General features: G+C 41.2%; 1 long non-coding RNA gene across 1 annotated transcript; it reads right to left on the bottom strand.

The window, feature by feature from the left end:
* Positions 1-121,282: 121,282 nt before the first annotated feature.
* LOC120373152 lies at positions 121,283-123,026 on the bottom strand. Its single transcript, XR_005585479.1, has 4 exons — positions 122,879-123,026; positions 122,615-122,677; positions 122,432-122,506; positions 121,283-121,506 (listed from the first exon to the last, which is right to left on the bottom strand). It is a non-coding gene; the product is annotated as an uncharacterized LOC120373152 (long non-coding RNA).
* Between the last annotated feature and the right edge of the window lie 165,332 nt (positions 123,027-288,358).

Here is a 288,358-nt window from a genome sequence, read left to right as displayed (position 1 = left end):
AGGACGATCAGTGAGTTATCTTACATGCCTATACACAAATGCAAGAAGCCTGGGGAACAAGCAGGGAGAACTAGAAGTCCTGGCACAGTCAAGGAATTATGATGTGATTGGAATAACAGAGACTTGGTGGGATAACTCACATGATTGGAGTACTGTCATGGATGGATATAAACTGTTCAGGAAGGATAGGCAGGGCAGAAAAGGTGGGGGAGTTGCGTTGTATGTAAGAGAGCAGTATGACTGCTCAGAGCTCCAGTATGAAACTGCAGAAAAACCTGAGAGTCTCTGGATTAAATTTAGAAGTATGAACAACAAGGGTAATGTCGTGGTGGGAGTCTGCTACAGACCACCAGACCAGGGGGATGAGGTGGACGAGGCTTTCTTCCAGCAACTAACAGAAGTTGCTAGATCACAGGCCCTGGTTCTCATGGGGGACTTTAATCACCCCGATATCTGCTGGGAGAGCAAAACAGCAGTGCACAGACAATCCAGGAAGTTTCTGGGAAGTGTAGGGGACAATTTCCTGGTGCAAGTGCTGGAGGAACCAACTAGGGGGAAAGCTCTTCTTGACCTGCTGCTCACAAACAGGGAAGAAATAGTAGAGGAAGCAATAGTGGATGGGAACCTGGGAGGCAGTGACCATGAGATGGTTGAGTTCAGGATCCTGACACAAGGAAGAAAGGAGAGCAGTAGAACAGAGCCCCTGGACTTCAGAAAAGCAGACTTCGACTCCCTCAGGGAACTGATGGGCAAGGTCCCCTGGGAGAATAACATGATGGGGAAAGGAGTCAAGGAAAGCTGGCTGTATTTTAAAGAATCCTTATTGAGGTTGCAGGAACAAACCATCCCGATGTGTAGGAAGAAAAGTAAATATGGCAGGAGACCAGCTTGGCTTAACAGTGAAATCCTTGCTCGTCTTAAACACAAAAAGCAGCTTACAAGAAGTGGAAGATTGGACAAATAACCAGGGAGGAGTATAAAAGTATTGCTCAGGCATGCAGGAGTGAAATTAGGAAGACCAAATCACACTTGGAGTTGCAGCTAGCTGGAGATGTTAGGAGTAACAAGAAGGGTTTTTTCAGGTATGTTAGCAACAAGAAGAAAGTCAAGGAAAGTGTGGGCCCCTTGCTGAATGAGGGAGGGAACTTTGTGACAGAGGATGTGGAGAAAGCTAGTGTACTCAATGCTTTTTTTGCCTCTGTCTTCACAGACAAGGTCAGCTCCCAGACAGATGCACTCTGCAGCACGGTATGGGGAGGAGGTGACCAGCTCTCTGTAGAGAAAGAAGTAGTTCGGGACTATTTAGAAAAGCTGGACGACCACAAGTCCATGGGGCCGGATGCACTGCTTCTGAGGGTGCTAAAGGAGTTGGCCGATGAGATTGCAGAGCCATTGGCCATTATTTTTGAAAAATCATGGTGATCGGGGGAGGTCCCGGATGACTGGAAAAAAGTTAATGTAGTGTCCATCTTTAAAAAAGGGAAGAAGGAAGATCCAGGGAACTACAGGCCAGTCAGTCTCATCTCAGTCCCTGGAAAAATCATGGAACAGGTCCTCAAGGAATCAATTCTGAACCACTTAAAGGAGGGGAAAGTGATCAGGAACAGTCAGCATGGATTCACCAAGGGCAAATCATGCCTGACTAACCTAATTGCCTTCTATGATGAGATAACTGGCTCAGTGGATGAGGAGAAAGCAGTGGATATGCTATTTCTTGACTTTAGCAAAGCTTTTGATACAGTCTCCCACAGTATTCTTGCCAGCAAGTTAAAGAAGTCTGGGCTGGATGAATGGATGGTAAGGTGGATAGAAAACTGGCTAGATGGTCGGGCTCAACGGGTAGTGATCAATGGTTCCATGTCTAGCTGGCAGCCGGTATCAAGTGGAGTGCCCCAAGGGTCGGTGCTGGCGCCGGTTTTGTTCAATATCTTCATTAACGATCTGGAGGATGGTGTGGACTGCACCCTTAGCAAGTTTGCAGATGACACTAAACTGGGAGGAGTGGTTGATACGCTGGAGGGTAGGGATAGGATACAGAGGGACCTAGACAAATTAGAGGATTGGGCCAAAAGAAATCTGATGAGGTTCAACAAGGACAAGTGCAGAGTCCTGCACTTAGGACGGAAGAATCCCATGCACTGCTACAGACTAGGGACCGAATGGCTGGGCAGCAGTTCTGCAGAAAAGGACCTAGGGGTTACGGTGGACGAAAAGCTGAATATGAGTCAACAGTGTGCCCTTGTTGCCAAGAAGGCTAATGGCATTTTGGGTTGTATAAGTAGGGGCATTTCCAGCAGATCGAGGGATGTGATCATTCCCCTCTATTCAGCACTGGTGAGGCCTCATTTGGAGTACTGTGTCCAGTTTTGGGCCCCACACTACAAGAAGGATGTGGATAAATTGGAGAGAGTCCAGCGGAGGGCAACAAAAATGATTAGGGGGCTGGAGCACATGACTTATGAGGAGAGGCTGAGGGAACTGGGATTGTTTAGCCTGCAGAAGAGAAGAATGAGGGGGGATTTGATAGCTGCTTTCAACTACCTGACAGGGGGTTCCAAAGAGGATGGATCTAGACTGTTCTCAGTGGTAGAAGATGACAGAACAAGGAGTAATGGTCTCAAGTTGCAGAGGGGGAGGTTTAGGTTGGACATTAGGAAAAACTTTTTCACTCAGAGAGTGGTGAAGAACTGGAATGGGTTACTTAGGGAGGTGGTGGAATCTCCTTCCTTAGAGGTTTTTAAGGTCAGGCTTGACAAAGCCCTGGCTGGGATGATTTAATTGGGTTTGGTCCTGCTTTGAGCAGGGGGTTGGACTAGATGACCTCCTGAGGTCCCTTCCAACCCTGAGATTCTATGATTCTATGATTCTATGGAGGAATTACCTTTTCAAGAGATTCTCTTGCTCGCACTTTCATTCCTGTGTCAGAAAATGGACAGAGCTTCCATGAGGTGCTTGTGGACATTTCAGCACCATTTTCTGACCTACCAAAGGCACCTGACAGAGTTCATATGGAGCAGGAGGAGGCAGAGGAAGAGACACAGCTGGAACTGGATGCACCCAGGCAATGGAAGTGAGGATTAGTTTATGCTCCCACCCTGTGGATTTGCATGGCCAAATGGAAAAGGAGGAATAGTGCCTTTATGATTGTGCTTGTGTGCATGGCGGGGGATGGGCCTCATTGATTTTGGGGTGGGTGGGTCAGTGCCTGCGGAGGTGTAGGGGCTTGTGAATGACATGACCACTCATGAAATGAGTTGGGGGATGATTCAGAATACGGATTAATATAAGGAAATGACTGAAGTGCGGATTGATGTATCTAACTGAATTGAGGACTAGTGTTTGCATACAAATTCCTAATTGTGACCGTTCATTTGTTTACCTTTATTATTTTGAATGCACATTATATGATGTGATGCAGTGATAGCAATAAGCTTTCTTTATGACAGAGGGAGGAAACCTCTGGCACGCAGCTCACCAGGGTAAGCACCCTGGTGGGCCGGGCCATTTTGTTTACCTGCCATGTCGGCAGGTTAGGCCCATCGCAGTTCTCACTGGCCACAGTTCGCCATCCCAGGCCAATGTGGTTGGCAGAAAGCCGCGGCCAGCACATCCCTCGGCCCACGCCACTTCCCTCCACCCCCATTGGCCTGGGATGGCGAACCGTGGCCAGTGGGAGCCGCAGTCCGCCGAACCTGCTGACGCGGTAGCTAAACAAACTGGCCTGGCCCGCCAGGGTGCTTACCCTGTGATCCGTGTGCCAGAAGTTGCTGCCCCCTGCTTTATGACATGTTTTATTTATAAACATGTATTATAAAAGACCAACATTCAGCCATTGTCAAGCAGGCCAGCCGCCATTACTATGCCAAAACACCAGTAACAACAGAACCTTTCCAAAACAAACAAACAAAAACAAAGTACATGAACAAGTGCAATCAGTGAAACCATGTAAAACACAGAAATCCCTACTGTTGCATGTCCCCTAGCCTCATGTTCTCCTTTCTCTTCTTTCTCCATTTGCTGTGAGGCTGGGCACTTGGCACTAGGGAAGTGGAGTAGAGGCATCCAGAGGGGAGGGAGTCAATACGGAGCTCTGCCTGAGTCTAAGTTGCCCCCAGCCACTCATGAGGCCCAACTGCATATGCTACCAAGTGATGGAGTTTTCTAGGCTGTTTCTGGACTGCTTCAATGTGGATACCATGTGGGGAACTCAGGCTGTGATGTGCCTGATGCACCATTATTGATATCAACTGCTCAGATCACTCCCTTTGCTGAGTTCCATCCTCCTCCTTTAGCTGCCATTCCCATTCCAGGAACTGTGAAGCAAGTGCCTGCTCCTGTGCTGAAACCTTGTCCTCATGCTGCGCAGCCAGCCTGAGCTTTTCACAGAATCATAGAAATGTAGGACTGGAAGGGACCTCAATAGGTCATCTAGTCCCAACACCTGGACTTAAGGCAGGACTAAGTAGTGACTAGCCCACTCCTAACCTATTCTGAAAAATCTGCATACAGAGTACCTTTACATGAAATGGAATAGATCTGTGAATAGAACACACTTCCAACTCCTCCACCCACACTGTTCACACTGCCATGTTGTTACAGCATTGAGTGGTTACAGAGTGTGTACTTATAGGCATGGCAATGTAACAGAGCTAGCAAACAAGACTAAGAAATATGAACACCCTAGCAAAAATCTGTGCCTTTCCAGTAAAAAAATCACTTTCAAGGTGTTTTAACTGTTTGCATTTCCTGGTCGCCATTTTGAATCCCACGTGGTGACTGGGGGGTTGGGCAAAGCCACTCCATTGGGCTACAAACCACCATTAGCTGATACATGCTGTTAGCCAGGGCTTCAAATAACTTTTGCATTGATTCACAGAATGGAAATCATTCCCATTCCTATATTAATAAGAGTTATAATGGAGCAAGACATTTAACAGGCTCCAGGGCAGCTTCTATCCCATCTGTGTCTGCTGCAGGCTGTGCAGCAGACTGCTCCTTGGGGGCTGGGCATCAAACAGCACCACGGAAAATGGCTCAGGATGGGCTGCTGCTGGTCCTTCATCAGAGCCTCCTATTGGTCTGATTTCAGTAACAGTTTCTCTTCGCTGACCTCACTCTACACCTGCTTCTGGCTCCCATCATTCCCCATGTTGGATTCTGGCGTGAGCGGAGTGCCATCCTGTGCAGCAGTGTTGGCTCCATGCTCAGTGCAGTGCCCAGCACCACGTCAAACTCCTCATAAAACAGGCATGATATTAGTGAGTTGTGCAAGATACAGTTCTGGTCCCTGGTTTTCCTATATTCATTCTTGAGATGCTTGATCCACTCCCTGAAGTGCTCACTGGGCAGGTATATTTGCAATGCTGCCGTCTTCTTTGCTATTTGCTGGTATGTGTGATCATTCCTGATACACTTTCGGAAGTCCACTGTTTGCTGGCCTTGCACCAGAGATTTACCAAAATAAGGGTGTGCTCCCATGACCATGAAGCAGCTTGAACCTTGGGTCCCAGCTTGACTAAGGCTCAGACCCTCCGTACTGCAGGGTCCGAGCCAGCATCTGAGATATTTGTGTGTAGATAGACAGGAGGTCTGGGCTCAAGTATGAGTCTGACCCCAGGCTAACATTACATTTACATACCTTAAATCAGTGTGAGTTCAATGTTGTTGTGTGTGCACAGTTTGGATAACTGGATGTCTAAGTACCCAGTTAGAGGACACAGCTCAGCCAGATGTTTAAGCACACTAAATTCCTGAGTAGTCCCATTTCCTTTGATAAGAGTAATCACATACTTTAGTACATTATTGAATTGGAACCTGCATGCACAACATTGCAGATAGAAATTTTAAAGTGGAAGTGAGGAAATGACATTTAAAAGATAGCACTTAAATCACTGTTAAATACCATGTATTTTACCAAGACCGTCATCTCAAGAGGACATAGGATTACAGTGTCATTGCAACATTACAGTGTCAAAATATAAGGTGGATCTATAGGTGTGCTTTGCAGTATGCAGATACACATTGGGGCAATTTGTCATAAGAGATAACCACAATCTATGACTAAATAGCTAATGTAGTGTATCACTTTAAATACACTGATCACTATTTGTTTTCTGTTTCTTTCTAGCAGAGCATTTAAAATTATAAATTTTACAAATAATATTCAAAGACATACAAAATCATTACATTTTTGTTTCCTAAGGAGGGAGGAGTGGAATACAAGAGGGAGGGAGAGAGAGAGAGAGAGAGAGAGAGAGAGAGAAACATCTGCAAAAAAGAGAGAAAGACAAATATCACCGTTTTTTTTTCTTTTCCTCATGTGTACTGGAGAATTCTTTGCTGCATCATGTTGGTGCAGTGTAAATTTATTCTTCTGTCAGATTTATTTCTTTTTCATACATTCATTTATGAAGATTTCACCATCTATATGGCCTTAGCATAAACCAGCCACAGCAAATTTATTCATTTAATATGTTTATTCATTCAACATGCCTGTTAATCATATTTTACCTTTCCTATGATTATCATTTATTGAACAGGTTATTTCTTTATGAATTATTCATTTAACAGTTTTACTGTAAATTAAATATACTTCCAACATTCTAATTTAACAGTTTAATCTCTCTCTCTCCCTCCCTCTCTCACCCCTCTCTCTCTCTCTCTCTCCTCCCCTCTTGTTTTAAATTTTAATCATAGTTCTGTGATCAACAAATTCTAGGTGTTCCTAAGCCAACATTTTAGGAAAATGATCACAATCACATCACTAAGGTAACTTATAAAAAATTAAATATTTATTGCATTTTAAATAAACCACACAAATAATAGATAGAATACCTTTACAGAAGGAAAATGTGCAAGCTTTTAACCGTGATGTCCTTTATAGTGTAAGTTAAAAGCATTACATATGGCATAAATCAACAAAGGGTCTAGCTGATTTCTAAAAAAGTGACAAATTACTCATTTCAGGGCACATGCATTTTATTAAACAACACATGCTATTTGAAAAGACACTGACCCTATTCAAACCCTCTTCATGCCACTGAAAGTAAAGTTAATAGAGATGGGTCTTGCACTCTGGATATAGGGCCTGTTTCAAAGCCCAATGAAGTCAATGGAAAAATGCCCAGTGACTTCAGCAGGTTCTGGAACAGGACCTTAAAGATTAACAAACCTGGTCTTTGTCATCTGGTGGGAGCAATAAATTGCAGAACTGAGGACCTTCCACTGCGAACTCTTATCTACCATCCCTCGGTGGTTTAAATCCAGAGGCTGTTAAACTGAAGTGTCCCAGGAGACTTCAGCAGCCATAGCAGTTCCTGGGGCGAGAGACAGCCTCTTTGACAGCTAAGAGCCAAAACATGTAAGGCTTTATAAATCAAAGTCTTGAAGCACTTTAAACTAGCTGTTAAGTTACAAAACTAGCTACAAATAAAACACGCTAGATACGACAAGAGCACAAAATATGCCAAAAACAAAATCATCCCAGCGAAAAACCTACAAAAGAGAGCAGACAACATTGACAATGTATCACAGATATACCACCAGTGTTTTCTACAGAAGTTGAAGAAAATTGGATACACGAGGATATCCACTTATAGTACCTGATTGATGATTTAAAAAGCAGCTGATAATAGTATCCATAGAGCAGAGCACTGCCAATGTCTTCCATTATTAATGAGCATACAGCTCAAAGAAGAGTTGCCATTCTTGTCCATATTCATATGGAATTTTTCAAATGTGCATAAGCAACTCTCTTAGATTTAGCAATCTCTAGGAGAGCATTAATCTATGGAGTTATATCTGGAATAGATGTTCTTATCCATAAGGAAAAGATGATCCTCTTAGCTGCTAACATAGCTCTTAGAAACAGTCTCTACTCACATTGAGCAAAATCCTTTAATGACTAATATCTGCAAGACCTGCTGTCTCAAACGTAAGATGAAGTGCCTGGTTCAATACTAAATTTAATTTAGTAAAAAACCTTCTCATTTTACTTCTGTGGTGACCTAACATCTATCCCTCTGTTAGAGAACAATAATCATTTTTCTTAGGGCTGGGAGAAAATGATACTCTTATTTCTTCAAAGCAGCTGCAAGTGCCATTGTATGGATCTGCTAGCAAGATATTGTCTGTTATGAAAATGGAGCTTTAACATCTTAATGAATAGCAGTGTGAAATTATGAATAAAAAGGCTGTATACATATGTCAGGTGTCAGAAGAACTACTAAATTTAAAAATCTTTTTTTTTAAATATGCCAAACATCCAAGCTTATGGTCATTGGTTCTTAGCTATTTATTGTAAAGTAATTTGTGTTTGATTCTCTTCTCACTTACACTAACTGGTATAATCCCAGGGAATTCAGTGGAATTACTTCAAATCTGATAGCAACAAAGGAATTTTGAGAGTTTACTCTCTTATTTTAGAGGCTAAACAAGAAGTTCACTAATAGGATTTGAAAGAGGACTTTGCAGCTAGCAAGGTATAGACAAAGAAAGTTGTGTTTAAAAATATGTCATCTGGTCATGGTCAATCCTAGACCAGTTAAGATGTTTTCAAACACAATTTAACCTGTCTACACAACATGGCCTTCTTGGGAACTTTATCACTGACTTTCATGGGGCCAGAGCTTCACCCTTCTTTACAATTAAAAACAGCAGACACAAGGTGAAAGAATTATATGTAATTATGATAATATTTTCATAATACACTGGATATTTTCTTTAAGGAGTGATCACATTTCCTTTTAATGATTTGGCTACTGCTGACTGGAGCTAATATGTAGTGCAGAACATGCATCAGATGCTATCCTAAGAATAAGTGTTCACTATGAATTGCCAATGTTTCAAAGGAATAACCCCATATTGAAGCTGCAGTGAAACACAGAGTAGCAAAGGGCTAAAATATGACAGATTTTCGTCACCCAGGGTTTTTCTAAGTTTAAGAACAAAAACATCAAATCAGTAATACCCAAATAGTGCTAACAGTAATTTCTCACCTTCAAGAGCACTAAATTTTCTTACTGTTTTGAAAGAGGGAGAAAGAGAAAGAAAAAAGATAGTACTGGGCCAATTATTCAAGTTTTATGAATATTATGCAGTAAAATGTGATCTGAATATAAAGACAGGTTAAGCACAGAGCAACATGCTAATTATACATTCTTCATAAGAATTAGAAGGAAAAACACAAACTTTGTGCTTTTCAAAAGCTCTCAGACACTATGGTGATAGGCACAATAGAAATCTCAAAGACAGACAGACCCCAGAAGGATATTGAAAACACAGCTTGATAAAGAACAGCAAATTCAACTTCAAATAAGAGTAATTTATGTATTTTCCACTCTCAGCTATTACTTAATTTCAAAATTAAGTTTTATATATTGATTTCTTTCTTAAAGTAATTCAAATGCTATCTGGGAGAGTCCTATAAAGTTCAGCGTTCTCCCAGTTTAAGATTCACCGAAGAGATCAATCACATGCCAGTTATTGCACTGTTACCACTTTATTTCACGACTCTACAGAAAGAAATGGCATGTTAATGATTTCTGTATATATTTTAAAAGTCAAAGAACTGGCTTGATAAAATTCCTTTTGAGTGGGCAGGAGAGGAGGGTGGATGAGGATTTAGGAGTCATTCTTCTTTCAAAAGAAACAAATATTTTATTAATTATAATAATATTATTAATTATTATTATTTGTATCCCCACTGTTTCTTGTATGGGTGAGACATTATATATATTAATTTACATCCAGAAAAAAGTACACAGCATATGAAAATGAACCTTAAGTTCTTATTAATGATAAATCCTTTGAAGTCACCTCTATGTACTTTATAGAAAGAAGTGGGGGAGAAGATGAATTCAAATCATATCAATAGTTTGTGAACTGGAAGTGAAATGCATGCCTGTGCACAGATGGATGGAACTGAATCAGAAAATGAGAGAAGGAGAAAGAGAGAGACAGACACAGAGAAGTCCAGATCCTTAGCCTGTCTTTCAGCATGACCTCTAATGACTTCTGGATCCCATACTGAATGGATGAGTGATCTGATAGCTTTATAATTTAGTGGCACTTAGGGGCTTCCGCTCAACATACCATGTAGAGGTCAACAAATTTTACAAAGGAGGTCAGCATCAGACATGGATGAATTTTTTTGACCAAAATATTATTTGCCAGAAAATGCAGATTCAGGTTGACCAAAATATTTAGCAAATATGTATTGATTTTTTGGGGGAGGGGAGTAGGGGGGCGGAAGGCTGAGCTAGAGCTACAAAATAGTGGAGGTTGAGGTTCCCTTCTATGCAGTAGTTCAGTCGTTAGTGTCTTGATCACCAAAGTACAGAGTCAGTCTCATTCTCTGTCCCAGTGAATATTTAAATATTTCATACAAAGTGGAACAGCTTCAACAGGAGAGATCGAGAAAGGCCCACTGAAGCATATTCCACAGTCTGGTAGCTAGGGCACTCAGCTGGGAGAGGAGACACCTGGATTCCAGTCTCTGCTCCAGAATGAGAATTAAGACCTGGTTCTCCTGCATCCCAGGTGAATGCCCTGAGTAGTTGGCATAAGGGGAAGGGCAGAGATACAACCACTTCTTCAAATTTCATTTGCTTTTATTAATAAAAAAAGATTACAAATGTTCTAAATCCCCCCAAGTGCCCCAAAACTGGAATGTTATTGCAGGTCAAAATGTTTCATTTGAGTCAAAATGAATCTCCCCACAACTTTTCAACTAAAAGAAAATAAATAATAAAAGATTGGTTCCTGGTTGACCTGAAACTATTGTTTTTTTTTTCAATGTTTGGAACTGCCACCAAACCAAACAAACAGCTTTACTCAGAATCATTTTATGATGTAGAAACTGAGGCAAAGAGAGGTGTAATGACTAGCCCAAGATCACCCAGCAGTCCAGAAGGAGAGCTGGGAATGGAAGCCAGGTCTTCTGAGTCGCAGGGCAATCCACTCTCTTTCTGGCAGAAACCATCTTTCTCTATTGACCTGATCCAAACCCTGGTCACAGCTGACTTTTTTCATATGGCCTGACTCCTGCACTAGCCATCAATCCCCTGCTATAAGACCCCATCCTTGCTGCCTTCATTCCCTTTCCTTCTCCTTTTCCTTTTTCTGACCAATGATGAAGGCTCTATAGTTCAAGAATTGCTTGTTGTTAGCAGGGCAAAGTCCCAGGGTAGATTCTGGAAAAAGCTTTTGATGGAAATCACTTGTGGATAATTTTGACATTCTATGGACTAACAGATAAAACTGTCAGTGACATTAAATGCTTCTAGGAGGACAATCAATATTGTATCACTAAAAACAGCAGAAAGTCAGAGTGGTTTTAGCTGCATAGAAGATATTATACTCCTTGCTATCATGACCTTGATAATGTGACACACAACAAATCTAAAAGCAAACTGCAATGTAAATGATGCTGACAAAAGCACTTAGTCGGCTAGATTCACCCCGTCTGACACAAACAGATATAAATTACACCTTTCTTCACTAGCGTGGCCTCCTGCTGCCAGGGATGGTTCACTCTAAGGAAGGGGGGGAAATGTTGTTCCTCTAGGGTGGAGAACTTGATGGAGGAGTATAGTCAACTTTAAATTTCCACACGTGGAGCTGAAATAATTATTATACTAAGTTCACCAAAACATGAATCGTCAAAACGATTTGTTTTGATGTTTGAATAGATATTTTTTAAATAAAATGTCAGTTGGAATTGACATTATCAAAATTAAACAACATTTCATTTTGACATTTGGTTTTGAAAATGTCATTTCTATTCAGCATTTTATTTTGAAAAAAATGTCAGTTTGATTAAATATTTTGCTTCATTTGACACAAACAAATATTTTTTCTTCAGATTTATGTTTAGTTGAGAAAAAAATAAAAAACTTAGTTTGGGCTGGAAATGAACTGGACTTTTTTTGGTTCAGCCACTGAATTAATTTGCAAAATGGACACCATTAAATTAGGCTTGAATAAAGATTGGGAGTGGATGGATCATTACACAAAGTAAAAACTATTTCCCCATGCCAATTTTTCCCCCACTGTTACTCACACTTTCTTGTCAACTGTTTGAAATGGGCCATCCTGATTATCACTACAAACGTTTTTTTTTCCTGTTGATAATAGCCCACCTTAATTGATTAGTCTCATTAGAGTTGGTATGGCCACACCCATTTTTTCATGTTCTCTGTGTATATATATCTTCCTACTGTATTTTCCACTGCATGCATCTGATGAAGTGGGTTTTAGCCCATGAAAGCTTATGCCCAAATACATTTGTTAGTCTCTAAGGTGCCACAACGAATACTTAATGGATTTTGGGAAGGAGGCACATGGAATTCCATTTACTGATATTGTCTTTGTTAATGTTATGGATTTCTGCCAATTTTTAAACTAAGTTGTATGTTATGTTTTAATTAGGGCACATCTTCACTAGCAATGTTAAAATACTGCCATGGCACTGCTGCCGCTGCAGCTCTTTAACGTGGCTTGTGTGGTTGCGGTGTAGTGCTGGGAGATCTTTCTCCCAGCACTCTAAAGAACCCAACTCCACAAGAGCGCAGTTCCCAGAGCTGGAGCACTGTATATACTGGCACTTTACAGCGCTGAAACTTGCTGTGCTCAGGGGGGTGTTTTTTCACAACCCAAGCAAGAAAGTTGCAGCACTGTAAAGTGCCAATGTAGACAAACCCTTAGACTGTGTCCTCTGTAAACCCTAATCTCTACATCTTTTCCAGCCTTAAGCAGTATGACAGGAAAGTCCTGCTTTGGACAGCAAGCAAGTAGAGAGAGATCGTCCTGGAACAAACAGGAAGAAGAACATTAAAGACATTACTTACATACATACATACATACATACGAGACTTGACTCCACTTGAATGTTGGTTCCTTAAACTATAATTGATTAATAGCATTAGCATTTCAGAGGTTCCTAATGTCCTTTCAAATTAACACCTTTCTGGGAAGTTAACTTCACACTTTTGTTGCTGATTTTGGTTGAGGATATTTTTTTCTGCAAGCCTGGGTGACCAAGGCAATAGTGTATTGGTTTAGAAGGAAACCGCTATTCAAGAGGAAAAGCTAGACCTAGTTAAGTACCCAAATTTAAGAATTTCTGAACATCAGACACTTATTGGTGCCCCCTGAAGAGCACAGTAATTAAGCTCCACTGCAAGGACTACTCACCTCAGCTGTTGAACTGCTTAGATGCCATTTCTCACACTTGTCTATCAATAGTGGGACTAGTAGCCAGCCTCCCAGCCCAGGTAGACAGACTCACGCTATCAGGGCTCAAGCTACCATGCTAAACAGTCACCTGGGCATCATGGCTGAAGCAGGAACTCAAAGATCTCAAACCCAGAGAGCTTGGATGAGCATGAGAGCCTGAGCCACAAAGTCCACCCTACTATTTTTAGCTTATTAGCTTGAGCCCTGCTAGTGTGAGTCTGTCTATCCAGGCTAGGAGGCTTGTTCCCAGCTGCAGTATAGACATACCCATAGAGTTCGATTTCTAAGGTATTTAGAAAGCTAAACATGCACATAAGCACTTCATGGGATTTTAAAAAGTACCTAAGTAAAGTATTGATTCTGTATCTATTAAGTGAATGGCAAAGCTCCCATTAACTTCAATGGAGCAAGATGTCATATCTGATTGTGCAAGCTGGACATTTTAGGACTAATCCAAGAAGGGCTGTTGTGTTAAAATCTACAAAAGGCTGAAAATATTTAGTTAAGGTTTTAAAAAACTGAACTGATGGCAAGAAGTGTCTTAACATGCAACCATTATAATGATGGTTGAGGAACACAAGAACAAAATTAAGTAAAAGATAATGAGTAAATTGAGTTTAGACTAAAATGTGATGGTAAAATGGCCTTCAGGGATTTAGGATACCACTTGTTGGTGTAGCAATGGACCAGAAATTTCATGAAATAAAAGAAAATCCTTGTGTTAGTTTATCAGAATTTTTCATGATAGGCAATTTTAATGTGTTAAATTAACAGAGAAAAATCATTCTTATAAACTATGAAATAGGTTTTTAATCTTGCCTCTAATGGAAATTTCAATGATGTTGCTATAACATTCCATATTAACTATGGAACTAACACAGAAGGAAGATAGTACTTAAATTTTCTTTCAATTTCTGTGGTTTACCTTTATAAAAACTTGTAATATTTTGTTCAGTCCCTTTAAAAGCATGAACATATATTTATCTACAAAAATAATGATTCATTACTGCACATATGTCAAATACTTTACTGGTCTAATCTGAATTCACTTTCAGTTTCTAATTAGACATCTGTTTAAAGTCCATAACAGGAAATCTAATAGATTTGTGTTGCAATTTGTCAGAGTGATTAATGAATAACAGTGTTAAAGTGTCCTTAAATGGAATCTATTATTTGAAACTATACAAACTGAAATTAAACTCTTGGCTTTTATTAAGAGTCTTTCAAAACTTCTACATATCACCATCAGCTTAAAGGAGAAAATCGAAAAAAATCTCCAAGAAAATCAAAGATTATTTTTGTCTCCATTCCCTATTAAGATCCCTTAAGAAAGAATCTGATCTTGACAAATCAAATCACATACAATACACACACACTATATATATCTATATCTATATCTATATCTATATCTATATATCTGTCTCTCTCTGGCATTCCAGAATATTTATGAAACTGTTATCAGATGCCTAAATTCTAATTCTCCAAACCAACTGCTAATCTTGTGAAGTAGCTGTTATTTAATCAATTAAATAGGAAGTTCTTTTCCAACCACTGTCTTCTCTCCAATGGTTACAATTGCACAATTTGCATTATTATTATATTAATTACCAACTGTACAGAGGGCAAAACCAAAACCCATATACCACCACGTTAATAGTCAGAGTTTTTTTTTTCTCATGACCTCTATACCAGGGGTTGGCAATGTGTGGCACATGGCTCGCCAGGGTAAGCACCCTGGCAGGCCGGGCCAGTTTGTTTACCTGCCGCGTCGGCAGGTTTGGCCGACCGCAGCTCCCACTGGCCGCGGTTTGCCATCCCAGGCCAATGGGGCAGAGGAAAGCGGTGCAGGCAAGGGATGTGCTGGCTGTGGCTTCCCGCCACCCCCATTGGCCTGGGATGGCGAACCGCGGTCAGTGGGACCCATGATCGGCCGAACCTGCCAACGTGGCAGGTAAACAAACTGGCCCGGCCCACCAGGGTGCTTACCCTAGCAAGCCGCGTGCCAGAGGTTGCCGACCCCTGCTCTATACTCAAGTACAGTATTTTGTGATAGTTGATAAAAACTGTCTCCAAACTTGCTTCCAATTTCCCTGCATTTCTGAAGCATTCTAGACAATAAGAACAGGATGCTAGCTCTGCCAGAAAGGAATTATTATATTACACTTCAAATAGAACATACAGCTTCTAGTGAAACCTGTGATTAAACAACAGTTTACTGGATGAAGACAACTATGGCAATCTGTTTCCTAGCTTCAGAGAGGAAGTCATTCACATATTCTTTCACATTTAATTCCCTTCACACCGTCTCTGGAGGCAGATGGCACACAATCTTTTTCCTCCTGCTGTTCCAGAAAACCCAATTTTCCCCATAGCACAGCAGTTCCTGCACTTCAGTGCTTCCTCTCATTCCATGAGTAGACAGGACAACCTTCTCAGACCTTGCATACAGAAGATACCCTGCCCTACCTCTGATACAGTTTGTAAGAGACAATAACCTTAATAACCTGGACTGCTACATTTTCCTGGTCTTCAATGTAGCTTTAAAAAAAAACCCACTAAAAATAGTTTTGAACTGCCCACATATCTGGTGAATCACTGAGAGTGCGGTGCTCAAGGTCAAAATTCTGATTGGTTTCCAAGAGAACGCTAGTAATTCATGGCCTATTGCATAAAATTGACAAGTTCCTTTTTATACTTGCCTGTGTTTGTCAGATGAAAGGAGACTGACATTCTTTCAGCAGTTTATACAACAAAAATAGATGTTGAAATGTGTGACCCTATGCAGCTTTTTATATATCTAGATCTAGATGTGTGACTCTGTGCATATAAACAGTGTTTATCCGAATGGCCTGGGAGACATCCAAAAGTTTTGGATAACTGGGCATTTGGATAACCTGAAGTGCTATTTAGCCAACATAGGGGACACACTATAGATTCAGATTTGGGGATAAAGAATTCAGATAAATTGAATTATGCTGTACATACATGAAATATGCTTCTCCAATGTACTTGAATAATAATAATAAGAAATTGGAAACTATGAAGTTTGGGCCCTATATTCATTTTTTGTTTTATAACTGAGGACTTAAAAATGTCTCTATTTCTGACTAACACTGAGAATGATTTGAAGTACTGCATGTGATTCAAAAAGTTCAAAGACAAAATGACTGTTGATATGTGGATGTGAAATGCATTTACTGAAATTAGGTTACCTTGACAAATTGTTATACTCATATATAATGTATTTCAGAATAGAAAGATGAGTATTATATATCGTACTAAAGATGGGCAAAGAAGAACAATGTATAACAACACGTGACTAACTCCAGAGAAATTAGCATTTGGAAACAGACCTGAAAGTAGAGAACCAGCTCTAGTTTGTACAATAATAATGTAACAAACACTGCATTAAAATATTTGGGTAGCATTTTCCAACTTTAGTTTCTAATGTTAGGTATCTAAATCTCTGGTCTGATTTTCAGAGGCAGAGAGGACTTGCCCATTCTACTGAATTCAACTACTAGATACAGTTGTGAAAATGTTATCAACCTTTTACATTATAGAAGAATTTCAGCTATCATTAGGCACCCATGATGGAGTGTACATGAATGAACAAGATTTTCACATTTACAAAATTCAGATACAAAAAAGCATTATAAAAAGAAAAGCAAGTTAATTACTGTGAATAATCAGACTGGGTTATGGACAGATGGGCCTGTTTTAGGAGAAACAGGAAGAATATTCTTGTGGTTTAGACACAATTAATTCAGTTTCACATCTGGATTCAGTTTCCTAGCACTTTCTGTGTGACCTTGGGCAAGTCATTATTCTCTTTGAGCTTCAGTTCCCCATCTGTAAAATAGGGGTATAATATCTCCTTTCCCCTCATCTTTTATTTGTGTTGATTGTAAACTCTTTAAGGCAGGAATGTTCTTTTACTATGTGTATATTAACAGCCTAGCACAATGAAGCCCTATCCTCAGTTGAGACCTCTAGGTAATAGTATGAAACAAACAACAAGTGCACACATGTCAATGACTGAGCTGGCTCTGTTGCATAAAAAGCTCACTAGTGGGCAGCCCTATATATCATAGTACTGGCTAAGATCCTTTGCTGTCAGTTTCTATACTATTGATCACATTAGGGGTTCGGGTGGTCAAAGCGTATTGACAATCATTTCACTTTTGTGGGAAATCAAATTCCTTGGAAAGAATGTGGGACTTCAACAGCAGCTTTCTTACTTTCTCCCTTTACTGCTAAAACATTGTATGTATTGGAATGCAAAGACTGATTCACAAAGGAAAAATGTATTACAAAGATGTCAAAGTAAACAACCAAAGGAAACTAGACAAGAGGCTCCTCAGGGCAATTTCAGTTACACAGATGATCAAACAAAAACGTGGATGCAAAAAACTGAAGGGGAAAGCAATAAATGAGCATACAGGGAGAGATTTCTGCTATGCCAACTTTAAGAGGGAAAAAAGTGTTGCTATTTCCCTTTCCTGTGAAGCTCTGGGATTCTATTTTATCTCACTCAAGCCAAATTCAGCTCTGATGTAAACTGCATTGACCTCAGTCAAGCCTGTCCCAGCTGTCAGAGGAAGTATTAAAACTGGGGAAAAGGGAGAACAAAAGCAAATATCTACCAGCTCCAAAGACACTTTTTTTTTAAAAAAAAAGCCATCTGCTAAAAATAGCAGTTTGCTGCTGCCACTTGTGCATATAAAACTATTGACACTATAAGGTGCTGGGAATAGGGGTGCTGGGAGTGCTGCAGCTCCCCCCAGGCTTGAAGTGGTTTCCATCATATACAGGGTTTCCAGTTTGGTTCAATAACTTTCAGCACCCCCACTATACAAATTGTTCCAGCACCCCTTCTTGACACCATATTTTGGTTTAAGAGCCTCTGGCTGTAACTTTGTGGACTTACTAATCCACAAAACCTTAACTCAAAATTAACAAATAAACTTATTGAGAAACCTTCAGTCCCTGTAGATTCTTTCCTTGTAATCCTTGTAGGTCTATGGGCAACTCATTGCATAGTCATCTAAAGATTATGGCCCTTCAGGCCACAATCTTCACCAGATCTAACTATATAGAAAGATGGGGTCACTCATGAGATATGTTATGCCTGCGAACAGTAATAAAAATCAGTTTCACCCCAACACTGTGTAATAAATTTACTCATTTTCCAAGCTCTATCTCCAACTTTGGGGCAATAGGCCAAGTCACCTATAATCCTTCTACAAGGACTCCCATACAAATATACATGAGTGAGTCCAAGACTTCTCCTACAGACTCTTGAAGATATCATGGCTGACTGATTTATGCACCTTTGTCCTTGGTTGCAGTTATAGGCTCAAGGGGTGAAAATGCTGTTCCTACTACTGAGAACCCTGCAAGGTGCTCAGAGAAAACTGTATCCATCAGACTTCATTCCAACAAAGTATCCTTGACATACACTGATCTGAGTGCCCCAAATCACCACTGGCTGCAAAGAAATGCTGAATCTGTCAAATGTCAAATGTGAACAGAAGAGAGTCCCCATGGCCATACCAAGAGAAAATTTGTTGGAGGTTAGGGGAACACCCTTAAAAATCAAAATGAATGGAGTGAATGAATAGGAGGCTGTAGACTAAAGTGATATTATTGTATTTTGTCAGCAAGGTCTTAACCAGTACTTGCTGCAGTACCTCTATGGGTCACATTGGGGAGATCTAGCACCCTATCAGTCACTCCCTGTAGGATTCCCACTACTGGGCAAGATCCTCTGAAATGACTGTAGACTTCAGCAAAAGACTTGCCTCCAATGCTGCTGCAGATCATGCTCTAAATTGGGTCTATTCTGTCAGTGACAGGAATGGCTTCAACTTCCCCTCTATGCCATTATATATATATCCCAGAAGAGAGTAAGAAGGAGAGAAACAATCAGCAGCCTGGTAGAATGAATCTTCTAGCCAGGGAGTGACTCCTGTGCTTAGTATCAGGAGGTAGCTGTGTTAGGCTGTATCCACAAAAACAACAAGGAGTCCAGTTTCACCTTAAAGACTAACCGATTTTGGGCATAAGCTTTCATGGGTAAAAAAAAGCTTATGCCCAAATAAATCTGTTAGTCTTTAAGGTGCCACCGGACTCCTTGTTACTCCTGTGCTTCATAGAATCATAGAATATCAGGGTTGGAAGGGACTTCAGGAGGTCATCTAGTCCAACCTCCTGCTCAAAGCAGGACCAATCCCCAACTAAATAATCCCAGCCAGGGTGTCGTCAAGCCTGACCTTAACAATCTCTAAGGAAGGAGATTCCACCACCACCCTAGGTAACCCATTCCAGTGCTTCACCACCCTACTAGTGAAAAAGTTTTTCCTGTATCCAACCTAGACTTCCCCCACTGCAAAGTGAGACCATTACTCCTTGTTCTATCATCTGCTACCACTGAGAACAGTCTAGATCCATCCTCTTTGGAACCCTCTTTCAGGTAGTTGAAAACAGCTATCAAATCCCCCCTCATTCTTCTCTTCTGCAGACTAAACAATCCCAGTTCTCTCAGCCTCTCCTCATAAGTCATGTGTTCCAGCCCCTAATCATTTTTGTTGCCCTCTGCTGGACTCTTTCCAATTTTTCCACATCCTTCTTGTAGTGTTGGGCCCCAAACTGGATACAGTACTCCAGATGAGGCCTCACCAATGTCAAATAGAGGGGAATGATCTACTGGCAATGCCCCTACTTATACAGCCCAAAATGCCATTAGCCTTCTTGGCAATAAGGGCACACTGTCAACTCATATCCAGTTTTCTGCAGAAGTGCTGCCTAGCCATTCAGTCCCCAGTCTGTAACAGTGAATGGGATTCTTCTGTCCTAAATGCAGGACTCTGCACTTGTCCTTGTTGAACCTCAGACTTCTATTGGCCTAATCCTCTAATTTGTCTAGGTCCCTCTGTATGCTACCCCTACCATCCAGCATATCTACCACTCCTCCCAGTTTAGTGTCATCTGCAAACTTGCCGAGGGTGCAGTCCACGCCATCCGCCAGATCATTAATGAAGATATTGAACAAAACCGGCCCCAGGACCGACTCTTGGGGCACTCTGCTTGATACCGGCTGTCAACTAGACTTGGAGTCATTGATCAGTACCCATTGAGCCTGACGATCTGGTCAGCTTTCTATCCACCTTATAGTCCATTCACCCAGATCATACTTCCTTAACTTGCTGGCAAGAATACTGTGGGAAACTGTATCAAAAACTTTCCTAAAGTCAAGGAATAACACATCTACTGCTTTGCCCCATCCACAGACCCAGTTATCTCCTCATAGAAGGCAATTAGGTCAGTCAGGCATGATTTGCCCTTGGTGAATCCATGCTGACTGTGCCTGATCACTTTCCTCCCCTCAAAGTGCTTCAAAATTGATTCTTTGATGACTTGCTACATGATTTTTCCAGGGAAAAAATTGTGGTGAGGCTGACAGGCATCTAGTTCCCTGGATCCTCCTTCTTCCCTCTTTTAAAGATGGGCACTACATTAGCCTTTTTCCAGTCATCCGGGACCTCCCCCGATCGCCATGAGTTTTCAAAGATAATGGCCAAAGGCTCTGCAATCATATCAGCCAACTCCTTTAGCACCCTCAGATGCAGCGCATCCAGCCCCTTGGACTTGTGCTGGTCCAGCTTTTCTAAATAGTCCCGAACCACTTCTTTTTCCACAGAGGGCTGGTCACCTCCTCCCCATGCTGTGCTGCCTAGTGCAGTAGTTTCGGAACTGACCTTGATTGTGAAGACAAAGGCAAAAAAAGCATTCTGCTGCTCTCCTTTCTTCCTTGTGTCAGGATCCTGAACTCAACCATCTCATGGTCACAGCCCCCCAGGTTCCCATCCACTTTTGCTTCCCCTACTAATTCTTCACGGTTTGTGAGCAGCAGGTCTAGAAGAGTTCTGCCCCTAGTTGGTTCCTCCAGCACTTGCACCAGGAAATTGTCCCCTACAGTTTCCAAAAATGTCCTGGATTGTGTGTGCACCTCTGTATTGCTCTCCCAGCAGATATCAGGGGATTAAAGTGTCCCATGAGAACCAGGGCCTGCGATCTAGTAACTTCTGCTAGTTGCCAGAAGAAAGGCACTTCCACCTCATCCTCCTGGTCTGGTGGTCTATAGCAGACTCCCACCATGACATCACCCTTGTTGCTCACACTTCTAAACTTAATCCAGAGACTCTCAGGTTTTTCTGCAGTTTCATACCAGAGCTCTGAGCAGTCATACTGCTCTCTTACATACAATGCAACTCCCCCACCTTTTCTGCCCTGCCTGTCCTTCCTGAACAGTTTATATCCATCCATGACAGTACTCCAGTCATGTGAGTTATCCCACCAAGTCTCTGTTATTCCAATCACATCATAATTTCTTGACTGTCCCAGGACTTCCAGTTCTTCCTGCTTGTTTCCCAGGCTTCTTGCATTTGTGTATAGGCATTTAAGATAACTCGCTCATTATTCTGCTTTCTCAGTATGAGACTGGAGTCCTCCTCTCTTGCACTCTGCTGCTTCTGCTTCCTCCCGGTATCCCATTTCCCCACTTACCTCAGGGCTTTGGTCTCTTTCCTCTGGTGAAACCTTGTGAACCAGGACCCTGGTGAGGGTCTGGCTCCAGCCATGGAACCTAGGGATTTACATTTACTACATCACAGATATCTTTGCAGGCTGAAGTATGTATATTCATACTCTTGGACTTTATTTATGAACTTTCAGGCTTCCACTCAGACAGCAAAATAATACCATTTTAAATATTTAAACAATCAGAACAAATAGGTTGCAAGTAACCTATATGACAAAATAGGTTAGAACATAGAATAAAACATTAGAAAATAGGTTAGTGGTTCTCAAACTAGGGCTGCCCCTTGTTCAGGGAAATCCCCTGGCGGGCCAGGCTAGTTTGTTTACATGCCGTGTCCGCAGGTTCGGCTGATCGCGGCTCCCACGGGCAGGAAGTGGAGTGGGCCGAGGGAATAAATAAATACTATAATAAATAAATAAATACTAAACATTCATAAATTTGCTCATACATAATCTGTTAACAAGGAAAAGAACAAAATTCCAAGAAATTATTTTTAAATCATTCATCTTTGTATCATTTTGTATTGTGCTATACAGAGGAGCCGTAGACACTGACCAGGACCCCATTGTGCTAGGCACTGTACAAAATAGAGAAAAATAGTTAGCAAATACTAGTAATAAAATGCCTATTTTACAAATAAGAAAACTGTAGAAGTTACCTGATATGTTAGTGAAACTTAATGTGTCTTGGATTGATTTTCAGACGCTGAGGGTATGTCTACCCTAAAAAAACTAAAGCTGCACATTTGGAGTGCTGCAGCTGTACCACTGTAGTGTAGATACTACAACAAAGGATGGAGTTTTTCCACTGCTGTAATAAATCCACCTCTACAAGAGGCAGAAACTAGGTCAATGGAAGAATTATTCTCTCGACCTAGTTGTGCCTACACTGGGGCTTAGGTCATCTTAACTACATCTGTCAGGGGAGTGACTTTTCCCACACCCTGGAGCAACATAGCTAGGTGGACCTAACTTTGTACTGTAGACCAGTGCCAAGGTCCTTTTACAGAGCCAGAGTGGTGTAAAGGGGTCTTACTGTAAATGAGAACCTGCCCCTATGACCTACATTCAGACTTATTCAGACACTTGCATTAGTAAAGCTGGTACGAATGCTCAATTCGGATACTTTTCCCCCTCATGCAATTTTCTTATACAATATATTTATTATAGAGCGTGACACATTTTTCAACTGTTACAGCACTCTGGTGAAATGAGTGTCTGATGATAAAACCTTGCCCTTTTATTTTTTCAGTCAATAACTTTTATTTTCACATTTCAATCATATGTTGATTGCTTTTATTCAATATTTCTGTTATAAATGCATTTTAATGCCTTCATTATATGCTTTCAAAATAACTTACACGTTACAGTCTTTTTATTCCAAAAGTGACAATACTATCACCCTTCCAAGTATCAGAAATAACATTGTTTTTTTCATTATCTACAGTAACTTGCCATATTCTATGCAGACCTGGATACTGGATTTTGTAGTGTACTGAATTGCTCAGCAGCAATTCAGACAGATGTAGTCCAAGATATTAGGCTTCAGGTCAAGACTGAAGGTGAAGACAAAGGGGCTTTAAGTCACCTTTGCAACCCTGTATCCTGGCAACCAAGGTAATGCCTAGGAAACAACTCACATTTTTCTATTAATGTTACTCTTCATGTCAGGGTGGCAAATATTTGTTTCTGTTTAAAACAATTAACTGAGACTTAAGTCACCTGAGGCTGGATTCACAAAACAACTCAGGCACCTAACTACTACTAAATTCTCATTCTCAGCTGCCCCTGAACCCGACAGGCACCTAAAGTTGTTTATGGCCTAAATTTTCACAATAAATGTTCCCTAGACATCTATATTTCTACCTGTGCACAGGGGTCGGGAGGCCTAAGTCCCAGAACTATGCACAAACTAAGGGAAAACAGGCACTCATTTGCCTAGCTAGCCTCCGGGGCACAATCCAGTAACTATGTTCTGAGCTTGCCTATTGGATTGGGCTTCTGTAGGTAAATTTGCACAAAATCTCAGGGGAGAGCCTCATAACTTTTATTCCAGTTTTAGGGTACTCACTTTAATCAGAGGTCTCCCGCGTGTTCAGTCCCCCATCTGCTAGAGGGGAGAAGGGATTTAAAGAGGGCTCTGGCACCTCTCGGGTACATGCCCTAATCACTGGTCTCCAGTATATTCTGACATAGGCTCCCTCAATATCTCGCGTTGAAGCTGTGCCTTTGTACATTGTACTCAACCACACTATTATTTATTATTTCTAGTAGCACCCAAGATATGCTAATAGTTTTCCAAGCAGAAATGTAGCACAATCCTTGTGTGACCTTAAAAACCCCACAATTCCAACTGTCACATGGTTTGTTGTTCTTAACAAAACTCCAGAGAAACTCACTGCACTTAACACATTGTTTTCATAGTAGCTGTCTATAAAGAGGGTCATGTAAAATCTTAAATGAAATCATGCTGGTCATTAATATAGTTGTGAACTGTATGTACTGATGATATTTTAAAAACGTTTTTTCAGTGCACTGAACATATGTCCTTATGGTTTGTATCAAGGTGCTACTCCTCAGCAGAGATGAGAAACTGTTTTCCTGCCAAACCAGAGATGTTTATCCATCTAGCTGGCCGAGGGACATGTGGGCTGCCTCTTCCGCACTGTGGCGAACTGTGGCCAGTGGGAGCTGCGATTGGCCAAACCTGCAGATGCTGCAGGTAAACAAACCGTTCCAGCCCGCCAATGGATTTCCCTGACAGGCCGCATGCCAAAGGTTGTTGATCCCTGATTTAGATGCTGGGTGACTCTGAATTGTACAAAATCACTCAATGTAATATTGTGCATATTGCCACAATAATATCATCTGGAGCTTTTTTGCTTTTAGCTTTCCTTCTCTCATTATAATTAATTACCATGACTTCCTTTTGCTAATGACTTTTCTTGGGCTATGTATGTACTTTCTAGTACAAGTTTTGTTCCAGTTGTGTCAATGCTTTCCAGTAAACCTATAACCTTGGATTGAGGGATACAGATTGGCTGTAAAAACTGACCTCAAACTAAGAAATAGCATGAGGAAAAAGTACTACTTGGTCACAGTATTTAAAAAAAGAAATACTATTTTTTTAGAATAATTTTTCAAACATATACAGTGCAAACAGTAAACACCTAATTACATAGAAGAACAATGTTAAAAGAACATTAAGGATGCAAATAAATCGTTGATCAGTTAGGAAATCCAGAATTAAGACTGTCTATGCAAACTTAATTAGGCCCTGTACATGTATTCATTATGACACAGTTATTAATTCTATGATAACATTATTTTTCCACCAGACCCCTGACTCATTCAGTGAATGGATAGTTATTCAATGTATCTTTTCATCTTTCCCATTCAAAATAGGGTCCCAGGCCTTATTTGCCACACATCATCCAAGTCCTGCACTGAATTAAAAATTATTAATTTCCTCCTCACCATTTCTATGATGTTCTCACAATAGTATCTGACATTAATGAATTTATCTTTCTAATTTCTCTGTGAAACAACATAATATTATCCTCATTTTGTAGATGGGGAAGAGTCAGAAAGATATTAAAGCCAAAAGTGCCTACTAATTTTGGATGCCCAATTTGAGACACCTAGATCGTGATTTTACAAAGTATTTAACAAGTTTATACAACATTATATGTTCTATATATGTTCACTGCTCTAACTGGCTTGTAGATAAGAGTACTCAGCACTTATGTAAGTCTGTCTTCAAATGTCTCATGGTACCCATAAAATTAGAAACACACAATTAGTAGCCAAGTATGAAAATTTTGGTTGAAGGGATTTTCCCGGTGTCACACAGTCACTCTGTGGCAGAGACATGAACAGAATCCAGTTCTCCTGAGCAGCATTCAGCTGCCTTAAGTACAAGACCATCATTTCTCTTCCTGCAATCCCCTGCCTCATTCACTACACACCTTCCAATTTTTGCAACAAATGAGGCCCACAAAGGTCCCGCAGACAGCAGCCTCCTTCACTACATAACCCTGATTCAGTCACTGGACACTGTCCATCTCGTGCACTGAATGAGGCAGGGGTCTTGTGGAAAAATATTATGTTATTATGTAATTAAAGACTATCACAATGTATACACACAAGGCGCAGGGGTGAGGGAGAATTATTTTTGAATGGGCAGCCTAAGTTCTCAAATTTCTTAACTTTAAATCTTGACTTGCAACTTTAGTGTTCTTTTAATATAGGTTTTTGGAAGTAACTTTCTAATGTTTAAAAAAACCAAAAACAAAACTGGAAACAGAAATTCTCTCATGTGGCATATTGACACAACAGTGGGTCATCAGCCAGGTTTTTCCCTTTAGCTCCACCATACCTACTTCTACTTGAGCTACTGAAATAACTGATAGCAGTAGTAGGCTGTTATCCAGGTAGGTCAGTAAATAAATGGGATCAGAGGAACTTTGCCAGTGGATTTCACAGATATGTTCTGCTAGCAGCGGAACATAGAAACTCAGAACTCCTGGGTTCAATTCCAGGTTTTGGAGGGGTGCATCCTATAAGGGTATAGCACATTCTGCTTCTGTGCCACCAGTCTGCCTCTGTACCCCTCTACTTCTAGCCACATTCAACTTCAGTTCCTGTCCCAGTCCCCCTCTCCTCCTGTCCAACCCACCAATAACCCAGCTTCTAACCTCTCCTCCATCCAATCCTGTCCCTTCTCAGCTCTGGCTCCCTCTTTCTCTTCTGAAAGTATCTCCCTCCACACAACCTTTGGCTCTGGCTCCGGCTCCCTTCCCCTCTGCACCTATACGACTCCTGCCAGCCCCAAACATGCTTCATCCAGCTGTCTCCTGTCTCCCTCTTCCTCTTCTCCTGCCAATCACATTCTACCAGGTCAAGCCTCTCTCCCCGCCACCCATCTTACTTTGCTGCATTCAAATCAGTGGTTGTCTCCTCATCCTCTACACTGTCTGGACACCAGAAGAGGGAGCCAGGGCTGGCCTTAGGGAAAATGGCACCCTGGGAGAACTTGTATTTTGGCACCCCTAGCCCTTGGGGGTGTAGCACCCTTATTGTCCTTGGTCCCTGTGGGCTCCCCACTTGCCCTTCACCTCTAATTAATCTCCCCTCCTGTGCCCCTAACTCCTAACTTCCTCTCCTGTGGCCACATCAGGAAACTGACCTAGAGCAGTTGGCATTGCTGCTTGCTCCCCTCCTTGAACGTTGCTCCTCTGTGCACCACTAGGAGGCTTTAGGTGAGGGGAGAGGAAGAAGCAACATCAGTGCTCCCTGCATCCAGGGCACTTTTCCCACCTCGACTGTGTAAGGGGAGGGCAGGAGAGCAGCAGCTCCTGATTCCTCACAGTATATGGGGAGGTTTTGGCAAACCAGTAAAGTGCCTGAAACCACTATGACTTATTGTTAAAAGCAACCTATTAAGCAGTCTCAGCTTGACCAAGGGAGGAGGGGAGGGGATTTGGGGTGCCACAGAAAGGGCAGCTTGAACCCCACGTCCTTCCTGATAAGAATTGTGTTGAAGTTGCTGATACATGTATTTTAAAAGAGAAGGATGTTCCCCAGGAATGTCTATTGGGGTCTCAAGGTTGCAAACTCTGGAAAAACCCACACCTGGTTAACCAATAATCAGAAGGAACCTCTTGCTTGACCACTGAAGCTGCTTACTTAACAAGTTTTCTTTAAGGTACATGTCATTCTATTACTAATGAATAAATAAGGGAGAAAAGCTTGAGATAGTTGGACTCATTTGGGGACTCTTTTTGGACTCTCCCTCTGGATACATCTTGTGGTCCCCATTGGCAGACGGATGATTTGGCCACTAGAAGCCTGCCACTGTGTCACTTGAGAGCCACACTCAACTTTGGTAATTATCAAGGGTTGGGGATGTTTTACTAATCTGTTGCAGTTGTGTGTAAGTGCTTGAGACTAGTAAAGTTTAGCTTTAAGTGAAAGCACTCTTGTCTTGTCCTGTTTGTGCCAGCCATCTATCGGTTGGACGGCCGTGTCTCCCCTGATTTATTTCCTGACACCACCTCACAAAGAGTAAAAGAGCTTTGGGTTGAAAGAACCCCAGGTAACAACAGTATAGCCCAGGTGGGAAAAGTAATCTGGATGCAGGGAGCCTTGCAACTGCTCCTCACTTCCCTACCACCACAGTCCCCTTGGGGGGCACAGAGGAACATGGTGGGGGGTGAGAAGTACCTGTTTGTCACCACCTGCCCTCCTGCTGGGAGGAAGCAGGGAGAAATCTGGGCACCTCCCCACTCATTGCTTTGGCAAGTTTGAGGCACTCTCATGAGAGCCAGGAGCAGTTTCTGACACTACACTGGTAGCACACACCTCTGTGCTGCTGTACAGCCCTCCCCCTGAACCAAGGCACCCTGGGTGGTCACCTAAGGTAGCTCTGGTGGGAGCATTGAGAGCACAGGAGAGGCAGTCTCCCTGCTCTCCATTCTCAGGCTTGACCTCATAACAGCCAGGTGGTGCAATTGCAAACAAAGTCCTACACAGTCTCTGGACCTTGGGATGCATCATGTTCTATAGAGATAGCACATGCGCAGTCCAATCATATTCAGGAGCATTGAGACTGGAGCATTCTCAGTGCAAGTGGAATCTTTGGAGACTTTATCTACCAGACTCTCATAAGTGGACAGTGTACTCACCGGAGAAGTGGGAGACCCTAGGCTCAAGTCTTCCTTCCATCTGAGAAAAAGAGATTTGAGCAATGTTCTACAACCTCTCAGGTGAGTGACCTAGCCATTGGACTATGGGATTTTGTGTATGGAGTCTTCCTCCACCTCTCTTCTTACTCATAGAAGAGGCAGCAGTTTGCTGTTCAAATCCCTTCTCCCCATCAGGTGGAGAGGGGAAACTTTTACTGCGGGGGTCTGTTGTAATAATTAGCCCTACACGTTTACCTTAATGGTGAGCTTCACTGTAGAAAGTCAGTGAAAGTTCATTATGTGTCAAAATAACCTATAGCAGGGATTGGCAACATTTGGCACACGGCTCGCCAGGGAAAGCACCCTGGAGGGCCAGGCTGGTTTGTTTACCTGACGCATCCGCAGGTTCGGCTGATCGCGGCTCCCACTGGCCGTGGTTCGCCGCTTCAAGCCAATGGGGGCTGCCAGAAATGGCACAGCACAAGTGATGTGCTGGCTGCCGCTTCCCGCCACCCCCATTGGCCTGGAGTGGTGAACCTAGGTCAGTGGGAGCTGCAATTGGCCGAATTGCGGGCCGCATGCCAAAGGTTACCAATCCCTGACCTATAGCAATAAAAGTTGATGGGGAAAAGGTGCAAAAAGGAGACAAAGACAGAATTCGTAAAAACAAAAAGACCTGTTGGTACAATGCAAAGACTCTATTAAGACCTTGCATGGTAAACAAGAACGGAGTGGAACTGGAATTAAGTCCTTACTTCTGGATGAAATAACCAAGGGATGGGCTACTGCACTCATTGCTCCCTTTCTGAGTTCTTAAGAAGACAAGACTTTGGAAGGAAACGAGCAGAAGAGGACACTAATGCAACAACTGCTGACTAAAAGAAGGGTAACAAGTGAGCTTCACCATCATGGCTGCCATCCCCACAGTCTCTTGGGACCCTGATAACATACATAATACCACTGGGGCTTTGTTGTCCTGATCCTGAGAGATGTTATGACCAAGCTAAGCCAAAAAGAAGGACACAGATGACACATTCGCCATTTCTGGCTAAATCCTAGACACCAGATTTATTTCCTGACACTGGTATGGGATGTGACACTTTTGGCATTCTCCCTTCCACCCCCACCAATGTGCGTGTCCTTTTCCTTGCTCATATTATTTCTTCTCTTTCATATCCCTCTCATTTTGCCTTCTGTCTAATAATAATCTGTCTGAGCCAGACAAGACTGTATATTTTGCAATACTGCTGGTACTAGTTTGCCAGGTCTTATACGTCTACACTACGGGATTATTCCGAATTTACATAAACCGGTTTAACAAAACAGATTGTATAAAATCGAGTGTGCGCGGCCACACTAAACACATTAAATCGGTGGTGTGCGTCCACGGTCCGAGGCTAGCGTCGATTTCTGGAGCATTGCACTGTGGGTAGCTACTGCGTAGCTATCCCATAGTTCCCGCAGCCTCTCCCGCCCCTTTGAATTTCCGGGTTGAGATCCCAGTGCCTGATGCGGCAAAAATCATTGTCGCGGGTGGTTCTGGGTAAATGTTGTCAGTCACTCCTTCCGCTGGGAAAGCAACAGCAGACAAGCATTTCATGCCTTTTTTTCCCTGGATTGCCCTGGAAGATGCCATAGCATGGCAATCATGGAGCCTGTTTCGCCTTTTGTGACTGTCACCGTATGTGTACTAGATGCCGCTCACAGAGGCGATTCAGCAGTGCTACACAGCTGCATGCTTTTGCTTTTGCATGATAGCAGAGATGGTTATCAGCCATATTGTACCATCTACCATACCATAAATTGGTAATAAGATGGGCATGGCTACCAGTCCTTTTGCACTGTTCCATTTGCTGCTGTCATAAGTGCCCCTGGCTGCTCTTAGCCAGGGGCGCAAAAGCTAAAATTGGGAATGACTCCCTGAGTCAATCCCTCCTTTTTGGTATCTAAAAATAGAATCAGTCCTGCCTAGAATATGGGCAAGTGTACTAGAGAACCACTGTATCAGAGAACCAGAAAGCACAGCTGCTCTGTGTCAGATCCTGCATAGATTATGAGCTGTATGCTATTCACAGGGGGTGCTCCTGCAACAACCCCACCTGTTCATTCCATTCTTCCCCAGCCTTCCTGGGCTACCATAGCATTGTCCCCCCACTTGTGTGATGAAGTAATAAAGAATGCAGGAATACTTGTTAGTGAGAAATGAGTGGAAGGCAGCCTCCAGTTGCTATGATAGTCCACATAGGACATTAAGGAGTGTGGAGGAGAGGAGCCCAGCATCCTGCTGCTAGTCCAGGGGCACTTGAATCTTTTCTTTACACATGAAGGGTGGGGGCTGAAGAAGCTCAGCCCCCTGTTGCTATGATGATGATGGTTATCAGCCATATTGTACCATCTACCAGGAAAAATTAGGGCCAGGCGCCCTTGATCGACCTGACGGATGCTAGTACGCATGGTTACCAGTCCTTTTGCACTGCCCCATGTGCCAATAGGCTGATGATGACGATGGGTATCAGTCTTATTGTACCATCAGCCACCCATGGTGGGGGGGGGAGCAAGGATGTTGGTGTTGAGTGCTGCACCATCGCGTCTATCTGCAGCATTCAGTAAAGATAGGGTGACATGTAAAAGAGTCAAGACAGGATTGTTTTCCCTTTCACTTCTGGGGGTGGGTGGGGGGGTGCGTAAATTGCCTAGCTATGCCCTGACCCACCGTGGACACTGTTTTTGACCCTAGAAGCATTTGGAGCTCAGCCAAGAATGCAAATGCTTTTCAGAGACTGCAGGAACTGTGGGATAGCTTGAGTCCTCCAGTCCATGAGCGTCCATTTGATTCTTTGGCTTTCCGTTACGCTTGCCACGCAGCAGTGCGCTGAGTCCCTGCTATGGCATCTGTCTGGAGATATTTAAAAAATTATTTTGAATTTCGTCTTCTGTAACGGAGCGCTGATAGAACAGATTTGCCTGCCCTTACAGCGATCACGTCCGCATTGTCCATGCTGGAGCTCTTTCTTTATTTTGATTTTTAACTGCTTCACCACCCGTGCTGATCGGAGCTCCACGCTGGGCAAACAGGAAATATTCAAAAGTTCGCGGGGCTTTTCCTGTCTACCTGGCCACTGCATCCGAGTTCAGAGTGCTGTCCAGAGCGGTCAGTGGTGCACTGTGGGATACCGCCCGGAGGCCAATACGGTCGATCTGCGGCCACACTAACCCCAATCCGATATGTTAATACCGATATTAGCGCTATTCCTCTCGTTAGGGAGGAGTACAGAAACCGGTTTAAAGAGCCCTTTATACCGATATAAAGGGCCTCTTAGTGTGGACAGGTGTGGCGTTAAATCGGTTTTACGCTCCTAAAACCGGTTTAAACGCGTAGTGTAGACCAGGCCTTGGAGTGGCTAATAAGACTGTGTGCTGTGTTTGTGTTTCTTTAATAATGAAGTTGTAAAGTCAACATCAGAGAGAGAAACTGCATTTTTCTACCTTTTCTGTTCTTTCCTTTCCCCCTTTGGGTGTGTGTGTGTCTTGTCTTTTAGGCAATGGGATTGACTTTAACAGCAACAGCAACACCAGCCCATCTCAACTAACTTTCCCTCCTCTTCCTCAAAAGGACAGTAATTACTGTCTTTAATACCAGCCAAGAGACTGTCAAATGATGGGGGGGTTCCTTCTAAAAACTCTCTCCTACTAAAAGGAAAGGAAACAAAGGGTGTTAAAATAAAAGCCTTAATTAGTGCTTTATAGTTCACAATTTTAATTGTTGTTCCTTATCTTTAATCAAGGTTAAAAATGAATTTAATGTTTTGTTTGCCATGGTATTAAGCAGGTAGAGGTCTCTGTATACTGTGATGCTTCCTGGAGATACCCAGGGTTGTGAAACACCTCGCTATCACCTGCCCTTAGCCTGGAGAAGCTTTGTCTGTGCTTTCCGGGGGACAGCTTCCCAACTCCACCAGCTACAGGCAACACAAGCACTTCCTTCACAGGCCCCACTGTAACTTCATGTTAGCGATAAGCCCATTCCAGTGCCTGATCCCTCCAAGCATCAAGTAGAAGTAGCATGAATAAGTATTGGAAATAAATGGTTACATATAAAATAAAATCATATAATGGATTCCACAGCCTATAGTTAATTAACAAGATATTCTAATGTCTAATTAATTATTGCTCACCCAAACTCCTAGCAGTGCTTTACATCCTTTTCTTTTGAGACAGAAACACTGTCAGCTTGCCTCCTCTGTGAAGGACCCAGTGTGTCTCTGCACTCCAAGATATACCAGTCTAATCCTTTGTTTTATTCATGAACATGACACTCCTCTGCTGTTTGTTTCATCTTGAGAGATCGAAAAAATAATCTACAATTCACACCTGGCTCAGTAGAAACATGCACACCTTACGTAATACACAAATAGCCAGACAGGAGGAGAGGTGTCAGTTACCTCCTGCCGGAAAGGAACATTTCTGAGGTATGTCACCTCTGGGTGACCTTCCTTAAAGCCAGGATCTTAAAAGTATAAATTTTCAGTATAGATACATATCATAATTTTGTTGACTAGTGAGCTCCTGGCTTTTGGTAGAGACTTCACATGCCACCATTTCATCAACTATTATGCATGTATTAGACCCCTGTAAAAGTCTATGCAGATGCTGAGCCCTCTGCCAATTGGCACCAATGGATCTCGGTGTCTTACGTACCAGAGCCCAAACCTTGTTTAAAACTGTTTAATGTTGGACAGTTTCAGGGTCATGTTAACACCCTGGACTTTTGGGGCCCATATATTCCATCTAAAAATAATACAACATGTCTCCCACATCCTTGATGAGTGCCCCAACCACTGGGCTAAAAGTGAAGGGAGGTGGTCTTCCTTTTTTTTTTTAAGTGCCATAATCTCTAAATTCCTTTATGAATCTAGCCCACTGTGTCCACTGGAGTTTGCTGATTCTCCAGTAAGTATGAATGGAAGGGGAATTATGTGTTTGTAATGTCTGTTTTCTATTTAGATTTACATATTCAAATAAGTGTGGACTGCATCTTAAAAGGATGATGCATTTATGGAATCTGGAAACAGCTGCTGTAATTTATCCCATCATATCAGGTGCTGCATTTTTCCAATGTGCTCGTTCGTATCCATTTTTGCAAGGACTGATACTGAAAGGTATAGGAGAGAAAACATTTTTTTTCTGCAGTGAATCAGATTTAGATGCAGATGTTGCTTTTTTTCTTGTAACTGTTAGCCTAACTTTCAGTGTTTGAAAATCTCTAGGTCTGCTTTCTGTAAATATAAATGAAAAGCTGTTCCTAATTAGTGTTTCTGGGAGGATAGAGTGGAGGGCATATGGATAAGAAAATTCACCTTTGCAGTGGTCTATCACCCAAGTAGTAAAAAGAATAAAACATTTGACTTTCTTAGATGTTTATACTATTTCTCTTAAGAATAATAGTTCCTCTGAGCTGCAATTTTGTTTCAGAATGGCTCTGTAATGATTTCAACCCTTTTTAAAACAATCTCCACTTCAGGTAAGAATAGCCCTTAGAAACTTGTAAGTTTTGTGTCATCTCTGCTGCAGTAGGTGTCTGTTGCTTTTCAACCTCACTCCTAGAATTCATTCTTCTGGAGGCACTGATTCATTATTCCTGGAACATTAAGACATGGTATTTCCAGGAACATCGCTGTTGGGTATTTGCAGGTACAGTATGTGTAGATACTGGACAATAAGAAGCCTTCACATACCTGCTTCAGAGAGAGTTCTTTATATTCTCTTGTGCGTTGGAAATATTGTGTTTATTCATTTTCTATTAACTGCAGAAAAATCCTGTCAATCCTGAAGTCGAGATAAAAAAAATTGAGTGCAATTAACTTACCCAAGTTGTTCAGTCATAGAATAGAGGATCCCCCCCGCTACCCACTGATAATGCAACACCTAATCTGATGCTGGGTAACAGAAATGCAAGTTATTTTGTTTTATGTATTTCTTTAGATACATTTAAAATTCCTGTTGAAGCTGTAGGCTCCAGTACATATATTTCAAATGCATCAAAAGTAAATATCATTTAGGTAAGAGGCTACATTGCCACAAATAGCCTAAAAAAAAGATCAGCTATTCTTGAAATAACCAGTCCATAAATCCTTCAGACTCCCCCTTAAAAGACTGATAAAAAAGATTTGCTTTGAATTATACCCTAGAGGTTAGCAGATTCAGGCTACAATTTATATTATTGATTCCAGAGGTTTATCATCTTAAAGGGCAAAAATCTAATACTGCACTTAATTAGTGCCCGAAAACCAGGCATCTGGAATCCCTAAATGGCACCTGGGCACAGAAGTCAAAAACTGGACTGTCCAGGTAAAACCCGGACAGGAGGCAACCCTAAAGTACAGTCTCATGCTCCACAGCTATCTGGCTGGGGCAAGCCACACACAATGCACAGGCCTTCTGGAATAGGGTGAATGAGCCACCAACCTAGGGGTGGAGTCAGTGGCAGGGGAGTAAGGGGACTCAGGCCCACCCTACTCCACCGTGTCCTAGCCCACAGCCCTAGCAGTGGTGGGTGATCCTGCCGTTGGGTCAGTGCAGATTAAGGTTATCACCTTGCAGGTATTTGACCTGTCTGGCTGGTTTGGTTGTTGTTTTTTTTGCCAGTTGCCAGAGAAATAATTTAATATGACAGGTTTTTGGGTTTTTTTTTTTTTTACATGGGACTAAAGATTTGCATTATCATCACAATACACTAAGATATCTAATGTTAAAAGTTGTTGTGTCCAGCTAAAGATGCTGAAGTGTTCCCACTTCCACAGTTTAAGTAAGAAAATGAGGTTTTCAATCTTATCTATAAGTGTTATCTCTCTACATACTATAACTGGCTCTTGAAGACGGGGTTGCAGAGTTGCCTTGTGGTGAGGGCTGCAGCAGGCTTGCCTTGTGGAAGGGGTGCCAGGTTGTTTGCATTTCGAAGGTGGTAACCCTAGCTGGGATCGCACCACAACATGCCGACTCATATTGTGACATCACAACCCAAGTAATGTCTGGTTCCCGATGGCTACTTCTTACCACTGTCCATTGGCACAGGTCCATTGATGGCGAGTCCTCAGCCTCCTTGCGGTAAACAGTGGAAGTTAGTCCTAGCAGCTTCTCTCCACACTTGGTTTCCTCCAAGATCAGAGTTCTACACAGTTTGGCCGCAGGGTCAGAGTCTTGCAGTAGCCTGGAGATGTCTGGTTCTATCCCCACTGAGCTGAATGGCTCACTCTTATATTTCCACTCCCATCCTTCTGCTCCAGATGTTGGGAGAGAGAGCAGGGCTGGCTTGTCTCCACCCATCAGGGAAGTGTAGTGGTCCCTCTGTGTCAGGCTCAGACGGAGGCCACTCAGTCTCACTACCGTGATCTAGTGTAAGTGCAAATCTGTTTTTTTGACCTAGTAAGTCACTTTGTAGACTAAGGGAAATCATTTACCTTTTTCCTAGTGTAGTTTCTTCAGTAATTCTAGGGAAATCTGCCTCAGGGACAGATTATGAAATACTCACATTAGCAGTGCAAGATGTTCCTGGGAGAAGCTCAATACCCTTGGCTACCCTTTAAGGCCATTGGAACTCTCCACAATCAGGATAAAGCTCATTTGTGTGGGAGACAGAACTTTCTCAGAGGCAGGTCTGAGACTGTGGAATGAATTCCCCCTGGAACCATCACAAACCATACCACCTTCTGCTTCAAATGTAAGGCACATTTCTTTGATCTTGCCTTCTCTAACATAAATACATAGGAACATAAAGACTAACAAATTTATTTTAGCATGAGCTTTCGTGAGCTGCAGCTCACTTCTTCGGCTCACGAAAGCTTATGCTAAAATAAATTTGTTAGTCTTTAAGTTGCCACAAGTACTCCTGGTTTTTTTTGCGGATACAGACTAACAAGCCTGCTACTCTGAAACATAGGAACATGTATATTTACCAAAATAGCACACTCCACTGCTCATACTTCTCCCTCTGGGAAGGGGATGAAAGAGCAAACACGTGACAGATGTTAGTCATGCTGCTTAGTACACTACTAGAGGGTTCAGATAATATTGTGATAAGTGCAATACAAGAGCCTATACAGAACAGAAGTGGAGGATACTGAGCACTTGAATGGATCAATTCCAAACTTTAAGATCACAAGTAACAGCTTTTCCTTTTTAACCTTGTTACGAATTCTAAGTGGATTCATTTTCATTTTCTTCTTTCTGACTAACGGCTTCCTTTGATTATACTACTATGCCCAGAGACCGGTCGGTAATATTTATAAAAATGGTAATTCATTTTTCATTCATTTAGATGTCATTATGATTAATGTTTATACACAACTTCAAATATGACATAAATTCTTGAGCTTATCAGGATCCAAATCAAGGTAACTAGCTGATTTCTAAAATACTTTGCAAGAATGCTCATAGTGAAGGAATGGCAGATATACAGCAGTTATTTGATATCACATGTTACTCTTAAGCACAAAATAAATGAGGTAGGGGTCCTATAGACCACTGGCTCCAAAACTATATAGCCTTGATTCATTCCCAAAGCAATATGTGTTCTGTGCACTGAATGGGGCAGACAGGCTTTCGAAAAAATTAGTATGATCCCATACAATTAAAGACTATCATAACACATATGCACAATGAGCTCAAATTAAGGTTGTACAGACAACATTGATTCTGGCTCTTCTAAAATTGTGTTTGACTTTGCCAACTTAAGCTGCTTGTAAAGTAGGTTTGTATACAGATATGTAAATCCTCATTTCAATTAGGACAATTCAATAAATCACAACAAAATAATTATTTAACAAAGTGTTTGTTTTAATTATGATTTAGTGATGAAGTCTGATTGATTATGTAGCATGTGGAGCATCAATCTATATATTTAATAAACTTAAATGCTTTGCTTTGCAGACTTCTGTTAAAAAGCAAAATCTGCAAAGATACCCGCATTAATGGATGGATCCCTGCATTTCAGTACTTAGATATGTGGCTTTTAGATATCGAGTTTTAAGCATCCCTTTTTATAAATTGATCTCATTGCTTTGCCATGTTTCAGCTTGAAATTTTAATCATCTAGTTAATTCTATGAGACAAGCAGTAAGGCAAGTGACTGAAGGGATTGGTTTCTATTTATAATATTTTACTCCAAGAAGCATAGAATTTAAGAATTGTGGATCTCTGATTTCACTGGAGTAATACGGTATTTTATGATGTACTGAAGAAAAACCATACAGGGAAGGCCCTGAGAATTCAAAGGAAAAAAAAATTACTTAGCGGAAAATTGACCCACTGGGAAAGTTCAGAATAAGAAAAACTGGATGAATGATACTGAAAAAATTGGAACAACATGAGTCTTTATCAGAAATTCCAAGTAAAAAGTTTTCCCATCAAAACATCAACAGCCAAGTTAATATATATATTATATGCAAATAAATGGTGACGGAGACTGGCTTAGAGAATCACCATACTAAAAGTTATAGCATGATTCAGCAATCACCATTTAAAACCAGAAGAACTAAATAAATGTCATCAACACAATAAATGTTTCAGTGCAAACACTAGAGAGTTCACACAGGAGGGAGAGCACAAACTAATACAAGAAGTATGGGGAATAAGCAGGAAGAACTCAAAATGCTAGTAAATAAACACAACTATGACATAGTTGGCATAACAGAGACCTGGTGGGATAATACACAAGACTGGAATATTGGTATAGAAGGGTACAGCTTGATTAGGAAAGACCGGCAAAGAAAAAAGGGAGGAGGTGTTGCCTTATGTATTAAAAGTATATACACTTGGACTGAGATTGAGATGGAAATAGGTGACCGACTTCTTGAATGTCTCTGGGTAAGGATAAAGGGGTAACAAACAAGGGTCATGTCATTTTAGGGGTCTACTACAGACAACCTAGCCAGGAAGAAGAGGTGGATGAGGCTTTTTTTTAAACCGCTAAGAAAATCATCCAAATCACAGGACTTGGTGATGATGAGGGACTTCAACTACCCAGACCTCATTGGGAAAATAACGAAGCAGGGAACAGATTATCCAATAAGTTATTGGAATGTATTGGAGACTATTTTTTTTAATTATTTTAGAAGGTGGAGACCGCTACAAGAGGAGTGGCTGTTCTAGATTTGATTCTGAGAAATAGGGAGGAACTGATTGAGAATTTGAAAGTGGAAGGCAGCTTGAGTGAAAGTGATCATGAAATGGTAGAGTTCATGATTCTAAGGAATGGTAGGAGTGAGAACAGCAAAATAAAGACAATGGATTTAAAGAAGACAGACTTTAGCAAACTCAAGGAGTTGGTATGTAAGATCCCATGGGAAGCAAGTCTAAGGAGAAACAATAGAAGACAGTTGGCAGTTTTTTAACGAGACATTATTAAGGGCACAAGAGGAAACAATCCCACTGCGTAGGAAAGATAGGAAGTATGGCAAGGGATCACCCTGACTTAGCCAGGAGATCTTCAATGAGATAAAAATTTAAAAAAAGAGTCCTACAAAAAGTGGAAACTAGGTCAAATTACAAAAGATGAATATAAACAAATAACAAAAGTATGCAGGGACAAAATTAGAAAGGCCAAGGCACAAAATGAGATCAAACTAGCTAGAGACATAAAGGGTGATAATAAAAAAAATCTACAAATACATTAGAAGCAAGAGGAAGACTAAGGATAGAGTAGGCCCATTACTCAATGAGGTGGGGGAAATAATAACAGAAAATGTGGAAATGGCAAAGGTGCTCAATGACTTTGTTTTGGTTTTCACCAAGAAGGTTGGTGGTGATTGGACGTCTGACATAGTGAATGCCAGTGAAAAATGAAGTAGGAACAGAAGAGGCTAAAGTAGGGAAAGAACAAGTTAGATGTCTTCAAGTCACCAGGGCCTGATGAAATACATCCTAGAATAGTTATGGAGCTGACTGAGGAGATATCTGAGCCATTAGCGATTATCATTGAGAAGTCATGGAAGATGGGAGAGATTCTAGAAGACTGGAAAAGGGAAAATATAGTGCCCATCTATAAAAAGGGAAATAAGGACAAACCCAGGAAATTAGAGACCAGCGACCTTAACTTCTGTATCCGGAAAGATAATGGAGAAAATAATTAAGCAATCAATTTGCAAACAGATAGAAGATAATAAAGTAATAAGTAACAGTCAGTATTGATTTGTCAAAAATAAATCATGTCAAACCAACCTGATAGCTTTCTTTGACAGGGTAACAAGGCGTGTAGATGGGGAGAAGCAGTAGATGTGGCATATCTTGGGCTTAGTAAAGCTTTTGACACTGTCTTGCATGACCTTTTCATAACAAACTAGGGAACCTAGATGTAGCTACTATCAGGTGGGTGCAAAACTGGTTGAAAACCATTCCCAGAGAGTAGTTATCAGTGGTTCATTGTCATGCTGGAAGGACATAACAAGTGGGGTCCCACTGGGATCAGTTCTGGGTCTGGTTCTGTTCAATATCTTCATCAATGATTTACATAATGGCATACAGAGTACACTTACAAAGTTTGCAGACAATACCAAGTTGGGAGGGGTTGCAAGTGCTTTGGAGGATAGGATTAAAATTCAAAATGATCTGGACAAACCGGAGGAATGGTCTAAAGTAAATAGGATGAAATTCAATACGGACAAATGCAAAGTACTCCACTTAGGAAGGAACAATCACTTGCACACATACAAAACAGGAAATGACTGCTTAGGAAGGAGTACTGCAGAAAGGGATCTGGGAGTCATAGTGGACCACAAGTTAAATATAAGTCAACACTGTAACGCTGTTGCAAAAAAAGCGAACATCATTCTAAGATGTATTAGCAGGAGTGTTGTAAGTAAGACACAAGAAGTAATTCTTCTGCTCTACTCTGCTCTGATTAGGCCTCAACTGGAGTATTGTATCGAGTTCTGGTTGCCACATTTCAGGAAGAATGTGGAAAAATTGGAGAGTCCAGAGAAGAGCAACAAGAATTATTGAAAGTCTAGAAAACATGACCTATGAGGGAAGATTGAAAAAAATTGGGTTTGTTTAGTCTGGAAAAGAGAAGACTAAGAGGTGAAATAACAGTTTCCAAGTACATAAAAGGCTGTTACAAGGAGGAGGAAGAACATTGTTCTTCTTAACCTCTGAGGATAGGATAAAAACCAGTGGGCTTAAATTGCAGCAAGGGCGGTTTAGATTGGACATTAGGAAAAACTTCCTAACTATCAGAGTGGTTAAGCACTGGAATAAATTGCCTAGGGAGGTTGTGGAATCTCCATCATTGGAGATTTTTAAGAGCAGGTTAGACAAACACCTGTCAAGAATGGTCTAGATAATTAGTCCTGCCACAAGTGCAGGAGACTGGACTAGATGACCTCTTGAGGTCCCTTCCAATTCTATGATTCTATAAGCCAGTGGTGGGCAACCTCTGCCCCATGGGCCGCTTGCGGCCCATCAGGATAATCCACTGGTGGACTGCAAGACTGTTTGTTTACATTGACCGTTGGCAGGCACGGCTGCCTGCAGCTCCCAGTGGCTGTGGTTTGCCGTTCCCAGCCAATGGGAGCTGTGAGAAGTGGCGGCCAGCATGTTCCTGCGGCCTGGGCCACTTTCCTCAGCTCCTATTGGCCGGGAACAGGAAACCATGGCCACTGGGATCTACGAATGGCCATGCCTGCGCATGGTCAATGTAAACAAACCATCTTGCAGCCCGCTAGTGGATTACCCTGATGGGCCACATGTGTCCCGAGGGCCGCAGGTTGCCCATCACTGCTATAAACATTTCTATCTAAAGATTTTGCTGTCCCAAATAAGTTCTTAAACATCTTTTCCCCACAAACACACAATCATTTATCTGGTCAAGTTTGCTGACCCTAAGATCTAGCAGAAACCTATCTATTCCATCCCCACACCCCAGCAAGGCAGATACCACCTTTCATCTAAGTGCACTTCAGTGAATGTGGGAAAAAAAATTGGATTACATACAGTGCTTATACTACAGAAGTGTATCGACTCTGAAGAGACATCACACCCAGGAAATGCACTGATTGTGAGAAAAGCTTTTGGGAGTGGGAGGAAACAACAAACCATGAATTCCTATCACATTAGAGAGTCCACCCAGGAAAGAAAAAGTGAGAGAAAGACTACATTGGAAAATCAAATGTGTAACAAGGATATCCACACAGGAGAGAAAGATTGTGCATGCCCACATACCCCTACTGATAGTGAGAAAAGCATCAGGAGGAAATCAAATCCTCTAGCTCACCAAAAGCTAACCTACAAGAGAGGTGTAATAGTCCGAGGTAGGGGCCGTGCCGTCTCAGGGGCCGTCAGGAGCCAGGCCGCCTCACTACACGGCCCTATCAGTCTCCGGGTTCTGAAGGGTTTTGGGGTTCTGCCCCTCAAGCAGGGGCAGAACAGAAGGCACACAGTTCCTGCTATGAGTCCCAGCCCTCAGTCAGGGCGGGACAGCAGACACTAGGTCTAGGCTCTGGTCCTGGCAGCCGGAGCTGAGCAATTACAGAGTCAGTAAGCCCCAAGCCCTAGGTCAGGGCGGGGCAGCACACCAGAATCCAGGGAGCTCAGATCCCACTACAGGGCTGAGCAGCAGTCTACGTCTGTAAAGCCCAAGCCCTAGCTCAGGGCGGGGCAACAACACAGCAGTTCTAGCTCAGACCCTCAGGCAGGGGCTGAGCACACGGCAGCAACACAGCAGTTCTAGCTCAGCTCCTCACAGCAGGGCTGAGCAACAATGGTCAGTAAGCCCCAGCCCTAGGTCAGGGTGGAGCACCAACCAATAGTCCCAGGGGCTCAGGTCCTTGTCTCAGGAGCTGAGCAACAATAATAGTCTTAGGAAGCCCAGGCCCTTAATCAGGGCGGGGCAATACAAAATAGTTCAAGGCTCAGGTCCTGGTAGCAGGAGCTGAGTATCAATAACAGTTCAGGGCTCAGGTCCTTGCATCAGGAGCTGAGTAATAACAATAGTTCAGTAATCCCCAGCCCTAGGTCAGGGTGGGGCAACAAACAATAGTCCCAGGGGCTCAGGTCCTTGTCTCAGGGGCTGAGCCACAAGAGTCAGTAAGCCCCAGGGTGGGGCAACACACAATAGTCCAAGGCTCAGGTCCTTGTAGCAGGAGCAGAGCAGCAAGAGTCAGTAAGCCCCAGGGTGGGGCAATAAACTATAGTTCAAGGCTCAGGTCCTTGTAGCAGGAGCTAAGCAGCGGCATCAGTCTCAGGAGGCCCAGGCCCTCAGTCAGGGCAGGGCAACAAACAATAGCTCAAGGCTCAGGGCCTTGTAACAGGAACTGAGCTGTGGCAGCAGTTCAAGAAGCCCAGGTAAGTGCAGGCTTCTCTGCCTGAACGCTGGTAGGAGGGGGAGGCTGCCACCCGTGAGTGGGGTGGCAGGGGGGACACAGGCCCACCCACTCCTCTGTGTCCCAGCCCGGGGCCCTAACAGCGGCGTGGATCCGCTGCAGTCAGTGGGGATCCTGGCCGCAACACACTGACATGGGCACGTCAGTGCCCTCAGCCGGACAGGGTTCGGCTACCCCCGGGCTGCATTCCATCTCCCCCTCCTCGGGTACCTGCTCGTCGCTGGGCTCGGCAGCGGGGTCCCATACCATGGGCTCCTCGGTGCGCTGAAAGCGGTCTAAGTCGGGCTGCTCCTCTGGACTTGGGTCACAGGAACGCTCGGGCAGCTCCTCGGGGTAGCGGGCTTGGGGCAGGCTCGGCCAGTCCACCTCGGGGTACCTGGCTTGAGGGAGGCTCGGTCTGTCCGCGTCCGGGTACCTGGCTTGAGGGAGGCTTGGTCCGTCCGCGTCCGGGTACCTTGCCCTGGGCAGGCTCGGCCAGTCAGGAGCCTGAACAGGAGCGTCCGTCCTCTCCGGCCGCTGGGCTCTAACTGAGGGTTGAGGCCGGGCTTTTATACTTCCTGTCCCGCCCCTTGACTTCCGGGGGGCGGGAACAGGCGGCGGTGGCTCCGCCCACTGAGGTGGCTCCGCCCACTGAGGTGGCTGTTCTGGTTCCTCTCTCTCAGGGGCCGTCGGGAGCCAGGCCGCCTCACTACACGAGGTTATACAAATACAATGGTGAGAAAAGCTTAGTCAGAATCAAGGTTTATATTACAAAAGAAAATCCATGCAGAAGAGAAAGGATATAAATATACTGAATGTGGAAAAAGCTTCTTTCATATATCAGATATTGAAAGACAGTAGAGATTCATAAAAAGAGTCAGATATTCTCTCTCCACATACTCCACATCCACCCTTTCTGTCAGGTGTTGTCATCAGTAGCAAGGGCTGGGTTCAATAAAATCACAAGACAAAACCATCTCAAACCCCACGCAGAAACCTGGAAAAACTAATACCAATTGGCACCCATAATAGGCAAAACCTACCCACTGACAAGAACAGAATCTGCATATAACACAAAGAAGAAGGAACATAGTATTAATTTGTGGAAGATGCAACAGTGAATCGGTATGTGAATACATATCGCACCCATATTACATATCATAACTGTGTGTTAATATATATCTTTGGCAATCGTCCTTCACCTCAGTCCTGCCTCCCGTTCCACCGGGAAGGATGTCCAATCATCAAAGATCCCTTTAACATACTTCTTTCCCTCTTTCTTGTGCTGTACCCAACTCATTGTTTGTTGTCAGAGGTTAGCAAACTCCCAGTGCTTTCAGGTATATTAATCTCTAACCTCTGAGGAAGGGGTGAGTGCTGCTTGGCTTCAGTTAAAGGCAGCTACCTTGTTTCCCATCTCTCATGGTCTGCTGCTTTGCCATTACAGATTTGCTGCTTCTTGTCATGCCATTATCTGTGTCTGTGATGCCACCTCTGTAGTGCAACCTCTCATCATACCTTTTTCCCTTTCTGGTCTGCTGTTACAGTGGTGGTGCTGCTGCCCCAGCCTCCTAGCCCAGCTATTAGTTACTAAAGTTCTATGGCTGCTGTTGCTTCTGCTGCATCATCTCTCATCATCAGCTGTGATGCCAAGCCCAGATTTTGAGGCTCCCATGCCTAGCACAGCTATCTGTGATTTCAGCAATCAGTAATTTCACTGGCTAGAAAGAACCTTGCCACTATTATCTCTTCTGCATTTTCTTTCAGCTCTATTATTGCACTCTTACAGCCCCACCAAGAAGCCTCATGGAGATGGGTTCAAATTGCATCTGGGATCCTTAAACAGAGTCAACACAACCACACAGAAGCACCTGTTTCTGCTCACTATCCAGTGCTTGGAGACTGAAGCATTGGTTTTGGTTACCACTTACTCCAGACATATTAAATAGGGTTCTGATATATTTTAGTCACACAATGATATTTCATTACTCCTACATCATGACAAGTGAATTTTAACCAAAGAACCAAAAATGATCACCCTGACATGGTGAGTGTCACCTGTGCAAATGAGGTCTGCTCCTCAGTTCAACAATAGATGGCAAAGAATCTCCTTCATTATAGAGACATATTATACCTTTCTGGAAAAAAACTGGACACATACTTGAATAATTAACATTTTTTAAAAAATGATAAAACGGAAACTTTAAATTATAAAAGATTCACATACAAGAAAAATAGGGGTGTAAAGGAACAGGTTTTCAGAAGTGGAACCACTGATGTTCAGGCATTTTGGGGGGTGAGGGGTTAGAGAGAGAGAGAGAGAGTGAGTGAAGTTTCCTTATGTGTTTCATTGAGATATATTATCCACCTTATGCTTTTTACCCCAGGAGTTTCCCTTGTTCACGAACAGCCATTTGTGTGTGTGTGTGTGGAGCTGGGAACCCAAACCAGTCATGAAAGGAGATAAATCAGGACACAGAAAAGTGAAGACAGTTATGTGAGAATGATGGTTGGCTCCCTTAGCTAAACCCCTGCTACTAAATTCATAATTCAACCCACCTCAAAATCCCATCTCCCAGCCTCTGCAATGGAGAATGAAGGTAGAAACAACGGGAAGTTCAGACTGCCAAGATTTAAGGCCGCCCCTCACTCTAACAAGGTCCACTAGTCGCTCCTAGGCCCCATGCTAAGGTTCACCCAGGAGCTGGCTCTTTGGAGCCTCTTACCCCTGCTGACCACTGGCTGTAAATTGTAACAATATTTATTGATGTTCGTTACCTACCCCCTATTTTATCTTAATTAATAATAAATAATAATAATTAGTAATATCCCTGCTTAGACTTCAAGGATGTTGAGAGGAAGGCTAAATAGCCAACCAGACACCTTGCCCATCTTGTCAAGAGGGAAAAACTCCTTCCCGAAACCAAAAGGTCCAGGGGTCAGCAACCTCTGGCACGCGGCTCATCAGGGTAAGCCACCCTGGTGGGCCCAGCCAGTTTGTTTATCTGCCACATCGGCAGGTTCGGCGGACCACGGCTCCCACTGGCCGCGGTTTGCCGTCCCAGGCCAATGGGGGCTGCTCCAGGACCCAGTGCCCCTTTACCCTGGAGCTGCCCCCTGGCAATAACCCCACCAGTCTCTATGGGTCTCCCCTCTCTGGGAAACCCCCACCCTCTATCCCCACTTTGCCTCAGCCTATGGGCCACTGCCAGTCACCATCTAGCCCCCTTTCCCTGGGGCTGACTGCAGTCTGTATAAGCCAGTCATCATAGGCAAGGGAAGTTTTGACCTGCTGCCTTTCCCTGCAACCCAATACCTCCAGGGGCCTTGGACCAGGCCCTGCATCCTGGTGAGTTGCCAGCCTGGAGCTCCCCAGCTCCTCCAGCCTTCCTCAGCCCTGCTTCACTCCAGGACCCTTTAGCACTCAGGCAGCTAGGTCCATCTCCCTCCTCATCTAGAGGGAGACTCTTGGGCCTCTGGCTCCCAGCCTTTTTATACAGGCCAGCTGTGACCTGATTGGGGCGTGGCCCAGCTGCGGCCGCTTCCCCAATCAGCCCAGCTTTTCCCCTGCCACAGCCCTCTCCCAGGGCTGTTTTAAGTCCTTCAGGGCAGGAGTGGGGTAACCACCCCGCTACAGGAGCCTTAAATCAGGCAGGTTCAAGCCTCAAAAATTCCTGCTGCTGTGCCCTGAGCTCCTTCCTACCTTTCTTGGTTCTGTAGCCTTCTCCAGTATGTGCATCCAGTAATCCCTTCTCTAGGCAACTTCTCATCAGCTTGATGGCAGAATTTTTCTTCTCCAGCCTGCTTGGTTCTCTAGCAGCCACCCTGCCTCTCTGCTTCTCAGCTCTTTTACTCTCCTAGCTGCAGTGGGATTGCCAATCAGTGCTGGCTAGTGGTTGCTGCATTAAATTCTGGGTTGCCAGGCCAGGATGTGGTCTATCCACCTCATGACACAGTGGTTTCCAGAGTCTTAGTGGGAAACCAGAAGACATCTGTCCAAGATATTACAGTTTTGTCATTAGCGGGGGGCGGGGAAATGACTGTAAAAGATAGTATTAATTCCTTTCTTTTTATAGCAAGGCCTTTAGAAAGTTAAGACATCTTTTTAATTGTATTTCCAAACAGACACGTCGACTGGATGAGCCCTTCATGAACCCGAAGTTCTGTTGTGCTCCTTTATCTCAAGTAATATTGTGTGATATGGCTGAGGTTATCCAGCTTAACCTATTTAACATGTCACCCAGACATTTGAATAACTAATTTTAAATAGCTAACTGAAAATTGTTAAAAATCACACATTTCCAAATAAAATATTTAAATGTTTAATTAGACAGGATCTTATTTTTATGGGGGGAAAATGGGGCATATTTTATGTTCCTGCTCTGAATTTTCAAACAAAGGGGCTGCTAGTTAGTATAATTACAGTATTGTAATAGAAAATTTCACATTTATTTGCTAGCTGTGAGAGCAAGTTATGAGAATTCAGGGTATATGTTTAATTCCCATGAAACAACAAAGCAAAAAGGATGTCAATACTAATGCCTAAAGGCTGCTCTGACTTACACCAGTTGTCTATGGCTTCACTGGGCCCTTCTGGCAACCAGAGATCACTGCAGCTATGTCCCCTTTTCCACAGACATGCTCCTGGACACTGGGATTGTGGCATAGGAACCATTAAGATGATACTGCATTATGTGAGGATTCTCTAGCACGGATCCAGCTAAATCTACTGACTTTACAGATGCTTCTGTGTTGCTGAAATGATACAATCAGACCAGGGGCCAAGATTTAACCTAGACATTTTTATTTTACTGGCAGAAGTGATCCTTCGTAAGGGCAAAGGACTGCTGGTGCAATTACTAGCTCTGCTTGTGCATGTAAGTCTTTTTTTCCTAACTCAACAACCTACACAGATGCAACAAAGCCAAACCCTCTCCTCCCCCAGTGCCTGTTTCAAATCTATTTCTTGCTTTCATGGGTTACATAACATGTTGTGACTGCCATTCTCCTTTGCTGTTTGGGTAAAAGCAATTGCAAAGCCATGATGGAAATGTGCTGATGTTCCAGGCAATCATATCCTTCCGTGGAAACCTCAAGGCATGGCAATCATACTCCATTGAGTTAAGCCAAAATATTAATAAAGTTAACCAATTCTTTTACTAATTTGGATAGATGATACACAGATGGCAGCGTAGTCAGTTGTAGTATTAAAACTGAACACTGTAGCAAAATTATCACTGCTTGCATGAGGGAGCTGCTGAAAGACTATACAAAAAAAAAATGTTGGTCTTTCTCCAGTCTTGGGCTTTCACAATAGTAAATATTTTTGACGTCCACTACTGAAGTTTCTGCATCAAATTAAGTAGAATGTCTTACTTTTCACCAGTGCTGCAGTTGTTACAAGTTATCCAGTATCACAGGCCTGCTAACACTTGTCCACAAGGAACCTATCCATCTCACACCTGGAAAGCCAAGTTGCTATGTTGCATCATTCTTTTGCACAGCTCACTGCCTGAAGAAACATTCTTAATTATCCTCAGAATTGTTGTTCAACCCACAGCAAAAACATACAGATTACAGATGACCTGCAAACTCCAAGTAGTTGCCTTCAGCAGCAATTTGCTAGAGTAAATTCACTTACCAAAGTAAATATCTCTGGGCCATGTTCTAATACCCTTCCTCATTCTGAATAGTACCTTAGCCCAGATCCACTAAGGTACTTAGGTGCCTAAACCCCAGATTCAGGTGCCTGAGTTCCAGTCTTAGGCACTACAGTGGTACACAAAACCCTATTTGGCTGCCACCCCATAGGCATTTGTATTTGTTTGGTACCTAAATTTTTGCTATAAAAGTTCCCTCAGCACCTACGTTTCTTTCCCTGGGCATGCAAACTGCTGCCTTTGGATAGGCATCCAGGTGCCTATCATCCACCTAAACCCCAATACAATCCACAAAACGAATGAGCACCTGTTGAACCTGTGGGGTCTGATCCAGTAGGTGACCTCAGAGGCTGCCTACTGGATAGGGTCACATTAAAAATCTGGCCACCAAAGGATGAGGTGGGGATGGTGGTATCCACCTTATAACTTTTAGCCCAGTTGTTAAAACACTCACTTTAATTCCCCCTTCTAACAGATGGGGACAAAGGATTTGAACAGGGATCTCCTACCCTCCCAGAGAGTGCTCTAACTGCTGAACTATGATGTATGCTAGTGGGGAAGGAGCCATTCCTTGGTCTCATGTGGAACCTGTTCCACTTTGGCCCACTGACTCTAAGTATGTAATCCAGAGTTTGTGAAAATGACTCTATAGTCCAGTAGTTAGGGCACTATCTCAGAGACCCACAGTCCAGTCTCCCTGCACCCCTGACTCTTTAATTATTCATACATAGTGAATAGTATCTTGTGAATGGTGAATTAGTGAATTTCTAAGCACCTAAAGGCTAGGGGCTGTGACACTGAGCATCGTAATGCCCAAGTCCTTTGTGGATCTGGAACTTAATCTACAAATAGTTCCAGTGGAGTTACTGGGACTACTTATGGATTACGGTACTAGTCAGAGTGAGTAAGGGTATCAGAATGTGGCCTTTTGTGCGTAGCCTCCAGCCAATCAGCTATAGGAAAAAAGACCTGCCTGTTTTATGTGGCAGAGCCTACCACTTCCTAGGGTACTTACATTTTTGATGTGATGTCTTCTTGGTTTGAATGATGCAAATGAAATATTAATTTTCTGATGTTAGCATATGCTATACAAATGCCATTTGAGAAAATTATATCATCAGTTTCCTACAAGTGTCACATACCTCTCCATTACTCACTCCTTTGTGTCTTTAATGAGTCTAAATAACATCATGAGTCAGGCTTCGATTACCATGTTATCTAGGAAGTTCCTCCCAGGCATTTCAAGGTGATAACTTGCCACCAACCACAAACAGTAAAACATGTTATTCAAAGAAAACTATCAGTTAAAATGAACACTGAAACAAATGAGGCATTCCTCTTACAGATGGCTTTTCAGCATCTATGGTGTCTTATTAAACCTTCAGTATTATGTAGACTGATGCTCCCTTGTTTTTCACTACCACTCCCAGCAACAGCAGCACAATTCAGTATGGAGCTGCCAGCATAGAGTTATCTTGTCACAAAATAGCCTGATGAGAGCCTCTCTCTGTATGTCCTTAGGGTGACTGCAGCTGGAAAACTGGAGTCTCTCCTACAGCCTACATTTTGGCTTCTTCAAGTTGGGGCTGGTCCTACATAATCCTCAACCCCATCATAGATTTTTGCAGCATCAGAACTGCTCTAATACATTCCAGATGGCTCTGACCCCTACAAAGCCATTTGCCAGCAACTTTCTTGACCATCCCCACCCTGCCATGTCCCCTGTGATGGCTCTATGCCCACTGGGGTTTGACCCAGGGTTGAGGAATAGGCTGCTTGTACCACCACAGTGATGCAGATAGAACAAAGAAGCTGGTCCAAAATATTGTGTACAGTTCTGGATAGCTGTACACAAACTGGGGGGACTTCAGAGAAGAGAAATAAAACTGAACAGGGATCTAGACGGATTGATTTATGAGAAAAAAATAAAAATAAAAATGAAATAACTAAATATATATGGCTTGGCTAACAAACTACTAAGAGGCATAGGGCCAGATTTTCAATTTTTTTCAAAGGTATTTAGGTAGAGCTGGATGAATAACTGAGTTAAGCTCCTAATGCCATTAAGCAATTTTGAAAATGCCACTAGGTGCCTATCTGCATCCTCAGGAACTTAAATATATTTGAAAAAACACTTGTCCTAAGTGACTTGGGATCCTAAGTCCCATCAACCTGAAATGAGACCAAGTAATTTAAAGCAAAATTTGGGATGTATTTACATGCCAAACTTTTATTGAAATAGAAGGGAATTAGGCACTTAGATACCTTTTATAATTTGGCCCTTTAGAAAATGGGATTTAGGCCCTTTTGAAAATGTTACCCATAGTCTATAAACATCTGAAAAAATATATGTAATATCACCAGGAAGGAAGAGGAATTATCTAGGGTTGTACCAGGGACTATAACTAAAAGTAATGGCATGACATTTAGAAAGGTAAAATTGAGGCTGAATATCAAGAAATATTTCCTAGTAATGGGAAACTGACAGAATAACAACATCCCAAGGTGGAACCCTTGCACATACTTCGGTTAATTAACATTAGACAGAAAAAAATATAGCAGTAAATTCACATAGGGGACAATCCTGCACTAGATGTGATAACTGAATCAGTCATCTTCATCTTTAATGTCTATAATTCAAAAACATTACAAGACATGTAATTGTAGAAGTGACTATTTTGGTGTACTTTCTTGAAATGAGTATAAATGGGAGACATAAAATTGCCGAGAAAAGTGGTAACTTTAAAACAAATGCATGGTAACTGTCAATGCCAAATAAGTGACATCAGCAAGTTTATTTTTGTTTTTTGTCATTCAAATTTAAATTATTTGCTCCAGGTTTGGGGTGTGTGTGTGGGGAGGGTAAGGCATTCATCTCTTATTTTAATATTTATTCATCTCAATCCATTCAGTCTCATCTCCTATGTAAATAATGTAACTATCCTTTGTGATAATGGAAATAATGTCTTAAAAATTATTTTGTTGTGTGTACTGTCATTATCATTCAATAAAAATGAGTATGTTTGACATACCTGAGTGCAACCCAGACCAGTGAAGGTCTATGTTTCCCCTGCACTGCCTTACAATACCTTGCTGCAGTAGCTCCCTCCTGGGCCCTTCACAAACATCCTTACAGCATGCAAGTCATACCCTGAGTATCTGTGTGTAACTGCAGCATGCCAGCCACACTTGGCTTGGACCCTGGCTTTTCCCAGCCTTAGTTACGTCTGTTAGGTGACCCCCAGCACACTTCCAGTCCCAGATTTTTCTCCCTCCCGCCCCTCAAAAATGTATGTCTTGTACTGTCCGGCCCTCTCCCGAACAGTTCAAATGTATTAAGTCCATTATTCCTGTTAGGGAATAATATACAAAAGTTTATTACCTTAAATAGAGTTATCCAGACACTTACACTTAAATACACCGGATTAGATAAAACTATAAAACAAGTTTATTAACTACAAAGAGGTAGATTTTAAGTGAGTACAAGCAATGAGGCATAAAAGTCAGAAATGTTTCTTTTTCTTGTAAAGATAAATCTTTTCTAGTGCCTAACTTAACAAACTGTATTCAATTCAAAACAAAGTTTCTCGCCACATGCTTCCAGCAGCATTATTGACTAAACTCTTTAGGTCAGGACCCTTCCCTAGAGTCCAGTGGCCTTTTTTGTCTTCTCAGGTGCAAAGAGTGAGATGGACAGGAAGATAGAGGAGGGGTCTCTTGGGGTGCTTACCTCTCCTTGTTGTAGTTTAATTCCCTGGAATCTGTGTGGAACGATGTTCCTTGCTGGATTTTTCCCCCAACCTGTGTATGGTTTCTTTTGTTTCCTCCCTTCCCTCTTTCTGCCTTATGACTCAGTTTACTGCTTAAATGCAAATTAAGTACACATTCCTTTGTTTAGGACAGACCTGTTTGCTGATTTCTGCTGGGGTACGGCTGTGTGGTTTTGAACATGTGCTAAGAACATCATAAGGGGGGGGGTCATAACTTGAATATGCAGCAGGTTTAAAACAAACAAAAGGAAGTATTTCTTCACGCAATGCACAGTCAACCTGTGGAACTCTTTGCCAGAGGATATTGTGAAAGCCAAAACTATAATAGGGTTCAGAAAAGAACTAGATAAGTTCATGGAGGATATGTCCATCAATGACTACTAGCCAGGATGTGAAGGGATGCAAATCCATGCTCTGAAGTGTCCCTGGCCTCTGTTTGCCAGAAGCTGGGAATGGCAACAAGGGATGGATCACTTGATGATTACCTGTTCTGTTCATGCCTTCTGAAGCACCAGGCATTGGCCACTGTCAGGAGACAGGATACTGGGCTAAATAGACCATTGGTCTGACCCCATATGGCCATTCTTTAAAGTTTCTACATATATTTCACCATGATATTGACCTGCGAGTTATTAGTTTTCAAATGATACCTCAATGTACAATCATTACTGCAAGACTGGTGTGAATACCCATGGCAAATACAGGGATGCTTTCAGTTACACCCATACATTCCCCTCAATTGTATGTCTGTGGAATGTATATGATTTCAATTGACTCTGCACACACAGTTCATAGTAGTAATTAGGCATATGTGAAAAGGACCTTGCTTCACATGAAAGAAAAAAAGAGGTCTGGAGGATTCTTAGGAATTATGAACCCTAGCACATAAGCAGGCTTCTTAGTCATCTTCTTTAGACAAGCAGATGAACTCATTGCAATTAACCCCTTATGGTGTATAAGTAATAGAACTACTTTATATTATTTGAGAGTGTGACCTATCAGGAAGATTTTTTAGGAGCACCACACAAAAACGGAATATAAAAGTTATTTGTTATCTCATGGTTACAAATTCTCCTTTAATTTAAATTAAACTCTTACTAGGCTTTCAAATTTGGGATATACTTTCTTTAAAAATATATATTATTTACAGTTACATTTCACAGACCATATAATAACTCAATGAGGGAATCTGACATCATAAATTGTGAGAAGTGAGGTCAAGTGGTTCGGTTTAGTCATTATACAAAATACAGAAGCCAGTAACTGGATATTAGTCTAATCTATGAGATTATGTAGCAAATGAAATGGCTGAACTTCTACAGTATTTTTCTTAGCAATGTTTGAATATACACTATTTTTAAATATGCAGTATGGCAGGAATACAGGCAGTACCTTTCAGAATGCAGCATTTAAATTGATATTCAAATAAAATAATAAGTCATTGTGCATTCTCAGAACACTGTGAAGTAATAATTGCAAAATAATTCCCACCTGTATTGGGGCATAACAGAGGCCAAAAATGACATTTATTTAATTTTATGCAAAATATTATAAAAATACCTACCAAGGTCTCTAGATGTACATACCATATATTACAAATATAAGGAATAAATAAGCAAGCCAGGAATGGAATAAAAATGCAACAAGTATCAATTCTGATCCTTAATGTACAATTCCCCACTACTGTTTTGAAGTGGACAGGCCAATTACAAAGATAAGGCCATTGCAGAGAAACTAAGTTAATTATTTGCATCGGTCTTCTTGGCTGAGGATGTGAGGGAAATTCCCAAACCTGAGCCATTCTTTTAGGTGACAAACCTGAGGACCTTTCCCAGATTGAGGTGTCATTAGAGGAGGTTTTGGAACAAGCTGATAAACTAAACAGTAATAAGTCACCAGGACCAGATGGTATTCACCCCAAGAGTTCTGAATAAACTCAAATGTGAAATTGCAGAACTACTAACTGTAGTTTGTAACCTATTATTTAAATCAGCTTCTGTACCAAATGACTGGAGGATAGCTAATGTGACACCAATTTTTTAAAAGAACCCCAGAGGTGATCCCGGCAATTACAGGCCGGTAAACCTGACTTCACTACCAGGCAAATGGGTTGAAAATACAGTAAAAAACAAAATTGTTAGATAATTGAAAACATAATTTGTTGGGGAAGAGTCAACATGGTTTCTGTAAAAGGAAATCATACCTCACCAATCTACTAGAATTCTTTGAGGGGATCATCAAGCATGTGGGCAAGGGTGATTCAGTGGATATAGTGTACTTAGATTTTCAGAAAGCCTTTGACAAGATTCCTCACCAAAGGCTCTTTAACAAAGTAAGCTGTCCTGGGATAAGAGGGAAGGTCCTCTCATGGATTGGTAACTGGTTAAAAGATAGGAAACAAAGGGTAGGAATAAATGGTCAATTTTCAGAATGGAGACAGATAAATAGTGATGTCCCCCAGTGGTCTGTACTGGGACCAGTCATATTCAATATATTAATAAATGATCTGGAAAAAGGGGTAAACAGTGAGATGGCAAAATTTGCAGATGATACAAAATGACTCAAGATAGTTAAGTTCCAAGCAGACTGTGAAGAGCTACATAAGGATCTCACAAAACTGGATGACCGGGCAACAAAATGGCAGATGACATTCAGTGTTGATAAATGCAAAGTAATTCACATTGGAAATCATAATTCAAATTATACATATAAAATTATGGGGTTTAAATTTGCTTTTATCACTCAAGAAAGAGATCTTGTGTTCTTCAGGGAAGTTATCTATAAACATCCACTCAATGTGCAGCAGCAGTCAAAAAAGTGAACAGATTGTTGGGAATCATTAAGAAAGGGATAGATAATAAGACATAAAATATCATATTGCTTCTATATAAATCCATGGTATGCCTATATCTTTAATACTGCATGCAGATGTGGTCTACCATCTCAAAAAAGATATACTGGAATTGGAAAGGTTCAGAAAAGGACAACATAATTGACTAGGTGTATGGAACGGCTTCCATATAAGGAGAGATTAATACGACTGGGACTTCTTAGCTTGGAAAAGAAACAACTACAGCGGGATATTATAGAGGTCTATAAAATCATAACTGGTGTGGGGAAAGTAAATGAGGAAGTGTTATTTACACTTTCTCATAACACAAGAACTAGGAGTCACCAAATGAAATTAATAGACAGAGGTTTAAAACAAACAAAAGGGAGTATTTTTTCACACAATGCACAGTCAGCCTGTGGAACTCCTTGCCAGAGAACTATCCATGATGACTCCAAGATCTGTTTCCTGATTAGTTGTAGCTAAATTAGCCCCCATCATATTGTATGTATAGTTGGGGTTATTTTTTACAATGTGCATTACTTTACATTTATCCACATTAAAATTTCATTTGCCATTTTGTTGCCCAGTCCCTTAATTTTGTGAGATCTTTTTGAAGTTCTTCACAGTCTGCTTTGGTCTTAACTATCTTGAGCAGTTTAGTATCATCTGCAAACTTTGCCACCTCACTTTTTACCCCTTTGTCCAGATCATTTATGAATAAGTTGAATAGGATTCAAATATCAGAGGGGTAGCCATGTTAGTCTGGATCTGTAAAAGCAATAAAGAATCCTGTGGCACCTTATAGACTAACAGACGTTCTGCAGCATGAGCTTTCGTGGGTGAATACCCACTTCTTCAGATGCAGGTCTTGCATCTGAAGAAGTGGGTATTCACCCACGAAAGCTCATGCTGCAGAACGTCTGTTAGTCTATAAGGTGCCACAGGATTCTTTATTGCTTGAATAGGATTGGTCCTAGAACTGACCCTTGGGAAACACCACTAGTTACTCTTTGTTCCCTGTCTTTTAACCAGTTCTCAATCCATGAAAGGATCTGCCCTCTTATCCCATGACAACTTAATTTATATAAGAGCCTTTGGTGAGGGACCTTGTCAAAGGCTTTCTGGAAATCTAAGTACACTATATCCACTGGATCCCCCTTGCCCACATGTTAGTTGACCCCTTCAAATAACTCTAATAGATTAGTAAGACATGATTTCCCTTTATAGAAACCATGTTGATTTTTGCCCAACAATTTATGTTCTTCTATGTGTCTAACAATTTTATTCTTTACTATTGTTTCAACTAATTTGCCTGGTACTGATGTTAAACTTACTGGTCTATAATTGTCGGGATAACCTCTAGAGACCTTTTTAAATATTGGCGTAACATTAGCTAACTTCCAGTCATTGGGTTCAGAAGCTGATTTAAAGAACAGGTTACAAGCCATAGTTAATAGTTCCGCAATTTCACATTTGAGTTCTTTCAGAACTCTTGGGTGAATGCCATCTGGTCCCAGTGACTTGTTACTGTTAAGTTTATCCATTAATTCCAAAACCTCCTCTAATGACACTTCAATCTGTGACAATTCCTTAGATTTGTCATGTATAAAGGACAACTCAGGTTTGGGAATCTCCCTAACATCCTCAGCCGTGAAGACTGAAGTAAAGAATTCACTTAGTTTCTCCACAATGACTTTATCGTCTTTAAGCGCTCCTTTTATATCTCGATCATCCAAGGGCCCCACTGGTTGTTTAGCAGGCTTCCTGCTTCTGATGTACTTAAAAAACATTTTGTTATTCTCTTTTGAGTTTTTGGCTAGCTGTTCTTCAAATTCCTTTTTGGCTTTTCTTATTACATTTTTACACTTAATTTGGCAGTATTTATGCTCCTTTCTATTTACCTCACTTGGATTTGTCTTCCACTTTTTAAAAGATGCCTTTTTATCTCTCACTGCTTCTTTTACATGGTTGTTAAGCCACAGTGGCTCTTTTTTAGTTCTTTTACCGTGGTTTTTTTTCTAAATTTTGGTGTATACATTTAAGGCGAGTCTCTATTATGGTGTCTTTGAAAAGTGTCCATGCAGCTTGCAGGGATTTCACTCTAGTCACTGTACCTTTTAATTTATGTTTAACTAACCTCCTTATTTTTGCATTGTTCCCCTTTTCAAAATTAAATGCCACAGTGTTGGGCTGTTGAGGTGTTCTTCCCACCACAGGATTGTTAAATGTTATTATATTATGGTCACTATTTCCAAGCAGTCCTGTTATGGTTACCTCTTGGACCAGATCCTGTGCTCCACTCAGGACTAAATAAAGAATTGCCTCTCCCCTTGTGGGTTCCTGTACCAGCTGGTCCAAGAAGCAGTCATTTAAAGTATCGAGAAATTTTGTCTCTGCATTGCATCCTGAGGTGACATGTACCCAGTCAATATGGGGATAGTTGAAATCCCCTGCTATTATTGAGTTCTTTGTTTGATAGTCTCTCTAATCTTCCTTAGCATTTCATCTTCATCCTGGTTGGGTGGTCGATAATAGATCCCTACAGTTGTATTCTTATTAGTGCATGGAATTACTATCCACAGAGTTTCTATGGAACATGTGGATTCATTTAAGATTTTTACTTCATTTGATTCTACATTTTCTTTCACATATAGTGCCACTTCCCCCCCACTCCACCCCCCCCCACACACACACGGCCTGTTCTGTCCTTCCGATATATTTTGTAATCCAGAATGATTGTGTCCCATTGATTGTCCTCACTCTACCAGGTTTCTGTGATGCCTATTATATCAATATCCTCCTTTAGCATGAGACACTCTAGTTCACCCATCTTATTATTTAGACTTCTAGCATTTGTGTACAATCATTTTAAAAACTTGTTACTGTTACTGTCTGCCCTTTTCTCATGTGTCAGATTCTTTTTTATGTGAATGTTTCTCGTCTGATCTGGCCCATATTTTATCCTCTTCCATCCTTTCCTCCTGACTAAAACCTAGAGAATCTCTATCAATAGACTCTCCTCTAAGATATCAGAGGGGTAGCCGTGTTAGTCTGGATCTGTAAAAGCAACAAAGAATCCTGTGGCACCTTATAGACTAACAGACGTTCTGCAGCATGAGCTTTCTTGCATCTGAAGAAGTGGGTATTCACCCACGAAAGCTCATGCTGCAGAACGTCTGTTAGTCTATAAGGTGCCACAGGATTCTTTGTTGCTTTCTCCTCTAAGAGAAGATTCTGTCCGATCCATGTGCTCCTCTGCAGCAATCGGCTTTCCCCCATCTCTTAGTTTAAAAACTGCTCTGAAACTTTTTTAATGTTAAGTGCCAGCAGTCTGGATCCACTTTGACTTAGGTGGAGCCCATCCTTCCTGTATAGGCTCCCCCATCCCAAAAGTTTCCCCAGTTCTTAATAAATCTAAACCCCTCCTCCCTACACCATTGTCTCATCCATGCATTGAGACTCTGAAGCTCTGCCTAGCCCTGTGTGTGGAACTGGAAGCATTTCTGAGAATGCCACCATAAAGGTACTGGAGTTCAGTCTTTTGTAGCAGCCTAAATTTGGCCTCCAGGACTTCTCTCCTACTGTTCCTTATGTCATTGATATCTACATGTACCACGACCACTGGCTCCTCCCCAGCTCTACATATAAGTCTATCTAGATGCCTCGAGAGATCCGCAACCTTCGCACCAGGGAGGCAAGTCACCATACGGTTCTCTTGGTCATCACAAACCCAGCTATCTATGTTTCTAATGATCGAATCTCCCATTACTAACACCCGCCTTTCCCTAATGATTGGAGTTCCCTCCCCCAGAGAGGTAACCTCAGTATGGGATAATACCCTAACATCATCTGGAAGGAGGGTCCCAACTATGGGAAGGTTTCCCACTACTCCCATTGACTGCTCTCCTTCCCTGAGCCTTTCATCCTCCTTAACAGTGCAGGGGCTGTCTGACTGGAGGTGGGGAGAAATCTACAGTGTCCCGGAAAGCCTCATCAACATACCGCTCTGCTTCCCTTAGATCCTCCAGTTCCGCCACCCTGGCCTCAAAAGCCCGTACGGAGTCTCTGAGGGCCAGAAGCTCCTTGCACCGAATGCACACATACGCTACCCGCCCACCGGGCAGGTAATCATACATGCTGCACTAAGCGCAATAAACAGGATAGCCTCCAATCTGCTGTTGGGCTTCTGCCCACATTCTTTCCTGCAGCTACCTAGGTTAATGATTTAATGGGTTTTTGTTTAGATCAAGAAGTTTTGATTATAGTTTAGTTTAAAGGTTTTAAAGAATGGCAAGTGTATCTCGCCCCCTTCTCACTCCCCTTCCAAATTCCCTGTGGAAACTCCCTGTTAGCGGCCTTTGTTAGTGGCTCCTGTTTGTTATGTTCTTATTACGTCAGTGGAGTTACCCTATGCCTACACCAGTGCAACTGACAGTAAAATCTGGCCTACAGTGTGCAGAGATCTCTTGATCTATTTTTGTGTGTGTTTAATATATTTGTCATAGCAGTTATTATGGGCTAGACAATGCTAATATGACAGAGTTCATAATACAGTGAAGTGTGGAGCTCCAACACCCCAGAGGGCTCACAAAGAGGCATTGTGCTGGGAGGCAGAAAATCTCCTGGAGCTTCCTGGCTGCAGGGTGGGGAGTGTGCTCTCTGTAACATTTCATGTGATGAAGCACACTGTCCTTAATGTAGCTGTCCATCTCTACTGGTTAGTTCATAGAAGAGGGTGGAGCAAGTGCTATTTTTTTAAAGCATTGTCTCTTATAAAGACTGAGAGATAGCCTCCTCCTCTTTCTGGCTTACCGTAGCAGAGCAGGTTTATAGCTCTCCCTCCTTCTTGGTACACTGAGATCTCTCCATCCAGCTTTTATCTTCTTTAGCCAAAGGGCAAAGCTATGGCTCTGCCTATTCCAATTCCCTCTCCACCCATCACTACAGGGCTTGTAGCAATCTCAGACTGACTATCTATAATGCTTGTGGTAGTGTGAAGACCTCCCCCCTTAAAGAGGCAGACAATACTCCCACCACTTCTGGGTTCTGTTTGTCCAGGCTAGAGCTGTATTGGTGAGGTGGCTTGTGTAATGGAAGCTAAACTGTATTGTACTGTTCAGCCATGGGGTGATGCTGTGTGTAAAATACCTTATTTAAAGGAAACTCAGCCATACCTGGCAGAGCAATATATGATCTTATGATGAACTCATTTGGCTTGTATAAGCAAGCTCTGTGACCAGTAACTGATACAGAAGAGTATGATAGCTTCCATCCCCTGTCTGCTGCTCATGTGGTGTAGGACTTTGCTTTTAAATAAGCAGACACTTTCCCCTATCCCACCTAGGCAGGAGCTAACCCTAAAAGTGAAATGCCCTAGGACAGGGATCGTCAACCTTCAGCATGCGCTGCTTCCTGCAGCTCTGATTGGCCAGGAACAGCGAGCCACAGCCACTGGTAGCTGCAGGGGGATGTGCCTGCAGATGGTCAATGTAAACAAAATGTCTCGCAGCCCACCAGTGGATTACGCTGATGGTCCACGTGTCAAAGGTTGCCCTAGGATGCCATCTACTTAGCTTACCTCCAACACCAGCCTTGCCTCACCATCCTCTTTTGAAATATCACTCCAAGGGGGAACAATTCTGTAGCACCCGCTGAACATAGCAGAGGTAATTCTGGGCCCCTTACTCCCTCACTGCATACATTGCATGTAAAAGGGATGGGGGCATGAATTTGCCCTATGTAATTAAATATTAAATTGTGAGTATATTCAACCTTTTTTCCCTTTGTAAATAAACAGTGAAACATTGTCTTATCCACCACAACATTTGAAAAGAATACAAAACCATCCATAGACACTGCAAGAATCATATTTTAGATAATTACATTGATTATCCCATCTGTCACTTACCTTTGCAATAAGTCTAACCAAATGCATGAATATCTTTAATCTCTACTGACCCTATGAAGATTGACACTATTTTGAAACTCCTCAAAAATCTGTTTCAGAATAACTTCTAAACTGATTCCCTTCACATTTTTCATTATGAGGCTAAACTTTCAGACCTAGTTTAACAGTCAAAATGGCGGAAGATAATTCAGCCTCTTCAATGTCCTTAGAATCTTGCTGGCTTCAGCAATAAAGAAAAGCACAAATGCACAGTAACAGAGAGAAACAATGAACACCATAATGAGGAGAAGATTATAGAATTGACAATGGACAGCACAATAGATTGTAATATAGTAGCAAATATGGCCAATGTGATCTTTGGCTGTACTCAGAAGTATCATATCAGAGATCAGAATCCCTCTGTATACTGTGTTCTGTTACAGGCCAATTAATACCTGAAAGACATAGACAAGTAGAGGGAGTTCTAAAAATAGTGGAAACAAACAAACCGGGGGCTAGAGAAAGTGATTCATAGGGAAAACAATGGTGTGCACATAAGAATATTTTTAGATTACTGATATCTCATCCTCCATCTAGCTCATCCTTTATTTTTGTCTGATCTATACAGTGTACCTCATTATCAGTAATCTAGATTACAAACTTTTAAGTGAGAAATTGTCTGTCTTTTTTACTTCACTTTTGTACAGAACCTAGTTTGGGGGCTACTGGCACTTCTGTACCTAATTAATAATACTAAGAGCTACTGTAACTACCTATACTTGGTAAAACAATGACTACAAATAATGTGATTTATATAGTACATTTTGTAAATGTACTATATAAACACTGAGGAGACAGGGTGGAACATGAGATATAACTAGTAGTAATAGGCTGAAGTTAAACAAAGGAAAATGTAAGATGGATATCAATGAAAGCTGCCCAATATTGTAGTTAGGTTTCACTATGGAATAGAGCTGAGCGAGAAACAGATTTTTGTGTCATGGAAGTAATGCAAGTTCAAAATCATTTCCCAGTAGAACAAAAGCAAAAAAATTAAAATTTCCTGTGAAACAAACAACAAATGTTTTGTATTGATGAGAACATTTTGTTTTGATAAAAAAAAATCAGTGATTTATTCCAATCTTATTTTTAAAAAATTAAACTAAAAGTGGTTTTGAAAAAGAAAATCACGACTCCTTCCCAAAAGGCTGAAGCAGAACACTTCAGCCTCATCAAAATGTTTTTTTCCCCATGTTTCTTTTGAGATGAACTTTCATCAACATTGACACATTTCCACAAAACATTTACCTTTTGATGAATCAGCAGGTTCCAACAGAAAAACATTCTGTCAGGAAATCTCTAACCAGCTCTACTGTGGAGAAATGTCACAAGGAGAGCGATGGAATTACTGTTATTTGGCACAATAAAATTTAGACTGGAGAAAACACAAATACTTTGGTGAAAAATCCCTCATCCACATGACCTAATAATCCATTTCTGGCCTTAATATCTGATCAGCAATTATCCCAGCATTCAATGCATGTTTCTGTTCTCTTTGCAAAGGATGTTGTACTGACAACCATTCATCTCCTGAGCACCTCCTGCTGCTGCATGATGCACTGCACTCCTTTTCCAATCCTGGCACCCCTGTATGTTGGCGGATTCTCATTGACTTGGTCCTCCAAGCAGGCCACACAATCAAAATGAATTCCTCCCAGGGTAGCAAAGAGTCCAAAAGAACTGTCTATCTGCCTTCACGAGGGTCTTCAATCCCAGTTCCAAGCCCTTTAAATTCAGCCATTGACTCAGGCTTCCAAACAAGCTTTGCCCCCTTCTTGGAGACTTGACTGGTGGTCAGTGGGGGAACTCAGGCCCATTCACTACTCCAGATTCCAACTCAGAAACATTGTAAACAGCAGCCATGTATTGCTCACTTTGATTCATTTCTGCTTCTTCCTAGGCCTCTTCCCTCCTGGCCCATTTATCTTCACACCTTACCTCAGGGTTAAAATTCTCAGAACCTCTCTCTCCCAAGTTCATCAAATGCATCAAGAACCACCTCTGGTTATCCCTCGATCTTCTTTGTCCAGAGCAGAGCACCTTTCATTGCCCCTCGAGTTCCAGAAGACCTGGTAAGGCAGGGGCAGGCAAACGTTTTGGGCTGAGGGCCGCATCCGGTTTCGGAAATTGTATGTAGGGTTGGTTAGGCCCAGCCCCACTCATCCACCTCCCCGCAGGGTTCCTCCCTATCCACACACACCCCGCTACCTGTCCCCTGACTGCTCCCTGCCGGCCCATCCAACCCCTCCTCTCATTCCTGACTGCCCCCCTGGGACTTCTGCCCTGTCCAACCTCTCCTAACATTCCTGACTCCCCCCCTTCTGGGATTCCTGCACCATTTAATCCCCCCACCCTCTGACTACCCCGACCCTTATCCACACCGCCACCCCTTTAGTAAAGGGCATTTACCACCCCCCCCAACTCCCCTGCCCTCTATCCAACCCCCCTCTTCTTGCCCCCTTAGCGTGCTGTCTGCAGCACAGAGCACCGGGTCAGGCTGGGCTCTGCAGCTGAGCTGCCCCAGGAGCTCACCGCCCGACAACCAGACCATTGCGCCGGCGGTGGAAGTGAGCTAAGGCTGCAGGGGGTGGGGGAACAGCAGGGGAGGGGCCGGGCGCAAGCCTCCTGGGCCAGGCTCGGGGCCAGGCAGGAGGGTCCCACAGGCCGGATGTGGCCCGGGGGCCATAGTTTGCCTATCTCTGTGCTAAGGTCATGCAGCTCCTTTTATCTGAGCTTGGTGGGGTCTGATTGGCTGCTTCCATGCAACCTCTCTAGGCAGGCCTGGAAGACCTACCTCGCTGCTCCTTTCTTGGGGCATGATGTAGTACAGTGTTTTTCAATCCATGGGTCGCGACCCAGTACTGGGTCGTGGCATGTCACATGCTGGGTCGCCTTACTCTGGTCAGCACCGCTGACCGAGACATCAAATGTCCTGTTGGCGGTGTTGCCCGGCTAAGGCAGGCTAGTGCCTACCTTTTCCCACACCGTGCTGTGCCCTGGAAGTGGCCAGCAGTAGTCCGGCTTCCAGGCAGGGGGGCCACAGGGCTGCATGTACTGCCCCTGCCCCAAGCACTGGCTGCACACTCCCATTGGCCTGCAGGTGAGAGTCACGTGGAGCTGCTTGTGCACCTCTGCCTAGGAGCCAGACCTGATGCTGGCCACTTCCAGGGCACAACGTGGTCTGTGGTGCACCCCGGCTGCACTGCTTTTCAGGAGCCACTGGAGGTAAGTCCATGCCTGCACCCCAATCTCCTGCCCCAGCCCTGAGCCCCCCAAACCTAGAACCCCTTCCTGCACCAAAACCCCTCATCCCTGGCCCACCTCAGAGCCTGCACCCCCAGCCCAGAGCCCTGATCATCTCCCACACTCCAACCCGCTGCCCCAGCCCAGAGCTCCCTCCCACACCCTGAGCCCCTCATTCCTGACCCCACCCTGCAACCCTCAGTCCCGCAGCCCAACCCTTTACCCCAGCCCTGAGCCCCTCCCACTCCAAATCCCTCATTCCCAGCTCCATTGGGTCACAGGCATCAACAATTTTCTTCAACTGGGTTCCCAGAAAAAAAGTTTGAAAACCACTGGTGTAGTAGGACCATGGATCCTCCAGCAGGGGATTGCAAAGGCCGCATACACCCTGTCACAGATATTTGATGTGTACCACTGAAGAAAAAAAGCCCGCCTGACTCCAAACATATGAAGTGTCAAAAGAAACTCCCATATACTGTTCATTTTGATATTTGTTGTTTTAATAAAGAAATCCCAGCTTTTCTTGGTGACAGGCTTAACTCTCCCACCACTCTTCTCATCTCAATAATGGAAAGTGTTTTTTAAAAACTAGGACAATGGAAGTTAATCAATAATGGGGCCTTCTAGTGTTCTGGAGGGGGGAAAAAACACATGGCAGAAGCAAAAAAATGCAGTTATTTCAGTTCAGATAATAGACCCTGTGAATGTTCAGTAACTTTAATAACCCAAAGCACAGAAAAGACCTGCTCTTGTTCAATTGCAAGACCACTCATGGAGGGTGCTGATCATCTTCAGTTCCTGCTAGCTTCCACAGAGGTTTGTAAAATGCAACTGACTGGCCATTTGATGGTGCCAAACTGATGGCAGATTTGGTGAATGAACATGCATCAAAAGGCATTCTCCTCTGTCTTACGTGCAATAATGTTATTACCTTTCACTCCCACCAAACTCCTTTCTTTCACCAACCTGGCTTTTGCCCCATTCATAGAGTAAGATCCATATTGACACCAAAAAGACATACTGACTAGAAAGCTGGAGACCAGAGACCAGGCATACAAGGAAAACTATCTCAACAATGGAGATATACTATTTTAAGAACATTAGATGCTGAAAAACTATGAACAAATATATCCAAAGAAAGAGTTTCAGAGGTTTCACAATACATTATAGAACTTTTACTTTACAAATAAGCTTATTGTAAAATATCTGACATGCAAATTATATTATTTATTTAGAACAGGGGTCGGCAACCTCTGGCACGCGGCTCTCCAGTGTAAGCTCCCTGGCGGGCCGGGCCACTTTGTTTACCTGCCACGTCAGCAATTTTGGCCGATCGCGGCTCCCATTGGCCACAGTTCACCGCTCCAGGCCAATGGGAGCTGCGGGAAGTGGTGCGGGCTGAGGGATGTGCTGGCTGTGGCTTCCCGCCAGGGTGCTTACCCTGGTGAGCTGCATGCCAGAGGTTGCCGGCGCCTGATTTAGACCATACTTAATATATACTATATATAAAATACAATGTGACTTTTCATGCCTGTTATTCACCTACCTTGCAAGAAAGCTGGGATTATATAAAATCTAGGACTACGTTTGTCAAGTATAGCTGCTTAAAATTAGGCCTCTGTGTTCATTTTAGGCACCCAATAATTGACTTGATACTCAAAGGTGTTGAGAGTCCAGCACTTCCACATTAGGCTACTTATTTAGGTGTCTAAATACAGACTAAAGAAATTATGTAGCTCTCCATTTTTGACAACTGAGGCAAAGCTTATTTTTAACATATATATACATAATTCCCCATCTCAGTTTATAATATTTCTATGTTGATTTTAGACATGTTATTTTTCCTTATAGTCAACCCCAATGTTATAGATTTGTACCCTTTTTGATTGACTACGGTTCTGATTTTCATTTGGCCTAATTTTGTTCCTTTTCGGTTTGCTCTCATTTTATCTGATCTCTTTCCTGCTGCAATTCTTCTTTCAAATGTAAATTACTCCCTTTTTGTCTTAATAACTTTGTATTTAATTCCCAGTCATTACAGATAACAAAAACAATAAACTCATAAAAAAGAAAGAGTCCAAAGCAAGGACTGAATCATCAGTGAAGAACTTCAGGCACTGAACATTAAATCAACACATGATCAAAAGCAAAGTATATAATCACTTAGGGCAATGTGACAAAAAGAACTGTGTCCTAAGGATGTTATTAAAAGGTGTTTACAAAATAGTACAAACTTGGCAATAAGTAAGTTGTAGCAGAGGCAAATGTTCAATTACTTTGCATACCTTTGATGTATTATTAGACACCAGGGTGATGGCTAATAAGTGCCTTTAATTTCTTGTGACTACTCACTATTGCTCTATGTGCAAGGTGGTCAGGTAGCAAGAAGTAACACCACACACACACCCCCCCGGGCCCAGCAGCCAGGCACAATTGCCCTTAGGAGAGCGATATAGCACGGCCAATCTCATTCAAAATTCATAAATCGAGTTCCCCAAACATGAAATTGGCTTACAAATCATGTTTTGTTTTGTTTTGTTTTGTTTTAAATGGTGGATAGAGTAATTTGACTTCTGGTTTTGGAGCCTTTAAGATCTACCGGGGATATGTTTTCTAGCTTCTTCTGCAACCTTGAGAGCTAGAATTTTTGTTGTTGTTTTTTAAATGAAAGCTCAGAGTGTCTCGAAATTACATGACTTCAGGAGTTAGGATTTTAAGCAAAAACACCAAATACCTTAACATTCAATAAAAATCCTTGGCAACATGATAATAGGACTGCTCAGTCGATGACTCCTGGGACACAAGTCACCCCTAGCGGGCTAGCGCTGGCTCATTATGCTAGGGAGCACATGCCATACTGTCTTAAGGTGTATTGCAGAAGATGTGCTTGCCCTGTATGCCGGGGAGCTCCAAGGGTACCTCTAACTGGGGAGTTTCAGGAGAGCTGTGCACTGTGTCTCAACAAATGCAATACCTCAATGGCATGACTGAAGCCTATGGGATGTCCATCAGACACTGTAAAGTTACATGTGGTGGGAAGGCTTCATCACGATTCCTTATGTCTGCCTTTAATCATTTGCCAAACTCAGGATCTGACAACTCCAACTTGCACTCAGTAAAATAATTACTCCTCAGTCCCATGGGAAAGCTAAAGCTGATCCATCTCCATACGTTTAGAGGATGCTATGATGTGATTGGAATAACAGAGACTTGGTGGGATAACTCACATGACTGGAGTACTGTCATGGATGGATACAAACTGTTCAGGAAGGACAGGCAGGGCAGAAAAGGCAAGGGAGTTGCACTGTATGTAAGAGAGCAGTATGACTCTGGTATGAAACTGCAGAAAAACCTGAGAGTCTCTGGATTAAGTTTAGAAGTGTGAGCAACAAGGGTGATGTCATGGTGGGAGTCTGCTATAGACCACCAGACCAGGAGGATGAGGTGGAAGAGCCTTTCTTCCGGCAACTAGCAGAAGTTACTAGATCGCAGGCCCTGGTTCTCATGGGACACTTTAATCACCCCTGATATCTGCTGGGAGAGCAATACAGAGGTGCACACACAATCCAGGACATTTTTGGAAAGTGTAGGGGACAATTTCCTGGTGCAAGTGCTAGAGGAACCGACTAGGGGCAGAGCTCTTCTAGACCTGCTGCTCACAAATCGTGAAGAATTAGTAGGGGAAGCAAAAGTGGATGGTAACCTGGAAGGCTGTGACCATGAGATGGTTGAGTTCAGGATCCTGACACAAGGAAGAAAGGAGAGCAGCAGAATACAGACCCTGGATTTCAAAAAAGCAGACTTTGACTCCCTCAGGGAACTGATGGGCAGGATCCCCTGGGAGAATAACATAAGGGGGGAAAGGAGTCCAGGAGAGCTGGCTGTATTTTAAAGAATCCTTATTGAGGTTGCAAGAAAAAAAATCTCGATGTGTAGAAAGAATAGTAAATACGTCAGGAGACCAGCTTGTCTTAACAGTGAAATCCTTGCTGATCTTAAACGCAAAAAAGAAGCTTACAAGAAGTGGAAGATTGGACAAATGACCAGGGAGGAGTATAAAAATATTGCTCAGGCATGCAGGAGTGAAATCAGGAAGGCCAAATCACACTTGGAGTTGTAGCTAGCAAGAGATGTTAAGAGTAAGAAGGGTTTCTTCAGGTATGTTAGCAACAAGAAGAAAGCTAAGGAAAGTGTGGCCCCTTACTGAATGAGGGAGGCAATCTAGTGACAGAGGATGTGGAAAAAGCTAATGTACTCAATGCTCTTTTTGCCTTTGTCTTCACAATCAAGGTCAGCTCCGAAACTACTGCACTGGGCAGCACTGTATGGGGAGGAGGTGACCAGCCCTCTGTAGAAAAAGAAGTGGTTTGGGACTATTTAGAAAAACTGTACGAGCACAAGTCCATGGGGCTGGATGAACTGCATCTGAGGATGCTAAAGGAGTTGACAGATGTGATAGCAGAGCCATTGGCCATTATCTCTGAAAACTCATGGCAATCAGAGGAGGTCTCGGATGACTGGAAAAAGGCTAATGTAGTGCCCAACTTTAAAAAAGGGAAGAAGGAGGATCCGGAGAACTACAGGCCAATCAGGCTTGGGACGGCGAACCGCAGCCAGTGGGAGCCGATGCAGCAGGTAAACAAACTGGCCCGGCCCGCCAGGGTGCTTACCCTGGTGAGCCACATGCCACAGGTTGCTGACCCCTGACTTAGCTTTACCTCCGTGCCTGTGGACGCGAGGTAAACAAACCATCTCGGCCCACCAGCGGCTTATCCTGATGGCCCGGGAGCCAAAGTTTGGTGACCCCTGAATTATAGGGTTGGCTTATGAATGGGTCATAAAAAAATTCCATTTTTACTTATCCATCGTGGGGGGGCGGTGTCGGCTTATAAATGAACTGGTTTATGATCGAGTATATACATTACCTCATTGGTGTCTATGCAGTGGTCTAGCCATAATTTGCTTCTATATCTTTTTAATTTATTTGGCCTTAAACTTATTTTTCTTAAGCAAACATGTCTTAAAATAGTACCCATAAACTAATTGCACTAAATATATAAACTATCAGAGAAAAGCAGATTACCTGGCAGTGCTTCAAAGTAAGAAGGATACAAGGAAAGAGCTTGAATTTCGGGGAAGGTGTGCGAACATGCACACGTCTGCCTTTCTTTTTAAGCTCCAACATTACGATGCTGCTTTAGGAGATATGTGTTTCGAGTCAGGGCTGGACTACTGACAGATAGACTATAAATAAAATAAATGCCTTTATAAAGTGCCAGTTTCATTCATAAGAGTAAATCAATGAAACTGTAAAACTCAATTTTTAAGAAACTGGGACATAGAAAACAAATGAATGTACTTGGTCTATTTTTTGGCATTAATACAAGCTATTTTACATCTTAAAGCATATCATATCACCTGCAGGAGTAGCATAGGCTATGTCGATGCTGTCAATGAAAAAGAGATATTGTCTTTCTCTAAATTAAACATCTTCTTGGGTATCAGGACACTTGATGCAGATTCCAGTGTGTAAATTGTAAAGATATTTTCTATTTTTGAAGAATACAGACTTGATACATTCCTGTTATGCTTCTCTGCTAACAAACTAATAGGCATCACATGCTATGAATCACACTCCAGAAGGATTTCATATTAGGGCAAATATGATATGAAAGGCTCTAGTAAAAGGTTATTTATGTCAAAAAAAATCTTTTTCATAAGAGAGGCTAATACAGTATATTTGCTAATATGAATTTAGAGATTATCTGGCCTCTCAAAATAGATTTAGTCTGTTAATATTATAGAGCATTGATAAGTCAACTGGAAAAATCTGAGTTTGGCTTTTGGTGGAAACTTTTCAAACACAAATATAAAAAGTAGAAATATAAGTAGAAATAACTGTAAAAAAGTAAGAAAATGTTTTATGAAAACAATGGAAGTATGGCATCAGTCATGAAGTAAATCAGTGAAAATATTATGTATTAAGCCTCTGTTCAATGATACATGATTCTATTGGCAAAAAGTAAGAAGAAAATATAAAAGGGTTCTAGAGAGATTTAAATTAAAAAGTGTTTTTTTTCACTTTCTCACTAAGAGCTGTATTTAACAGTTAGCAAAAACCTACATTAATTCAGTATTAAGGCTGCAATTTTTAACACAGAAATGTGAAAAAAATGAAGGGTGTTCAGAACAACCTTAATTCATAATGTTTCACGCATTCCACATATATTATTAAAATATACATTAACAGTGTAATGAAAAAAAACTAACTAGATGACTGGTGGAAAAAATTATGTTTTATTGGACACAGACTTTTACATTTCTGTGCCATGTGTCATGCCATCAGGTGTCATGAACAGGCCAGCTACTGGTTGTATCTGACCAATGGAGAATGCCTTTTGACAATGGGAGCCTTCGTCAATTGCAACTAAGCAGGCATAGCCATCCACCCCTTCCTTTGATCTCAGCATAATAATACAGAAAGTCAGACAATAATTTTAAGCACATAATAATATTTGAAAAATGAACATAATCTATCATTCTATTGATTTATTGTCCTGGGGGAAAATAAAATCTGTTTGTCATTTCTAAGCTAATATGTTTATAAAAACTTAATATACCAGAACCATAAAATGGTTCAGAAATATATTTTCTTTTGTACATATATTTTCTTTTGTACATATAATAAACACCACTTCAGTTCATGCATAATTAGAGTTAGATTCTACTCTACCATCTCTAATTTAAACACTATTTGCAGTTTTTTCTCAGCGTAGGCTCCTACTTATCAATACCCATTTTATAGGAAATGAAACAGTAGAAATATATTCTAAAAATAGAATAAAAAACAAAAAAGCCAGCTCATTTTCATTACCAATTATAGATGATGTTTTATAAAGTGTTATATATATACATAATCATGACTAATCTAAGCTCATGCATCAGAACTTCATTTGGTTGCCTGCAGGGGTCAGGAAGTCTTTTTCTCACTAATGCACAATTGTAATCTTATGGTGGGGTTGTCTTTCTCTGAAGCATCATAGTTCTGCCATGCCTAAAGACAGAATACTAATTGGGGTGACCCAACACTATGAAGTGGTACAAAAAATCCTCTTTTAGATGTCTGGATGTATAACTGATCGCTGGATTTGGGGTTGGGAAGGAATTTTCTCCCAGGTCAAATTGGCAAAAACTCTAGGTTTTTTTTTTAAACTTCCTCCACAGCATGGAGAATGGATAACCAGCTTGGATCACCTTGGCATATCTCACCGAATCAGTTCAGTGCAATCACAGGAGTGTCGGGCATTGGTAGACCCTCAGTGAGTTCTTATGACTGCTTCTGACATATAACAGTTTGGTTCCCAGTTTTTGTTGAAATGAAATCATTGGACTCAACCTAGGCTACACTTGAGAGTTGCAGCGCTGAGAGTTACAACGCTGGTCATACAGCTGTGTAGGGAAAGCGCTGGTGTGTGGCCACACTCACAGCTACCAGCGCTGCAGTGTGGCCACATTTGCAGCATTTGCAGCGCTGTTGGGAGTGATGCATTATGGGCAGCTATCCCAGCATTCAAGTGGCAGCAACGTGCTTTTCAAAAGAGGGGGGTGGAGTGTAGTGTGACAGGGAGCGGGGGAGAGAGAGAGAGTGTGGATTTTTGGAGCTGACACTGTGTATTAGCTCCCTGTCTTGCAAAATCAGAAAAATTTCCCGACCCCTGTGAATGAGGCAGGCAGAGGGATATCTCATTTGATTGTTCAGTCAGTTATAGATTGATCACAGCAAACAGGAGCTGTGTTTGTTTTTTAGATAAGCAGCTCTCGGAGCCCCGAGTTCACAACAAAACAAAGAGAGGCTGCATAACAAAACAAAGAGAGTAATTTAGTTAAAAGCATTCTGGGATATCTCCTAATACCCTGGAGGCCAATAACAGCGCTCGTGTGTGGCCACACCTGACAAGCAGCGCTGCATCACCAGCGCTGCACTTGTTATTCCCCAAGCAGACCAGGTGTTCAGCCAGCACTGCAGCCAGGGAGTTGAAGCGCTGGATGTGCCTTGCAGGTGTGGACAGTTACTAAGTTGCAGTGCTGGAAAGCCTCCACCAGCGCTGCAACTCTTAAGTGTAGCCAAGCCCCTAAAGGTATTTGGGTGCAATTTTATGCAGGTGGTCATGCTAGTTAATCTAAGATTCCTCCTAGCCTCAGACTCTATGAAACTCTATCAAAATCCTTATTAATTGTATTAAAATGAAATATCTGTAAATAATGAACAGTCAAAACACCCAAGGATTAAACTATACATTTTATATGATAATAGATTTGTCATAAATTGTATTTATAGTGGACATCTGAACCATTTCTCCCACATTAGACACTATTGTTGCATTTTATAGTCATATTTTAGTGATTTTGTTCCACATTAATCGCCTATAAATTGGATACAAAATATCTGTACTATAACAGAGAAGGCAGATGCAATTTTTATCTAATTAAGCCTGAATATTGGTTTCCAATCTAAACCTCTAATTTCAAACACTCATTTCCTTATAACATTTTCAGCTTTAAGGCTTATATTTTTCAGACCTGATCTTTGCTGAAAGGTTAACTGCTGCGGTTCACTGCTTCAGGCAAATGGGGGCGGCGGGATGTGGTGCGGGCCAAGGGATGTGTTGGCTGCCACTTCCTGCTGCCCCCATTGGCCTGGACCGGCGAACCGTGGCCAGTGGGAGCCGTGATCAGCTGAACCTGTGGACACGGCAGGTAAACAAACTGGCTTAGCCTGCCAGGGTGCTTACCCTCGTGGGCTGCATGCCAAAGGTTGCCGATCCCTGTTCTAGCCTTTGGATGTGTTATGAGGAATGTGTTTTGGGGGAAGGGGAGGAAGAGGGGGAAAACCTGCAAGATGCCAAGTGCCTCTTCTGATTAAGTACCTCCTTGACTTTTGTGGGAGTTCAGAGCACCTCAAAGGAGATAATCAGCACTTTACCAGATTAATCTATCTACCTAATATAGGTCTTCTGCCTTCAAACACACATGTGCAGTAACTTTTATTTGAACTCAGTGGAATTTGCATGTGTGTAAAGTAATTCACAGGCATAAGTGTTTGCAGAGCTGGGGCCATAATCAATGATTAGGCTCATCTCAGACACCAGATCTAAAAGGAGGTCAGGTAGGGTTGCCAGTTTTGGTTGGACATATTCCCGGAGATTTCATCACACAACATAATGGCTTTAATCAAAAATTAATCTTTAATTCTTAGAGACTGCAGGACAAGCTTAGAGGGTTGGTAACCCAGGAATCCACAACTGTGACCTTGTTCTAGCTGTTACTTTGCAGCTTAGGTAGCTCCTGTAATTAGAAGCAAATTGAATTTTAGTTGTCCCCCATCAGTTAGGCAGTATGTCTTCCCGGTGCTCATGTGTCTAATGGGGAATTTCAGGCTTGTAATGAAGTGAGCCCAAGTGACACCCATTTGTCAGTAAACACAGAAGACCTTGTTTACTAGTGGCTGAATTTAAAACTCTGAAGCACTGTAACAGGGTGTACTGGACATTTAAGAATGAAAGGTGCCAAAAAAAATGATTCCATGGTGATGGAATAAACAAAGGCTCAGAAAATAGCCATACCAGAAGGGAGGAAGCCATCCTGAATAAATAGTAGTTGGATCAAACCCCCACATTCCAAGGACCCCGTTCTTTTAAGGGCCCAGGATCAGGAGCTCTGTATTATAGAGGGAGGGCAGGGCTCCCTTCTATTCCAGCCAATTGGGAGGAGCTGTCTGGAGGAGGGCAGTATGTAGACTGTTTTCTCCCTCAGACAAGGGACTGTGACTGGGGGTTAGGGCTGTGGGCTGAAAAAGCTGGTTGTGGCCTGGCTGGCTGAGCTTGCTGCTTGCAAGGTCTGCAGAGGGGAAAGGCAGGCAGGCTGATTGGCTGAGCAGAGCTGAGCTGGAAATACAGGTTGAGAGGAAGAGGCTGGAAGCTATGTTGGAAAATAACGGTGATACAGCCAGGGATGAGGAATGGCTACAGATTAAGAAAAAAATAAAAATGAATAAAAATGTCTTTATCTGAAGAAGAGAGAGCAGACAGGAATGGAAAAGAGAGTAAGAGATAAGGATTAACATATTATAATTGTAAATTCACTAGCTGAAAATGTAAAGGTAGGAGATGTTAATTCCTTGAAAACAACAGAATGGAAAGTGAAGTGTCAGAGATACATTAAGAGCTAAAAGAATGCACGGTGGAGATTTATAAACAGAGTGTACACATAAAGAATGGACTGAGAAACTTCTTAAAACTACAATTTTAGGAACAATAAAAGCAATTTGCCAACTACCTAACTATATGACAGAAGCAAGAGTGATAATGTATAGGATTCCACTTGGCATGAATGGAGGTCTGGATGTGGGAGCTCAAGGTGGTGCAGAGGGTGGGGCATTAGGGTGGGGGTTTGAGTGCAGGGAGCTCAGTGAGGGTGCAGGCATGGGGGTCCAGAGGCAGAGAATCTGGGTGTAGGGTGTGTCAAGATTCAGGGTTTGTGGTTTAGTGGGGTGGGGTTCAGGTATGGAAGGTTAGTGGGGTTCTAGACGCATCAGGTGAGGCTTGGCAGGGATGTCTGGGTATGGGAGGTGCAGATGCATGGGAGTTGAGTGGATGGGCGAGCACCTCCCCATATAGTGACCCCTCACCCTAGAACTGAGGAGTGATGGGGGCAGGAATCAGGGGAGGATGCTGAGCTTCCTGCAGCTGGGGGAGGTTCCTGGGGGGTGGGTTTGACACAGCCCCAGCCACTCCTTGCAGAGGAAGAGGACGTGCCATCTTTTCCTGCCTCCAGCCCAGCCGGAACTAGCAGCTGATCCTGGTTCAGGGTAGGAGCCACTGGCTGGGGTATTCCCAGCCCGACAGTGATTTATGTCTCCACCGGCTGCTCTGGGTGCCTGAAACAATGTACTTGTTGCCTAAAACAATGTAGGGAGTAGGTCGTGACTGCTCTTGAAGCTTCCCTTTGCTTCCCTGTCAGAAAGTCATTTTTCTATGTGGAAGCAAATAAATTTGCAGGGGACATGAAGTCTGCGCATGCGCAGTGGCACAGAATTCCCCCAGAAGTAGCACAGTGCAGCACACAAAAGATTTGACAGCAGAACAATCTAGAGAGATATAGAAAATTAAAACTATGCATAAAATATTCTGTGCAGAGGATCTAAAAGATATTCACAGTGGTAGGAGGAGAACAAGGAAAATGTGAGGGGAAAGAGTTATTTGTTGTACAAATCACAGTTCTGGTCAGAAAAGATAATATAAGGGGAATAAAAGATGATGTACTTCTTATAGGCAAAGATACATTTATAATATTTCTGATGGGGGTCATTAATTGGACATTATAGACAGAGAAGGAGACTGAAAGAACAAAAGCATCAGAAAAGTATTTGCATATACGCAATCTCTTTATCGACTGCATTCATGAATTTTTAAATGAAAGTAATAAAGTAGTTTAAACAACATGGTTCTAATGATTTTTTTTTTGCTGGAATGCAAATAGTTTAATAACATACTGTCAGGAATTAAATAAAATTGTTTTTGAAATGCAAAACAAACCTGTCATGATATGTGCACAAGAAACAGATTTTGGTAAGAAAAATTATGTTTAGACTTCCAGGATAAGATGTAATGAGATGTGACAGAAATTACAAGAGGAGGAGGGATCTGTATATTTATGAATATGAAGGTCTTAGTTACGTCACTGGTAGTATTCCTTTCCTAAATATACTATTCCATAATTTAAATAATGTCCTTAAAGTCCCTTCTGGTAGGTGTTTAATCTTTATCTGGAGCTGCATTTTACTTTTGTGTATAGTTTTTTGAGTACCTGAATGCTGAAATTTTCACTCAACACATCTTCTTTATAGGTTACCCATCCATTTAGTACTTCAGTTTTCTTTGGCAAACTTTCTTTTTTGTTCACAGAACTCTGTACACTGATTGTATCACTGCTAACTATTTGGAACTCTTGCTAAAATGGCTGCTTTTCTTAAGTGAGAACTTTCAATTTTATCATTTGCTATGAGACCAGGTATAAATTTGTATTTTCTCTGTAACCCCTTCCTTCTTTTAACTTGTTTATATATCTCTGAAACCTGGGAATCTTTGTTCATTTTTCCCACCGTACTTTCTCCAAGTCTTTCTTTGACTTTTTAATAAGTCTTTCTGCCACAGCTTTACAGCTTTTATAGTTCACTAAATCTTTGCTATTCATTGTAGTTTTAGCTCCTTTTTATATGCCTTATTTCCTTATTTAATTGATGTTTTACAATCTTCATTCTACCAGAGAATTGGATTTCTGAGTTTGTAGAAACTCGATATCTTACATAAAGCTTGATAGCTGTTGCTACAACTCCCCTCATTATATTACCATGAAATTTCTGTCAATTATCACTTAAACAATTGGTACTTAGATATTCAGCACACTTACTTCTAAAGAGTACCCAATATGTTTTTCTAAGGCTCCAGATAGGGATTCCTTCAGTGTTTTCATCATTACCTTGCTTTTGATACATAGTTAGCACAGGGAAGTGATTGCTTACCATTCCATCTTCTTTATAGATTTCCCAGCTGCATTTACTTTCTATATTGTTGTTGCAATTCCTGTATCCACATATGGAAAGATTCCATCCACCAAATTATACAAGGTAGGTGCTTTGCTATTTAGCACAGGTTGTACATGTCAATGAACTGTTTCATGTGTTTGCCATTATAATCAACTATAGTTATGGAAGCAAGTGATGGTTATAATGATAGGTAAACCTGGCAAGTAACACACAAAACCTGATGCATATAGACCTATTGCCCTCACGTCACGTGAGGGCAAAATTATGGAAAGAATGATCAATGAGAGGTTAGTAGCATACTTGGGAAAAAGAAATTGTAACCTGTGTACAAAGTGGTTTCAGGAAAGGAAATTGCAAAATAATATTGTAAGAAGAGAAACAGAACTACGAAAGCAGAGATTGGCAACCTTTGGCATGCGGCTTGCCAGGGTAAGCCCCCTGACGGGCCAGGCCAGTTTGTTTACCTGTCGCATCCGCAGGGTCGGCCAATCATGGTTCCCACTGGCCGCAGTTCACCATGCCAGGCCAATGGAGACTGCAGGAGGCGGCGTGGGCTGAGGGATGTGCTGGCTGCCACTTCCCGCTGTCCCCATTGGCCAGTGGGAGCCGCGACTGTAGTTCAACATTTTATATTCTTAGAAATATATTCAATTCTTAGTTTGATAAGAAAGTAATGTGGAAGGGTCACATAGAGGATACCAAGACTAAATGTAAAGATCATATGTATACGCTTAATAGTATTGCTGAGAACAACTGGAGTGCATATAAAAACACATTGATGATGCTGTCTATGTTACTAATAAGTCCAGTTCTAGATTATGGATTCTAATCCTTCAAGTCAATACTAAATCACAATTAAAAATTGAAAGCTAATCCAAGCCCAAACTCTGCAAATTGCACATGGTGTAGGTATTATGACACCATTGTGTGTGATACAGGTAGCTACCAGAGAAATGCCCATATATATATATGAGGATGAAATTGTTAGATTTAATCTTCTGGGCTAAGATTAATGGAAATAGTGAAGATAAAAGTACTAAACAAATAAACAAGCTCTGTTGGGAATTAAGTAGATAAAATGTAACTTGATGCTACAAGCTCCTACATGCTAATAGGATCAAAAGGTGAGTAAAAGACTCAATTGAAAAGGAAGAAATGGAAGAGATTAAAGCCTGTAGTAATGAGAAATCAAACTATAGTTGGATATAGTTGCCTCTCCAGTTGTGGATTAAGAATTATATGGTAAAACAAAAGGAAGAGCAAGACCATCAAATAAGACCAGTACATTTTGTCAGTTTATCCATAGCAAATGGAGTCAGCATTGCCAGTCTATACTGATGGATCTAAAGATGGCAATATGGGTAGAATGGGAATGGCCTTTTTAAATCCCTCACTTTGGAATTAAGAGATACATACTATCCAATTTCATGGTCATTATGATGACTGAATTGGTGGCATAGTGTTGGCACTGACTTGGATAAGGGATGTACACCAAACTATAGCTCTGTCCTCTCTGACTCTTTATTGCATATAATGGTGATTAGAAAGGGAATCTCAGAAAGAAGGAATGAATTAACGAAATATTGTTCTTATAACTAGATATACATGTAGAAACAGCATGGATCCCAATGCATGTTGGGATACCTGAAAATGAAATGGCAGATTAAAACAGCAAAATATGTCTTGAAATTAGGACATTGATATAAAGATCCATCTGAGTACACAGGACTTCAAAAGTTTGGTAAAGAGAGAACTTAAGAAGGAATGGCAAGAAATATGGACCTAAGAGAAAAAGGGACCAAGGTCCTGTGAAATATGTCCTAGTCTTGAGGGGAATGCTATACTTCACAGCTATGATAGAATAAGTGACATGTATTTAAAGTGCTATCAGATCACTGTGCCCTGAGTGGTAATTTGTATCTACCAAATGTGCACAAAGACAGGTTGTTCAAAATATGCAAAGTTAAAGAAACAGTTGAGCATCTTCTATGACAATGCAGGGAGACTTGTGAAGAAAGAAAGATTCTTTATGAAGAACTGAGATACCTCAAGGTGAAAGAATATAGTGTGAAAGAAACTGGGAAAGTGGGGTAGCATTAAAAAAGCATTACTGCATTTTTCTAAGGATATAGGCTCGAGTGAGAGGAAATAGATCTTTATTATGAGAAAAATGCAGCAAGTTGTGGTCATAGCCTCACATACTGAGGCTGCAACCCCATAAGATGAAAGGAAAAGAACAAGGGAGACTGAGACAGGAGAAGGAAGCCAAGGCAGAAAGGGCTAGGACATGTGGCTTTGGATGGAGCAGGCTGAAAGAGGAAGACCTTTGGGTGTGACAGAAGAACCGGAGCTAAGTATGAATTGTTCAGTTAAGATTATACACTTTACGTTGGGGACTCATTGAGGATTATTTGGATTATTTTGCATGAACTTGATTTAATATTAAATCAGCCCCAGGTAAGGATGCTGTGAACCAGAACAGAACTTGTGTGGAGTGCTTAAGGAGCTCACAAAACAGGGGTAACAGGGTCAGGGTGCCTGCAAAGCAACACCTGGCCACCAGAGGACACTTAGGTATTCCCCCGGCTACATGCACTTTACCTCCCCCGCTCCCATCAGGTCTAAATATGAATTACATACATTTTCTGGTAAAGTTATTTCAAGATGTGTAAGTGTGGATTTCTTTTCTTTAATAGTGATTGGAGGAGAAGAAGAACCTTAATTCATAAAAATATATGGGGTCAATAATAAAGTTTTCTGGGAACTATTATCTATGCAGTAACAAGCAATTAAAAAGCAATTCACCCCATACTGCTGAAATTGAAGACAACAGTAGTAACTTAAAAGTATTGGTATTACATGAATAGTTAAAATGAATCAAGAATCAAACATACATAGATTGATTTATTCTATGCAAATTTCAGTTTGTTTAAAGTTGATAATGAGATGAATTATTGAGCAGAGATTAGTAAGCAAACATAGCAGCTCAGCTGTACAGAAGGAACTCCTGCAGACCTCATTACATTTGCAGCATTACAGTGTCTGCACCAAAGACCCTCAGAGACACACAACTGCTAGTCTCCTTTTATTATAGTCATAAAGAGCTACTTGGACTCATAAAAAACATAGCTGGCAGATTTGTAAAATCATAACAGCTTGTTTGTAGTGGTTCCTTCATTGCTGTCTGCTATCTAACAAAACATCACCTTCCAAAATATAGCTAGCAGCTATTTATGTTACAGCTGCCTTATTTGTCACTGTAAACTGAGTGTTTCTACTATATTCTAGATCATAAAGAGGAGAACCGTTGTCTTTTACCTGCTGCACAGTCACACCAAATGCAAAAAGTAGTGTGTCCATCACATTACCAACACTAAGAATGAGAATACTACAGTGGTAACTTTCAAAAGCATTTGTTTGACATGATTTCAGCCATGTGAGTGTCCCTTAATTTTCACATCTATGAATACTTCCATCAGTGCATGGTGTTCACCCAATTTTTTGGAGGGGGGAATGGCTGTTACACATACAAACATTCATATTTGCTTGTGAAGAACAGCATTTGTGTTAGTCATCATTTGTTTGTTATGTGGACATTTTAAAAGCTTTGGTCAGGCAGTCACGAAGAAGAAACAAACCCATGTCACTTAGGTGACCAGTGATGCCTTGTGAATAACAAATAAGGAATAACCATAGTAAACAGTCTGAGGATACTCATAGCCTGCAGTTTTTTCATGGGAAGGAATAAGTAGTATGTTTGCAGAAATCAGTATTGTTTCACAAATAATTCATAAACAGGAGGGGGAAAGGGCTCAGCTTGTCATAATGCTGATTCACAAGAAAAATCTTGACAAGTACCTGCTACATTATGCTTTCAATCATGGAAAAGGCTCCAAAGATTGACTTCCAGAATTTACATTTTTTTTTACTGTTTAAAATCTCTCTCTATATCAAGTAGAAATAAAAAAAGTGGAAATAAAAAAGGAAATATGCCCAAGAACCACTTTGTCACATCTACCACATTTTTATGGACACTTTATACGAACAGAATATTGCGTTAACTAAGCAGTAAAGGATCAAACCCAGCATGGCAGCCACTACTATCATGTGCATGCCTTTAAAGATCCTCTGCGGACACAAATCCTTGTATCCACCACACTTGAACATTAAATAGGAAAATAAGGTACAAATAGTGAAAATTACTTTGGGCACATTATTCTCTTCCATTCCAGCCAGTAGGACCTCCTCACAACAGAAAAATGGGAGGTCCATTGTATAGAGATGGATGCTAGGGCTCTATAATCAGTATCCACACACCTTTATGGGGGCATTATGCACCCGAGCTTAGGGGGTTTTAAGGACAGGATGGATCCACTAGTCTTTCCCTCACAGAGGTTGGTATGTATAGCTATATGCTTCTGCAGTCCTACACAGACTGGTTTTCTATTTATATTTCTTGGCTTAGGAGGAGGCCAAGGTGGGTGTAGCACCTTCGTGGAATGTCCCAACACATAGCCTAGTTACATAGGCCATGTGCTACATTTAAGATTTGGTTCTTGTCCCCATAAATAAGTGGTATCTACAGAAATAGCAAGTGGTGAAAAGCTGATCTGTGCTCTGCCCTAGGTTCAGCATCCAAATGGATTTCAGATGTTGTCCTTGGTGCAGTGCATTTCAATAGAACAAACTAGAGATCATGGTAGGGAAGTCTGCATCCGTGAGGAAAGAATAACTCCTCCTAATTGGACACAGATAGAAAACAGCTAGCCTGGCCACTGCTGCTGTTTCATCACCTAGAAGCAGCTGGGAATTTGGAGGTAAAATATGGAAGTTCACGTCCACTCAGAGAGGCAGATATTTGAGACAGATCCTTATTCTATTCATCACACATTCTCACCCTGAGTAACTATTCATCCAATGTGTCTGACTATCTCACTGTAGTAATATCAGCAAATCTTCTCATTATGCCATACTGTGTCATGCATTGTTATAAATCACTCCTGATGAATCTGATCCTTGCCTTTCAGAGTAGTGGAATTCAATCCGCTCCTGTGTTCACTGAACTGATGCTGATGATTGGTAGCCATCATGACTGCTACATTTTAGCTTGATATTGTATGGTAACAAGAGCTACCTTTGATACCATCATTTTGACCTACAGTTCCCTGATCACTAGCTATATCCAAATGTCCAAATCTGAAATCCTTACTCACTTTTAATCAGTTCTTACTAATAGATTTCAGTGAGACTCTTGCCTGAGTAATGACTTACAGATTTAGTCTCTAGCTTCCTTGGCAGGAACTCAGTGACCATCTGATTTAAGATCCACACCAGAATTTCAGTGCAAAGAACCAGGCAGTAGCTGTAGTAGTCAGGTGTTTTGTAAAAGAAAAATAAAGCAAAATATGAAAGAAGTGGTAAGGATCAAGTAAGTTCTTGCAGAAAAGTTACACTGGCAGGAGAATGGAAGGACGCAGTGATGGATAAGAGAAAGGTTACCAGTGCTTAGTGTCAATAAAAGATAAAAGCAAACAAGAAAGTTTTGATGATGAGATTTGCAGAGAGGAAACAGAGCAGTGATTTGGAGAGAGAAGGAGAGATCTGGAGATCAGTGGTCAGCACAGATGAAAAAGCAACCCTAACTATGGACAGTCACAGAAAAAAGCCCAAGCTTGAAGCAGTTCATTCAGTAGATGAGGAATAGGTTCAAATATATAAGTATAGATCTACGGAGTAGTGAAAATTTATGGAAAACAATAAAAATTAGGAGGAATGTTTTACTGAGCAATCCCTTTGATATTATTTATGAGAGTATTATTATAGATGGACTTTGATTCTAGGAGCCCAGCTGTTGGAACAACTTGGACTTGGAAATGAAAGGAGGACCATCTGGCCAAGAATACAGGGTGGGGGGAAGAGATTGAAACTGGGAAGCCAAAGTGCAAGATTGGGAGAGGGAACCTGGGGACAGAGGCAGGAATTGGCTAGGCAATAAGACTGAGACTGGAAGAAGCTATGAGTAGAGTGGGACACTTGGATGAGGAGCTGAGCGGAGAGGAAAAGGACAGCAGAGGAACAGCCAAATAGGACATGGACAGAAGAAGCAGACCTGAATGGGGAACAAGGGTCCTGTGGGACAAAATAGTATCTGATCCCATAGTTAAAGACTGTATTTATGTATGTACACATGACAGCTGAATGCCTGTATAACCTTAATTCTGGCATGTCCTGAATTTTGAGCTAGTTGGGCTTTTGGAGAGGTCGTAGATAGAGTATCCCTATGACTGCTCAGAGGTGGAAACAGGCCTTGGAGTCCTTAAATAAGTAGTATAACACAACCAGTTCTGCTGACCACCATGTCCACAATTAGTGGCAGCAGGAATAGCACAGCTCCCCATTCCTGTTTCTCTCCTTTTTCCTTTATCTCCGCTCAACAGGGGTGGCTGCAACTGGAAGAATGGAAAAAAATCCACAACTGTGAGAGTGGGGAAAGGAACTCATTAGCATGATCTGTGCTACCCCTTTCAGTAGGGTCATGGGCTCCAACCAAAGAGGTTGCTATGAAACCACTTTGCACCCTTTCCACATCATTCTGACAAGCCTGGCAATTTTCTCCACACACTGCAGTAAATATTATCCATGCTTTATACTTCTGTGCAAGTCAGGATCATGACTGATCCTTAAGTGAGTGTAATGTGGTCTACAAACTCCATTCTGAGCAGAGGCAGAAGGATGTGGGGATTCTCTCCTGCCTATAGTCAAGCAGCCTGACCACACCCCTACCAGCTACCACAACTGTCAATCATGGAGGCAGGCACCCTCAGCTGCAACCTCTGAGGGACATAAGGCCTGCTATAAAAAAGAAGAGAGCTTAGAGAGGGGAGAAGGGCAGAAAGACTCAGGACAGCGAAGGGTCAACACCCCTGCACCGGGCTGCCTCTAGGAATAAGGCTCAAAGAGACCAAAGCAGACACCTGGGCCTAATTTGAGGTCAGGGTCCAAGAACTGTCCTGATCAGTAACTAATCAATGGAAGCCAGACAGGGAGCAGTAGAGACCCCCTGCAAGACCACACTAATGACTGCTGACAGTGAGGGTGAAACTCTGAGAACAATCCTTTTGGAGGGGTAGGAGGAGAAACATAGTAAATTGATTTCTCATTCACAGCTAAGGGAAGGCCACTCTAAATAAACTCTCAATTAGAGAAGGAGAAATATCTTGCTGTTTTGGAAATACTGTTTTCTTTCTTACTTGATTTCCTGTTCCTCCAGTCTCAAGCCATTAAAATTAATGGACAGTTGTCCATCAGTGGACAGGCATCCACTTCAATCAGCTCTGGGTCATGCCTTCAGTGAATACATTTGCTAACTAAAGAAATCCACACCAATGATTTTCAGTTCTGAGGATTCACTATATTATGATATTTACATTGGGTATTTCACAAGTACAGACTGGCGTGCAATGCATATAAGTGATTGGGAAAAAAAATAATACTTTGATACCATGAACTTTAAGTGCCATTGAATCTAGTATATTAACTTGAAAACAACAGCATTTGCTATTGGCTAGGTTAGGCAGCTGTTCACCTAGTGTGCTGGCTTTTGTGGATCTCATTCTGAGATGCCTATTTCTCCCCATACATTGGACAGGGAGCCTAGGTGCCTGCCCCAGAATTTGTGGATTCCACTGGGTAGTTAAGTGCCTAAAAGTTAGGTTTTGCCCATCTTTGAAGAGCATACAAGATAGTAACAGGTAGCAGGAATTTCTCTGGTTTCACCAAGGATACCTGTTACCAGACAAGAAGTGTGTGTAAACGAAGAGGAACTGTGTGATCTCTAGATGAGAAAGGGCAAAGTCTCTTCTGAATTTCAAAAATGCATGATGTTTTGGGTTGAGATGGCTGAAAGGATAGATGAAGATTGAAAGGTTGGGGTGTTTCTCACTTCTCTCCTCAGTTCCCCCCACCTCCCAAAAAAGAAAACCCCAAACAAAAAAAACTACCGATCTGCCCACCCCAAATTTTAAATACAGATAGTTTTGCATCAGAAGACTCAAATATTATGCGGTAGTCAAAAATGGATTTAAGAATCAAATTTTGCAGCTTGGACATCAAATAAATCCCATCTTCAGGATGATTAAATCTCACTTCTTTCTGATTTAAATGGGGTGTTTTGTATTTCACTGCAACTGGTAAGATGCTGATGAGGAGTGAGTCATAAGTCCTGCCCCTCTCACAGATGGATGGGATGGTGGGCAAGGCAGCCATGTCTGCCTGAGATCCACAGTCAGGAACTCTCTCCTAAACTGTTTCTTACAATAACAGCAGTGGTGCATGGGAGGGAAAAGAAGCAGCAGCTACCACCCTCATGACCTTTTACTCATAACCATGAGTGGTTAGGGCACTCACCTGGGATGTGGGAGTCTCTGGCTCCCCACTTCTACCTGATGATGAGAAGGGATATGAACCTAGGTTTCCCACCTCGCAAGTGAGTGCCTGACTACAGAGTCATTCTCACACTCACTGTGCCCCAATGCATATTTGATTATACATATGCAGTGAAACAGCTTCAGCAGGACAGAGTATATTCCATGGTTCTGATAGGCTATGTCTGATAGTGGTATGTTAGTCCACATGGGTCATGCCCTTTCTGCTCCTGGTCAGCAATGACCACTTTTGAAGCTGTGCAAACTAGCTGAAAGCTCTTTAATACAGCAAGTTTTATGGAGGTATTGTACCATAATGTAATTCAGGTGGATGGTAATTTACTGGGTTAAAGCAGTGGAATGACCCAGGGTGAAAAGGGCTTGTGGCAGCACAAGGCAAATAAATGTAGCAAAATGGCATAGGACATGCATTTAAAAAACATAAGTGTATACTATGCATTGGTATAGTGATAAAATCTTATTCTGTTTTCTAAATTGTTTCACAATGTATTTAATCTATTTAATATAATGTAATATCTTATGATACAATATTATTTATCTGTGTTACTTCCAGTATTTCCCATCTTCTCACAGAGGATCTTGTTTAAGAAGGGTGTGATATGAGGCCATCCGTCACATAGTCTTATCTCTGTAGATAGAATTGTTTTTTCATATAACTCCACTTTAGACTGACATTGTCGAGATGTTTTCTTATAGTTTCATTTTTTACACGGGCTCTCAAATATCCTGTCCCAATTGTTTCTGGATCATAAGATTTATACAGTCCACTGTGTTGTGAAGATTGTGTTGCTGAAGGTGTAAGCGCCCTAGGAAGATGTGAATAACTTTCACATTCATACTAAAACTCCCCACAATATATATATATATATATAGAGAGAGAGAGAGTATAGTTAAAGCTGCATGTGCAACCTTGAGCACTGGCTTTTCCTAGCACTTTCCTTTGCTGTGCAACCTTAGCATTCTCTCAACCTATCTATATGTTGGAAAAGCCAGTGCTCAAGGTTGCACATGCAGCTTTAACTATACTCTCTTTTCTCCATGTACTTACACACACACACAGACACACACACACCATTTTATTCATGTGAGTAAAGAAATTCACAATTTTTGCTTTCCGCTAACATTTTGTGAACAAAATGAAAGTAACTAAAAAGGCTCAGAAATATAGTCAATGAAAATTCAAGTTATTTGAACTAATGCATGTAAAAACCCTTTTGCAGTAATTTCCTGGCTCTTCTTGCTTTACAATATGCTGTACATTCCATATACTTTTTTCCCCATAGACCGTGTGTCTTGGTTACACAGACTAGTACATGCAGTGCTACAGATGTATCTGTAAGCTTGCTGGAGGGGGGCAAGGAAAGATTGATGTTATGATAACTGATTGAAAGATATTGAATGTTTTAAAACACATTTTAATTGACCTACACAATATTTATTTATTTTTAATTCTGTGTGAAATAGAATATCTTGGAATTAAAGTCCCTATTGTAGTGCAAACTCAAAGAGCAGCATTACTATGCTGAGTGTCACTTACACGTTGGTATTTCCTGACTTGTGAGTCCTTAGCAGTGCCTGCTTAATATAGATGTTTGCATAAAATTGCCTAGATTTCCTAAAGAGCAAGAGACAAGGAACAGAAAAAAAAAGAAGAAAAAAGAAGCAGCTTCATCTTTTGGGACTTTGAGGGACTGCTAGCTTGAAAAAATTGGCAGTAGTGTGTATAAATTCTGTAATTCAGAACTATTTGGCTATTTGATACCCTGGCATGCCCTATAGTAAATGCGACAAGAGATACACAGGAGAAAGCCTCTACCATAATAATTCAGACTTCACAACTGGAGGAAGCACCTTTTGGCTTCTCAAGCTGTAAGGTTCGAAAGTGTACCAGTATGGCACCTGCAGCAAATTGTTATGTACAGCTTCAATCATGGATGATGTATGATCATATAAATTGAAGAGAAACTTCATCTGGGAGCTTATTAAGACAGCTCACAAGTTACTACTGGGGTCAAAAGACACCTATAAAATCTCAGTGGTTTTCCAATGGCAGCTGTATATCACTTTGGACATAGTTTTAAGTGGTTTTGTAGTTCACTGCCTGAAACAAAACAGCTTAATCTAATGGTGCAGTATATTTCTAATTTGATCTGAAAAATTGCTTTGAAAGGTGATTTAGAAAGATCATAAAACAAATTTAGTCTACAGTTCATTATAATGAAATGAAAACATTGATAATAGAGTTAACACTGACAACATATTAAAGTTAATTCAATAGTTTAATGACGGTGAATAAGATGACAGGTGGATTTATAGTAGAGTTTACATGCAGAGTGAAGTTTTCCACATCAGTAAACACTAAAGTGAAAACTGGGAAAAAAAGCACATTGTGAATAGAAAATTTGTATGGCAATAATGCATTGCCATAGTTTTGAAAGTGATTTAAGACTAGATATACAAAGGTATAGGGTACTTTTGAACATCTATGCTAATAGAGAAAAAGTATATACCAGAGTTAGTTTGAAAGCAGTTGGAGTTTTAATGAACAACGTTGCAGCTGCTTTAATTCAGTACGGTTTATAATAGCTCAGTTTGTATATGGATTTTGTTTTGTATAATTAGGAAATATTCTCAGAGATTGGGATTTGCAGTCACTTAGAATCAATGTGATCAGAGCTATATGAAGCCTATTAGTTCATTTTATCATTCATTTATCATTGCATTATGTGATGTTCTGGTCAATTCATATGCTATTTCATATATAATCAATATATGCTAAATAGATTTAAATTGTAGGATTATAGAAGTATAAGAATGACAGGTATTTAGAAGTGATGAATGTACATTGGGTATATAAGTAAAGCATGGCTGGAACACAAAGCCTACAGACTGAGATGGGTAAGATTTTAGTGTAGCCATACTAGGCCATAGGATGCAAGAATGTTTGACATGAGTTTGTGGCCTAGGAATAACCCTATGCCAGAGAGGTCACAAGGTTGCTGCATAAGATGTGCCAATAGCTGATGTTATGGAAAATGGATTGCAATAGATTGAAAAGTATTGTCCAAGAGAATGAGACACCTGATTGTAACATCTTTGAACATCTGTCCTGACCGCAGGTACATGTGGTGCATAGATTCTAATGAGAATAAGGGGAACTATGCCAACCTATGAAAAATGTGGTAAATTCATAAGGTGTGAAGTACCGATAAGGAAAAGAGGGCTGACACCTTCGTGCATGCATAAGTGTAGACAGAATTACAATATAAAAGAGGGTTCCGTGGTTGGGTAAAAGTAGGACAACCCAACAGGAAACCCCAGCAGGAACTATCCTTCTCATGATGATTGTGTATTGAGAGGTCCATTGGACCTTAGAATATCTTTTAGCATATTAGCATGACTACAGTTATAAATGTTGCAGTGGTTTCTGTAGGATTTCTCTATGCATGGGTAATTGTAACTTTACTTATTACTTCAATATAGCTTGTAGTACAGATAAGGCTGTCCTTGTGGTTGTGTCTGTGGTCATTATATTTGGATTTTGTGTGTTCCTAAAGTTTCCAAATTTGAGACAAGTACCAGAGGTGATTTTCACTCTATTGAGCTTGAAACTTTAGCAACCAGCTCTGAACCCATGGTGTTGTAATACAACATCACTAAATTCACTTTAAATAAAATAAAAGGCTACATAGGCTAATGCTGAGCACTTTTGAAAATCCCATCCATAATTCTCTGCACTTTTGTACCACTTGACATTTTCACTGAACAATGCCAGTGAATTTTCACAATATACCTAGGAGGTACTGTAAGTTAATATTAGTATTCCTATGTTGCTGGTTTTTAATGAACACAGTGAAGCGGAGAGGCAATGCAGTGGCAGAGTTAGATTAGAAGTCAGAAGTTCTGAGTTTAGTCCATTGGGCCACACTGCTGATCCCAAGATACCACCCACAGTTTACAGGGGCTGTTGAAAAGCAGCACAGAACATACTAGGAAGCCCACGGAATGATGGGATGAAGAAAACTGCATAATGGTCAGGGAAGGCACATGACGTATCTTCAGGAACCCTGGCCTGTACAGAAAGTTTCAAGCAGAGACTTTCTTTCCAGAACAGACTATTGTAATTGGGGAATGGAAATGCTAACTGTGATCCTGGGAGACCCCTTTTACTCCTTGCTCCCATGACTCATGAAGCCTTATATCAGAAATCTTGACAGCAGCAAGGATTGCCTTAACAACAGGCTCAGCTGGTGCAGGATGACTATTAAATGTGCCTTTGGCAGATTAAAGGGCCATTGGTGCTGCCTTTTTGGCAGGCTAGACCTCAATGATGAAAATATTCCCATGGTCCTAGCAGCCTGCTGTGCTCTGCATAACATTTGTGAAAGTAAGGAGGACATGACAATGAAGAGCACTTTTTACAATGAGGCTCTCACAGTCAGGTGTATGTCCAGATGTCATAGTGAAACATGTCCCGAGGGGGTGGAGTGCATGGGATACTGAGGTGTCCCAGGAACATGCGAGGAATGTGTGTGGGGAGTTTGTGGAGGGCATGGAAGGCAGTTCTGAATGGGCTGCATGGGGAGGCGAGCATGGATGTGTTCCACTTGCAGCACAATCAGAGACCTCGGCATGCCCATTTGGTCCCAGAGCAGTTGTATCATCTGCTCCTGTCCCTGTTTCCTCTCCTGGCTATCCATTCTCAGTTTTTAATTGATAGCCTCTCTCCAGGATCTCTGCTTGTATCAGCAGTATCAGACAATTGCATCACCTCCCTAAACATGTCTTCCTTACTCCTCCTAGTTCATCTCCTTATCAGATGGAGCTGCTCAGTTGGTGAGCAGGAGGAGAACCTCAAGGCCACATCTACATAAGCTAAAGAAACAAACCCAGCCGATCCAACAACTCTGGTATACTTCAGGTGGGACCATGTTTGCCGTAGGGAGCTGCCATATCCAGCAGGGAAGATGCTATGTGACCTGTCCATGCCAAGTAGGGTTGCCAACCTTCCAGTATTGGCCCGTAGAGTGTACACAAGGCATATGTCTAGACATGCCCTCAAAGTCAGTATCAGACACAGAAGCTGCATTTTCTGTCTTTGCTGTTCTTTTATCTCCTCTTTTATATGTTTGTCTTCAGAAAAATGGGATCCAACAACTGCAGCTCCAGCCCATCTCAACTACCTTTCTCTTTCCCCCGAAACAAGCAGTTATTGCCATCTTTAATACCATCTACTGGCCATCTGAGATTGTCAGACAAAGTTTTTGTTTGTTTGTTTGTTTGTTTGTTTGTTTAAATTATAAAATCTCTCTACAGCTAAAGGCAATAAGGGAAACTTAAAAGCCTTATTTAATACATTACTTTTGAAATTATTTAAATGTCTTTTCCCCTTCTTCTCTGGACCTTTAATAAAAGGTTAACAATTGTTAATGGTGTATTTGCCATGTAGTGAAGCAATTGTCTATTTTTTTAAAAAAAATCTAGTATTAAATATAAACTGTAACATACTGGTAAAAGATTAACATTAATAAGAATATATTAAGAGTTATTCAATGCATAATTTGATTACATAATACTGTACCATAAATCCCAATGTCTGTATTTATGTGTCTGACACTATAATTCTCAAGTTCCCAAATACCAAGTGAATTAAAGCCATGGCACCCAAATGCAAAGTGGGGGAAATACAGAGATTTTCAGAAGATCAGCCATGTATTTTCTAGAATATCTGAGTCCTATACTGGCAGAAATAGTTATTGAACTCCAAATCAGAATTATACAATTTTTTTCAAGGGAACTTCCAATGAAGAAACTCTTCAGATCATTATAGTGTGTGTTTTGTTTATGCTAAGAGCAAAAAGCAAATATGAAATAAATTGAATGTCTATAGCTATAGAATCACAAACATATTGGAACATGCCAGCAGCTGCTTTGATGCAGCAGATATAAGAGTTCTTAAATTCCCAAAATGACAAAATGCAAATAATTCTTATATTTGTAAAGGCATTTTGGCAAAAGTTGCCAGCTTTAGAAGAGTGGATAATTTGGAGTATTAGATAATTTTTGGTGTTTCCAGATGCCCAAGACCAGAACACAAAGGATGGAGAATTCAGACTGTCTTGCAAAATGTGGAAAAATTTGATAAAACAGAGTTGAGCCCCAGAGATAGGGCAAGAGTCAGTGAGAGACTGAGCTCAAGATGTTAAACACTGCGGGAAAGTAGGTTTCCTAATTAGTTACTCGTGGATTTAAGTGAAGTAAATCTATTAAACACACATACACATCCCTCCAAAATCTGATCTTCTAACTTAAAGATAATGATTAATTCAAACTAATATCCTGCCATTGAGTAAAGATCCCAGATTTAAACTACGGAGGTAGATAGTAGCAAGTTAGTTAGAGAAGGGGCTATCCACATTACCACAGGAAGTACAGAATGTTAGACAGCTTTTCTGTAGCCAAGTAATCAATGTGTGCAGCCATGTCTTGGACCTCAGAGCCCAAATGCAGTATCTGGAGAACATGGTTGCTGAACTGGAGGAACAGAAAGAGAGTAGGGTTCACTACTCACTTCAGGGGTGTTCACTTCTAGCTTCTCTGCCGGATTAACACTTGACCAGTCCAACAGCCCCTTCTTCTGTTCCTCACCCTGTGGACTCTGCCTCTCTCTTTCTAGAGTCAGGTTACTGTGTCTTCATGTCTCAGTATTCCATCATCATGGTTTGGCCTTCCAGCCAGGTCACTATAGTTTTCAAAGTCACATTGGACAAACTATCTCAGGAAGTTTTCCTATCCACTGCCCTGACTATGACACTTCACCAGTGGTTGGTAGGGGAACCTGGGCCCGCCCAGGGTCCTATGCCCTGCTACCACAGTCTACACAATCTCTAACCTTATTTCTGTTTCCCTGGGCTCCTTCCAACATTTCCTACCCATCTTCTGCCTCCCCACTTCCAGAGTTACACTGAAGCTTCCTCTGCTCCCTGCAGCTATTTCATCCACACTAAGATTTTTGCCAGGGTCTGTATTCTCAGGAGGGATCCTAGGTCTTACTCCCCTTAAACTCTTCCTTCTTTGTTGCCAATTCCCCTCCTCTGTCCTAAGTGACAGCAGAGTTCATTCCTGCCACCCAGTCTTGCTCTCTACATCCTAGTTATATAGTAATTCAGCCTCCCCCCCATCCCACTGGGTTTCATCATCAATTAGAGCTTATCAGCCCTAACTCTTCTGCGGGAGCAGACTGCTGCAGGGCTGATTGGCCCTTTTTACCTGCTCGGGCCTTGTGTGGGGTAGACAACAACCACACGATGATCATAAGAACATCCAATATCATACCTACCAGATGTGAAAGTGATGGATTTCTAGTGAGTGCTTGTGAGGAGCCTGTGGCTGTGGAATATACAGGTACCAATAACGTAGGAAGGTGCAGAACAGCAGTCCTGGAAGCAAAGTTTAGCTTACTAGGGGAAAAAAAAGTATAAATCTAGGACCTATGTGGTAGTTTTCTCTGAAAAGATTCCAGATCCACACTTGAGGCCAGGCATGAAGCAGGATTTTGATAGTTTCAGTGCATGAATAAGAAGATGGTGTAGAAACAGAGTTTGCTACACATCATGGGGGATAACCTCTGTCTTGCGAAGGACTGCCACAACATCCTCCCCACTTGGTGCTAAAAAGGAAGCTCCAGAGGAATTCTATCTGAAAAGGGAAAGTGTCAGAGGCACAATTCCTTCCTGGTGCTCCTCCTAGGACAGTGCAGCTATGTGCTGCCCCATATTCACACATGAGATGAAAGGTTCAATCTAGCCCTTAACCAGCATGTTAGCAGGATGCAGAGAGTTAATTATATTTGAATTAGTATAGAATAGTTTCATTTTTGTTGTTGCTGGCATACTGTATGTGAAGCCTTTTATAGTTATTTGTGAAAATAACAGGAATCTATAAGGAAAATGTAATAGTGTCTGAGTCAGATCTCTGGCCACCATAGAAAACCAACAAGCAGTAGGTGTCTTAATCATTTGAATTATCATGTATTATGACTCATTTAGTGCACAGAAGGAAATTTTACATATATGTAGGAGTAAATTAGTGGTTATCAAGCTTCAGTTTTGTTGCAGAAGGAGAGATTATCCACCCTAGACAGATGTACCTTCTTTACTCCTCCACAGCCTGTAAATTGAGGACCAGTGGCCAGAGTCTGTCTAATATGTACTAAAACTAAACTAATAGGAATTTAATGTTTTTCTTTAATATGTTAAGTTTACTTCTCTTTATAATATTGGGACTGAACTCACTTCAACAATTACTTAAAACCAGTGTGAGTCAATTGAGTTACACTGGTTTTACACCAGTGTGAGATTGGGGGAAAGAATCCCTTTGCAACTAAAAAATTTGAATAAGACAAGATTGACAAGATTCATTGTAAATTCCTCTTACCTCTCCCTATCATTCACTCATCTTTCTCACTTGTCACCACATTTTCTTATTGTTTCCTTCCCCTAACTCCTCCACTTGTCCTAGTGAGCGTATCTCTTTAATGCCCATAGTGTCCCTTGCTCCACTACCTTCCTCACCATTCTCCAATGTAAACATGGTATATGTGTGTCTAAATAAGCCCTTGACCCAATATACCTATTCAGGTACTACCTCATCTCCCTTATATACGTCAACTCATAGACAATGTGGTATATATAACAGTTGCTTTGATTTCTCTCCTCATGCTACTGCCCTCTCCACTGAAAAAGATGATGTCTCCTGGCCAGAGCCTTCTCCTTTATCATCTTTGCTCTTTTGGCTGCTTTTTGACACGGGCAATCATGCCCTTGATATCTTCACCTCCTTTGGCTTTCACATATCCCTCCTCTCTCCGGTCTCCTCTGATCTTGCTGGTTTCTCCTTCAACATCTTTCACTCATCAGCTGTCCCATGGGTCCACTCAGCCATTTGCTATGAAGCAGGCACAGCACTCAGTTGCTCCCTCCTTGTTTCATTCTACATCTTTTGCCTGAGAGACCAAATATATTCCCATGACTTCAGCTACCATTTTTATGCCAATGACTCACAAAGCTACCTGTTCACACCTGACATGATGATTTGTGATGTAGGTTAAATACCCTCCTCTCCACCCCAACTCAAGATATACGCAACTGATCCAATCCCAACCTAAAAGAGGATGGTGAAGGTCCTGCCCACTGAAGCAACCCTGATCACAAACCCCGTAAGGAGCCAAGGATAGAACCGGTTCGAAAAAATAAAGCCCAGGACTGAGATGGACTTTTGTTTTTCGAGAATTGCTCCTCCTTGCTGCCAGGAGGCTCTGTGGCACTGCAAACCACAAATGGGAGCAGGGTGTGCTCTCAGTGGACCTGCTACTGGCTTCCAGGCAGCAAGAGGATGAAAGAGTGTGACTGGAATGCAGAGGGGAGACGAGCAGGGGGTGTGGAAGGGAATAGGATCAGGCTGGGGAACTACGAGACCACTTTTTTATAGTGCAGTCCTTGTCTCATTCATTACACACTTTCCAAAGTCTGCAGCAGATGATGGTGGAGTCATACAGGCACAACCCTGACTCAGCCCTGTACACTGAATGAGACAGAGGTCATCCAGAAAAAAATAGTGTGTAATCATGTAATTAAAGACTGTATTATAATACATATGTATAAGATGGGTAAACTAAGTCTGAGTGGGCAACCTTAGGGTGTTTAACCTTAATGTTCTGACTTGACAGATATTTTTATTACAAATATTTGCACTCTAAAAAAATAGTATTTTTCAATTCTCCCATTACACGTTCTGTAGCCAAACTCTTTATTATGAACGTTTAATTTAAAAATGTAGAATTATGTACAAAGAAAACTGCATTCAACAATAAAACTGTGTAAAACCTTAGAGTCTACAAGTCCACTCAGTCCTACATCTTGTTCAGCCAGTCACTCAGACAAACATGTTTATTCACATTTGCAGGACTTAATGCTGGCCACTTCTTGTTTACAATGTTACCTGAAACTGAGAACAGGTGTTTGCATGGCACTATTGTAGCCGGCAATGCAAGATATTACGTGTCAGATGTGCTAAAGATTTATATGTCCCTTCATGCTTCTACTAGGGTGACCAGACAGCAAATGTGAAAAACTGGGACAGAGGGTGGGGGGTAATAGGAGCCTATATAAGAAAAAGACGCAAAAATCGGGACTGTCTATATAAAATCAGGACATCTGGTCACCCTAGCTTCCACTACCATTCCAGACAACATGCGTCCATGCTGCTGACAGGTTCTGCTCAATAACGATTCAAAACAATGCAGACCAATGCATGTTCGTTTTCCTCATCTGAATCAAATGCCACCAGCAGAAAGTTGATTTTATTTTTTGGTGGTTTGGGTTCTGTAGTTTCCGCACTGGAGTGTTGTTCTTTTAAGACTTCTGAAAGCACGCTCCACACCTTCTCCCTCTCAGATTTCGGAAGGCACTTCAGATTCTTAACCCTTGGATCAAGTTCTTTAGCTATCCTTAGAAATCTCACATTGGTACCTTCTTTGCGTTTTGTCAAATCTGCAGTGAAAGTGTTCTTAAGATGAACAACATGAGTTGGGTCATCATCCGAGACTGCTATAACATGAACTATATGGCAGAATGTGGGTAAAACAGAGCAGGAGGAATACAGTTCTCCCCCCAGTCACAAACATAATTAACACATTATTTTTTTAGCAAGCACCATCAGCATGGATGCATGTCCTCTGGAATGGTGGCTGAAGCATGAAGGAGCATACAAATGTTTAGCGTACCTGTCATGTAAATATCTTACAATGCCGACTACAAAAGTGCCATGAGAATGCCTGTTCTCAGTTTCAAGTGTCTTTGTAAATAAGAAGTGGGCAGCATTATCTCCTGTAAATGTAAAGAAACTTGTTTGTCTTAGTGGTTGGCTGAACAAGAAGTAGGACTTGGAATTGGAATTTTTGGAATTTTAGGCTCAACTTTTACACAGTTTTGTTTTGAGTGCAGTTATGTTTAAAAAAACCAAACTACATTTGTAAATTGCACTTTCATGACAAGGAGATTGCACTACAGTACTTCTAAAAGATTAATTGAAAAATACTATTTATTTGTTTATCACTTTTACAGTGCAAATGTTTGTAATAAAAATAATAATATAAAGTGAGCACTGTACACTTTGTATTCTGTGTTGTAATTGAAATCAATATATTTGAAAAATGTAGAAAAACATCCAAAATATTTAATACATTTCAATTGGTATTCTATTGTTTAACAGTGTGATTAAAACTGTGATTAATCACGACTAATTTTTTTAATCATGATTTTTTTTGTTAGTCACGTGAGTTAACTGTGATTAATCAACACCCCTAATTCTTACTATTATTTTAATTATGACATATAATTGTATTTTATGCAACACGGGTGAAATTCAAGCCTATGCAGAGGGCCAACAGAAGGCCCTCACACTACTGAAACATTCAGAATAGAGCTGAAGAGAAGATTTAAGTTGTGTTGACACCTTGCGTGGGAGTGAATTTCACCCAAAGTCTCTTCTGAGTTGATTTCTTTTAGTGTAATTACAGATTCACAGCAGATATTGCAACGTGTAGTTAGATTATCCTCACTACTGTTCAGTACTTAACTGTAAAATGATCAGAAAATCACTGTTCAAGAACATTGCCATGCTCTAATCTTAAACTAACAGTGCTTCCATGTATTAGTGTATCATTTTATTGAATTGGTGAGAGCCATTGCACTGTGGAAGATCAACATCTATAATACAAATCAGATAAAGGACACCAGCTTTACATACACACATGAAACACACAGGAAGCTTTGTTTGCATTAATATGCAGAGGATTTGCATGGAGTATTCTCATTACTGAGTGTGACCAAGTGGAAACAGGAATCCTACCTTATTGTTATCTGACATGCTGTGCAGCTTCCTCAGCTCTCATTCTTCCCAGAGATTTAAAGGACCTTTGCCCTTGTTTTGTGTTCAGCAGTCCTACTAAATAAGAACTGCACGCCTCTGCGGTCTAACAAGAGTCCAAATCAAACCATTTCTTCACATAGTCTGCCTTTCTCTCTGGGTTACATACACGCAGGGTCTGTGCAAGTCTTTAGCCTTTCCCCTTGATGCTTCTAGCTACCCTCCACCAGAAGCTATGCTTTTAAAAAAGGAAAAGAGGGTCTGAGTCACACTACAAGCTTCTAGATTCTGACTTGCTTAAATCCACTTCCCTCACTAGCTCCTAGTATTCTCCACACTTTCCAGACCTCCCTAAGAAACAGTCTCAAGTACCAAACTTTCCCTTTCAGGATTTCTTCTCCATCCATACAACCTCCCACTCAGCTCCTTCAGCAGCCACAGATGCCACCATCATGCAGGCTACTTCCAAGACACTATCTGGAGACACTACCCCTAGGTTCTATTTCTTCTCACGTTTACTCTCTAAGAGGATCTGGCAGGGCCCTTTTACAACAGAAATGCAGAGCTCCTGACCCTCTAGGTCTCTCCATTTTCTGAGTAGAGGGAGCTCCTTGTATCCAGCACTCTGTCTTCCAGCATACCTTGCCTCATTGCCTACAACTAACATGAGCCCTGAGATCTACAAAACGTACCATTCCTCTCTTCTGGGCTGAACCTAGAAACTCAACCTAGAATCTGTCTTTAAACTGGTGGTATAATCTCTAGATAGATTTCACCAAGTAACAAATGTGAACTCCTGGATCACTATGTCAGTATTACCATGGAGCCTGCCAGTGTGCCTTGCCACCTGGACAAACTGAATTTTGTGATAAAAGAGCATATAAACCAAAAATCACACCACATCAGGTTACTCCCAATCCCAAAGGATCAGTCACTTACCCAAATCAATTGACACTCCAGATTTTACCCCAGAAACAATGCTGGTAGCCAATTCTATAGTAAACTAAATAAAGATTTATTTGCTATGAAAAATAAATAAGAGCTATTGAGAAATCAGCACAGGTAAAATGCATTGACAGGTGAATCAAAGTTGTAGGTACAAATATTAGCAATCTGCCAGTCTCCAAAAGTCTTTCAGGTTTACGCAGAATAACTCTGTGGATCTCTGTCCACTGGCTCAGCATTTCCACCCTGTTGGAATCCAAACAGTCCAGAGATGCAGAATCATTCTTGGACATCCATTTTATAGCTCTTTTACAGACAACCAGCCAACAGTCACACTATTCATGTGGGCATTTCTTTTGATGATGGCGAGTGAGAACTATGAGCCCCCATTGTCCACAAAATGGCCTTTACTTTGAAGTTAGCACTCTTCTTCATTTGGAAGAAGAAGACCCTGACAGGCTTTTTTAATCAAGACCCTGACAGGCTTTTATAACTTGTTTAACCTCCATATGGTGTTGCAGTGTCTTAACTCACCATTTTTAAGGAAACTTCTGATGAGGTTGGATTTACTTAAGGATGGGGTATATGGATGGCTTAATATATTTTCAGGCATGTTCTTGAAAGTAACTTTGCCATTCAAACCTTATAATTTGAAGCCTCCAATGTCTTCCCACAGATATGGCACTGATGGGGCTTCACTCCTGAGTGGACAACCAGGTGTTTCCGAAGGCTGGAGTATTCAGCAAAGGAACGACCACATCCTTGTGCCTCACATAGGAAGGGCTTTTCGCCAGTGTGAATCCGCAGGTGGTTCTTCAGATTCCCAGCTGTTGTGAACTGCTTCCCACAGCCCATCTCAGTGCAGACAAATGGTTTCTCACCATTGTGAGTTCGCATGTGCACCTTCAGCCTTTGCAGGACATAGAAGCTTTTCCCACGGCCTTCTGCTGGGCAGGTGAAGGAACGATCATTCCTGTGAGTTTTTAAATTATATTTGAAGTGGGCTGGCCACACAAATGTCCGATCATAGCCCTCAACTGTGCATTTCAACTTCTTCTCTACGCGGGACAGGTGAGGGATGGACTGTCTGGATGGACTGTCTGGATATGTGGACTCTCTACTCAGACCCTATGCCACCAGCACTCCCAGCTATCTCCGTGACACCACTGATTTCCTGAGGAAACTACAATGCATTGGTGACCTTCCAGAAAACACCATCCTGGCCACAATAGATGTAGAGGCTCTCTACACAAACATCCCACACGCTGATGGAATACAAGCTGTCAGGAACAGTATCCCTGATGATGCCACAGCACAACTGGTTGCTGAGCTCTGTGCCTTTATCCTCACACACAACTATTTCAAATTTGATGACAATATATATCTCCAGATCAGTGGCACTGCTATGGGCACCCGCATGGCCCCACAATATGCAATATTTTTATGGCTGACCTGGAACAACGCTTCCTCAGCTCTCGTCCACTCACGCCCCTTCTCTACCTACGCTACATTGATGACATCTTCATCATCTGGATCCATGGGAAGGAGACTCTGGAAAAATTCCACCACGATTTCAACAGCTTCCACCCCACCATCAACCTCAGCCTGGACCAATCTACACGGGAGGTCCACTTCCTAGACACTACGGTGCAAATGATTGATGGACACATTAACACCACCCTATACTGAAAACCTACCGACCGCTATGCCTACCTTCATGCCTCCAGCTTCCATCCCGGGCACGCCACAAGATCCATTGTCTACAGCCAAGCACTGAGGTACAACCGCATCTGCTCTAACCCCACAGAAATAGACCAACACCTACAAAATCTCCACCAAGCATTCTCAAAACTACAGTACTCGCATGAGGAAATAAGAAGACCGATCAACAGAGCCAGACGTGTATCCAGAAGCCTCCTACTGCAAGACAAACCCAAGAAAGAAACCAACAGGACTCCACTGGCCATCACATACAGTCCCCAGCTAAAACCCCTCCAGCGCATCATCAGGGATGTACAACCCATCCTGGACAATGATCCCACACTTTCACAGGCCTTGGGTGGCAGGCCAGTCCTCGCCCACAGACAACCTGCCAACCTGAAGCATATTCTCACCAGTAACTGCACACCGCACCATAGTAACTCTAGCTCAGGAACCAATCCATGCAACAAACCTCGATGCCAACTCTGCCCACATATCTACACCAGCGACACCATCACAGGACCTAACCAGATCAGCCACACCATCATCGGTTCATTCACCTGCACATCCACCAATGTAATATATGCCATCATATGCTAGCAATGCCCCTCTGCTATATACATTGGCCAAACTGGACAGTCTCTAAGGAAAAGGATAAATGGACATAAATCAGATATTAGGAATGGCAATATACAAAAACCTGTAGGAGAACACTTCAACCTCCCTGGCCACACAATAGCAGATCTTAAGGTGGCCATCCTGCAGCAAAAAAACTTCAGGATCAGACTTCAAAGAGAAACTGCTGAGCTCCAGTTCATCTGCAAATTTGACACCATCAGCTCAGGATTAAACAAAGACTGTGAATGGCTTGCCAGCTACAGAACCAGTTTCTCCTCCCTTGGTTTTCACTCAACTGCTAGAACAGGGCCTCATCCTCCCTGATTGAACTAACCTCGTTATCTCTAGCTGCTTCTTGCTTGCATATATAAACCTGCCCCTGGAAATTTCCACTACTTGCATCCAAAGAAGTGGGTATTCACCCATGAAAGCTCATGCTGCAAAACGTCAGTTAGTCTATAAAGTGCCACAGGATTCTTTGCTGCTTTTACAGATCCAGACTAACACGGCTACCCCTCTGATTCTTCATTTGAATTTTCCCAAGACTTCATCCAGGGTAGATTGGCAATGGCCCTGGAGGTTTTTCGCCTTCCTCCGCAGCATGGGGCAGGGGTCGCTTGCTGGAGGATTACCTGCTACTTGAAGTCTTTAAACCAGGATTTGGGGACTTCAACAGCTGAGTCAAGGGAGAGAATTATTTCAAGAGTGGGTGGGTCAGCTTTTGTGGCCTGTATTTTGCGGGAGGTCAGACTAGATGATCATAATGGTCCCTTCTGATCTTAAGTTCTATGATTCTATGATTCTATCATCTGCATTTAGTGTGTTATTTAGTTTCAAGGATATATATAATTTAAATGCCTGCCATTATATTATTATAGAAATAGATAAGTAAAAATAATACAGGTAACATTCCATTAGTTTTCATGAAAATCCAATAGAAAAAATCGACAAACTGGACATCTGATGGCATAACCCAGGGATCGGCAATGTTTGGCATGTGGCCCACCAGGGTAAGCACCCTGGTGGGCTGAGCTGGTTTGTTTATCTGCCGCGTCCACAGGTTCGGCCAATCGCGGCTCCACTGGCCGTGGTGCCCCATTCCAGGCCAATGGGGGCTGCAGGAAGCGGCGCAGGCCAAGGGATGTGCTGGCCACTGCTTCCCGCAGCCCCCATTGGCCTGAGACAGAGAACCGTGGCCAGTGGGAGCCGCGATCGGCCAAACCTGTGGACACGGCAAGTAAACAAACAGGCAGGACCCTGCATTCCAAACGTTGCTGATCCTTGGCATAACCTATATAAGATGGGTTTAATTTTGCAATTCGAAGCAATGACATCAATGACAATGAAAACAATGCCTATGAAATCTATATGACTAGATCAGGGGAAAAGCATTTTTCAAGTTAATTTTTTTGGACCGATGTACTGTGTCAATTTTGCAGCACAGGATACTTAAAAGCCCTCTGTGGAAATCAATGCATGGCACTTCTAACTGTGATGAGGTAATAGAACAGATTCACCACTTGATATTAAAATCATGTGAAGAAATCAAGACTATTAGGATTAATCAGATTTTTTTTTAATAATTCATGGGTTCATGCTAGGAATAATAACACTCTTGAAATTAAGACTCATAGCTTGCAATGCCACTTGCTTTGTTAAGGGGATATTTGAATACCTTCACTTTTTTAATAGGTGTGAATGTCTGAAGTACAATAATAATAGCATTAATGAATTAGCTGAACTATAGCAAATATAAAAGATACATTATACAGTAGGTATAATAAAGAATGTTGAAACCATTACTTTACAAATAGTTGAAAACAACAAATGTGCATATTACTATTCAGATGTTTAAATAACAACAATAATAAATATTAGTTATTAAAGGATTGGGATAAATATCAAATGCTTCAGGATAGTGTGAGAGGGGACATAATTCATTTTAAATTAAATTTTAGATTTCTCCTTTTTGAGAGCTATGTTTCCTTCTTATTCCTTCCTGTAAATGCTGGCTTCCATTCATGTATGACTCTCTGGCATGCTGAGTGTATTCTTCTGGTTATACTTCACTGAACATTTACAAGGGGCTGAAATTCAATGCTGGGCAGAGGACCCACGCAAGGCCAATTTACCCCTTAAATCTATTTAGGCTCTGAATTTCACTATAATGTAGGAGAATTGAGCCTGCCTAATGGCAAACAGCAAATTAATTATTCTTTATCCCAGTGCTCTGTTGTTTCTAAATTCCTATTTTAATGGGGAAATGGTATTTACAAAACATTAGATCAATGGAAATATTTCCTTCTTAAAAAAAATCCAAGTAAATATATTTGTTATTGGGAATTAAATATTCCCCTGCACTGTTTGTAACCAAAATATCTCATTTTTATTGCAATACTGAATATTGCTATTTTTTTGCTCTATAGTCAGAGTGAAATTGACTAGAACAGTGTTTCTCAAACTGGGGTCTCTGCTTGTGTAGGGAAAGCCCCTGGTGGGCCGGGCCAGTTTGTTTACCTGCCCCATCCACAGGTCCGGCCGATCACGGCTCCCGCTGGCCGCGGTTCCCTGCTCCAGGCCAATGGGAGCTGCTGGAAGTGGCGCGGGCCGAGGGACTTACTGGCTGCTGCTTCCAGCAGCCTCCATTGGCCTGCAGCGGTGAACCGCGGCCAGTGGGAGCCATGATCAGCTGGACCTGCAGACGGGGCAGGTAAACAAACTGGCCCAGCCTGCCAGGGGCTTTCCCTACACAAGTGGTGACCCCAGTTTGAGAAACAATGGACTAGAAACTGTCTATAAACACAGTGAAACTGATTTGACAATTATCATAGTTCAAATAGAGGGAAATGCAAAAAAGTAAACAAACAAATTGTATTTCAAAATACAATTTAAATACTCTAAAATAGGGGTCAGCAACCTTTCAGAAGTGCTGTGCCGAGTCTTCATTTATTCCCTCTGATTTAAGGTTTCACGTGCCAGTAATAATTATAAAATTTTTAGAAGGTCTTTTTCTATAAGTCTATAATATATAACTAAACTATTGTTGTATGTAAAGTAAATAAGGTTTTTAAAATGTTTAAGAAGCTTCATTTAAAATTAAATTAAAATGCAGAGCTCCCGGACCGGTGCCCAGGACTTGGGCAGTGTGAGTGCCGCTGAAATCAGCTCGCGTGCCGCCTTCGGCACCCATGCCATAGGTTGCCTACCCCTGCTCTAAAATGTGCAACTTAGATAAGAAATTTTTTTTAAAGATCTGATTCTGCACCCATATAAGTTATTGTACAATAAAAAGAAATCTTCAGAAAACTATCATGTTTAAAGCAAAATTAAATTAAATTAAATTACAAATGTTATTTATGTCCTGTTAATTTTATTTTTATTTTTTTTAGTCTGGGTATTTGGGGTCAAATCCTTACTTATGTTTAAATTTCAGTAAATAGTTCATTTACCTCTAAATTCTGCATAACCCAGTTTGAATGGATCACAAGAAAAAGTAAGCCAATGGAGAAAAGTGTGTTTACAGAAGCAAGGAATCATAGACCCATATAATCATATAATTGTAGGACTGGAAGGGACCTCAAGCGGTCATCTTGTCTAGTTCCCTGCACTCATGGTAGGACTAAGTCAGGGATCAGCAAGCTTTGGAACGCGGACTGCCAGAGTAACTCCCCTGGCGGGACGGGCCAATTTGTTTACCTGCCGCATCCGCAGGTTCGGCTGATCGTGGTTCCTACCGGCCGCAGTTCACCGTCCCAGGCCAGTGGGGGATGCAGGAAGTGGCACAGGCTGAGGGATGTGCTGGCTGCCGCTTCCTGCCAATCCCATTGGCCTGGTGTGGCGAACCCTGGCCAGTGGGAGCCGCGATTGGCCGAACCTGCGGATGTGGCAGGTAAACAAACTGGCCTGACCTTCCAGGGAGTTTACCCTGGCGGGCCGGGGGCCAAAGGTTGCTGATCCCTGGACTAAGTATTATCCAGACCATTCCTGACAGGTGTTTGTCTAACCTGCTCTTAAAAATCTCCAATGACGGAAATTCCACAACCTTCCTAGGTAATTTATTCCAGGGCTTAACCACCCTGACAATTAGGAAGTTTTTCCTTATGTCCAATCTAAACTTTCCTTGTTTCAATTTAAGCCCATTGCTTCTTGTCCTATCTTAAGAAATTAAGGAGAACGATTTTTCTCCCTCCTCCTTGTAACAACCTTTTCTGTACTTGAAAACTGTTATCATGTCTCCTCTCAGTCTTCTCTTCTCCAGACTAACGAAACCCAATTTTTTACAATCTTCCCTCATAGGTCATATTTTCTAGACCTTTAATCATTTTTGTTGCTTTTCTCTGGACTTTCCCAATTTGTTCACATCTTATCCAAAATGTGGTACCCAGAACTGGACAGAATACTCCAGCTGAGGCCTAGTCAGTGCTGAATAGAGTGGAATAATTACTTCTTTTGTCTTGTTTACAACACTCCTGCTAATACATTCCAGAATTATTGCTTTTTTGAAACAATGGTACACTGTTGACTCATTTTTAGCTCATGATCCACTATGACCCTTAGATCCCTTTCTGTAGTACTCCTTCCAAGGCAGTCTTTTTACATTTTGTATATGTGCAACTGATTGTTCTTTTCTAAGTGGAGTACTTTGCATTTGTTCTTTTTGAAGGACAGTAATACATTTGTTCAACGGGTAGGTAAAGACACAGTTATAGAACAAGCATAATACAAATAATAAATTTCCATAGGAATTATTTTGTGATGGAAAATACAGTTTCTGCAAGATCAACATATTTCCATTAGGAAAATCAAAATGAAAGCCTGAAAGGCTGCTATGTAACCAGAGATACTGGAAACCCTGGAAGCATTTTCAAAACTAAAGAGTTCATTTTTCAATTCTTTCCCTAAATTAATCATTATGCTTTTTTTGTTTTTTAATATCCATTTTGTGGGTAATTTTGTAATGCCTGCTTTTTGTTCTGAATCCCAGAAGGTTTTGTTTGCTTCTTTGTTTGCTTGTTTGTTTTAAATGTCTGAATTTCGCAGAGAATGGAAATTCTGAATTTCAACCAGCTCTAAAAATAACCTACAGCAAATAATCAAAAATGTATATTGCAGGAGCAAAAGGTTACTTGATCTCATTGAAGATAGACCCATTTGCCCCTATTCATCTCCCAAGTAACTCCTTTGATTGTAGTAGAATTATACCAGCAATGTATTTGGTCCTTTCTTTATTTCTTTTCATTGATAATGACCTTTTGTAAATTGCTCATGGCCCTTTCTTGCTACATTACTCATAGGCAATATGTCACCACTATTATGTGGAAATACTTCCTAAGTCTATTAGATACATTTGCTTTATCCCATAATAACCATACATAAACTATACATAAAATTTAAAGTAGGTTCCTCAAATGTGAAATACATTATACCTAATTAATATATTCCTTGTGACCTTGATTCAGTAAAGCACTTAAGAATGGGCTTAACTTTAAGCCGCCCCATTGATGTCATTGGGATTTATGCATGTGCTTAAATTTAAGCCTATGCTTAAATTCTCAGTGTAATTTGGTTCCTATGTTTGGGAACCTTATTTAATTAGGCTTCCTTAAATGGTTGTATCCCATCAAGATAAATGTTCCTTCCTGTTTCTTCCACAGAATATCTGCAACCGTTCATGTAACATTTCAATCTGTTCAGGCTCTAGTATAAAGCACTGGTAATATTTTAAAATTTGAAAAGCTGTGTTATAAACAGATTAGTCCTGAAGGGAACAGTAAATATACTTTTTCATTCAACTAATTTGGATGATGAAGTACAACTTGTTCCCTATGGTTTGACTTCTCAAAAGCTAACCTCCCTAAACACTTAACAAAGTTTTGTTATGACTGGTTACCCAGAATATGCATACACAGACTACTTTTCAAGAAAGCTACTGAAAAGCTGCTTATGGTAGTGGATACTCATTCTAGTAGCCTCAGGGAAACTGAGCAATAATACAAACTTGTAGGCCTGAACTTGATAATACATAATTCTGATCAGTTACATTTAAATCTTTTAATTCAATATTTTAGACTGAAAACAAAATAGTTTCAGGGCAACTTCCTCATCCTTTGTGGAATCATATTTTAAAATTCCCAAACCACAATTTGTAAAATGAGGTTAATTTAGGTTCCTAAATCCACATTTGAGAACTTACATAACTGGCCTGATTTTCAAAATTATTGGGTACCCACAGCAGCTCCCATTGACTTAAATGGAATTTGTGGGTGCCCCACACTTTTGAAAACCTGTAAACTTGGTTGACATTTTTCTAACTGAACAGTTTTTCAATGGAAAATGGCTTTTCAGACAAAATGGAGTCTTTTCTTGAAAAATGTTCTTGTGAAACCTGTTGGGGGTTTGCTATTTTGGGGGGTTGTTTGGGATTTTAATTTTTCACTGAAACCTGACATAGTGTGAAGAATATTTATTGACAAAAACAAAAAAAGAAACAGTAATGCTTTTGTCACAATTTTTTGTAGGAAAACAAATAATTTCCTGATCAGCTCTACAAATCAGGTCACATATTTAATTGCCTAAGTATGGACATCCATTTTTAAAAATCTTGGCCATCGTCTTTCTTTTTTCTATGAGTGCCCACCTACCCTCCCATACACACAAACACACATATGTTCACACATTCAATAGCTATAGGATGAAAGATTTTTAAGAAGCTTATATGAATAAGTATAATAAGTGAAATTATTGCATTTTTCCTGCAATATGAGGCCACTTGGGGAAAATTCCCTCCAAATTGATTTTAGAAGGAAAAATTAAAGACACTTTTTTGGATAATGTAAACACCAAGCTTCCTTATACTATTTATGTCTGAACAGCACACCCCCCACCTTTTCTTGCTTTTAAATTGCACTTGATAATTTTTTTTCTTGTCTTGTTAATACAACGACATCAAAAAAGAAAACCTAAAGTACAAGGCACAGCAGGAGTAGGCTGTCTTTGCTGTTCTCCTGGCAGGGTAAAGTATTCCTTCTGCCGGTAGACCTTGTTCTGTAACTGATGGGGGGGGGGAGGGAGATGGAAATCCCGCAGGGGCTCACTACTGCCAAAAGCAAAGGACCTTTGATATGCAAGGTAAGTTTTTATTGTATTTTATATTGTCCATGGGCCCTGTGATGTCCTTTGTGTTCCAAACGCAGGTAACCTTCATTGAAGATAGAAAGGTACCTACCCACATCTTTTTAAGAGTGCAGTGTTACTAGGAAATTAATTTGTGAAGAAGGAAAAAAAAAGAACTCTGTTAAAGGTAGACTTTTAATTTAATTTTTAAAAGAGTGATTTACAGCTGTTAATGCTCTGAATATAGGCTCTGGCTTTAGCAATACCCCATACATTTCTATATTTACTCTGCTAACAGTATCTTATGTGAACTGGACTTGCAGCAGTCATTGAAATACAAAGAACAGAAAGACAGTAGCTTCATGCTTGTAAATGTATTCCTCTGAAGAGTAGACTTCATTAAAGAGGAAAGCACATTAAAATATTCCAGCAAGGTCCATGAGATGCTCAGATGAGCAGACTGATGGGCCCAGAGATGAACCAGTCTTTCATTTTCAGGATTATTCAGGTTGCTAGCTTTACCACACAGGCTATGAAGATGAGTGTTATTTAATAAATTCTTTTTAAAAATCACTTCTTCACTTAAGCATGTCCTTTACATATCATAGATTCCTTAATATAATTCATAGTGTTCCTCAAAGTGATCTGCATGTACAGCTGTATCGGAATGTACAGGTACTTGTCTCTGTGTTTGACAAGTTACAGCAATGTGACCTCCTGGATTAAGAAAAGTGAAATTAGCTTGTTATACATTCTCTTTAATGTTTTGGTTTTTTTTTTCCTGAGGCCTTAACTTCTTGTCAGTGGGGATAATACTCCCACAAAGTGTGAATCATGAAAATTAATCATATCATGAAGGTGAATTCACAGCTTCCCAGTATAGTAGCCTTGAGATTTGATTGAATTTTGAGTTTGCCAATATTTCATAACAGCCTTGTGTCTTCTTTCATAGACTCCTATGTTATATCTACATTGTAATTAAACAGCTTCTGTATCTGAGCCCTCCAACCCTGAATCAGCTGGCACGGGCCAGCAGTGGGTTTTTAATTGCAGTGTAGACATACCCATAGACTTTAAGGCCAGAAGAGACCCTCATGATCATCTAGTCTGCAGGGGCGGCTCTAGGCACCAGCAAAACAAGCTGGTGCCTAGGGCAGCAAAATCTAGGGGGCGGCAAAAGGCTGGGGCCCCAGCTCATCCTGCCGCTGCGAGCCGAGCGGCCCGTCCCCTGCTGCCGGGGGGGGGGCGGCAGGCTGGGCCGGCGGACATGCCGCAGTCATGCCTGCGGGAGGTCCACCGGAGCCCCGGGATGACTGGACCTGCCGCAGGGATGACTGCGGAGGGGGCGCTCGTCCCGCGGCTCAGCTGGACCTCCCGCAGGCATGACTGCGGCAGCTCAAGCGGAGCCGCCGGACCCGTGAACCATCCGCAGCCGCGGGAGGTCCAGCCGAGCCACGCGGGACCAGCGGTCCCTCTGCAGTCATGCCCGCGGGAGGTCCGCTGCTCCCGTGGCTCCGGGGCGCCTCCCGCGCATGACTGCTTGGGGCGGCCAAAAAGGTAGAGCCGCCCCTGCTAGTCTGACATCCTGCACATTGCAGGCCACAGAACCTCACCCACCCTTGATCTCAAAGATGGTAGCTCTTCTTACGTATAGAGTTTGCCATCTTCGACATGTTATCATTTGACCCATTCCTATGGTGAAACAATCTACTCATAATGTTACATTTTCTGTGTACTAGGAGGCAACATATCAGGTTGTGCTTTTTCAGTGCCATGTTGCCTAATGACTTTTGGGCCTCCTTTCCTTTCTGTGTCACTGGCTTACCCTTTATTTATTTATTTTTCATTTGTTCCCCTGTTTCCCAGTGACTATTGACTATAAACCTTTTACTCTTCTACTTAAGAAATAAATACCAAAATTGTTTCTCTTATCTTAGGGTGAGGGCAATCTTGAAGAATGAGCTGCTCAGTGAAGTGGGTGATCAAGTGCTTTGAGTCTACTCCAAAATCTAAATCCTTGGCACATAAAATCTCTGTGCTGCTACCACACCATAGCCACCAAACTTTTGACAATGATGGATATTTTAATTTTGACATTTTGGAAACATATAAAGAGAAGATGGGGAAAAGTCACCTATGTGGCCACCAAGGAAATCTGATTGATGGGATACACCTTCCTAATGCTCTATAGGATTAAACAAGACCCAAATCAATGTACACAGAAGGGAAATCTGGTGGTCATTCCAATCCTCTGCATGTGAACAAGATCTACCATGAAAACCCAGACTTATCCAGTTATCCAAATAATTGTTCAATCTTTTCTTGACTTCTTTCCTTGAATACAATCATATATGCATTCACAGACACATAGATACAGATGCTTGGAGAAAAATCTTTCTTTTAATCCATTCCTTTTGCTGGTATCTCCTGGAGTAGAGACTTTAACTACTGATTAACAGATCTAGGAGGGAAAAGTCCTATATGCTTTAAAGCTAAACACTTTTTCTACTCTAACTGCCTGTTTAGGTGCCTAAAGTAAACATGAAGGCATCACTGACATTCACAAAACTTCACTCACCTGTATCCAACCCTGAACAGTTAGGTGTGCTCAGAGTACACCTAATCCCCCATAAAGTATGTCCAGAAGAGGAATTTTTGCTTCCCCCTCTTTTACACAATAGCCCAGAGGTTAAAACAGTCACCAAGGATTGGGGAATAACTAGGTTCCATTCCCTCTTTTGCCTGATATGTAGCAGAGATCTGAAGCCAGGTGTCCTGAGTGAGTGGCCTAACCACTGAACTATACGGTATTCTCAGCAGCTCCTTTGAAGCTGTTTCACTTTCCATAAATAATTAACCATTTCTGGGAACAGGGATTTCAGTCTGCTCCGTCCCAGGCTAATCACCAGGCCAGTGAGTCATTCTCACTTCTTCTCTCTGGCCCAATGAATATACTGACTAGCTTACTTGGCTCCCCAGTCAGTATGCTGGCTTGTGAGAATCCTGTTTTTAGGCCCCTAACCCTCTCCAGGCATTATATAAGGAGCTGGGCACCTAATTCAGAATTGTGAATTTCACTTGGTTGTAGGGGTTCTAATAGTTAAGCACTGCAACACATTAGTCCCCTGTGTAAATCTAACCGTAAGTGATCTAGGAGTACAAGTCCCATGAAAGTCAATATGGTCCTAAATCTCTTAAAAACTTTTGAAAATCCCACCCTACACTTTTTAACCTATCACCATTGCTGAAACTATCTAAAAGGAAAACAAAGACATTTTGGGTCCTGTTCTGCTTCTATAGAAGTAAAAAGGAGTTTTCCGCTGATTTCAATGGGAGAAGAATCAGACCCTAATTTGTTTAGCGAAACTAGGCTGAATAAACACTTTTAATAACAAATAAATTGAATTATCCAATCATTTTTCATTAAGAGCTTATTTTAGAATGCTGTCTTACAAAGTGCAGTTTATATGAAAATACGAAAACAAAATAAGTGATTGTTCAGAAGTAACATTGAAATAGGAAGCTAATATAACAATGCTGTTTTTTAACTTAGGCCCTAAATAATACTCTGAGCCACCTTCGTATTTGAATAATTAGGTTTCATTAGGAGAGGAAATTAGTTTAATTGTAAAATAGGCTCAAACAGGAAATGTATTATCCATTGTGCTTTCTTCACTCCTAGTCTGTTTGCCATTATTCATTTTCTTTTATTTGCTATTAGAGTTTGCACTGCATTGGCTGATTCTGTAACAGCCTGGACAATGTGACAGTTTCTCTTGTTTGGTAGTATGTAAATATATAGATACAGATGCCTTAAGCACATCCTGTTAGTGTCTTCTCTATCTGAAGAAATCTCCATACCCCTGTTTATCACTGTCTACATATATATTATTATCACTTTAAATGTACATCAAATATTTGTGCGGAAAATCATATTTGATTAAAAGAAACTGAATTTTATTGCATTATGAACATTTTAAATTAAATGTAATGAAGCAGAAAAACCTATAGTATCTCATCCTTCTCCCGACTTGAAATACATTTCTCGTACTTTAACAGAGAGAGTAATTTCTGTCAACTGTACTAAAGAAGCTGGAATGCTACTAAGATATATTTGTCAAAGAAGTGACACAGAACATTTTTTACTGCCTCATGGAAGACTCAGAAGGTTCAGGTTCAGAAGGTGCTTTTACCAGTGATGACAGGTTAACAACTCACAGCAATACTCCTTGATGAGCTGTTTCTGTAATTATATATAAATTCCTAGCATAAAAGAAGAAATAATCAATATCCAATCCCAAAGGACTGGAATGTTATAAGGTGCTACTTCTTAATGTTAACACTGTAAATTAAGATATTTGGTTGAAAATAATATAAAGCAGCTTACTAGGCCTCATTCCAGAAGGATTCCAATTGTATGGACTAACATGAATGGATGGAGGCTTTAGACATTTAATCAGTTTTTAAGTAGTTCTTATTAAAAAGCAGCAATATTAATGATTGATGTAACTGATTGATTATAAACATAAAAAAGAATCTAACAGCTTCCCTTTAAATAGATTAAACTGAAATGTTTAATCTTAAACATATCACATAACCTTTTAAAAAGCACAATTCTGACAATAAATCTTGTTTCACAATTTTCCAGAACATGAACTTTCAAGATAACACAACAATATACTTTTTTTAAGTGTTTTTTTTAAATGCCAAAAGGATTGTTATGTTTAAAAGTTAAATCAGATCCCTCTAGCCTGGCATAGTACAGGCATATCTTGGTGTAATATACTGTATATATACTGTAATATATTTGCAAGTGAGTATGATTATGTTCTGTCTCTTTAAAACATAATGGTTGATTATGTATTTGAATTTCAAAAGGTGTACGTGCTATATCCATGCTTTCCAGGTGTAGTGAGTCTGCAGATAGCCTGAATCTGTCAGAATGATTTTGATAAATAGTAGGTTTCAAAAAGTTATTTTTCTACTTTTTTTTTGTAGGTGACTCTAAAATCACAAATACCCTCCCTGGGAATAATTAATCACAGTGGGAGTATAAGACATAATTTTATAGAATTCTAAGACTGATATGATATATCTTGGATTACTTACTAATCTTTCCTTCATTTTGGTTCTCAGCCAATTTTATTCCCTTATAAAAATATATCAGGTGTACCAAGAGTTTTACAAATATAGATGGATAAAACAATATATTTATTATTAATATTATAATAATGTGTTCAATAGAGATGGGCCTCTAGATTTATCCCTCCCAAATACAAATGTAAGGGAAATTGAAATCTGTATCTGGATCTGAACTTTATATTCCAGTTCTAGTGTTAACTAAATATAAGAGACCTGTTGTGGCTCCCTCTGACTTTAGCTGGACAGGAAAGGGCCCATTGACTATTTCCTGCCAAATGTGAATTTAATTTTGTCACTCACCTGGAAACTGTATTTGAGATATTCAGACATTAAGTATAAGCAGTAATCATTTTTATAGCCTTTAATAAGTCCCATGATATTGTACGGGGAGACTTTGGCAAACCAGTAAAGTGCCTGAAACCACTATGCTTATTGTTAAAGGTGGGGTGAAGGGAGTTTTGGGGTGCCACAGAAAGGGAAGATTGACCCCGCATCCTTCCTGATAAGAATTGTGTTGAAGTTGCTGATACATGCATTTTAAAAGAGCAGGATGTGCCTCAGGAATGTCTACTGGGGTCTCAAGGCTGCAAACTCTGGAAAAACTCACACCTGGTTAATCAATAATCAGAAGGAGCCTCTTGCTTGCCCATTGGAACTGCTTGCTTAACAAGTTTTCTTTAAGGGACATGTCATTCTATTACTAATGTATAAATAAGGGGGAAAAGCTTGAGATAGTTGGACTCATTTGAGGACTCTTTTTGGACTCTCCCTCTGGATACATCTTGCGGTCCCCACCAGCAGACGGAAGATTTGGCCACTGGAAGCCTGCCGCTGTGTCACTTGAAAGCCACAGTCAGCTTTGGTAATTATCAAGGGTTGGAGGTGTTTCACTAATGTGTTGCAGATGTGTGTAAGTGCTTGAGACTAAGTAAAGTGCAGCTTTAAGTGAAAGCACTCTTCTGTTGTCCTGTTTGTGCCAGCCATCTATCGGTCGGATGACCATGTCTCTCCTGATTTATTTCCTAACACCACCTTGCACAGAGTACAAGTTACCAAGAGCTTTGGGTTGAAAGAACCCCGGGTAACAATATCACCTGCACTGCTGTGTAACTGGGAACTACACAAGGAGTGATGGAGAATGTAATCCTTTCCCCCAAACCAAACACAGGTCAGAATTCTCCATGGCTATAGAGAGCCATTTCTCCAGCCCATGGTTAGCAATGGTGTCAGCTATTGGGTCCACATAAGCATGGACAGTGTGCCCTCTATAAACAAATCCTAGTGCTCCTCTTCACATTCCTATTCAGAGATGGCCTGGATGCCCCCTAGTCAGAATACAAGGAAAGCAAATGCTCTTTGTACAGACTTTCTGTTTAAATGTCTTTCCATTCATTCTGGGACAGCATGACGCTTAACAGTGCAGAGGGCCTTGTGTGGGTGTTCATGTTGTCTATCTGAGTCTATCCTTCTGTTACTACTCAGGCAAAACTTCCATTGAAGTCATCTAAATAACGCTTGCTAATGGCAAGATTTTCAAACATCACACAAAATGTTCTGGTGTGTTATGTAAGACAATCGTTATCATCATTGCATTCTTAATCCCCATTAAGTGACATGTGCTCAACATTGATTCTGGGAACAGTGAACGTTGTTGAAAGTGTTGCAGAACAGGTACCTATTTCAGATAAGCAACCTTTTTGGTAATTCTTTCCTTCGATCATCAATGTTGAGTGTCTCGAATTGTTGTCAAATATGGCAAGTATCTATTTTTTTCCTTTCATTTATTTTGAAAAATGGGATGTGCTAAAGTGTTCAATCCAGTTAAGCAATCACAGGCAGACCTTTTTGCTTTATGGTTTTGTTTCAAGAGGCATTTGATGAGATTAAGAAATCTCTAAAAAATATTAGACTGGCTTTGGAGTCGTCTGTGATTACTATCTGATTTTTGCAAGAATTTGTTCTGACATGCTGCTCTATTAACTCTTTAATAAACACTTTAGAATGAAACATAAAAACGTGTAGGGTTCAGCCATGCAATCTTTGTTCAAAAGGGTAGTGCTCCTTATTTAGAAGTGTTTACAACACCTAACTCATTAGGGTTCTGACCTAGATAGGGTTCTAGGCTTGATTGTAATAATGGTAAGAAAAATAGCAGAAGTAGCTCTTGATCCTGCAGTCCTTGCACAATCAAATCTTCCCCTCCTCTGCCCAACAAAAATATTTGCCTGTGAAGGGATTACAGAACTATTATTGAACATTAATAAGAGACAATATAATTAAATTATACACATATAATTCGTTGGATGTATCCAGTACTCTTTTACAATGATAATTTAGCTATCCCAATTTAATAAGAAAACAAGAGATTGTGCTGCTATTGATGTGCACAATAAAGAAATCACATTTAAATTACATCTATTGCTGTTTATTCTTATAAATGGTACTCACAATTACAGCTAACCTAAATACAATTCAGACCTATATAATACTAGAGTAACTTGTATTTCCATTTTCTGGATATTTGTAATTAAGAAAATGGTGGTGCATAGCCACCATATTAAAAGTATTTGTTCTTTTTTACTTTTTGCTTAATTTCAATGTCCCTTTTCTGATATGGGAGTGAACTGAAATTCATCTCTATTTTTTTCTTCCTTCTATACCCTTTTCCCTTGAAATGTGGTAAAATGTACAGAAAAGTGGAACAATACCCTTGTATTCTTTTCATCTACTTCTTGAGAATGCAAGTACCCCTAGAGTGCTTTATGAAGAAGCTAACTGACACAATTACAGCACAACAGTCTTTTTCTAACTAACATAGCCTATGTTTTATATCTAGAAGTGGAACCTAACTTTTTTATGTTTCCACAGTACAAAATAAGCATTGCACCTATGTGAAAAATAACAGCTCTGCCCCTTTCTTTCAGATTGTTTCTCTGCAGAAACCTAAAATCTTTCTCATCAGCCTTCTACATTTCTTCTCCATTTCCCAGCTATTTATTTAAAGAAACAGTGCTTAAGTCATTGCAAAAGACATACACTCAGGAATCACATAATTCACTTGAATACCTTATTCCCTTCTCCAAAAGGAAGAGAGCAGTTCTTTCTTAAGGTTATAGTACCTGTGAGTTCAGCACCTTTCTCCCATTGACTATAATAGTCACATGCAAGATGTTTATGTGCTTTAATTAAAGCAGCAGTTTTTTGTTAAAGCATTTAGCACTTTGGCTAAATCTTTAGGGTGGGATTTTCAAAAGTGCTTTGCATTGGCTTAGTTCTACTCTCATTAAAGATAATGGAAAAACTGCCATTAACATGAATGGAGGGAGAATTAGGCCAATGCTGAGCACTTTAGAAAATCCTACCCCATTCACAATGTACTCTTGGAGTCAGATTCTGAGCTTGATTGTGCTGGTGTGAATCTGGAGTCCCTCCAATGACTTCAATGGAGTTATTACAGATTTAAACTAGGTCAATGAGATCAGTCTTTGATTCCTAGAGTACATTATGAACTAGAGTTTTATCCGAAGTGCAAAATTCAATGTACAATCAGAAAATATGGTACTCATATTTTCTGTATCGTTTTATTCCAGAAATAATGTGCTTGCTTCTCACTTTTCCATTCTAGGCCTCAGCCCAAAATCTATTTAACTAGAGCTGTTGATTAATCACAGTTAACTCATGCAATTAACTCAAAAACATTAATCACGATTAAAAATAATCACGATTAATCACAGATTTAATCAAACGAACAACAGAATCCCAATTTAAAGTTTTTAAATATGTTTGGATGTTTTCAAATAAATTGACTTAAACTACAACACAGAATATAAAGTGTACAATGCTCACTTTATATTATTATTTTTTATTACAAAATTCACACTGTAAAAATGATAAAAGAAATAGTATTTTTCAGTTCACTTCATACAAGTACTGTAGTGCAATCTCTTTATCGTGAAAATTCAACTTACAAATGCAGGGTTTTTATATATATATATGCACTCAAAAACAAAACAATGCAAAACTTTAGAACCTACAAGTCCACTCAGTCCTACTTCTTGTTCAGTCAATTGCTAAGACAAACACATTTTTTTTTAAATTTACAGGAGATAATACTGCCCACTTCTTATTTACAATGGCACCAGAAAGTGAGAGCAGGCATTCACATGGGACTTTTGTAGCCAGCATTGCAAGGTATTTACATGCCAGATATGGTAAATATTCATATGCCTCTTCATGCTTCGGCCACCATTACAGAGGACATGCTCCCATGCTGATGGCGCTCATTAAAAAAATAATGCGTTAATTAAATTTGTGACTCAACTCCTTCAGGAACAATTATATGTCTCTGGCTCTGTTTTACCTGCTTTCTGACATATATTTCATGTTATAGTAGTCTCAGATGATGACTCAGCACATGTTGTTCATTTTAAGAACACTTTCGCTGCATATTTGACAAAACGCAAAGGTACAAATTTGAGATTTTTAAAGATAGCTCTAGCAGTCAGCCCAAGGTTTAAGATTCTGAAATGCCTTCCAAAATCTGAGAAGGATGAGGAGGATGTGGAGAATGCTTTCAGAAATCTTAAAAGAGAAACAGTCCAATGCAGAAACTACAGAACCCGAACTACTGAAAAAGAAAATCAACCTTCTGCTGGTGGCATCTGACTTAGATTATGAAAATGAACATGTGTCAGTCCGCACTGCTTTGGATTGATATTGTGCAGAACCTGTCAACATCATGAACGCATGTCCTCTGGAATGGTAATTGAAGCATGAAGGGACATATGAATTTTTAGCGCATCTGGCATATAAATATCTTGCAATGCCGGATGCAACAATGCCACGCAAACTCCTGTTCTCACTTGCAGGTGACACTGTGAACAAGAAGCAGGCAGCATAATCTTCTGCAAGTGTAAACAAACTTGTTTGATCAGTTGGCTGAACAAGAAATAGGATTGCATGGACTTGTAGGCTCTAAAGTTTTACATTGTTTTGGTTTTGAGTGCAGTTATTTTTTTTTTCAGAATCCTACATTTGTATGTTTAACTTTTGTGATAAAGAGATTGCACTACAGTTCTTATATTAGGTGAATTGAAAAACACTATTTCTTTTGCTTTTCAATGCAAATATTTGTAATAAAAATAAATATAAACCATGCACTGTACACGTTGTATTCTGTGTTGTAATTGAAATCAATATATTTGAAAATGTAGAAAACATCCAAAAATATGTAGATAAATCATATTCTATTATTGTTTAACAGTGCGATTAATTTTTTAAATCGCTTGAGAAACCTATTTTAACATTAAAAGTTGGAGGAGAATCCATTCAGCTATTTCACTATGTATGAAAAAAAATACACTTTTCCCATTGTAAAATGTTAGAACCAGTTAAATGCTTACACATTTTTTCTGTTCTCGTTAGCTTTTTTTTAAAGTCATATTAGTGATGAATGATTAAGAGGTAGGTACAGCATGCCCTTGACTTTGTTTAGAAATATCAATAACTTTATAAAAGTAATGTTGATGACCCCTGGAATATTTTCTTTAGTTAAGCTTGAGCTACATGGTTGCTGAATTTAAAAATGATAAGTTGAAAGCTTATCATGCCTTTCTCCCCCAAAGATAGGAGTAGTGTGGGACATGTACTCCAGTCTCAGTTGAACCAAACTTTCTTCCATTAGTAAAAAGGTTAATGGTATAACAAAACTCAGTACTTTTCAGGTTTTTCCACAGTTAAAGTGGCTTCCACTAGCTTTCTGTGGAATATTTTAGTTTTTCCATCTTATATAAACCTTGTATTATTGCCAACTCTTGGCTCTGACTCTTTCAAAGTCATATTCAAGTCTCTATGTGAAGCACCCATCAGTAGAGTTGTAAAAATAACTGATCTTTCAATTTTATGGATGTTCTGATGAATTCAGAAAAAAGATCATTTGGGTTGACCATAATTTTTTTTTGTTTTAATTTTCAGCAAATTTAAAAATCAAGCTTTTTTTGATTGAACAAAATTATTCGTTTGGCCTGACTTGATTTTTGGAGCTTTTTCACACTTTTTACCTTAATAACATTGAAATAAACTCCAAAACAAACAAACAAATAAATTTAAACATTTCATTTTGAAAATGCCGAAACATTTTTAAATGGATGCTTTATAACGTTTTTTTAACCAACTCAGTGAATTTGTCACAAATTTATGAAATGTTTCTGTTAAATCAAGTCTGCATTCTTTGGAAAAAAACCTTTTGGCTGAAAAATTTTGCTTAGCTCTACTCATCACTAATTGCCCCAGTGCAGAGAATACACAAGAACACAAAATCAGAGAGAAACAAAACAGGCTGCTCCCTACAAGTCAAAGAAGATGCACAACTCACCCCATCTTGCTTACAGCTGGCACTTTTCAGACTCTCAAGCTTAGCTGCACACCCCTCTAGCTTGCAAGTAAGACATGGAAAGCCTCCCACATTTAAAGCCCCAATAGCTTGTGATTCCAACCCAGTCCTCAATATACCCCACCACCTAAAGTTATCTATTGCAACACCTAAATCCTTGTGTGGATCTAGCACCAATTTTGTAGTAATTTGGACAATAGGGATATTTATCTCAAGGGCCTCAGTCACGATATGTACAGAAACAAGTACCAAAGAAAAGAGAAAAAGTTCTAAGGAATGATTCCACAAAATATGACAGCCTATGCTTAAATGAATGGGGTTCTTAATCTTCAAGACACTTTCAGACAAAAGACAACTTAAAATATTATTTTCTACCATAAAGGGTGCAATAGATCTATATGTGAATGGTAAGCCTGAGTCTTTCTGATAACCTTAACTTTTGATCCCAACTATGCTAGAAAAAAGTCAGATACATAATTCACCACTGGGCGCAGCAACAGTGGCTGAAGTAATGTAGACAAGACTCATGCATTTTTACCCCTGTGTAAAACATACAGCTCAGTACATTGCACCAATACACGTGGCTGCCAGGTCTTGACCCAGTGTCCATTGAAGCCAGTACAAGGATACCATAGGCTTTATGGATTTTGCAGCAGGTTGTAGCTGATTTTGTAATATTATGCAGGAATATGTGCCACAGACTCAACTGAAGTTCAATAAAACAAATCTTCCTGTAATATAATTATTTAAAAGTGTATCTAAAACAATTAATTATATGACAACATAATTGAAGTATGCCCTTGAGGAATTGTATTCAAAGTAAAATGTAGGACAAGCTATAGAGAATAAATCATCACAAAATTATCTGTAGATGGCTCAAAAGCTTGATCAGCTCAAGCTGTTTCATACTAGAGAGTGTTCTGCAGATTTTGAGAAACCGAGAAGAAACATAATGACTTTTTTTTTACATAATACTGATAAATATACCATATACACTGGCTATGCTCGTTATTACTGCCACCTTACTCTTTAGGTAGCCAATGGTCCCAGTGAATCTCTATGCACAAAGTCGCTGGGTACAGAGATTTCTATTTTCTTTAGTAAGGAGTTACAAATTATATTGCTCTTGTGAGCATAGTTGTTTTTTTTTAAACAAGTATTTGTGATGGAAGAGGCCTCTGCTGGGCCATCTATTCAATCCCCTGCATTAAAGGAAAATTGATTTTATTATATTTCTAAACCATTGTTCATAGATTGGGGTAAACTTTAGCTTTGAATGTGTCCACTGAGGATGATTCCACAGCTACACTTGTCAGCTTTTCCCATTAGTCAACTATTCTTATCATTACAAGATTTTTTTTTCATAATATTTAACCTCAGTTTTCTCTTGAAGCTTAAGCCAGCTCTTCCTTTTTCTTTTCATTTTCTCATCAGAATAATAATAATATTCTCACATAACTAGCATATGAATGGCATTTGAATAAGGAGAAGAGTAAGGTTTGTCAGTGTCTTCTAATAATTAATATTTTTAAAGATGAGAAAAGACATTTATTGTTTTAAAATGAAGGGACCAATCCAGCAACCCTTACTCAGGAAACTAGTTTCACTGAGATCAGCGGAACTACTCCCATATAGGTGAAATTCAGGATGAAATTCAGACTACAGTGCAGTGAAAATGCTTTCAACAAATGAGTAGTGATCTTTGCACATTCAAGAAATGAACTCAACATTATAAAGCCGCTCTGTGAAAACTAAAAAGAAAAATATTATAATGCACTGTAATGTACCTGTGCTTAAACAAGGAGTTAACTCAGATTTTTCCTTACAACATCACTAAGTTTAGCAGCATTATTAAAAAAGTAGCCTCTGAAAGCCAAGGCTTATACCATTGGAGTTTCTTCCCCCCACACTCAATTTAGTGGAAAAGCTTTGTTTGTGTAATCCTAAATGTTTCAAGAGAAAGATACAAGTGATAAGCACTGACCTTATAGCTAAAATATTGCTAGGCAGAAAGTATTTTGTCTACCAAAGATGTTGTTAGCATCTATAAAATGTATTTATTCCTTGTTACTTAAAGGAAAGATCTTGTCTTCCCTGACATAAATGTTTTCTTCTAAGACAGTTGGCTCCAGTCACATTATTTTAACATTATCCAATTTCTAGACCTCGGTTATTTTCTTTCTCTCCACTCCCTAAATGTCAAAAATCAAATTGGCTATTGTCTCTGCTGCTTTCAGACAAGCTAGCTTCATTGAATCATTTGTCCCTGGAAGAAGAGGTCTTTCTTAAAGAGCTAAACAGAAAAAAAAATTAAACAACATAGTATAAATCTTCATAGGTAGAAGCCACAGTATTTTACTACTACATGGAACACTTGGCAGTGTCCTACTTTTTACTTCTTTATACTGTACTCTTTTTTGGTGACCCCCAAGGTGTACTGTCACATCATTCAAACATAGTTGACATGCAAAACAATGCAGCAGATGCTCTGATATTGTTGGATTTCCATAAATTAAATAGATGAGAAAGTAAGAGAGATGTTGCAAAATAAGAAAGATTTGCAGGAAATGAACATTTTAAAACTGACAGCTATATATTACTTGCACCCCATGAATCTAAGCGGATTTACTGTTATTATCACTGTTAGCTGGAACAGGTCATTATCTCTCCTATTGTGATGATTCTTGGGGTCTTAAGGGAACCAGGAAAATTGTTTTTTTTTCTTTTGTCCCCCTGAATTTATGGCAATATGAGTGATGACCAGATTTGGGTTAAGAAGGAAAATATGTATGATATATTATCTTATTTGAAAAATAATGTCTGATCACAAAACTAGAGACTATATAAAAGTGCAAGGGATATAGGACTTGTAGGTGCTCAAAACATCTGAAAATCAGAACCAGGTGCCTTATATCAGCTATCCAAATATTAAAGCACCTCAAAATCAATTTGCATTTTTGAAAATTTGTGTTTCTTTACCATTGCATTCCTCAGAGTCTCCATCTATAAAATGGAAGCAGGGATGTTTACCTACCTTCTATAGGATGTAGAGTAAGCAGTCACTAGATAAGGCTTGAGAAATTCACAGAATTGCTGAGATTAGTCAGTTGAAGAGACTGGACTTCCTAGCTTACAACACTCTGTATATAGTCATTATCTGGTGGAGATAGGTAAGCAATATTCTTTTTCAAGCCTGGTATATCTCAGAATAGCCTTACCTCCTGCACTTTGATTTGGCTGCTGGTCCCAAGTCTGCAGCCAAAGTGGGGTGGGTTGACCACAAGGATAACCACCTAGCATCATTAAAAAACACAAAACAAAACAAACAAAAAACCCTCATTGGTTATAGAAATGGAACTAAGTTACCACTCAAGTAAAAAAGAGGAGAACACTGTCAATACCTTGTGCTGCATGATGGTTCCTAGTGAGAGACAGTCTCTTGGGACCCAAGAAAATGTTTGATGCTGGCAACAAGAAAAGATTTCCAAGTCAGTTATTGGAACATGAAGACAAGGTTTCAAATATCAAAGATCTTGCAGATCATGAGGAAGATGATTAGCTGTGGACTGCAAATCCTGGGTATCAGTGAGAGCAGACTGACAGATGCAGATAAGAAGTGTTTCAAGCAAGAAAAGAAACATTTCATCTATTTAAATCATAGTTACAATGTACACTCAGACACTATACAAGGGAAGCTCTATGTATTTTGCCACCCCAAGCATGGCAGACAGGAGGCTTTTGGCGGCATGCCTGTGGGAGGTCCGCCGGTCCCGTGCCTTCAGCATACCCGCCGCCAAATTGCCACTGAAACCGCGGGAACGGCAGACCTCCTGCAGGCATGCCACCAAAGGCAGCCTGACTTGCTGCGCTGGAGCCGCCCCTGACACTATAGCCCTCATTATGACATGTTCTGTGCAAAAATGACTTATAAACTGCCAACCAACGCATCATATATGCCAGATTCCAAAAGAGATTCCTGAAGATTTCAGTCATATTGTATTATGCACAGACAGAGGATTATAGTGATGAGGATAAATATAAGTTCTATAATTGTCTCCAAAATATGACTGATAGAATACTAAAACATGATTTAATTCCTGTGCTGGGTGATTTTATAACTAATGTAGGATGTGATAACCAAGGAGTGCAAAGAGCAATGGGAAATCATGGGCTGGGAATCATTAACCAAAATGGGAAGAGACTCATTGAATTGTGCTTGGTATCCAACCAATTTCTTGCAAGCACCCTGTTCCTCATTAAAGTCCTACATTTAAAAACATGGAATTCAGCAGGTGGCAAAATAAAAAAAAATCCCACACATATCAATCACATCTGCATCAGCTCAAGATACAGGTCATCTGACCAAGACACAAGGGAATATCAAATAGAAGATATTAGCAGCTACCACACTGAAATTAAAACTGAGAAAGATCAACTTCATACCGAAAGCAGCAAAGAAAATTAACAACATTGAAAACAAAAGAGTACTACAAGAAATTCCAACAAGAGCTAAGGAACAGATTTCTGGCACTGCCAAGAAGCAGAGGAAGGCAAGACACTGACTGGACCTGAAAAAAACTGGGCTGTGTTCAGAGAAATGTGATTAAAAACTGTAGCAGTTGCAGATGAATGTCAGCATAGGCAAGGCAAGAATTGGATAAGCAAGAGACGTGCCGTCTAATTGAAGAACGGAAAGAAATGAAAGGAAAACTTCTTAATGATAAAATCAGGAAACACGGAGTGGGGGAGAAATCCAAAGGAGTACCAGAAAGTAGACTGTAGTGAAAAGCAACAGCAACACAAGGAAAGATATTTTGAATACTTATCAGCTGAAGTGGAAGCTGCTGCTATGACAGGAAACCACTGAGTTTTTTACCAAGAGACCAAAACCCTACATGAAAATTTGAAAAAAGGAAATAGATCAATAAAAATGAAAGATGGAAAAAAATGCTTCCAACTGAGATAGAATAGACAAGCAGATGTGTGGAGCATTTCAAAGAAGTCCTCAACAGCTCTACCGTGACACCAGAAGCATACAAACCTGATCAAGCTGATATCAACATTGGTCCAATAGATATGTGGGAAGTACAGGCTCCAGTCAAGAACCTGAAAAAACAACAAAGTGGTGGAAGATGACCAAATCATAGCAGAAATGCATTAATCACTTGACAATACTACCCTAACAAAAATAGCAGATCTGTTCAATGAAGTCCAAGATCTGTTGAATGTGAAAAACAGACCCCTCCTGACCAGTGAAAACATTGAATAACTGTTAGAACAGATAAGAACATCAGAACAGCCCTACTGGGTCAGACATGCATCCGATGAGTGGGTATTCACCCACGAAAGCTCATGCAATGTGCTCATGGAGCAATGTGGCTCATTTTGGCTCATTTTGTCCCAATCATGGTGAGTGCGGCCCAGGGTGCCAGATCATCTGCAGCATTGGGTGGACAACCCGCAGAAGAACCGGAAGTGACCAGGGGGCCATGTCACCTCTCCTTTGTAACAAGGGCATTGTCTAGAGGTCAGGGACCAGCATTCCTTCTCCCGAACTGCAAGCCTTTGCAGAAGTGTTGCTGAGGGGTGCTTGCAGTGGCATGTGGCTACCACAACATTATTCTTCACCTCCCTCCAATCCCTCATTGCCACTGCTGCTCTCCAGAGCACAAGGCTTGCAGTTTCTGAGGTCAATGCCAAACCCTGCCACCCAAAACTATGGCCATTGGGAAGTGTGGGGAGGAGGGGCAGAAAATCACAAGGTGGGGAAGGGGGCCGTAGGCACTACTGTTTGCAGTTAAAGCAATTGAAATGAAAACTACCACCTCGGTGACCCTAGCTGATATAATGCTCCTGAGGGTAACAGAAGCGACAAGGGAACAGATGCTGCCAGGTCTTTATGCTGCTGTGCTGGGTACTGCAATGATGCCAGCAGAATTAATAATGGAGTGGCATGGGAAAGTATCCTACCATGGTGGAAGATATAAGGCAGCCCTTCCTAGAAACTTTCTATAACAGATTTCAGAATACCTCCATGAATGTTTCCTGGCGATATTTATGGAGGATTCCTCAGACATCCCTGTGTTCATATACAATCTTTCTGCATAGCTGGTGCGGCCACTGGGAAGGAGATAGTCACTATACTTCAACTGTTTTTTTTTTAATAAAAAATAAGAACATGTGACCTCAAAATATTACTTGGAATTGCATGCTCACTAGAGGTTCCTTCCCCAGGATCACACTCAGCCATGTTGCTGTGCTGCAACAGGTTGGACTGCTCCAGGGTTACAAACAGCTATTGGCTTTCTGGGAAAATGGATCTCTGGCTCCTCTGGCTCCCATTCTCCTCCTCCTGTTCCTCATGCAAGACCTCCTCCTCAGTGTTGTCTGCAGTGGCCAAGGACTCCAACTCCTCAGAAGTATCCACGCTGGTCTTGGGGGTTGTGATGGGGTCACCACTGAGAATAGCATGCAGCTCCTGGTAAAAGTGGCATGTCTGGGGTGCTGAACCAGAGCAACTGTTCACCTCCTTGCCTTCTGGTACATCTGCCACAGTTCCTTGATTTTCACATGGCACTGCTGCATGCCCTGGTGCATGCCTTCTCCCCATGCCACAAGTGATCTGCTCATACAGGTATAAATTTCTTCGGCTGGATTGGAGCTGTGCCTGCAAAGCCTCTTCTCCCCACAGACCCAAAAGATCGACCACCTGGTAGTGTAGACAAGGCCTAACTGTTAATACATGTCAAAGGGGTGAACATTAATAGTCAATTAATGTACTTTGATCTAGTCCTATGTCAGAGAGGCTAGATTCACACACCAGCCTGCTGCACACTCAGTGTTCAAGTAAACTGAATCATTTTGCAAATTCATGTGGATTTTGTCAAATTATTTTGACCAGAATTTTTTTTTTAAATCTGATAAACTTGATTTTTTTTCTTGTTGATATGTTCAAAATTAAGTGCTTCAATTAGCTTTTCCTAAAATACTCATTTACCTCACAGAAGTGGGAAGGTTTAGTTCTGTAATAATAATAATAGTAAAGTGCTTTGGCATTGCTGGATGGAAGGTGTTTTATATGTACCTGTGAAGAATTACTGTTGGGACACAATTGGGCATAGTGAATTTTCATGATCTGATATCTAGGTATTTTCCTTCGCTTATCTTCTAATTGCTGATTGTGTCATATTTTTTTACATCTTTTTACAGGAGAATGCTAGTTTTAAATGTTTAATAACTTACTTAAAGATCATGGAAAAGCATGATCACTTTAGCTAAACAGAGAATGCATCTAAAAATTCTCCAATTAATGTTCATCTCTGCTCACTTGGCTCTATTCAAATATGTGAATTTGATAAATCATGTAAAGTAAAGAATCAGAGTTGGATTCTTTATTTAGTTCAGGTGAAGCAGGGAGGTTAGAAACAGGCTAAAAATGACCACTAGAGAATTCCCCTGCTCGCACACTCCCTTTGCATAGTGGGCATGGTAGAAAAGGAGTGTGTCTGAGGTGGGTAGGGGGCATGGAGGAACTCCACTTGCCCTGGGAATCCAGGAACCATAACAGACTTCTTAATGCCCTTCCTCCCTCCTGAATCTGAGCAGGACTGAATCTTAGTAATCACCTAAGGAATTCATTTTAGCATTTTTCTACTATTCTTTGAAACAGCAGATTGGTTATTCACTGACCTGCTGCTCAGTGGAAGAGCTGTGTCATGAATAGTTAGTTAAGGGTTAAGTTTCCACCTGTAAAGGGTTAACACATAGTACCTGGTGAACACCTGACCTGAGGACCAATCAGGGAAGAGAATTTAAAATTCCTAGGAGGGAACTTTTTTCTCTCTGTTTCTGTGTGTGTTGTTCTTAGCCGTTTGGAGTTACAAGGGTCCAGATGTTTTAATCAAGTCTGCTACAAGTTCCACCTTTCTGGACTAATTTCTTCTAGTCAAGATAGTGAGTATTAGAAAGATACTTTGTGTCCTCATCTAATAATCCTATGTTTGCAATTCTGTGTGTTTGTTATTGATTATTCTTAATTCTGCCTGTATTGTTTGTACTGAGAAGGAGAGAGGATTCTCTCCAGAATTTAGCAAGGTTATACCCTATGAGTGTCCAGCTTGGACTCATAGAGATTCTGTATTTTCTTGTTTTTCTTTTAATAAATTCTTTCTATAAAGATTTGATTAAATCCCTCTACTGTGTATACAGGGGGAGGGGGCTAAGAAACTCTCTCTCGGTGGTGAGACAAGCTTATCTCCGGGCAGAGAGGGGAGGGGGAAGGTTTCTCTCTCTGTGAGTTGATCTGTGTTTCCCCAGGGAATGTCTTTGGAAAGAGGAGGGGGTGTCCTGGCCCACGTAATTGACCGGGTGGTGGCAGCCAAAAGGAGACCTACCCTAGGATTTTAGGGTGGGGGGATACATGCTGGTCCTCAACTTGAAACCCCCCAGTTTCAAGTGAGGGTTAGACCATGACAAGCTGATTTGAAACTTTCAGGAGCATTTGAATTCCTATAGTTAAATTAATCCTTTTGCTGAGCGGGGGGTGGGGGAGATGGCTTGTCCCTCCCCATTCAGAGGTGGTCACTGAAAATGTTGAGGCAATGGAAAGTAGACAAGGCATGAGAATGTCCAGGCAGCGCCCCCTCTTGTCCTTGATCTCTTAGTGGCAGGCTTATGCATGGCATGCATGGTGCTGGTTCTGCAGACAGGCCTCTAGGTGCTATGGTAATTTCAATAATAACAGGTAACTTTATAGGAAGCTCCATATGTTTGTTGGAGCCACAAAAATCTAGGACTGCATTTTTTTTGGTTGCCTGATCTTAAAGACAGCTGAGCACACGCAACTCCACTTAAAGTTGGCCTGTGTTGTATAACTCCTAATATCAGTCTCTTAATCTTGTGACTTTAGGGGAAATGTAGTTGTTTGTGTGTCAGTTTGCTGAGTTGCCCTACAGTGAGCACTTTATCACCTCTGATATGGTTCTACCCATCTTTGCTCAAAAGCAATTTTACTTAAACACAATCCTTGCCTAAGTACACTCATAGTTCATACTAGAATACTCTTCCCCCTACCCCACCTTCAGTTGACCTTCCATTTCTCTCACTGTGAATGAATCCAAAATTATTAACTACTCAAAGGTAATATCTTTATTACACTATAAATCAGTATATATAAACAGTAGGGATTTCATGAAATCAAATTGTGAATTATAATTTTGTATGGTTATTAATTTCTAGGTGCCTCTCAGAGCACATAATGTAATAAAAAACAGCTATGCAGATCCCATTTGTTTCAGAAGCCTTTTAGCATTGGTCAGCTCCTAGACTGTCATCTTGGAAACATTTCATAGCCTAATAATAAATAATAATTATAATAACTGAATTCATAAATGGTAGTTGTGTTAGTCTGTATCAGAAAAAAGAACGAGGAGTACTTGTGGCACCTTAGAGACTAACAAATTTATTTGAGCATAAGCTTTCATGGGCTAAAACCCACTTCTTTGGATGCATGCTCACAAAAGCTTATGCTCAAATAAATTTGTTAGTCTCTAAGGTGCCACAAGTACTCCTGTTCTTTTTGCTGAATTCTTAAAATGTGCCCTCCCTCTGTAAGGCACATGACTCCTGGTTGTTCATGAGGGTTGTGAAACCCCTAGACCAATGCACAGCCTGTGATGTGAGGTTCTCTGTCTGTTTCAGCTCAGGCTGCACCCTGCTCCAGTGGTAGCTATCAAGCCTGGTTGGCCGCCTTGATTTTTTCCCTTTTTTCCCTCCACTTCTTCATGTGTTCTAACTTGCACCTATGGCTTCTAGCAATAGTAAAAGTTAATTATAAATAGTGGTGTCCCCCAGGGGTCTGTACTGGGTCCAGTCCTATTCAATATATTAACAAATGATCTGGAAAAAGGGTTAAGCAGTGAGGTGGCAACATTTTACTGGTCCAGTCCTATTCAATATATTAACAAATGATCTGGAAAAAGGGTTAAGCAGTGAGGTGGCAACATTTGCAGATGATACAAAACTACTCAAGATAGTTAACTCCAAGGCAGACTATGAAGAGCTACAAAAGGATCTCTCAAAATTAGGTGACCAGGCAACAAACTAGCAGATGAAATTCAATGTTGATAAGTGCAAAGTAATGCTCATTGGAAAACATAATCCCAACTATACATATAAAATGATGGGGTCTAAATTAGCTGTTACCACTAAAGAAAGAGACCTTGGAGTCATTTGGGGATAGTTCTCTGAAAACATCCACTCAATGTGCAGCGGAGGTCAAAAAAGCGAACAGAATGTTGGGACTCATTAAGAAGGGGATAGACAATAAGAAAGAAAATGTCATATTGCTTCTATATAATTCTACGGTTTGCCCACATCTTGAGTAGTGTGTGCAGATGTGGTTGCCCCATCTCAAGAAAAGATATATTGGAATTGGAAAAGGTTTAGAAAAGGGCAACAAAAATGATTAGGTGTATGGAACAGTTTCTGTATGAGGAGACATTAATAAGACTGGGACGTTTCAGCTTGGAAAAGAGACAACTAAGGGGGGATATGATAGAGGTTTATAAAATCATGACTGGTGTGGTGAAAGTAAATAAGGAAGTGTTATTTACTTCTTCTCATAACACAAGAACTAGGGGTCACCAAATGAAATGAATTGACAGCAGGTTTAAAACAAACAAAAGGAAGTATTTTTTTCACACAGTGCACTGTCAGTCTGTGAAACTCTTTGCCAGAGGATATTGTGATGGTCAAGACTATAACAGGGTTCAAAAGAGAGCTAGATAAGTTCATGGAGGATAGGTCCATCAATGTCTATTAGCCCGGATGGGCACGGATGGTGTCCCCAGCCTCTGTTTGCCAGAAGCTGGGAATGGGCGGCAGGGGATGCATCACTTATTTATTCCCTCTGGGCACCTGGCATTGGCCGCTGTCGGAAGACAGGATACTGAGCTAGATAGACCTTTGGTATGACACAGTATGGCCACTCTTATGTTATGCTAGTGATACTTTTGCATATGGCCATGAATGTGACTGGATGTCTAGCAGGGGCGGCTCTAGAAATGAGGCTGCCCCAAGCAGCGCGGTGCGCTGCGCCGCCCTTCCCCGGTCCCACGGCGGGTCCCCTCTTCCCGCAGCTCCGGTTGAGCTCCCGCCGGCATGCCAGCGGCAGATCCACTGGAGCCCGGGACGAGCGGACCTGCCGCAGGCATGACTGCGGGAGCTCAACCGGAGCCGCGGGAAGAGGGGACCCGCCGCAGTCATGCCTGCGGCAGGTCCGCTCGTCCCGGGCTCCGGTGGACCTGCCGCCGCCATGCCTGCGGGAGCTCAACCGGAGCCAAATGCTGCCCCCCCGGGAAAGGGCCGCCCCACGCGCCTGCTTGGCGCGCTGGGGCCTAGAGCCGCCCCTGATGTCTAGCCAACCAATGTTCACCTAACCAATCAAGTCCCTGAGTCTTTTAGCTGGGAACACATCATACCTGTTCCACTAATTTCTTGATGCTGAGAAAATATGCAGTCTGGAAATGGAACCCACTCTAGATAAACATGCAAGTGGACATAAGACCCTGATGTCTCAGGCTAAGCCTAGAAGACTGAGCTATGAAGTCCCAATGACAAACACTGCTGTCAGAGAGGTGCAGTTCTTTTATTCCCATTTTCTCTTACCTTACACACATTTTCTGCCTCATGATGCTCTATGTCCTCTGTGTCTCTCCAGCACCACTCTGTTTACATGCTGAAATACTTCCCAAGTCACAAGTGAAAATAACAGTCACAAGCAAGTCAGGAAAAAGCTTAGCACCTTTCCTTCCTTGGTACCACCATCAAGATTATCGCCATTTTTCACATTCCTGTGAGGTGCGATATAAAGCCCATTGAAGTCAATGGAAACATGCCAATTAATTTTAATTTGGCTTCTGATCAGGTCCATACAGCTCCAGCCAACATGGTATTTGAATATCTCAAAAAAAAATAAAGTGAAAACATGAAGATCTGTTTCTCTTTCCCCTTCAGTCAGCAGAGACTGGACTCTGATTATATCTCTGTTTAAAACCTTTTCCAACTAGGAATCTTGATTTAGAGTGGGATGCTTGGTGTCATGATACAAAATGTGAATGTCACGGCAGCATCATAGCAGTACAGTTAGCTGAACTCTGGGAACAAAACTAAAGGATATGGGTATGTATCTGAATACAATAAGCTCTTTTCTATTTGTATTCATATGGAAAAATAGCTCAGGTGTTCCTTTGGTTGGACTGCTTGTACAGACCGATCACTGTTCCACAGTTCATATTAGCAGTTGCTGGATAAAAGGTTGTTACCACTGGATTGAAGGTCACTGAACTGACTGAGAGTCATGGCACAAATGTCTTTTTAATCAAAGAAAACCATGCCAAAATTAAAGACAGGTTTGTAGCCAGCTCTTAAGCTAAAATCTTGTCACATGAAAGGGAAGATTAATGTGTTTTGTCTCGGGGAAAGTATTTTCTGAATATCAATTTGTTTATTTACTATTTTCCTAAAAAGGTCTGCAGGGACACCTTGTGGATTTGAATCTGTTTTGTCCAAACTGCTTGTCAGTGTGATGCACTGAAAAGTAGTCCTGCCAATAGTGTCATAGTGAGAGAATCTACTTTCTTAAAAAAAAATTCTCTCAGGAAAATTAAGGACACACAGTTGGCTTTCTGTTATACACTTTCATAAACCAGTGTCACACATCAAATGCTGAAAGTCTTGATAAAAGGAATTTGGAACCCAAATGTAGAGTTTTGTTAGGCGGAATAGAAAGACTGTGGATCTTATTGCCAAATGAGGCCAAATACATCCTTGAGGTATACATACTGAACTCATTGGATTTATACTGTGTGATGAATGGGATGAATTTGACCTGTAGCTCAGGCTTGTCAGAGAACATCAGACAACTGAGAAACTGAGGAGCTAATAGAGTCTTGATTTCCCCATGGATAATTAGCACATAGAAAATACTTCAGGTTTTTTGTGTCCCTCTTTGGTGTGGTTGATTAATGTATTTCACATGCTAATCTCATTTACTCTTTCACTACCCAGGAGGCAGAAAGCATGAGATGGAAGAAAAAAACATCCCTAGGGATTTGTAAATCACATGAAATATATGACACAAATGACTGCATTGAGATTAGAATCTGAAATATATCAGCCAGCACATTCTATGCTAAATAATTATATATATATATAAAACTAGATTTTTTTAACACACACACATACATACACAAACTAGTGTTAATGCAATATATATATATATAATATTGCATTAACACTAGTTTGTGTATATGTGTGTGTTAAAAAAATCTAGTGTTAAAATTGGGAAAACAAGCACTGAAAAGTCAAGAAATATACAGTGTGGGTAGAAATGTACCCTTAACTCTGCCCTCAGATACATATGCTTAAATTGAATATATACTCTGAAAAAAGTGACTGTTTAACAATGACACCATTTAGTATTCATCCGTGTTATTCCTTGAGTATGTTCAGAGACACATCAACTTACTTCTGTGAGTAAGTTCACATGTTATTCCTTTAACCTCTGTCAAGCTGATGGAACATTGAATACAACTGGCTTGTGCAGGTGTGACAAAGTCAGAATTTGGCCTATAGAGTCTTCATAACTGGTGATGACACACAGGCATCAGTACTAGGGAAAAAAAGGAGCTAATATATGGTAACTAACACAAAGGTAAAATCCTACTTAAGACAAAACAGTTGTAGTTTAAACATGTATTAGCTGGTTGAACTAAACCATAGGTTCCTGACTACACTTTACTTAAACCTCTTAATGTGTTAAAGCTAGAGCTTCCTGGTCTTCACTAGGATTTTACCTTGTGTTAGTTACCACATTTAACTAACACATGGCAATAAGCACCTTTTGTTTTACCTTTGTGAATAAAAGGCCAGAGATTACATCCTAACATTCAATTCTCAGGGTGAATTTGCAGAGCTTGCAGTTAGAAAAAAATGACTTGTATTTGTAAACTGAGCAATTCAGAGCTGGAAGTAATTGGGACACAGTAAAAGAATCCCAACTCAGCAGGATATTTAAGTCCATGTCTCAATTTAAGCCTTTGAGTAGTCCCATGTTAGCAGGACTATTGATGTGCTTTAAATGAGGCACACATTTAAGTACCCTACTGAATTGTGGCCTGTACCTTTATTTGTCAAATATAATATATTAATAAAATGAAAGGGTTTTTAATACAAATTAAGGTTACTACCAAGTACAGATAAATATTTCTATTGCAACTGGGCAAAACATTTGAACGTTAACACTAATAACTTTAAAACTACTCAACCAATTATCTCCACATTGTGTTATTTCTTAAATCTCAGTGAGACAAGCTTAATTTGAAGATTCTAGCTTCAACCACTTTTAGTTAACCATGTGAAAAGCTTCTAATCAGAACACATGGAGAAGATTTTGACAAAAATAACCAGAAAAAATACCTTAGAGTAAAAAAGGGACTTGATTTATAAAGTTATATGCAAGTTAAAAGATGGGTTAGAGGGAATTTCAAGAACACACTTATGTGCAGTTACTGATTAGATTTAACATAACTCTTTTTTATTCTGCTCCATTAAAGATGAGCAAGATCTGGTAATGTGTGAGACGCCTCTTATCTTAGAAAACATATTGAACAACCTAATGATAAAAGGAATAATATAGGCCTTTTTGTGGGTGTCAGCTGCTGTTCCTTTCCAGTCAGTCAGTGAAATTCAACACAACTAGATCTTAAGATAAGTCTCACATGAACATAAAGCTCAGCCCCATCTAGTCCTCTCACTGTGGAGGTAGAGGGGCAGTGCTGGAGTACGATGCACTCCACTAAGACCCAGCCTTCAGTACAATCCCTAGAGGTCCATTTTAAGCAGCACAATTTAGAGCAACCACAGGACTCACAGTTGGTTTAGGAATGACAAAGGCAAAAAGATGGTTCAGAGCCTGTTTTGTTTCCACTCTGCAGTTGAGGAATGCACTCGATGTTTAAGCATTTCAAGTACACGATTTATAACAGTTATTCACCCATGGATGAGGCTACTAAAAGTTTGAACATTTTAAAATGTTCAGATAAGGTAATGGAGAGAACACTGGAGAGGGAGTCAGGAGACTAAGCTTTCATTCTAGGCTCTGCTACTGATTAGCTGTGTGACAAGGGGCAAGTCATTTTACATCTTTGTACCTCTGTTTTCCTTCTCACTTCTGTCTATTTAGTTTGTAAATTCCACAGGGGAGAGACTATTTCTTACTGTCTTTGCATAGTGCCTTGCACAATCTGAACTGGTGCCTCCTGGCATTACAATTGTAAAATTAATAAATAATAATGAAATCTGTAACTTAAGGAAAACCAACAAACATTTTAAGAGTCAAAACTATTACCTGAAGTGAAGTTTTTGAGAAAGAATTGAGATCTGATTTATGTTTACAATTATTACTTACCTCCAGAGAAATCTGTTAATTATACTATTTTGTGTCTAGATTAGATAAATCCAAATAAAATCTTCTACTGTTTTGGGACTTATCCAGAACACAATTATGCACCTGCATAGTCCTTGGTATAATGCGACTATTCAAGGGAATGACAGTTTGCAGGACTGGATGCTTATTAGCTTTTAAGCTCATCTGTCTTGTATAGCTCAGAAGATATTATTAGCAGGAATCTCAACAATTGTAACAATTAGTCTCTTTTAGATTGCTATCTGTTGTAGATATCTTAAGTGAGATTACTTAAACAGCTGTTAAAATACATCTCTTCTGCACCTTTAAAATATCTACATATTTCTAAAACTATTCTGTAATTAATCACTTTAGCTTTAAGAGAGGTAGAGGGTTAGGCCACTAGTCTACGACTTGAAAGATGTGGGTTCAAATCTTTGTTCTGCCACAGACTTCCTATGTGGCCTTGGGGACATCATGCAGACTCTCTGCACCGCAGTTCTCTATCTGTAAAATGTGGATAATAGTACTTGCCTACCTCACAGGGGTATGATGAGGTTAAATACACTAAAGACTGAGATGCTCAGGTACAGCAGTAATGAAAGTCATATAAGTACCTAAGACAGAAGAATATTACAAAGCTTGCCATTTTTAAGCCACTTTGTAAACTCTAGCTAGATATTGACTCTGTCAGAAATAGTTTTCTGTCAGAACCTCCTGAACTCTGATTATAACCACTACAGAGAGCATACCCGTTACAAATTTTAGCAAGTGTCAGTCAGTATACATCCAGAACAGACAGAGAAACAATCTTAAATTAATATTTGATTTAAGCTACTGATGAAAATCATTTATTATACTAAAAGGTTAAGCACTGAGGTTTCCACAGTACTAGTTCTGATTAATTATGAATACTTCAAGCTTAATAATACAAAATTTGTGATCAGAATGATAGATAACATAAATTAACAACCCTTCAGCTCCAATGGTGTGTCATTAGAGAATATTTGTACAGCACTTTGAAAAAACAGAGTGCCATACACTTGCTAAGTATTGTAGAACTTTTCACTGTACATTAGTTTTCACAGGGTGAATTAAGCTGCAAAAGTAAATGTACAGTGAGTATTCCTAGTGGAGGAGGTGGAAGACCCTCCTGCTACTTGCTGCCCTGCTCCTACATGACCCACAGCCAGCCTCTCATTGTAAGGAATGTTGAATGTACTGAACAGAAGTACTAGAGACAGGTGGAGAAAGGTGAAGGAGCAGGGGGTAGCTGGTAATGAACATCGAATTGGGACCTGTATCCAACTGGATCCTAATAATGGATGATCAGTGAGATTAAGTAAAGCATGAGCACCAAGGCATAACAGCGCTGCTCTGCTGGTTTTCTTGGGTGCAGTTGCTAGTTCAGCCAAGGAAGGTAGGAAGGAAGGAAATATATAAATACATAAATAAAAATCAGCCAATGTCCTCTCACCCAGTGCTTCTATTTGGGCCTCTGTGCTAGGAACATGAGCTTCACTAAACCTGACTGAACATGTAAAGGAGAATTGCACAGGACAGGTAAGGAAAGCACAGTGCTGAAGCTGACCAGCATCAATGCACAGGTTCTCCCTCCTGCTCATCCCGGTCAGTAGAATGTTTTACATTCACCTTTATTTATTTATTTATTTATTTATTTATATTTGTTTTACATGAAAACAAATGTTATCACGGCAAGTGCACTGAGTTCACAAAAGAGAAAGAATAAGAAAAAATCTGAAGTGTTACCACCACCCTTACTAACACTCTTCTCCCAGCACTCATTCAAGCTCTCTATCTTTAAAGGAGAAGCTTGGAGCATCACTTATTATTATGGTTACTTGTCACTTCCCATTTAAGACCCTGTTTTCAATTGCTTGTAACTTTAAGAAACTTTAGCTGTTTACCCTTAAATTAACCTAAATATGTTAGATAAATATTTTAGTTTAAAATTGCTCAGAATGTAGTTTATAATACCATAACCTAAAAATGTGAGTGCATTTTTGAAGTGTGTTTGGGAAATAAATCTCATGTTTTCTAAAATAACATCATGATTCTTTGTGCCTGATTGTTGAATGTGCAGGTTACTGTGGAGGAGGGCAGGAAAATGTGAAGGATTATGGAGGAAGGTTGAGGAGGGTTGTATGGGGGGAAGCTGGGAAACTAGGAGAGAATCAAACCATACTAGGAAATGAATAGTAATTTCCCTATCTTAGGGGTCAGGGGAGGGTAAATGGAGTTTCCATCTGAGCAGCTAAGGAGCATTTTTCAGTACATTAATGGGTGACTTTTCAACCTGAAATTATCACACACACTGGCTGAAAAGTGGAGGGAAATTAAAAAGTCAAAATATAGGCTAAAAACATGGCTTAATTTTATATATGTCAATCTCATGATGTTTTCTTGTCAGGAATCTGCAGTATAACCAACATGAAGAGAACAAAAATAATGAGTCAAACTTCCTCATGAGACTGAAAATCATGAGGAAGACACCAAAACATCATGCACAAGGGGGCCAAATTAGGGTTGTGCATGCTGAGGGTATAGTACCATCCTGTAGTGAGGCAGAGTGGCCTTAATCTGGTACAGAGGACGTTAATTCATATAGTTGGGCTCAGCTAACCCCACTCTGTCCTCTTCACTAGAAGTATAGGGTTGGGGCAACAAGTATAAGAGTTGGGCCCTATAGCTCAGTTGAAGGCAAGACAGAGAAGGAGCCAAATGTCCTTCACAGTGAGTTGAACTGCCAGCAGAGCCCTCGACTGGCTGTAGTGGATAATGACTCCCTTAAGCCAGCCTGGAGAGGAGGCCAGCCACTGCCCCCAGAAGATGCAGAGACTAAGAGGGGAAGCGGAGAGTAAGCCACTCGATGCAGAGATGAGGAACCAGGCCCCAGTGGCTCTGGAGCAGTCTCACCAGACGCTGTTAGGAAGTAGCCCAGGCAAGCAAGACATTGACTCAGCTATGTTGTTGGGAGACAAGGCAGTGACCTCACACTTCCCTGCTGACCCTGTGCTGGGACCACCCATTGCTTCTAGTGCATGCTCCAATTCAAATGCACACACAGAAGCTGAAACTGTGGGACCATATAGAAAAACTCATCTGGATACTTCTATCTCTTTATATGTGTCAACCATATAAATAATCTCTTTAAACTAGGGATCATTTGGTGTACATTATTTCTATAGTATCCCAAGATAGTTTATAGATATTTGTGAAAATCAAAACTTTGATATGAAGTATGAACATTCAGTATTTATTTTATAGATTTAATTTAAATTTACTGAATATGATTATTTTTTCTTTGAAAATTTGATTTTCAACAACCCTAACTCCTAAATTTGTATGATGAATGTTTATAAAGAGTGTTTGCTTTTATAGTTTCTTTATCAGCTCTACTATTTAATAGGCTATTTCAGGGCTGGTCTACACTACAACTGTAAGTCGACCTAATTTACGTACTGAAGTTAATGTAACAGGTTGACTTATAGCGGTGTCTACACTGTGCTGTATCAACGGGAAACGCTTTCCCACCGATTTACCTTATGCTTCTCCGGGAGCTGGAGTACAGGAGTTGATGGGAGAGCACTCTGTCATCGACTTAATGGGTCTTCACCAGACCTGCTAAATCAACACCACTGCATCAATGGCAGCAGTGCTGATCTAGCTGTAAGTGTAGACATGGCCTAAGACTAGGAAGAGTTACTATTGATAGGAGTGAGGGACAAGATGTCAAAATATTTGGTTACTACTCCTTGCTGTTACTGAATTACCTTTGGGAAAACATTCAGCCCCAAATTTTAAAACATGGCTGCCTACAGTTAGGTACCTTAATCCATATTTGGGAACCTAAATAAATGCGGCCTTGAAAATCAAAAAGAAAGCTGTAGAATATGGAAATTTCTAAAACCATGGCTATTCTATGCTATGTGATACCAATAGATCTCCCATGATACCACCTTTGCAGCTAGTGTAACTGGCCTTTCAAAAATACACTTTTAATTGACCAATTCACCTTTTAGTAAATTGATTTATCTTTGGAAGAAAGTATGTGTGAGTCTGTACTTCTATATGTAACCTGTTAGTGAAATGGGGAAACTGCTTCCCCACCCTGAGTTTAGATAAAAGTAAGATTAATAAATCTCTAGCCTGTAGGTTTAAATAAGCCTGTTGATACAGCTTGTACTGATCCATAAACTCATTGATTCTCTTCAGTAATTAAAATTAACTATCCCTTTTATATAGGTTTCTTAAAAGTTACATCAGTGGAACAGTTATTTGGAAGTCTAGTCACCTCCTGCTGTTAGATGAAATTATTCTCAAGCATTAAAGCTAAAAAACTTCCAAATCATCCAAGCACAATAAATGCATTGAGACATTTTTGCACCGGTTTATTTATTTTGGATGCTGGCCAAATTAACTTGTAATTCTAAATAACCACAACTGCCAATGTGAAGCAATTTTAAATGACAACATATCAGTTTAAAGTGCAACCACAGCACTAGGTGTTACATGTGTAAACTCCAGGTTGAGCTGGGCACTTCTTTTTAACAGCTTCTGATTTTCAGCATGAGCAGAAATATTACCAAGGCAAATTAACATGTGGTCAAATAACATATTGGGGGGGGGGAGAGAGGAAGAGATAAGACTAACATTACTTACTACTCACATTTGTTTGTTCATTCAAAAAATCTCTTGGAATTCTCACTTCAATTTATTAAAGTTTCTAAAAGAGAGGATAAAGAAAAAAGAGGCAGAGGTGTGTACAGTAAGCATTACTAAGTATTCCTCTCCAATAGGCTGTAGGGGCTTTCAGAAAGACAAATGTCCTGCATATTGTGAAGCATAAAGAAAACAATAAGGCAGCCAAATACCATTAATTTTAGTGCAACCAAGTTCTCGACTGAAATGTTCCTTTGTAAGGAACTATGGATTTTTAAATTTTATTTATTTATGTTCCGTGATGTAGCATATTTCCCAACAGCCACTGTGCTATTGTTATTGTGCCACTATGTAATTAGAATTGTGTGTGTGTGTATGCCTCCCCTCCTCACAAGGCATCTTAAATTAATTTGCTTTGCCAATTCTGCAGCAGAGCCAATACACTACAATAAAGATTTTAGTCCCAGATGCCTGAGTTACCACAGTGATATATGTATGTGTATATATGTTCATCAGTCTTGGAACTCTTTATTTGTGAGGCAGTGCTGCATATATTTTATACTGGACTAGATCATTCAGACCTCACATGTAAACTCATCAGTGAGATGTAAAGAATAAGGTATGCAGGATCCGTATCATCATCTTCTATGATCAGTGTTATGTAGGAGGTCAGACTAGATCATCTTAGCTGTTCCTTCTGGTTTTGAAATATATGAATCTAAGAATCTGTGTTTCAGATCCTCATCTGGTATAAACTGGTAGAGGTCAAATGGAGCTTAATGGAGCTATACCACCAGCTGAGGATTTAGTCCTGTATGTTGCTTTGTGATGTTACCGTGAAAAGCACTAATGCTACTAATTATACTGCATACTGATTTTTTTAAAGTATACAAATTTGACTTCTGAGCAACGTAATATAACAGAAAGCATTGTAATATATGTACACATAAATCAAAAATAAAGTTTCTTGTTACATGTACTGTAATTAAGGATGTGAATTCTGATTGTTAAATATAAACCAAAATGAGTGCTAAGATTAGGATAATACTTTGTTCTAGTACAGTGTTTTTCATCCATAGACTTCAAAGGAGATCAATATCATTCTCATTTTACAGATGGGGAAACTGAGTAACAGAGCAGTGAAACAAGTTTCCCAACATTACACATCAGGCCAGTGTCAGGTCTGGAAAAAGAAGAAATGGTTACTCACCTTCTCATAACAATTTTTTTTTTAGATTGCATACCTGAGGTGCACATGCCCCATTACACTAGGGGTGTGTGCACCTCATGGATCGGTGCTGGAGTTTCACCGTAGGTTCCCTTATGCTCTGATCCAAGGGTTTGAAGGGGTGTAGCTCCCGATTCTTCAGTTCCTTCATGCTGGATTCAGAGTCTGTCCCCTAAGATGTGCTGGGGAACAAGGGTTGGTCATACAATGGACATCTTGCAGACCAACGGTTACAAGAAGGTGAATAAATGTTTCTTCCAGTTATTGCATATGTCCATTAGATTTGTTGAGTCCCACGCTGTTTCCAGTGGAGGAGGTGCTAACAGTCTCATAAGAAAAGGGACTGCAAGAGTGCTTTCCCCACATTTTTACGTTTCCTTGATGTGGTAGTAATCATATAATGTCTAGAAAAGGTGCAGACTGAAGACCACATTGCCGCTCTGCAGATGTTCATAATGGGGACACTTCCCACAAAGGCTGTGGGCTCTTAATGGGCTCTAGTTGAATGCACAGACAGCTTTTCAGGAGGCATGATGCTTTTGAGCTTGTAACACATGACAATACAACTTGGTGTGCCACTAGGAAATTGCTGCACAACTACCAGATGCCCTGTCATTTGTTCTGTGTAGGAGAGGAAGAGTTAGGAAAAGACCTCAAAGTGATTTACTCTATCTCTATGAAAATCTACTTCTCAGCAAATATCCAAAGTGTGGCGCTTTTGTTCATCTTTTTGTTCATATGGCTTTGGAAAGAAGACTGGTAAATATATTGATTAATTAATGTGGAAATAAATACTACTATGGAGAAAAACTTAAGGTGTGGCCTAAACTGCACCTTGTGCTTGTACAAGACAGTCTATGCAGGAACCATTACCAGGACATGCAGTTCTCCAGCTCTCCTAGTGGAGGTGATGGCTACTAAAAAGTCATCTTTCACTGAGAGGTGTAACAGTGAAAAGATGTTTGAAAGGGGGACCTGTAAGGGCTGATAACACTAAGTTCAAATCCCACTGTGGAGCAGGGTCTCCGATATGTGGGAACAATCTTTTTAGGACTTTTATGAACCTGATAGTCAAAGAGTTAGAAAATACAGGCCTGCTCTAATGCAAGAGTCAACACTGAGTTTGTGGCCAGGTGGACTTTGAAGGAACTGGTAACCAAACCTGACTCTTTTAGTCATAACAAATATTTCAAAATCTTTTGAATTGTAAATTGCATAGGAGATGCCCTATGGCTAGCTGCCCAGCTAGAGAAATGTTTCTACTTACCAAGGTACATAGCCCTTGTTGATGGTTTCCTACTATTAAGCAGGACATTTTTGGACTGCTGCCAACAGCATGCCTCTTTTGGGTTTAGCCACTGAGGTAATGGGCCATGGGGTTTAGCAAATGAGGGTACACCTGTCCATTAATCTATCACATCAGGTCCTTGAGTAAAGGTCGGGGTAATGGTTCCTTGATGGATAACTTTCACATGTCTGAGAACCACAGTTGCCTTGCCCAGGCTGGCACAATGAATATAATTTTGCATCACTCTTGTTTCAGCTTCAGAATGACCTTGGGAATCAGCAGCAATGGAGAGTAGGCATAGAGCAGGCCCTTTTCCCATGTCCAAGATGGACTGGGGGCTATGGCCCACCCTTGAACAGAAGCGGGAACATTTTGTGCTCTGGCAGATTGCAAATAAATCCATTGTTGGAATGTACCCTACTAGAAATACTGATTTTACAATAGCCATATTGCGAGATCATTCATGATCCAAGGTGAAGGGCCAACTCAGGTGGTCTGCCAAGAGATTCTAAACCCCTGGTCATTGCGTTATACTATAAGAGTCAGGCAATTCCATATGCATAAGTTCCAAAGCCTGACTGCCTCCTTGCAAAGGGTGATGATCTGGACCCCTCCTGCAGGTTGACATAGAATGCTGCTGTGGTGTTGCCAGTAAGTACCTGGATAGTCCTGCCTCATATGTGAGGCAAGAACTGATGGAACACTCTGGTGATTGCCCCTAACTCGAAGATATTGATGTGCTGCCTGGGCTCTTGAGTGGATAAAAGACCTTGAACTTGTAAGTCTCTTTGATGCACTCACCACCCCATGGCTGAAGTATCTGGTACCACAGAGGGGAGAGACAGAGAGAATGGGACTTTCCTGCAAACCCACTAATCAAGGGATAAAAGGACCTTGTCAGGGATGAATATTAGTGTGCCCAGGTGATGCATCTGAGTCAGTATACTGAGCTGAGCCCTGGGTGTAACCTCAAAGATGGAGCTTGGCATGGAGGGTAACATAAGAGCATTCCACCATATGCCCCAGTAGCCTGAGGCCATTCCTCACTGAGGTTCAGGGATGGCACTTGAAGGACACATAGAGATCTCATATAGCCAGAAACCTTAGTGGTGGCAGGGAAGCCCTGGTTAAGGTTGAATCCAAGACGGTCCCAGTACATTTTATTTATTTATTTATTTATTTTGGCGGGGAGCATGAGGATGGATTTCAATTTGTCCATTTCCAAGCCTAAGCATGAAAACAGATGACGTGTCTGCTGGGTACTTCCTTCTAACTGCTGACGGGACTGACCCCACACTAGACACTCATCCAGGTAAGAGTACATGTAGACATCCCTGTGAAGGAGGTAGGCTGCCACCACCACCATGCATTTGCTGAAAACACTTGGCATGGATGATAGGCCAAAGGACAGAACTGTGAACTGGAAATGATCTCCTCCTACAAAGAACCTTAAATAGTTTATATGGCCTGGGTGAATCAGTATATCGAAATACACAGCCCTCAGTTCAACAGCAGCATATCAAGCTCCCTGCTCTAATGAAGGGATAATAGTTGTGCAGGAAACCATATGGAACTATAATTTCTTGATGTACCTATTTAAGTTCTAGAAGTCCAAAATGGCCTGAGACCCTGCCTTGATCTGGGTATTAGGAAGTAGTGGGAACTCTCCTGCCCCACTACCAAGGAAGCACTTTTACTATAAGTTCCAAAGAACACAGAAACATATTCTTGCCTTAGTACAGACTTGTGATGGTTTCCTGAAAAAGGACAGGGAAGGTGAGAGGGAAGTGGGGGCAGACAGAAACTGCAGTGTATTTCCAGATTCCACTGAGCTTAGCACCCACTTATCTGAGGTGATGGATCACCACACACTTAGAAAATATGACAGCTTGCACCAGAAAGGGGAGGGGAAATACTTGATGATATCTGATGTGGTCAGTACTCCATCCTTGCTGGAGGCGTCAAACACGCTACTTTTTGGCCTATGGCTGCCTGGATGAAATGGCAGTGGAGGTGAATGGTTTTTCACCTGTACTGATCCACCTGTCTGCCCATAAAATAATGCTGCCTTGAGTAAAACTTGGGGTTGAAGTTTTGCTCTTTTCAGGGCTGATATATACAGACTCAGGGATTTCAGCAGTACACTGGACTCTTTAAATGCATGCAGGGCCTTGTCCAGCTTTGAGGAGAATAAGATGAAGCCCTCAAAGGGCAGATTTTCAATGATCTGCTGTATCTCTACAGGAATCTCCAACACCTGAAGCCACAACGAGTGGTGCATGGTTATTGTCCTCCCTGAGACTGTGGCAGCTGTGTCTTTTACATCCAGGGAAGCCTGCAGAGCAAACCTTATAAGCAGCTGAACTTCCACCCAGGAGGGACAAGAACTAGCCCTTTCAGAACTCAGGCAGCTTGCTGAGGAATTTGGATGCAGCATTCCAGTTCAAATTGTCATAAGGGGACGAAAAGGTCTGATGGTTCACTGTTATACCTGTAACCCTACAGCTGAATAAACCTTTCTATCAAAAAGGTCCAATTTCTATTAATCCCTTTTTTTGGAGTTACATTTGCTCTGCCTTGATGTTGTCTTTCACTTACTGTCACCACTAACAGGGAGCCTGGTGTGAGGTCGTGATAAAACTGGTTGTACTCCTGGGATGGAACTTGGTACTTGCATTCTGTGCACTTCGCCACTAGTGTGATGAACGATGGGGTTTGCCAAAATGCTTTTATGGGATGCATAATTGCCTCTCTTACAAGGAGAGCAACTTTCCCTACTGTAGCTGAATGTCAAATGTCTATGAGAAAGTCTGGGGATTCTCCTCCATAAGCTCTATTTGTATACCTAGGAACAGGCATCCTTTTTAGGAGCTCTTGTTAAAGTTATCCAGGACTGGAGAAGACGTTTCCAGTGCCAGCACCTCATCTGGGGACAAGCAGAAGGTGTTTGGAAAAGGTAGGTTAGAATCTTCTTGAGGTGGGTCTAGAACTGCCAGCATAGAAGTCCCCTCCAAAGCAGGTAACAAGCAGTACCAATCCATTCAGTACCAACACCACGTGGCCTGTTATTACCATGTAGAGAAAATTCCTTCCTCAGGGATGTTTCTGAAGTGCCCAGTTCTGACTTCAGACAGTCTGTTGATACCAGGTGAGGAAACCTCCCTTCTCAGTGATTGATTTCTGTAGTGCAATGAAAAAAAAAAGATCTAGAATATAGATGCTGGTCGCATCCCCCATGGTATCCAGAAGGGCTAGTGCTGAAGCTGGTATGTTACTGGAGCCCATTTGTACCTGGAGAGGCACTCCATCCCTTCAATCTGCTTGTGGTGGGCCAATTCCTATGAAAGCAAGAACAATCCCAGGAGGATGCCTTGAGAAACATAGGACTTCACTTCAGACTCTGAGGAGTACTCCAAAGACAAAGGTGGTGCAGTACTGGGCAGCATTGTTAGAGGTCAGGACGTTGATCTGTAATGGGCCTACACTACCGGCAGTAACAAAGGGAACTTTCTGGGTATTGGTACTATTGCCGGCCCAGAGGGCCTGAGGGGGCAATAGCGGTGTTCGTTGCCCGGTGTGCGTCGCACTAATTAACACACCAGGGTGGAGAAGCAAACCAAGTTTGTTCAAGATCTCAAAAAAGGCACCAGGAGAAGCAATATCTCAAATCAAGCGCACTGATACAAGCAAGTTCCCCTTTTTATATTCCAAGTTGTCTGTACCAGCCTTTGTTTCTCCCTGTCTCCCCCTTCCTCCCTCCCCTTGCAGCAGTTACATTAGGCAATAAATTGTAGCTTGTTAGAAATCTTCCCGTCCGCATGTTTATCTCTGGCCTTCACGACACAGACACATGCAGACTCCCCCTCCCCTTCTCCCCCTTATCACTACCGCTTTTTGCTGGTTTGTGCTGTACTGCAGCTGCGAGCTAGAAAGCTGACAGTTACAAATTTTTGCTTTTTGGCTGTTAGCATTTTTGGCTGGTTAAAGTTCACAACATGGAAGAACTTTGGTTCACTCAGGCCTAGAGACCAACAGTACCCTCTGCTGAGGTGTAACCATTACCCTTGGTCTCAGCATCAGGATTGATGGAAACAGACCCTGACATGGAAGCCAACATGTGCACCACATGTTCTTATCAGCCTGAATAATTGGAGAGGGCAGCTCCGAAAGGCTCAGCAGCCCTTTCACAGCTATGTAGGCCTCTGGGATGCTTGATATCTAAATTGGCCCTTGTTCTACAGGAGCAAGTGCTCCACCATCTGCACTGAAGAAGCAGCTGGACTCTACAGTTGTGACACAGGAACCAACTAAAGACTCTGGCTTGCTGGCTGGGAAGCCCTCCTTGTGTGAGTATGCTAAAAAGGGTAACTAAAAGGCAAAAGACCTGTCCTTTTTTTGATGATTCTCTTATGTACATACTTGATGTGAAAGCCTTTCCACTATAGGGACAGTTTTACTGTATGTTTTACTATACCCCAATTCCCTAGGAGAGGTCAGGTTTTTCCAATAATATACAATACTAAGTTTGTAAAAAGAAGTTAATCTGTCATTCTGTAAAAAATATAGATTCTTTAGTAGATCATTGAGCAAGCAGGTTAGAGGATCTCCATGAAGCTGGCATTTTGTTATAAGATGCATGTCTAATAATTTCCTCCCAAAACCAAAATCCTGTTTTTTTTCTTATTCTTGTTTAGGGTCTACTCACTTTTGGGCCTGGTTTGTACACAGATTTTGTACCAATCTGACTGCTTTAGTTGGGTTTGGATTTCTTTTAATAAACAGATATAATTATACCAGTTCAACCCCTAGTGTGCCACAGTTATACTGATATCAAGTATATCAACTCATCCTTGTTGTGACTAAGTGTATAAAACCTGCCCAGAGCTCCCAGAGGGACTCTTGGAAAACCTCAGGGAAACTGCCCTGAAGAAGGTTGCATGTTGATCTTGCAAGGAGACAGCTGACTCTGGTATACTGACTGGGCAGGATAGGTTTTGCAAGCCCCTATCCCCTAGCTTTGCAAGGCAAGCTATGAAGCAGTCAGTACCAGTATCCTCAGCCTCTACTGGAGAAGCTGGGACTATAATGAAAGGACTGGGGAGTAGGAGCCAGGACCCCCACCTTTTCAAACACAGTAAGACGATTTTGCTCAACTGATACCCTTGTTTATGCAGATCAAAGTGCTCTATAAGTCTTTCAGAACTCAAACAACCAAAAGAACCCCCTAGTAAACTGAGATTTATGACAAATGATGGAAAACATGGGCAAGAGATCAGCTCTGAGGTAAGGGGCAGCGTTTATAAAAAAAAAAGTTACTTGGACTCATTGGGGTGGACTAAACAAGATGGAGTTGGACAAGCTGCTGAAATGGCTGACAGAAGGTCAATAGCTTCAAGCTGCTCAGCCTCCACAACAGCAACATCAGCTACTACAACAAGTAGCTACATCGCAGCAGCAACAGATGGTGCAGCAGCAACAACAGCTGCTCTGGGAAAAACAGCATGGCAGCAGGCCCAGCAACAACAGTTGCTTCATCAAATGTTATCTTTTTTTTCAAGCTGACTGGTGAGGATGTGGAGGCACCATTGAGCCTGGTAGCCACAGGAACATTTGGCCATTCTGCTGCCCCCTTTCCTCACTGGACAAGCCCAGGCAGCGCACCATGAAGTGATTAATTAACTTTCAGGATTACCTGAATGATAAAATGGCCATTCTTGGCTATTTAGACATTATGGTGGACACCCATCATCAGTGAATCTGAGAGGAGACATATCCCCTATTAGCACAACCCCGAGTGGTGCCTCAGCACTTGAAAAAATGCTGTTTAAAGCGAGAAGCCAGAACAGAGGTACAAGTACCGGAACTTGTGTTGGTGAAACAGTTCACCAGTTGGGGAAAGGGCCCAGGTTCTAAGACATTGCCCAGAGACATTAATGGAGCAGGTCTACCTCAAGGAAAATTATATAGCTGTTGATAGCCTGCTGGTGGCAATGGGAACCAGTACACTGGAACCTAAGGAACTGAACCTGGGAATGATTGGTGAGACAGACCAACTCAGCATGGACCTCTAGAAACAGACTCAGGGATTGCAAGGAAGCTGGGGTATGTTCTGGGGTCCCCAGTAAACTATGAACATTTAGAGAGGCACTTGCTCACGAAAAAATGAAGGCCCGTCAGGCACATTGGGAAGACCAGTTGGGAGTTCCTAAAGGGCTTCTCCAGCAAGAATTACACACTCTTAAAACAGAACCTGGTGTCTCTACAGTCCCAGGGGTATGCTTTTTATGTGGGCAGCTGGGACACTTCCTCTGAGATTTCCCCTATATGGAATGTAATTATGGGCAAGTATGGACAGCCGAGGCATGGACTCGGAAGAAGGGGTCATCCAAGCTACTGCTGCTCATATGAGTCAATAGGAAAAGGGTCAACAGCTTAGTAGACTTTGGCTGTGGGCAGAAACTGGTATGGGAACAATTAGTCAGACAGAAAGATGAGGATGGGGAGATGGTCATGCTCCATTGTATAAATGGAGGTGTGAAGTCCTATCTGACACAAAATATACACACAACTAACTGTATGTAGGGAGCTATACAACAATCTTCTTTTCAGTTTAGCCCAGACCTTAGCACCTTCTCTTACTAGGAAGAAATTGGTAGTATTTTCAGGAAACCCTAGCAAAGTGTGGGAGATAGCCCTGTGATAAGGTTCACCCCTCTAAGCAGTTGGAGACAAAGGTTGGCCAACATGAATTGACTGAAGTAGGTAACAATGAGACTTAGGGGAAAGTCCCTCAGGTTTCAGGAACCCGCTACCCATCTACCTGGGTCTTGATCTTTTAGGAACTGACAGTGCTGGCACTGACATTCTTGCCCAAAACATTGACTTTATACAGAAACAGTAGGCTGACCCTACACTCAGCCAGACCTATGATCAGCTCGCTATGTAAATAGTGAAATGCTAGAACCCCAACTACTGAATCAGCAACCTCATTTCAGACTCCAGAGTTAACTGATCTACCACATAGAGATAGAGAAACAGATGAGTGAAGTCAGGCCCCATCTCCTGGTCCCTACCTTATACAGGAAGGAGTTGATGAGACTAGCCCAGGAACTATTGTGCACAGGACACCTGGGGAGGAAGAAAACCCTTGACTGAATCACAGCCAATTTTTGTTTGTCCGGTATCCATAAAGATGTGAGTGAATATTGTGGATCCTGCCCAGAGTGTCAGTTTACTAGTCTCGGGGGCATTCCCAAGGCATCCCTCATCCCATTTACCCTTGTGGATGTACCCTTTGGAAAGAGAGGAATAGATCTGGTGACTCCCCAGAAGAGTGCTGCCTGCTTTCAGCACATCTTAGTCAACCTAGACATTCTGATATGATTGACCAACACAGTCACAGAGCAATTGAACTCATGAAACTGTTTTCTTGTGTGGCACTCCCTAAAAAAATCCTGATGGATCAAGGGTTTAATTTTATGTCCTGACTGATGAAGGAACTATGTAATCTACTAAAGTCAAGATGTGGTGAACATAGTGTACTACCCATAAACAGATGGCCTACTAGACCCAAGCATTTGGGACCAACTGTGCCTGTGCCTACCATTTACTATCTAGAAAGTCCCTCAGTTCTTCACAGGCTTTTACCATTTGAGTTCTTGTAAGGGAGACAACCCCATAGCATCCTAGACTTATGGTGGAAGTCCTGGGGCGAACTGTACCCTCAGGGTCCTATGTGATCCAATGTATCCTCCAGTTCTGGAGATAACTTAAAGAATTGGTGATGTTTGCCAGAGAAAACATTCTGCAGGCCAAACACAAACAAGAAACTTCCTATAACTGTGGGGCTCAGTCACAAGAATTTAAACCAGGTGATTGGGTACCATTGCTGCTACCCAGCTCGGAGTCTAAACTGTTAGCCGCTGGCAAGGGCCCTTCAAAGTCATTAGAAAGGTAGGTCCTATTGATTATGCAATCCAAGACCCAGGGAAAAGCAAAGAAACCCAAATTTATCATGTAAATCTTCTAAAGACCTAGAAGGTCATTGATTTCTGCTCCACTCCTCCCCTGAACCCAAATTAGGACCCCAGGCCCTAATGTGAAAAAAAACTGTGAGCCTGTAAGGATGAGTAAAACTTTACAACCCAAGCCAAGGGCACAAGTACAACAACTAGTGAACGTATTCCCTATAGTGTTCTTGTCCAGTTCAGGAAAGAGCCACATGATCTTCCATCATATTTAAGTAGTGAGGGAAAACCCTCATCACCTTCCCTGGAAAATGTGGGTCATCATGCATCAGGAACTTCCAGCAATGTTATATCTGGGAGTTGTAGAAGTATCCTTCAGTGAGTGGAGGAATCCCATTGTCCTGGTCCCTAAACTGGATGGGATTGTGTGATTTTGTATTGATTTCTACAAAGTCAATGCATCATCTAATTCAGTGCCTACTCCACACCAAACATGAATGAGTTACTGGAGCATCTAAGTGTGGCTGAGTATACAATTACCATTGACTGGCAGGTCCCTCTCACTTAGATTCCTGAGGAAAACAAATCAGCTATTTCCATGTCCTTCAGATTGTACCGGTTCTATACCATGCCATTTGGACTCCATGGAGCAGCTGTGACCTTCTAGAGGTCGATGGATAAAATCTTGTGATCCCCATGGACAATATGCCTCAGCCTATCCGGATGACATTGTTATCTATAGCTGACATTGGAGGGAACACTTTAAAAAAGTTGGCAGCAGTACTTCAATCCCTCAAGGATGCCAGGTTAATGGCCAATCTGGTAAAATGCAGAATCAGGAATCATGAAGCTATATACTTAGGGTATGCATTAAGCAGCAGCCATCTGTTACCCTTAGTGGACAAGGTCCAGGCTTTGATGAACTGCTTTACTGCTTCAACAAAATAAGAAGTGCAACAATACCTGGGATTAACTGGGTACTACCAACATTTTGTACCAGGATTCGTCACAATCACAGAGCCCTAGACAGACCTCATAAAAGACAGACTCGTCAGGAAACCTGCGACAGGGGCTTTCAGACACTCAACAATCCCTGTCTAGAGAATTGTCCTTTTTAACCTAGATTTTTCAAAAACGGGTCCTGTTACAAGCCAATGCCTTGGACATGGGCCTAGGGGCAGTGCTCTCTTAAATGTTCAATGGGGAAGAACATCCAATACTATATATCAGTAGGAAGCTATTCCCTGGAGAGAAAGCGTATTCAATCATAGAAACAAAAGCATTAGTAGTGAGGTGGTGCTGTGGACTCCATACACTACTAAGTATTCCCTAATTATTGGGAAACCTCTTTTCATTTATTAGTGACCACACAACCATGAGAGTGGTGAACATAATGAAGGAGACCAACCCTCACATAAGGCATTTGTGTTTGTCACTACAACTCTATACATTTCAGGTTTACCACCAAGGGTACGTCTTCACTACCCGCCGGATCGGTGGGTAGCAATCGATTTCTCGGAGTTCGATATATCGCGTCTCATCTAGACGCGATATATCGAACCCCGAACACGCTCCCGTCGACTCCAGAACTCCACCAGAGCGAGTGGTGGTAGCGGAGTCTACGGGGGAGCTGTGGACGTCGATCCCGCGCCGTGAGGACGGGTAAGTAATTCAAGCTAAGGTACTTTGACTTCAGCTACGCTATTCACGTAGCTGAAGTTGTGTACCTTAGATCGACCCCCTCCCCCCAGTGTAGACCAGGCCCAAGTTGGCAAGACTCAACAGAATGCAGATTTTTTTTCTCCTGCGATGGGGGAATCTCCCCCTCCATTCTAACACATTTGCCTCAATCATGAGGGGGAGGATATGTGATGGCGTGACAAAGAGATTAAAGAGCTGCTGTGGGCAGGGCTGACCCCTCCCATCTGGTCCTGTCAATCATGTCAGGAGTGGAGTAAGGGTATAAAGGCAGGAAGTTCCAGACAGTTGCTGGGCTGCTCTGGGAAAGAGCAGACATCAAATCTACAGCTCCCAAGGGAGACTCCTGAAAAACTTCAGGGAAATTATGTGAAGGTCACATAGTGGTCCTGCAAAGACACAGCAAGCTCTGGTATACCAGGTGGGGAGGATAGGTTTGGCAAGCACAAAGACAAGTTGTCAATCTCCTGGTATCAGGGAAACTGAGTCTATACTGAAAGGACTGGAATGTAGGAGCCAGGTCCCCCCTTCCCTTCAAATGTAGTCAGATTATTCTACTCAATTTAATATCACTGAGACTCCTGTTTTTGCAGATAGAGGCACTCTATGAACCCACCGATAATCCCAGAATTGTGATATTGGTAAAGCATATTCCACTTTCCTGTATGTGAATAGCTATAATGGTGCAACTGTGTCAGCAGTACGGGGATTATACTGCTAGCCCGAGCCACTGCCCGTACTACCCCCCACCACACTGCTAAGTTTAGTGCTCCTAGCTCCAGCAGTGTGTCTGACTATCTGAGCTGGGAAGCAGGTTCCCAGCTGAAGTGTAAACATACTCACAAATACCACCCAGACAAATTGCTGCATCCCATATGGAAAATGGATGAAGCAAGAAGGCTCCTGCTTGGAAGCTGCAATGAGTGCAGTGGTTCTCCTGAGGAATAAAAATGAAAGGAACTAGGATTTTTCTCTGGCAGTGGCTAATCAATCAAAAATGGACCAGGCTGACAGTCAGATAGCAACAGAATACATTTTATAATAGTTACGCAGCCAAATGATGTTTCCCTAGCAAACAGCTCCATTATGCAAAAAATGAAGTACAATAATGGGGCCCTTTGGGATAAATACTCTATGTCTTGAAGTTCACCCAAGCCTCTTGCAATAACTAAAACTATGTTTACACTTAGAGCTAGGGATGCAATTCCCAGCTCGTATAGACATATGCTAGCTCACATTGATCTAGAGGGCTAAAAACAGTCCTGTATCCTCAGTACCACTGGCAGCAGTGAGTGGCGGAAGGGTTAGCCACTCTAAGTACATATCCATGAGTCCAGATGGGTTTGTACTAAAGGTGGCTAGCCCATATTGCTGTTCAGCCCTGACCATGCTACCACAGTTACACTACTATTTTCAGTGCACTAGATGGATGGTAGTCAGCAAGAGACATATGTGACCGATTTATCCTGTCCCACTTGTGAAGTATCTCTCACATACTGTGCAGTCCTAATGTGGAGAGAGAAGAAGTCCAGGACAGGCATTTTTTGCTGCATGGACGTTAGGGAGATTATTGAGCTCCCTGTACCTGTGCAGCAGTGCAGTGGCCAAGCTTTTAGGCTTTAAGGGTTCTTCTTTTCTCTGTGCAGCAGGCTTATTTGTCTCCTATATTAGTCAGTCTGCTGCATAATCAGTAGATCAGATTTTGCTCTCATCTACTGCAGTATAAATCCTGCGTAACTATAATGACTTCACTAGAGTTACTTCAGATATACCTTGTGTAACCAAAAGCAGAATTAAGCCCAAAAGACTTCATTTAAATCAGTGATTCTCAAACTTTTGTACTGGTGACCCCTTTTCACATAAAGAGCCTCTGAGTGTGACCTTTCCCTATGAATTAAAAACATTTTTTATATAGTTAACACTGTTATAAATGCTGGAGGCAAAGCAGGGTTTGGGGTGGAGACTGACAGCTCGTGACCCCACATGTAAGAACTTTGTGACCTCCTGACAGATCCCGACCCCCAGTTTGAGAACCTCTGGCTCTATGTTTACAGGAAATCTGATGCCTTGTAATATATCATAGGAAAGTGACAGATGCCCTGTAAAAGATTTATACACTTTTAAATAAGCCTTTTACTTAACCTACTAAATGTCTAATTTGGTAAACATAAATATTTTGAAAATGTGTATAATTGACTTGATTGACAGTAATGACTTCTTCTGAATCAGCATAGTCTAGTGAATCAATATATGCACTGAATGCATACATAATTAGGGAACTATTTAAACAGCTATTGAAATGTAAGAACTGCCATGCATGCACACTAAGTGCACATGTGCAGACTGTGAAAACTTTAGCTCCATACTAAACATTTCAGGGATTTTTTTCCCCTTAACAAGTCATTATTCCTCATGATAGACTAATGCCTCAATGATTTGGTCCTCAGTGTCCCCAATTTGACTGCAGTCTTTGATACTCTTGACTTTTTGCTCCCTGCTTCTCCTCACTTGGCTTTCTGGGGCAAATCCTTTGTGGCTCCTCCTCTCTGTTGGAATATCTTAAGGCTCTGCCTGTGGACCTATTGCCTATCTTCCTCTTCCCATTCCATGTGTTTCACTCTCACCTTTATGCTAATGATTGTTAAATATACTTCTCCACTTCTGCTCCATCTCCAGTACAAGCTTGTAGCTCTCACTATTTCTCTAACACCGCACCGTGATAGCACACTATTATCTCAAATTCAATATAGCCAAAAAACATTTCACGTGCTATATGCTATCCTTGATCCTTGCCCTTAGACTCTGAAGCTGGGAGTAATCTCTGACTCTTCCCTCTTGATTTCCTCCAGTTCATGATCAAATCCCGTTGATTCTTCCTCAACAGCTTTTCAAAATCCCCTCTCATCCTTCCTGTCTTGATGGTTAATTCATCTGGTGACAATCTAATCAGACAATGAACCAACAAAAGCTGGGGATCAAGATACAACAGACAGGCAAAGCAATTGCTGCAATTATAGACGTGCATGTTGCTCGTTTCACTTTTTTCTCTGCCCTCACAACAGTCAATATGGGTAGAATACGGGAGAGAGAAGCAATCAGAATAACGTTTTTAATAAAACTAACATTTAGATAGATAGATAGATAGATAGATAGATAGATAGATAGATAGATAGATAGATAGATAGATAGGAAAAGAGTGCCTGGACATCTGGGTATAGTGCTTAGATTATCCACAAATATAAAGTAAAGTTTTTAAAAGTCATATGTTACATAAAGTACATAATCAGGAATAACCCAAATTTAGGTGAATAGATTTAACAATACAGTTTAGATACTAGAATCCGAATACTCGGGTATATCACTCATGAAAAGTTGTACAGAGATTTGGTTGTGGAAAGCAAAATGTATCAATGAGTGGAGATTGTCCCTCAGTAATTGAGAATTAGGTTGGTTGTCCATTTAGAAAATACAATCCATGAGGAAAGTATGACTACATCACAAGTATACCCAACAGCACTTCATCCTAACCTGTTAGATCAGTGATTTGTTGTAGGCATTAAGGAAGAGTTATGACCTGAGTAAGGATCTGAATGAAAAGAGAGTAGTGGCCTCATGGATCAGTTCACTGAGGATATTACACGTATAAAGGGCAGTGTGGAAGGAGGAAGGAAGAAGTAGGTGAGATAAACTGATTTTGACTGACATTGTTATAAAAACTGTTACATTTCTATTTTAGTCACATGAGACATTTAACTTGATAAAACCATTTTTTCTTTTTTTTTTTTTCAAATTAAAAAAAAAATGCTTCCAGGACAAGGACTGACTCCAGTATGCTACATGGCAGTCTTCAAGTGAAAGAATTTTAGTGCTTAGTTTCAAGCTTCCAAAAATGTAACGACAATGCTTTTTGTAATGGCAAGGCCCCCACAGAATGTTAATTCAAGTGCTTTGAAGAGCACCACATTTTAAACTTTTACCTATGGTTTATATATGTAGAATATAGGCTATATCTATCTACAGCAATCGTATTAAGAAATTAATCATTTTTTGTAATTATAGGCTTTACGCTGCAGGATATTAATTGAAATAAAATGCATCTATATCTATATCTATATCTATACATATTATGGTGATGTTCTCACTACCCAGGTTAATATTATATTCATATTTCCTCAAAGGAAAATACTATTTTGTAAATTTTAAGTCTTGATTCAGTAAAGAACTTTAGCAGGTGTTTAAGTACTTTGTAAAACAGTTTTGAATGGGCTCAGAACTGTTGATTCACAAATCCCCTTCAAGGCCCTGCATCAGGGCCTTAAAGAGGAATTTTCATAGCATCATAGAAGATTAGGGTTGGAAAAGACCTCAGGAGGTCATCTAGTCCAATCCCCTGCTCAAAGCAGGACCAACACAAACTAAATCATCCCAGACAGGGCTTTGTCAAGATGGGCCTTAAAAACCTCTAAGTATGGAGATTCCACCACCTCCCTAGGTAACCCATTCCAGAGCTTCACCACCCTCCTAGTGAAATAGTGTTTCCTAATATCCAACCTAGACTTCCCCCACTACAACTTGAGACCATTGCTCCTTCTTATGTCATCTGCAACCACAGAGAACAGCTGATCTCTATACTCTTTGGAACCCCCCTTTGACTGCTATCACATCCCCCCTCACTCTTCTCTTCTGCAGACTAAACAATCCCAGTTCCCTCAGCCTCTCCTCGTAAGTCATGTGCCCAGCCCCCTGATAATTTCCGATGCCCTCTTCTGGACTCTTTCCAATTTGTCCACATTCTTTCTGTAGCGGGGGGCCCAAAACTGGACACAATACTCCAGATGTGGCTTCACCAGTGCTGAATAGAGGGAAATAATCACTTCCCTCGATCTGCTGGCAATAGTGCTACAAATGCTTCACAATATGTTGTGAGCCTTCTTGGCAACAAGGGCACACTGCTGACTCATGTCCAGCTTCTCATCCACTGTAATCCCCAGGTCGTTTTCTGCAGAACTGCTGCTTAGACAGTCAATCACCAGCTTGTAGCGGTGCATGAGAATCTTCCTTCCTAAGTGCAGGACTCTGCACTTGTCCTTGTTGAACCTCATCAGATTTATTTTGGCCCAATCCTCTAATTTGTCTAGGTCACTCTGGACCCTATACCTACCATCCAGCATATCTATCTCTCCCCCGAGCTTAGTGTCATCCGCGAACTTGCTGAGGGTGCAATCTATTCCACCGTCCAGATCATTAGTAAACATGTGGAAAAATAATGTCCCCAGGACCGACCCCAGGGGCACTCTGCTTGATACTGGCTGCAAACTAGACATTGAGCTGTTGATCACTACCCACTGAGCCCAACAATCTAGCCAGCTTTCTATCCACCTTTTAGTCCATTCATCCAGTCCATACTTTTTAAACTTGCTGGCAAGCATACTGTGGGAGACCGTATCAAAAGCTTTGCTAAAGTCAAGATATATCATGTCCATCACTTTCCCCATATCCACAGAGCCAGTTATCTCATCACAGAAGGCAGTCAGATTGGTCAGGCATGCGTTCAACAGAGAGTTGTGGGTGTTCAAAGAAGGGGCTTTTCAAAACAGATTGTGGGAAATCCATGTTCATTAGAATATGTTGTCCTGTCTCACCGTCCAAGATTTCTCAGTACTCAGGCCTTTGCTGGGTGTGAAACCCCTGGTTTTATATAACTCTTTCTCATCTACTCCAGTTCTTGTTTCCTTGTTCATATGCTATTCATAGATTTATATATTTTTAGGGTCAGAAGGGATCACTCTGATCATCTGGTCTGACCTTGGCATAACACAGCCATAAAATGTCATCAATAATTCGTGTATCTAGCTCTATAACATAGCCTGTTTTTAAAAAGCCATCCAATTTTGATTTATAGACTCGAGGTGATGGAGAACTTACTGCATCCATGGGTAAGTAGTTCCTATGTTTAATTACTCTCAATATGAAACAAATGCATTTTATTTTCAGTTTGACATTTCAGCAGTCCTCAGTTTGGACTTCTGTGGACACTGGGACAGTACTGAAACCTCATCAACACCAGAAACAACAATAAAACCTTCAAAGTAGATGGGGAGAGTGGATCTGTGCGTATATGAACAATGGATACAGGGTGCGTGACCATGTCAGGCTGGACAGTTACAAGAGGGTGTGAGAAGGCAGATATGTTAGCCCTAGAAAGTTAAAGGTCCTCTTCACTATAAGCGGAAACAGGGTTAATTAGGAACACCTGGATCCAGTTAAGGGCTGCCTGATACCTTTTAAAACCAGTAGGGAGCGTGAGACAAGCAGCTACCAAGCTGGTGGCAGCAGGGAAAGGAAGTAAGCTTTTCCAGGAGGGGAGGCAGCGCTCCTCCCCACAGGGGAAGCAGACAAGCCTGAGTGCCTGCTAGGGGAAGGACTGACACCCTGGGGCAGACTGCACGGTGACACCCAGCTCCAGCAAGGAGGCAGGGGAAGGTATCACCCTTTGTTTTTGTGCTTATGGGACTATTCCCCTTTTGTTTGGTGGAGGATCACCCCGTAGGCCTACCCTGAAACCTACCCAGGAAATACGTCCAAAGGAGCATGGAAGCGGGGAGGACAAATGCTGCCCAGAGTTGGATGAGGTTATTTACCCCAGGCCCGCCATCACCAGAGGAGGAAGTGGTTGGTCCGGTAAGACAAAGGAGGTGCCTTGCCAGAGGTGACATGGATTCCTTTGACTGGGGAGCTATGCAAATCAGACAGCATGTTGACTCTGCACTGAAGATGAATCTAAGCACCAGTTATCTTCCTGTATCATCTGTCCTTCATGATGTTCAAGAGTATGTAAACACATTATAATTGCAGAGCAGAGATCTGTTATACCTGATGCTCCACTGGTGTAAGTTACTTGTTCTGTGACCAGGTAGCCCTGAATCAGGGGCTACAATCAGGTCCCTACATGCTCCTCACTCTACTCTGTCCAAGTATCAAGCCCCATGTTTCTAACACATAATCTGTAAATGCTTCCTGATTTACCCTCTGAATGGATGCTGCTAATTACTGTGTTGCTCAATGGATACTCTGATCGCAGGAGCACATGTACAGGTGGGATTCTAAAGGGCATGATGCCCACTACTGCACAGTATCCTCAGAAATACTGATGCAAATTTCTTTACTGCTCAACACTGGGCAGAAATTACTCTTAAGTATGCAGTATCAGATATAAACTTACAAGATACATACGTTAATGAGGCCTGGATGCCTAGCAGCGAGCATTGTGGCAGCACAATATTTTCAGACACCTCTTGAGATATCATTCTAACATTTCTAATTTTGTATACTAAAGTGTATGTGTTTGCATGAGTTTTTCAGAACTTTAGGTATCTTCACACCTTCTCCTGCACAAATGAAGCCCAACTCTTTGTTCTTTTCAACCCTAGCAATCAATTTGTATTAGACTTGAAAATGTAGTGACTTAAGCAATCTTCAGAAGTAAAATGGCTAGAAATTCTCTCTCTCTCTCTCTCTATCTATCTCTCCCCCCCCCACACACACACATGAAAGTTGAGATTCTACTTCAGGGGTCGGCAACCTCTGGCACATGGCTCGCCAGGGTAAGCACCCTGGCGAGTCAGGCCAGTTTTTTTACCTGCCACGTTGGCAGGTTTGGCGGACCATGGCTCCAAATGGCTGCGGTTAACCATCCCAAGCCAATGGGGGTGGTGGGAAGCGGCACAGGCGAGGGATGTGCTGGCCACGGCTTCCTGCCACCCCCATTGGCCTGGGACCGTGAACCGCAGCCAGTGGGAGCCACGATCGGCTCAACCTGCCGACATGGCAGGTAAACAAACTGGCCTGGCCCACCAGGGTGCTTACCCTGGCGAGCCTCATGCCAGAGGTTGCTGACCCCTGTTCTACTTCATGGGACCCAAAAAGCTGGCTATATTAATTAGGAATTAATGCAAACTCAGTCTAACTCATCAGTGGATTAGGCCCATTATGTATTAAACAATGTACAGGAAATATGCAACTGTGATCCATACTATGCTAACTAACATTAATGCTCATTATAAGGAATACAGTTTTTAGCCAGCCCTTTGCCTCTAGGTGGTGTTTAGGCTCAAACATTCTATAACTGATGTGTCACGATTTAGCTTTTCTCACCCTGAAAATCTATGATGCTTCATTTTGTGTTGCTGTGCTGTTGATCTTCTATATGTGTTTGCTATTTTCAACTGTCAATATTGTCTATGATTTTTTGAATTTATATACTTCTATTTATATGTTTATTTTTGGTTGTTATAATAAGTGCCTGTGTGTTAGGAGCAACAAATCTTTATGTTGAGATTAATATTGGGTGAACTTTAATATACTTCTGCTATCTAAGACAAAAAGAATATGTGCTGTCTGTGCCCTAAAAGTTGCTGAGGTGTGTTTGACTAGCCTCAATTCTTTTTTAAAAAACAGAAGGAATCCAAGATGCATTCTTTGTCCTGCTTGTATCTGGAACCCACCTGCTTGTGCCAACCTTAAGCCTTGGAAGAAAATGTACATTTTTCATTGCATTCCTTGTATTTTGACTTTCTATCTTTAGGACATATTAGTTGTTTAACTGATATAGTGGGTGGTGGGCTCCTTGCATGAGTTTTGGCAGGGGGATGGTATCATCTTCTCTAGTCCCATTTTCCTGCTCCTGCCAAGCTGGGTAATGACCAGTCAGAATCTGGTCCACTGTAAGTAACAATTTGTGGTTCAGATCATCAGCTAGTATAAATCCATGTAGCTCCATTGACGTCAATGAGGTTATGTTAAGTTTCACCAGCAGAAGATCTAGCATTATATTTATTAATTTCAGCTACCTACCTAAGGATTGTTAATCAGTACTTGCATCCTTGGAAATAATATAACAGGAGACGTTACATAATGGCAGATTCTGAATATGGTAATTTCCTGTTATTTGTGAGAAGAAAAGAATAGTATGTTATGGAAATCTGTCATTTTTCTTATTAACATTCTTCTTCCAGTTCAGACAGAACTTAGCCTTGCCATACATACACACTGTAGTATAGTAACATTTTATTCACTTTAATCTGCCTCACTGTAGAATTTGTCTTACAAGCGACATGTGCTCTTCCAGGCGTACATACGTTTTTAAGAATCAGTGTTTTGGTGTAATAAAATTATTATGGACTTTTTATGCAATATGCTGCCACTGCTTAATTTCATTTGGCTATGCAATGTCATTTACCCAATTTCTTAATGATTGCATTATGAATAATTAATACTTATTCATTTTCAGTGCTGGGAAAACATTTATCTAAATTACACAGAAAACTGCTTGTAATCATTTGTACATGTTACCCAAGTTTCCTCTTTCCCAATTACCGTTTATTTTAGAAATTCACTCAAGAAGATTCTATTATAATTAATATACCAGTGGTGCCTTTATTGGGGTCCTTAGCTGTAAGGGCCTATAAGGATTGTAAAAACCACAGTATATGCCCCAAATAGCTTACAAGAAGCAACAATTAGCATACCCAATAAGAAGAGGGGACAGAGAAAAATATTATATTTTTTCAGCAGAATATTAGTATGCAAGGTTGAAAGTTCATTCGATAGTAAAATATATATATATATATATATATATGTATATGTATGTATGTATGTATATATGTATGTATATATATGTGTATATATATATATATATATATATATATATACACATTGTTGATCCTTTGCCTCCTGGTATGTTTATTATGATTATTTATTTTACTGTTGAAAAATTTCTAAAACTTATTTTGAAAGACAATGGACATGTTTTTCAGTAGTGACTGGTGATTTTGAGTGACTAGCCTGAGATAATGTAAGGGGGCCTGATTTGCAGAAAGTGTTGAGCATCCACTTTCTGAAAATCAGACCCCTTAAAGTATCCTCAGTTGGTCACCCAAAAATTGAGGCATGAAAAATCAGTGGATACTTTTGAAAATCTCAGCCAATTGGTCTGATTCATCATTCAATACTCATTAGTTTTTGAATTCAGGAGACTAGACTATTATGCGTCACAGGATAAACGCTGACTGTGCAACAGAACAAACTATTAAAAAGATTGGTGAGTTTGCTCTGTAAAGGGCAAAAGCTATAGCCCAGTGTATCCAGTAATTATGGAGCTGCTTTGAGGAGAGCTAATGTACATCAGTGTGGCTACTAGAGTCTCGGAATCCTTCTCTCAGGACAGGTTTGATTACTTCACAATACTTAAATCATTATTATGTATCCACTAGGTACAGTGGAAAAACCATTACAGAATGAGTTATAAATAGTCCAGAGTAATGTTGATTTTTCAGCACAACTAAAAACTCCAGAACTGCAGTACTCTTCCTCATTAGATGTCCTGTTATTATGTAAATGACACCTGAAGCGTGTGTTTCTATTGCCCCAAATCCAATTCTGAATATTATCCTCTTTGAGTCAATGTTGCTTGTGCTTTGATAGGGAGAAAAAAAAACAAAAAATATATATAAAATACACCAAGAGGATGAAATATTTAAGTCAGATATTGGATCTTAGGTAGGTTATCAATTCAAGGAACACAGCTAAGAGAAAAAGGAGGGAAAAAAGGATAAAGGGAGACTAGAAGGGAAATAAGAATAGATGGGTATAAAGGAAAGGATCTGGAGCCCTCAAAACAGGATGGGGAATGTAAGTACAGAAAGCAGCAAATGAGTTCTGTCTGATTAAATGGAGTAAAAGCTTGGCTGATTTTATTATTTTGCCAAACTTGGAACCCATAATGTTTGAGCAGATTCAAAATTTGTCCAAAAGACTTCTCACATTTTTGTTCAAACTGTTTTTTGTTTGTGTGTTTTAAGGGTTGCTAACAAACAAATCAAATAGCCAATTAGCAATATGTACACAACAATTAAAAAGGAAAAAAAGATACCCCGTTGAGATTGTAGCGTTACAATGGGATGGAAAGGAGTCACATAAAAGTGATAAAGGAGTAGACTAGACCGATAGTGGGATTGTACTTTTCCCTTGCCCAAATATACAAGGAAGTAAGGAAACACAGTGGCATCACAAGAGTGAAATCCTGCCCCATTGACTTTAATTTCTACAAAATCATGAATCCACTGCAGAGACTCAGGACACTGTGGTCACGGTGAATGGCCAGACTGTTTTTATTTCCTGTTTACACAGGTTCTTGCTGTTGTATAGTGGTACTGTCTCTTTAAAATTAGTCATGCATACTCACCAGAGAGCCTCTCAGTGTAAGGGGGTCTCTCATATGATGCAGGCATACTCAAGTTCTGCATGCTAAAAGGCTGTAGCAGCCATCTTGTCATGTAACTAGCAAAGAGAGAGTTGTGTTTTTAAACTTTATATACAAGATTTACCACCTTGCTGTATGTCTTTATTTGCTACCCTGAGTAGTGGCTCTAAAAATTCACAGCCAACATGGCAGATTTCACACCAAAAGCCTTCCTCAGGAACCAGGCAATGAGCCCCATGGCTCCACAAACACGTTTGCTGGGGAGTACAACTAGCTGACCTGTAGAGGGCAAAACAGTGCACCACAAAAAGGAGTGCAATACATTCTCCTCCCCCAATGCATGAAATGCAGTGCCTTCAGTGATCCCTTGGAGCAGTATGGCTTCCACACCTCACCTTACTTCAGGCTAGTCTTAACTCTCCAAACATATGGCAGAATGGTACGTGCTAAAATCCCATTGAAGACCTCAGGCCATTGAGAAAAGTTTCAGATAATTTGCTTATCAGAACTGTACTTCTAAGTCTTCAGAGGTTCATCCGTGTCCAATTTAACACAAGAGCTGTGGGAAAATAATCAGTGCTGCTGGCAAAACTCATGAGAGATGAGTTTTGTCAATGACGACTAGATGCAGGTGGTCTTTTAAATTTATTTATTTATTTATTTGTTTAAGAAAGAATATCAAAAAGTAGAAGGGCATGAAATGAACTCAGAAATTGGTAGGTACTTTAAGGCCAGGGCAATTATTTAGTATTCTGCACTGATGACAATTTTTTCCTACTGGATTTTGTGTTTGTGAATATGTTTCTGTGATGTCTTAAGTATTTTATCTAACTATAGACATGTTTTAGTTAAGAACAAGGATGTTAATATTTTAATTGCAGGTTAGTAGCAGATGCTATACAGATGTTTATTTTGTTCTGTGGGGAAAACCTTATCTATGTTGCAAAATCAAACACTCAGAAGTTAAAAATTCTTATGTTTTTTACACAACCTTAATTCACCCCCATGTGCATTATGATAATGTTCAATCTTAGGGTGTTCCTTTAATGTAGTCTGTGTGTGCAATTTCTGAGATTTAAAAAACAAAACAAAACTGAAAACACAATTCCATTATGTGGCATCCTATAGACAACCACATGGGTCATCTGAAGGAGAGGAACCTTAGATGAACTCTGACACAAGAGCTCACAGGTTAATAGCTGTAGTATGGTTTCATCCTTTTATATGGACTAGAACTAGAGGGGGATGAGACACTTTGCCAGTGGGTTTCACAGATGACAGCAAAGGAATGGTGAGACTCAGGAATCTTGGGTTCCATTCCAGGCTATGGAAGCTTGACCCTTTCTGCCCTATCCTCTCTAACCTGTCTGTATCCCAATCCTGTCTCTTCCAAGGCTGGCTCCAAGTCCTATACTTCTTATTTAGCCAATCCTAGTCCCCCCTCCTAGCTTCTTGTCCAGTTGGTCTCTTCCTCGTCACCAAGTTCTCTGTGCCCACTGGCTCCTATTCTCAGGGTCCATCCACAGGTTCCTCATCCAATCTCAGTGTGCCCCCAACTCCTTGTATTGTGGTTTGTCTTCACTACCGGGGAGATTGATGCTGCTGCAATCAATGGAGTGGGGGTCGATTTAATGGGTCTAGTGAAGACCTACTAAATTGACAGCAAAGCGCTCTCTGGTCATCTCCTGTACTTCACCTCTCCGAGAAGAGTATGGGAAGTTGACCTAAACTATGTCAATCCAGCTGCATTATTCACTTAGGTGGAGTAGTGTAATTTAGGTCGATTTACCATAGTAGGGAAGACAAGCCCCTAGTCTCTTTCTCTCCTCAGTCCCAGTTTTTTTCCCCCCACACTGTGACTCCTAATCAGATTTCTCTCTATTTCCCCCACTTCTTAATCCCACCCCACTGGTTCCCACGCCTGATTTCCTTGGTCAGAAAGTACCAGTCTTATCCCCCAGCTCCTTTTCTAATCTTAATCTCCCCCCACACACACTATTTCCCTCACAGTGTCCTTACCAATCTAGACCTATTCTCTTTTACTACTTGCTGATGCCAGTCCCAATCTCCTTTCCCAGTTACTCCTAGTCTCCTTGTCCAGTCCCAGTCACCTTATCCAGCAGAAACTCAGTTTTCCTCTTCCCTCACAACCTCTAGTCTGAGTATTCATACTTCTCCTCCGTCTCCTTCTCCCAATCTACCCTTCCTCCCCACTGCCTATCCACACCACACAAAAGAAGAATCTACTCTCCCTCCCCACCACCACCTAGTTTGGCTCTTGTCCTCTCTGCACTGAAGCTAGGCAATTTCCTCATCCATTTTGCATTGATGTCAGCAGTGGGGTCATTGAGAGCACAGGAGAGAAAAGCTTCCTGGTCTCAGTTCTAATGCCTGGTCCACAGTAGCTCAGAGCTGCAATTGGAGGGAAAGTTCTGGTCAGACCCAGACTGGAGCATGCTCAGTGTGGACAGAATCTTCAGAGATTTTAGCTGCTAAACTCTATGAAGTATCTATTGAGCATGTATGAACTGAAATTTAAAATTTCAGCTCAAGTGGCTAAAGTTTGACAAAGTTACAAGCCACTTAAAATAGGGTTTTATATTTGAAATGTTGGGCAACTGTAATACTAGGCATTGCCTATAATACACATTAGCATTTTCAAACTTTTTTTTATATATTGCTCTTTTGAAAGGCAGCTTTCTAAGGTAGAACTCTATTGTGGCATAAAAAGGATACATACAAGTATTTGAAAAGGGGCATTCGGTTCCAGGAGTCTCAAGGGACTGATAAAACTAGCCTGAACAGAGAAAATGAGAAGGCATGTGTAAACAATTGAGCCAAATTCTGGCCTAGATTAAGAGCGCATTAATCCAACTGAAGTCAATGGAAGTTTTGTTCACTTATTCCAGGAATGACTTTGGCTTCTGCAAAGAGAGCTAATGTAGGACTGCCCTTTTTGAGTTTAAGCCCTGTCAAGGTTTCCTGAGCCCCAAATACTCCAGACCCCCTACTCCCCAAGACACACACTTGCTCTTCTATTGTAATTCCAGTTCCCACTTAGGTACAAAATGTCAAATTTTAAGTATGAGACGAGTTCAAGCTCATCCACTAGCTCATTCTTGGGTTGGGGGAGAGCAATGTAATAATGTAATTGAAGTGGAGAAATTGCAACATTTTAGTGTTTGGAAGGGTAGGAGGAAAGAATGACTGATATAAATCCATAAAATCGTCCCTCATAAAAACAAAGGTTTGCAGACATTAAGAGTTATGTCAGTGGCAAGTGGAGTGGACAATGTTATTATAAAGACAGGTTAGGAGAGTAAGATATACAACCCAAAATCAGAGTAAAAATAAAATTTCCTAGCCTGTTTACTGGCAAATCTAATTACAACCTGCTACACTGTATAAATACAAGTGCTTTATGTTTATTTTTTGACAGTAAAGTTTTATAGATAAATGAAAGTTTGTTCAGCAAACCATGGTGTCCTGTCCAGATACATAATTTTATGCAAACTTACAATACACTAACACATGAGAAGAATGCAAGAGTAATAACCCGAATTATTCTAACTGCTGATTTTGCAATTCAGCAAAAACATTAGACATTACAGCAGTAATCTTTCAGTTTGTTTTATTTTCCCCCTAATCATCTATTTTCCTATGACATTAGATGGGTGATATTCTGTACTCTAAAACACATAGGCAAAACTTAAAGCGCATGGGGAGAAGGTGCAGCTAAGATGGCTTTACACTGTCCCAATTTTGGATTGCTTCAGGGACTGGGGCAGCCTCAGGAATAACCTTTATAGCCATAGAGGGCTGCCTACGTTTCAGCAACATGTCCCCAACTGTCTAAGGGTAGGAGAGCTGCCCAGAATCTCTACACACACCCCATCCCCTCCACAACCTTACCCCCAGACCATCCCCTTCCCTGAGGCATATGATGAGATCTTGCAGTAGTCTTCCTGCACCAGGAACATTCTTCTTTGGCCAGATCTGGTGCTTTAATTGTCTATTTATGCTACTCTGGCCCCTGCACTCAGTGTACAGGGGCTGGAGTGCCACTCTTACAAGTGCCACTCTGCTTTTGCCTATGATTTCTGTTATGTGATACATATTCAGACTTATTTTTGTTATTATTATGGTAAAAGGAACTGAAATAATGCTACCCACATCCCTAGGTACACTAGAGGTAAAACTATTTCTGTCTTCCTAAATCATTATATAGTACTTTCAGGCCCAGTCTATACTGAGATTTGAAACAGTGTTAGTGCCAAGCAAGCAACTGTGAAGAAATATTTTTTAAACATGCTCCCGTCTAATGTCATTAGAACTCTAGAAAGGAGAAACTTATAATGGATCAAGATGGAATAACAATTAGTCTTTGTACTGATTTTTAGTACTGGAAGATGTAATAGAGGCAAAGACTGACTAACCCTGCTTTTTGAAACCAAACGGAAAGATCTAAAAAGTGCTATTGCCACATTGAAGGTGGGAATTAAGAAAATGATCAAGGTTCTGTGCAACTCCCTCTGTAGAAAACACCTGTGCAGAATGAGACCATGTCTATTACTTTTGTTTATAGCTTGACTAAGTGACAGAACACTAGAAAGTGTATAGAGAAAAATGTACTGGCAGGGAGACAGTAGTAGTAGTAGTCATTTAATCTAGGTAATCTCCCTTTCTAATATCTGGGATTCTATTGAAACTATGCTACAAATGGCACCTATAGTGGAAGTAGCTTTAGGACAGGGGTTCCCAAACTTGGTTCACGGCTTGTTCAGGGTAAGCCCCTGGCAGGCCTCGTGTCACTTTGTTTACCTGAGCATCCACAGGTACGGCCGCTTGCAGCTCCTAGTGGCCACAGTTCATTGTTCCCAGCCAATGGGAGCTGCGGGAAGTGGCGCGGGGCTATTCAGCTAAATCCCAGCCTCTAGTATAACTACTCCAAGAACTAATACAACAGGCCTTTAGTCACAGAAAAACTAATAACCCAGTTATTTGTTCTCTTAGTTGCTGACACAACTTTCATAACTTCCATTAAACATGCTTAAGAAAGGAATTATATGTTACCCAAAATTATAAACCCTCCAAGATGAGGTCAAGGGACAATGGTCAACACACTATATATCACTATACAGAGAAAATAGCAAAATTTCAAAAAAACAAACAAAAAGTATTTGACAGAAAATGTTTTTTGCCAAAAAAAAAAATCCTTATCTTTGTTACTACCACCACATTAGAATATTACAATGAAAGAGTTTTTAAAAATCTTGTCTTTTCATGTTGTCTGGGTTTTTTGGGGCGGGGGGGGGGGAGAGGGAGAAGGGGTTGAATTTCTCTTAGCTTGGACCAGTCGGAGCTTTTTTTTTTTCCAGTCAATCTTTAAAACTCTTATGTATGCCTAACTCCACCTTGTCTCCATTAAAGGGCACCCAAAATAGCTACTTGCATCCATAAAAGGTTTTGAAAATGTTTTAATTAATGTGGAGTTACATGATTTGCATAAACTTTAATAGCTCTAAAGATAGAAGTGCCAATTAGACTGTGTGTTATTAATTTCTTAAAAGCTGAAAGTTTAATATATTATAGGTAAAGGAGATAATTATCTGAGCAATAGAAATATTCAGTAGTCTTGGTAAGCCAGTCAATTGACTGGTCAAATAATGTCAATTGGCCAGTCAGTTGACTGCCTATTATTTGACCATGGTCAAATATTGTCAAATATTCCAGCAAGAAGGCTCTCATGTAGGTGGTGGCCTACTATTTTGATTGCACCTTGGTGCCATTCTTTCACTTTTCAAACTTCATTGTCCAGATATATTGAAAAAAGGACAGGAATCCATTTGATATGTATTTAACCAGGCTGCAACTTTATTATTAGATGTCTGGGACTACCGGGCAGATAAAAGTGCATAGTGCAGGTAACCCCATGTTCATTCAATAACTACCTAGAGGGCTTCCATCAGCCCCCTCTCTTTTTCCATCCAGGTCCCCCAAGCCAATCCATTGCTGGAAGCTTACCATCCACCCCCCTCCTCGTAGGAAGGTTAAGGTGGGCTATAAAAAGGGGGGTTGGCTCTCTGCCATACCATTTATAGGAGCCTCAGCCGCCCCTTCTGTTCCCTTAACTAACACATCCTTTTTAAGGCCTTTATCATTTATCCGGTCACTGTACACTAGGGAGTCTCAAACTGGGGGTTGGGACCCCTCAAAGAGTCACAAGATTATTATATGGGGGGTCGTGAGCTGTCAGCCTCCACCCCAAACCCTGCTTTGCGTCCAGCATTTATAATGGTGTTAAATATATAAAAAAATGTTTTTAATTTATAAGGGGGTTGCACTCAGAAGCTTGCTATATGAACGGGGTCACCAGTACAAAAGTTTGAGAACCACTGCTCATACACCTTCCCTATGGAGTACCTGCATTAGATATCTGCCCCACACATCTATAATGAGTTGCGACATATAGACTAACTCCCTTGCCACATGTCAACAAAGCCCTCACCAAGCGCTGTGTGGAAGGCAAAAAAAACCAACTCCACCTAGGCCAGTCTGGTGGTGAGGGGAAAATTCCTTCCCAGGCCCCCTAAAAAAGGGGCAGCTAGTGAAATGCCTACAGTAGGGGAGGGAGGGTTGGGGCTGTCTCAGCCTGCTCCATGTAAAAGGGGGCTTCACTGCACGGGGGTGGCCCTTTTAAACCCTTCCACCCATCCAGTTCCCAGAGGATGAGTCAGCGTTGCTACACTTGTTTATTTTCCCCTTCTGCAGTAATTTGACTTCTCTGCCCCAACCCCAGCCATAAAGCACTGTTCCCTTCATTTGGCCAGCCATACATATTCCTCCCCACTTAAAGCTGTGGTGCAGCCATTTCATTTGTTTTGCATTTTTCTGATTTAAAATAACTCAGTTCAGCAACTTTTTTTTGTAATTAGGCATAACTATCTAATGCTAAACATGCTGGAGACCATAAAGTCTCACTCTTTTTTTGTTACTGTTCTAATAAATTATTGCTTTAAAATATTTGAGCATTTTTCACAATATTTGGTCAATATTTGACCTGTCAATTGACCAATTATTTTGGGCCAGTCAAATGCCAGGATGTGAACTTACACATCTACACTATTAAATATTTAAGTTTAAATACTACCAGTTACACATTTGCTGTATCAACAGAGAAAGGATTATTAAATCAAGGCGGTTCAACTCTGCATTCATTTTGGCTTGCTAAAAGAGGAGTTCAGGCTTTTACTAAGATTGAAATTTAGAGTTCCCCAAACTTTCAAAATTAAACAAAAATAATTTGAAAATATGGGGAAAGATTGAACAGAAATATTTCTTATGACCAGGAAATCTAGTCAGGGTACAATGATCATGAATTTAACATATAAAAATAGGTGTCACATTCCCATATTTAACTATGACATTATTGATTTTGGAAGAGGTAGAAGGGAATAGACAATGGAATCCACATGACCCAAAATATATTACAAAGTACGGAAATGTCTAGATTCTAAATACATAAGTCCTGATTTTGCAAACACTCGTGGATATGCTTGTATGAGATATGTGCATCCTATAGGAAACTTTAATACATGGATTGTGCCATGTGGAGAATACTTTTCTCCTCATCCTCCAGGCCCCACCACCTTGATCATTTGGAGTACATTCAGTTGCTAATATAAATTAGTAGTATTATGATGTTTCCAAAGTTTGAAGAAGCATTTTCATGCTAACCTCTGTGTTAGAGCCAGGGCCGCCCAGAGGATTCCGGGGGCCCGGGGTCTTCGGCGGCGGGGGGCCCCTTCCGTTCTGGGACCCGCCACCGAAGTGCCCCGAAGACCCGCGGCGGGAGCCCCCCGCCGCCGAATTACCGCCGAAGCGGGACCCCGCCCGGTCTTCGGTGGTAATTCGGTGGCGGGGGGGGGATCCCCGCCGCGGGCCTTCGGGCACGCCGGCGGCGGGTCCCAGAACAGAAGGGGCCCTGCCGCCAAGACCGGCTGCGCTCGACGGCGGCGGGTCCCGCTTCTCTCCCCCGCCTGGCCCGGCCCGGCCCGGCCGGCCGGCTTCTCCCCGGCCTCGGCCCCTTACCGAGCGCGTCGCCGGCAGGGCCTGAGCGCCGTCCCGCTAAGATCCGCGTGGGGAGGCGGGGCTGGGAGCTCCACGCCGAGCGGAGGCAGCTGCCCCGCCCCCTCCCCACGCCGCTCTGAGCGGGACGGGGCTCAGGCCCCGTTGGAGCTCCCAGCCCCGCCCCGCTCACCACGCGGATCGGGGCGGGGCTCAGGGGCTCGGCCGGAGACTCGGCGCTTGATGCGCTGAGGCTCCAGGAGAGGGGCGGAGGCGGGAGCCTCCGCTCTTCTCTTGGGGGCCCCTGCGGAGCCCAGGGCCCCTGTGGAGCCCGGGGCCCGGGGCAAATTGCCCCCTTTGCCCCCCCCTCTGGGCGGCCCTGGTTAGAGCATTTGGGCTGGTATGACTGATTTGCAAAAACCATAGGTCAAGGTGCATATGACGTATAACTCACCTTCATACTTGTCAGATTCTGCTGCTCTATGCAGGGTTGATCCCCTGAAGCAAGTTAGAACGGCCCAAGATCTGCTTTACAATATGCCAGCTAGCAAACACACAAAAAATTATGACAATACAGCCCAGAATTCGCATAGCAAACAGGAATCCCAGCCCCAGCTTTTTTTTCTCCTCCAGCCACACCCTCTTTTTCTTCCTACCCCAGCAGCAGGGAAGAGGAACATCCACTGTGCAACAAGAGGATTTCCCCTCCAGATGGGGGTGACCCTCATCAAATAAAATTGCTTTAGATGCAGATTCTGACTGCAGTACACCACAAAATAGCTGCAGAGAATTGGATCCACACCAGAGAATTGGATCCATAGACTTTAAGGGAACAAAAGAGTTTCCTATTTAGAAATTCAGAATGTATGCAAAACACATAAGAACCCATAAACATGATTTTCCTTACTAAATGCAGCCTGGATAATACAGTGCCATTGTAGAGATATTAAAGAGGGTACTAACAGTGATTCCCCCAAATGACAGTGAGCCCCCCAGTTTCACCAAGTGCAGAGGTCTTTTAGTTCTTCTGTTGGGGCTTGTGGGCTTCTGTCTGCAGAAAACATTGATTGTATCTGTCCTGTGAAAGATACTCTATTACTATGTAAAATTTACAAACAAGTTAATTGACTTTGTTCTTGAAGTAAACACTATGCTAGCCTTAAGCTGTAATTGATACAATGTAAACAAACAGACTCCCACCCTCTGTGATTACAGGGCCGGGAATCTCATAGGAGTTAACACAAACCCCCAAAGTGGTGGAGACAGTAAATTAAAATATGGTTAAGATATGGAATGTATGTTGATGAGTGTTTGATGTTCGTGAATGGTTAGGGAGGTGCCAGCCTGTAAAGGATCCATGGGCCGAAGAATGTGTCAAGTGGACCACCAGACAACCCCCGGAGGGTAAACTGGGATCCACCCCAAACATCTGGAAGGAATGTGCCACTTTAGACAGTGTGGAGCCACCAGGAATGTGCCATCTGCTGATTAAGCCAGCAACAGCAGGATGAAATGCTTCCCATAGACTAACATAGGAATTAATTCCTATAAGAATGAGCTCTAAAGACTGAGGACTTTGAGTCTATGGTTCTGCTGCCAGCCTCCAGGAGCATCAGGTGCATCTGACACAGACTCGGCTCCATCCTCATGACCAAGATACCTGGCCAATAACTTGGCATGAGCAACTTCTGGGCTGGTAACTATAACACCTCTACAGAACCTGAATGAATGATTGTGTGAATGAATATATGTGTGTGTGTGTGTGTGTGTGTGTGTGTGTGTGTGTGTGTGTGTGTGTATAAGAAATAAGTAGTGATAGGAATAAGTAGTAAAACAACGTTGTTTGCTTTTATCTTTTGCTTTATTATTATATTTACAATAAATATGGTATCTTTGCCTTATCCCTCTTAATAAGATCCTGCTGTTTTTTATTATATTGGTATAACACCATGAAGAGGTGTGTTTATTTTGTATGCTGTGTATTTGGTATACTTATATTATTAATTGTACAGCACAACATAACCAGATATAGTATTTTTTAAAAAAAACCTCTTGTTTCCAAATCGTTAAAGAACACTCCAAAGTATTTTACCATATTAGTATGTCTGTGCCATGCTGAATACACTCTGAAGACATTATACATGTATTGTAAATGTTAATAATAGCTAATATTCTAGAAATACAATAGTTTCATCTTTTAATTCAATGAATACTTCCCTAGTGAATTTAATGGAGTCTGTTGCTTTTCTTTCTTCTTTGGTTAAAAGAAGCACAGTTTAAGGCCCTGTCCACACTGGTAAATTTGTGCGCAGTAAAGCAGGTTTGAGCGTTGTAACGACCGAGATGTACACATTGCCAAGCCACTTAGTGCGCAGAAACTGCATAAATGCAGCTCTCTTAAAAAAACATCCCGATGAGAAGCCTAGAGATTTCTGCACCAGGGCTAGAGTGCTGTGGTGCCAGTCTAGGCACTGCAGTGATTACAGTGCTGCGATTGGCCTCCAGGAGGTGTCCCACAATTCCTGTTCTCACCTCTCTGGCCATCGGTTTGAACTCTACTGCCCTGCCCTCAGGTGACCAACCATCAGCCCCACCTCATACATTCTTTTGCAAATTTGAAAGTCCCCTTCATGTTTGCTTGGTGATGCATGCAGTGGTTGTAGCTCATCTTTCAAGGTGGTCATGCCTGCTCCATGCACCAGACGATCCCCCGCTTGGAGTAATGCCGAGCTGCTGGACCTCATCGGCATTTGGGGAGAAGAGGCAGTGCAGTCACAGCTGCACTCCAGCTGTCAGAATTATGATACCTACGGACAGACTTCTAGATGCATGATAGAAAGGGGCCATGACCGGGACACATTGCAGTGCAGGGTCAAATAGAAGGAGCTGCGTAATGCCTACCACAAGGCGTAGGAGGCAAATTGCCACTCCAATGCTGCGCCATGCGCTGCCAGTTCTACAAAGAGCTGGACATGATACCCGGTGGCGACCCCACCTCCATTGCAAAGGACACTGTAGATACTTTGTTGGCTTGCATGCCAGTCGAAAGTGGACTGAGCCAGGAGGATGAAAACTTGGATGAAGAGGGGGAGGGGGACCCAGAGGCAGAGGATGACTCGGAGGCCAGAGATTCATGCAGTCAGGAGCTCTTTTCTACCCCAGACGACCCTAGCCAGTCACAGCAGTTGGATCCTGGTGAAGCGCAAACAGGAGAGGAGGCCCCTGGTAAGTGGATCTGATTTTTAGAATTTCTGAAGCGATATGTTGGGGGCAGGATGGTTGCAGAAATCAGGCTTGTCTCCCCCCACATGCCTAGTCTTAGTGGTGGAACAGGCTGTTGATAGACTCCCTCACTTCATGGGAATCTCCCTCAGAGATCTCCAGGAAACTCTCATGAAGATGCTGGGCAATCCACTGCTGCAGGTTCCTCGGCAGAGCTGCTTTGTTTCTTGCCCCATTAACAGTAACTTTTCTGCACCACTTTACTGTGATGGGGGCAAAGGGGACCATTGCTGCACACAAGCTAGCCACATAGGGGCCAGGGCGGAAGCTGCAGGCTTGGCGAAGACCCTCCCTTGATTCCCTGCTCATCCTCAGAAGCGAGATATCTTCCATAATGATCAACTCCTGTGGGGACAGGAATGATTATCAGGCCCACTCTACAGTGCTGGCTCTCCCCAAGTGCCCAAGAGCCACATGCCCAGTGTACAGCAGAGTGAGGGAACAGTGATTTTCCCTGACCATGTGGCTACTCACCATTTTGGGGGTCTTGTGGCTCATGTGTGCTTGCCTGGGTTCAGCCAGTTAGTGACAGGTGTGTGAGTTCTGGCTGTGTTTTAAAGCACTGAATCAGTGTTGTCTGTGTTGCAAACAGGTGCAACTCTAGGCACCAGCAAAGCAAGCAGGTGCTTGGGGCAGCCCATTTGCAGGGGTGGCAGCCGGCAGGGATCCAGCCTGGGAGCTGAGACCCAACAGGGGCCCTGGGAGCTGTAGTTCCTTGGTTAGCTCCCTGCCTATAGAGCCAGCCCTGGAGCAGGGAAAGAACTACTTTTCCCAGCACTCCCTTGGCTGCTATCAACAGGAAAGGGAGGGGGAGGAAGTACGGTAGCTGAAACCTCATGCTACAGCTTGCTGTGAATGGAGAGCTCACTGCGAGAGCGGGGTGGCACTGTGAATGGGGAACAAGTGTGTCCAAGGAGTAGAAGGCTTTGGCCCAGTTATCGCTTTCAGAAGATATCCCCAGACTGGCTTAGGGATAGTGGTGTGATCTCACCTTGCAGCCCCCAAAGAAAGAATTGGGTGGACTAAATGGACAGTGTCCCTCTCTATCTGAAGCCTAGCAAGGCAGGTACGTGGATCCCACTAGAATTTAAAATGAAAAGTAAGGGAGGGGAGGCTCTACTGGACCTGGGCAGCTTTATATACAGTACCAGGCACATAGGAGGATTTCCACTTCTGAGCCATGGAAGCAGAAACTGACTTTTTTTCCTTTCCCGATTTAGCTAATATTCAGAAAGGGAATCTAGCATCTGCCTTCCAGATTTGAACACCCACAAAATTCAGGAGCGCTGAAACTCAATTTAGGCAGCTGTTACTTCATTTCTCCCAAATCAAATATACTGATACACTGTAATTTTCTGTAGAAAAAGTAGGATAAAATTGAGCAAGAAATGCTTCCCAATGGTTTTTAGGACTGGAATTGCTATTTTCAATAGTCATTGCCGTTTTTTTTTTTTTTTAGTTTTATTTGTTTAAAAGGAAGACAGTGATATTGCATTGGCAAATTCCCCATAGAAACAAAGAGTGGAACAAAAGAATAATAAAGGCACCTCAACTTTTCCTCATTTATGGAGGACAGTCTTAAAATATGCATCCAGATATCCTCCAATCACACAAGCTGAAAATTGTTCCACTTTACTGCAGTTCTGTAACCATATGGGAACCAATCCTGTCTGTGTTCTGTGCACATCCAAAATTCCTGCTGAATGACCTGCCCTGGGAACAAGTTACCAGTGACCCAGGGCTGGGGCGGAAGGAGGGTGCAGGTAGGGGGATGGGAGAGCCCAGGGCTGGGGCAGCAGGGAGGTGCGGGCGGGGGGAGCCCAGAGCTGGGGTGGGGGCAGCCAAAATTTTTTTTGCTTGTGGTGGCAAAAAACCTAGAGCCGGCCCTGGTAGCAAACACTACTGCTTCTGAAAAACATTGCATTTAAACTGCATAGAGATGATTTTGGGAGCACAGCCTCCCTCTTTGTTATCAGTAGCAGAATGGTTGCAAAGAATTAGGAAGCGTCCAGGAAAAGCTAAGGAGGACATTATGTGTCAGGTTGTGATGTGCTCTGCCGCCCAGAAAAAAGACTGGAAAGAGTGGCGGGAGAGTGAGAAGAGGTACCTAAAGGAGAACGTGGCACACCAATATTTTGGTGCTCAATTTGGGACACATTATAGGGGACTGATTTTCAGGGACTGAGCGGGTGCTCAGCAGGATCTGAAAGTCATGTCCCTTAAAAGTTTCTCAAATTGGGAACCCAAAAATTGAGGAACGCAAAAATTTTGAAACTGTAGGCCATGGTCGTTAGTAGGGTTAATAATAGCATTCATCTTTGACAGTGTGTTTTATACTTAAATTCTTTGACTGGGGTGGAAGGAGAAGGGGAAAAATTGGGAGATAGAATGGTTAGTTCAGAAATTCTTAAGACTTTTACTTAGAAAACCACTTTTTTTCTGATATACTCTTTAAAGACCTGTTTATGGACAAAAACAGGGTTTGTGAATAAAATCTAAATGTTTGAACTCAGACTTTCCATTCACAAAATTACCTTGTAAAGTTAATGGGTGTACAGATCAGAATCATTCCAGCTTTTGGAAGAATGAAAATGTTAGTATAACAAGATATGTCCACGGAGAGTTGCCAGCTTTCCATTTTTTAAAAAAACACTGGACATTAGAGACACAGAAGCCCCCATCGCTCGCCTCCTCCCAACCCCCACCCCATTGCTCGGTCCCCTCTCCCCCACTACTCAACTGCCACCTGAAGATAGGGTGACCAGATAGCAAGTGTGAAAAATTGGGACAGGGAGTGGGGGTAATAGGCACTTATATAAGACAAAGACCCAAATATCAGGGCTGTCCCTATAAAATCGGGACATCTGGTCACCCTACCTGAAGAGCCAGGCTGGGAGGAAGTGATGTGGAGCCTTCCTGCCTACCCAATCAGGGCACGGGGGGCCATAATTGGTCCCAAAGCGAGGAGCCGGAGAGAGCTGGTGGGAGGCTGAGAAAGCTGGATGGGCCATCATGAACGGCGAGCCCAGCCGCTAGCCTGCTCCTCAAATGCTGCACACTGTCAGGATCCCTTCCCCGGGCAGTGCCGGTACCTAACTCTTCACTGTAGCCAGTTCATCAGATTAAACTTCTCTTCTTCGCTGAGCTCCTCCACTAGCAGTGGCTTTTCCCACCCTCCTGGCAGCAGAAAAGCTGATTGCAGTTACTGTGGTAACCAGACTTTTGGTGTTCATTCAGCAGTACTGATTGGATATTGCACAGGTCCCCTTTCAGCTGGACTTTCTGAAAACCAGACACTTCATGATACTATGTCCATACCATAGGGGTACAAGAAGAAGAAAGAAAGCAGCGTGGTGTGGGGCCAGCCAGAATCACTGACCCCCCACTGCACTCAAGGTAGAGCATGAGTTGCTGCCAAGGTTCGCACAAGTAGGGGAACAACTTGCAGAAAGGGGACGAGGAAGGATAAAGAATAAACTAAGCCATGCACTTGACCCTCTTTAAACAACAGCCAGTAGTGCCAGCTGCTCCAGGACTGCTTAAAATGATGTCACCGATTATTCTCACCCTAGTGCAGTTGGGAAGTCTGGGAGGCATAATACCTCTCCAAGGCAGTACACCTTTCTTTATGCTTCTTGGGAGACTGTGGCTCTGCACTGGCCCTTGTTACTAGATCAGTGCCATCAGAACCAGGATAGTTAAAGAGAAAAAAGGGGAAAAAATACAGTATAAACTACAGTTCTTATAATCAACAAGTTCATTGGGAGAAATAAAAAAAATGACTAATGATCTGCAATAACACTGAAGAGACTATACAAAACTCCTATATATTTAAAAAAAATAATGGCCATTAAAGTGAGTTTTCCAGATTGAGCCTTTCTTTGTTTGTAACTAATTTTACAGACAATTACACTCCATTCATTATCAGCTCATCATTCACTAATGTACATCAATAAGTTTGTTTCTGCTGGTAAAAGAAGAGGCTGATTTATTTGCTGTTAATTCAACTACATGCAAATCTGGGCTGTTGACTGGGATATTATGTTTTCATTTGGATAGCAGAGAATGACATGAAGAGCATATTGACAATAATGAGGGCCGAGTGTCCGACTCCACAATTACAGTTAAAACACTAGCCAGCAAATCAACATTTCTCCTTTCCCCGTCTGTGCAAACTTGCTGTTGTGTTAGAGCTGAGGCTATAAAAGCTTTTAAAAGTAAAATACATAATTACTAATTTTAATGGGCTAAATTCTATCACCTATATGCTGTAGGATGGATGGATGGATAGATAGCCACACAGTACAGGGCAAATGTCCAGTGAATGTCAGTGTACATAAGTGCAGCTGAATGTACTGTCTGTCTATAATTAAGATCTCACAAACATAGCATGAGCCTGACAAGTGTATACTGGGAATTAATTAGATTATAGGATTAAAACAATCTTACATTAGAATAATCAGTACTAATCAGTGTTTGGATAAAGTGGGTATTGGTGAAATCTTCACATGATATGGCTAAATGGGAAAGAGACATATCTGGGAATAAGAGTGGTTTTGTCATTAAGACCTTGATCTGGGACTACAGAGATGTGGGTTAAATGGCTTGCTCTGCTACAGATTTCTTATATGACCTGGAGTAAGCCACTTATTTTTACTGAGACTCAATTTGTCCATCTGTAAAATAGGGATAATACTTCCTTTTCCCACCCTTAGCCTGTCTTGTCTATTTAGACCATGCTCTCACTAGAAAATAAAGTGTATTTTTAACGTGTTAACTAACATGCTTAAAATCCTAGTGTAAACAAGGCAGTTGTATTTTTAATATGTGTTAGTAGTTTGAGGTGGCCTCTGATGGGCAACAACATGACTGGCTACCGCCTGTTCAAACTACAACTTGTACGAAAATCTTAAGGTAGATGAAGCATGTTAAAATACACTGTTCTGTTAGGGAAAAGAAGGCATAAGGCTGCAAACTCTTCAGGACAGAGCCTATTTCTTACTATATGTTTTTAATAACAATGAACACAAGGTGTCCCTGATCTCATTTGAAGCCCCTAAGTGCAAAAAAGAGGATAAAGGTGTTCAAGTAAAAGGATACCGAAAAGGAAGATGAAAAGGGTAAACTGTTGTACCCGCTTAACATGTGGAATACACTTTTTATAACAGTAACCGTATGCAATTATAAAATATGTATCTAATATACATAAATTTTGGAATAATCTAAACACAACAATGTTCAGAGAATGCACTTTAGTTAATCTAAAACAATCATCATCATCATCAAAGAATATTCCCATTCCAGAATGTACCACACATGAACAGGGGTGCTGGAACAATTTGTATAGTGAGGGTGCTGAAAGCCATTGAACCAAACTGTAAACTCTGTATCTGATGGAAACCACTTCAAACCTAGAGGGTGCTGCTGCACCCCCAGCATCCATAGTTCCAAAACCTATGTACATGAAAGAATAATGGAGAGGGCTGGGAATGACACAATCAGAGACAAGAATGGGTAGGTTGGGAAGAGAAGAGTTGGGGAGTGTCTTAAAAGTCAAAAAGGTTAATGTAGCTACAGAGGAGCTATTAGAAGGATTCAAAGAGAGGGTATGACCTGGTCAGAGTCATGCCCATAGCCCAGTGGCTAGGGCACTCACTTGAGAGATTATAGAGCCCTATTCAAATCCCTTCTCCCACTCAGGTGGAGAGGAGACTTGAACCTAACTGTTGGGCTAAAAGTTATGGACTAGATTCTCCTCCCTCCCGATCCCCTGTTACGTGTAAGCTCATCCCGTCACACTGGGATGCCAGTGTCTGGACACATGGCATGTGGCTACAGTGTGCATGCATGGAGGAAGAAACAAAGGTGCCTAGTGAACTTTTACTGACAAAGTTTAAGTGCCAAGCAATTTTAGGCATCTATAAGGCTTGGGAGCATCTTATTATTGTTTTCCTCCCACTCTGGGCTGATTCTTGGATTTAGGCACTTTAATCCTTTTGTGCATCCAGCCCATAGTATGCAATATTGTCCAGTTTTGTAAGTGCACTTGAGCCCGCTTTTCTTAGCAAAGAACATCATTATACTAAAATGCTAACTTAATTGTGTGGTGGTTATGTGACATTAACAAATTTCCTGATGTATTAGAATGGCAGTCAATCAATCAATCAATCAATCAGTAATAGCTATTTTCCTTCCAGCTACAGGTAAAAGCAAATATTGCATCTGAAACATCTCTGGTACCTAGTGCCAGTTGTGATTTGAGGATAATACTATAATCAGCAAATCATGAAAACCAAGGAGCAGTTGCCTTTAATAATGCATGGACATTTTACTGCAGTGGATGTTTTACTGTCTGCATAACTGTACAATATATGCCATCTCTGCCGTTTTAATTCCTCATTGAATTAAGCAAGCTGTGTGCAGATCTCCGCTGAATTTATGAGCAACTTGTATACATGTGATTGGGGAAATACTGTATTCAAGCTTTTTAATGTGTGTTGACTTTTATTAATGGGTTTAGCTACATGCCCTATATATGTAAAAGATTTATTCATGTAATAATATTAGTTGTACTGATCTGTGAAATATAAAACAATGACCTTTATTTTATTTTAAAATACCCTCACTTTACCTTATTTTCTTTTTAATTTTCTAAAATCCTGTGCCAAGTTTGAAGGGAAAACAAAGAGCTTAAACTTCTGTGATACAGCATGGCCAGAGGGCAGCAGGAGAGTGTTAGCAGGGAGCCTTATTCCCTGCAAGGGGTGGAAGGTTTGCTATAGATTAACTAGAGCACCTGAAGCCAATTAGAGCACCTGAAGCCAGTTAGAGTAACAGCAGTGAGTCACATGATATAACCCCCCCCCCCCCCCGCTTCAGGTCAGTCAGTGTGGGTTGTTGGAGCAGGAAGGTTTGGCTGGAGCAGAGAACAGTTTGAAGGAATTGGAGCAGAGAACAGTTTGAAGAGAAGCAGAGGAAAGTTTGGAGGAGTGCTGCGGTGGGCTAAGAAGTCCAAGACCCTAGGTAAGGGGCACCTGGCTTGTGCAGAGGGAGGGCAGGAAGCCCCCCACAAGCTGAAGGGCAGGAGAGGGAAGTAGCCCAGGGGAAGGAACCACCAGTTCAAGTGGTTCACCACTATCCTCAGGGCCCCTGGGCTGGGACCTGGAGTAGAGGGCGGGCCCAGGTCCCTCCCTCTCCACTCCCCTCCTCAAAGACACTAGTGGGGCAATTAATATTCTGATTCAGGGGCAAGAAATGGTGCCCTGAACCCCCCCCCCCAAGAAGAGAAAGCGCGAGACCCATCATAATAGTGCCAGCAATTTGCCACACTTCCCTTTCATCTCTTTAATAAATCAAACTTATTCCATTGAATTTGATGTCTAAACATACTTGTCACATTGCTTAATGCACTTCACTACTCCGATGCGGACTGTATAAGAAACTGAACAGAACAGAATTATATGTATGTTTTTGGGGCCCTAAATAGACATCTTTATTCACTTAGGCTATGTCTACGCTAGCACTTCTGCTGGTAAAACTTTTGATTGGTTAGGAGTATGAAAAAACACCCCCCTGGCCAACAGAAGTTTCAGCAGCAGAAGCCCCCATGTGAACAGCACTGTGTCCCACTGACATAGCTACAGCCACGTGTTAGGGATGGTTTAATTATTCCAAAGGGAGAGCTCTCTCCCATTGGCATAGAGCAGCTACATGGGAGACCTTATAGTGGTGCAGCTGTAGGCGTACAGCCGTTCCACTATAAGGTCTGTACTATAGATATAGCCTAAAACAGGGGTCGGCAACTTTTCAGAAGTCATGTGCTGAGTCTTCATTTATTCACTCTAATTTAAGGTTTTGCGTACCAGTAAAATATTTTAATGTTTTTAGAAGGTCTCTTTCTATAAATCTATAATATATAACTAAACTATTGTTGTATGTAAAGTAAATAAGGTTTTTAAAATGTTTAAGAAGCTTCATTTAAAATTAAATAAAAATGCAGAGCCCCCCTGGATGGTGGCCAGGAACTGGGCAGTGTGAGTGCCACTGAAAATCAGCTCATGTGCCACCTTTGGCACGCGTGCCATAAATTGCCTACCCCTGGCCTAAAATAATCCAATTCACTTCAAAGATCATAAGCCAAATCTAACTTGCCTTATTCACATAATTAGCTCCGTACATTTTTACTTCAACAGGACTACTCTCATGACTAAGAACTGCAGTGCTTGGCTTTGTAAGAATGGATGGTGACAAAATAAGCAGTACATAAAGAGGACAATACTTTAGAAGCAAAGACAGAGACCTTTATTATTCTTGATGCGTTCCATCGTTTCACAAGTATGTTCTCTGAATTTTCCAAAACACTTGGAAGTAACTCTGGAAGAGATCCTCAAAAGTATTTAGGCACCCAACTATCTTTGACAGTCAGGGCCTGAAAGCTTTGCAGTGGCAGTGATTTTTTTTATGTTAATATTTTCAGAGACGTCTGTGTGTTAGATGTTAGGCACTGATGGAATATCTATCGCATTATTAGACATAATTCTCCTGGATTGATCTATTTAAGGCTGGATATTCCTGGCACTGATATGAAACACACATATATTTCTTCTGATGACTAAATTAATGGAGATAGAAATGGAATACAAGCATCTACAAGAGTTTAAGCCAAGTCTCTTATTGTCTCCACAGAAATGCTGAGGTTTTGCAGAATTTATCTATCTCTTCAGAGATAGATAACACACTATAAAGAACAACAACAATACATAATGAAATGAGATAAAGCATATGTCTATAAAATTTTTGTTCTGTATAAAAGATTAAAACAGCAACCTTGAGCCATCCTACCACTAAATAACTAGCAATGTTATGTTTGGATTTGACAGTATGTGACCCTATGCAATTGTAAGAATTATACGATTGTAAGTGGATCTGGAAGGACTTTGGGGAGGCTACGGACATGTTGAGGCAAAATCCCTAGGGCAAAGGCACCTTACATAGAAAGGTTGCTCTAAGTTGTACTGAGGGCTGGCCCAGCTCCCAGATTCATATATCCACCTTTGTCTTCCCCTTGGTCCTGTACTGAACATAGCTTGACGAGACTCTAAGAGCACATCTGAGCTGTGGCTGGCCCGTGCCAGTTAACTCAGGCTCACAGGGCTTGGGCTAAGGGGCTGTTTAATTGCCATGTAGATGCTTGGGCTCGGGCTGCAACCTGAGCTCTGGGACACTCCCACCTTGCAGGGTCCTAGAGCCTGGACTCTATCCTGAGCCTGAACATTTACACTTCAATGAAATAGCTCCTTGTGCCACGCCCCAGGAGCACAAATCAGCTGGCATGGACTAGCCGCAGGTTATTAATTGCAGTGTAGACATACCCTAAGACTGCCTCTATGGTCTATTTTTCACAGGAAGGGAAGATAGCACTTTATTATTGTAGCACATGGGTTTTGCTTAGTTGTGTCATAGTCTCTGGATCAAAATTCGATTGGTTTATGAGATTGGAGAGGATTACAATTCAAATGGGAAAGGATTGGGTCCCAAAGTAGCATGGCTATTGGTAAACAAACTCCATCAGTGTTCTAAATCTAAGGAACTAAAGGATTATAAGATAATTGTTTTATAAATTGGGGGGGGGAACCAAAAACCTCTGCATCTGAATTAGGCTCACATCTTCCCTTTGATATCTTTCACCACATTGATCAGAAATGGACCTGCAGACTTTATTCATGTAGCAAGGACATTGACTTTAAGGGTTACATATCTGAATATGGATTGCAGGGCTGGGCCTTTAGTTTGCAATTTCCTGCTCTCAGAAAAGATTAAGCACACAAACCATTTCTGCTTAGGTGTAAAAAGTAAAATCACATTGCCTGTTTTCCGTAATTACCCTGTGATTTTCCTGTATATAAAAGAGAATTCTGACTGTTTCAATGTGCTTTAAGTACACAATAAAATGTTGAAATCCCTTAAAATGTATTCTGTAATGTATCACAGAATATTAATGAACTTTTCTTTAGAAAACTTTTTCCATTTATAGCACCTGACAAGTCATAGTTAATTTTAAACTCTTTCAAATGGGGAAACTGCTTTTTGTACTACAACAGCATATCAATCACAGTTTTGCCAGAAGTGCTTAACATTAAAAAAAGGGATTTTTTTCATTTTATTTAGAGTATTTCTCAGACATTATGGGAGGGATCCACAAAGGGACTTGGGCGTTACAATGCTGAGTGTCAAGCTACCAACCTACCTAGCTTTTAGGTGCCTAGAAAATCACAGGAACACCACTTCAGTTGACACAGCTGAGTTAGGCACTTAGGCTCCCTATACAATGAATGAGGAGAGATAGGCACCTTAGAATGCAATCCACAAAAGCCAGCATGCTAGGCAGAGGGCCACCTAAGTTGTCAAATGGCAGGTGTCAAAAAGAGGGGTGTCTACAAAGCCTGGGTCTGGGCTGACTAGCTCCGCTTAGTGTTCTACAAATGGAAATCAGCCTCCTGGAGTCGAACAGCTTAGGTGCCTAAGTAGTTTCTTAGACAAAGTGGGTGAGCTAGTATCTTTTATTGGTCTTTCTCTGTTGTTGAGAGAGACAAGTTTTGAAGACTTGAATAAGAGCTCTGAGTGGCTGGAAAACTTGTCTCTCTCAACAACAGTAGCTGATGGAAAAGCTCATGCCCCTTGTCTTTCTAATATCCTGGGATATTACACACACACATATATATATATATATATATATATATATATATATATATATATATATATATATTAGTATATAACTACAATTACAGTGCCTACATAAATAGTTTGTTGTAAGAATGAGTTTAGCAGATGAATGCCTATCCTCCTCTGGTTAGTGGATCCCTTTGGGGCTTAGACAGAAGATGCCTAGAGCAAAGCACCAGTGTGCATACCCAAAGGCAGCAATTTAGATGCCCAGAGAATTTTTACCTTGAAAACTTAGGCACTGAATGAGTTTAGGTACCTAGAGGGTTCAGTGGAAATTGTGTGGATTCCAGTGGAGCCTAAACATGAGACTTGGTCCCTAAGTCCCTTTGTGAATTTGGACCTTTATGCTTTATAAAATTTCTGCAGAATGACCATTTTCACATCAAAATCACAGGAAAAAATGAAATTTCACGTTTTCAATTAACCACAAATTTCATCCTAAATACATTTTGATTTTTAATAGTAGAAAAATTCTAACTACAGTAGTGTTTTTCTTGAAAGAAGGACCATTTCTGAGTTTAATTAATTTTCACTCAAAAATGATCCTACGTTTCAAAAATAAAATAAAAAGCACATGGGATTTAAAGAAATTCAACAATTTTAAAAACTGTGAAAATCTTGGCTAGTCCAGATTATTTTATGTCCACACTCCTCTCAATACAACTATAACTTTCTGGTCAGCATATTATACATCTCTTTCTGTGTCCAGTATAACTTCAGAGAACTCAGCTCTGTATCTCAAGCTATTGAGATGTTCTCATTTGACTTTGGAAGTCCTTAGGGTGTAGGCCCAATACGGTGATCATCACAGAATTACATTAAGGGCAGTAATGTGTATGCACATGACTACTCCCATTGAACTCAAGAGATTATTCACATGGCATAAGTGTTAGCAGGATCAGGGTTCATGACAGTTGGTATTTAGGACTGCAAAAAGCATTCTCTCTATTTTATTTTTAAAGGTTTGCACAGCACTCATATATTACAGAACTGAATATGAAAAAAAGTATTAACATCAACACCTCCTGAGAGATCTGGAGAAAGTGAAAATTTCCTGCACAGCAGGGATGGGAAAGAATAGCTCATCTAGATCTGCATACTAGCGGGGGGCCTTCTAGTGCTAAAAGCCTTTTACAGACTACTAGATCTTGTTTACATACATACCAGTGTTAACATTTCAGTTAGGGATATGATTTTTTTCTAACAAAATAGGTATAATAGTACAACCCTCAGTGTGGGTGAAATAACAGTGTTAAGGTGCTGCAATAGGGTCTGTGGTAGGCTGGATAGGCAGTAGTGTGGGCAGTGGTAGGGGAGCCTGGGCCTACCCACTCCACCAGGCTCCGACCTGGGACAATAGGAGAGTCAGCAGCATTTGGCCTCCAAGGGGCACTCTGAGTTAACCTGTCTGGGTCACTTCCTACCACCTGCTTTCCTTCCTCAGCTTTGAGTCCCCGATAAGGGAGAGGGAAAAGAAACCAAACAGTCAGCCCCAACCTGGCTCAGCATACAGTCCTATTCCCTCAGGCAGACTTCTCCGACCCCTTTGTCAGGATCTTTTAGGATAGGTGTGTCTTCCTCCTCAGCTTCCCTCCTTCTAAGCTGGGTTGCTCCCTTTTTAACCCTGTTTCCAGTCACAGGATACTCTGCAAGGCTGAAGGGGTCAGGCCACCTGGGCCCAGTACAGTCCTTTAACCTTTCTGGCCCAGTGTGGGGTATGTATACCCCATCACAGGTGCCTTATATCAGAAAACCTAGTTGCTCTTCTCTACAGGTATAGCTACACTGATATAATGCACCATTATACTGATAAAATTGCATCCGTGCTATAGAACATGGCACCACTTAAACTGTAGCACTATAATGAAATTGGTAAAATTGTTGTGTTCAGACAAGGCCTTATTCCCAAAGAGCCACACAAGGAAAGAGGCACACTAACATGTCCTGGGTGGGGGGAAAGACCCAGACCTTCCTGAGGCAATGACTCTCTTAGCAAAGGGTTCAGGGTCAGTGTTCTCATGTCGTCTCATCTACATTATGCAATTTCTTTGTTCTATAGTTTTTCTTTTGAAAAAGCCATATTAAGAGAATGTTAAGACTGTAATTTAAGCACTCAAATAACAGGAGTTACCCATGTTGCATATACAACTTTAACTCTGCCTTGTTTGTATGTATGTATACAGTACATATGCAAACTTAGCTTTTGCGTTTCCTAACTTTTAAGTGATAAACTTTCAGACACAATTTTCCCTTAATGTGCATTTTGATGAAATACTGCTAATAATAATGAAAACAAGACAAAGACAAGTACCTCTAATACTAGCAGAATAGAGAGAAAACGATGGATTTGTGTGCACCTCCATAGACTTGCATAAACACCATTAGCATTAATGTGTTTTACACAGATACAGGAGAGAACAGAACACCAAGCACAGTGTAATTATTTTTATTATGTAAACTAGAAAATTATAACAAGATGTGAAAGTTTAACATTACATGGTAATTGCTGAGTAATTTCTAGTATAACTATGCAAGTAATTCCAGTGCCATTATGTAGTGTTCATCATATGGTTATACGATTTGAAGGTGCCTTGCAAAATTCTTAGGCTTGTGGTTTAATTTCTTTTTCTTTTAAACTATGTAAAGGTAGGTGAATATTATTTGTTGTTTACCACTGCTTACGCATTTCTCACAGGACTTCCAAGAAACAGGATGATTATTTCTGAGGGTTTTTTTCCATTAGTAAAATAATTTATAAATAAATAAAACCCCAATTTTCTCCTTTAATAACATGGCCTTCTTTTTAATTCTCAACTGTGCAATTTATACTGGAACTGTAAAAAAGCTATTTGCCACAAATTCAAATATTGGCAAACCACCTCTTCCAAAGAGGTTTGAAAATGCTTGAAAACAGATTTGCTTGTCAATCTGATTTGAAAACTGTTCAACCAGTTTTCAAATCAGACCACTGAACAGCCAGAAAATTCAACTCCTTCAAGCACAGGGTTCACTGGCATTAATAAACCAGTCTTGAACTCATTGTACCTATGTTTCTCTCAGCTGTATTGTGGAGGGTAGCACAGCTGTGGAAACATGCTGTTAGGAGGAGGGCAACTTCATGAAGGAGAGAGAGGTTTTTTTATATAAATATAATTTTACTTTTCTTTTTCTATTTTGTCCAGTTCCTAATCATAGCTCTAGGCCTCTCCCAAAATTAAAACACATCACAAAACATTTAGCAAGACAACATTTTAATTCAAATTTCCAGTTACACAAGTAAAACTTTACTAATTCTTGTATAAAAGAAAATTTGCAAAGACAATTTATTCATCCATTTCATGAGACCATCTAATCAACCATAAAGTGAGGTGGCTGAATAGTTAAGGTGATGGACTGCTAATCTAGCCTGTTCTTCCCATGGGTTTATAGTCCAGCAACACAGAATAGTTCCTGAGTGGAAAAGCATCAAAGTCTGTGGGATGAACTGTAACAGGAACTAAGGGCTGTCACCAATCTTACCATCGTCTGCTCTAAATCACAGTCACACCCAAGTGGGATTTACAAATCACCTGCTCATCTGGCCCTTATCCTGGTTGGCACCTACATTTTTGCACTAAAAGTTCCCTATGCACCTATGTTACTGACCCACATCAGACTATCCATAGTTAGGGCACTAACCTGAGAGATCACAGATTCCTGTTCCAATCCCTTCATCCCCTCAGGTGAAGGGGGGACTTGAACTGGGAGTCTCCCACAGTTCAGGTGACTGCCCAAACCACTAGGGTACAAGTTATGAGGGAGGTGGTTCTTTCACTCCCCTTCCCTTGCTGTTTGCTAAAATGAAGTAGGTGCCTAACTCCAAGAGAGGATTTGCAGCTGAGAATCCCAAACAGAAGGAAAACCCTCCCTGTAGCCCAGGGTTGTGAGTTCAATCCTTGAGGGGACCATTTAGGGAGCTGGGGCAAAAATCTGTCTGGGGATTGGTCCTGCTTTGAGCAGGGGGTTGGACTAGATGACCTCCTGAGGTCTCTTACAACCCTGATATTCTAACTCTGTGGGTGCTCTGGGGCTCAAGCACTGGTGGCAAAAAAATAGTGGATACTTAGCACTCACAGCCATTGCTGTTTGGCAGCTGGGGGGAGGTGCTTAAGGAAGGGTGGAGAGCAGAGAATGGGAGGAAGAGGCAGAGTGAGGGCAGGGCATCAGGGAAGGGGCAGGGACTGGGGGCTGAGCAGGAGTGGCGCACCCCTGGAGGAAAATATAAGTCATCATCTATGCTCAGAGGTGTGGGGCTCAAGGGACGCCCCTCATCTTGGTATCTTCCATTGGATAGCTTAGGTGCAGGGGCCACTTATCATGCTGGCTTCTGTAAATCCCATTCTAAAGCACCTATGTTGTCCTATTCATTGTATAACTAGCTCAGGCTTTGTGAATCCCAGTGATTTTCTAGGCACCTAGAAGGCTGGATGATGTTCAGCACCACCACTCTTAAGTTTTTTTGTGAATTTGCCATGAGTTCAAGGCACATTTCTTTGACCTTGCCTTGTATAACTCAAACTGAAAACCCTGCCAAACAAAACCCTCCACTGCACATTGTTCCTGCCACTGCCAGGCATACAACTGTTTTCAGAAACAGCTTCATAACTACTTAATTTAAAACTATAAGACAGAGCACGCAAGTACTGTAGGTAAGACAAGTTGGGATCAGAAAGGATAAGATGAATGTTTCTGGAGGAAGTGGTGGGAGCCCTAGCTCTGCTGAAATTGCTGGTGACCTCTTCAAGGGTCTGTGGTTCAATATAAAAGAATGTCATGATAAAGTTGTACAAGGGAAATTGTTCTAAATTGTGGTGTATGTTGATGGAGTTTGATAAATTTATGAATGGGATTGTGTGACAGGGATTGCCTGTGACAGCAGGAGACTGGATTTGATGACCCAGGAGGTCCCTGTCAGTGCTATGTCCTACAGTCTTTCCCTGGGGAGAGAATGAAGGAACAAACCATCTGTGACAAATATTAATCAGGATGCTTAATGCACTATGGACGGAGCTCTGAGGCTATGGTAATTACCACAATATGAGAGCCTTGATAGACTAGACTGAAGTATTTTTCACTTTTTAACCCTTCCACCTGTAGATCCACATCATTGCTAAACGCTCACAAGAAAAGACAGGCTTTGCAGCATATTCAGAAGATGGGAAAATCCGAGATTCTGGTGCATCTGTATGGGGAAGTGAACTCCAGAGTTACTCATTTATATTGAGAAAGCTGCACCTTGAGAATCTCTGCTGATGTCAGTAAGGGATGAGGGGAAAGAACCCCTTGAGTGACCAGGTCACAAAAGCTTTAGGGCTTTGTAGATTCAGACCAGCACGCTGAAACTTCACCCAGAAACTTATTGGAACTTATTGGAGTATTGGTGTTAGCTTCTCCCTGCATAAAACATCTCTCATCTGCCACATTCTGCTCTGGCCTGTGCTTCTGACTAGTACTACTGTCCATTTGCATGTATAGTGCCAGGGCGGCTCTAGACATTTAGCCGCCCCAAGCAGGGCAGCTGCCACGGGGGGCGCTCTGCCTGTCATCGGGAGGGCGGCAGGCGGCTCCGGTGGACCTCCCGCAGGCGTGCCTGTGGAGGGTCCGCTGGTCCCGCGGGACCAGCGGACCCGCCTCAGGAGGGCCTGCGGGAGGTCCACCGGAGCCGCGGGACCAGGGGACCCTCCACAGGCACGCCTGCGGGAGGTCCACCGGAGCCGCTTGCCACCCTCCTGGCGACAGGCAGAGCGCCTTCCGCAGCATGCTGCCCCAAGCACACGCTTGGTGTGCTGGGGCCTGGAACCGCCCCTGTATAGTGCATTACAGCAGTTCAGTCAAAGACATCAGTGACTGTGGCAAGTTCCTACATCAGAAAAAAAAGATCACAGGCTTTTAACCAGACTAAAATGGCAGATCTTCTAAAATCAGCCCTGATTCTATTAAAACTCCAGGACTGCAAACCTGGTTCACAACATCTTTCCCAGCATCATACTGCCACAACTGCAGTTAGCTGATGCACTCAAACTGGAATAATTTGAGTTTAAGGAAGGTGGCCAGTGATGGAGCATTCTTCAAGAGGGGCTCTGAGCTTTCAAACCTCTTAATACCCTTGTGCCTCAAAAGCGCAGGTTTCTTGATGTCCAGGCTCTGCTGTGAGATTTGTATCCAGGCTTTTGACAAAGAATGATGTTAAATTTTCTCAAAGGCTAGTTCTTGACAGAGGGTTCAGTTTTGCTGGTGGTTAGCAGCTGTGTTTTGTGGGGTCATTTTTGTAAATATCTGTCAATGGTCCCTAGAGTGATAGATACCTTCACCGTATTTGTGTTACAAATCTAAAAGAATAAGAGAAATAAGTAGCAGATGCACACTGTTAAGAGGAACTGGCCACATTTCCTTTCCAAATTCTTCTTCCAGCCCACCAACATCATTTTAGGCTATCTTGATTAAACCTCAGTCAACCTCCAACTTCATACATTTAGTGTAGCAGATCGTGGCCCTGCTGTGCCTGCTTTATTCAAGTTTATATATAATGGCATGTGCAGGTGGATTTGGCATGGTGTAGCAGGCCATTCCTGAGGCCAGATGGACTAATGGTCAAGTCATGGCATCACAGCTTCTTTCAGTCTCTCTGCTTTGGAGGGGCCTTGCCAGCTTATCTACATATAGCTCCATCCCATGTGTCCCCTCTTCTCCCTAAAAGAGTCAGGGCCCTAAAAGGGGGCTTCGGTGTCCAGACCACTCATCAGCCCTCTCCAACTCATACTCTTCCTTGGATCACCTCCTACTGGACTGGAGAACCTCTGTTTGGGACATAGTCACAGTCTTAATAGTAGAAGTTTTGTAAGCCAACTTCCAAAGCAAGGGGAGAGGGGAGAAAGAGATCACTGCTTTCAGTGTGACCTCATCTGTGCTGTGGGCCCTCTTTCCCACACCATCAGGCATCAATCATCACTCTTGGTGCAGCCACTTCCCCTTTCAAATAGTCCCTCCACCTGGAGCATGCCCTGCAGCTGCTGAGGGGTGGCGCCTCAGTACTGCCCCATGACTTAATCTGTCTTAAGTCTGCAGTCGGCTAATACAGTGTGACCTATCCTTGGTAACAACCCATGGTATGATACATGACAGACATACTTTTCAGTTTGTAGAAAAATAATCAATATGCTATTATATAATCTCTATATATTAGACAATCTATATATAACTACTTGCTTGCGGAAAGATTGCCTTCTTGTTAATTTATTATCCATCCATCATTAATAAAGATAGGGAAAATGGAGAAATTGACCTCCATAGACACCATTCAGGATTAATCCAGCGTAATATGCCAAGAAGGCATGTAAAGTATTTATTCAAGTACAGAAACTAATATACAAATTGTCTTCTCAATATTTGTAAGAGACTGAGAATGATATTATTGATTGAAAAAGCACAAAAAGGTATAAATGTTCAATACTGTTAACAACATGAGCTGTTTTGGAAATCGAATATTTACTGGCAGTAGGCAGAGTGGACCTGCATTGATCAACCTACATCCAGCAGCAGCAGCTTAGTTTTACATTGATCTTTAGTGCATTTTGAGACAGGGATGTCTATACTTTCTAGATAAGTTAGTTAAACATCATACCCAAAGTACTCTATTATTGTGGGGGATTAGATGACTGTGACATGGACTCTACATGCATCCATAAGGGAGTAAGAAACCTCCTTATACTACTGTACACCACGGGTTTGGGAACACAGTAGTAAGTGGGGCTACTCACCTGCTTACTCCTTCTCTGTAGCTAGTGGGAGAGAGCAGGAAAGAATGGGATGGGTGGACTCATGATGCCATCAGAGGTGAGCATACTTAGGGAGAGGTCATATTTTAACTCTTGTATAGGAGAGTAGTAGTAGTATATTACTATTACAGTAGTATATTACTATTCTCTTTATGAGAGCAAGGAGGAAACAGGGGATGAATTGTAGCTTGTAGGGTGCCTAAGTCATAATGCTTACCGTGTTGGTGTATTGCTCCTTGCACTGAGCTTCACCTAATGTCAACATTAGCCCAAAGTCTTTACCTTTAGAATACTAGTTTTAATTTGGGTAAGGACTGTAGCAATGGAAATTCATTGCAAACTGATATTTGCCTTATGTGAAAGGAGTTGGTGGTCTTACTCCACTTTATTGTAACTACAAGAACAGTGTTTTAGGTCAACACACAAGAAATACAAATAGTATGTTCAGTAGAGTGCAAAGGTCAATATGTAAGTCAACTAATGAAGCCAAGACAATGGGGCTATGCTGATTTATACCATCTGAGGTTCTGGCCCAATATCTATTATTACTCCAAAGGTGGCATTAACTATCTGATGGTTTTGCACTAAAGGGTGGCAATGGAAGGTTCATTCCCTGATGGGAGCCTCTTAATGGACAATTTTCAAAGACATCATCCACTTGACTGGAGATATCCCCCTGAGTCCAGAGACACTGTGAGTGTCACCAAGTGCCCACCAAGTGGTCATCTGAGGGATGATTTTAACTGGCATTGTAGTCATTCACATAACATCCAGTTAAAAACATAATTTTTTTCATTTTTTATTTTCAAAGTGCTTTTAAGATTCAAAACATTTTACCAACATTTACCAGTGCTTAGGTTAGAGAATATAAGAACCACAACAATTAGGAAATGGTGTACATATGAGACCACAAAATTCCCTTCCTGTGAAGACTACACCTATCATCTCCGTCCCTGAGGATTAGATTGTAGATTAGAAGGCGAAAAAACTGCACTCATGATGACGTGTTTTCCGAGCTCATGCAGTCCTCCCTCACCGATAGGGCACAGTGTAATGCATGGAGGCATTCAGTGGCAGAGGCCAGGAAAGATTTGCTGTGTTTGCTTAACATCAAAAGTATCATGCCTCATTAATGATCCTGCCTGAACCAGGTCACTGTATCACATGCACTCCGTGCTGTGTCAGCCTTGGGCGGGGGCATCAGCACTTTGTGAGCAGGAAGGCTATAGATATAGACATTGCATTAGATAGCTTCTGTAGCTAGGGAAAACATTCCTGTGTGTTTGGCAAAGTCTGTGGCAAAAAAAGACAAGTCCCATAGTGTAGTGGTTATCACATTCCTCTAACACATGAAAGCCCCTTAGTGTAGTGGTAATCATGTTCCCCTAACATGCCCAATGTCCCCCGTTCAAAACAAGGTGGAGACAGGTCACTGTTCCTTTTTCTGACTCCCCTCCTGCATTTTTAGTCTTAAAACAGACCACACTGAAATTTTACTTTGAATTATATCAATTATGAGTTAAATAATCTGGAAGTTCTCTCTAAGTTATAGGTCGGGGTTCCTTACCCTTTTAGCTGTTCTGATAAATTAACATTTTTGTTAGGGGTGCGGGGACATTTTCATGAAGACTTTTATAGGGACTAAATGCTATCTAGGACTCTGAAATAATCTTAATGTGGCCCATAGACTGCAATCCTTCATTCTGGATTTGTCATTCCACAAGTTGAACTGCTCTTTACTACTGTCCAGGCTTCGTGAGCCATGGGAGCAAGGGGCTGGCGGGGGTAGGTGCGACCGCGCGGTAATGACGTCTGGGAGAGCAGCCTGAGGCAGAAGCCTCCAGCTCGCATGATATTCCAGGTAGGACTGAATCTCCATGAGACGAAACTTAAAGAAGAGATTGACCTGGAGTCACTCCCATTCGGTGCTCTAAGAGGAGGATAGCCATGTCTGTCCAGGCACCCCTGATTGACCTAACCGAGGTCTACCAGCTGAGTGGGGCTGAGCAGGACCTCAGCTGGCAGGAGCCTGGGGTTCTGATCATCCAGGCAGGCAGTGGGCTGAGCGAGTCCAGCAGATGGGACCCCGGAAAAAAGGTGCGAAATGATTGTCTGCTGTTGCTTTCATGGAAGGAAGGAGGGAGGGAGGGGTGCCTAACAATATATTCATATTGTCACCCACGACAAAGTTTTTGCCCCATCAGGCATTGGGAGCTTAATACAGAATTTCAATGGGCAGTGGAGACTGCGGGAACTGTGGGATAGATGCTAGCCATGGTAGTGAGGATGCACTCCACTGTGGGATAGATGCTAGCCATGGTAGTGAGGATGCACTCCACTGACTTAATGCACTTTGTGTGGACATATGCAATAGACTGTATAAAATTGAATTCTAAAAAATCGACTTCTATAAAATTGACTTAATTTTGTAGTGTAGAATATTGCATTGTGCTTTAACTAGCTCTGTCTAGAAAGATCTTGACAGAGTGGTGGGAGTTCAAAGATGATTATCAAAACTGATTAGCAGGGTGAAGGAATTGCCTTGTGAGGAAAGATCTGAAAACTCAGGGACGGTTCCAATGCCTTTTAAAACCAGAAGGACCCTGTCAGTGTCAAAGGGAGCTGGACTGGGCCTTCATGTACATCAGAGTCACCCATAGATAGGGTTGCCCAACCCATTCTATTACTAGCTCCTGTTTCTGTTGCTTATATCTTTGCCAAATTATAACGGTTTAGAATTAAATTCTTCATGTTTGATATCTGCCTCTGAATGAAGTTTTTTGGAAAGTTTCAGCAAAAATGGTTCACCCATTTCCAAGGACAAAAGCAGAAAAAAAAGCATGTTGCTTTTCCCATGTAAAAAGTCCATACAGCCATTTCACTGAGAAGCTCTATCGCTTCCCTACTGTGGAGTGGGGATTTAACATTTGACTGGTGGGAAGAGGGTGCCCTGGTCTCAGGCACGTGCTATCCATGTTAAATTCTGCCCAAATGTAGCCAAATTAGTAACCTCTCAAAATTGAAGTTCACATATGCTCATTAGAGACTTATAAATTGGAAATTATTATGCTCTATTGCCACACAGCTCCCACATACCACCTGACTGTGTGTGCACCATCCCTACAGAGTAATTGATCATGTATTATCCATAAAATGTTCCCTAAATTGCTCCTTCAGGCTACCAGGGGCATTAATAGTGACAGGTACAGAAAATGAGAACAGGCAGACTGTCTTACTTGTGCTCTCAATATCCTCAATACCTATGCCCAGGAAGCATGGAGATAAAGGCATTAGTTTGATTGGAATGCAGAATAGGAGGAGCTTGGGGCAGGGAGCTTGGGGCAGGGAGTTGATGAGAGGCTGATCCAGGAGCCAGAAGAAAGGATTTGGAGGGGACTGACTTTGTATACTTAACATTTTTCTAATAGTATATTTTGTATGCAATATATATATACATATATACAATGTGTATATATATATTTCCTTACACATCTCAGCAGGATGTGGGAAGGAGGGTGAGTTAATGTCAAGTTTCTGAAAGGAGTAAACTCTAAATATGGGTGGAGACATCAGAAAATCCATTTGTATTTTGAGTTTTGCAAACCATTACATGTTTATAACAAATCTTTTAATTTTCAAACAGCACGTCCCCTTAGATTACTTTATTTTAATCAAGAAGAGTTATATTTAACTCTTTCTGCCCAAGAATCCCATACTTACCTACAACCTCTATAACCTATGCCTCTTCAGTGTGGTGCTCTTCCCCATCTAATGGCACATCCTTGGCTAAGAGAGCTGGCTTTTTTTAGCTCAGGCATTAACACTCATGCATTAAGATCCAGAGGTCCCAGGTTCAATTCCGTCTGCTGATGACCCACTCAGAGAGACAGCATTACATGTGATGACAACCCACCCAGGAGTATCAGTATTACACCTCAGTTCAGCAAAGTACTTAAACTCCCACTGAAGTCAGCGGGACTATTCATTTGCTGAATTAGAATCAGAGACCATTGTGTTTCATGTCCTGCCTTCAGCTGTATCTTATAGCTGATGGCAAATAACCCTCACAGTGAACCTGGTCAGTTGTGCAGTACTATGCAATGGGAGAAATGTGCTCTTTACATTAATTATGCCCTGAAGCATGAGAATTGAAAGCGCTTGTAATTTTTATCCTAGCTAGTGTAAATGCAGATCACACCATATGTCTTACTAGCAATGCACTTTTTTGTGTGACGTGATGATAGAGGTAAAAATGAACACTAATGTACATTTCAAAGTGACATTAAATTGACATATAAAATGTGTGTTCTTTTCATTTTTAAAAGATCTTCAGTGCAGAACATATTGTTGTGTTGTCACTGATGGAGTACATTCTTGCCAGGCATTTAAATGCCTTCTTAATCCTCAAATAGTGAATATAATACAATATATATATATATTTATTATTGATCAGAATATTTAAAGGTCAGATTTTGACATCCTTACTCAGATTGGCTATTAGCTTTCTGTGACAGGAGGGCCACAGAAGTCGGTTAAGCCTAAAGTGTGTAAAGTACTATCCAATATGAGTAAGGTTGGCATAATCTGCTACTAATGAGATAACAAAAACTCGCAGATACATAATTAGTGATAAAGGTCAGAGTCACTTCCACATGGGATTCAATTTGCCTATATTACTTGGAGATTCTGCACCAATTGGTTGTTAATATTAGCAATAAATAATTTATTGTAGGTTAACACAAGACCTTAACTTCAAATTTAGCTCTTGACAACATCTTTTCTGCTTTGGCTCTGAACTTAGAATCCTCTCAAATGTTTCTCCATTTTTTCAGGATTGTCCTGTGTCCCACTTTGACCTTGCCTCAGCTTTTCCCACTTTTTCTCCTAGAGGCTTATCTATTTGTCCCACCTTGCTAGCCCAAGTCTCATAAATAATCTTTGACCCCCACCCCTCTAAGGCATAATGCCAGCATTCCTGATTGCTCACCAAGCCCCTTTCAACTGCTGTCTGGCCATCCTAGACATTTATAATGTTATATAATCCTCTCTGATGCTCCTCTCGCCACCCCTCACTTACACCAAGTGCTTCCCAGCTCTTTCCAATATGTTGTAGCTTTTGAGTTTCTCCAGTTCATATACAGCTCTGTGTGCCTTCCTTGGCAACTCATTTAGGCTTCATTGCTTTTGCAACGGTGTTATTAAAGTGAATGACTACATCCGAGTTAGTGTCTTTCATGCTTAATATTGTATTTTTCCAAGAAAAATTGTAAAATATTTTCAATAAATAAATGTCTTATTAATGAGCCAAATTCTGTTCTCATTTACACCAGTGTGGAGGACACAGAATGGGTAAATCCTCAGCCCATGTTTTGGCTGATTGATTTGCAGTGCCTTAGGACTGCAAAGCACTGAAAAAGCTGCTTTAAATGGGTAAACAAGAATTTCATATTAACAAAGGTAGTGCAATACTGAGTAAATCTATTTATCTGTCTAGTCCAGCCTCTTTTCTCTGACAGTGGCCAAAACTAGATGTCCCAGAAGAAGGTGCAAGAAATCATAAATAAAATGGGAAGATGTGGGAAAATATGTCCTAATCCCAAAGATTTAGAAATTGGATTATATTCCAAAGCACAAGTTTTATATCCCTTTCAAAAACTGTGTTAGCATTAACTATTACTGCCACTCAAATCTTTGGAAGGTGAAAAGCCAGAATAGCAGGTTCTATGTCACCTGTCCCCCAAGTAGAGGTAGAGGCTGGAGGCTATGAAGGAAAGAAATGGGAGTACTGAGGATTGTGGAGGATGCACAGTTCTCCACCAGATCCATGGCTGGCACAGCATCTGAATGCACCCAGCAGAATTTAGAATAGTCCTGAGACTTTTCTATATTAGAGAGAGGATGATTTGGCCCCCAGTCAGCCCAGGTTTGGAGTAGTGCAGGGGTTCCCAAACTTGGTTCACGGCTTGTTCAGGGTAAGCTCCTGGCAGACCGCGAGATGCTTTGTTATCTGAGCATCTGCAGGTACGACCGCTCGCAGCTCAAAGTGGCCGTGGTTCACCGTTCCTGGTCAATGGGAGCTGCGGAAAGTGGTGGAATGGCCAACTGTGGCCACTGGGAGCTGCGAGCGGCCATCCTGCGGATGCTCAGGTAAACAAAGTGTCTCATGTCCCACCCGGGACTTACCCTGAACAAGCCACAAACCAAGTTTGGGAACCCCTGGGGCAGTGGAAAGGTGACTTAGAGCTTCCCTCAACTGTGCTGAGACTCACTTAGTCCAATATTTTTAAATTAATATATCTCAGTAAGGTCCTGGTACAGGAGACATTTTGTGTGGAATTCTTCTGAAAAAATAAAAATATATTTAGGAAACATAATAAAGAACATGCAAATTCATTTGAGAATTTCTTTTTTTAATTTAAATGTGTATTCCTGTGTACTTGAGGCTCCAAATCTATTAATCAATTTTCCACCCTCACCTCTTTGTAATCATCCCCTACAAAAAAAATAGTATTTAGACTTTAACCACCTGTAAAAGCTATACACTTTTACCTCCTAGATGTATGTATGTAGTTCACCACAGTTCAGAAGACCAGAACAAGGCCCACACATTTAAGTTGAAGTCTCACTTACATCTTCAAACTAGGGTTTAAGTGGGACTTAAATTTTGCACAGTCCTTGTGCTGGCCTCTGCACTGAGGGGAATTATACCCACTCTCAACAACTGCATAAACTGATTTACACAATCCATATTCTTCCTCTCTCTTCCCCCTGTCTTATACCTTGTTGCCTGTCTGTTACCCCAAACAATGGATTTGGGGACATTACGACAATAACATGCCTATTACTCCCTTATTCTGTTCTTCCCAAGGTAAAAGTGTCCGGGGTTGTCAAAGAAACTCTAAAGGACACAGACATAACCTTCAGATAAAATGACTGACACAGGCAATACTCTTTTCAAAACAAAGTATCTTTTTATAGATATAACTAATAATCCCTAATACAATATGATCTAAATATCCTAAACAAGGCACACAATCCCTGAACCACAATTTCTTATTGCAAGTTAAAGAGCACTTAAACTGCAATAGCATATAGTTTAAATCAGGGATCGGCAACCTTTGGCACGCGGTCCAGCCAATCGTGGCTCCCACTGGTCGCGGTTCGTCGTGACAGGTGAATGGGGGCTGTGGGAAGCAGCACGGGCCGAGGGATGTCCTGGCCGCCACTTCCCACAGCCCCCATTAGCCTGGAGCAGCGAACCGCGGCCAGTGGGAGCCGCGATTGGCCAAACCTGTGGACGTGGCAGGTAAACAAACTGGCCTGGCCCAGCAGGGTGCTTACCCTGGTAGGCCGCATGCCAAAGGTTGCTGATCCCTGGTTTAAATGATTCTAAGCAAAGCAATTTGTTGCAAGTGGCCAGTTTGCAACAAACTGCTGACAGTAGATCTTAAATTGCTTTAAAATTTACATAGATATATCGCAATTAATAACAGAATTTTATGCATTCTTACGAATGAACATACACACACACATACTAATCCTATCCAGCTGTCTTTTCTCTCTCCACAGCAGTTTTTCTTTGTCTTCTCTTGATGGCTTCATGGCTCTTCCCAAACGTCTCTTTTCCTCCGACTCAGACTCCGGACTCTGAAACTGTTGCTGGCAGCTAGCCTTTTTATGATACATTGTAGCGCTCTCTTAATATACCTTTCTGTTTTTAGAAGCAGGTTCCTCCCTTGCACATGCTCAGGCTTAACCATTACTTCATAATTCTCACTGACAGCTCTGACCTTTAAAACAAGTTGTGACGGGTATGAGTGGGCTCTCACCAGCTAGCTGCTCAGGTAACTGACCTCTCTGTCACCCCTTACCGCACATGCTCAGTAGCCACCAATCTTGCACATGCTCACTGTTGTCATTAACCTCAGAGCTGTGATTCTGCTGATCCACATCCAGACCCACTTGGGTGTTTGCCAGGGCACAATTTTGGAAATCTTAAATACTTAGGCATGCGCAGGATCTGCAGCATTCATCTTAGGGTTGAGTGACTTTTGCTTATTCAGAATAAAGATTTAGGAAAGCAAAATGGAGATTGGAGAATTTCTCTGGTAATATGTCAAGTCCATCTTCTACATGCTTCATTGTTTCCTGTGAAGTGCCTAGCTTACTTGTGAGCTCTAGCAAGTATTATAGGAAGAATCCTTATTAATTATTCTATAAATAAAAATAATTCTTCTTCCCTGCCCGCAGATAGAAATGTATGCATAGATATATGCCTCCAGTATGAGGTAATATCCAGGAACTCTCCAAAATTTAGAAGTTCTTAAAGGAATCTCCCTTTCATCACAAAAGTTTTTCCAAGAGAAAAAAACAAATAACAGAACATCAGAAAATAGCACATCCCCAGAGTTACAAATTCACCTACCTTGTGAAAACCAAATAAATAAATTAAAAAACAAATAATGGGCATTCTCATTTTAACCACAGAAAGGTAATAAACACTGAGAATTATGTAAGAGGGTAATCCAGGGTATATGGGAGCCATAGCCAGTAATAAAGATTAAATTAAATTTACAAAATCCAGACATTTTATGTTCTACTGCAGGACTCAGTAAAATAGAGTATTATTCCACTACTTAGCCTCAGATAGCTGTGCACTGTTGAATTTATCAGCAATACTGCAGGAAGAGGAAGTGTTCATTGTGTGGATCAGCCCTGACCAAACCTTAAAGATGTCTGTTATATACTTTTAGACAACCATCTATAACTCTACGAATTAAAATTGCCTCATAGTAGAGAGATACTGTAATTTATTTGAGGTAATAAACATTTAAAGAATGAGACTGTACTGTAATAAACCTGAAAGCTAGGTAGAGAATGCAGGCAGGCTCAATATATAAAGTACAAAAACCAGATACAGAGAAGAAAACATGACCATATTTTCCATTATCAACCTATGTCAAGAGCTCCCATTTTAGCTCACATTCTTCTAATGGCAATAAATCATCCACAGATTACTCCTAATGAATTTCATTAATTGTCTGAAATGTTAATCTGGCATTATCATTTCCATTAACCTTTTATGTTATTTGTATTATTTGGAGGTATGTATCATTTTCTAATTTCCTAAGGCTGTGATAGCTATTGTATTGTACTGAGGTACATTCCTCTCATCTGAAAATTGTGGTGGTGTTGGAACACACACTTCTGAATATATAGATCAGAATGGTAGCTTTTTATATCCATTTTGTGCCTGCTTGGCTACACAAGCAGAAGACTGTAGACTATCAGGCATTCTCTCTCTCTCTCTCTCTCTCTCTCTCTCTCTTCTTTATTATTTGTATTATGACAGTACCTAACAGCCCCAGGTCCATTGCAGACACTGTAAAAACATGACTAAAAGTCTTTCAATTTCTTTCTTTGTTTTGCAGGCATCCATATAACTCCTTTTCTTCATAAAATAGGTTCCCCCCCCCACACACACACACCACAAGTAACTTAGCCCAAGTCCTCTGGTGGTAAAAGTGGGCATAGCTCCAGAGCTAGCATAGTGAAGTTACAATGTTTCTAATGCTTATGTTTTTTTACCATAAAGTTAATCTGGTGGTTTTTTTCTTGAAGCTCCATATCCTGAGATTACCTGAGAATTTCCATTTTATTTATTTAAAGTAAATTAGTGCAAAGAGTTGCAGGGAGCAGCTTGAAAAGGGGACCCTAATGAATCCAAAAAGCTCAAACCCCCAAAGTAAAACAGAACTTCTTTAGCCTGTGTTATTATTCTTTAAAATCTCATTATTTTTAAGCCACTTTATGATATTTTGGAGCCTAATTCATGATTGTTGAATGCTTGACACTACTGAAGTTCCACCAGGAAGAGGGCCTGATCCCTTGTCTCTCAAAGGGGGATTAGGAGTGCATAATGTGGAAACAAAGCCTTTATATGGGAATCTGTAGTTTACTCTGAAATAGTTGCTGCATTTAAGCAAATGCTGAAATCCTCTGTCAGGAGAAACTTCCACTGAAGATAATAGACTGCAGGACTTCGGGCATAACCCAAAGCCTTTTGAAATCAGTGGAAAGATTTATTTACACTACAGCCACTGTACTGAAACTCTAAAGTGGGACCAATATTTATACACACTTTTTAGTTTCTTTATGCTGCTAGAGAGGTAAAGCGGCCTTAGTGTAAGTGAGAATTTAACCCCAATGAGCTTTGCATCAGGCACTTGGGGACAGCATTTTTAAAGTATTTAGACACCTAAAATTCAGATAAGCAGATAGTGGGATTTTCCAAAATTAGGAGTTAGTCAGCCAGGTGTTTTTTTTAAAATCCCACTAGGCTCATCAATACTTCAAAAAATCTGGCTCTTGTTGTTTTGTCTGGCTGATTTCACTTTGTTTTGTGATTAAATAGTTACAATAGATCTATTTGTATTTCATATAACTATATTTAATTCCATTATTTTAAACTATGTATTGTATTTTCAGTTTTGGTCTGGAGAATGGAAACTTTATATGCATATTCTGCAGTCATTTCTGCAAACATCCAAAGTTTGAAAATTTAGATCAATATGCATTAAAATGTTTGAAGGTGATATATTTTATGCTGATATTAGCAATACTAAATAATGGTATTATTGTAATTTATTAAAAGCATCTATATTTGCAGAAGATTTATAGCTTTAATAACTTTATCACATTAATGTGCATATTTTAATGACTTTTCAGACAAAGCATAAGTGAAGTAATTTTATATTACTGTGAAAAAACTTTAAATATATTTTCCAACATTTTGATATATTGCTCTTAGTCCATGCTTTTCAACTAGACATTTCTTTTTAATGACAGCTATTTATACAGCTTATAAATTCTTTATTTCACAATTTTATTTTATTAATTAATTAATACAACATTAAATCTCATTGAGATGCAAATTTCCTGAAATCAAGAATGGTGAGGGAATCTTTGATTCAAACATGCTGCTTGATATCCAGAATTAAAGAAAAAGAGTAGAAAATTGTCCTTTGTTCTCAAAATGCATGTAGATTTATACAAGGACTGAGGTTTACTGTGCCCAGCGGACTTCTGGAAACCATTCTCATTCTTCGGGACAAGCAGGTACTGCATGTTAGAGCTTGGAGATTTCAAATGCTGCACTTTGTGAAAGCCAGCAACATTTGCATGGGAGGAAAAAATTTCTTGGTGATATTGGAAGGAACTCTCTCATCCCCCCATAACATGATGTATTGATAAAGGTCAGGTGCTATTTAGTTTTAGAAGTCTAGGCCACAATTTGCTAACCTTCAGACTAAACTTAAGCATCTCTACCCATATTTAAGCACATAAGAAAACATGGCCAGCTTTTCAGAGGTGCTGTTGATATTGTTGGGAACTGAGAACAGTTCAGAATATTTTAAATCATGCCACTTTCATCTGTGCATCTACATATGTATTTAGGTATGTAATTTTAGGCACCTAGTCTTGAAAATGATGACTTGAAAATGTTTAAAAGTTTTATTTTCCAAATGAGTCTTCTATTTTAAAAAGGCATGATATATGGTTATAATATGCACATATATGTCACTGACTAACTTGATGAAGTGTCAGCTGAAAGATTAGGTTTATGTGGAGTGGGATTTGTTGAAGGGCAAATAATATTATGACCAGAAGTGTTTACTTGCAAATTATGAAGACTATTTGCCTGAATTAAGGCATTAGAGAAGGTCAGAATTTTATTTTCAAACTGCAACAATTTTTGCTATGACTCTTAAAAAAAAAAGATGTAATTTTTATTTTAAAAAAATCTGAGAAATTTTATAAGGAACAGTTGTCGGTATGTTTTGTTGGATTAATGAAGCCTTGACACCACATCTGTTGTGAATGCTTTGTTGTCCAATGGACTGTGGCGCCAGGAAGATTTTCATTAAAACAATAGAAGAAAGTGGATTTCTCTGTTTTTAAACCAGCCTACATATTTGTCCAAACTGTGGTCATAAGTCTTAAAGTGTGTGTGTGTGCGCACACACACACACACACACACACACACCCTTCTGCTTTTTAATTATCAAAGCATATTAACTATCACCTCTGCAAGATGAATTCCTATTTTCCATTTGTGTTTCTCTGGGCACACCTTCATTTATATTTAACTTCCTATAACATAATAATTACCAACTGATGTATTATAGACACAGAGTACTGTATCTAATTTATTTTATTTTTTTTAAGTGCCAGTAATGACCACAAAGTATGTGGAAGAAAAATATTAAATCCTACCAGAATTGCACTTGGGAATTACTACGTTCAAGGATGATGCAGCATTGTCAATGGAAGGTCCAAATATGATAAAAAAAACTAGACCTTCACCCCCTCCCTACAAAATACTTGACCAGATAGGGGACTCCCATCTTATTCCCTAAACACCAGCAAATATTTTGTCTTGAATCACATGATGAAGTCAAATAAGGAATTTTGTAGACTGCAAAAAGGATCACTTTTCAAAGCAGAGGCTCTTCTACTAAGAATGCTGTGCCACATATTTTCACCCAGGCTGTACTCAGGCTGGGAATTCAGCCTGAGTACAGACAGAAGAAACATTCTAGCTAATTGCAACTTCTGTGTTTTGGCATAGAGGAGAGGTGATAACAGATGGATGCCCCTTTTGCAGTGTTATTGTTACAGAATAGATATATTTGGCAGACACTAATGCATTTTTGACGTAATGCTGGTGATATTGAAGCATCATAATGCTAGTCTTGCTCTGCACCATTTCTTTCTTTTGTTGACCATATGCCTATTGGTAGCATACAAAGAAGTAAAGTGTGCTTGTTGCCATTCTCTGAGAGATGCAATGGCACTATCATCAGAAAATGTGCAAATACTTACATCTAAGGCATCATCAGTAAGAAATTATCAGAATGAGCAGTTTCCATGACTAATACACTGAAAATCAACTCATTCTACTTACTGCATGGTAAGGGAGTCTGTGCCTTTTTAATGGAAAAATGAAGAGTTGAAGCAGTTTCTTTATTAGTATACAGTTTTTAATACATTTTCAAAATACACATTTTCTTTTTAATGATTTTGCCCTTTTCCATTAGGAAAATGAGTGTTTCCTTGTGCTTCTGTAAAATAAAAGTCTTTAGAGACATTTTCATCTGTATTGGTACCAGTACAATTCTAGAAGACAATCTGTGCTCATTGGTTTGTGCTACCAGAGGCAGATGAGCACAAAACATTCACAGCCTCACTCTCCACTGCACAGTCTGTAGTCCCTGGCCTTCTTCAGTCATTTGTATGAAGTCAGTGGGTTGTGGTCATAAAATGGGATCAGATCAGAGCAGTCGCACTTTACAGCTTATTTGTATTTATTTTGCCCACGTAGTAGAAGGGGTAATATACCAGAGAATACAGCCCTGTAGTAAAGATCTCATCTGTAAAGTTATACAGCCAAACATTTCAACCCTGGGTGGCTAAAGCTGGGCATAAATCTACTTTTCGGTATCTAAATAAGCAGCCTGATTTTTGGGGGGGTTGAATACATTTAAGCCCATAGGCACTGTGGGTAACACTGTGGGTAACACTAGCAAAGCAGGCCATTTACTTAGGTACCTAACTTCTGGCCTATCATTTTAAAATCTCTGCAATGCCATAGCAACCAAAAGTCAAACAAACAATAGTCCTGTGGCCTCAGACTGAATCTCAAATCATTAGTCCTTCCATCCCTGGTCTCAGACTCTTTTTTTCGGGCAATGGTTCAGCCCTCCCTATTTTCTGGGTTAAGCAGGCAAGTTCCATCTGTTCAGGCCCCCTGCTTCCTCCCTGGGCTTGTTTCCTTCTTGCCTCTCCAAAGCCTTTCCCACAGCCCCTTCCTGGTCCCATTGTACACCTTCATTCCTCTCAGGCTCCCTGAAGTCTCAGGCTTCACCCTTCCTTCAGGGCTGGGGTTCAAAGGATTCTGACCTGGAGTTCTCAAAAAAATCCCAAGCCAAAAGGATAAATTTAAGTCATTCCCACCCTTCAGGCTTGAGCTTTAGTCTTCCCGAAGTCTCCCCCAATATTCTACTCCTGGCTGAATACCAACACTCCAGGGAGACAGCTCTTAAGTTTTGCCCACATTTTTAGACCAACAACAAAAGCTAACTCCTCTCCTGTGGGCTTTTCCCAGTTTTCTTCTGTCCTAACTTCTGTCAAACCATTTTAAGATGCAGACACTCTCAGCCTCTTCTCTTTTCCCAGACTAACTTCCAGTTCTTTTAAGGACACCTGACTCCTTTCCAGGTGGACCTACCAATTAGGGTTGCCAGGTGTCTAGTTTTTTAATGGAATGTCTGGTCAAAAAGGGACCCTGGCAGATTCAGTCAGCACTGCTGACCGGGCTGTTAAATGTCTGGTTGGCAGGACTGGCAGGCTCCCTACCTGGCTCCACATGGCTCCCAGAAGTGGAGACTTGTCCCTGCAGCTCCGAGGTGCAGGGGCAGCCAGTGGGGCTCGGCACACTGCCCCCGCCCTGTGCGCTGGCTCTGCAGTTTCCATTGGCCGGAAATGCACAGAACCGCCTAGCTGTCCCTATGCCTAGGAGACCAGAGACATGTCACTGCTTCCGGGGAGCCCCCCTAAGCCCCGCTGCCTGGAGCCCGCACCCCCTTGAGCCACTTCCTGCACCCAAACTCCCTCCTGGAGCCCACACGCTGCACCCCCTCCTGACCTCCTGCCCTAGCCTTGAGCCCCCTCCCATACCCAAACTCCCTCCCAAAGCCTGTACTCTACAACCCCTCCCACCCCTGCCCCAATCCTGAGCTCCATCCTGCATCCAAACTCCCTCCCAGAGCCTGCCTCCCACACACACCTGCCCCAGCCTTGACCTTTCTCCTGCACTCTGAGCCCCTAATTTGTGGCTATTGAAAAAGAGTGGCTATTAACTGTATCTAATATATGATATATCACTGTAACTACAAAAAAAGTAAGCACAGCTATTAAAGGTTACTACTGCACTTTACTAGATATTTGAGGAGTATAATGACACATTATGCTGTAGTAACTAACAGCTGAACTAGTGTGTGGGATTTTAAGAGTGCCTAAGGTCATCTTTTGAGATGTGGAGCTTGCCAAGTCAATTTCCAGCAGCCTCAGAGAAGCACAGAGTGGAGGAACTGGACCAGTGTTCTCATCACACATCTATGATCCAGTCCAGGGGTTGGCAACCTCTGGCACGTGGCTCGCCGGGATAAGAATCCTGGCGGGCCAGGCCAGTTTGTTTACCTGCCACGTTGGCAGGTTTGGCTGATCGCGGCTCTCACTGGCTGCAGTTCGCTGTCCCAGGACAATGGGGGTGGCAGGAAGTGGCACGAGCAAGGGATGGGCTGGCCGCAGTTTCCCTCCACCCCCATTGGCCTGGGATGGCGAACCGTGGCCAGTAGGAGCCGCGATTGGCCGAACCTGCCTTCACGGCAGGTAAACAAACTGGCCTGGCCCGCCAGGATGCTTACCCTGGCAAGCCACATGCCAGAGGCTGCTGAGCCCTGATCCAATCAATGGACCACATTTGAAGTCCTTCTAGGACTGAATCTTGGTTATTTGCCAGGTGACATTCCTGATGCAATTCCAACTCCCAATTTTCCAGCCATTGGGCTAGCCTTAAGAATACTAAAGTTCAAAATTGAGGGATTGTCAGCAGCCAGATGCAGCATTATCAGTGCCAAAGTAATTTCAGGCTAGAGCACAAGTCCCATTGAAATTCAATGGGTTTGAAAATCTCACCCTGTGATAATAATGCCTATTGAGTAGTTCTGTTTAATATGTCCCCCCACCCATAGGTTCAGATGCCCATGTAAACCATGGTAAAGAATATTAATACAATGATCAGAAAAATAAAAATTATTTATTACAATTCATTTTCACACCATTAATTTATTCTAATAGATCCATTTTTTCTGTGTTCTGAGTGAATCATAACCTCTTACAAATAAGTGTAGTAATAAATTTGCACCTGTACTCATGGGTGGGAGAGTAGTTCCCTTCAAATTCAGAGGATAAAACATCATTAGATTATAAGAGATGCTAGGTCTAATTTTGTCCCTTTTATCTATTCTTTGTTATCACTGGCACACGCTTAGGAGATATTGCTTGTGTCATGAATCTGAAACAAACAAAAAGCTTCCTGTGCCGCAGTTCTTGCAAGAACAAGCAATTTTCACACCATCCCTGCTGAAACCCTCACCCTGCTGCTGTGTTGTGTTGTTGCTTTAATTTAATATACTTGACGAGTTAATGAAAAATCAGGGCATATAAGGGAAATTAGATGGCACAGGTGGTCAGGAACTCAACCCTTTCATTTGAACTCACCAGGCTTACTTTATCACATATCTTAAGGAGTCCCTCTACTGTCTGAACATTCATAAAGTGCAGGAGGAGAATTTTTAATGTGTGACATGGTTAGGATTTCAAAGACATTCCCTTCCACCATCATAATAGTTCAGCAGTGGCCATCCATTAAAATATAATTGTTTAGAAATTTCCACTGTTTAAAATCTTTATAGCTTAATCTGGATGGAACCCAAATAGTGCCATTAGCCTAAACTAGACTCTTCAGTGCACTATATGCCCAGCATTCCAGAGACAGGCTGCATGAAATAGCTAAGTTTTTAGATGCCACAATATCTAACTTTATGTATTTATATCTATATCCCTTTCAAGATCACCAGTGCAAAGGAATGGAACATCAGTCATCTTTACTTGTCTGAAAATGTTCTAAATGAGGGGTTAGACTTTTAAAAGAGCTCAGCACAGCACCTGCATCTCTTGTTATTCTTTATGTTGGGTGATGCTGAACTCTGAAAATCTAGCTTTTTGCTTAGTAGATAGAGGTGAATAAAGGTATGTATGGAAAACAATGTATCTGTTGACTTGTTCCAGGTTGTAGACTAACACAGGAGATTTCTTCTTTATTCTTTCAGGTGACCATCTCCTGTTCTGAAACATGAGGTTTAACTACTAAATATTTGGTTGTATGTTAATTTAGAGAGAACTTAAAATTTATACCTAGGCCATAATGTAAATACATCATTATAAATGGCTAGTAACAGCAACAGGTATGTCACTCCTCACACTCAAATTTAGCTCCCATGCTAAATAAACAGAAGCATCTTGCATCTTGTTCTATGGGAGGTCTTTAACAGGAACAAATTAAGATAAGAGCAATCCACTGAGAATACCCTGCTGCCACTTCCCCCATTTTCCTACCAGAAATTTCTACTCTGTGGAATAACAGCAAGAGAATTCCAGCTGTCTGCAACTAGTACAGTAGGCCATTGAGAAAGGCTCACCCCAGCTTGGCACCCCAGCTTGGCATTCTCCCATGCTGCACCTCATTTCCCTTGAAGGCTGCAGTTTCCCCTTTTTGGTAAAGTGGTTTGGTGCACTTCGGTGACTTGGCCCTTTGGTTCCTCCTTCCTGAGACAAAAAAAAAAGAGTTTGAACACAATACAAAAAAATTCTGTCGCTGTCTGTCATGGGCCTCAATGGTCTTTCTGGCCTTCTCCAGGCCCAGATTGTTCTTTGTGGCTGGGGTTTACCTCTTGGATCCTCACTGCAAAGGACTCCCATCTCCTCTTGTCTCAGGAGATTGACTTTTGTATTTTCTTCGGGGATCAGTAGTCTTTAGAGCATTTCCTTGGGCTCAAGTATTGCTTCAGTTCTATTCCCAGGTTTAAACAGTCCCTTGGTGCACAGCCCCACACACAATCTTTCTCCCCTTAGTACAGGAGTTCCTTGCAACCCCCACAATGTTCCTAACTCACATTATTTTATCATGGTGTCATGATACCTGTTATTCTTCTTAAAGCCCCAACTCCTGGAGTCACAATATGAAATCTCTTGTGGGGTTTTTTTGCTTTTTTTAAGGGGAAAAAAATAAAACAAACAAACAAAACCAAGCTCTTATGTTTGTGGAGAAAAGCTTGAATATGTGTTCCAAGTGCTCCCTAAAACCCTCCAAACCACAAGCCAAATACCAACCCCCCTATATGTTGATTTTAAAAATCTCATTTTTAAATCCAATCTCATGATGTTTTGGTGCCCAGGTAAAGAAGACAGATATAGTAGTCACCTGACCATAGTTTCATGACCCTTCCCAGTCATGTGCTTCCTCTGATCAGATAAGTCACCCGAGGAATCCCTAGTCCAGGGGTCGGCAACCTCTGGCACGTGGCTCACCAGGGTAAGTACCCTGGCGGGCCAGGCCAGTTTGTTTACCTGCCGCGTGGGCAGGTTCGATGGACAGCAGCTCCCACTGGCCACGGTTTGCCGTCCCAGGCTAATGGGGGCGGCGGGAAGCGGCGTGGGCGAAGGATGTGCTGGCCGCAGCTTCCCACCACCCCCATTGGCCTGGGATGACAAACCGCGGCCAGTGGGAGCCACGATCGGCCAAACTTGCCAACGCGGCAGGTAAACAAACTGGCCCGGCTTACCCTGGCGAGCAGCATGCAAGAGGTTGGCGATCCCTGCCCTAGTCCCTTGATTAAATGGAAAACTAGGTGCACTTGGAACTGGACCCAAATCCCTTATGGGGTCATTCACTCTGTGACAAGTAGGCATTTGCCTGCAGGCTTCAGGCAGAGCACTAAGGAACCACGGAAGTTTGACAGGAACCAGGGAGATTGTCAGGTCCTCCCCATCAAGGCTTCTGAGTTCTAAGTAATCTCTGAGATGTAGGAGTTAATGCTTGTTATCCCTTTCGTAGTGTAGTATTCCATTTCTCCCAAGTCTCTATTCTTCTCTATCTTTCTATGGATTCTTCTCCCCCCCAAAAAGACATCTAGTTATCAGGGGATTTTAACTGAAAACCCTGATTTGGACATTATGTAAATGCAAAGGAAAGAAAAGGGAGTCTTTCAAAATGAATGCTCATTTAAACTTTTCATTTTTTCAGAATACTTGAACTGCTTCTTTCCCCTTTTTGTGCGTTAATACATTTTTTCAAGGATTCTTTTTAGCTAATAGATTTAAAAAAAAAAAAGAATAAAGAAGTAGGCCAAGTCCCTCTGCACATTCCTGTGAACCTAAAATTAACAGCCTAATGTTGTGACACTGAAAGAGTGATTTAGTTGGCTTTGATAGTCTTATGAGGCTTTGATAGTCTTATGAGGAATTTTATCTAAATCACTTTAGAAATCCAAATAAATTAGGTCCACTGGATGACTTGTCTAAAGTTTTACAAATAATTCAAACAGGTTAGGGAGACAAAATTGATCCCTCTCAGAAACTATGCTGGCCTGATACCATTAGATTGTATTTGTTAAGTGTTGTATAATTGCTTTGAAATTATTATTAATTACACTCTTAACAGTCAATATTTTTAGAAATGTTAAGCCTAAATTCAGGCTCCTGAGTTCATAGTCACATGCCAAAATAAGTCCTTGTGAGATGCTGGGTACTCATCACTTTTGGAAATTATGTTGAATTTAGGGGCAAATTATGGTTGGGCCTGAAAGGGAGCCATGGCTAGAGGACAGTGCACTGGGAGCTGTCCCTCCTCCAAGAGCCACTCATAATTCAGATGTCTATGCTGAGCAGCAGAGGATAGGGGCAAGTGGCAGGCAGTGTTGACTGCAGCATTGACCAGACTTAGACTGAGCATGTGTGGACTGGTCCATTAACTTGCTTCCCCACCTAACCTTGCACACCAACAAAGCTGCATGGGACAAATCCCTTTTAAACAATATATAGAAAGTCAAACTAACTGGTGTTGGCCAGTTTTTACCAACCCCTGGCCACTGGAGACAAAGGGGCATGATCCTTTAGACTCTCCCAATTAGATAATCTACATCCTCCCGCCTCTGGCATTGAACATGCTCTTAGGAGCCAAAATTGAGCCAATAAGCAGTTACTGAGGTGCTCTAATTTGAATTTGTTTGTAAAGATTTGCCCTTCATAAAATTTTTGGTCTCACATGCAAAAACTAAAAAAAAACTAGATCAAAATGTAGTTGAGCACTGTCGGTACAGCCAGAACACTAAACACACACTTAAAGAGCACTTCATCACCCTATCAGGCAAATACTTTTGTAAATTGAAAATGTTTACCCCCTACCATGCTATTGAAAGTAATTAGACTCTGGCTTTCTCAGCTCAATGTCTGGAGTTAAATTCTAAAGTCCAGGACTTTCCACTCAGAATGATTTACCCTCAGCTCACTAGATTTTTATAAAAGGGGGATTCTTAACTCCTTATCACAGTTAACCTTATCATCGTGGTAGAGCAGGGAGAGATTATGGTTTCTCAGATGGGGCCCAACCTACATAGGGCTTTATAGATCAACTGAACTGAAACTGGACATGCACATAAAAGCAGGATGTTCTTTTCAGCACTGCTTCAGCCTCCGAGTGGTCTTCAAGAGCTGATTGAGAGAAGCATACCCATTATAGAGGTAACATAAAGCACAGGCATCTGAAACAAGCCCCATACCCCAGATAACCATCCCACATATCCTCAATGAGGATGGGCGTATAAAGGTTGGTTATACCATGCCTCCATTTGTCAAGGCTCCTGGCTGAATAAAGAGAAAAAGATTTTTTTGGTAAATTGGAGCACTTACCCCTCCCCTCTTAAATCAAGCACTTAGTTTCTGTGGAACAGAGGTGAAAGTCACCAACCTTAATACTAGGAATAGCTTTGATTCCTTGTTGGATAAATATGAAATTAAAGAATTAGTGTAGTCTTAAGGAAATATATACATGTTGTGAAGAAAGGCCCTGACTTGCAAGTAGAAGGAAGGCCTTACAAATAATAAGTTAATGGGTCAGAAGTCATGAAGTAGGGAGGATGTCTGGTTCAAAGAATAACTGATGACATAAGGGGAAGTTTCTAAGAAGAAGGCTTCTGGCTGATAGGTATAGCTACAAATGGTTTTAAATGAGAAAATGAAACCTGTCTTGTGGCCCTTTGCACCCCCGCATACCAGTTTATCTCAAAATGTAGGGCCTATGTGAACCCAAGTACAAAAGAAAAACTGGTGGACAGCAAGAAGAAAGGGAGGAAAGGTCTTAGGGAGAAAGAAGGTTGTAAATCTTATCTGGATTGAGATTGGAAATTGGTTTATAGCAGAAGTCAGTAATTGGCAATGACATCAGTTGTTTGTTAAAGGGTATAAAAAGTAAGCTGTTAAGGGTTCATTGCTAATATCTTCCTGACCATATGGGAGCTGACAATATGAGTGTAAACACCCTTGGGTTTAGCGCATTTGTAAGTAGCTTGATCAAATGCTTATAAATGATTTGTTACTGAATCACATATAGTGAGTTGTTATATTTAGGATGTCAGACATGCTTAGAGCAACTGTATAAATTACCATTTCGCTTTAAACTTAATAAAGGAATTTATTATTAAAATTGGTGTTTGGTGGTTTCCAGTACCAATATTAATAATTTCCAAAATTATTAATAATTCTAACATTCCTTTTTTGTAGGTAGTTAATACATTAATGACTTTCCAAACTGAAGGAGTGGTGGAGGTGTGTGTATGTGTGGGTGTATTAATGATATATTGAATATCTTCATTAATATCTCTGCTATATTGAATGTAGTTCCATTAGAACGCTCAGATGAATACCATCTGGCAGCAGGGGGATCCCGACAGCTCCCTGCCACTGGATAGGGAGCAGGGGCACTCTGCAGCTCCCCTCCACCATGGGGGTGGGGAGATAGGGAGATCCTGCAGCTCCAAGCCAGGGGTGGAGAGGGACCCTGGAGCTCTGAGCCTCCATAGATATCATGTATATTTTTACTAAAAGTCATGGACAGGTCATGGCTTCCATGAATTTTTCTTTGTTGCCAGTGAACTGTCCATGACTTTTACTAAAAATATCCATGAGAAAACCTTAGCCTTACTTACTAACTATATTTTGTATCCTTTACCTCCTCAATGTTTTAAAAAGCATACCGTCCATTCTTATTTCTGCAGTTTTCATAATAAACATAGCATTTTAAAAATAAATTACTGTGATATCTTTGGTTAGATGATCTTCATATCATCTCTTTGACTTTTTTCTTCTAACTGTGCCTGGCATAGATTGTATTCTGATTTATTTATTCTTTGCTATTTGAATTATTGGATTTACCTTTTAAAGAATGTTTTTTAACCTTCTTCAGCTTCAAGATTTTTTTTAATCATAATTACAGAGACTAGGAAGCTAAATGCACGAACGTGACCTTGGAAATACATAAAATCTAGAGAACAGTTAGAAAAGAATGAAGAAAATATTATTCACTCCTCCACAGTTTCCCTTTAAAAATAGCTGATTGACATTATTATTTACAGTTTAGTTGTTTACTAGCAATGGAACATTAAAATGTCCTACCTCCACACTCTTGTGCCTTGTGCCATTCCAAGCTAAGTTGCTGATCTGCTGTGTGACTTTGGGCAGTCACTCCTTCTCTTTGTTTTCCTTCTCATCTTTTATCTTGACTTGGTTAAGTGTTTCAAACCCTTTGGGGTATCTAAAACAATAGAGCCCTGATCTCAGCTGAGAGCTATAAGTGCTAAATTATTTATATTAATAACTAGCCTTTCAACTGAGTTCAAAATTTTAGCAAACACTGCAATAGAATTTGGGTTTTCTGGTATTGGAGTGAGGGAATAATGTAGGATTTCACACTCCCATGGTGCATTCTGAGATGTGAAGTCCTAAGAATATTCTACATTAAAAAAAAAAAGTTCAGAAGGATCCAAAGGGGGCTGATGGGTTCCTTTTGAATCAGCTGGCAGGGCAGCTTCTTCTTTATCCCCATATAGAAGCCGGGACGTAGGTGGCTTGCAAGGCTATGGGCCTGACAGACCATTCCTGATCACAAGGGTCATGAGAAATGTGTCTTTCTAGTCCATCTTTGGAAACAACAATGGGAAATCCTGTCCCCAATGAAGTGAATTGTAGTTTTCTCATTGACTTCATTAGGGCCATGAGTTAATTCCACATGCTTAAGGGGTACAATATAAACCATCACATATGAAGCTATGAGTCTGATGAAAAAGGGATGTAGCAAGCTACCATCCTCCCCAGCCCTCAAGAACAGAGGAGGGAAGGTTTGGGACAATAAACACTTTGTGTGGATAATTTGGAGAAGTCAGATAAATGTTTGATTTTGGATGCTTGACTAAACCAAACCCAAACTCCTAATCATTTGCGATTCACCAATAATTAGCAAGAATAGCCTTCTATTTTTATGGCACTATAATAAATAATGATAAATTATAGTAATTACCACATAGATTGCATTAACAAAACAAATACAAGGCAAAATCCCTGTCTTGGAGAGCTTAAAATCTAAGTCAGACAAGGCTGATACATGGAATTAATAGTGTAAAAGTTATTAGGCATGAAGGCAGAGTAAGTGAGGAGACCAGCATATAAGACTCTGGCCGTGAGAACAATGCAGTTAATTGCTTTAGCTTTCCAGACAAGAAGTCTGGGGAGGGTTTTTATTGTAGAAAGCCATCTTCTGTCATGCAGAGGCAGTTAGAATTGGCCACTGAATAAAAAATAAACAAACAAAGATTTCTTTAAAGCACGTTGGAGCCAGTGTGAATACTGAATACCACAAAGGCTACTATACATAGTACAAGACAAGAGTTTTTTTAATTATTGTTTTCCCACCATGTCACTTACAATGGTTTCCATTTTTTCCCCTCCCAATGTTAACTTAATTTCTTGGTTCATTAATGTGTGTAAGTACAAAATCATAAAATGTCCCTGTGATTTGGGACTGTCACCTGATGTGCTGAGATTACCTCTAAGCCCATTTCCCTGCTAGCTTGGAACTCCAGAACCCTGCCTTGTTGAGCCAGACACGCTAGCTTGCTGCAACACAGACCCAGGTCTGGTCCATGCCCCCAAAGCTGCAGGCTTAACTGAAAACAGCTCAGCAGATCACTTAGCTCCAGCACCCAGTCACCTAGCTCCAGCACCCAAACACCCAGCCCCCAGTGGGATCCAAACCTCAAATAAATCCATTTTACTCTGTATAAAGTTTATACAGGGTAAACTCATAAATTGTTCGCCCTATATATCACTGATAGAGAGATATGCACAGTTGTTTGCTCCCCCAGATATTAATCACTTACTCTGGGTTAATTAATAAACAAAAGTGATTTTATAAAGTATAAAAAGTAGGATTTAGGTGGTTTCAAGTAATAACAGACACAACAAAGTAAGTCACCAAGCAAAATAAAGCAAAAACACACAAGTCTAAGCCTAATACATTAAGAAACTGATTACAGGTAATATTTCACCCTCAGATGTTCCAATAAGCTTCTTTCACAGACTAGACTCCTTCCTAGTCTGGGCCCGATCCTTTCTCCTGGTACAGTCCTTGTTAGTTCCAGCAGCCATCTCAGATGGTATCTAAGAGTTTTCTCATGACTGGCAGCCCCTTTGTCCTGATCCATCCCCTTTTACAGCTTTGGCACAAGGCAGGAATCTTTTGTCTCTCCGGGTCCCCACCCCTCCTTCTAAAAGGAAAAGTACCAGATTTAAGATGGATTTCATTATCACGTGACATGATCTCATGTCACTGTAAGATCCAAGCCTCCATCCTTTCTGGGCTGGCCCACAGGTACACAGGAAGGTTTGCAATTAAACAGAGCCATTTACAGCTCATTGATTCTGAAGCACCCTTAATGGCTTCCACTTAATATGTTTACATCAATAATACAAGTTTATATCTCATTGTCCTAACTTCAGAAGTAGAAATAATGTATGCAAACAAATAGAATGAACACACTCAGTAGATTATAAGCTTTGTAATGATACCTTACAAGAGGCCTTTTGCATAAAGCATATTCCAGTTACATCATATTCACATTCATAAGCATATTTTCATAAAGCATATGGAGTGCAACATCACAGTCCTATCTCTTATATATTTGAAGTCAACCTAGGGTCCTTAGTGCTTTTGATTGGTTACCGACAAATTCAAACCTCTGGCAGTATATCACAAATTACATAAATAAAGAAGAACACATACTTCTTATTAGTTATGTTAACAAAGTAGTAGTGATTATAGACAGCATTCTTTTAAACTTTGCTATTCCCTGGCACACAAATACTATGTATGTCAGGGTTTCTCAAACAGGGGTCGCCGCTTCTGTAGGGAAAGCCAGTGGGAGCCACAATCAGCCGGACCTGCGGACGGGGCTGGTAAACACACCTGCTCGGCCCGCCAGGGGCTTTCCCTACAGAAGTGGCAACCCCTGTTTGAGAAACCCTGATTTATGTTATTGTTTGCTGCTTCTCTTTCTAATTTTATGGTCCATTTAATATTTGTCTTTATTCCTCCAGCACTCACTCACTCTCTCTACATCATGGTCTTTCTTTCACTGAACTTTGCTTCCTTTTGTTTTGTTTATAATATTTAGTATTTACTTCAGTTTGAATCTCTTCCCCCATTCCACCCCCATTATTTTTTTCTTGTCTCAGAGAATTCCCTTAAAGTTTATTTTACTTTTTTTTCCTCTTCTTTCATACATCTTTTCACCTCAGTCTTTTGTCTTCTTGGCCTCTGTAGGTGCAGGTCTTGATCCCTCAAATTAAAGGGCATTTTGGCAGTGACTTTAATAGGTGGAAGATCAGATTCTCAGATTTCAAACATTGGGATCTTAATCAGATATCCAGATCTCAACCAAATGCATGATATAACCACCCAAATTCACATTCAAGTAAGGACCTACATATAAGAATTTGACTCTCCATATTTACTTCTCTGTTTTTTATCTCTTGCTATTTATTTACTTTATCACACATTTATCATCCCCTTCATAGATCATTATGCTCCTTCCCCTCTGTGTTGATTTCTTCCCTATTCTCACAATTGAAGAGACATTGGGAAGTGTTCACACTGTAAAGAAGCCTTCCTTAGGTTTCTCATAAGTGATTTTTTTTTCAGATATAGCTCACTAGACCTTTCCCTTCAATTCAGTGTTCATTAGTATGTGGAAGTACAGTCCTGTACAAATCTCAAAGGACAACCCTCTGCACTGCAGCACAGTGAAAGTGGGTCAAATTGGCACAGGTTATTTTAGTATTAATTGTCTTATCTAATTAATAGCTGATCTGGCAGAGCCCTGTGTGACATCATTCTTTTCAGGACTCATTGCTAGAGTTGTGAGAATTAAATATATATATATAAATATGATTAAATAATAACCAAAATATAATGATTTAAACTATTATGGAACCATCACTGTGCCAATAGAAGTTATAGATAGAATCGACGTAGGTCATCCAGTCTGTCTGTTTGCCAGTGCAGAATTGTTTATTAAAGCAAATTTCTATGTTGCTGATGGAAAGGGGAATTCTTCAAATATTCAGTTCCAAAGAGCATATTACAAACTGATATTAATAACTAATTTGAAAACATTTGGATTGGGAAGGTTCCAGCAAGATTCATGCAAACTACAGGAGTGGCTCCAGCTGTACAGTGGTGATTAGAGTTATTTTGTAACCAGATAATAAATAAAATTGATATTTTGTGAGGTAACTGCAAATACACAACCACATAGCTTGACGAAGGCAGCCACTTACTCCGCGTGGTTAAAATGTACTCATATTAGCCACACTATGGTAATAAAGTCAATCCGATTCAAGAAAGGAATGTTAGTTTCATTTTTAAAACAAATTTCTATCAGTAGCAAACAATAAGACATGCAGTTCCACAGCTGGTCAGACAAATGGGTAATAAAAAGCATCAATATTGTAAGAAGTGTTGATCCATAAAACACATTGCATTTTTTTCCCTATTACAGCCTCACTCTAGGCTGAAATGTTGAAAATAGCTGCTTGCTAGATTAGCTTTAGCATAGTCCTGACACAAACCAAGCAACTTTTCCATTGTGTGAAAGATGGCATTTCAACAGATCCATGTCTGCCTCCTTGATTCCAACAGTTGGTTTATGAATAAAGGTACATACACCTGGTGACGTACTGTCAGAGGTGCATATGCCAGGGAGAGTGTTAGTTTGGCTACAATATAAGAATCCAAAGTTAAGTGGGTTAACTTAGAAAATAATAGATTGAATAAATAATTTTATATACTTTTATTATATATTAATTAGGGCTGTCAAGCGATGATGGCTTGCTGCTCTTCAGCCTTCACCCTGAATTTCATGATTCTTGTTTCTCATCCTTATTGTTTCATTCACACTAGTAACTTTTGTTTGTATATACACAAACCAGTATACAAGTATTTCTCACTCTAAATAGAGGGCGAACCAGTAATAACTCAGATTCCACTGAATGGTAATTGTTGACAAATAACATTTCATGGGGGAGGCCATGGAACTGATTATAAAAAAGTAACCACAATTTCTAAATCTAGGTTCCTTAACCTGTACTGAGGAACTAAATATCAGTGGCCTGATTTTTCAAAGGTGCTGAGCATACACATCTCACACTGACTTTACTGGGAATTGTGTGCACCCAGTACTTCTGAAGATGAGATAGCTTATATTTAGGTGCCTAAATGCCCAATAAAAGTTTACATTTCGGCATTTAGGTTTACAGTTTTTCCCAGGTAAATTTCTAACAACTGCTTTTCCTGAACTGGGTTCCTGCTACATCTTGGTAAAAAGAAAAAAATCAGACATATTTAGGGTCTTTTTATTAAAACTGATGGTTGTCTCGCAGATGATCAGAAGTCTGGCAGCTTAGCAATAGTCCCAGCTGAGACAAATTAGTTGTCAAGATGCAGGTGAGAAAGTCAAAGGCATCAAACAAATGCAATTTATTTTATGGTTACAGGAATAAAGAGGTCAATTCCTTACTTATCCTGCCTAAACAGTATAAGCATATTCTGTAGATCAACTAGGTAATTTAGAGGTTGTTTTTTTTTCTTTCAGAACAAAGATGGTAACAAGCATGTATTTAAAGAAGAGAAAAGGCATTCAAAGCAATATTGTGTAGCTTTGTGAAATTAAACCCTTCCTTTAATCCACTCACATTGCTGCCATTGCAGGCTGACAAGTAAGAAAATAAATAAAAAAGGATTCCTCAATATGCGTGTTTCATTTGAAGGTTTTGGTTGAGATGAGAATGCATCTTTTAAAAACTTTTCAGAATATTTCTCTAAAACTAGTCCTGGTGGATTTACTGTATGACCAGTTCTTCCTAGCCCTTTCCTGGACAGTACAAATATGTTAAGTTCATTATTCCTTTAATACACACACAACTTGTTATGGCAAATGGAGTTACCCAGATGCTTCAACTTGAACACATTGAGTTGGATAAAACAATAAAACAAGTTTATTAATTATGTGAGTACAAGTAATGAGGCATAAAACTCAGAAACAATTACAAGAAATATAAAGATAAAATTCTTACTGGTACTAACTTAAACTATATTAGATTCAAAATGAAGTTTTCTTATCATGTGCTTATCATACTGACCAAAATCTTTACATCAGGACCTCTCCCCCAGATCCCAACAGCTGTTTCATTTGTCTCTTCAGCTGCAGTGAATGTGATGGGGAGCAGGTGCCTTGAGGTGGTTTCCCTCCTTTTTATAGTTTTAGTCCCTCTTTTGAAAAACATTTCCAGCTGAGCCCCAGCAGACAAAACACTATATGGAAGGATATTTCCTGCTGTTTTTTCCAACCTGTTTGAATTTCCTTTGTTTTCCCTAAATTCTTGATGACTCTGTTTTCTATTTAAATGCAAATTAAGGCAAGCATACATTTCTTCCTTTGTTTAGGACAAACCTGACTCCTGCCTGTACAGGGGGGTGGGGGTTGGAACATGTTGTAATATCATACAGGGGAATCTTATAAATTCACATACAGTGTCACCACACATTTTACCAGGAGAATACTGACCAGCAGATTGATTTTTTTAAATGATACCTTGCAAGGCATACTTTATACCAGGGATCGGCAACCTTTGGCTCATGGCCCACCAGGGTAAGCACCCTGGTGGGCCGGGCCAGTTTGTTTACCTGCCGCTTCTGCAAGTTCAGCCGATCATGGCTCCCACTGGCTGCAGTTCGCTGCTCCAGGCCAATGGGGACTGCGTGAAGCAGCGGCCAGCACATCCCTTGGCCCACGTCGCTTCCCGCTGCCTCCATTGGCTTGTGGTGGGGGAGCACAACCAATGGGAGTCACAATCGGCCGAACCTGTGGATGTGACAGGTAAAGAAACCGGCCCGGCCCGCCAGGGGGCTTATCCTGGCGGGCCGCGGGCCAAAGGTTCCCGATCCCTGCTTTGTACAAAGATTATTACAACAATGTGTAGGGTATGAATAAAGGGGTGTGTTCTGTCACAATGCGAACATTATCATGTGTGATAATGAACATGCCATACAAATCTAAGACAGCAAATGATGGTCCAAGTTATTGGCCTACCACTTTTAACAGTGTCTCTTTTAGTCATTCAGGAAAATTCAACCTTGGGATTAGAAAACATCTTTAAAATATATTTGAGACAAATATTTACTGTGATCCCTACAATATTCTCAAAAATTTAAGGAATACTATAAAATATGAAAATATTAAAGGAGCTAAAATAACCTTGCTTATAAGAAAAATAGATTTTAAGAGTAACTTCAAGAATATGTGAAAATTGCTTACTAATGACAACTTAATGAACTGAAGTTCATCCCAATTAAGCAACCATCCTATTTAAAGAGTTTGAGTCAAAATTATCCCTAGCATAACTACAATGATATCCATGGAGTTACCCTTGAGATTAATTTTGCCTTTACTTAAATGTTACCTAATGTTATAAAAGCCTCTGCAGCTCATTCCACTCCGCTAAAGAATTTGTGACCTTTCCTCGCTATATTAACCCTTCTAATTGTAATTGACAGAAGAATTTCCTGCCTTCCGTTATGTGGAACAACACTATCCATGAGCAATTTGTGACTTTTACCCACCATAAAAAGACCCCTAATAGTAACTGGCAAGACAATGATACCAAAAATCATTGCAGCAAAATGGATTAAGCAAGTATGATTGTCACCATTATGGTGACAAATGTTCATTGTACTTAATAAAAAAAAAAAAGTCCTTAAGATTTGATCCATCAGGGCTTTTCCAGTTATCCATGTTTCATTTAAGTAGCTTATGCTTGATTTACCTCTTCCAAAGATTTGTTGGGGCAAGGATAAAATAGATCAGAGTGATTAAAGAAATACTAAGCCAAAACTTAACTTAAATTGGTTTTCATTTAAACAAAGAATAGTAAGCAATGGTGATTCTCTGCATTAGAAGACAAACTTAAAATATAATATTTTGCTAAATGGAAATATTATTTAATGTGATAAGTGAAGTAATTCTCCCCTCTGAGCTATTAGTCATTTTTTTCATATTTACTTCCAAAGTAACACATAATGAACAAGTACATTAGTTATGTTATTCATGCCTCAGAATAGTATAGTTGTGGTTTGAGAACTAAAAGGGATACCAGATCTTGGCTCAAGGGTGATGTTTTTAAACATAGTCATAACTTCAAAGATTGTATCATAATGCATCTATGCAGCCAACTTTACCATAAACTTGCAATTCTCCTGGGTGGTATCCTTAACCAGGAGACTATCCTTTCTCCTCCTTCAATCCCTTGCCTCATTCACTACACTATCATTAACTTCAGCAACAAATGAGAGAGGAATCCTGCAGACAACAGCCTCCTTCATTACACAACCCTGATTCATCCCCAGAGCACCATCCATCCTTGCACTGAATAAGGTAGGGATGCTGTGGGAACAATAGTAGGTGATCTTGTAATTAAAGATTGGTTGCATAGATGCATTATGATACATTCTTTGAAGTTATGACTATGTTTAAAAACATCACCCTTGAGCCAAGATCTGGTATCCCTTTTAGTTCTCAAACCACAACTATACTATTCTGAGGCATGAATAACATAGCATGATGTATAGTATAAATCTATGCCAATTGTTGTTGTAATTTTTAACTGGGATTCATCTTATTTTTAAGGAGTACTTCTCTTATCTGTAATTTATGTCGGGAGACTGACACTAGTTGTATAACAATTTTTTTTTTACAATTGCCAGTTTATGGTAAAGATAACTTATGAAAGCCTAATTCAGGTTACTTCTATTGCTTTACGTCAGGGAATTAAGGATCTCATGTCAGAAGCAAATCAAGGTAAAAAATTTAAAGCTTATGCCAGTTATTTCCTAACAGGCATGTGACAGAATTGAACGTCTGGGAGTTGGGAAATGTTCGTGAATACCTCAGGATTATTCCCTTTTTCAAAAAAACTTCCAATTTATGAATTATCATAATTGTAATAGTACATACCAGAACCCTGAGGCAGCATGGTCCATAAGTGCAATAGTTGGTCTGACTGGACCAGGGAGCGGCAATCTTTGGCATGCGGCCCTTTGCCATAGTTTTTCTATATGATGTAGGGCAAATCTTTTAAATCAAAATGTTCATAGGTACCCACTAACTGTGTGTTTATTCCTTGGTGTCCAGTGTCAGACACATGAGGCCAGATTTGCTGAGCACTTGCAACTGCAACTAAAGTTAACTGGAACTGTGCTTTGAACAAATGATTTGCTCTAAAAATGCTAAGTACTCTCAAAAATCAGTCCCCAAGTGTCATAATTTGGTCAACCAAACTTAGTGGATACTTGACAATTTAGGTCTTAATCTCTCTGTGCTTCTATTCCCCAGCTACTATATAAAGATAATAGTATGACCTACTCTCCTAGGGGTATTGTGAAGATAAATTCATTAATGTTTGTAAAACACTCTGATACTATTATGATTATTATTAATTATTATTATTTGTATTCTCATAGCACCTAAGATCCTCATTCATGGACAAGGACCTCATTCTGTTAAGCAGTGTACAAACTCAGAAAAAAAAAGACTGTGCACAAAAGAGTTTTCAATTAAAGGAGACAAGACAACCGATGAACACAGACAGACAGATGAGAGAGTACACGGAACAATGAGACACGATTGGTCAGTATGATATGTCCTCTTTGTAGCCATCACAACAAAAGGTAGTTTAAAGGAGGAATGTGAAGAATAATTATTAAGCTTTCCAGAGGTTTATAAGGTACATCCTGTAGGATGCAATATGTAGAAAGTATATTTTAGGTGTTGGGACATGTGAAAAGATGCCTGCTTGTCTGGCAAGGAAAGAGAACAGCCTGGTAAAAAGCTAAGCCAGCAACCTGATCAGGTAAACAGGACCGGCTCTAGGCACCAGCAAACCAAGCATGTGCTTGGGGCGGCACAATCCCAGGGGCGGCATTCCGGGAGGTTTTTTTTTTTTTGCTTTGGCAGTTGCGCTCTCAGGGTGGGTTTTTTGTTATTGTTGTTGGGTTTTTTTGCTTTTGACGACAAAAAGCCTAGAGCCGGCCCTGCAGGTAAACAACTTGTTCAGCAATTCAATCAGTTAAACAAGTGAGTTAGCAAACTAATCTTAGTGCTAGGCACATAAGTGTTTATAGAATATATAATAAAAAACTTTGTAACAAGATATTTAAGGCGAGCACCTAAATGTGGGTGTGCACTTTCATTTAACCATATGCTGTGCCTTGTTTCTGTAAACTAGAGCAGCAAATAAATGACATACTCTTCAGCTCAAGAGTCTGTCTGTAAACCTGTGCATTCTGAGTGGTAAGGAAAAGTACCAGTCAACACCTCCCAAACATGAAGGTTGGCATGGAAGAAAGCATGAAGTTGCTTATTTGAAAATTTAACAAGTGGACAATGAAGGCTGACATCATGGGCTGACTAGATGTGGGAGATGACCTTTTGATAGTGAATGAGAGATGATAGGAAGGATGGGGATAGGGCAGTGGTGGGCAACCTGCGGCCCGCTGGCAGTCAGGTTAATCTGCTGGCAGGCCACAAGACAGTTTGTTTACATTGACCATCCTCAGGCACGGCCACTGCAGCTCCCAGTGGCTGCAGTTCCCCGTTCCCAGCCAATGGGAGCTGTGGGAAGTGGTGGCCCACCACTGGGACAGGGTCTGATGGGCCTTGAAAGTGAAGACAAGTAGCTTACATTTGCTACAGCAGAGAAGAGGGAGCCAGTTGAGGACTACAAAAGGAGGGATGACATGGCCAAAGCAATGAGCAAGAAAAAAAAAGATCTTTGCAGCAGTATTCTGAATTGATCTGAGCAGAGCAAGATCTCATTCAATGCCAGAGTAAAGGATGCTACAGCAATCGAGACACAAGATGATAAGACACTCAATGAGAGTTTTAGCTGTGCAGGATAGGAAAGTCCATATCCTAAAGCTCTTATGCAACAAAGAAAAATATCTGCAAGACTTAGACATAGCCTAGATATGAGGACCTAGAGAGAGGCCTGAGTCAGAATCTGATACCCAGGCTACAGGACTGAGTTACAGGCAGGGATGGTGGTGTTGTCCACAGGCTCATAGTTCTACCTCTTTATTGTAGACATTTTCCCTTCTGTCTAAAATGAAATCTCCTCAGCCCGTCTCACTGACATCTCATCATGGATGTGGATGGCCATCATCAACAGCAAAAAAAAAAAAAAAACTAAAAAAAACTTTCCCTACAAGCCCTCACTCTTACTTTTGCAACCACAGTGGACCACACTACTCTCCTAGCTATCACTCAGCCCCATCTCTGGATTCTCACATTTCCACAAACATCTCTGAGACACTTATTTTTCCTCTTCATCCACACAGCATTTTTTCCCCCAAGCTCTCATCATCTCTTCTTTTTTTTTTTTTTTCCTCTCCTTTCCTTGGTGTCCTTTTCTTTCGCCGCCTAATCTGCGCCAGCCTCTGTGAGGGGGATGCTGGGGGCAGGTCTGGAGACAGTCGCAGCTGTGTGATGGGGAAAAGGGAGTGAATTCCTTGCAAAGATACATTTTTGTGAACAATGAACACAGTCTAGTCTGTCTCTGTGAACAAGACCATGCACAGGACCTATCTCATGCGCACTCAGGACAAGTTCGAATTTTCGGCCTTCACATTCATTGCCTGGGGTCTTGCACTGGAGATCAGACAAGCGGGGCAGGACAGCAGAATCCGTGGAGCAGGCAGGCATGGTAAGCCATAGACTTTTGGCTGCTTAAAACTTAATGTATAGCAGTGCCCTCCTGCTGCAGGCAATCCGGAAAGCATGAACTCTGCCCCTGTTCCACCCCCTCGCGGCTGTCCCCGGGAAAGATCCCTGTATGCTGCCCCTCTGCAGCTTCCACCACGTGGCTATAAACTGACGCTTATTGTTATGCAAAAGAAGAGTGAAGCATTCCCAATACTAACATTACCCTAATTACCCTAATTCAATGCAGGAGTCGCCGAGCGAGATCACCCTGAAGAGGATCACTGACAGCGATAGAGAGCGCATGCTGCATGAAAGCCAGCACAAACCAGGGGCCTATGCTGCCATGCTCGTGGAGGCAATGCTCCCAGAGTACCTGATGATAGCCTGGCACGGAAAAGTGTCCTACCACGGAGCACCCGATAAGGCAGCTCTCCCCAGGAACCTCATGCATAGGCTTTTCGATTACATCCAGGAGACCTTCGTGGAGATCTCCCAAGAGAATTTCTGTTCTATCCCCATATATATTGACCTTCTTTTCACATAGTTCAGATTCCTGTTACATTAAAAATAAATGTTTACATGTTTAAAGCACTTACCGACTGATCCTTCCCCTGATTCAGGGTCCGGGTTAACGGCCGGGGAGGGTTGGTAGGGGATCTCCGTGAGGGTGATGAAGAGATCCTGGCTGTCGGGGAAATCAGCGTTGTAAGCGCTGTCGACTGCCTCGTCCTCATCTCCTTCCTCATCTTCCCCATCCGCGAACATCGCCGAGGAACCGGCCGTCGACACTATCCCATCATCAGAGTCCACGCACACTGGTGGGGCAGTGGTGGCAGACCCACCGAGAATGGCATGCAGTGCCTCATAGAAGCGGCATGTCTGGGGCTGGGATCCGGAGCCTCTGTTTGCCGCTTTGATTTTTTGGTAGCCTTGTCTCAGGTCCTTGATTTTCGCGCGGCACTGCGTTGTATCCCGGCTGAATCCTCTGTCTGCCATGGCTTTGGAGACCTTCTCATAGGTCTTTGCATTCCGTTTTTTGGAGCACAGCTCCGAAAGCACAGACTCATCGCCCCACACAGCAATCAGATCCAAGACTTCCCGGTCAGTCCATGCTGGGGCCCTCTTTCTATTCTGAGATTGCATGGACTCCTCTGCTGGAGAGCTCTGCATCGCTGCCAGTTTTGCTGAGCTCACCACGATGTCCAAACAGGAAATGAGATTCAAACTGGCCAAACAGGAAAAGGAATTCAAATTTTCCCAGGGCTTTTCCTGTGTGGCTGGTCAGAGCATCCGAGCTCGGACTGCTGTCCAAAGCATCAACGGAGTGGTACACTGTGGGATAGCTCCCGGAGCTATTAGCGTCGAATTCCATCCACACCTAGCCTAATTCGACATGGCCTTTTGAATTTAGCGCTACTCCCCTTGTCGGGGAGGAGTACAGAAATCGAACTAAAGAGACCTCTATGTCGAACTAAATAGCTTCGTTGTGTGGACGGGTGCAGGGTTAATTCGAATTAACGCTGCTAAATTCGACATAAACTCCTAGTGTAGACCAGGCCTTAAAAAACCTCTAAGGAGGGAGATTCCACCACCTCCCTAGGTAACTCATTCCAGTGCTTCACCATCCTCCTAGTGAAAAAGTTTTTCCTAATATCCAACCTAAACCTCCCTCACTGGAACTTGAGACCATTACTCCTTGTTCTATCATCTGCTACCACTGAGAACAATCTAGATTCATCCTCTTCGAAACCCCCTTTCAGGTAGTTAAAAGCAGCTATCAAATCCCCCCTCTTTCTTGTAGAGGCAGGAAAAGCAGATATCTTGTTATGGATTCAGTCAGCCCCAAAATTGCTAGTGAGAAATAGAGCACATGTAGAGGCCTGACTGAAAAACCCTATCTTATCTTGGTGAGCACTTACTCCTAGAAGCAGTCCCACTTAAGTCAACATTCAACAACACAAGTAATGGTCCCACAATTTTGACATGAAGGAGGAAGACTTCAGCTATGTTTCATGTTGACACTTGAAATTTTCCAAGAGGAAAGAAACTTAAAAAATAATGTAACAAATCAAATCAAGTATCACATGTAATGTAACCACTGCTAATTTATGAAGCAAGGATAATAAACTTGAGATTTTGTATTTTTCTGTCAGTTGAATTTAATATTACAGCAGGGGTTCCCAAACCTGAGCAGCCACAAGTACAGCTGCTTGGAGCTCCAGTGGCTGCAGTTTGCCATTCTCAACCAATGGGAGCTGCGGAAAGCGATGTAAACAAAGCGTCTCAGGTAAACAAAGCATCACACGGCCCGCCAGGGGCTTACCCTGAACAAGCTGCGAACCAAGTTTCTGAACCCCTGCATTACAACATAACCCAGGAATTACCACTTTATAAAATAATAATATTAAACTGCAGAAAGAAGTTGAATCAGAGCTATTATGTTAAGTAATGTAACTAGACAACACAACATTGCTATGACTCACCAGTTTTGACAAAAAATAGTATTAAATCAGGCAGCAATAAACATTAAATCAGTTTGTTATTTACTATTGTGATTAAAAATGGCAGGGACAAAGACTTTGTTTCTCTTAAATCAACAGGTTTTTTTATTTTTACAAAAATATATATTTTGTCTTATCCTCAAGCACTTTGTACCTAATAAAAAGAATATTCACAGCAATTTCCTTAGATTTAATGAGTATTTTCTTTTGAAAAATACTTTAACAGATTTGTTTAAAATTTTCAGTTCTTCCCTATGAAAAAAATAGTTTCCTATTTAAATCGGAGCTCTTGCTTCTCAAGTGTATTCATAAATAATTAAGCCCCAATCCATCAAAGTATTTAAGCATATGTTTAACCGTATGCAATAGTCCCAAAAACTGTTCCTCTGCTTTTGTGGATTGGGGTCTGATTTTCTGTTTGCATGGCACAGGAAATCAGATCATACAATGCCTCCAATCAACTTAAAAGAACCACACTGAACCTGACAGTAAATATTAGTTCAAATTGTTTCATTTTTATAATCAGAAGACGGTTGGAATCTGATGGACAACTACTCTGAAATCTATTTTATGATGCAAAAATTATTGTGCAAAATGTCTCAAATACAAAAAGAAACTAATCAAATGTGGCTTTTCAGCACTATTACACACAAACTGTACTACACATTCACGACCGAAACATATTTGCACTTAGGAAATATTAAACTTTTGTCATGTAGTTAGAATAGAGCTGAAGGTCCAAGGTAAGTGCTGTTTGCTGTGTAACACATTTTTGTGAGTTAAAGCCTGCTCAAAAATCTGGTATATTTCAGACTCACACAAGGAGGACTTGGGAAAGATGATAAGGTAGGTAGCTTGGCCTGAAAAATTCTGTACTGAAAAAGGACTAGACTGATGTTGAAATGAACTATTACCTGGATTTTCGCATATTTTAGGATGGGATTAGAGAAATACAACAAGGAAAAGAGGAGAGATCTGCCCCTTTCTCTGCAGCATACAGAGTGCTGTCTACACTGTTGCAGAAGCATACAAATCATGAGCCAATATGATCAGCTATAACAATAACCTCTTCTTACAGTGACTAGAGAAAGATTCTATGTCTAAAAGGAGATGGTGGCACATCAGCACCATGAGTAAAAGTACTGATTCTAATTAGCCAAATTTGGGAAGGCAACAGACATTTTTAAACATCTACTGTTATTTTTAAAATCTGTAATTTAACTGTACCTCAGTCAATATTATGGGCTTGATCATGCTGGCACCAGTGTTTGGCATACAGGATGACCAAAGTACATAAAGACACTGAGTGCTTGAAAAGCAGCACAAAATACACTAAAGGGGATGTGCTGCCATAGCCCCTATGTGCTCCTTGATATGTTGGTATGGCTCACAGGTAGGGTGAGTTATGGAACAGTGGGTGTGGTGAATACAGTGTGGATGTGGGGAAGGTAAATGATTCTGTGCAGGAGACTTTAGAGATGGACTTGAAAAAAAGAGTTCATAATAAAGTCAGTGTGAAATCCTAGCCCCACTGAAGTCAATGGGAGTTTTGCTGTTGACCTCAGTGGATCCAGGATTTCACATTTAGATTGGTTTAACTTCCACCTTTTGGTGTGCCCACCAGTGTTTGCAAGCCAAATTGTGTTGCCACACCACCACAATGTGTGCCAATGTACACACACATTTCCAGTCAGGGGTGGCTCTAGCAATTTCGCTGCCCCAAGCACGGCAGCACGCCGCGGGGGGCGCTCTGCCGGTCACCGGTCCCGCGGCTCCGGTGGACCTCCTGCAGACGTGCCTGCGGAGGGTCCACTGGTCCCGTGGCTCCGGTGGACCTCCCACAGGCACACCTGCGGATGCTCCACCGAAGCCATGGGACCAGCGGACCCACCGCAGGCACGCCTGCAGGAGGTCCACTGGAGCCGCCTGCCGCCCTGCTGGTGACCGGCAGAGCGCCCCCCGCGGCATGCCGCCCCAAGCATGCGCTTGGCATGCTGGGGCCTGGAGCTGCCCCTGTTTCCAGTTGCTGGTGTTTGTTAAGAAGAAGTCACTCCTGAGGCCGCATGCTTAAGAATACCTACAGTCATGTGCAGAAGAAAACAGAGCTCATTCATATACTTTAATGTGACAAGATGACAGTGGGAGGATTATGAGAGAAGTTTTCCAAGTTCAATTACATTTCAAAAGAAGAAAGGCCCTTTAGTGGCAGCATGAACTTTCTGCTATCTTGACTGAAATGGTGATCGCTATGCCACTGCACTAACTATCCTGATACATTTAACTAAGGAAAAGGAAAAGGCTATCATGGTGCTTTATTTTCTTCCGTTTTCTGAAAAACATGCATGGCATAAAGACTCCTACTGCTGAGTAAAGGAGGGCAAAGGGCACATTGCAATAGTGGATAAATGGAACAAGAGTGGGTAGGATAACATTAGAACATTCCTAATAAGTGAAAGCCACATGGGAGGAGTGTGGTTCAGCTGGCACATTCTCACAATATAGTATCCCAATCACCAACTTTAGATACCACATGTAATGGCCCTAGAAACCCCATAATCATTGACAATCTAAAATATGTTATTTCTAAAAAAAAATAACACTGGTCACTCTCCACACCTGTACAGATCAAATACCTCTGAAGGTAACAAGCATGAGGGAAAAAATAGGACTAAAGCAATCCCAGCAAAGAACAAATCACAACTATGTAGTGGACCTATGTCTGCATTACATATGCACTTCATTTCAGCTGTTGAGTACTTTGGATTTCCCAATGTTTTGAATATCACACCAACACAAAACAAGTTCCCCAATAGAAACATTTTTTTTTCTGCAAGTTGTGTTACAATATACAAAATGTCACAAGGAAATGTTACCCAGTTTGAGACCCAGTGTTGTTCCATGTTACATGTAGTCCAATGGATGACTATATGACATCCACTGCACCCTAGGTGTCAATAAAACATGACACTACCTAACTTTCCACTTTCCAGTTTATGAACCTCCAAATGTGGTTATAGGACTAATACATTCTGAGTCTTGGTCCTCCCACTCCCAACTTTCTGCATGTGATTTGTGCCACTTCATCCTATGACTGTTGGTGGTTGAGGCTGTGCTGGACATCTTGAATTCATGTACAGTACTGTATTTTGTATGCATGCATTGCCTATATTATTTACATTACAGCTTGGTATATTACCTTCATTGTCTGATTCAGGTCCTTATTCTCTTATTTCCAAATTTTAGCAGTAAATAAAAATTATCTTTTGATAAGATTTGTTTTAAAGGTGAAGAAAGAAAATGTCAATGTGTCTCTTGCAAAATTGCTCACTGTATAAATAGGTTTGGCGGATTCTTTTAAATCTTTTTTTTATCATTTCAGCAGAATTTTCTATATTAATTTTGAGCGTTTTTTACATATTTTAAATGTCTACAATTGCATGAAATTATGGGGTATCAGACAATGCAGGGTCAGACAATTATTTAGGAACAGTATATGTTGAGATTCCAAAAGTTAAAGCTTTATATCAGTTAAAACCAAATTGTCAACATTACAAGTCAAAACATACTAAGTAAATATCCTTAAAGCAAACTCTAATAAGAGCTCAAGCAGGATTTTTCTTACTTTGCTTATGGTAAATTTTGATTATTATCGATGGAAATCTGTTTTCTTCAGTTTGTGTTTGTACAGTGAAATCAGTGTTTACCAACATTTATCAATAAAAATGTCCTAATCCTTCCAAGCCTATATGTATAAACAAGGATTAGAAATGGATTTAATAACAAAGAAACAAAATAACATAAAATGCTGTTGAATTTACGGATTAACATACAAATCTATCAAAAAATGAGGTCATTACATTCACTTCTTTTGTTCAAAAGTAAGTTCAGCAGTGCTCTTTGCTACCTAAGGCTACTTCTACTACTTCTTTTGTTTAAATTACTTTCTTATGAAAGCTCAGAAATGATTTATCATTTTTCTTATATACAAAGCCAAAAAGTGCATTACTTTTTTTTCACTCCTTACCTTTTCAAGCTGCTAAAGAATGTGCTTCTGCAAAGCAAACCATTAGGGTTCAATTCTGCAACCTCCGCTTAACTATGTGTGTAGTCCCATTAAATTAAAAAGAAAACACATATAAGGGCTACTCCTAGTCAGGATCACAAAACCAGACCCTTAGGCAGAAAGGCTGATAGTATTTGTCTTGCTTTCAATAAAAATGCCAGTTTAGCATAAGACTAAACTTTGATGGTGTTCACAGTGGACTGCCAACAAAACATCTTTTGTATCTGAAGCCCATTTGGAATTCCCTCTTATGAAATATACAAAATTTAAGAGGCAAGTTGTATAAAAGAGAACTTTAACAGTATCTGAATATGTAGACTGTAATTTTGTACTTCAGCATATTTAATGGCAATCGGTGGTAGACTGCTTAACATCCTTACTTTGATTTTGAGAAATGATTGGCATTAATATTAGTTTCGACCTCAATATTATGTAGACAATTTCATCAAAATTAAGGTTAATAAAGTTTCATCCAAAAAAAAAAAGTTGTAGATTACGATATTTTTGGATCCCTGAGAGAGAGGGAAAACCTTCCAAACATAGCATCCTTTAAATAATATTTGAATGGAATTTAACTTTCTTTGATTAAGGGAAATTTGGAGTATAAACCAGAGCTGGTCAAGACTTTCTTAGGAATTTTCTTTTGTTGTTGGTCAGAAAATGCCAATGAAAAAAAAATTTTTTTTTCAGAAATTTATCAGTGTTCATAACATTTTTATCAGGAAGGTTTCTCAGGTCCAGGATGGAATTTCAGTCAAAACTACAGAGAGAACACTATCCCTAGAATAGCCAATTGGTTACATGACTCATTTTGCACCTGGGAGACCAGCTTCAGATGGAAATCAGGAAGATCAAGGACTTGAACCTGGGTTGCTCATATCCCAAGTGAGTACCCTAATTACTAGGCTTATTGGCTGTTTTAGAGTAGGTCAATCTGTCTGTCTTTTTCCACAATTTCCAAAGGCCTTGGTTTCATTCCAAAGTGTACCAAAAACAAATTCTGAAACCCAGGGTTTTCTGTCAGAATGAAATTCTTGTTTTCCAGCTATCCCCGGTGTAATTTACTTATCATTAGATTATCTTGGATCCAAAACTATTTTAAATTAGGTTATCCATATTGCCCCCAATATTCCAGATGAGGTCTAACCAGTGAAATCATTGTCTCTGTTATTTTAAACGTAATAAACATTCAGCATGTACTTGCATTTCTGCCAGTAACAGATCTGCTTTTCTTGCTGGTGATGTGCACTTTGATTCCATCTTCCTGGTGTCACTCAGTTTTATCCCTTTCTTCATTTGTTCCTACTAGTTCCACTCTGATAAGCGTATTCTTTCTTTCTTTCTTTCTTATTGTGACTAGAAACATCATCTTGTATTTTTAGATACCAAATTTTATTTCCCCCAGGTGGAGCTTCAGCCTGATCAGGTTGTGATCTTAACTACTTTTGTAAGCTAAACAGCGTTAGTGGTTGGATTGGAGTTCTTCAGAGAAAATGTATTGCAATGGAAGGAAGATGTGGTATTCATAACTCACCAACTTTTCCTTTTTAAGGTGAAAATGATACAGGAGGTTTTTTTAGCTGCTCTGATCCTGTATAAGAAATGCAGCACCCAGGACAGAGACATACAGTCACACAAGCTCTAAACAAACAGCTAGAGAGGGAAAAAACATACTGAAAAATTCAACTATCCCGATTAGCATAACAAATGTAGTGACAGTATCATAATGCTTTAACCAGAATAAAATTGTAGTTAGTTTTAGAATTAAGGCTTTAGATATGTAATAAATAGTGATAGTCTATAGCTAAAAATCTGAGTATGTGTCACTCCACTGGGAGGATCTATGCTAATGAACTAGACTTGAGAAAGCAACCAGTCAGAGAAAGATACCATATAAGCCTGACAGGCAGCAGGCTGGTGTATGTGTGGTGTGTGAAGGAGTTGTGAGAGAGGGAGAATGAAGAAAGAGCAGCAAATGTGAAATGAAGAAGGAACGGAAAAGCTGAGAAAAGTGATGAACAGAGAAAAGTGGCAGCAGTGACAGCAACCATAGCAGTAATGGCAGTAGTGAAAGTAGCTATCGTAGACAGAGCCAAAGGACCTCTTAAAACAGGGGTCAGCAACCTTTCAGAAGTGGTGTGCCGAATCTTCATTTATTCACTCTAATTTACAGTTTTGCGTGCCAGTAATACATTTTAATGTTTTTAGAAGGTCTCTTTCTATAAGTCTATAATATATAACTAAACTATTGTTGTATGTAAAGTAAATAAGGTTTTTAAAATGTTTAAGAAGCTTCATTTAAAATTAAATTAAAATGCAGAGACCCCCCGGACTGGTGGCCAGGATCCGTGCAGAGTGAGTGCCATGAAAATCTTTTGGCATGCTGCCCTGTCTTAAAATATATCAGAGGGATTTAAGACAAAAAAGAGTAAGTCTGATTTCCTTTCTCGCTAAAAGGAATGTATGGGTATGCCTGTAAATAAAGCTGGATGCCTTCATCTGAGTGAGATTTACCCCACCTATTCTGTAAGTGCTCGGTCACTACTCGGAGAATGTCAAGGTTAAATGGTAAGTGGTTCTTTAATCTGCAATATTATAATAGTCTCCTCAGTGTGAAATACTGCAATCGGCTTTCTGGGTGGAGGGGAGTTGGCTTAGCGCCTTTGTACAGATCTCTCGAGAGCCGCTCCAGCCTCAGTCTGCAAGTCCCAAAACTCCGGTTTTCAAAGTCCAAACCCAGCCATTCTCAGGCTGGTTCTGACTCATTTAATAGGTTGATTAGCTTGTGCTGTCACTAATTATTGCTACATCCTTTCAGTTACCATTATGGGCAGTTCGCAAATGCAAGTCGTTTTCTGCCCAAGAGAAGTTGACTGGCTTGAAACTGACTGGCTTGAAATGGTAAATTTTCATAACCCTGCTATAACACGACCCTGCGTTTATCATGATTGAATTTTTGGACCCCAATTATTGCGTTATAGCGGGGTTTCACTGTATTACATTGCGGTGTACTGATTATTGCCTTTAATGTATCCTTTAAGTGGAAGGCTGTATCTATGTCCTCCCATGGGTTAGCAGAACTAGTCTGTTCTGGGGAGTCCTCTACAAGTCAGAGACAACCTTCCTGGTAAAACTCCAGCAGTTCCTCTAGGGCGAGCCACACCTCATTACCCATTTGGGCAGATTAAATTGACAATTGGTTTATGGTTATAGGCAAGCCAGTATTGGGGTGCCTTTGGTCCAAATTTTGGGGTAACAAAAACTGGACCAAGTCTCAAGCCCTGATGATGAGGAAAACTTCTGGATAGTTTCTACTAACAATAACTGACATTGCTAGTTATTTCTCCAGTATTTCTGAAAATTGTCTGTCTTAAGAGGCACATCTTTTGATCCCATAATCTCATGATTCCAAAAAGAATATAGTCAATTTTTTTCTTCTAGGAAGAACCTAAATACCATACTGTTTTGTGAGAAGAATAGATAACATGTACAACGGACACCACTGGAAGTAAAATCTTTTTATTTAGACACAAACCAGATTAAGCAAATATAAAATTGAATGTTTCTTCACTATTGTGTTGAATCAGTGATGGTTTGAGTAGAGCGGTATTTGAATAAACCCATCAGTATGCAGCATGCACTTTCTGCTGTATTGAAATGGGAAATATTTGGTAGATACTCTGCCAGATCTTTAAGTGTTATCAGTCAGCATGCAAGTATATGGTTTCAGCTGAGGGTGTTGGCTCTGCTTGGCATGAAAAATATGGGGCCAAATTAATCCTTGTTGTAAATTTTATTTACTGTAATGAATTTATATGAGGGATGGATCTTGCACTTTTGCATGTTGGAAGGTACTCTGATTCTACATTATCATCTTGGTCTGACGCCTGGTTTGTGATAAAAGCACAGCAGTGACTCTTTGGATTTTGCCAGAGCAGTTCTTCTCAAAGAGTATGTTAATGTTTCAGTAGTTTATCAATTAGGTAAAATGCAAAGAAATCAATCACAAATTACATTCTACCATTGTTTATAGCAGGGATCAGCAACCTTTGGCACGTGGCCTGTCAGGGAAATCCGCTGGCAGGCCGAGACGGTTTGTTTACCTGCAGCGTCAGCAGGTTCAACCGATCGCAGTTCTCACTGGTCGCAGTTCGCCGTTCCAGGCAAATGGGTGCTGCAGGAAGTGGCGGCCAGCACATCCCTCGGCCCACACCACTTCCAGAAGCCCCCATTGACCTGGGACAGCCAGTGGGAGTTGCGATCGGCTGAGCCTGCAGATGCTGCAGGTAAACAAACCATCCCTGCCCACCAGTGGATTTCCCTGACAGGCCACATGCCTAAGGTTACAAATCCCTGGTTTATAGCTACAAAAAGAGATCAATATCAAGTTTCAGTTTATTTTACATTGCTAGAGTTCTAAGATACAATATACTGTAATTTCAGCATTTCAGATCTTTTAGCAAAAATATTATCATGAGTTTTCCATCCTCAGCTGATTAGTGCAGCTTTGGGGAATTTAGGAATGTATTAATCTCAAGGGTTGGGTGGGAGATGAAATATTTTGTCAATTTAGCTAAAGTTCTATTGAACAGGCCAAACACAAGTTAGCTTTTCAGCTCTTGTGACCGCTAGTTTCTACTCTGTGGATGAATAGGAATATTTTGGATCATTTTAAAGCAAAGAATGTTTGAGATCCACTGAAGGAAATCTGCACATTACCTGAAAAAGCTAAGCAAGAATGAAATTTGCTTAACCTGCATACACAATTATCCAAGAGTGATCTGAGTAACTGAGATCTGATTTAACAGAGTACAATATTTGCACCAGGAATTTATGGACGATATTCACATACATTAAAATATATTGTGATATTTTTTTCATATATTTGGATACATGTTGGACTAGATTCTTTGGCCTGATAAAGTTACTTTGCATAGCATAAAAAAACGGACAGATATAAAGGTATGCTAAGATGGTAAAAAGGTGGATAGTTTGCTTTCTAGAAAGATATGAGTTTTTTTTTTCTTTTCTGCACTTTAAACTGAGATAGCCTTATCTAGTTTACCTTTGGCACAAATTCTAAATCAAGATATGTTGTTTTAAATCCCTTTCTCTCTACACTTTAATCTGTAATAAATCTTGATTTGTAAAGAATTTGGCTGTTGTAAGTTCATGTAATTTTACATCATCAGTCTTACACTCAAGTAACCCCAAAAGGCCTTTAAGGTACATAGTTCAGGAACCCATGGCATTCCACTCATCTTGGGAAAAAGAGCATAGAAAGAAGGCAGTGATTAATTTGTGCCAGGGCTTGCCAGGGCTGAGCCATGGCACCTCTAGGCTTGGCAGTTCATAGCCCTGGCACCTCTGGGCTTGCTGCTTCAGTTATTAAAGTAAAAATATTGCTTGAGCTCCAGCACCTCTTTCATTACAAATTAAGCAATGAAAGAAGGGTATATTCCTCCAGGCTATGAGCGGCAAAAGGGGAAAGTGGGCAATTCACAGAGGGAGACACTGAGAGACTGTAGACACAGGGGTGGACTTATAGATAACAGAAGGCCACTGGCAATGGATCTACTTCCTCCTACACCAGCTGTCCCTCAACACACACAGTGCAAGAAGGGAGGGTGTGGGACTGGGAGATGGGGGCATGGCAGAGAAAAACAAAATACTGAGGGTCCTTACACCAGTGGCATAAGTTACAGCTACTTCTCTACAGGTTTAACTTTCTTTGAGGCTGTGAAACTGATGATTAGGAAGATTGTGCAGGGCTGAGAATGTGCCCTGTTAAATATAGGATGTAAAATAACATATCTGTACATATGGCATATATTTAAAATACCAGAAAATTAAGATATTTAAAATACATAATATGGCATTAGAATCTATATACTATACTTCAAAATACATTAAATGTATAACTCATAAAGCATTTGGATCCCATAAATCCAATTCAAATATATCTCAGATTGTGATGCCTGTTGCACATAGCTGTACATTTAATCTTAACAAATATAATAATAGAATATTAGAGGAAATGAAAAAAATGTTTTTAACATTAAGTAGATTACTTCCTAAATCTAAAAATAAATGTTCATTGACTGGATTTTATAGGGATCAAGTGATACATCAGTTCTCAATTCCATATTCTGTGAAAGAGTGGAGTCTGGTTTGTTGGCAAATTGAGAATTCATCCAATATTATTATATAATATTCCTAGGAAAATTAAAAGGTAATTTATAAGGTGGTATAAATTGCACATAAGTAAATGGTTTTATGTGTACTGAGGATAGTATAGTCTAAGGTTCCTGAAATCAGATTAAGGTAGGCAGGCCTTCCTCCCTCAAAAAGCCCCATTGACATCAAGAGTAGGGTAACCATATGTCCTGTTTTGGCTGGGGCAGTCCTTTTTTTAAGCCCTGTCCCAGTCGTCCTGAGTTGTTGGGGAAAAGTGGACTTTTGTTGATCAGGGACAAATGCCTACTTTTGTCAAAAAGTGGGGTGCAGAGAAGGATGCAGTGGGAGGGGAGTGAGTGGTGATGCCAGCCCTGCATGGGGGCGGAGGCAAGGGCTCGGATGGAGGTCAGGTAGGACTTGGGCAAGCAGTGATGCGAGTCCCAGCCTTGGGCTGGGGCCGGGCAGGGCTTGGGCGAGCAGTGATGTTTCCCACCCTAATCAAGAGTTAAGGAGTTTAATGTCATTCATGAGCCAGATTCTGATCTCAGTTACACCTGTCGAATTCTGTAGTAACTCCACTGAAACATGTGGAGATATTTTGTATTTACAGCAACATAACAAAGGTCACAATCTGGCCTAAATTGAAAGTGAACTAGTGTAGTTTATATGCTAATAAACCATATAAAGGTAATAACCTACTTTAATTTCTTGCACCATTCTATTGTGTGCTTATCTTACTACACCCATTCATTTCTGACCTTTCAGCACGTAAATCACACCAGTTAAAAACTGTTTGATTCTGAATTTGGCTGACTAAATCTAACACAATTAAAGGAAGCCTAGTTGGTATAACTTACAAGTTTAGGTGATCAAAAGGTGTAAGTTACACTATTTTAATCTCCCTTGGAGTTTTCTTTGAATTTAGCCCATTACCTTAATATATATACACGCCTCTACCCCGATATAACACTGTCCTCGGGAGCCAAAAAAACTTACCACATAATAGGTGAAACTGCGTTATATTGACCTTGCTTTGGCCTCGAGCAACTCCATTATTAATAGCCCCTCCCCCATCTGACCCCCACCTACTTCCTCCCCCCGACTGACCCCTCACAACCCCTGACCCATCCAACCCCGCCCCGCATCACCCCAGGAATCCCATGCTGAGCCACACGCCTCACTGGGACGGGACCTAGGACCCAGGGAGCTGGTGCACGGAAGCGCTCATACCTGCTTGACCTCATCAGCTGGGGCGAGCCCCGTGGGGGCAGGGTGGGAGTAACTGGCCCGGTGGCCACTGCCCTGTCCACGGAGTGTGCCTAGTCCTGCAAGGTGGCTGAGCCCGTGAAGGGGAGCAGGGTGGGCAGCCTCACCCGAGGTACACGCATGCGCCTGGTCCATCCAGGGACTACGCAGTGCCGAGGGAGGGTGAGCCATCGGTGGGTGGCTCCTGCCATGAGTGCCTGCGCTCAGCCCGTCTCTCCTCCTCTGCAGAGCCCTGCGCAGCCCATCTCTGGCGAGGACGCCATGGCCAGCTGCCCGCTGGGGCGCACAGAGCCCCTGACTGCGGCCAGGTAGTGTGGCGGGCTATGGACACAGAGAGCCTGCACAGCGCTGCTGCAAGTGGGGCACAGCCTGCCAGCTGGGCCCACTGTGTGCCCAGCCCTCCAGCGCCAGAACAGGGGCACCTGCACGGTGCCATCTAGGACAGGCACCTCTCCCTGCCCTGGATATGCAACTTCCCCACGTGGACCAGTTTCCCCAACTTCTCAGCGCCAGCTGGAGCCTGTGTGATGTTCCCCTGCACTGCAGCTCCCCTCCATGGGCTCTGGCTCCCCCCTGCTCCCTGTCCCTTGATTTCCCCCTGAGACCCTCTGCCCCTTATCCAACCCCTCGGCCCCAGCCTGGCACCCTTAACATGCCACTCAGAGCAGCATGTCAGAGCCAGACATGCTGACGCGCTGATCCACCAGAGTGCACAGCCCCACCCCCTAGAGGACTCCTTTATGGCGTTATATCAGAATTCATGTTATATTGGGTCAAAGTGTGTATATATAAGGACCTGGGGACCTGGCGCATGGAAGCGCTCACACCTGCTCGACCACATCATCTGGGGCGAGCCCCACGGGGGTGGGGCAGGGGCAACTGGCCCAGTGGCCATTGCCCTGTCCTATATAAGGCAGTTTGGGTGGATGGTGTGGGGAGTTGGGTGTGGATAGGGGTCAGGGCAGTCAGAGGGCAGGGAACAGGGGGGGTTGAATGGGGGCGGGCTCCTGGGGGGCAGTCAGGAAGGAGAAGGGGGGTTGGATGGGGCAGGGGTTATGGGGGGGGCAGGAAGGAGATGAGGGTTGGATGGGGTGGTGGGGCGCAGTCAGGGAGGAGGTTCCAGGGGTGGTCAGGGGACAAGGACCAGCGGGTGGATGGGGCAGGGGTTCTGGGGGAGCCATCAGGGAACGGCGGTGTGTGTGGATGGGGCAGGAGTCCTGGGAGGGTACTGTCAGGGGCTGAGAAGCAGGGGAGGTGGATAGGGGGCAGGGGCCCAGCCACTCCTGGCTGTTTGGGGAGGCACAGCCTCCCCTGACTAGCCCTCCATACAATTTTCCAAACCCGATGCAACCCTTAGGCCAAAAAGTTTGCCCGCCCCTACCCTAAAGTATGACAACAATGGAAGTCTATCTCTTGGCAGGGAACCTAATGGGGGAAACCCTGTAGATACAAGATCTGAGGTATGAGACCTTGACCCAAGGGGGAAACCCAAATTCTGTGTTGAATTCTGAAGACTTCCCCATTATTGGCCTCTATACATACCCTGAAAGGGGTAAACTTGACCTTTCTGTAGGGCAAAGTCACTGAAAGGACAGATGATTGCACGGTGGAGCTGTATTTAAAAATGCAGGAGGAAGAAAACCTGTCACACTCTTGTCTGACCACTAGGTACTCTCATCACACTTTGGATTTCTTTGCATCAATTTCCCCATCTTTAAAATGGGGACAATGATTCTTACCTCTTATTTTAAAGATGCTTTGAGATCTAAAGCCCTATATAACAGTTACATATTATTATTTTAATAAAAATCCAAGGTGATGGTAAAAATCTTCTCATTTGATTAAGACTAGCTTTAAGTAGTGCAGGGCCGGACCAGTTTGTTTACCTGCTGTGTTGGCAGGTTTGGCTGATCGCGGCTCCCACTGGCCGTGGTTCACCATCCCAAGCCAATGGAGGTGGCGGGAAGCTGCGGCCAGCACATCCCTCACCTGCGTCACTTCCTGCCGCTCCCATTGGCCTGGGACGGTGAACCACGACCAGTTGAGCCATGGTTGGCCGAACCTGCCGATGAGGCAGGTAAACAGACTGGCCCAGCCCGCCAGGGTGCTTACCCTGGCAAACCGCGTGCTAGAGGTTGCCAACCCCTGAAGTAGTGACTGCCTGATTTAATATTTAATAACATTAATAACAACATCTGGCTGACAGGGGTAGGTACATAAATAGGCTGGGGTGCTGTTTATCTGTTCCCAATATATGCCTCCCTATGATCTACTCAGCTTGACACTTACGTATGCTTTTGTTTATTAAGCAACCTGAATGATAATTTCATCCTTCCTGCTGTATTTCTACTTTCGCCAGGAAGCACCACTCTTCAAAAACTCCGTATCTGCAGAGTATGAAGGCCTCTTTCACACCATATCAAAACATTTGGTGACCCTCCAGAGGGAAATTATGTTCTTCTGGGGGGGGGAATCTTACATAGATTCAAAATTCCTCAGGGGGATGGAAAGGACAAGTTCTTAAGGAGACCCAATGATAAGTGAATTTGGCAGAGAGGCTTGTATAAAATATCAGAAGATCTTCAAGCAACTCTCCACTGATAGAAGGGAAAGAACATGTCAGGAGGAAGGAAAGAAGAAATGGAAAGATGTTTGGCAGGAACTCTCATAATATTTACATCTCATGGGAATAAAAGATCCATCATGGGGCAAATACTGTATTCCTTACTCAGGCAAAACTCCTACCTAATATGATGGAAGTTTTGCCTGAAACTTTTCCTTGTGTTATGAGTGAAGGTTCAAATCCTGTACTGGTACTCAATTTTCATTAATGCCTTTCTTTCTTGTGCATGGTGCATGGACTACAGCAAAGACTATTTTTCCTTCTCTTTTGGAAACAGCATGTAGCACACTTGTTTGGATTGACACTCAAGGACAGTATTAAGAAATGCTTAACACTAAATAAGGAGTGTGCTAGAGTTAGTTCTACCAGTCTCAGAATCCCAACATGACTTGAAAGTATTATGTCAATATGCAAAACTTCTCAAAAGAAGTAAATCTTATTCTGGAAGTTGCTGATGGTATTTAGCATATAATTGCTATAAATATGTGTGTGAACGTCATAGACATAGGTAGTGGGTCTCGGAAAAGCTACAAATATAGCTGCAATAGTAAAATCTTGGCATTTGCAGAGCCCTAAATAGTATTTCAGCAAAGCCATAATTACTACATTCATGACTTTTAATTACAATAGAGTGTGGTTTTGTTCTGAGTCATGCAGTTATTTCCAGCACTGCACTGGTCCATCTGGCACTGTTTTCCTTCTGATAATGCCCCTAATGTTGTTTACATAAACACAGTTCCAAAAAACTAGCTGGGTTAACACAATTAATACCACTTTGGGGGAGGGGCGGGTGTCATTTGAAGGGGCCCAAACTTTACTTTTGTGAAGTAAGCAGGATTTGGGGTGTTAACCTGTACCCACTAAGCCAAAGGCATTTGTGTCATTGACTTGTTGCCCTATAGGTGTAAGCGATGGCGATCAACTGGTCAGTCATAAAGGATCTCCTAGTCGATCGCGTTCTCTGGCAGTGCAGTGGGACTGCTGCTAAGACAAGCTTCCTGCCTGCCCCGGCACCACACTGCTCCCGGAAGCGGCCAGTGTGCTCTGCAGTCCCGGTGGCAGGGGGGCAGGTGTCTCCCTCTGTATGCTGCTCCTATCTGCAAGCAGAAAGGGGCAGCAAGCAGAGCCATGTGCCACCCGCCCCTGGCCTCCCGAGGCCGCAGAGGTGCACTGGCCCCCTCCTGGAGCATCCTGGGGCAGGGAGCCTTAGTTAGCGGCAGCCATGCTGGATTGCCAACTGGGAGCCGCTGGTGGGAGGCCGCACCCCAACCCTCAGCCCTGAGCCCCCTCCCGGAGCCAGCACCCCAACCCCCACCCCAAGATCCTCCTGCACCCCAAGCCCCAGAATTTAGGCACTTTACTACTTAGGCACCTAATCCCAGAATGGGGTCCCATTGCGATTCTCAAAACCACTGCTCAGCTGCCCCTGCACTCTGTAGGCACCTAAACTCTCCCAACACCTGTTTTTTGTTTTTGTTTCTGTTTTTGTTTTGTTTTTTTCCAGTAAAAGTTCCCTATGTGCCTATGTTTCAGCCTCTGAGCATGCACACCATAACCCCACCGCTCTGTGGACTATTTAATAATGTATTAATATCACACTTGGGTTATTTCACTTTTGTTGTAAGAATTATTACTGGTATGAATTTTTTAATTGTTTTAATACTTGCAATTCTATTATAAAAAGACAGTTCTCCCTTTTTTGACAAAGGGTATCTCCTTTAGTGATTATTTTGGCTAGTCTGTTTTTGTACCAAAAAACCCAACTTTGAGTACACTCAAACGTGAGCATAAATTATGTTTTTTTTTCCCTATTGACTTAATGAAGATGTGAATCAGACCTATTTAGTAGTAATAGTCACTCCATGAAGTCGCTAAAGCAAACTTTTTAAAATTACATACAAAATTGTGCACATCAGCATTTATGCCCACTGGAATGTGTATGTGTGCAAACTTTGATTTGTGCATACCTGTGGTTATAGGCATTTATAAATCAGGTTTTTCCCACATGCACTGGATTTTTTTTGTGTGTACACAATTTAGCACAGAAACTTCTAAAAATGTGGTCCTATCTGAGTAGTATTGACATGAATGTGTTACCATTTTTTTCCCTGAGGTTTTTTCTTCCTATTGGCCTGTGAAATCTCAAGAAACTTTGGACAATTCAGTGATTGTATAAATGGTCATGTAAATTACTCTTGCTAAATGGGTGTATAGGGCTTGTCTGTACTTCTAGCTAAATCAGCACTGCTGAGATCAATGGATCTGGTGAAGACAAACTAAGTCAATGGCAGAGTGCTCTCCCCTTGACATCTGTACTCCACTTCCCCAAGAGGCAAGTTGGCAGGAGGGTGTCTCCTGTTGACACAGCACGGTGTTAGACACCGCTGGAAGTTGACCTAAGTTACATCAACTTCAGTTATATAACTTATGTAACTGAAGTAGCATCACTTAGGTCGAATTACAGCTTTAGTGTAGACCAGCCGTTAGTAAGTGTTCAGTGTGTGTCTGTGTAACTTACCGGAAGAGCTGCAGGCAGAGTGTAAGTTTTCTGAAGCTTCTCCTCCCAGCTACTAGAGAATACCGTCAGGGCTTCTGAGCAGGCAGTCAAAGCTTCCTCTCAATGCCCTCCGCTGGATTGCTCATCTCGGCAGTGCCTTTCAATACAGGAAGTGGGGAGTAATAGGTGGTCAACACTGTGTTTCCCTGCCTATAGAAGCAGCAAATTCCACTCCCAGCTGGCACCAAGGGCATAAGGGAAACAAGACCAGGGAAGTTATAAAGAAATTCAAGGAAAGAAAGAACACAGAGGGAGCAGGAGGAGAGGGGGACTGGCACATGTTGGCAAGACAGCATGGTGTTTGGAGGAACAAGGACAGAGTATTAAATAAGAGGGAAAAAAGTGAAGAAAATAAAATGGAGAGTAAATGGGGTGATATGAAACAGTATAGCTGTAAATAGAGAAAGCATGGCTTTTGTGAATGCTGCACAGGCCTGGGAGTCTAAACTCCTTAGTTCCATTCCTAGCACTGCCACTGATTCCTTGTATGACCTTGGAGTCCATCCCTATTTTATATCACCCATGGAACTAATGATACTAACCTACCTCTCAAGGTGCTTTCACCCATATGAGATCTGAGAATGGAAATATTGTCAATAATTTATTGTTATTAGATAACAGAGCTGCAAAGATGTCACTTGAAGATCTATGCAGAGCTTGGCAGCTATGCTTCCCAAGGAGAACAAACTGTTGGAATACAGCCTCTTACTGAAGGCAGTCATTACACTGACTGAGAGGGAAAGTGAAAATGAAGCATCACTCCCATGATTCTCACTGCATAAAAGCTACAGCTCCCAGCATGCTATAGTCACAAATGGTCATCTAGCTTTTAAAAGACATATCTGCAGAGGAAAAAACACACAACATACATAACTTACAATATTATTTGAAATCTCAAATAAAAAAAAAACCCTATCAATTTTATTTTATCATGTTTTGTGTAGTTCAATTATACCTCACTTTACTGTCAGGATGTTGACTGAAGAATCAGCTGTAATCTCTAACTGCATGATAACACAAAGGCATTAATCCAAAAGATCCTGGAAGTCCACTGTCAAACCAGTACAGCAATAATGTAACAGGATGGCTTGTCCTGAAGAGCTGGAGGACCTAGGTCTAGCCACCCTGATTCTGAAGGAGCCACACCTAGGTTGGATCAGATGTTTCTACTAAAAGATGCAGCAGGAAGCTGTGAGGGTTTTGTGAGGGTTGCTGAGATTGCCAGAAAGAGGAGGCCTGGCAGTAAGCTGTGCAAGAGATATCCCTGAGGCCAGAACTCAAGACCAGCAGGGTAATTGTTATGATGTTTTCAATTTTGTTTTCCTGTACTGGAAAATGAAAAAGGAATAAACCTGACTAGAAGGGCCTGTGAGACTGTTTGTTTGGTGAGAGTGGAAAAAGAAAAGGAACTGTTAGAGCACCACAGAGGCACATCTGGCCATGAGGGAGTGCAAGGGAGGTGGTCAATCCTACTACAAATAGGCTGAAAAAAGACAGAGTATACGCTCCATCAAATCTATGGGATTCCACATGAATGCAGGTGGTCACCCACAGGCAGCAAATTGTTGGATCAGGGCCACAGTTTATTTTCTTTAAAAAAGGTGGCATTTTCTTCTGGTACTGAAATGCAATTATAACTTCCATTTCTACAGTCAAGGAAAACTGATGTGACTAAATGCAAATCAAATGGGCAGTTATCACTGTTTTCAACATTCAACTCTCTTTTTATCTAAAAATTAATATGCATCTTTTCTGGTTCATGAACAGTTCTGTAATTTATACTTCCCAGTTCTTTCAGCAGAATAGCCAAAAAGATAATTGGTAATCAACTGTATCATTCTTCTATCAAATGAGCTATTCAAACTCACCATCTGTATGGGATTCATTCAACTTAATTGACATTTTAAATACTTATGGATGCCGATAGTGGTGGGATTTGTATTAAAGAAAGTGCATAAACAGGTGTCTTTAGTTCATATTTAGTACCAAGTAGAATATCCAGCCACAGTCACAACTAGATAATTGTTTTCTAGTTTTAAAAATGTAAGAACAAATCCTGTGCTCATCCTCACTAACAAAGCTGAGAATTAGGGAGTGCATAAAGAGAAAGAAAGTTTCCTTCTCAAACTGTGAAGTAGCATTGGGACTGACTGAATTATAGCAGCTGCTTTGCTCCCTCTCTGTGAATATAGGAAAGAAAACCCAGTGGACCTTTATAGTTGATTTCCTGAAATCTGGTACCTGGCACCACAATGTTCTGTAAACTCATTAGTTACTAGGCTAAACTTAAGTACCTTATGATCTCAAAAATACATCAGAACCACTTAGATCCTCTGTATCAATACCTCATGGAACCAAGATTACTTTTTTTCCTAATTGGATCATATTTCTGTATCTTAACATTCTTTTTTATGTAGCTTAGGCCTAGCCTGCACTACAAAGTTAAGTCAACACAAGTCACCTTGGGCTAACCTATTTGTGCATATGTCTCTGCTCAAATGTATCACCTGCTGCTGTAAGAAGCCCACTTAGTCATGTAGGAAAAGCACCTTCCCGAATGGCATGGAGTCATGGTTCACCTACTGAGGTCAACTTAGTGCAAATGTAGACACTGCATAACTGTGTTGACCTTAACAGCCTCATAATGTCCCACAATGCTCCATTTCTTGTGGCAATGACCGCTCTGGTCACAATTGTAAACTTCACGTCCCTGGGAGCACAGAGATCAGAAGCCATTATCATGCTTTAAACATCCAGAATATTTTTGAAATGTCTTTTCCTAATTGCCCACCTTGGCAAGCACACCTAGCACTTCACCCTTGTTTTGTACAACTGCCCAGCTGACCATGCCAGCTCCATGCTCTAGATACACTCCTGCCTGGAGAAGACAGGCAGTGGTGAATCTCATTGGAGTCTTCAGAGAAGAGGCTGTTCAAGCACAGTTATAGACCAGTCATGAAATGTGGACATCTATAAAAAGATTGCACACAGTTCCAGGCAAAAGGCTATGACAGGGATCAGCAGCAATGCCATGTAAAAGAGAAAGAACTTCATCAGGCATATCACAAGGCCAAGGAGGACAACAATCAATCTGGTGCTGAGCCACAGACCACCTAAGTTTACAACAAGCGCCACGCCATACCTAGTGGAGGCCCCACCAGCACCCCCTAGACCACCTTGATACCACAGAAGCCCAAGCCTATTATTAACAGGGAGGAGGAGGAGAAGGGATGGAGAGTTCCAGCAATGCCAGACACCAAGACCTATTTGTTACTCCATCATAGTCTAGACAGTCCTGCCAGCCAAGCCTGAAGGAGTCCAATTAAGGGGAAAGAACTCTGGTAAGTGTGTGAATATATTTTTCCTTATAATGTTTAAATTTAAAGATGATACCCAGCACATCTGCAAGTTAACAAGACACGGGTATTGACTTTTCATTGTTCATCTCATATAAAAAGAGGAAGAGATACAACAAACAGAGGTAGATAGCATCTGCTCTTCAGTTTCCTATTAGGTTAGATGGGGGGGGTGGGCATATGGAGCAGTTTGTTTGTGTACAGAGGGATGTCCCTTGTATCCTCCTGAGTATATCCAGGAAACTTTCACTGAGATCTGTCTGCAATCTTTTGCCAAAGGTTTCTAGGGATGGCTGACTAATCCCTTCCTTGATGGTAGGACACTTTCCCATGCCACTCTGCAATGACAACAAAGAATCCTGTGGCACCTTATAGACTAACAGACGTTTTGCAGCATGTCTATAAGGTGCCACAGGATTCTTTGTTGCTTTTACAGATCCAGACTAACATGGCTACCCCTCTGATACTCTGCAATGAGTTCAGCTGGCATCAGTGCAGTAAATAGGCTAGTGTCATGTGGGCCCAGGTGGTTTCAGGATGCCAGTAGCAGCTCTGCTCTCTGTGCCTTTATTACCTTCAGGACTGAGATAGCCACTAAAATCACCACTGCCTATGGAAAATCATGCCAATACTCAGAGCCATTGCCCGGTATTCGTATCCATGAAATGGGGACCAAATTTTTATTGTTTTATATAACTAAAATTCCTTCAAACCCCTCCCCTCCCCCCCACCTCCCCTTGCTCTGGTGGGCCATATTCACTGGGTTGGGTCTAGAGAGCAGTGCTGTGCAGAAACACTCCAAAGCTGAAGTGTCAATAAGCATGTCTTACTAAAAAAAAAAATGGGAAGAAGAGAAGGGAGTTGTGAAACATATATCTTTGCCTTTCTGTTATGACTGTAAATACAATGATACATCTGTCTGTTTTTTATCAGAAGCTTCTAATGTTTCAGCCTTGAGGGCTACTTCCTCAACACTTGCAAAATTCCTGATCCTGATGAGGAGGAGAAAGAACCAGACTAGGGAGGGGACATTCAGCAAGATCCTGGAAGCCAGTGCTGCATCAGACTGTGAACAAAGTGGTGGTAGGCGACAATGGCAGATGGCATGCAGAATAAAGAGTGGACAGGAGATGGGCACAGAAGGAGATTCACCAGGACATAGTCTTCTTAGGCAAGAAGCCCATATGCTGCAGAACCTGATGGACCTACAGGTCCAAATATCCAGCACTCCCCACCCTTTGCGGTCCTTGGAGAACTCCCTCATAGCAGCTCCCTACAGCCCTCAACATACCATGCTGAATCATGGGCTGCATCCTCACCACTACCACTCTATTTCAGGGAAAGGCAAGGAAAAACACAGTTTCCCATATTTACCTGTGAGAACCATGGTTGATGTATGCACAGTGGACTACATTTACACACTGAAATGGACAGAAGTGTTTGCTGCCTTTCCAGTTTCAAAGTCCCATGCCACATTAAGTTATAGTTAAATTTTATATTGCATTGCTGGTTGGTTGGTGTGTTTTGCACATTGCTTTGGTAGTAAAATGTCTATTTTTGGAGAATGCAACTATCTTTAGAGAATACAACTACCTGAAGCAACACTTATTATAGAATGCATAGTGGCATTCAAAGCACACAGTATTTGTACATGCCCAGCAAGCACTCCATAATTCACAGCTTCATGAAAACACACACATTTATAAGTGTACAGTAAGCACTACACAATTCCTAGCAGCCTCCAAGGCAGATCCAGGTTCTAGTCCCTGCATTCTTACACTGTCCTGTGTGGCAGAAAATAATTAATGGTCCTACACACTTGCATGGCAATGTGCTCCACTGTGGATTTTTAAAATCCTAAATGATTTCCCACTCACTGGTATAAACCCGGTGTTGTAAACTTCAGGAGTGCAATCACCTCTCTCTTCTCCACTGTCAATTCAGTTCTTATTCTGGTGTCTGTGGCTGGAAGGTTGGGGTGAGCTTGGCACGTAGATCCAGGAATGTGGCCTTTCACATCTGAAAGTTCCACAGTTACTGCTTGTCATCACAAACTCACATTATAATGTGATCCCACCAGTTAGTACTAGTTTCTTGGTCCCAAAAGCAGCACTTCACCATCTGCACCTATTCTGTGAATGGCACCAACAACATGGTTTCGCTCTTGCTCAGCAAACTGTCCTCTAAGAAATTATGTTCCTCATTGTTGTGGTACTTCCTGTGGGCCTGCTAATACAGAAGAATCATGCACCCTGCACAGAGATGACAGATGCTGAAAAGTGCCACACAGATTTGTGGGAATTTTATTAAACGTGCAAAAATTATAGTATATGACATTATGGAATGGAGAAAGGTGCATGCTGGAAACCTGATCCTAGCTCCCAGAGATTCCTGAGTGACACATTTATACCCCACAGCACATTGCAAAAAGTTCCCAAAAGGCATTGTACCTGATGATGAAGGGTTACCTACCTGTGGTGTGCCATACTTTGCATCAACAAAAACACTCCTAATGAATATATGCAGTGCTGACACAAGCAGCTAAGTATGCTTATGCACAGGTGATGTACAAACTTCAGCAGCTGCATGCTGTGTTGATATGTAGTGTAGACAGGTCCTTTAGAACCTTTTTGTTGCAATTCACATAAACACCAACCTATACCGGAAACCTACTGACCACTATGCTTACCTACATGCCTCCAGCTTTCATCCAGACATCTCATGATCCATTGTCTAAAGCCAAGCCCTAATATACAACCACATTTGCTCCAATCCCTCAGATAGACACAAACACCTACAAGATCTCTATCAAGCATTTTTGAAACTACAATACCCAAGTGGGGAAGTGAAGAAATACATTGACAGAGCCAGAAGTGTACCCAGAAGTCACCTACTACAGGACAGGCCCAAGAAAGAAAGAACGAATGTCACTAGCCATCACCTACAGCCCCCAACTAAAACCTCTCCAGCGCATCATCAAGGATCTACAACCTATCCTGGAGGACGATGCCTCACTCTCACAGACCTTGGGAGACATGCCAATCCTTGCTTACAGACAACCCCTCAACCTGAAACAAATACTCACCAGCAACTTCACACCACACAAAAGAAACACTAACCCAGGAACCAATCCCTGCAACATACCACATTGCCAACTCTGCCTGCATATCTATTCAAAGGACACAACCATAGGACCTAACCACATCAGCCACACCATCAGGCTCATTCATCTGCACATCTACCAATGTGATATATGCCATTATGTGCCAGCAATGCCCTTCTGCCATGTACATTGGCCAAACCGGACAGTGTCTATGCAAAAGAATAAATCAGTCATCAAGAATTGTAACATTCAAAAAACAGTAGGAGAGCACTTCAGTCTCCCTGGACACTCAATAACAGACTTAAAAGTAGCTATTTTCAACAAAAAAACCTAAAAAACGGACTTCAATGAGAAACTGCAAGGAATGTGCTGGCTGCCGCTTCCAGCAGACCCCATTGCCCTGGAACGGCGAACCGCGGCCAGTGGAAGCTGCGATCGGCCGAACTTGCGGACGCTGCAGGTAAACATACCGTCCCAGCCCACCAGCTGATTTCCCTGATGGGCTGCATGCCAAAGATTGCCGATCCCTGGTGTAGACCCTGCTGCTTAAATAGCAGTAGGTAAGAGCACACTAGGGAACATGAGCACAGCATCAGGGTCTACACGGACATTAGTGCATGCCATACTGGAGCATTATAGTTTTATACCCCAGCTTGCTGCTCACTAACTCACCATATAGCCATTTCCTTTAAACACCTTCTTTCACCTAAAGATCACTAGAAAACTTCCTTCCTGGCCACTGTGATCATGGATTTGCCATTTCCAGGCTAGATTACTGTAATTCACTGTATCTGAAGCTGAGTATGAGGACAAAGAGCAGGCACCACTGATGTAGACTGTGGATCCCCACCTTTTCCATGGCTTCGACTACTATGAGCATATCAGGCCCATAATTAAATCCCTCCACTTGCTCCAAATCAGCTTCTTGTGCCAATTTAAGGCTTTGGTCCTAATCTTTAAAACAGTTAATGGATGTGTCAGCTGTGTTAAAGACAGAATTTCCAACCTATGAATTGCTGAGATAGTTACCTTCCAGAACAATGCAGATCAAAAGCCCATAACAAATCATGTGAAAGTTGTGGACAGAGCATTTTCTGTTGATGCTATTTAGCTTGTCCCCTCAGGCTACTGAAGTGCTTTTTCATTGTACAAACATTTCCTTCAGTGTTGTTGTTTGTTTCCCACATGGACTATAATAAGTAGGAATTCCTCGGAATACATTTGGATAGATAACACCTTTAGTGTGATATCATTTGCCTTGACATGTGGAGGGCAACATACACTGTACTGTACTAGTCTGTTGTCTTCTTTTAATGGGTTTCAGATGTTTCTGGCCCAGATTCCTAACTCTGGAGTCACCAATCAGTATTTCATGTCTCTTTTTTTTTTCTTTGTGATGACTCTCTTTCAAAGCCTACCTCTTGATCTTGTGTTTTTGAGCTCCGTTCAGTTTGTCTCAATTTTAGAGGATCACTTTTTGTAGTTATCTAGATTAAATGGTTCTCTACATATTTCTGCCTTTCTTTTCTTCCCAGAGCCTTTTTGCCTATCACTATTCATCAGTCAGCTATTGACTTTAATTTTCCATCTTTCTTTCATTTGATGTTTATTGGAGGTATTTCAATGGTCATTTAGCCCCTCTACCTTTCCTTATAGAACAGAAACAGCTTGTAGTTAATATGCATGTCACCTTGTGATTGTTACGTATTAAACTCCCTTATATATTTCAATAGCCATTTTTTGTAGCAGATGTTACTCCTTGCTTCAGGATATCTTTTCAATCACTGAAAATGTCAAAGTTGTCTTTCAATTACTAGTTAACTTTTAAAAATATTCTATATTTACTAGCTCCATTTCTCCTAATCACTGTCATACTTTTCCTACTCAGCTATTAACTCCTGCATAGCTACAACTCCATTTGTATTTTGAGTCATTCTGTTGCTGTTCTATTTAATTATTGTTTGGCTCCTCTTCAGCTAGCCTCTCAGATGATTAGTGGGGTATTAATGTAACAACTGTTTTACCTGATTACAAAATAATATAAATTATATATATAAACATGATTATGTCTTTCATTAGTTGAACTCTGTCTATGAGTTATTTCACACACGTACGTAACTCAATTTAAAATTGTAAAGCTTAATTTAAAATTTTAATGAAAAAAATTAAAGTTTTAAATTAAACTTTAACATTCCCTTTTATTTCAACAATGAAACTACTTAAGGGAGTGTTAAGAAACTACCTAGAGATGTATAATTTATAAACACTTAGGACCAGATCAATCCATGTGGGGTAAATATTAGAATTATTCTATTTTTTGGTTTTGCTGAAGTATTTTCTTGTATTACAGACTCAGGAACATTCCATAAATTCCACACAAAAAGCACACTAATGACTTCACGGAGGGTATGGTCTGCCTATTTGCTTAAATTACTTGTGGTGTAATGTCCTGGCCATGCTGCACAGCAACCAGTAACCCCCAGATAATGGATATCATCTCACCCACCATCTCACTAAAATTGGCTTCCAGTTATGAAACATATAACTCAGCAGATTAACTCTGTTTTCCTTCCTGAACTTTAATAGAGGATGTGCAGTGAAATCAGTAGATTAATGGGAGAGACCTATCATGACAGCTGGGGAATGCTCTGGATAATAGCAACTGTAGAAACAGCCTCTGCAAGGTGCTATTGACATCACTTAACCACTCTAGCCGTGAGGCCAATACAGCCTAAAGATGCAGTACATTGTCAGGATTTATAACTCTATAAATTACTCTGGATTTGGATGACATGATATGGTATTTCTTGGGAGCCTTTGTCACAGCCCTTCATTTACATACACCAACCAACTTTCCAGTGTGCCCCGCAGCTAATTCTTCATGCAAGAAAACAGGAAGAAAGGGAAAACAGCAGGGACAATGCTGAGTAAGCCAGTCTGAGGGCCTTACCTCTAACTTTCACAGACATTTTAGAAGTTAATTTATTATGTCCATAATGTACAGTTTAGGCCATTGGATGCTCTGGCCCTTACATTTAACACTCAGGTTTAAACTGACAAGTTTAGTGCTCAAGTCAAGTCAAGTAGAATTATGTTCACAATCCATCCAAGTATTTTGTATTTAAACATTAAGTTTAGATTTAGAAACAAATGATTGTACCTCTTCAGGCTGACATTTCACCATTAACTCAAGTCATCCAGGAAAAAGAAAAAAAATAACAGAGAGTGAGAGATAATAGCACAGTGTTTTGATTTAAAGAGAGAGAACCTGGTTCTCCTCTCATACTGGAATCTCTAATAACTGCAGTGACATTTCTCCTTTACAGTAGTGTAAGGAAGATCAGAATCAGGCAGGGCTCAATGTCAATCTTAACTTTGAATTTCCCATCATTTGCGAGTTTGATACTATTATGGTTGCACAAAACAAACTAGAGATTTTGGCTCTTTCTGTCCCCGTTGTGCCCCAAAATCCAATACGGATCTTGAAATACATGTCCTATATCTCCAACCTCAATTTCTCAACTGCATTCATTTCTATTTATACAACATCAATTCTGCTGACATATAAAATGTACATAGGCTTCAGGTGTATTTTGACATTCCAAAAATCCCAAAAAGGTTAATTAGATTTATATATTGCACATTTTTTGAAATTGCACTTTCATAGGGTATATTAAATAAATATACTTGATTGTCAAAGAGGTGCTGCTGCATAAATGAGTAGATAACGAACCATTCAGAACTAGTTAACTCTAAAGTGTGCAACTGTAGAAACTTTTGCAAGCTCTTGACTAGCTCCTGCAAAAGAATCTCTCTTATAGCAATGGCAGTGTGTATTTGTAACAAATAACTTAACTTTCAAACAATTGAACAAATGCTTCCCTCAGATATGTACATGTAACTCCAATCAAATGGGACTTTCATGAAGGAAACTGAAGGTAGAATTCAATGTACTGTAAGTGATTTGGTCAATCTATCAATTCTTGGCTAATTCACACACGTTTTCATCACAAATGTGGCTATGAGAAGGACCTGCAGAATTGCACCTTTTATTCTATATCAGAATGTCATTATTCTGTGAGATCCTGAATTATATAAGAAGAGTACTCTTTAGCCTTCAGTTACTTAACCCAAGAGACCAGTGATTTTCAACCAGGGGTACGCGGTCTTCCAGAGGATATCTCAAGAGATCTAGATATTTGCCTAGTTTTACAACAGGTGCAGGGGTGGCTCCAGGCACCAGCGCGCCACATGCGTGCCTGGGGTGGCAAGCCGCTGGCGGGGGGGAGGGGGGCGGCCTGACAGTCGCCGTGAGGGCAGCAGTCAGGCGGCCTTCGGCGGCATGCCTGCGGGAGGTCTGCCGGTCCCGTGGCTTCGGCAGTAATTCAGCGGTGGGGATGCCGAAGGCGCGGGACCAGCAGACCTCCTGCAGGCATGTCGCCGAAAGCCACCTGCCTGCTGTGCTTGGAGTGGCAAAATACATAGAGTCTCCCCTGAACAGGTGACATAAAAAGCACTAGTAAAATTTGTACAAACTAAAATTTCATACAGACAATGACTTGTTTATGATGTATACACTATACACTGAAATGTAAGTACATTTATATTCCAATCCACTTATTTTATAATGATATGGTAAAAATAGGAAAGTAAGCAATTTTTCAGTAATAGTGTGCTTTTACATGTTTGTGTTTTTGTCTGATTTTGTAAACATATAGTTTTTCAGTGAGGTGAAACTTGGGATACGCAAGACAAATGAGACTTCTGAAAGGGGTACAGTAGTCTGGAGAGGTTGAGAACCACTATAATAGACAATTTGAAGTTATGCTGCTTTCTTCCCAAGGGCACAATTTGGTTATAAATGCCCATTCTAAAAATCCTTTCAGACTTTTCACTGAAAATTCACTACATATGTTGACTGGCTCAGTTTACAAATTAAATTAGTAGGAGGTTATTGGTTTTGTTTCAGAATTGTAATTGGAACAAACTATACTCTTGGGATTGTGACTCCTTTCAAAGTTAATAATCCACACATCCAATATTGGTCCAATATTGGTCCAATATTGTTAATTTGGTTGAGTTTCTGTTACTGATGTACAGAAGTGTTTGAATAACATCCTCTTTGGAATAATCAGATCCATACCTGTTTAAAGACCTGATCCAAATCACTTTAAAGTCAACAGAAAGATTCTCATTGACTTTAACAGGCTTTGGACGAGGACCAATATGAATACAAATTGGGGATTACTTCAGAGTATATAGTTACTACAGTCCCCATTTATGTGAATGGAAAAAAAAATCACATTTTTTTTTCTTTAACATAATATGGTCAGGGAGTACAACATTGATTACTCTTCCACTGCAGAAGATTCACAGTGAGACAAACTATTTTTAAAATGGTTTCAAAAGTGCTTTTAAAATCCTTAGTCTGTTCATATTTCTAAACCATTTGGAACTCACTAATATACCCATTGGCCACCTTTACATCTAATATCAAATATTCTAATAATCTTCATCAGGGCTTTAGCAGTTTAAGTTTATCGAGCATCTTTGGGAATTGCAATTTTAGTCTTGATTAGATGACAAATCATCAGATATTCTTTATATAACTTCCATTAAAATGTATAATCCAAAAAAGATGGCTAACAATATAAACTACCCTCATATTTGTTAGGGGGATTATGGGATTAGAAATGGGATTTAAGGGGTTTCTAAGGGTTTTTCATGTGTACGTTATTTTTGGCTTTAGAACAGGGATTGTTCCAAAGATGGGATGGCATGGACCGAGGGATGTGCTGGCCGCCGCTTCCCACAGCCCACATTGACCTGGAATGGTGAACCGCGGCCAGTGGAAGCCGCGATCGGCTGAACCTGCGGACGCTGCAGGTAAACAAACCATCCCAGCCCACCAGTGGATTTCCCTGATGGCCGTGTGCCAAAGATAGCTGATCAGAAACTTGTCCTCCCTTTCTTCAGGGAGGGATCTTCAGGCAACTGAGGATGGGAGAGATCCTATTTTTCCTTTGTCCTTTCTTCAGGACCTGCAAGGTTAAGAACCTTTCTCTTCCCTATCCTTTCCACAAATGAGCTGTTCTGCTCCTTTTTAACTCCTCCTCCAGTCTGTGAATCTCTTGCAGGTGTGGTGGGGTAGGTCTGACTGAGCCCAGAGCAGTTCCTTAACTCATTTTTGCCAAGTCTGGAGGTTGTATTCCCCATCATATACTTCCTCCTCAAGATGGAACCCGGGGAGCCAGGGTGCACAGATTGTTCACCCACCCCTGGAGAAAAAGTAAGCATTTTAGGGATCTTTTCCTGCTTGTGCTGAACTTGGAAGGCATGGGGTGGAGAGACAGGTACCAGTGCATAAGCAAGGGGGCAAAGGGATGGTGTCCTTCATGGCATTTAATTACCTCATGCAGGGATGTTTATATATTGCACATTTTTGAATGGATTTTTCAGGAGGTAATATCGTAGAGTCCACTGTCCATTTCACAGTGAGACCTTCCTTACCTAATATGTAATATGTCTGTTCCCATGGGAACAGTTTACGGCTCAAGTAGAGTACTGGATATTCCTCTCTATTTGCTTTCTGGGACAAGACAGCACCCAGTTCCATTTCCAAAGTGTTGGTGTGTAAAACAAATTATTTTGAGAAGTCAGGACTGGACAGGACAGGCTCTTTACACAGGAGTTCTTTCACGTTCTGAAAGCCTTTCTCACCTGGGCCCTCTGTTCTAGGCAGTGGTGTTCCCGCACTGGTATAGAGCCTGGGGCCAGTGAGGTGGGCACTTGGGGCCCCAGTTATGGCTCAGGGCAGTAAGGGGCAATAAATAAACCTTCTTGCTCCTTCCACGACTTTATAAGGTAAACATGAGAGATCTGTATGGGTTTCCTCTTTTTGGGCTGCCTAATTTCATAGTTAACTGGCCTGACTTGATGTACCACTTCATAGGGTCCTTGCTATTTGGCAAGTAACTTGGGCTATGCACTTGGGATCTGGAGTACCCGATCACCTGTCTTAAATATGTGCTCCTTTGTTGTAGGCTCATGCCTGTGTCCATTGAGCATTGAGTCAGTTTTCTTTAGCAAAGACTTCTAGGTCTCAAGCCTCTCCTGGAGCTTAAGCACATATTGTAGCACATTATCTGTCCTAGGATCTTGCCCTTCCCACATCTCTTGGACCAGGCTCACCGTTCCCTGGGGTTGTCTTCCATACAAGAGTTCAAATGGGGAGAACCCAGTGGATGACTAGGGGACTTCCCAAATACCAAATAAATAGGGGGGTCATCTGATCCCAGTGACAGAATTCCCCAGGCATAAACTTTTTTAACATTCACTTCAGGGTCTGGTTGAATTGTTCCACCAAAAGACCAAGGTGTGTAAGGTCTTTATTTTGCAAGATCACAGACCTGCCTCAGCAGCCGAGATATAAAATTAGTGCCTTGATCCATGAGGATCTCCTTAGGTACTTTCACTAGAGTGTGCTTACATGCAGAGATTTCTGCCATTCATACCTGCCTATACTCCATATAAGGGCATTCGTGATCCTGGTGACCCGGGCACTCACATGAAAAGCATGTTCCTGAAGTTAGCTTAGAAGCCACTGGCTGGGGGCCTGATATTTGGGGGTTCTCTTCCCTAGGTGCCTTGTCTGGTTCCCTCTCTTGGCCTTCAGGTGGGGGAGCCCGCAAGGGTCCCAAAGACCATTGTCCAGGCTGGGGTTTCCTATTGGGTCCTAGTCTAAGGCTTGGTGGTTGGTTGGTGCCCTTTGAAGCTGATGCTTTGGTGGCCATCCTGTCTGCTCACCAGTTCCCCTGGCTGTGCTCTCCTTTTAGTTGACGGACCCCTTGGGTCTCTGTCAGCTGTTATGGCTGTCTGTGCTGCTGAATAATTCTCCATTAGTTGGACCCTGGCTGGTGTTTTATGCATCCCATCCCTATCCTGTTTGGGACTATGTGGGCACCTCAACTCCAGCCTGCATCTTTGGCTTCAAAAACCACTCTTACAGGTTCCTCAGTTTCTGGATATCCACACAGGACAAGACTCCCCAGTATCCCCCCATAACCTCTGTTGGAAGGTCTCCTCCATGATGTTGAAGACTTCCAATATGGCAAATTTCACCTGGGCATAGTCTTGGACAGACACTGCATCCATCACCTCATACGTGGCTTGCACTAGTCCAGTCAGGTATGATACCAACAGGGTGATCCACTAGTAAGGTGGTCATTAGACTGCCATTGCCACCTGTTCAAATGTTGCCAAAAAGGGCTATGGGTTTTCCTTAGGGCCCATTTTTGTAATTTTGATGGGTATCGGTAGGATACCCAGGATCGGGGTTATTGTTTCTGGAGGGGAAGCCCTAGAGGAATCCTGGGGCTGCATTAAGATTATGACTTGTTAGACTAGTGCTCCTGCACCTGCTGTTGTGCTCCAAAGTCCCGTACCAACTGTTTCTGCTAGGTAGTCATTTACTGCAAGGTTTTTTGCTGCTGCTCGGCTGCCTATTACTGTTTCTGGTTCTCCATCATCCATTTAAGCAGACATTCTAGGTCAGGGATCGGCAACCTTTGGCATGCAGCTCGCCAGGGTAAGCACCCTGGCAGGCCAGGCTGGTTTGTTTACCTGCCACGTCCACAGGTTCAGCCGATTGCGGCTGCCACTGGCCATGGTTCGCCACTGTAGGCCAATGGGGGGAGTGGGAAGTGGCGGCCAGCACATCCCTCAACCCGCACTACTTCCAGCAGCCCCCATTGGCCTGGAGTGGGAACTGCGGCCAGTGGGAGCCGCAATTGGCCAAACTTGCAGATGTGGCAGGTAAACAAACTAGCCCGGCCCGCCAGGGTGCTTACCCTGGTGAGCTGCATGCCAGAGGTTGCCGATCCCTGCTTTAGGTCCATTTAAAAACCCTGCTCCTAAGCGACCAGAGGAGCTAGTGAACAGGAGGGGCTAACAAGGGAGTTCTGTAAGGGAGTTCTCCAGGTGAAGGAGGAGCAATTACATGACCCTTGGGGTAAGTTTGTTGTCTGTAGTGTCTGTGTTTGTGTTTGTAGTGTGTGTTGCTGCTTTACTGAAATATACTATGTGGTCTGTTTGTTTGGGGAACTCTGTGCTGACACTGTGTTAGTTGAGACTAGTGCCCTGATAGGCAAGGCTGATTGCTGAGAGTTTCTTAATGAGGCTTTGATCCCTAAGCCTTTTAGTATCTATCAACCCTTAACCAGGGGGTGGGGCTACTCAGGAAGACCAGGGCTTTAAAAAGCCCGCTCCTAAGCGATCAGAGGAGCTAACGGGAGTATTGTGAGGGAGTTGTGGGGGGGGGGGGGCGGGGGCTAGATAAATTTAACATTCTTTAAACTTAAAGCCGGAAACACCCCCTAATAAAAACAAAACAACAACAAAGGAACAAGATTCAGGAATAAAAAGAGTGCAGGCAGAAGTCCAGCAACAGAGTGGGAGCTATCCAGTTTATTGCACCCAAATGCAGCATGTATGATTACCTGCCCTATGGACAGGTGGCATATGTATGCATTTGATGCAAGGAGTTCCTGGCCCTCAGAGACCGTGTACAGGCTTTGGAGACCAGAATAGCTAAACTGGAGGAGCTCAGGGAGACGGAGAGGTACATAGATGAGACTTTCTGGAACACAGTAGAACAGTCGCACCCCAGTCTGACAGCCTCTGTGCTGTTGAGGAGGATGAAAGTCTCAGGGAAGGAGACCATCCAGCTGGAGCACACAGGGAAACAATCCCATAGTTGGGACCCTCCTTCCAGATGAGGTTGTGGTATCCGCTTGCATACCTCTCTGGGGGAGGGAACTCCAGTTATTAGTAAGAGACAGTTATTAGTAATGAGCAATTTGATCATTAGAAACATAGATAGCTTGGTTTGCGATGACCGAGAGAACACCACAGTGACTTGCCTGCCAGGTGCAAAGGTTACAGATCTCTCGAGACATCTAGATAGGCTTGTGTAGTGCCGGGGAGGAGCCAGTGATCATGGTACCTTTAGGGACTAATGACATAGGGAAGGATAGAAGAGAGGTCTTGGAGGGCAAATTTAGGCTGCTAGGTAAGAGACTGAAGTTCAGGACCTCTATGGTAGCATTCTCTGAAATGCTTCCAGTTCCGCATGCAGGGCCAGTTAGACAGGCAGAACTGCAGAGTCTCAATGCATGCATGAGATAATTGTGTAGGGAGGAGGGGTTTAGATTTATTAGGAACTGGGGGAATTGTGGGGGGGGGAGAAGGAGTTTATACAGGAAGGATGGGCTCCATGTAAAACAAAACGGAACCAGATTGCTGGCACTTAAATTTAAAAAGGTCGTGGAGCAGTTTTTAAACTGAAGGCTGGGAGAAAGCCAACAGGTGCAGAGGAGCATGTGGTTTGGACAGACATCCCTTAGGGGAGTGTCTATTAATGGAGATGCTTTATGTCCTAGTAAGGAGGAGAGGATGGAAGATGATGAAATACATTTAGAATCTGATGAGAAACAGTCAAATGAAAAAAAGTCCCATTCTTTTATATCATGTAATGGCAGACAGGTAAAAAGTGACAAGTTTTTAAAGTGCTTATATACCAATGCTAGGAGTCTAAATACTAAGATGTGCCTCATATTAAAGGAGGATATTGAAATAATAGGCATCACAGAAACTTGGTGGAATGAGTATAATCTATGACACACAGTAATACCAGGGTACAAAATATATTGGAAGGACAGAACAGGTTGTGCTGGTGGGAGAGTGGCACTATATGTGAAAGAAAGTGTAGAATCAATTGAAGTAAAAATCTTAAATGAACCAAACTGTACCAGAGAATCTCTCTAGATTCCATGCTTTAATAGGGTACGTCCATACTACCCGCCTGGGTTGGCGGGTAGCGATCGACTTCTCGGAGTTCGATATATCGCGTCTCATCTAGACGCGATATATCGAACTCCGAATGCGCTCCCGTCAACTCCGGAACTCCACCACCGCGAACGGCGGTGGCGGAGTCGATGGGGGAGCCGCGGACTTCGATCCTGCGCCGTCAGGACGGGTAAGTAGTTCGAACTAAGGTAGTTCGAGTTCAGCTACGCTATTCGCGTAGCTGAACTTGCGTACCTTAGTTCGAACCCACCCCCCAGTGTAGACCAGGCCATAGTAAGAATATAGCAGTAGGGATACATTACAGACCACCTGACCAGGCTGGTGATAGTGACTGGGAAATGTTCAGGGAGATTAAAGAGGCTATTAAAAAAAGAAAGCTCAATAATAATGGTGGATTTCAGCTATCCCCATATTAACTGGGTACATGACACATCAGGATGGAATGCAGAGATAAAGTTTCTTGACACCTTAAATGACTGCTTCTTGGAGCAGCTAGTCCTGGAACCCACAAGAAGAGAGGCAGTCAAAAAAGCAAGCAGAATGTTGGCAATCATTAAGAAAGGGATAGATAATAAAACTGAAAATATCATATTGCCTCTATATAAATTCATGGTACACCCACATCTTGAATATTGCTTGCAGATGTGGTTGCCCCATCTCAAAAAAGATATATTGGAATAGGAAAAGATTCAGAAAAGGGTAACAAAAATGATTAGCTGTCTGGAACAGCTGCTGTCTGAGGAGAAACTAAGAAGACTGGGACTTTTCAGCTTGAAAAAGAGACGACTAAGGATGGATATGAAAGAGGTCTATAAAATCACAACTGGTGTGGAGAAAATAAATACAGAAGTGTTATTTACTCATTCTCATAACAGAAGTACTAGGGGGTCACCAAATGAAATTAATAGACAGCAGATTTCAAACAAACAAAAGGAAGTATTTTTTTCACAAAATGCACAGTCAACCTGTGGAACTCCTTGCCAGAGGATGTTGTGAAGACAAAGACTATTGAAGGATTCAAAAAAGAACTAGATAAATTCATGGAGGATAGACCCATCAATGGCTACTAGCCAGGATGGACGGGGATGGTGTCCTTAGCCTCTGCTTTCCAGAAGCTGGAATGGGCGACAGGGGATGGATAACTCAATGATTACCTGTTCTGTTCCTTCCCTCTGGGGCCCCTGGCATTGGCCACTGTCAGAAGACAGGATACTGGGCTAGATGGACCTTTGGTCTGACCCAATATGGCCGTTCTTATGGTTAATATGTGAGAGTGGGAAATGCTTCTCTCTCAGGGTCTATGTGAAGCTGGTCCTCCCTTCTCTCAGGGAGAGACATTCAGGCAGCTGTGAATGGGAGAGATCACGCCTTCTCTCAGACCTTTCTTCAGGAGCTGCAAGATACAATTCTTTTCTCTTTCCTGACTTGCACACAAGTTCACTGTTTGCTCCCATTTAACTCATCCAGCTTGTGCATCTTTTACAGACATGGCAGGGCACAGCTGGCTGAGCCCTGAGCAGCTCCTTAACCCTTTGTTGCCTGATGTGGTGTTTGAATACCCCATCACACACATCCTTTGCAGAGTTTGGCACTGGTCCTGGCACTAACCTGTTTGTTATCTCTCACCACAAAGAGAACAGTTGAACCCAAATGTTATGTGGGTTTCAGTTGTGATGCTTTTTGCAAGGATGAGTATGATCTAGTCCAGTGTTTCTCAAACTGGGGTCACCACTTATGTAGAGAAAGCCCCTGGCGGCAGGCCAGTTTGTTTACCTGCCTTGACGGCAGGTATGCCTGATCGCAGCTCCCACTGGCTGCAATTCGCTGCTCCAGGCCAACGGGAACTGCTGGAAGTGGCATGGGCCGAGGGACTTACTGGCCGCCGCTTCCAGCAGCCCCCATTGGCCTGCAGTGGAGAACTGTGGCCAGTGGGAGCTGCGATCGGCTGAACCTGCAGGTAAACAAACTGGTCCGGCCCACCAGGGGCTTTCCCTACACAAGTGGCGACCCCAGTTTGAGAAACACTGATCTAGTCCACATTCTCTCTGGGACAGATTTTGATCCTCTTACTTTTGCTGAGCACCATTTCATTCCATTGGACCACATTTGGAATAAGGATATCACATTTTGTACCTATGTTTCCACAAAGTGCAAATTTGCCATTGAAACCCACCGTATTCTTTGAAAGGTTTTTCATATAAATGTTGAAAAGATATAGAATGGAATATACTGAATGAGGAAAACTCAGTAGTGACATTCCCCTCGAAATTTCTAATTATGACTAAGCAAATTGTAGCTCTCTCTTGAATGGGCCAAGATGTTGAGTAACAGCATGGCATTATCACTGATGTGAAACAGCACAAAGAAAATTACAGTCTGTCTATGGATTCTTGATGTTTTAATGTGTTTCTTAGAATTTTTTTTAGCTTTGTTAACCAGGACTGCCTCAAAACACAGAAGAAAACTTGGATTTGACTTTTCATATATTTTTAAGAGTATGTGGCAATATTTTTAACATTCAGAGGTTTTTACCCCACCATCAACCTCAGCCTGGACCAGTCCGCACAAGAGATCTACTTCCTAGACACTACAGTGCTAATAAGCAATACTCACATAACCACCACCCTATACTGGAAACCAACTGACCATTATACTTACTTACATGCCTCCAGCTTTTATCTAGACCACATCACATGATCCATTGTCTACAGCAGGGGTCAGCAACCTCTGGCACGCGGGTTAGTGGGCTGGGCCAGTTTGTTTACCTGCCGCATCCATGGGTTCAGCTGATCTTGGCTCCTGCTGGTAGCGCTTTGCCACTCCAGGCCAGTGGGTTCGATGAGAAGCCACAGCCAGCACATCCCTCGGCCTGCGCTGCTTCCCGCAGCCCCCATTGGCCGGGAGTGGCAAACCGTGGCCAGTGCCAGGATCGGCCGAACCTGCAGACGTGGCAGGTAAACAAACTGGCCCGGCCTGCCAGGGTGCTTACCCTGGCAAGCCCTGTGCCAGACGTTGCCAAACCCTGGTCTACAGCCAAGCTCTAAGATACAAGCATATTTGCTTCAATCCCTCAGACAGAGACAAACACCTACAGGAGTTCTATCAAGTATTCTTAAAACTACAATACCCACCTTGTAAAGTGAAGAAACAGATTGACAGAGCCAGAAGGGAACCGAGAATTCATCTTCTACAAGACAAGCCCAACAAATAAAGTAACAGAACACCACTAGCCATCACCCTCAGCCCCCAACTAAAACCTCTCCAGCTCATCATCAAGGATCTTGAAGGACAATCCCCCACTCTCACAGTCCTTGGGAAACAGGCCAGTCCTCACTTTCAGACAGCCCTCCAACTTGAAGCAAATACTCACCAGCAAATACACACCACACAACAAAAACACTAATCCAGGAACCAAACCCTGCCAGAAACCCTGGTGCCAACTCTGTCCACATATCTATTCAAGGGACACCATCATAGGACCTAACCACATCAGCCACCCCATTAGGGGCTCATTCACCTGCACATCTACCAATGTGATATATGCCATCATGTGCCAGCAATGCCCCTCTGCCATGTACATTGGCCAAACCGAACTGTCTCTATGACAGGGGTCAGCAAACTCTGTCACGCAGCTCGCCGGGGCAAGCCCTCTGGCGGGCCGGGCCAGTTTGTTTATCTGGCCATGGTTCGCCATCCCAGGTCAATGGGGGCAGCGGGAAGCACCGCGGGCAAAGGATGTGCTGGCCGCGGCTTCCCGCCTCCCGCATTGGCCTGGGACAGCGAACCGCGGCAAGTGGGAGCTGCGGTCAGCCAAACCTGCTGACGTGGCAGATAAACAAACTGGCCCAGCCTGCCAGGGGGCTTACCCTGGCAAGCCACGTGACAGAGGTTACCTACCACTGCTCTATGCAAAAGAATAAATGGAAACAAATCTGACATCAGGAATTATAACATTCAAAAAGCAGTAGGAGAACACTTCAATCTCCCTGGACACTCAATAACAGACTTAAAAGTGGCAATTCTTCAACAAAAAAGCTTAAGAAACAGACTCCAATGAGAAACTGCAGAACTGGAATTAATTTGCAAACTGGACACCATCAAATTAGGCCTGAGTAAAGACTGGGAGTGGATGGGTCACTACAAAAACTAAATAAATTTGTTAGTCTCTAAGGTGCCACAAGTACTCCTCCTTGTTTTTACAAAAACTAATTTCCCCTTGCTAAATACTCACACCTTCTTGTCAACTGTTTGAAATGGGCTACCTTGTTTGCATTGGCCTCATTAGCACTACAAAAGTGATTTCCACTCCTTCTTGTCAACTGTTGAGAATAGCCCACTTCCAACTTAATTGAATTGAGTCCTTAGCACTGATCCCCCACACTTTGTAAGGCAATTCTCATCTTTTCATATGCTGTATATTTATACCTCCCTACTGCATGTTCCACACCATGCATCCGATGAAGTGGGTTTTAGCCAACAAAACCTTATGCCCAAATAAATTTGTTAGTCTCTAAGGTGTCACAAGGACTCCGTGTTGTTTTTGCTGATACAGACTAACATGGCTACCACTCTGAAACCTTTTGTTAAGTAATTTATAGAGAATATTTTAAACCTATTTTAAAAAGTAATACTTTTTTTTTTAAATATCTCATTTACCAAATGAATCAATTATTAAATCTTTCAGGGAAAAAAGCAGCATAGATCATTTCAGTGTTAAAATAGCTGTAACAGGTGGTGAAATAATTTTATTGAAAATCAAAGCTGCTTGAAATTCAAAGTTATTCAAGGTTTGTTAAAAAATTAAAAAAATAGGTGCCATTTTGCAGAAAATTTGGTAATATAGACAAGTTGTTCAAGCAAAACTGGACTTTTTTTAATCAAAAGTTGGTCCTTTTCTAGAGAAGATGACTTTCACATCAAAAAAGTGAAATTTCATATTTATACACCTTTGATGCAAAGACATCCATTTTCTTACAGATGCAAATAAACAGAAGTGTCACAAGACCTAAGCCCATAAGAAACAACATGACCAAAACTTTGGAAATTATTTTCATATGTAGATGACTGCAGTGCTCAAGAAAGATTCACCCCACTGCATGTACATGCATGGGAGATACTCAGATGGTATACATTTTTCATAATTTCATTTAATTCAATTGAATGATGATAGTTTACATCAGCTGAGATGGGCTACCTGAATTATTCATTATTTTTTACTAGGGCTGTTGATTAATCACAGTTAACTCACATGATTAACTCATAAAAACAATCACAATTAAAAAATTAATTGCAGTTTTAATTGCACTGTTAAACAATAGAATACCAATTGATATTTATTAAATATGTTAGATTTTTTTCTACATGTTCATATGTATTGTATTCTGTATAGTAATAGAAATCAAAGTGTGTATGATTTTTTTTACAAATATTTGCACTATAAAATATTTTTCAATTCACCTCATACAAGTACTGTAATGCTATCTCTTTGTCATGAAAGTGCAACTTCCAAATGTAGACTTTTTTTTTGTTACATAACTATATTAAAAAACAAAACAATGCAAAACTTCAGGGAATACAAGTCCACTCAGTCCTACTTCTTGTTCAGCCAATCATGAAGACAAACAAGTGTGTTTACATTTACAGGAGATAATGCTGCCCTCTTCTTATTTACAAAGACACCAGAAACTGAGAACATGCATTTGCATGGTGCTTTTGTAGCCAGCATTGCAAGGTATTTATGTGTCAGATATGCTAAACATTCAGATGCCCTTTCATGCTTTGGCTAGAATTCCAGAGGACATATTTCCATGCTGATGATGCTCATTAAACACATAATGCATTAATTAAAATTGTGACTGAACTCGTTGGGGGAGGATTATATGTCCCCTGCTCTGTTTTACCTGCATTCTGCCATATATTTAATTTTATATCAGTGTCAGATGATGACCCAGCACATTTTGTTCATTTTAAGAACACTTTCACTGCAGATTGACAAAACACAAAGAAGGTACCAATGTGAGATTTCTAAAGATAGCTACAGCACTCAACCCAAAGTTTAAGAATCTGAAGTGCCTTCCAAAAGCTGAGAGGGACGAAATGTAGAGCATGCTTTCAGAAGTCTTAAAAGAGCAACACTCTGATGCGGAAACTACAGAATCGAAATCACCAAAAAATCAACCTTCTGCTGATGGCATCTGACTCAGATCATGAAAATGAACATGCATCAGTCCGCACTGCTTTGGATTTTTATCGAGGAGAATATGTCATCATGATGGACACATGTCCCCTGGAAGGGGGTTGAAGCATGAAAGGACATATGAATCTGGCACGTAAATATCTTGTGATGCATTAACAGTGCCATGAGAATGCCTGTTCTCACTTTCAAGTGACATTGTAAACAAGAAGTGGGCAGAATTATCTCCTGAAAAAGTAAATAAACTTGTTTATCTGAGCAATTGGCTGAACAAGAAGTAGGACTGAGTGGACTTGCAGGCTCTAAAATTTTACATTGTTTTATTTTTGAATGCAGTTTTTTGTACCTAATTCTATATTTATAAGTTCAGATTTCATGATAAAGAGATTGCACTACAGTACTTGTATTAGGTGAATTGAAATATACTATATCTTTCTTTTTACAGTGCAAATACTTGTAATAAAATAATTATAACAGAAGCACTGTACACTTTGTAGTCTATGTTGTAATTGACATGAATATATTTTAAAATGTATAAAATATCCAAAAATATTTAAATAAATGGTATTATATGATTGTTTAACAGTGCAATTAACTGTGCAATTATTTTTTTTAATCATGATTATTTTTTTAAATTGTTTGACAGCCCTATTTTTTACCCTTCTCTGGATCTCAGACTTACCCATCTTATCTAGTATGACAAATTCCATAATTCTGTGCTATGTTCTTTCTTCTGAAGATTGAAAAGATAGATAACTTTGTTTCTTTCCTTATCTGAGGTAAATACAATCTCATCTCAAATTACACATTATAATGTAGGATCAAATCCTTTAGTCATTACCCAGTCCTCTTATTAGCATGTTTCCATTGAGTTATCTAGTAAGAACTGCAGTACTTGTGTCTAAGTGCATGTTTACTTAAAAAAGAAAGATGTAATCCACACAAGCCTTTTCTCTTGACACTTATAGAGATACATCCCTTTCTCTCTGTAACTTCTAAGCAATTTTCCCATTGTTTTGAATAAGTAATTACATCCCACACTGGTCAGGAACACTAGTTAAAGACCTACCTATTTAAACATGTTGAAAAGAACCTCAGTGAATTTTACATATTCTGTACCAATTGTACAGGCTTATAAATTAGGTGGACTCTTAATACACAGATGATGACATGCAGTCCTTACGATTCAGTGTTACCCACAGATAATTTCATTCCTTGTTCAGTTACTCATTTAAGAGGGATTTGGCATTAAATATTGTATAGTTCTTCAGTCTGCAATACAAGCAATAATTGTGCAAGTCATTTTAATTATATTTTATAATCTTTCCTCTTTTTGTTTGTCATACATGCAGCTAATCCCTGACTAATAATTAGCAGGTGTTATAAGTGTTTTTGGAAAGCCTCTTTTTTAGCCAAGAGTTGTAAACATCTCTTACATTGTTTTTATGATTCTTTAGAAATAGAATAAAAATGAAGGTATTACTATTTTTCAAAATTGTAAGTCAGCAAATACTGCAAATGCATTCAATGTTTCTAACTTACTGGCACAGATTCTGATTGCAAAGCATCTGCTCACTGAACAATTTCCAGTGCTCTTTATATCCATAATAAAATTATATAACACTACAGTTGCACCCATGTATTCATTATTTATGGCATTGTGTATGAGCCAATGCAGCAGGACCATCCATTATGTGTTCCTATTTTGTTCCCTTTTTCCATTCTGGATCCCAATAACAAAAGCTATACATATACTGTATGCACAGTATATATGCCTATATTATGATGACATACGGTGGAGTAACTATAGTTTGAAAACATGTTCAGCATTCCATTACAAACCCTATTTTCAGGTTTGTTTTTCAGCTGTTTCAAATACTGTAGAATCATTTTAAAACTGAGCACATCAATTAACTTAGATTAAGCATGTGTTCAGAATTAAGCAATGAAGTGGAAATCCTTCGCTCTTCATGCTGCTCCAAATTAGCAGCCTTCTTTTATGCTTTTTAACTGTTGTGATCTCAGATAGTTTTCTTGGCCATTTACATCTTCCTGATGTACCCCTCACCTTGGGGACCTTCTCTTATAGCCATTACACTGCTCTCTACTTTTCCCTGATAAAACAATGCTTTTCTTCTAGCATTATTTAGCAGGTTAGACAAACTCCTGTCTGGGATGGTTTAGATAAGCATTATTCCTGCCATGAATGCAGGGGATTGAACTAGATGACTCTTCAAGATCTTTGATTCTACTGTTCTATGATTATAATTTTATGTTTCCAAAACTACCTTCAATATTCTTTTAGACATTTTGAGTCAAATACATTGCTCCTCTAGACCGCTTCAGTTTTCTCCCCACTATTCCTTGTTTATTGTTTTTTTTAAATTGATCCTCACGTCATAAAGAATGGTGTTTAAAAACAATTCATATTTCATAACAAATAAAAAATTAGCAAGATGGATTTGTGACAACACAACCTTTCCAGATTGAGTTTCAGACACCTCACTTGTACCTCAGCTTCTTAGTTCTGATGTCAGTAACCGTGACTCAGCTGTAAACTTCTTGCATCATTTTTAAAAGGCATGCCAAAAGAAACTATGTAGCCAGAGCTCCTTTGGACCATTAAGAGCCTTGTGGCAACCCCTCCACTGAGCCATGCGGCCTTGGGGAAGGAAGAAATTCAAGGAGGTAAGAGCCAACCCTGGGGGATCACAGAAACTCAAGCTGTACTAGCAGCCACAGAAGCAGCTGCAGCAGGTTTTACAATGGGGACAGGCTGAGACTAATGATGTCATTAGAGTGGGGTGGGAAACAGAGAAATCTCAAATAGGCTTCATTTACTTTCCTGATGGTTCTGTTTCTTCCCAGCTCTTGACAGAGATGTCTCTTCCAAAACATGTTTGAATAGGACGTGGACATAAGGTATGGACATAGGAGACGGAAGTGTTGAGAGTCTCTGGGTTAGGCTAAAAGGGGTAAAAAATAAGGGTGACTACAGGCCACCTAACCAGGTGGAAGAGGTGGATGAGGCTTTTTTTTAAGCAACTAACAAAATCATCCAAAGCCCAAGATTTGGTGGTGATGGGGGACTTCAACTATTCAGATATATGTTGGGAAAATAACATAGCGAGGCCAGATTATCCAATAAGTTCTTAGACTGCATTGCAGACAACTTTTTATTTCAGAAGGTTGAAAAACCTACTGGGGGGGGAAGCTGTTCTAGATTTGATTTTAACAAATAGGGAGGAACTCATTGAGAATTTGAAAGTGGAAGGCAGTTTGGGTGAAAGTGATCATGAAATCATATAGTTCACAATTCTGAGGAAGGGTAGAAGGGAGTACAGCAAAATAGAGACAATGGATTTCAGGAAGGCGGATTTTGGTAAGCTCAGAGAGCTGATAGGTAAGGTCCCATGGGAATCAAGACTGAGGGGAAGTGGCAGTAAATCTGAAGGAATGCCTAACATAGTGAATGCTAATGGGAAGGGGGTAAGTTTGGAAGATAAAATAAAAAAAAGAACAAGTTAAAAATCACTTAGAAAAGTTAGATGTCTGCAAGTCACCAGGGCCTGATGAAATGCATCCTAGAATACTCAAGGAGCTAATAGAGGAGGTATCTGAGCCTCCAGCTATTATCTTTGGAAAATCAAGAGAGACAGGAGAGATTCCAGAAGACTGGAAAAGGGCAAATATAGTGCCCATCTATAAAAAGAGAAATAAAAACAACCCAGGAAACTACAGACCAGTTAGTTTAACTTCTGTGCCAGGGAAGATAACGGAACAAGTAATTAAGGAAATCATCTGCAAACACTTGGAAGGTGGTAAGGTGATGGGGAATAGCCAGCATGGATTTGTAAAGAATAAATCATGTCAAACCAATCTGATAGCTTTCTTTGATAGGATAATGAGTCTTGTGGATAAGGGAGAAGCGGTGGATGTGGTATACCTAGACTTTAGTAAGGCACTTGATACGGTCTTGCATGATATTCTTATCGATAAACTAGGCAAATACAATTTAGATGGGGCTACTATAAGGTGGGTGCATAACTGGCTGGAAAACCGTACTCAGAGTAGTTATTAATAGTTCCCAATCCTGCTGGAAAGGTATAACAAGTGGGGTTCCGCAGGGGTCTGTTTTGAGACCGGCTCTGTTCAATATCTTCATCAACAACTTAGAATCATAGAATCATAGAACTTAAGATCAGAAGGGACCATTATGATCATCTAGTCTGACCTCCCGCAAGATGCAGGCCACAAAAGCTGACCCACTCACTCCTGAAATAATTCTCTCCCTTGACTCAGATGTTGAAGTCCCCAAATCCTGATTTAAAGACTTCAAGTAGCAGATAATCCTCCAGCAAGCGACCCCTGCCCCATGCTGCGGAGGAAGGCGAAAAACCTCCAGGGCCACTGCCAATCTACCCTGGAGGAAAATTCCTTCCTGACCCCAAATATGGTGATCAGCTGAACCCCGAGCATGTGGGCAAGACTCTCGAGCCAGACACTCAGGAAAAAGACTTTCAATATCCCAACATTGACCCTCGGTACTAATTACCAGTGGCGGCACGTTATTGACCTATTGACTAAATCACGTTATCCTATCAAACCATTCCCTCCATAAACTTATCAAGCTTAATCTTAAAGCCAGAGAGGTCCTTTGCCCCCACTGTTTCCCTCGGTAGGCTGTTCCAGAATTTCACTCCCCTGATGGTTAGAAACCTTCGTCTAATTTCAAGCCTAAACTTCCCGACTGCCAATTTATATCCATTTGTTCTTGTGTCCACATTAGTACTGAGCTGAAATAATTCCTCTCCCTCCCTGGTATTTATCCCTCTGATATATTTAAAGAGAGCAATCATATCTCCTCTCAACCTTCTTTTGGTTAAGGAAAACAACCCGAGCTCCTCAAGTCTCCTTTCATACTACAGGCTTTCCATTCCTCGGATCATTCTAGTGGCCCTTCTTTGTACCCGTTCCAGTTTGAATTCATCCTTTTTAAACATGGGAGACCAAAACTGCACACAGTACTCCAAATGAGGTCTCACCAACGCCTTGTATAACGGGACTAGCACCTCCTTATCTCTACTAGAAATACCTCGCCTAATGCATCCCAAGACCGCATTAGCTTTTTTAATGGCCACATCACATTGCCGACTCATAGTCATCCTGCGATCAACCAGGACTCCGAGGTCCTTCTCCTCGTCCGTTAGTTCCAACTGGTGCGTCCCCAGCTCATAACTAAAATTCCTGTTAGTCATCCCTAAATGCATAACCTTACACTTCTCACTATTGCATTTCATCCTATTACTAATACTCCAGTTTACAAGGTCATCCAAATCTCCCTGGAGGATATCCCAGTCCTTCTCCAAATTGGCAATACCTCCCAACTTCGTATCATCCGCAAACTTTATCAGCCCACTCCTACTTTTGGTTCCGAGGTCAGTGATAAATAGATTGAATAAGATCGGACCCAAAACTGAACCTTGAGGAACTCCACTGGTAACCTCCCTCCAACCCGACAGCTCACCTTTCAGTACGACCCGCTGCAGTCTCCCCTTTAACCAGTTCCTTATCCACCTCTGGATTTTCATTTTGATCCCCATCTCTTCCAATTTAACCAGTAATTCTTCATGCGGTACCGTATCAAACACCTTACTGAAATCAAGATATATTAGATCCACCGCATTTCCCTTGTCTAAAAAATCTGTTACTTTCTCAAAGAAGGAGATCAGGTTGGTTTGGCACGATCTACCTTTCGTAAAACCATGTTGTAATTTGTCCCAATTGCCATTGACCTCAAGGTCCGTAACTACTCTCTCCTTTAATATTTTTTCCATGACTTTACATACTACAGATGTTAAACTAACAGGCCTGTAGTTACCCGGGTCACTTTTTTTCCCCTTCTTGAAAATAGGAACTATATTAGCTAATCTCTAGTCAAACGGTACAACCCCCGAGTTTAGAGATTCATTAAAAATTATCGCTAACGGGCTTGCAATTTCACTCACCAATTCCTTTAATATTCTAGGATGAAGATTATCCGGGCTGCCTGATTTACTACCATTAAGCTGTTCAAGTTTGGCTTCTACCTCGGATACTGTAATTTCCAACCCCGCACCTTCATTCCCATCAGTCACTCTGCCACTATTCCTAAACCCTTCATTAGCCTCGTTAAAGACCAAGGCAAAATATTGATTTAGATATTGTGCCATACCTAGCTTATCTTTAATCTCCACTCCGTTTACAGTTTTAAGTGGTCCCACTTCTTCTTTTTTTGGTTTTCTTCCTATTTATATGGCTAAAAAACCTTTTACTATTGGTTTTAATTCCCTTCGCAAGGTCCATCTCTACCCGGCTTTTGGCCTTTCTCACTGCATCCCTACACCCTCTGACCTCAATAAGGTAGGTTTCTTTGCTGATCCCTCCCATCTTCCACTCCTTGTATGCTTTCTGTTTTTTCTTAATCACCCCTCTGAGACACTTGCTCATCCATCTCGGTCTAAAACTGCTACCTACGGACCGTTTTCCCTTTCTCGGGATACAGGCCTCTGACAGCTCCTGCAACTTCAACCTGAAATAATCCCAGGCGTCTTCCGCCTTTAGATCCCTAAATATGTTAGTCCAATCCACTTCCCTAACTAGTTGCCTTAATTTAGTAAAGTTAGCCCTTTTGAAATCATAAACCTTAGTCTCAGATGCAATTTTGTTTATCCTTCCATTTATTTTGAACCAAATTAGCTCATGATCACTCGAGCCAAGGTTGTCCCCTACGACCATTTCCTCAACAAGGTCCTCACTACTCACCAAAACCAAATCTAAAATGGCATCCCCCCTCGTCGGTTCTGCAACTACTTGATGAAGGAATTCATCAGCTATCACGTCTAGGAAAAGCTGAGCCCTAATATTATTACTAGCATTTGTTCCCCAATCTATATCCGGGAAGTTAAAGTCTCCCATGATCATACAGTTCCTATTGGTATTTACCTCCTTAAAAACATTAAAGAGTTCTCTATCCATATCCAGGGTAGATTCCGGCAGTCTATAGCACACCCCAATCACTATCCCAGGGGAGGCTCTAGTAGTTTTCTTCCCTAATGTGACCATTGCCCAAACACACTCCGTATTATCCATTCCATTACTAGTTATTTCATTACAGTTTACCTCATTATTGACATACAATGCTACTCCCCCACCTTTACCCTTGTTTCGGCCTTTCCTAAACAGCACATACCCTTCCATACCGGTACTCCAGTCATGACTACCGTTCCACCATGTTTCGGTTATTCCTACGATATCCGGTTTCAATTCTCAGACCAGGAGCTCCAATAACTCCATTTTGTTACCTAGGCTTCTCGCATTGGTGAACAAACATCCTAATTTTTGCTGTTTGGCTTCTCTCACCTTTGTTACCCAATTTGGTAGGGACACAGTACCACCAGGATGACCTATTGGTCTAGTATCCATACCCCTCCTCTTCCTTATGTCCAAACCCCTCCCTCTGGCTATATCTGTTCTTATCCTGTTGTCCTCCCTCTCAATGTTTAAATTAGGCGTGGAGAGTGCCTGGACATCTCCCAGCCGTCTCCCCCCATATTGGCATAGAAAGTACGCTTATTAAATTCACAGATGATACCAAACTGGGAGGAATTGCAACTGCTTTGGAGGATAGGGTCATAATCCAAAATGATCTGGACAAATTGGAGAAATGGTCTGAGGTAAACAGAATGAAGTTTAATAAAGACAAATGCAAAGTGCTCCACTTAGGAAGGAACAATCAGTGTTACACATACAGAATGGGAAGAGACTGTCTAGGAAGGAGTACGGCAGAAAGGGATCTAGGGGTTATAGTGGACCACAAGCTAAATATGAGTCCACAGTATGATGCTTTTGCAAAAAAAGCAAAAATGATTCTGGGATGCATTAACAGGTGTGTTGTGAGCAAGACACGAGAAGTCATTTTTCCACTCTACTCTGCGCTGGTTAGGCCTCAACTGGAATATTGTGTCCAGTTCTAGGCACCACATTTCAGGAAAGATGTGGAGAAATTAGAGAGGGTACAGAGAAGAGGAACAAGAATGATTAAAGGTCTAGAGAACATGACCTATGAAGGAAGGCTGAAAGAATTGGGTTTGTTTAGTTTGGAAAAGATAAGACTAAGAGGGGACATGATAGCAGTTTTCAGGTATCTAAAAGGGTGTCATACGGAGGTGGGAGAAAACTTGTTCATCTTAGCCTCTAAGGATAGAACAAGAAGCAATGGTCTTAAACTGCAGCAAGGGAGGTTTAGGTTGGACATTAGGAAAAAGTTCTTAACTGTCATGGTGGTTAAACACTGGAATAAACTGCTTAGGGAGGTTGTGGAATCTCCATCTCTGGAGATATTTAAGATTAAGTTAGATAAATTTCTATCAGGGATGGTCTAGACTGTATTTTATCCTGCCATAAGGGCAGGAGACTGAACTTGATGATCTCTTGAGGTCCCTTCCAGCCCTACAATCTATGAATCTATGAATCTTCAGGCCAAACCATTCTGAAGTAGTGATTGGACAAGAAAAATGAGATCCATTTTCAAAATGTGAAAACACATTATTTTTCCCTCCTAAGGCATAAAACATGAAAAGAGTTGATCTAATTAAATTCAAACTTTTCTAAAAATAATCTTCTGCTGTAGAAGTCTAAGCAGGCAAAATAGAAATCTGTAAGGAAATTTTAAGCAAAAGTTTGTGTAGTGAAATTAACAGTGGACTGAAAGTTGAAATTGTCTTGCGGCTTTAACTAACAAATCTATAATATACCATGGATCTATACGTTTTCAATAAATAAAATAAATAAAATTATATAAACTTTGCTTCTTTGTCTGCATGCTGTCACCTTATTGTTGAAGAAATTTCTTGTAATAGTTTTAATAGTGAAAAATATGTTGAACTTGTTAAATTGTACAGGTTAAATTAACAAAAGGCTGCCATATTACATGGAGTTCAGTAACTAGAGAACAAAGCACAATTTGTTGTCATAATTACTCATAAATGATTACTGATTTTGCCATAATAACTTAATTGCACTCAGTCTTAGTTACTTATAATTAGTTATATGGTAATACTTGACAACATAATTTTTATGTAGCTGCAGTGTAAATATAAGTATCGTGTACATACAGGGATTTATTATTTCTGTTTTAAACCAATGTGCAGGTCATATTGTAATAAATGACTGTTATTCTCTATGCATAACTGGGGAATTAAAAATCCTGACAAATTCTTATACATCCTTCAATCAAGGTCTTATGATCAAACCCTACAGAAGAAGCAGACCCTGCAAATAACCTTTGTAATACAAATACATCTGTATAGGATCTTGATTATGGGTTGTCTGGTTAGCTGACATATACCAGAGTGTATGTGAAGATGATTCGGGTGCCTAGGTCTTAGTGAAGGGGTGCGTCTAACTAAGGATTTGAAGAAGGAGAGTTTGGACATTTGGTGGACAGAATGAGAAGGAAGTTGAGTGGAAGAGAGGCTAGATGCAGAAGTGAGGAAAGGAAATGAAAAAGCGGTTAGTTGTATTGCTTGGGCAAAGCAAAAATGGAAGGAAAAGGAGATGATTGCATAGATGGTAGGAAGTGGGTTGTGCAAAGCCTCTTCATTGTTTTCAGGCTAAAACTGATTGAATAGTGGAAAATATTTTCAGCAAATATTTTTTCAACTGAGAAAAATCATTTCAATCCAGAAAACTATTTTACATGTTTTCCATAAACATGTGACTTCTTGAGTTTAATATATTGTATAGAGCTGTATATACCACTTTTACTTTCCGTGAAAAGCAGATTTTGTGACACTGAAATGTTCAGCAAATTTACATTGATTTTGCCAAATTGTTCACGTTGGGGAAAAAATGGGGGAGGGGGAACTAATTTCATGTCAACATTTTCAAAACAAAATGTTTTGACTTTTTGATTAAAATAAGTTTTTTGCTTAGAAATTTCCTTCAATTTTAATTTAAAAATGTTTAATGTGCTCAAAAATATCAGAATGGTTAATTTCAGATCAAACAAAACATTAAAAAACATTATTTTAGCTTAATCTATTTTAAAAAAAAAATAATGGCAGTTCCAGTGAACCAAAAAAATCTGTGATTTGACCAGCTCTAATAATGAATATTTGAAAGAAACTGATCTTTAACATCAATAATAAACTATTTGCTGAAAATGCTGGTAAGTTATGTAAGTCATTTACTGAGGGGAAAAAACAATCAAACCAACCACCTAACTGATATCACTAACGAAGACCTTCTTCCTGCAAGCTATTCTGTGTGGATAGATCCTGCATAGAGCTCTACTGAAGTAAATGGAGCTCTTCATGGGTAGAGGGGTCCACTTTTTCAGAGTAAAGTCTAAGAAAAGCACAGTACAATTTTTGAAGTTCAAATATCAAGTATCCACAACAAACTGTTCATGAGCTCTTCATATTGAGCAGAGAGGGTGGAGAAGAATCTCACAAAGAGATGTATGGATAATTCTGATTCACAAATATGCTTGAGAATATCACAATTTGCTTATGATTTTTTCACAGACACAAAGAGACAAAAATTGAAAAAAAAATATTGATCAATTTATATTACATTTTTATACTTTAATAAATTTCCAGGAACACTAAGAACTCATCTTTTAAAATTTTTCTAAATCCTAATTGATTATTTTTATTGCATTCATGAGAGAACCTAAACATATAAAAATGTTTTAAATATTTAAATATACTGTAAATTAGATTCAGTAACAGACTGTTTGTGCCTGCCTAGCAGAACAATTACCATGTAGTACATAGAAATTACATGTCCTATAGATTACTGTATAATTACTTGATAATTGCAGTTCCCAATTCTCATAGTAACTTTTTTTCCCCTCACATGCACACCCATAGCAACATCATGTTCTGCTTTGTGACTTGAAAGATAAAATACTACATAAAATTAAAAAAAAAGAAATCAAAAGCTCTAGAAAGTTCCACACATACCTTTCACACTGAAAAAGTGAATGCACTTAGCTAGCACACTAATAAACGAACAGTAAATACACAACTCTCTTCTATATGGAAACACAGTCTGTTTGTATTGTTTGCATTTCTAGGATACCAAGGCTAAGGGAATAGCACATAAAGTATTCATCAGATATGTTATGTAGTGAATTTCACTGGTATTTTTCACAGAACAGATTAATCAAGTGGTATTACATCAGCTGCAGAGCTGTTGAATACCACACAAAAGCATTAATTGAAAGCATTCATTGAGCAAATTGTCTGGTGCTCTCATTTGTAATTCCCTCTTCAAGTACTGTTGCAAAACCACATACTTGTACTGCTGTTTGCATAGGGGACACATATATGTAGGTGTAATGTTTTACAGACACAGTTGCCTGTCATGTGGGTTCACTCTGGGGGAACGGCCTCCATATTGCACAATATAACTGACACACTGTCCATGCTAGTAATAACAAGTATCGGGTTGTGGCTGAAAGAGACTGCTTCTGGTATGGACCCAGAGAATGTTATTTTAATTGGACTATGCTCTATTTCACTCCTAAATTTCCTGTGGTAATAAATGGAAATATTTGTGTATTTTCTACCAGTTTTGTTATAACGTAATTCAATTATAAAGGCAGAGCAAAGTTATAATGTGGGATTACACCCTGGTGGGCTATATCGTAGAAGGTGAGCTTGCACCTTGTAGTTTATATTTTAAGCTTAGTATTTATGGTGGTTCAAATAATTACCACTATTGTAGTCTTGGAAATGTGTTCTTGGTAATTTTTTTTTTTTAAAGAAGGAATGTAAAGATAGGAATGTTAATACAAGTAAAACTCCTCCAAAATTCTTCCCATTCCTATCTACACTGGGGAAGGACTACACTCTTGCTCTCATGATGATGGTCCCAGCAACCAAATAGTCCATACAGGAATAGAAAGAGAGTTCCTTGCTCCCCTTAAATCCTTGTGCAGTCATATAATCTGGGTCGCAATCTAGTCCTTGATGAATGCCAGTGATATTAAGCAAATACTGCATTCAAATGCTATTCCACCAGCCTTACCAGACACCTAATTTGAATGCTGCATCTGATTTTTAAATAATAAATCATAAGTATTAATGCTGCTTTGCACTTCACATTAGTTAGTTATTAACTTCATAACATCTCTCTGAGGGATACAAGTCAGTACTATTATCCATATTTTTCAGGAGGGAAAACAGGAATAGGGGTTGAAGTGACTTCCCCAAAGTGTAAGTGTCAGAGCCATAATTAGAATCCAGGTGTTCCTAGCTTCCAACCACCACTTACCTTTCTTAACTATTCTACTTCTCAAGCAATTCAAACAGCTTCCCCATCGTGTGACACTACAAGAAGTTACTGGTGCAATAAAACTGATTTACAGAAGACTTAGGAAGACAAAGTAGTTGAGGTAATATCTTTTATTGGATCAACTTCTGTTGCTGTAAGAGACAAGCTTTCAAGACACACAGAGCTCTTCTTCAGGTCTGGGAAAGGTAGTGAGAATGCGACAGCTAAATATTCCAGAAAACTTGGCTCACATATGAAAGGTTTGCATGGCTAATAGTTTTTTATATGCATACATTCTGGCCATTCTCTGTAGTAATAAAAAAAAACCCAACCCTTATGTGCATATTCTGCAAACATATGTAGTAAGTGGTGTGGTGAATGGGAGATATCATATGAGATGAGAGACTGTCACAAAGAGGTATATTATATTCCAATGCCCAACATAATAGAGTGCAAGAAAGATAACTCCTCAAACTATCATATATCATGAACGACTTCTCATAAAAAAGTCATAAGGAGAAACTGCCTGATCGTGGAAGAAAGGGCAGTGATGGCAGTGAGTAACAACCTGTCACTTGCTCAGGATGGAGGCTGTTGACAAATAGATGCATGAGCTCCAACCTCAGATATTGAATATCCTTGTTCTGGGTAGGTATAACCATGGCAGATCAGCCATAGGAACAGATCATAATGCTTGATGATAGGTGTAGGACAGCAGAGTTCTTCTACTTCTAAGGCAAGATAGCCAGGGCAAAAAAAAAAGTGTCTGTAGCCTAATCACTCTCCCTCATATTCGTGTCAAAAGGACACAGACAGAGGGGTCCTCTCCCAGTGAATTGTGTAGCAGAAGGCTAAGATGGGCACACATGCACCAGGAGAGAAGCAAAAAGAGACAAGGAGGAAATGTGAGTTGTTGGAGGGGGTGATGGCTGCAAGTATTTATCTAGCAATATTTTGAAGTTAAAGGTGGGAGTGCATATACCCAACTCTTTATTTGTTGTTCCCGAATGTACCTGATGATTGAATGAGTATTTATTACTTGCAGAAATTAAATAGAAAGTCAAAATCAAAGGTTATTTTATTCAGTTCTCTTCCTAAATGGTCTTCTACATCATCATCATCATCATCATCATCATCATCATCATCATCATCATCATCATCATCAATGTAAACCTCTAATATTTTAGAAGGCTAAAAGCTCAGACAACTTTCCAGAAACTTCCAAAATCAAATCTACCTTCACTAATGAATTTCTGACAGATTATAAATAAATACATGTACAATTTAATGTATTTTCATTCAATTAAATAAATACAGGTTTTGGGTTCTCCCACAAATAACACTGTTCATTCTTCAACTTGATTCACCTTCCCCCCAAAATAAGTTACAATCAGAACTCCAGAACATAATGATTTCATTGTGCAGCGAGTTTTTCTCCCAGGATCTCCAATGATATTTCAAAAGATATACAATAGGGACATGAAAACAAATGTAACAGTTTAGGGTGGCACTTTACTGTGAATCAAATGATAGGAAGTAACATTAGGTTAGGGCTTTGGTTTTGTTTGGTTAATTTTTTAGTTTGTTGTGTTGCCTAAGTATCAATGCAAACAATTTCCTCTCTTTCAGTCGTTTCCATGGTTAAAATTAGGCTTTCTGCCAAAATATGAAACTTATTGAGGTTTACAATAACAGCTTCCATTTCCATAATGACATATATCATCTAAACTGAATGGGACTACATGTTTGTGCCTGGCTGTTTTTAAATATCATTCCCAGATATGACTCTCTATATGAGCAATTATTTTTGGGGGGATCAGTTACATTGGAATGTACGTGTCTCTAGCCATCTCTTTTGTCTTTAGTAATTACAGCTTTTGAAATAGTATTTTGAACCAGCTGACCTAACTAGCTAGGTCACTCATTATTTTGACTGTTCGAAGTAATTACGTTCTCTCAGATAATCTATTTTTCAGGGTATCACTATGTCTGAGGACCATTCAGATTAGAGAAATGGAGAGACAGAGATAAATGTAAAATAGGAAGTTCATTTTTATTAACTACATTCAAGGTACAAATTAGCTATTATTGCTGTGGTTTTATGTGGTTTGTTTGGTTTTAAAATAAATAAATAATAAAAAATAACTTAACACAGAACTGAAGTAACTCCCTGACATAAATAACCTTTTAAACTAGTTAAATCATTATTTTTTCTAATGCAATACAAAAAATGTACAATGGTACTGATTATTTTTTGTCACTTGGACTTAAGAGTGTTTTATTTTTCATCATGGATTTTGGTAGAATTGGGGCCCGGTTTCTTTCTGATTTGGCATTTAGAACTTAATACTAAAAAGTGAATGGAAATTATTTTTTCAGGTATCTAATAAAACATTGCAAGGACATATTTGCTTCCTGAATTAAAATATGTGTGTGTGGAATTTAACATCTCATGAAATCAGCCATTTTGCTTCATGAATAGGGGCTCTACCAATTTCATGGCCATGAAAAACGTGTCAGGTACTGTGAAATCAACACTTCCCAGTAAAATCTGATCTCCTCTGCTGCTGAGAGACTGGGGCTTCTAGCTGCTAGTCCAGCTGCGCTGGGGAGGGGCAGGAGTTGTCCTTCCCCTGCATGGCTGCTCTTGGTGGGGAGATCAGATCCACCTCCAGAGGCAGAGCAGAAATGAGGGTGCTACACCCTCACTTCTGCATTGCAGCAGCCCAGGAGCTGGGCTCCAGGCTTTTGTTTCTGCCACCCTTGGTGGCTCCTGCAACAGCAAGGCACAGAGCTTGCAGCTTCCTCCCACAGCAGCTTCTGCTGGGCTGGGGGGGTGGCTTTCCCTCCCAGTGGTTGCAGCTGGGGCAGCCTGGGCTCTGGGCTTCTGCACCCTGCCCTCACTGATCCTGCTGTGGCTCTGGTGCTGAGCTCAATGCTTACTCCCCCGGGGGCTTCCGCTCCTGGGTGCTGCAGCTCGGACGGGGGCAGTCCTGGCTTGGAGTTACCACCTCCCCCTCCACCACTCCAGACGAGGCTCAGTGCAGCCGAGACGTGAGGCTTCTGGCCCCTGCAATCCAGCTGGGGGTCAGGGCAGTCCAGAATCAAGGCTGCCCAGGCTCGAGGCTTCTTCCTCTGTGGCTCCTGCCAAGGCTTGGGGTGGCCTGGTAGAGGCTTCTGCTTTTTCCAGTCCTGGGGCATCCATTTTTCCTGGGGAGCCCTCAAATTGGCCAGGGGTCCCTGCCTTAATCTGTCCCTGGCATGGACTAGCAGCTAGGAGCCACTGGCTGGGGTGCTCTCAGCAGTATGGGGGAGATCCTACCCATCTCCACCTCTGGGAACCTCCTATAACCACAGGAATCCGAGAGGTGCTGCCTTCAGAGCTCAGTTATGAAGGTAGCATAGAAGTAAGGTGGCAACCTTGGGACCCCCCTACAGCAATTTTGCAATTCTCTTCCCCACTCATGGTCCCATTTTGGTCATGACCCCATGGTTACATCACCATGAAATTTCAGATATAAACATCTGAAATCATGAAATTTACCAATTTTAAAACCCTATGGCCATGAAATTGACCAGAATGGACCATGAATTTGGTTGGGCCCTATTCATGAATAATAGAACTTTTTCCCATGAGGAAAAAATTCAGCCTTACTCTGTCTGAAATTTGCAAGAAGTCCATCTCCTTTCATCCACTAGCTGTGAACTTCTGTCAGCAGGAATAACTTCCAGAAAAACTAATGAAGTAGGAAATCTTTAATAAAACCTAACCCTATTGTAACGTTTATTTGTTTATGTCTGCCATTTTGTTGAATCACCATCTTGGATCCATACAGGTTGTTGTGTGGACTCTATTTGAGTGTCCTTTTTGTTAGAACATTGGCAGCTTTTTCTCTAAAGAGCAGGAAGAAAGGGTGGGAAAAGGACTCGTGACTAGGCTGTATAAATGGCCTGTGCACCCAGCACAAGGTGCTGTCCATCTGAGAGACAGCCCGTGACCCGTTTATTTGCACGCACATCATGAGTCAAGATCCATTGCCATTACTTACCTGAAAGACTAGGTCCTGTAGCCAGATCCATGTTCGTCCTGTGTCCTATCACAGCACAGTTGAAGGTCCGGGTTCGACTGGTAGCTGTGGCAGATCTGAGACATGTCCAATCGTCTGATCATCTCCATCTGTGCGCCATAAATCATCTGCCCACAAATAAAGTTCTGTCAGTAAGCCCATAGTGGTTAAGGGTTTATAGTGAAACCATTGCTTCATCGCCTGTAAGAACAAACCTATGAGCTATTTTACTGTTTTCCGATTATACTGTTGAATTTGCCTTGTCTCCTAAATTTGTTTGCCTTGTTTGTCCAATAAATCTCTTTTTGGTTTTACACCTTAACACTGAGTTTGTATTACTTACCTGTGACCAAGGTGATAGAGATACAATTCCTGAGTCCAGAACTTAGCATTTTATTCAGTTTAATTTCCCTTGATAACACTATAACTTCATGCCATAGTCTGTAAACTGCTTGTTATAAAATCAGGAACTGAAAACAACATTAACTTTTAATAATGACATAAAATAATAATAAAATCAGTGCAAATGATTACATAGTGCTAATTACAATAATCTACTTTAACTTTGCATAAAATGGTATAAAATAGTGTGCATTTTGCTCTTTTCATTAGTCACTTAGCTGAAAGTAGCTAAGGTGTCACCATTTTATAATGTATATATAAAAGTTAATGATGCTACAGAGAAGAGTAATAGAAATAATGAGGAAATTGGTTTGGGAATTAAAACAATATACATGAACCATAAATACTATATTTTCAAAAGGATATACTATAAAAATATGTTTTGTAAGGCTGGAGGTTAAATAGAGCTCAGCAAGTTTTGAGAATTCCCACCCATAGTGTGCCATGTGTCCTGCATACTAATTTTAAGCCCAAACATAGATATGACATGAAAAAACCAAAAAGCAAAACAAAACAAAGCAAAAAGCACAAAACCTGAGCTAGATTAAGTCATTCCACAGACTATAATGCCTAAGGGTCCACCCATATTAATGTGGCCTTGTCTCCAATTTTATATTATTATTATTTATTATTTTATTGTATTTCTACACCTCATGGCTGCAAAGAAAAGCTTGAAAATATGCCCTCAGCATAACTGATATAGTGGTGTCTGTCCCAACATTGCAGTATCTAGCTGCTGAATAACAACAAGAAAGTGAAACTAATAAAGCTAAAACTAATAAAATAATAATAAATTATTAATAGTTTTCCCCTTCCAAAATTATCAGAGTACTTTGGTTCAGATCCAAATAGGCAATAGGCTATTTGGATGTGGGTCTCCCTCAATCTCTCCTATTGATGATGTTCCACTTTAAAAAAAAAAAAAAAAATTTGGCCAGAGCATCACTCTATAGACCAATGGTAAAACATTGACTTAAGAAAGGACAGATTGTTGTTCAAATCCCTTCTATTCATCAGACAGAGGGAGAACTTGAACTGTGGGTATCTTACGTGAGTGTCCTAACCAGGAAACTGAATGTTATAAGGGAGAGCGACCTTCTCCTCTCATCCACTGTTCTGTTTTGTGTAGAGTTAAGTGGTCTCTGAGCATGTCTACAAGACAGGTTGTCAAAGGCAAATTAGGTGGAGCCAGTTTGTGGTTTGTAGCCCAGGGATAGGCAACCTATGGCACGGGTGCTGAAGGCGGCACGCAAGCTGATTTTCAGTGGCACTCTCACTGCCCGGGTCCTGGCCACTGGTCTGGGGGGTTCTGCATTTTAATTTAGTTTTAAATGAAGCTTCTTAAACATTTTAAAAACCTTATTTACTTTACATACAACAATAGTTTAGTTATATATTATAGACTTATAGAAAGAGACCTTCTAAAAATGTTTAAATGTATGACTGGCACGTGAGACCTTAAATTAGAGTGAATAAATGAAGACTCGGCACAACACTTCCGAAAGGTTGCCGACCCCTGCTGTAGCCAGATGCCTTTGCTCAGCTAACCAGAGAGATACAAAGACCTTTTCTGCTGTGTGAGATGGGCTTTCTGAGTTGTACTTGTGTATTTCTGTTACTATTATACTGTATGTATGTGTAACTGGCATCACAAAGTCCCCTGCCAACCAGATGCTTCAGGAAGATGATTTTGACCTGTGAGTCATTGTCTCTGCCCTCTACAGCATAGCAAGTTGTCACAAGCCCCTCCACTGCCATTCTAATAAGTCCTTCTGTCATTGGGGGGTGGGAGTGGGGGTGTCTAACAGTCATAACCAGAGTTTTTTGGATTGTATTATTCTTCACCATTGGATCATTTTAGTTTTTTACTACTTCCTGAAGAGCCTGTACATGTTTCCAGAGTACCCCCTAGGGACATTCTTCTGAGGTGTTTTCCCCTTCATAGTTTCTCATTTCCTCACCAGTAATGCTTATCCCAGGGTGTATTGCCAAAGGGATTGAGTCCCTGTTCTTAGTAGCCTTCCTCAGTCACTATAAGTAGATGAGGGCCCTATTTTTTCATACTACAGGCACTGGTACTTACAAAGGCATCTGTGTATATTTACATGGCAGCCACCTGGTCT

Source organism: Mauremys reevesii, linkage group 1 (genome assembly GCF_016161935.1).
Source record: "Mauremys reevesii isolate NIE-2019 linkage group 1, ASM1616193v1, whole genome shotgun sequence".
NCBI classification, from domain to species: Eukaryota; Metazoa; Chordata; order Testudines; family Geoemydidae; genus Mauremys; species Mauremys reevesii.
Note: the sequence above shows the minus strand (reverse complement) of the source record. Positions and strands in the feature narration are given on the sequence as shown.